Source organism: Anomalospiza imberbis, chromosome 6 (genome assembly GCF_031753505.1).
Source record: "Anomalospiza imberbis isolate Cuckoo-Finch-1a 21T00152 chromosome 6, ASM3175350v1, whole genome shotgun sequence".
Classification (NCBI taxonomy): Eukaryota; Metazoa; Chordata; class Aves; order Passeriformes; family Viduidae; genus Anomalospiza; species Anomalospiza imberbis.
The window spans coordinates 58,524,641-58,812,697 of NC_089686.1; the positions used below are offsets into that span (position 1 = coordinate 58,524,641).

The 288,057-nt window shown below is 42.7% G+C and overlaps 2 protein-coding genes and 2 long non-coding RNA genes across 10 annotated transcripts; 3 read left to right on the forward strand and 1 right to left on the reverse strand.

Annotated features, from left to right (window-relative positions):
* The first annotated feature begins 6,030 nt into the window (after positions 1 to 6,030).
* On the forward strand, positions 6,031 to 159,260 carry TEAD1 (TEA domain transcription factor 1). Of its 7 annotated transcripts, none has more exons than XM_068194665.1 (13): positions 6,031 to 6,344; positions 59,500 to 59,753; positions 115,787 to 115,851; positions 118,559 to 118,621; positions 118,710 to 118,772; positions 127,865 to 127,999; positions 128,193 to 128,239; positions 128,690 to 128,751; positions 130,750 to 130,874; positions 140,258 to 140,431; positions 151,536 to 151,676; positions 152,582 to 152,734; positions 153,388 to 159,260. In XM_068194665.1, exons 2-13 carry the CDS (start codon positions 59,606 to 59,608, stop codon positions 153,499 to 153,501), a joined length of 1,290 nt encoding a protein of 429 aa, XP_068050766.1. In that variant the 5' UTR covers positions 6,031 to 6,344; positions 59,500 to 59,605; the 3' UTR covers positions 153,502 to 159,260. The 7 variants fall into 7 exon arrangements, with proteins under 7 accessions (XP_068050766.1, XP_068050764.1, XP_068050768.1 ...); XM_068194663.1 differs by lacking the exon at positions 6,031 to 6,344 and adding an exon at positions 6,880 to 7,111; XM_068194667.1 differs by lacking the exons at positions 6,031 to 6,344; positions 118,710 to 118,772 and adding an exon at positions 6,883 to 7,111.
* On the reverse strand, positions 102,404 to 103,865 carry LOC137476694 (uncharacterized). The gene is made up of 2 exons (XR_011000530.1): positions 103,741 to 103,865; positions 102,404 to 103,674 (listed from the first exon to the last, which is right to left on the reverse strand). It is a non-coding gene; the product is annotated as an uncharacterized lncRNA (long non-coding RNA).
* Positions 159,261 to 186,167: 26,907 nt separating the features above from the next.
* LOC137476421 (uncharacterized) lies at positions 186,168 to 190,983 on the forward strand. The gene is made up of 2 exons (XR_011000365.1): positions 186,168 to 187,714; positions 190,289 to 190,983. It is a non-coding gene; the product is annotated as an uncharacterized lncRNA (long non-coding RNA).
* A 6,912-nt stretch (positions 190,984 to 197,895) lies between these two features.
* On the forward strand, positions 197,896 to 201,120 carry RASSF10 (Ras association domain family member 10). The gene has a single exon (XM_068194671.1). The coding sequence runs from the start codon at positions 198,028 to 198,030 to the stop codon at positions 199,363 to 199,365; it is 1,338 nt and encodes a 445-aa protein (XP_068050772.1). The 5' UTR covers positions 197,896 to 198,027; the 3' UTR covers positions 199,366 to 201,120.
* The last annotated feature ends 86,937 nt before the right edge of the window (positions 201,121 to 288,057 follow it).

Here is a 288,057-nt window from a genome sequence, read left to right on the forward strand (position 1 = left end):
CTTTAGATTTCCTTTTATACTCATTTGAACATCTAAAAAGTCAAGTTTAACAGGAAATGGGAATATATTCTTGTAAGAGTCCCTTTCCTTTGCCTCTCTTCTCCCTCTTTCCCCCTTTGAAAATGGAAAGCCTGAATCCCACTAGTTTTGTACTGCCTGAGAACTGGTGCTGTGCTGTCTCAGCTCCCCTGCTCTGTTCAGAACAAACCCTAAGCTTTGCAGGTGTATGGAACAGGTTTGTATTTTATTAGAGCAGAAAAAAACACACTGAGAAAAAAATGAAGCGTGAGAAACTCGGGTACTTTTTGCAAGTCTCATTATGCAGATGGCATAGAAGACTGTGTGACAAGAGGACAGATATCTTCTGGCTTCTTCCTTCTCAGCATCATTGCCCTTAACACCTCTGCAGACCTCAGACCTTCTCACTTCTGCTTTCTCTAGATTTTGTTTACCTTGTGTGATTCTACTTGCAGCATGAGTGGAGAAATGGAAAAATCAGTGTAAGATAAGGGTGACAGTGTTCTAGCTGTGCCTTCAGTGTGCAATCTGTCCTACCTGCCTTGGTCATACACTGGGTACCCCTGCCACTCACATGAAGTTTGGGTTTGTATTTATCAGAACTTCTAGCGATACTTTGGGTTTTGTATGGATAAGGACTGTTAAGCAATTCTTTCATGTCTGGGACAGTTTGTTTCCACTTTAGACAGTTTGTTTCCACTGTCACTTGTGGTCCACTGGTTTTGGTAGCCTTTCCTACCATATGGCAACTTCTTCCTTAGCATGTGGCTTTCCAGGGGTTAGGTGAAGCAGCAGCCAGGGGAGCCTGTGTCTGCTGCTTTTGGTGTCACAGGATCACATCATGCCCCTGCTGAAGCTGCCTGGCACTTTCTCTAGTGAAATATCTTCCATTTCTTGTGTTGAGATGGCAGAATGCCCCTGCCTGCAGAAGTCACCTGTGGAGTCATTTTGGTCAGCTAACGACCTTGTGCAAGAGATCACACAGCAGATGGTGCTTTTAAGTGCTCTGAAATATTCCTTGGATGTAGATTTCAACCATGAGCCAAAGGAAGCCTCTAAGGGTACCTCAGTGGTTAAGATAAGCATTAAGGTATCTTTTGTTTTTATTGTTACTGTTATTTTATTGCTATTTGTACGATTATTATTATTATTGTTTGTGTGTCTAGATAAGCATGAAGAATTCCCAGAATAGAATTCCCACCTAAACCCCATTGAAACCAAAATAAATTAGGTACTTAGATATTGAAGAGGATTAAAAATACCTGCACCTAACATCAGACATCTGAACACCACTAGAAATCTAGGCTGAAGTGAAGGGAGAGAACAAAATATGCCATTTGCATATTAAGCAGGCTGAAAAATGCTCATAAACCTGAATTTTTTATAATCAAAGAGATACTTTGGGAATTTGAAAGGGAATTATTTTCCTTTTTTTTTTCTCCTCCAGCACAAAAGGACAGTAACATCACAAAATTTGTAGTGCAAAATATATTTTTAAAAGCCCAACCACACAAGTGGCTTCAACAACAATTTGTTTCAATCAGTGGCTCTGGGAATTATTGCTATCAGGAGAAGGAACGGGCTGCTGTGCCTACATTGTTTGCTTTAAAGCAGGACGAGAGCCACCCCATTTTGGTGTTAGTGATTTCATCAATGGAAGAAATACACAGCCCTGCACTCTGGTCATGTCATTTTAAAAAGCTCTCAGCTCACCTTTAGAAATAAGCACCCAGGATTGTCTGAAATTATATATTTCCACTCTCTGTACTATTTTAACTCAGTTGGACTCTGAGGCCGTGGTTCATGTCCTGGCTTCCTCTCGAGTCAATTATTGTAATTCATTATTAAGTTGTTATTTGTTTTCATTCTTTATGCTGTCTGCTGCTTTACAAAGCTTAGCAGCTAGATTTGTAATATGGAGAGCTCTGTTCCATTACATTGCAGCCTCCCCACAGCATTTTTTTTGTTGGCATGTTCAGCAGCACATTGATTTGGATATTTAATTCTTTGCACACTATAGATTAACCCTAATCTATGCAGTGCTTTAAGCATTTCCTGGGATTAGCAATTTTCCTAATCTGAAGTACAATCCAAATACAAAGTTTTAAAATTCTTGCAGTATTTGTAACCAAAACACCGTGTCCAAATGTTGTTGAGCTTTCAGGTTCATTCCAAGTCCAAAACGGGCTCCGGATCTAGAATTTGCGAAGTCCATCTTGTTTTCATCAGCCAGTGCTCTCTAGGCAGATAAGAGTTTACTTATTCCTAGAGTAAGCAAGGAATTCTGTTAACCCTGTGTCTTTGGGTGCTGCTTCATCTCTTGGGGACTTAAAAGCACCCTCTGGTTTTGGGTGGCTGGGCTGAAAAGTGTAAGTCATGTTCCCTGTACCCAGTGCCCCCTGCTATCAGCGGTCTCATTAATAAAGACAGAAGTGGTTCCTACATGTGAAGCACAGTCCAGCCTCCAGCTTATCTCTACGCATGTTCACACTTGCCTCTGCCCCAGACTCAATAGGACTTGCACTCAAAACAGTCTTTCACTGACAAATGCAAGATTTGATAGTGCTGCAGACCTTTATTCTCTAATTCTTTTGCTTGCTTTTTCTGTCTTTCCTTATTTTACTCCATGGTGAAGCTAATTCCCTTTCCCCACTGTTGTCTCTTGTTTCTGCTATTCCTATTTTTTCTTCTCCTAAACTACAGTTTCCCTTGCTTTCCCAGCCGGTTTCCTTTCAGCTGTTGTTTCTGCCCCATCAATTCCTTTTCTTTTTCAGCTTTTGCTTTCTCCATTTTTATCACCCTTTTAAAACTTTCTTTCATTTTTCCTGCCTTCTGTCTGTAGTTTCAAAAATTGTTCTCACTTTCTCTGTCTTTTCTCTTTCCCCAGTCTCTCTCCCTGAAGTCCTTTTAATGGTGTCTGTCTCTTGAATCTCATTCTTTCCCTTTCTTACCACATTTTCACATATTCCCCACTTGTATGTCTCGTTTCTAGCTGAGATAAGCATTTGTCCCCAGGAAATGCCCCTGCCTGGGCTTGTCCCAATGTCCCTTTGTTTTCTCCAGCTTTTGTAATTCTCAGCACACCTGTGTGCCTGAAGAAGCCATTCATCAATAAACAGAGGGCAGGCGATTCATCAAAGTTCTCTCTATGAATGTGCTGCCAATGTACTTTCCTTCTTTATCCATCGGGCCCCCGAAGCCTCCCCTGGCACCGAGACAGTGGCTGGACTAACAGACTGATCCTGATGTTGCTTTACCTTCTCTCTACCATCTGTCAAAATGCACAGCTCTCTCCCTCCCCAATACACCTTTTTTTTCCTGTCAGAAAGACATGGGCATTCCAGGTATGTGTTTTTTTTTTTTTTTTTTTTTTTGAAGTGACTGCCAATGTGGCGTGGCATGACAGGACAATCTCCAGGGTATATGAGCCAGGAGGCAAGAGAGATCCATGCTTGACAGAATTCCCCTCTCTCGGGGTTCAGAGGGCATGGGTTTTGTCTGGAGCTTGCTGGCTGTCCTTCGCAAGGGCCGTGGTTTAGTCGCCACACTGGGTTGCTGTTCATCCTGGCCTCAATTTTGGTGGTTTCATATGCAGTTGCCTGGGAGCAAGATACTGTCAGGACCCAGCCTTGAGTTGAAAACTGTGGATTGTGGATGAACCTTTACATTATGCCAGTGGAAGACTTCCAGTCTTCCCCAAGCATTTGGTTTTGCCTTTCTTCCATGGGAGAATTTCTTCCTCTGAAGGACACTAACAGAAAACTTCAGAACCTTTGAAATAGACAGAATTGTGTGAGCCTTCCCTGCTGCTTGCAGTTATCAGGAAAATATGGAGCCAGCAGGTAAATTTAATTATTCTTCCACAATTCTTCTGAATTCTGAATTGCAGAAGTGAAATGTCTGTCTGCAGATACAGCAAACAGCTAGAAGCTTGTTTGAGTCTGATTTGTGTTCATCCACAATGATGGCTTCAGAAGCAATCCTCTTTTTTTTTTTTTTTTTTCTTTTCCATGAGGAGAGCATGATCCTGCAAAATTTGCATCGCTTTCATTTGTGAGAACTGCTATAGGTAAGAAGTTTCCAAACTCTGCTTATCCATTGTTCGAAGATTTGCTGCTCTCCCTCCACACGTACAGAGCTGTGACATCTTTTGGGCCCTGCACATGCATAGACTTTAAGAGTCAGTATTCTTGGTACTTCCTCTGCAAGCCTCATGGGAAAAAAAATCACATTTATTTAAAGACATTTCACATTTCTGTTCTTGCAGTGAGCATAGCAGAGGGAGTTTAAAGCGTAGTGATTAAAAAAAAAAAATCTATGTTATAGGTGTTGGGGCGCAATATTTTGTCCCATTTTTCTGTTCCAACTTTGGAAAAGAGTTGGTAATCTTTAAGTGCACTCAGGAGACTATGGCTTTTGTGCAGACATCTGCAAAGTGATTGAATTTTACCAATTGTGGAGGCACTCAGACACTTATTAGACAATATTACCAGAGCTATTTGGAAAGAAGTTGGAGAGAAAAGAATTTCTGCATGTGTGAAGGGGTTTCTTGTAGCCTGTTTTGAGGAAGAGATTTTTCAGCCAGCGTGGAATGGTGTGGGGGAAAAAATATCCTACAAATACATTTGTTTTTGCATTCTCACAGTCCTTTGACCAAGACCTGCTCAGACTCTGGCTTCGTTTGATATTATACCTTGTTGCACACTTTTCTGCAGGGCTGTCATAGCAGGTTTCAGTCAGTGCCGTGTGTGTGACCAGTGGGAACCCTGCACCTTCTGCCCGTCATACACACCCTGTGCCTGCTCTACAAAGGTAAAAACCAGCTGCAGCCTCCCTGTAAACTGCAATGTGAGCTTCAAGTGGCTCCTTTTTAAGAGGCTCTGGGGTCAGCCGCAGGCTGCAAGGATGTCTGTTAACAGCATGGCTGTCTCACAGGATTGGTACTGGGAAAGCAGTGGGACAAGCACGTTCCCGGTATTCCCAGAACGACACGCTGGGCGTCCCTTCTCAAAGTTGCAAAAAATGAATATGCCGGGCATTTGTTGAGGATTCCACCAGCACGTCAGTTGCGGTGTGAACACACAAGAGCTGCCTGGTGATGCCGACACATTGTTCCTCTGCGGTTGTAACGTGACTTTTGCGATCGCTCCAAACACGGTAGCCCTGCTGGGCAAACTTTCAAAGGTGGGTAAAAATGTGTGGTTGCACATCAAAGTAGGCAATTTATTTCACAAACACCAAGGTGTCCAGTTATCCATTTTGCTTATGCAAATATGAATTGTCACAAGCACAACAGCTGTGCCTTCCCTGCAATTATTTCCATAAGGTAGCGGATTGTTAACGGAAGGAGACGTGCCTGTGATGCTGTCTGGGGAGCGTTTCTGGGGGATGGGTTGCACAAGACAAGAAGGGTACAGATAGTCCAGTGGCACTCAGGCTCACCCATTTGGAGTGGTGCAAAAGTGGCATTGTGAAATCTGGGTCTGGGGACAGTTTTGTGAGAAAGGTCAGGATCTGGATTGAGGGTGAAGACTGGACCCCTGGGCCATGCAAAGTCCATGTCAGTTTGGGCTGTGACATCTTCTCATCCCATGCTGCGGGGCTCTGTTGGGCCTTTTGGACACAGACCCGCGTTTCTTAGGGATCGGTGCGGGCTTGCACAGGGCTTTGCAGGGCACCCAGGGGTCGGATGCCAGTGTGTGTACACTCAGCTTCCCCGGGGAACCTCCCCGTCCGTTCCCCAGCCGGACCCCACGGCAGACCCGCATCCCGCGCATCCTTTGGAACTCCGTTCCGCAGCGCCGCACGCCGCGTTGCGGACCCGGCCGCCGCTCCATCGCGGGGCGTGCGGGACGGCATCGCCCCGCGGTGCCCCCGAGCCCGGGGCCGCGGTGCCCCCGCCGGCCGGGCCGGGCCCCCTCCCGCGGGCTCCCCTATGAGGTCAGCGCGGCGCGGAGGCCCCGCCCGCGGCCCCGCCCGCCCGCCCGCGGCCGCAGGGGGCGGCGGGCCGCGCTCCGCCCCGCGGCCGCCCCGCTCCCGCGTTCATTTCATTCCTCCCCTCATTCCGCGCATTCCTCGCATCGCTGGCGCCGCGCAGCCCGGCCGGGAGCCCGGCCCGCCCCGCCGCCGGCCGGGCAGCAACTCATCCTCCGAGGGCTCCGTCCGCCGGCCCGCGGCAACCTACGGCCGCGGTATAAATAGCCAAGCGGCGGATTAAAAATAGGCGCGGGGCCATAAATAGCCGGGGCGGCCCGGGGGCGGCGGGCGAAGTTTTGCCGTCGGAGCGCGGCGCGCTGGCGGTGCGCGGAGGGGGCCGCGGCGCGGAGGTAAGAGGGGCCGCGGGCGCGCACGCCGCCGGCGCTTTGTGCGGCGGGGCGGGGGGCCCGTCCCGGCCGGGGGCGGCCCGGGGGGGGGCCGGCGCCCCCGCAGGTGCCGGGGCAGGCGGGCCGGGGGCCGCGGCGGGGGGAGAAGTTGCTCGCCGCGGAGTTGTGGCGCTGCGGGGCCGCGGCCGGAGCTGCAACAGGCGCTGCCGCCCGCCCCGCTCCGCTCCGCTCCCCCGCGCCGCCGCTCGCACTCGCTGGCCTGAGTCACCGCCCGGCACCGGGCGCGCTCACACGCCGCTCGCACTCACTCACTCACTCGCTCACACACACACACACACGCACAGGCTCTCCCCCTCGTATACGCGCGCACCGATCCTTGGCATTTTTCACATTTTTTGGGTTTGTTTTTTTTTTTTTTTTTTTCGGCGGGGAAGCAAGCGAGCCGGAGCAGCCCCAGGCTGGGCGCAGAGGCTCGCAGCGCTCAGCAGCCATCCCCGGGCGGCCCGGCCTGGCGCGGAGCTCCGCTCGCCGCGCTGCCCCCAGTTTTGCCTCCCTCCCCTCACTTGTTTTCCTCTAAAAGATGAAAGAAGGAATGTCGTTTTTCGCTGCTGCTTCTCCTTCTCCAGAGCTGCTGCTGCTGCCGCCGCTGCTGGTTAATTGCACATTCAAGTGGAAAATTTTCGGGAGTCAGCAGAAACATTGTATCCAAAAAAGACAAAGTCGCAGTTACAGCAACACCGAGGAGATTGTCCCTGGAAAACTTCCTTTCGGTAGGAACCGCAAGGTTTTTGTTTTTGTTTTTTTTTTTTGTTTGTTTGTTTGTTTGTTTTTTTCATTTCTCGGCGAGGTTTTGAAGAGCTCCATCGCACAGCTGTCCCCGGCGCTGGTGCGGAGGGCCGGTGGCAGCCTTTGTTCGCAGAGGAGCGCTTTCAAAGGAAGTACACTTCCAAGGGGGAGGGAAAACTTATACAGTGCGCCTTTTGTACCCAAATTAAAACAAAGCGGCCCCCTCCACACAACCAAACAAAAACAGCGAGGCGAAATAAAGCGAGAGGAGGAGGGAAACATCTCTGTTTTCACCAAGGAAAAAAGTTTGCGCTCCTGCCTCTGTTGAGCACGGTCCTAGTCGTGATTTTTCTCCTCTTGAAATCTGTTTTAAGTTGAGCGCTGTTACGAGTATAAAAATATTTATGAAACAATGAAATACCAGCCACCCACGTTTCTCAGGAGAGTTGTTAACTTATTAGAAACAAGTGCCTGCCTTTGATATGAAGAAATGAAAAGTGACCTCCAGAAGTGCTGGAAAGTTAGGGAGCAGTTCTGCCCTGCGCTTTCTGAACGTAAATGGCTTCCCAGGATTTTGTTAACTGCTCCTTTCTAGGCAAGAAAGGACAAGAAACATCAGATTGTACTGGCGTTTTCTGACTTAAAAATAGCGTATATAAGAAATATAAGCTGAAATGGCAGAGCCTCAGGGAGAAAAAGTACATATGCAGCTGTATTCCTGTATTAGCAGGAGCATATTTGCTTTCTCTTCGTGCTGATATAAAGTTTGGAAATGCAGTCTTGCAGGTTAGCGGTTTTACAGAGCTGGGTCAGGGCAAAACTGGGAGCTGTATGGATAACATGCTGCTCTGCCTAGCTGCATGCTCAGTTATTCTGCAGCACATCTAATATGGAAATCTCTGTGGGAATGCCTCTAACAGGCAAATTCATGTAAATAACTACGTGCTACCTGCAATTGAATATGAAAACAAAAATGATTATAATTACATTAGGACTTAATTTAAAATTATGTAGGGTTCTTCTTACAACCCTAGATTGGGAATGTGTGTCTGTAATGTATGATGTATTCTATCTCTATAAATAGTTGGGGAATACCATTACAGACTATTAGATTGTACTGATGGTAAGATGGTGCTGTTAAAAATGATACAGACCTGGGTGTTAAATTACTTCTGGGGGTGGGAGGGAAGCTTGCATGTTTGTTTGTATGTGAACATATGTATTTTTATATACACACATACACACACACACACTCTTTCTTTATTTGGGAATAGAAATACAGGAATTAATACAGTGGATATTCTTGAAACACAAAACTGAAGATTTTATATTTGGATCACGTTTTGAAGTTGCAAGTTTTTGAAATCAACTTTTTGACATTATTTTCACAAAGGGTAAACATTTTAGGAGTGCATTTATTTTTTCTCCTTTGTGGGAAAACACTTCTTTTCACACTGCACCGGTGTTTAATTAGGTCATAAAGCGTTTCCTATACCAGTAGGGATAATTCTGCATTTTGTTTGCTCCAGGTTTTTATCAGCTGACCAAGCAGAAATTTTGGATGCAAAGGATTTCTTTCATTTTTTCTTCTTAACAATCTAGAAATACCTTTGGCAAGAACTTTATTGCTAACCACCTTCAATGTATTTTGAGCATCAATCGTGCTTACGCTGCTTTGGTGAAGTAAATATCATTGGCCTTTTCAGCCAGGAGAGTGGAACAACAGCTCTTGAGGTTCAAATTGTGGTTTTATATTCTCCACAGTTTCTTAGTTGGTGCTGAGTGGGGTGTAGAGGAGCACTGAAGCCAAGGAAAAATGTTGATTTGACCGGAGTCTTAGTAAAGACAGAGTGCGCTTAAAGGAGTTTTAATTAAACAGCTAGAAAAGAACAGCAGAAACTTAATTACGAAGTAGCCCTGGCCTTGAGTGTCCAGCTGAGCAATGATAGCATGTTGTGATGTGTGAGCATGTGTGTAGCGTGTTTGGTGTCACTTGGAACCAGGGGATTTTTGTTGTTGTTGCTGCTGCTGGATGCTGTAGTGGTTCTGGATATTGTTGAAGTGGTTTCTAGGCTTTGTTTGTCCATGCCTGAAAAAGTTAAGTTCATTTGAGTCACATGCTGAGGAAAAAAAAAACATTTCTTCCTTCTTTCTGTTTAAGCTGCCTTTGTGATAATATTGTAAGCTAACTTTCAAGGTACAGTACAGGCAATACAGGAACAAAAACTTCTGGAGTTGTAGAGAAATACTGGCATCTTTCATTTAAAAAAAAAGCAAAAGGTATAAACATGCAGTCGTGTATTATGATACAGCTGTCAGTTTTCAGTCTGTAAAGTAGGATTGTTACACTGCTGGAAGAATTGCACCAGAAGTAATCTGATTTTATTACAAGGCGCCTAAGACTGTTCCCAAAACAGTCTGGATATTTACTGCACAGTTCTGGATGTGTGTGTTTAGGAGAAGGTTACTTTCCAACCTGTTACGAGCACTTGGTTTCTTACTGGATACACACCATCTATATATATAAATATAAATATATAGATACACATCACTCATTCTAGCTGGTATTTCTTCATATCATTAATATTAACCCTGTACCCCCTGGAGATGGTTTAAAAGCTCTCTTTCTGTAGTGATTCCATTTATTTAAGAAGAAAATATTCGCTAGATCCAGTCCTTGCTCAGGTTAAAGTGACCAGGATGACTCATAGGAATAAACATTTGCTGGATCAAATACTAAGATATTTACAGCATGTGCTTTATGTCCATGGTTAGTGTGATATTTGATGTCTAAAGGAGGACATCTTTGATTTAAAAGAATATAGATTTGACACACATACTTTTTCAAATTTCTGCTCGGGGCTTATGTTCTGCTTAGCTTGTAATCTGCCTAAGACTTGAAGGCAAATTTCTGTTAGCAGCTGGTCATTCATTCCATTCGTGCTCTTATTCATAGCATGTGCAAATATGAGGCGAGGGCTGACTTCTTAGAAATCTAGTCTAAATTCAGGTTAATTCCATCAACTTCATATGGCCTGTTGCTGGATTACATTAGCTGTAATGAGGGTGCAAATTGGCCCTTTAAAAATGATTTTGAAGTCCCCAGCTCATCAGAGGGACCTACCTTTTACTGAGAGAAATAATCCTGTTTTCTGGGACCCGAAGTTTAATTTCTGTTGTGTCGCCGTGTTGTGCTTTGCCATTAGCGCTTGTGCGAGCAGGGATGTTTTATATTCCTAAACTGCAGTGCTTTACTGTTAAAGAATTATTTGAATCTCTACAAAATTTTAGAACTTTCAGGAGGTAAATCATTTCCTTGCAGGCAAGGGCTGTTATAGGTTTTGTGGCAGTTTGTGCATGTGCTGTATAATCTAAATTGCATCCTGTGATATATGAACATATTAATGGCATTATTAATTGTAAAGCCAACTGACTCTAAGCTGTGCCGAAGACACAGTTTTAGGAAAAAATCTCTGTCATAAATTCCCACTTTATGACCGTATCTTGCTCTCTGTTGTTGGACAAAACTCCTTTTGACTTTTGCAAGTGGAACAAGGATGGAATAATATTTCCTGGAATAATTTCGTCTTTGCTTTTAATGATTGCTCATTTCCAAAACAGAAGAGAGTGAAAAGTTGCAGACTTAAGTCCTTTGAGGCAGCAACTTCAAATCTGCTCCTCAGATCTGTCACATAAAATTCAGTTATGTGTTTTCTTATTCAATACAACAAGCCTCTTGATTTTGTGATCCCACTGCAGTCACTGTAACTTTCATCTCATCATTGGAAAAGCCAAAATTTCTGTCTGTGTTGATGCAGATTCAGCAACTTTTTTACTGGATCAGGTTATTAATATTCCACCAGAATTATATTAATTTCAAACTACAGGGATTGAAAGCCAAAACCCAGCTCCTAACAACTAAGTGGAGTTACTCTACCCAGGAAGTCTCAAAGAGTAACCCATCATGGGCTACGCGGCCTCGTTTCTGGGGTGAATTTTGGTACGAAGGCCCGGGACGCGATGGAAATCCGCGAGAGTGCGAAGGGTTTGTGGTTGCTTGCCTGCTTGGCGCAGGGCTGTGCCCCCGTTTCCTGGTCCCTCCAGCCTGTGCCTGGCTTGTCAGAGGCAGCCTGTTTTAGTTTGGCTCCTGTCCAGTCCAAGGTATCACCTACAACTTTTTGTTCTTTGTCTTCTGCTCACTGTTTACTGGAACAACGTGATTATTCCCCCTGCATCTTGCCGGACCTTTGCAAGGGCCTTCTTGGGTTTCTAGCACTTGTTAGGTTTTCCCTAAACTTTTGGGTCAGAGCTGGTCTGGGTGGCAGCAGGAGCACACGAGCACAGAATCCAAGTTTATTTGCTAGCAGGTCAGGAGGTAGAACGCGAAATCTCCATGTGTGGGGAGGGGGAAGGGAGGAAAGTTTGGGATTATGTGTAAAACTATTAAAATGCTATTGACTGGGAATCTCAAACAATGACGAGTGCTGTTGTTTTTACAGATACATGAACTGAAAACTGCTGCTAATGATGGGAAATGTTAATTATGTGAGAACATATTGAACTTATATTCTCTGGCATGAACTTTTTTAAATGCATCAACTGTGCTGCCTTTTATGCGCACAGCTTTCTAATTATCATAATTCAGTACAGCTCTGGCTTTTGGAAAGAGTTCAAGTGCAATCTCAACTTAACATGAAAGGAGTTTTTTTTTTTTTTTTTAACTGAGAATGTTCAAGAACAATTGGAAAAGATAATCTAAAAATGCTACATACTTAGCTGGGTATAAGTCAGAAAATAAATATGTTCCCATAACTGCCTATCAAAGCACAACAGATTATTAGAACAGAAAGTTATCTATTTTTCTCATTATGTCTTTCACACTCCTACAGAACACAGCTAAAAGCACATTTTCATAATTGAATATCATAGACAGACCTGCTATGTATTGATTGACAGCAGTTTTTATTTTGTCAGTTTTTGAAATGAATGAGTAGGTCACCGTGTTGTTCTGAAAAGATTATTTCTCCTCAAATAGTAAGATTTAATTTTTTTGAATAAAGCAGGAAGACAACTTTCACGATACTTTTGGTATTAATATGTTTCTGTAACATATTCAAGTCCCCTTGCAAACGGTTGTTACTGGTCAGTTTTGCTTGTCTTTGTGGAGCTTGTAAATACCAGGTTTTTCCAAAGCACTCAGAAGTGGTTTAGGTTTTATTTTTTGTTGTTAGTTTTGTTTTGATTGTGTTGGTTTGTTTGGTTTTTTTTTTTTTTTAAGAAGGACATGTAAATTTCATGTAACTTGCACTTTAATTGTCCTTTCAAAGATTTTTTTTGTATGTGATCAAATTGCAGGTTTCCACATCACACACTCCCCACCATTTCTTGGTCTTTTCCGTTACTACAGTACATGCTACATTTCTGAAATGCAAAGAAAGCCCCAGTGAAACAAAATGACTTCATTTGAGCTGGCACTTAAGAGTAGAATTCACTTCCATAGTGCTGAAATAAAAGAAGCCAAGTGTTTTAAATAGCCACTCCCCTAGGCCAGAGTGTTTTTAGAAAAGCTCATTGTCTAGATTTGAGCTGTAGCAGTATGCCTGCCTCTGTTAAATCTCCTGATCCAGACAGCTCGATTTCTAAAGTCGACATCTGGTTTACTCTTTGTTCACCTGTTTAAAAAAAAAATGCAAATAGGCGAGTGTGCCATTGCCCTAGAGCTCTGAAAGAAAAAATAAAAATGCTGTTGACAGTTTGTCAAATAGTGCTTCCAGTCTAAGACTGCAGTAGCCTATTGTTATGCCAGCAACAGGCAACAGAAGTTGTGGCACCATATGGCCAGTATATGCTTCAGATAAGCTATCTGTTAATTTAGCTTATCAGCAGTGTTTTGATATGCTTCGTGTTTGAATCGCCAACCAGTATGGCCTTGGGTACTTTTGGTGCCAAATTATTCCTTAACATTATAGACATCACAATTATTCCCTTGGTGGAATCTCTCGCCATTCATTCACCTCATGGTGCTGTGAACAGCGGTGCTTATTTTTGGAATTAGTTGGCATGGTTTATTTGTGTGTTTTTTTTTTTTTTTCTTTTTACGTGGTTGTCTTTCTGTTGGGAGATTATAATTCAGGAATGACATTTTGGTTTTGAGGGGAGAAAATGTCAGAACAGACTTTGGAAGAAAAGGTAAATTCATAGAGGTTTAGGGGATTAAAGCTTCTGTTATGTGTATATCAATTTTAAAAAATATGGTGATCTGGGACAATATTTAATGGGAAAAAGGAAATTTTATTCACACCTAATCTATCACGAATATCAGTGCATATTTTTGTGTCCTAAATGTGGTTTACAGCTTAAAACAAAAAGGCAAAACTCTGTACACAGTTTGATTTTCTACATCCCTGGTTTTGCCTTCATTCTTAAAAAAAAAAAAAAATTAACCTTTAAAAACAGTCATGTCCCTATATCTGCTGTCAGCTGATCTTTGAAGATTTTTTTCCCCTCCTTTTTCCACGATCAACTGAAAGGTTTGGAGAAGACTGGAAGAGTCACTGGAAGTTCCTTCATCTTCCCCCTAGCCCTGCCTTTCTTTGGGAGTAATTATTTTGTTGCAGGAGAAGTTTCCAGCCATAAATACAGTCTTCCATTCAGCGCCTCTGTGGTATCCTTAGGGCTGGATGTGCCTGTGCTGCTCTCTGACCTTGCAGCACATTCCTCTGTCTCCTGCCCCACAGGCTTGGTCTGGCTGTTCCTTGCAGGGCACCACAGCTGTCCCTGGCTGCCTGGAGCCTCCTCTTTCCTTGGGAATACACATTCTTGCTCTTGGTTAAGCTGTCCTGCTCTTGGATCCCTGTGATTTTTTTTTTGTTTCTCTCCTTTTGCAATCCAGCTTGCCAGGTTCTCCTTCCCCTGTGTCCTCTGCTGCTGCTCATGGACGTGGTGTTACCGTGGGGTCCCTTTCCTGCTGCTCCCAGCCCTTCCCTGCCCTGGATATTGAAAAGAAAGGGCCTCTTGTGCTTGCCATGCCTTTCATGTCCAGATCCTTAATGACCAAGAAAAGGACTTAGATTCTCTCTCAAAGAAATTTACAATCATCTTCTGAATCTGTTTGCTGACACCACTTTTTTAGCAATGAGAAGAGGTCAAAGAGAAGCAAGTTTTTCTCCATTTGAAGCAGAGAAATGTGACCATTTTCAGCAGTGGCCATTCTTTACCATTTCACTGAAGTCCACCCAGGTGATCTGCCTGGAAAAAGGCAGGAGCTGACAAAGCACCCAGGGGCCAACTGGGTGGGCAGTGAAATGAGTGGTGATGCTCCCACTTTGCTGCTCTGCCTTAGCTGTTGTTGGCACCTGCAGAAGATGAGAAAGGCTCCCTGCCCTTGGCTTGGCATCTGAGGCTGCTAGAGGGCTTCTGGTTTCTCTGCAGGGACATGAAATGTGTGTGTCTGTCCACTTTGAGCTGGTTTGTGGGCTACCCCCAAATTTTAAATCTCTTTTAAATTCACATTTAGAATTCAGGTCCATGGTGTGAATCATGCAGTTTGGTGACAGTAGTGTTTTTTGGCTTCTGGCTCATTGCAGGTTAGAGCTGCCATCTCTCATCCTGGTGTGATTAGGGCAAGGTAAGCAAAGACCCTGGGAAAGGAGGGCTGTTGAGCCTTTCAGCTCTCTGAGGCATGTGCACATCTTCCCTGTGAGTTATTTCTAAGTGCTTAACTGTGAGAGGCAGTTTTCAGTTCACTAATGTATCTAGTTACCACCCATAATGAGTATGGCTGTCTTCGGGTTGATGGCTCCGTTAAAGCATAACAAATCTATGTTTATTTAGTACCGTAGGACACATCTTTGTGGGGGTTATTTTGATTAAACTTCAGAGCCTGTGAAGTTTTAGTTTATTTCGTATCTCCTCAACTTGGCTTTACTGGTGTTCCATTGGTTTCAGCCACTGCTTTGTGATAGGAAATGCACAGCTCCAAATAATGTGCATTTTGCTCATTAAATTGGCTATTACTTATGCACAGTAATTTCTTGCTCTGCTTCTTGGCATATTTACTATATGCTTACTGAGCAGCTGTAGATAAGCAGTTGAAGGGGCACATTTGGAAGACAGTTTTAAATATGTAGTTTCCTATGCAGATTCACTTTAGCCGCTAGCACTAGTAATATTTTTTTGCTGGTGAAACAATGACCCATGAATAACTTTATCATCCAAAATCTCTAAAAACAATATGAAGAAGTCCAAAGGGTAGTAGAATTATTATAGTTCTTGGTTGCTTGGAAAATTAACTCATATTCTGGCTTCTGGGATTTTGGAAACAAATTAAAGAATCCTTTTTTAGGTAGCAGGCTGCTTTTAATGGTTCTTCTGTATTAAGGAGAGTACAGTATTGTAGGTTATTTATTTCTGGGCATGCAGTACAGGGTGAAGAGCCTGCAATTCAGCTTGCAATGCCTCTGTGCCCTGAGGTAAACTCTATTTCACAAAGGGAATTTTGATTATGGTCTACTGCGCTGCAGCATAGTGGAGGCTTCAAGAGGCAAGTGGTAAATGCTACCAAAGAAAAGCTGGATTGGAGCCACTGACGTCATCTAAGTAAATCTGCTGTAGGACTATAGCCATAAAATGACTGCCAGCCACGGAGCGCACTTTGGCCTTTTCTTGTCAAGTGTTTTAACTGCTGGTTTTTTCTTTGCTTTTCTTTTTTATTTTCCTCTGAGCAAGATGCATTTTGTTTTCTTTTTTTTTTTCCCCCTTTGCTAGTTGTGCGCAGGGGTGAAATATAGAAATGCTTACGTCCCCCTCCATCCCCACCACGCTGCTTCGAGGGTGCAGGTGGCTGCAGCTTGCAGTTCAAAAATTAAAAAGTAAACCAGTACTTTTCCATACATGAGCCTGGCAGAATTCAGCTTCCATCACCAGCTATTTTTTAGGTGCAAGAGCCTGGCAGTTCAAGTTACAGCATACTGATGAGATTTGTGTTGTGGGCAAAAAGGGTTTTGATGCTCTGGAAGGCGTGCTTTCCTCTGGAAGAACTCAGTGCATAAAAACGGCTGGGCTTGAATTCTGAATTAGCACAAAACGCAGGGGTGTGTGTGTGAGAGCACTTAAAATCCAGTGTTAGTCATTGCTTTACGATTGACCTCGGCAGTTTCAGTCACTCCTGAAACCAAACTTCCTTGATTGCTTACCAGCCAGTCTCTGATGATGCTTTCTGTCCACAGCTAAAGAAACCAGGTGCATTAACAATGAATCTAGGATTCATTGATTAGGGTGTAGCAGTCATACCTGTACCTAAGGGTATCTCTAACAATGCACTGATATCCCAGCTGCTCTCCATTTGGATTTCAGCTCTGTCAGGACTGCAATGAAAGTACTCAAGTGTTTGACAGTGGATTTTTAATTCAGTTGTCAACATTCTCTTGAAATGAATTTCCAGGACGTTGAACACACCATTATTTTTTTTTTAAACAGAGTTCACTGTAAAACATATTAATAATTATTAGCTCGTTTGTCCCATGACAATATTTGTTTGCTTGATTTATGTACTTTTTTTTTTTTTTACTTTAAAATAAAAACTAAGCATAACTGTTTTTGAAGTTTGAGTCTTATGATCAGAAATATATTAAAACCAGTATCTTATCCATGAATCATTAGATGAGTCAGTTCCTGAAACCACTACAAGCCTCACAGCTCTTGGCTTGGGCTGAAAGCAGGAAATCCAGGCTTCAATAACTTCCTTTCCCAGTACTGGCTATAGCAGCGTTCGTGGTTAGTATATGCTGCTTTTGTAAGCAATAGGAAGATGTATGTCTGAGGAACAAAGGCACTCGAGTCAATTTGCTGAAACTGTTTATAATTTGTGGTCTTGATTTGAATGTCAGGATGCATTGGCATATACTGCATTCTGTGCTGCAGTACGTTTTCCAGCAGTCATATTCAGCATGTGAAATAAAGGGAACACATTATGGGACAATTCTTGGACAAAACCCATCTAATCAGTTTTCCAGAAAACAGGAAGATATTTTTGTGAAATCGTCCAACTCCTGAAGACTAATGGGAGTGAGAACTGAGCGCATAGGAGTAAATTTAAAATGTTTATTTAGCAGTTACTTTGTTTTATGCTTGTGCAACAAGCTATTTTTATTCTGTTTCAGCGCTCCAAAAGGGCTTGAAAAAAACCCAACCCCAACTTGGAACTTATAAAATAAAAAACACATGATTTGTTTTCAGTCTCCTATTTTTTTTTTTTTTTTTTCAGTGAAAACAGTTTGCCTCCTCATAATCAAGGACACATTGATTGTCTCTGTGTCAGTGGAGCATTGTTGGCTGCAGAATCTGTCCTTTAAACTTGGAGTGCCTGTATGCTCCAACATCTGTGCAAAGGGGTGAACTATTTACCTTTTGGAGCTAATGGGGCCAGATTCAGGCTTGATACAACATTGATCTTAATGTGTTTACACCTGGAAAGTGTTCAACCCTTTATGCTTTTCTTAAATATTATGAAAGATAGTTTGGTATCTTGTACTTATTATTTGGTTAATTTAACTCTAATTAATTAGCAGCACATAAAGGCCAAACCCACCTGGTTTAATTATTCTTTCTATTCTTCCCTCCAAGACATCATTTGTTTTTAACAAACCAGGAAGAGTAAGAATATTGAGAGCAACAGAGTAGCAGGTACTCCATTAAAAAAAGAAAGTATACTTTTGACAGGGTTAGTTAAACTGTATGTGCAGTGCTGGTTAAAAACAAATGCAGAGCTCTTCTTTTAAACAGGCAGAACTGGGATTTTTGGCATGACAGTGAGCATCCAAGCAAGCTGCTTTGTTGAATTGGAGCGATCAGGATTTCTCTCAGAATATTTCAAGGGATGCTAGTGGCGCAGAGAGCGTCTAAAGAACTCAAGAGCAGTGTAGCTGCTCCACGATTGCAGTTCTCAGCTGCGGCTTCTCTGGTACAGGCAGTTTAGAGTGATCTGCGGCTGAGGGCCAGGTTTGATGTGGGGCTGAGGAGCGGGTGCAGTCACACCCCAGACACGAAGAGATGTGTGCCATGAGGCTGTGCCGTGCCCAGCACGGTGGCCTGGGCTTAGCACAGTGGAGCTGCATCAACATGAGACTCTTCTGGGGGCAGGCTGGCCTGTCTCACCCTTCCTTCTCTGCCACGTTCCAACAAGGAGCATCTCTTCCTCTGGAAGGTGCTTGCATCCCTGCAGGAGGATCCTGGGGAGGCATGCACCATTCCTTCCTTTCTCTGGGCTGGTTCAGGGGGTGCTTGAGTCACAGAGGCTGTGCTGGAGCCCCAGCTGTTTGTGCACACAGGAGGAGAAGCCTCCCTCAGGTGTGTCCCCTGTGCCACCGGGAGGCAGATGCTGGTGCTCCAGGGATTGCAGTGCTGGGCATCACACCACCCATTGTGGGTTTAACTTGCTGCATTGTAATTAACTCCTTGTAATAACAATAATTATAATAATTAACTTACTACAATAACAAGGATGTTCTTCCCACTGCTTCTGCTTGCTGATTTTGGGACAGAAATCTCACTTCTTTCCAGTTTTCTGTTTGAGGGAAACTGTAAGCACTTGAGCAGTGGAGAACAGCAGTGGCTTTTCACGGCATTAAAGCAAATGTAAAAAGAATTGTTGGTGTTTGTGATCATAAGAAGTGCAATTTTCTATTAATTAATGTTAAACAACAGATTGTTTAACGCAGGGAAGAAGAACAAAGGGAAAAACCTTCAAGTGGAATAAGCATCTAAAGTTTAGAATCAGGTTATAGTTGTGCTTGATTTAATTTTTTCCCCTTGCAAAGAAATGTAAATGGTTTAATATTGCTTTTCTAGTTGAACAATTCTGAATTTGGGAATTGTAATGCATAAGATCTGGAGATACATTTTGATCAAGTTCAAACACTTTAAATGTGTATGAACTGAACATCTTTGTGCTGCTATCGATCAGAGAGATGTCCTGTTGTTCTAATGTGGATTTTGGTTTTGGATTAGAAGCCTGGGGCTTTGAATTGCTTGCTGTCTGTAGACCAAGTCATCAGTGGCTAGTGATTGATTCATTAATTAAAATCAATTTAAATGGATTTGTAAGCCTCATGTAACAGATTATCTTATTAGCAGCATGAGAAAGGCACTGTGATCTGCAAGGAATCTGTCGCTTTAGACAAAATATAGCATGATTTTATGGGAGAATTTAATGAATTGCTGTTGCTGTAAGTGATCTATGCAAATGGAAGAGCCTTGCTTAAATCCTACGTTAAACAGACTCTTCCTGTTGAACAGATTTTATTTTTTTAAACTTCCTCCAAAATACTTGACTTTAATTGTGTGTTTCTGTACATATTCGTGGTCACAATGACACGTTGCGTATTCTCAAGTTTCTGATATATTCTGATCTTGGCGATCTTTATTTTTTTTTTTTTTGTAACATCTCCCTTACCTTATTGAAAAATATCCACAAGGAGAAAAACGATTTTCTAAATTACTGGAAACAAAATGACAGAAAGAACACGCAATACTCTTTAATCCACGCTCTGCCTGCTCAGCAGTGCTGTCTGGAGGAGACACTGGACAGCTGGAGGGGCCAGGTGGGCAGAGGGGACTTCTGGCACCAGTGAAAGCGTTGAAGAGGTAGCAATAAAAGCTTTCCTGGCTGGGAGAGGGGGGGCTTGTCTGTCATCTTTGCATTCATTTTGTAACTTCTTTTTTACATCAGGCTGTATAGCAAGTCATTGCAGGCACCTCTCTGTGAATTAATATGCTCTGTGATCAGGCCTCAAGAATATCTAAGCCAAGGTGGCAGCAAAATCAACGGGAATTTTTGATTTAGTTTCAAACAGAGCAGGGTTGTTGCCTCTAAGTCATAGCCTTGCCCACAACTTTTCAGCAATCTCAATACCATGTGTGCTTCATTCTGGTTGGCAACCCAGACTCCTTCAGGAAAGGAGATTTTTAATTGTGGGAGCTAAGTTGCGGCATCACTTTACACCTTCCTTCCCTAGCTTGTGCTCTCTGAGCATTTGTGATTAGAGAGCAAAGTGAATTAAATTATGAGATCACTTTTCCATTACAATGAAGCTTGTTTCACTTCATTTCCTCTGCTGTATTGAAGAGATGTAAGAATCTATTGTATCAACTGAAAAATTTTAATGAACTTCTTAGGGGGAAAAAAACCCTCACAACAAAATCTCAACCATCACAGAGCCCTGAATTGCCTTGCAGATATCATCCAGTCCACGTGTAGGGGATCCTTCAAGGCAAAGCACTGTTGATGAGCTTTGTTTGCTAGGAAATCTTACTGTCATTCGCTGTAGAGATTACAAATCTCTAACTAAAATAGATGTGAGACTGGATTGACGTGGTAAACCCAGCTGTAACTGCATTTTGGTGAATGGAAATGCATTGCCTGAGATGTGAGGGATTGGTCATGACGGGAAACATTTTTCATTGCTTGTGGAAAATCAAACGAGTTGTTTGGGAGATGCAAATTCAGTAAGATATCACGCTTCCATTAAAATGCTGCATGAGGTCTTGACAGTGACCTCCAGTTTCCTCCATGGTTATGTCTTGGTACTCTCTGGGTTTTGTCTTTAGGGGATGGGTGTTTTGCCTCACTGTGCACTGCTGCCTATCAATCACTCCAGTAGGAAATTTGGATAATGCCTTGGAAGTGCATGAGGATGGTGCCAACTTTAAAAACAGCAGGTCTTGCACATGTACACCTTTGACAAAGCCTGAGACAGCGCCTGCACCATCCCTTTCCCTCCCTGAATCTGCAGCAGCAGGTTCAGATGTGTGAGTGTAGAGGTTTGTGGCTGTGTCCTGCTGGGTCACTTGAGCCTGGGAACTTGGAAGTTGGCACTGGAATTCTGGGCGTGACGAGTTATTTCATCCTGGACGCAGCCCTTGAAACCAGGGAGAAAATTTTCTTGCCTTGACTTCCATTAGGTCTTACATTAGCATGCCAGTTTGAAATTAGAGCAGTCATGCAACAGTTATTTATTTTGTGAACCCTTTGGTTTGGAAAGGAGCAAGGAGACTCTTGAACTTAAAAGAAATGTGCTGAGTTGCAGCATTTTCTTAGAAGAGAGTAAGGCAGATGTGCTGCTCTCAGCTGGGATGGGGGCAATTTTCTTTATCGTGTTGGTGTGGGGCTGTGTTTTGGGTTTGTCAGCTGGGGTTTAGCCACAGCAACATGACATAAGCAGGATGTAGCCCCCTTAAAGCAGCAAACTGGCAGAGAGGTAACTCAAGGTGGCCTAGTACTGAGTCAGGTGTGCAAGTGTAAACTTTCCTCCCGCTGCTTCATCTTACACGTCCAATCCCTCCGTTGTAGAACCACAGTTTCGATTGATTGACTTTTTTCAACCGAATCTCTACCATAGAGTTCTGGCTAACAGGAAGAAGACATTGGTGAATAGCTTTTAAATAGCATACTATGTAACCCTGCCATTATGGCTTCGGGGAATATTTTCCATTCTGCTTTTGTCTATAACGTGAATCTTGGTAACATTTGTCTTGTATTAAGGCTGCAAATATTTTTTTTTGTGTATGTATGTTGTAAACCTTGTGAAATGTTTTTTATTCTGCAAATTATAAATAGTTCAGTTGGCTCAACCATCCCTTTTGTGAGCACATGATTTTTTTTGTAATAAGACATAGTTCTGTGGCAGTGTTGTATGACTGCAATTGAGTTGTACAGTAATAAAATTTCCATGGTGTTCTGTGAAGGTCAGTGGTATGCAATTAATTGCTGGACCCATGACAGGTGCTGAGTAGGAAGTGTTGCTGTCCTAGACACTAAATATAATAATTAAGCTCAGGGGTTAGTATTAAAAGCATGGAAGATACATGATTCTCATTAACACGGAATTTTTGCTGATATTTGTTTTAACAATTCAATTTGTAACTTCCATATTGGAGGGAAGTGTCTGTTCTGAAGCTTGGAAAATGGGAACCAAATTAAGAGAACTGTGTACTGAAATTATTGCTGAATTTTTGGTGCATGGTAAGCCACTCTTAGCCATGAAATTTTCTAGTTACCAATATATTCAGAGGAGAGAGCTGTGTACCTTTGAAAGCTTCCAGAGGGAGATCCTGACCCCCACCCTCTGTGCCTGAATGAAGGTTGGTGGGCCTTAGGAGATGTAGTAGTTTACTTGGGAGAGGGTAAATCTGTCATTAGGTGTGGGGATTCAGGTGAGCACTTGAACATCTCAGTCTTTTCAGTGGCCAGGTTATCTCTGCATGTTTTACACTGTAGTTACCCTTTGTTGGCCTAGTGGAAAAGTCACTGGGCAAAGAAGGGGGAAAGCTTTGCTGGGTAAGGAAGAATGTATATTTGGAAACTGCCTAATTTGACTGCATCTGCAAATCCTTTGGTTTTTTGGGCTCAGCAAAGTATTTTCTGTTTTACTTTAGAATATTTAGAAAAACTACCAGAAACAGCCAAAATGCGAATGTTTATTTTGCCTGTTTTTACAGCGCAGTCCTGTGAATGCAGCCTGCCAGATCCCATTGTATTTAACTCTGCTGCCATGCCATGAGGCTCACTTGGGGAACTGGAGAGCGTTTGAAATAAACTGTGGTACATGACGGCGTGTGAAACTCCCATAGCACGCGTGTCATAGTGTGATGCAAACAAGGCATAATTGCCACGAGCACAGACTGAATGTTCTGCTGGAATAGGCCAGACTGAGCACAAAATGTCACAACTGTGAAGACTGGGTGAAATCTTGGCTCCAGAGGAGACAAAGTCATAAATGCGTGGAGTTTCCTCTGCTTGCATTTAGACCTATATTCACAAAGTCTTTTGTAGAAGACTTTACTCATTAGCAAACAGAATAAAAAAATTGAGGAAAAATCCAGTCTGTTCAATATGTCTCCCCAATTTTAATCAAGTAGACTCACTTGAACTCATAGCCCTCTTCGGACAAACTGCAAAAGATAGTTGCTCTTGTTTCTCCTCTGATTTTAAATGTGCACATTTTGTGGGAGGATCAGTTGGTAGTAATATAAAAAGGCCAGTTTGCCTTGGCTTAGTACATCTTTGTAAGAGCCTTGGCTTGGAAAGTGGGGAATGGTTCCCTATGGAATGCTGCTGCTGTTGAAGGCATTGAAATGTGTTGTGAGTCCCAGTGGCTGAGTGCTGTGGGAAATAGTGAATTAGTGTTTCAGCAGAGGGTGTTCATAGATACTTCAATGTAAGAAAAACTTTTAAAGTGATGCTTTAGAGGATTTACCATTCCCCTTGTGGGAAAAACTTCAATGAATAAAATTGCTGTAGATTCAAAATACATAGAAAGCTATAAATAGTTTGCAGCATCTATCTATATATCTCTGTCTATCTATTTATCTGTCTATCTCATATGCCAATTTTGACCAGCCCTTAAAGTCATTGGATTAGAGCTCTTCTAATGTGGTGATTTTAGCATGCTTGGAGATTTTTTTTTTAACTGCTTCTGGGAAGGAAGGTGATCATGTGATTAAGGCACAAGTCAGGGAGCGAAGATTTGTATTTGGTTTCTGGGGCAGAGTTGAGAGAGGAAGCTGGGAAAAATGATCACAGCTCAGATTACTGGTGTAGGGACAGTTGGGAAAAATCAGAGAAAAATCCATCCTGATGCTTCGAGGGGGCAAGTCAGTATTTGCAAAGTCGTCTTACATACCTGTGTGAAAATTGTTGTCAGTGTAAGTGATTATATCCAAGGCAGATTTCCCTGCTTCTTTACTTTACCCAGTTTTCAGTAATTGGCTTGGAGTGGTGAGATTGAATGTAATTAAGTCTCATAATTAATTAATATGAGAAAGCCTACTCAAAAGCAGAATTAAGTTTTTCGGATCCATGATTTGTTCCCTTCTGTGAAATTGGAGTAATAATACCTTGTTACTTAATGCTCTAAGCAATAATTGGGTAACAGTTATAAAGTGCTCTATTATGAAAATGCATGTGAAGAACCATTTTTAAGTCAGAAATGACTGCATAGGTCTCAGTCCTTGCAGACAAGCTGATTCTCCTCTGAAATAACATACTGACACTGGTGTGTCCCAGGACCAGAAAATCTATCACGTTCATATTTAAGGCTGCTCAAAGAATGACCACAGCTTTTTTGAAAGTTTTTTTCCTTTTTTTGAGTACTTGTCTTTTTAATTTTTTCCCTCTTTAATTAAAATAATTGTTTAAAAATCCTTAGTTAGAAGTGTAACAACAGTGATTTAGATTTCCCACTATGCTAAGTCACCAAACAGGCCAAACATACACATAATTCAGGACATAAAGTCTCAGAGACTGTTTTATGATGAACTGTTAATAGCCTGCTTTCATCATATGCAGTGATTCCAGATCCATGAGATGAAGGCAACTTACAGAGCCCTGGATCCCTTCTGAGACCGACCCACACCAGCAACTTCTCTTTTTTGTTTTGTGTTTGGTAGAATTGAGTGCAGGTGTTGACCTGGGAATTCACTCCACTGGTCAGACACTGAATGTGAACCAAGGGCTGCTTGCAAAAGTCTGTCCAGCAGCCTGTGTGCAGCAAAACCCACTTGTGCTGCCTGTTTGGCAGACTTGACCACAGGTGAACAAAGTGAGGAGCAAGCAAAATCAGCTGCCCAGGTGGGACTGGGGAAACCAAACAAAGGTCAGTGGGTCTGTGCTGACTGGGGTGTTTCTGGGAGTAATGCTTGGGCTAGGGATGGGCCATCAAAAAAGCTCATTCTGGTTGCTCCCTGAAAAGGTACAAAAAGCCATGAAACTTGGCCAGGACAGTCAGAGCTGGAGATTTTCAGTGAAACTGCAGATGATGTGGTCACTGAGCCAGGAAAAGGCAAGCTGTTCAAAGCCATGCCCAGACCATACTTTTATCAGCTCCTTGGCTTTACTGTTGCAGCTGTGCAAAACTGAGGAAGTGCAGGGGACTCCAGAGCAGGAAGGACAAACTTTTAAGTAATTATCCTTCCAATTGCACAGCAAAGGGTGTTTGTGCCCAGCATGAGGCCAAGCCATCAGCAAGGGGTGAGGACCTGGGGAAGGGAGCTTGCTTCAAGCAGTCCCTGACAGCCCTGTGGCTCCTGGAGGTGTTCCCTGAGGGATCACTCATGGCACTGGTCGGTGGTGGAGCTCCCAGCACTCTGGTGGGAGTTACACTCCGGTTACCCTCCGTGGGAGTATCCTGTGGTGATCCATGTGCCTGCTGCTGACCTCAAAAGGAACCTCCAGAACTGGCTGACTGTGGGCAGCATGGGAAGGGTACTTTGGAATGTGCCTCCTGTGGATGCAGCACGACTGAAATTTAAGTGGTATAAATGCAAGTTTTGGAAGTGCATAATCTTGTACGATAAAGTTTGGCAGAGAAATGCGTGGTTCTCTTTTATTGTTAGCTACATCCTTTTCCTGTGAGAGCTTAGGAGAATGTTTTCATACTTAACATGCTTCCTCTCTTCACTGCAGTTCATCTGCCAATCTGACCCTCCCAAGGAAAGTAAGCTGGCTCTGATTGTCAGACAGATGAAGGGAGCGTCATGAGGAAAAGAGCAGGCAAATTTACAGCCTAGCCCTTTCTGTGGGCTGGGGTTTGGCTGGGTGTGATGCAGAAGGTGAGAGTCAAAGGCCATCTGTGTATCTGCCCAGCACTGTAACAGACGTCAGATAAATACACTGTCCCTTTTGTAAACTTCTTAAGAGAACTTCAGAGCGAGCTGTTGTTTATAATGGAGCGGCAGCAGCTGCTGCATAGCTAAATCTGCAAGTGAATTGCCAGAGTATATGAGCCTCTTGCTGTGCCCCTCATAAAACTGCCCTGAAAGAAAGTCATATTTATCTCAAAAGTGGCAGGCTTGGCAGGATGCCCTGGTAACTTTTTGCCAAGCAAACCTAAAGTGAAACTGTCTCACCCTGACTCCGCTAGATTTGGGTTCACCTCACCTTCTTTTGAGAGAGGCTGGAAGATGGGAGGGGCAGGGGCCGAGGATTACATAGTTCTTTTAGATTTCCCTGGCACATTTCCACTACCCCACATGAAAGTGTTTTTTTCAAATCACAGTGAAGCTTGAAATATATTTAATAATTAAATTAAGATTGTTCCTATTCAGTTTTGGCTTTGCTGAGTTTAATGCAGGAGTCAAATAACTACTGCAGACAGAAGAAAAACAAATGCTTGGCACTTTTCCCTACAAGGCCGAAAGTGAGTCAGTATCTAAGAAGGCTTCTCCGTGGAAAATGAGAAAATAATCTTAATAAAAAATTCAAATTATTCAGATGAGCTGCTTGTAAATTATGCCCATAAATACAGTAGTTGCCACAATGAGAAACTTCTCTAACATTTTTGGCAGACATTAGCTTGAAAATAAAGACTGAGAGATAATTATTATTATTATTATTATTATTATTATTATTATTACTACTACTACTGTCATTTCAGTTTGTGCTGCATTAGCATTAAGAGGCCCAAATGAGCATCCAAAATCCACTGTTCCAGAATCTGCTCTGCTGCAAAGAGATATTCCTAGCTCAGGAAAACTTAGTTTTTCAAGACAAAGACCAGGATCCAGATAGGGTCTCAAGGCAAGGGAATTTAGGAGTCTTGCTCAAAGCCCCACAGAAACTTGTGGTAAAATCAGGGTTTAATCCTGATCTGCTAAATTCCAGTCCAGCCTTCTAACTCAAAGCTGCATCCCTGCTGTAAGCCTTTCGAATTCCTTAACAGGATGAGGCTTTACACTGCTGTAACATCAGGACAAGGTATTGACATCTTCTTAGGAAGGTTATACCAGATTCCAATTAAATAGATCTTCAGGAGGAAGTCATGTGATGTCAGGACACTTCATGATTTTCCCCCCTCTTTTCCTTACCCCCCCCCCCCTTTTTTTTTTAGAGAAAAAAACTAACATCCACCATTTACTTTTATTTTTTTTCCTGAAAGACTACACCTCCTGCTCACGACTTGTCACACACTGTGGCGTGGGGAAGTGCAGCATCCAGAACCAAAAGAGGAAATGTGCTGATTTTGGCAGATGACCAAAATGACCTAATTTCTTTGCTATTGGAAGTTTGCGCACTTTTCTGGCAGGCAGCACAGTTAAAAATATGATTGCCTAGCTCCTAGCATGTCTTCATTGAAGAAAATACTTGCCAGATACTTAAATGCTTTATCCAAATCCCTCCTAATAGCAGAATATACCTGACAGGCAAGGGCAGCTGGACAGCCTTATCAGAGGGAGCACGGATGGGGTTTGGAGGGCAGAGGAAATGGGATGAGCTTCTCGTGCTCTGTGGGTGAGTTCTGGTGCTTTTAGGGCTCTGCAGGTGTGTGGGGGAGAGGAGCAGTGAAGTGGAACAGCTGTGACCTCGCACCTGGGGCTCCTGTGCCACCCCTGTTCCTGCCAGGTTTTGGGAATGCTCCCTGCCTCCCCATGGAGCATCCCAGCAGCTGGGCCCCCACGAAACTCTGTGAGGAATTGGCTTTCAGTGGAGCACTGCTGCCTTCCTCTTCTCCAAATGAAGCCTGAGACTCTGGAAAATCCTGGTGAGTGATGCAGGTGGATCAATAAATGAGATTATTGTAGGCTTGTGCTCTGCCCAGAGGCTCTGCTGTGAGCAAAACCTACCAGTGCAAAAGGCACAGCAGCCTGACAGTCTGCAAGGAAAATGGGAATTATTCAGAGTTGTAATTGAAAAGTCAGTTGAAAATTAAGTCTTCTCCTACGTTAAAAAAAAATCTGAAAGTGGTTAATTATTCCAGGAAGAGAAAGTAATAAAAATCTGCATGGAAAAATAGCTATTTAGATCTGAATGGCGATTACGTGATTGTATCGGAGGCACAGATGGATGTGTACATCATAGTCTCCTAGAAATATGTAATCTTCCCAGAAGAACCTGACTGCAAATCACAGAAATCTTCTTTTACTACTTTCCACCCCTCCTGAAAATGTCTTGGGTGTGTCTTGTGCATCAGAAGGGGGTGAGATTGTTGTTTGAAGGTTTGGCCTTGGAGAATGCAAGGGCCACTGAAATAGTTTGGTGAAGGAGTTGAGCAACAGCAAATGGCCTATTTCCCTTCACCAGGTTAGTTGTGTAAGAGCTTTCTTCTGCCCAGCATGATTGATTCTCTTTTTTTGGTTTATTTTGTGAGGATTCAACTTTTGGCAGCTCACGTAACGATTTTGGAGACTGAAAATAAAGTGACAAAAGCAAACCTGCAGATGTATTAATGGACAATTACCTTGCGAGGAGCTTTTTCTGGGTAGACTCCCAGAATCTGTGGAAATACTTGAGAACTCCTGCATCAGACTGAGTAGTCTGGAATTAAATTATATCAGGCTCTTCCTGGTAAAGACACAGTGAAAAGACATTGCTGCTTTTGGGGCATGGAACAGCTATGTCGTGGTATTTGTTCTATCATAGATGCAAAACTTTTGATTCCAATCAAAGCTTCCTAAAGGTTGGTTAGATGTTAGCTGTGTAATCATACAATTTTAGGTGTAACTGTAAATAGGTAAAAAATCTCAGTTAAGGATTCAAATATTTGAAAAAACAATCAATAAAAACCTTGTTCAAAGCTGCTTCCATGTTAGCTGAGGGTGACGATGAAATTGTAAACTGCACAGAAATAGCATATTCAAATAAGTCATTTATCATATTGCATGCACCATATGATACAGCTATGTGATTTTTTAAAAGACAAGAATCAGATTATCTTTGGCTGTGTCACCAGATGGTGTGTAATGGGCAATAGAATTATGGATTATGAGACATAACTTTCACTCCTAGGTAACCTGACTGACAAAACCATTCTGTCTTGTAAAAACAAGACACTCAAGGACTGAGTGGATGACAGAAGTATTTTTTTCTACCTGCAAAAATTCCCCTTGACCAGGAAACAAGTTCATACATGTAGCCAGAGAAAGAAACAGGCAATCAAATTAAAATATTTCTACCTCACTCTTATTATGGCATTTTTTTTAACATTAAAACCAAAATTGTTCTTTAAAAGGCTCTCTCCCTATTAATGTAGTTAAATTTCATTAATTGCTGTAACTTGAACCTTGTGGTAGTCTTTGTACAAATATAAACCTGGGGGAAAAAAGAATTGTAATCTTAAAATGGAAGGCCAAGCTGTAAGTGATTGGGAAAAGTCTCTGGTTACCTGCATGGACTGGTGTAAATTTTGATTTAGCAGAAGCTCTTGCAAGGACAAGCCAGGAACAGGGAAGCAGAGTGGGAGGGCCAGGAGCTTCTCTTCCTTCTCTGGGTCCACTCAGGGAGTGTCCAGGTGCTCTCCTGGAGTCAGGAGAGCTGCCAGCACCAGTGGATTGAGATGCCGCTGTGTTGGATTTCGGTGTCTGCAGCAGGTCAGAGGGGCTCAGCCCCCATCTGCCTGGCACCCAGGCACAGCAAACCTGACACCTGGCCTTCCCTGAGAGCAGTGGGAATGGCAGGATCCTGCCTGTGTTCCCTGACAGCGAGGAGGCCTAAGAATAGGCGCATTTCTGAAATGCATGCAAATTTACATTCTGAACAGACACATTTGGTCGCCAGAGAAGAACTGCCTGCCCGGAGCGCTGGCAGCATTGGGCCTTTAAATTGATGCGTGCACATTAAAGAGAGACATTTAAATAATGCAAAGGGGTAAACTAGCTTGAGTTATGTGTGGTTTGAGCTGGGTGACTCTTACTGCCTTTTATGGGAATCTCTCATCTAAAGTCCTGCACAATTATCCCCAAGGGCAAGTATTAACCCCATAAAAGAGAGGATATCACCAGTTATACATCAGACATTATGTATCTGTGTGATGGCTGTGGTTGGCTTTGGCTGAGGAGGGAGCTTTATTAGAGCCCATGCTGGTGACTGGATAACGGGAACCTGGGTTGGCTTCCTATATTCATGGAGCAGAGGGAAACTCCTCGGGCAGGGTGATTAACCCATCGCACTAATTAAGTGCTTGTATCATTCTGCAGTAATGAGGTGTTGGTCATAAAGGAATGGGGAAAGAATAGGACTTACAGTGGCCTCATTTTTGAGGGCCATGAGCCTGGCTGTGCTCTGGTGGGGTGCAGGGTGCCCAGTGAGGCTCCCCTGTCTTTGGCTGTGGTGCTGGGGCAGGACCTGGGCTCTGTTCAGTGAGGCAGAGTCACAGACTCATTGTCACCTCCCTGCTGTGGCGCTGCCATCGCTGCGTCAGGATGACGTCCTCGGCACCCCTTGTATCCCACTGGCCGGGGCCGGGAGTGGGAGCTCTGACAGCAGGATTTGGTGTGTGCTTTGAGGGGCCCTTGGGGCTTGCAGAAGAGGCCGTGTAAAGAGATGGTTAGTACAGGGGGCCGGTGAGAAAGCTGTTCATTGATGGAGGCAGTGCACAGGGCAGTGAGTTAGCACTGCATTATCTGATGCGCGGCTGCTGCTCTCCCACGGGCTGGCTGCCCGTAGCCAGAGCTGCCAAACCTTCCTTGGATTTATTAATCAGGTGATGTCACGAGTCTGGGCCAGTGTGTCTGCACTGGCCTCGGTGCCTGTCAAAACTGATCTCTGGAAAAAACCAAAGTGCATGTGCGGTGGGAGCAGGGCGCCACAGCCTGCTCCCAGGTGCGCATCCATGTCTCTGGTCACACCTCAGGAAAAACACTGGCCTCTGCAAAAGGGGTTTGGAGCTTGTTTGGGAGCTGCTGAGGCTGTGTCCACCTGTGCAATACCACCTTAGAGCTTCTAACATCAGATAGCAGCAGTGTGCTTCCCTCAGCTGCCAGGGCTCACCTCCAGATTGGGGTGACCCCGAAAGGTGGAAAGGTCTCTCCTCCAACCCGTGCCTCCAAAGAAAGACTCAGTAGTCTTCAGTCGTCCGGTCTCAAGGTAGTTTATTGTGTGTTATCGAAAAGATTTTTCTCCCTGAGCTGCTGCGGTCCGTTCAGCAGTCAGGCAAGGGCAGACACTGACTCCCAGGGGGCTGGTGCCCTCTTTAATATCATACATTACGTGTTAGATGTTTATGGTTTTACCCCAATGCCCATCACCTATACTGAACGGTGACTTTCTACTCTAAACCGATCTGTGAGTGCCAACATCACCAAGAACATGGAGGTTAGGAAGGAGAAAGAAGGAGGACAGGGCATGCCCAAATCCCTCCATCTTAGAACTTCTGACCCCCATGCACAAAACTCAGACCCCTCTGTACAAGGCCTAAAACCCCCCTGTACAGCACTCAAAAAATCTTCCTTTCACTTTGTGACTACTTCTACTATAATATCTGAACTTTTGTGATTTCTTGTTCTTCCTGCAAAGTTGGTAAATTGTTCCATGGGTCAGGTTCAAAGCCACAGGGGTCTGTGGCTGCATTCCAGGGTCTCAAATGCCTTTGACCTGGGCCTGGAACATCCAAGAGTGTCCAAGGGACATTCTGGGTTCCAACACTCAGCCAGGAGGAGAAGGGAAACACTGTCCCTGGCTGAAACGGAACTCAAAGAGGGAAGAAGCTGGAAGCAGCCCTGGCTGAGAGCTGTCCAGAATGTCACAGCCACGGCCATGCCCTGCTGGACCCTGGCTGGGACCTTAACAACTGCCTGTCCAAAGCACCGGGGGTGAAATTCTCTGTGGAGGGATCGCTGGGTCTTCAGGCAGGTGGGAGGTGCTGGCCTTTGGCTACCAGCACTGCTGTGCTTTGCCTTTCTGGCTTTTCCCAGCCCTGGGGACAGAGGCCAAAGAGGTAGAGCAGCAGTAGCACACCCTGCAGGTATTTTTGAACCCTCGTGCTTTATGTTAACTCACTTTCTGCTCTCATTGATTAAAAAGTTGCTTTCTGTGCTTGATTGAGCTCAGCTTCTCTCATCCTTTCCTTTTTCTGTATTCTCTCTCTACAGCTTTTCTATTTTCAGGAGGTAAAAGCAGGAATACATAATTACAAAAAAAAAATTCTTTGAACTTATAAAATGCAGGTTGCTTAAATTATGCAGTTAAAGGATAAAGAAAATCACAGAGCAATTTTAACAAATTGCCCTTAACTGTATTGCACAAACAAACCTCTCATAAGAAATCTTAGAAAGGTGTGTTTGAGGGTGTAATCTTAGCTTGTGGCTAAGTAGAGTTAAACTTGTTTTTCAAGTTTGTTGTGTATAACTTTCTCATGCTAAAGATTGTGACCATTCCAGAAGGAAAACAGTTCATCTGTTGCAGGAGTTTGATGGTAAATGTTGATTATCTCCAGTAATTCTGGCCCCTGGTCCATGTACAGTACTTCACCCAGTGGCTTTCCTTTTGATCTGTTTTCTCATTGTCTGAGTTGTACAATACACCTGTGTGAATATTTTTATGAAATAACCCTGATGTTTGCAGGTAGTGCAGATTTTCGTATTCTGAATTATAAACCTTAGTGTAGCAGAGTGGACACAGCCCAGCTCACGCTTCCAAATACACTTGCCATTCTTGTCAGATGCAAGACAATTTGTCTGTGTGCGATATTGTCATACCCAAAATTCCCTTTTTAATAAACACCACTACCTCAGTCCTGGGCTCCAAAATCCTGTGCAGTTTCTGAATAGACCAACATCCCATACCCTTACTCCAAACTCAATAAGCTTTTTCCAGCATATACAATTTTTGTTGGTGTTTATGTAGTCTATGCAAGCTAATGTGAATAGCTGAAGAGTTGCCACGTTCGTTTGTAAGGACTCATGATACCTGCAAAACCTTTCTGTACGACAGCCAAGCTTACGTACGTAAGAGAACTTGTTGATGCTCTATTACGGTTTAATTTGTTAATGAAACAAGAAGGACTGAGCTCCTACTACACCTCTCTGGATGTTTGAGGCTAGGCACAATTAATTTATTTGTACTGTCTGTGTAGGCGTATGCCAGCTAATGTACTGTGAGAGCTTTTATCTTTATGTTCGTAATGAAGAGGGGCAGGTTTTTGGCAACGAGACAAGGATTTTTTGATGACTCATCCTCTCTGGATTGTAAAGCACTTTATTGTAAAATCAAAGAAGAAAAGTAGTTCCTTAGAAGTAGGCTCAAGTAGAGTAGTTTGTCCTTCAAAATCGAGCTGCGAAGCAGAAAGAAGAAAGGTTTAGCTTGTAATTGGACCTCTGCTGAAAATGAAATCATATTATTTGGGAGGGCGTTCTCATATAAGATATTAAAAGTGTCCTTGGGGTAAATGTGCTGCAGGTTGTATTGTCAAGTACCTGAGTTTATGCTCCTTTGTCATTATTTTGGTGTTTTGATCACCTTGGCAATGCATTGGACGTTTAGTGAAGTTGCAGCAGATCTCCCTTCACAGTAAGTTGTACTGTTGATTTGTGCTATTCGCCTCCCTGCTATCTAGGAAGAAATGTCGAGTCCAGGGTTTGGTAGAAGCTGGAACAGGGGTTGGGTGTGGGTATGTGTGTGCAGAGCTAAATCCTTTTCAGTGTGGCATTTGGTACTGGTTGCTGTTTGAGTGACACTCTGACTAAATGTCAGTATCAGGCAAACAGGGAGTGTGCTTCGTGTTCCTGCTGATGGACAAGTGTGAGCACGGACTGTCCGAGGGACCTCAGTGCTGAAACAGCAAGAGCAATTGGAATGCATGGGTAATTGCTTTATTTTGTGTGAGAGAGAAACCCTGCTTTTAATGAAAAATTACCACCATTATTTTACCTCACAGTACCTGTGCATGTTTTTACACATGCACACTCCTGTCCACACTTCTCCCACTCACGCATTTGCTTTCCCTCTCTTTGGGAAAAATGGGAGAGTTCGGGCAGCAGAGGGATGTCCACGAATGAACTTCCTCAGTCTCCTTTGTGCTCCATCACAGTTCTCTTCCTGAACGACTTGGGTGATGAAGCTACTGCTCCCTCTTATTAAGGTGGTGCTTATGCAATCCAGAGTGGATTAATTTAAATCCCTGATTTTAATCACAATTTAAATCAACAAGCAGAGCACTTTGATTTAAATAATTAAGTGTAATCTTGTTTTGCATTTTTGCTTTCCAGTTACTTTCCTAAACAAAGGCTCAGTTTTATTGGTCAATATAATTTGCTAACCAGAGCTGCTTGTTATACACAGTTGGGTTTCTCTAAGCACACGTGCACTGCTTATGGACATTTACTCACATTCTACATTTTTAGACTCTCCTTTTGCTAGAAAACAGTGATTCACATTTTTTAGTACAAATAATAGATCTTTTAGTCTCATGTGATTCATTCATAGTAATTTGAATTCAATTAAAATACTCAAGAGTGATGTTTCAAGAGTGCTTTAGTGGCCTATGTTTGATGTTTCAGAATTCAATGCAAAAATTTTTATTGAAATATGTTGTGCTTTTAAAGCTGATTTGTTACACCAAACTATTATCTTCAGCTATGGCACTGAGCCCATTGGTTCTGAACACCAAGTGCCTCAAAATTTGTGAGCTACTTACGTAGTCTATAATTGCACATCTCAATTTTATTCGTGAATGCAAAGAGGAAAACAAACTTTCCTGCTTTTCTAATTGTTTTCCTGACTTACAGTGAACTAATTATAAACTGAACTACCTGAAAATTAGGAGAGCTGTTGCTGTAACTTGCAGAAAAAAAACCAAAACTTTTGAAAAAAACCCCCAGGGCAAAGCTTCAGTAAGCTGCTCTAGATGCCTAGGCAGTGAAAGGTGTCCACTCAGTGGCCTAGCTTTCTCCAGGAAAATTAAGAGTGAGGAGTGACACATGCATAAAATCGTGTGAATTTAAAAAAAAAAACAAGTTTAGGATAAGATATAGATTATCATAACTTAATAGTTTAATTTGGAAAAAGAAAAAAAAATGCAGTGGATAGGAGGGTTGGTATTTTAGTAATATATATTTAAACTTCTTTTAATACAGGCTTTAATGTTCATGCTGTAGCACTCCTCGTCCATCCCTTAGAAACCTAGATTCCTGCTGTAGATATCTTCACACCTAATTTCATGGCAGCACTTCTGGCCACACATTCCTGGCTGTGACAGTCCATTTTACTCTAATGCTTAGCTCATTAGGAACATCCCGGTCTGTACTCTGAAATTAGTGCCAGGGACTTGTGGGTGGAGTCAGAGAGCAAAAGATTAAAGGATTATCTATTCCTAGGTGCTATAGTGGAGCACAAAAATGTTAACAGCTCCATTCATAGAAGGAGAGAAGGGTGGTTTAAGGATTTGACGCAAAGTATTTAAATTGTAAATTTAGACTAATTTTGCTCTAAATGAGGGAACATCAGCCAAATCTAGATAATATGCACTCCAAAACATTATTTAAATGTTCCCTTCCACTGATTACTCATAAGAGGACTGTTAAGACAGCAAGTCTGTAATACTGCACATGGGAATTGCAGTATTTAGTATCATCAGGAAGTTGCACAGCAGAGATGGAAGCTTGCTCAGTTTAAGATGTCTGAATTTCCTTCTGTTTCTTCCCTAATTGTAGATTTTTCTCTTCTGATAGTGTAGCTAAGGAGTGGGAGGTTGATTAAATTTAATTCCGATTTATCTGAGTTCAGTCATGTTATCTCTTAAAATGTGTCTCTAAAGGTTAACAGTCCTTTGGCATTTTCATCTTTGCTTTCCTACCCTGAAGGAGAACTTAGTGGCTTGCACGTCTAGGAAGCTGAAGATAGCTGGTTGTATTTTTCCATATCTACAAAGCAATATTATATCTGGATTCATATCTGCTCGTGGAAAATTTTTTAGGCTTAATGTTTAATTTCCATATGCTTAAAAGGGAAAGTTGTTCAATCCCAAGGGTTTCATTTCACTTCGCCTCCAGGCAACCTTTCAGTCAAGGGAAGGTCCAAAAGTGCTGCAGAGCCCCGTTTTTGTGTTTTGCTTCCTGCCCCACGCGGTGTGGAATAAAAGCTGCAGACAAAAGGGTGCACGTGGTGCCTTTGTGGTGGGGCAGGGGGACCGAGGTGGCGGAGGCAGTGGGGATGCTGCTGCTGTGCTGCCCACACTGCCCTGCCCCTGTGCCTCTGCCTGGATCCTCCTTCCATGGCTCTGCTGTGCTCGGCTGATGGCAAACCCCAGCAATCCCAGCTGGGAGCTCCCGGGGAGTGAAAGAAACCCCTGGGACTCTGTCAGGACCTGCTTCTCCAATATCTCTTGGCAGAGGCCAGTCACCCTGTGCTTTCCCAGTTAGTGAGTTTTGCAGAAACGCCAGGCATCTGCGACATATTTTGAATATATTTTTACCTGTTGCAAAGGTTTTCTTTACCTGAAAAGAAAGAAAAGGCAAGTGAACTGATTTTGTGTGAGAGGATCTGGTTTCTTTCATGATGATTTTTTTTAAAGTAGAATTCCAGCAGTCTTCTATAAGAAGACAAAATATTTCTGGAATGCAACACCTGTGCAAAGAAAATGAATTACCATGTGCCAAAATCCTTCAGTAAATGCTGTGTTATGTGGGTACCTTGACAAAAGTTTTGCAGCAAAGCATAAACATCTGCAAAACATTTGAAAATCTGGCCCAGACTTGGGGCTGCTTGAATTCTGTGGCATTTGCAATAATTTACTGTTCCACAATATGTAATTATTTGTGTGCACCTTAGGACTAATTTTCTTGGCAAGAGTAGAAAAAAGTCTACTTTATGAAAGATGTAGGAATGACTGATATCCTTTAGCTGTACAACTCCAGGGTCCGGGTTTATCTTTTCCCTCTGGAATGTATGTACTTGTCCCTGTACACTTGTCTGTGCAGCGTGGTGAGGAATGGGAAAAGGGGTAGCAGGTTCAGTCCGAACTGCAGACACTTTTTTTTCCTCCTTCTTCTTTTTTCCTTGGAGAAGCACTGAGAGGATTGAAGTCATTCAGCCAACTCTGTTCAGCTGAGCTGAACTTTGAAAAAAAAAAAAACCCACGCCATGTGTGCTTTTAGTGAACTCTGGGCCGAGTGCTAAATCTTTGGAGTTCAGTGACACGTTCGAGTGTCCAAGGCGTGAATCATCCATCGGCTGTGTGACGGGGCATTGTCCTCCTCGGCCCACTCGTGTGAATAATTACCCATGGGCTCATGCAGGGGGCTCAGCTCGGGCAGGTTCAGCGCTGCACGGAGCCGAGTGACCAAAAGAGCCTTTTCCGTGTCACTTTTCTCCCGGGAGGAGCACCCGGACCGAGCGCTTTCACCGCGCGGTTCTCGCCCCAGCTTCCCGAAATGCTGGCGATCTGCGCTCGCTGCCAGATTTCTAAAGACCTCAGCTTCCTGGAAGGCAGCTAAATAAGGGTCAGATTTTGAAAAGAGCTTAGCACCCAGCTTGCCCAGCTTTTCAGAAAGTCTGGCAGCGAGTGTCGGAGCCGGGGCTCTGTGGAGATGCTGGAGGAGCGCTGCGTTCCCCCGCGCCGGGACAGCGCTGTGCGCTTTGCGGGGCTCGCACAACATTGTCCGGGAGAACAAACAGCACCGGGGGAAAAAACCCCGCGACAGGGAAAGAACCCCCACCACTCTGCTTTAACAGACCCCGGGGGACAGGCTCCTTTCCCTTTTTAAAGATTCAGTTCAGGCATTGTCAAAAGAAATAAACAAAGCAACATCATTTAAAAGCTTTGGGAACAATAGTCTCTTCCACTTCCCTTCCTCATTGTGGAGCCCTGGGCCCGGCTTTTGTTTATTTTGTGCTGCCAGCCTCATGGTGCCGGATTGGTCGGTGTCTGATTTCATTCCTATGGGTGATGTCAAAAGCTGACCCAGAAGTTCTCGGCAAGTTTGCTTTTAGCTTTCAGTTGTTGTTTTTGTGCGTGTATCCGTGTGCACAAGAGTGCTTTTCAGTCCTAGGAGGATTCTGTTACAGGCTGAATATTATTCAGCTGTGAAACTAATAAGGAATAATATTTGTGCCAGGAACTGCGTGGCTTGTTTCCTACAAATATTAGGAATGGCAAGCAATTCAGGCACGGTGATATTGTGGAAGTTGTAATTAATATTAATTACAGTTCTGATATTACTCTAAGACATAAAAGTAAATTCAAAATCTGTACAAGAATTTCATAACACAACTGAAAATTGTGAGGATTAGCAAGAAGGCTGATTTCACATTCATATTTAACACTAATACCAATTTTCTTTTTATAGATGTATTAGAACTGTAATGCTGCTCCTTTTTACTGTTATTTTCATTGTTTGTCAAACTGACAATTTAAATATCAGGTTCTGACAGAGGTGCGAATGCTACTGACAACAATATTCCATGGTTATTTTAACAGAAAAATAAGCTGTGTTTAAGGGGGTTTTCTGTGTGCTCCATCTGCAAATATTCCTATCTTTGTTAAACTTTGTTTTCCATTTCTCTGGCCTTAACACTTGGGTTTTTTTTCCTCCGGCAGCCTCCGACCTCTCTCTTGTGTTTCTTTTTGTTAGATAAGTAAAAGATGAGCGTTACTTTATAAGGACATAGTTTCATACCCTTGTCCTCTCTTAGAGTACAGTCAAGTTGCTTGTATAAACATGGACAGTTTTGCTTACTTTTCAGTTTATTCGCATGCCAATTTAAGGTTCTTGTGGGTGTCCCCACCTCTGCCCCGCTCTTGTCACCTCCTTGTCCCTTTGCCTCTTTGCTTTGTACAACGACATACACAAATGTAGCAGTGATATGTAACCAGCCTGACAATACAATGTTATGGTCTGGGACAATATTGTAAAATCCCCTTCTCTCTCTCTCTCAATATGTATGTGGCTTTGATAAAGCTTTGTTGTTGTGTGGCAGATTTCACAGCAAAACATGTTGATCAGGATTTGATTTGAAGAGAATAAAACATCCCTCCAGTGTTGCAAAATTGCATCCAGCAAAACATCCCTTGTTTTCCTGCCCCTGTTTTTTTTTTTTTTAATCATCAAGGCAAACAGAATTCTTGCCCTGAGATTCCTTGGAAGCAAGACACTTGGCGAAATTTGGATGCCTCAGAAATAGTCCAATATAAAGCAGCAACGCTAGGCTGAAGTACTTTTCACCTAAAGATAATTGATTGCACAGATTCAAGCATGTTATTTCAATTCCCTTAGCCTGGTTTGTGGTCATGAAGGACACCATTTCCCCAGGGAAGGCCGTACAAGCCCACCAAGGCATCCAGGGGCTGGGATTCCAGAGGCTGTCCTTTGGATCGCGTTGTGTCCTTGCTCAGTCTCCTTTCCCTTGGTCGGGAGCAGTTCCCATCCAGGGTCTGGGGCTGACCCCGGAGCCTGCCTGGCCCAGCTCCAGCTGCATCCCAGCCTTGCCTCCCAGGTGCTCTGTTGTTTTATGATTGGCTGCTTTTAGGGACAGCCTCCCTCACCATCCCTGGCCGAGAGCAAAGCCAAATGGTAAGAAGGAAAAATGATTTTATCTGCATTCTGAGTCTGCTTAAAGTACTGTGCTTTTTATGATTTCCATATGATTCTTGGGGATTTTAACATCAAAAGACCTAGATTATCCTAATTGGTGTAAGAGGTTGGAAAGGTTTTCTTCATGCTGGACTTAAAGAGGGTTCCTGCTTGGATGCTTTTGCACTGGCTTAGTCCTTTTGTGGCATGAAAGCCAATTGCAGTTAAGCAGATTTCCCCCCCTACATTTTTTTTTTTTTTTTTTTTTTTTGCTTATTAAACTGAAATAACCGTACAGTTAAGTATTAAAATGCAGAAGTATCATGCATTTTTAAAGCTTCCAGAAATAGCCTACAACGCATTGCAGAAATTAGTGAAGCCATATATGTAATGAAAAACAGTTGGTAATGGACTCTGGATCACTTAGTGGCTGATTTACTGCCTGTCCTGTGTTTTCCCTCCTCTCCATAAACTACCATTTACAGATAGCAGCAGCGAGCATTTCTTGGAAACTTTTTTTCTGAGGATCTTGGAAACTTTATTTTCTGAGGAGAGAGGAAAACCCCTTAGATGTAAAAGTGCAGCAAATGGCTTTGCACAGCTCCGCTCCCAACGTTTGCTTCCCCCGTTTAGGTGGGTGTTCCTGCAGAGAGGGATCACGCCTGGGTCGCTGCTCCTGCACAATGGACAGATGGCTCAGCCCGGGCTGGTACCTGGCTGCAGCTCAGCCCTCGCTGGCCTGAGTGCCAGTGCTGAGGGATGCGCTGCTGCCGCCGTGCCCTGCTCCGGGTAAGGGCGAAACAGAGGGAGAAAAGTCCAGGTCTGCTGCGTCCCTCCGTGTCTTGGCTCTGTGTGTTTGCACCTGGAACAATGGCTGTGAGCTCCTCACTGAAATGCCCTCTGCTAGTCTCATGTCTGGGCATAAATGCCCCTCTGAGATGCCTCTTTGCTTCCTGGTGAGTTATTGGGTGAGCACTTAAGGTAAAATTATGCTCTGCTGTTCCAGCAGTTGCTAAGAGTCTCAAGACACAGATTTTTCCCCTTAGCCCCTTTTTGCACTTTGCCATACTTGCTGAAAGCAGTTTCAGTAAACTGTGTTTAGCCTGCTCACTACTGGCAACATCCTCTTGAAAAACTGGGCACCAGAACTTGTTTTGGGGCTGAAAAAAATCTCGTTGTGGTTTTGAATAAAATCCAAAGCAAAAGAACAGAATTTAAAAAACCAACAAATGAAAACAAACAAACAAAACAAAAACCCCAAAAAAAGAAGATGCAGGAGACAAAAGGGATGTCTATGCACACAGGTCAGATTTTCAGCATTTAACTAAATACCTGTTTTTCTGTGCTGTAGCTTCTAAGCTATCTCTGTAAAACATTTACTTTTCTGGCTTTAATCGTACCCTTCTCTAAGTGTTTGCTTTGCACATGAAACAAAGTCTTCCTTAGGACTGCAGTGAAACCATTAGTTAGGTTTCATTTTCAAAACAGCAAAAGCCAAAATGAAGTTAAACATTCAATCGCCAATCGAGAATTAAAATAATAGCAGAGTTTCTAATGTGGAGTTCTCAGTGGAAATCTTGAATACAATCTGCAATGCTCTCTGCAAGTTTTAACTGATTTTGGCTTCTGTGACCACAGGCCTGAGGTCACAGCAGTCTCCTGATGTGTCTAACAAGTGACAGTTTTTATTATCTACATAATTCTTCTTATTTTTATTTCTGATTTCCATCTCGCCGCATGTAGTTACTGGACTATTTCTGCAATTATCTAGGCATTTACTTGCATTTTTGAAACTTGTTTTTTCCTTCCTCCTCTTCAAAGGAAAGTAAATCACTGAAAGGAAAAGACTTACCAGAAAGATAATTTATAGAACAGAAAAAAAATCAAAAATAATAAAAAATAGAATCCTGAAGACCTTTATGCAGCAACCATCTTCAAGAATGGAAAAAAGAATGAAGTGGAAAAGCAATTGGAATTTATGTGAAACTCTCAGAGGGCTCATAGACACATAACAATTCAGTGCTAAATGCCTGGAAAGAACATTTCCTAATTTTTGCCCAAAGAACTGTTGTTTGCAGAACTTAGAACACTAACATGGTGGGAGAAAGACTCTAGGAAGATGTGGAAGAAGATGCAGCAATCCAGATACTCTGATTTTTTTTAGGAAAGGTTTTTACTAAATAGCAAAATACTGTGCACACAGTTTCAAGGGCCTGGGAAAGAAATCTTGAAGTTTTACTGTAAGACAGAAAAGACTGACACAATTTCAGCAGTCTGACTGAGCTTATAAAGCATGCCTGGGAAAGTCCCTCATGCAAATCATTCATAATCATGTTGGTCCAATTGTAAAAGCCAAGCTCCCTGAAAACCAGAGCAACTTTGTTGGAATAGGATGTAGAAATTAAACCTTCTGTGCTTCACAACGAGTATGAAGTCACTGACAAGATCTGACACTTTCTTCACTTTGCAAGATTAAACTCATCTTTTCCAGCTCTGCGTGAATGTGTACATGTATTTGTTTTTTTCCTTTGTTTCCCATGAAATCACAGCACATATTAAAGAAAACTTTCGTGTGCTGCCAGGGCCGTGTGCCTCAATAGTGATTTCCCAGGTTAGATGAGGGTGTGGAGTCCCCAGTGCTGAGACCATTCGTATGGAGTGTTGTGTCTCTCTTGGGCTGCTTTCCAAAAGTGTCCTATCAGCTGCAGAATTCACACTGAAATGGGTAGGAACCACTAAGGAACCCACAAGGCCAGGGACAGCCACCTCCTGTGCAGCTGTCCCAGTGCTGCGTGGCTGATGCTGCGAGCCCGACTCGCTGCTGACAGTCCTTCAGGAGCTCCATTACCTGAGAGAGGGGGGAGAGGAGGCCAGGCTGCAAGCCAAGGTGCCCTTCCCCTGCTTGGAATATGCTGAAAGCCTGAGAAAGCCAGAGGGGAAGGTTTTTTGCCAGCTCCTGACTGATGTAGTGGAGGGTGCAGGGCAACAAGAAGCCACTTGTGGCTTCCTTAATCTGCATCCCCCAGTGCTGCTGTGGAGCTCTGCTTTAAGGCTCTGGTGAGAAATCCCTCTCAGCCCACAGCTGCTGGAGTGGAGGTTCTCTGCCTCTGGATCTGTCCGATTTGCCGTGGGTGTTGCAGCAGAGACAGGAGCCTCCCGAAAATCTAGCTCAAATTACATTAAGTGTGGGAGATAGAAAGCACCTTCCTTGCCTTTGAGATTTCATCCTCTTTTTCTGGTGCTGATTTGCTGTGCAGGCAAGCTTGAAGTCACCAGTGCCCATGTACTCATTGCCTTCTCCCCTGGCCTGCTGGAAGATCTGAAATAATTTGAAGAAAGGAACAGAAGATTCAAGAATTACTTAATTGGTCATAAATTTCCTGTGGTAAATTCTCAAGCCTTCCTCAAATCTTTTGCTTTCTACATCAGTTGTCCAATCCCGGTGTTGCCCGGGAGGGGAGACCTATAAATTCAAATTATTATTCTGTCTTCCAAGGGTATAAACCCTTTTTCCCCCTCTGCATAATACCTAGGAAGGAGTGTAATCTGGACATGAAGCAGTCTCCTCAAATTTCTTCTTCAGCTGATCCATGGTGGTTTCTCTGAGGAAGAATCATCAGGATCCACAAGAGGCATTCAGAGTTTCTGCAGCCCTGTACATCATTCTTGTAGCCTGGCTGGGATAAAAGTCTTCTATCAAGGATTTTGCTTATTGGGAAGGAGAGGTCTGAAATCCAAAGTATTTTTCCCTGAGTTGTCTTCCTTTTTTTCTCATATTTCAAGTGGCTGTGGCAAAAAGGAGGTTGCAGAATCTTCGTAAGACACAGAGCTATGTTTGACAAGACCAAATCTGAGAAGATTAATTGTGCAATTCTGAGTAAACTTTTTAATTTTTTGCAGTAGCAAAATGGTTTTCTCACCCTTTTGTGCTGTGAAATGTATCCTGAATTTATACCATTGCTCCAGAACAATAGCTGGACTCCCTGTTTAGGCTCCACAAGAAGAAGCCTGCGTGTGAGAGCCAACCCTCCACACACACTGAGCCCGGGGAGCTGCTCAGTGTGTGAGACACCGAGCTCCCCTCTGCCTGCATCTGCACCGTGGGGAGCCGGGACTCCTGGAGAGACCTGCCCATCCTCATGTGTGACCCCTCGTCTGTTTGAGAATGGAGAATGACCAGAAAGAGTTTGGTTCTGGTGGTATCAGACCTTTGCTACTGTTCTATGAGTTGTTTGTGAATTTACTAATGGGAACAAAATGATTTTGAAGCCCAGGACTCTTTGCTGATGCAGTCACCCCCCCAGTGTGGTGCAATAAATAACCTTTCTTCCACATGGACGAGGCTGGTAATCAGTAGCTTGCTAGGTACTTCTGGCTTCTGAAAACAGTGTGCCCTTGTAGGAATCTGGACTTTCCATGCCCATTTTCTGTCAGATCTGGGAGGCGGCGCCGTGATTCTGTACCTCGTGTTAGCAAATCAACCTCTTGTTCCGAATTTGGGGCGGTGAGTCCCCTGTGGCACTGGGTGGCTTCAGTGGAACGTGTGGTGCCTGGCCCTTCGTGCACCTGAGGGTCGGTGGTTTGTGAGCAAGGATGAGCAAGAGGTTCTGCTCAAGAGGTTCTGCACAAGAGGTTCTGCTCAAGAGGTTCTGCTCAAGGGGTTCTGCTCAAGAGGTTCTGCTCAAGAGGTTCTGCACAAGGGAAGCTCCCAGCGTGTCCTCCCAGGGCCCCGGGAAGGGATCAGCAAGCTGCCGATCCTACAAGACAGGCTGCAGAGCCAGAGTCCAAATCTTCTTGTAAAGCAGTAGGAAATGCAGCAGATGAAGTCTCAGCGTGACATTAATCTCTGAGATCTAAAGCACAGCTGGTGGGTCTCTGGAGCCCTTCAGCACTGAGGTATGGCCTCCGAGAGGGATGAATGCAAAAACATCCTGCTAAGGCCATCTCAGCGAGGGGAGAGCTGTGTTTGCCACCCAGGGCACGAGGCTCAGCTGTGCTCTGGAAGATACAGGGCTCCTTGCTCACTTGAACCCCCTCCTCACAGGGCCTCTGGACAGTATTATTGTATATCCTAAGGTTTGGGCTGTCCCTGGGAGCTGTGCCCCCACATGCTCAGCTCAGTCCCCAGTGCTTTCCTACAGCTGAGGGGTCCTCAAATGTCCATGTACAGCTCCCCTACAGAGCCTGGTGCCTCTGGTGTGGGTCTGCTACAATGCAAGAGTTTCAACATGTGTAAAACACATGAGGCTGCAGCTTTCTGGTGAATTACCAGAATGGTCCTCAGGTGGACAAAATTTACCAGTTACAGCCTCCTCTTTTTGTGGAGGTCTGTAAGGGTAACCTGTGACTTTAATGACTTCACAGGTGATTAATATGAAGTTACATAGGCAGCTAATGTGAGGTGGACTCAGGAATGATACCTAAAATATGAGGAAGGGTAAAATGCCATCAGATGCATGTTTTGGGCTTACACACGAAGTCCTTTGGTGAACAGATGTGGATTTAAATGTGTGCTTTCCTGTTTGCTTCCTGCAAAATCTTCATACAGGTCGTGGTCTGTAAAGTCCCCAGTCTCCTGGGACCCAGTTGTCTGTCCTGGAGGTGGCCACTGTCACCCAGCAGATGAGACTGGCTGGGATATGCCTGCAGCCTGGGCTGTGGCACATGACTGAATGTGCAGTTGTTTCTATCCGGTTATAAATTGTTACCTGAGTTAAGTTTCCTAATGAAAAGCAGGAGGGCTCACGATGTTTACCCTCCATCTGCTGTCATTTATAATTAGGCTGTAAACTTCTCAGAGCAAGAACTTGCTGCCCTTCTGTGCCCCTACAGTGCCAAACACACTGGGGTCTTGATATTAGCTGAGCTGCCATTAATAATAAATAGAGAGTAAAAGGAGAATGTGTAAATGCATTCAGACGTGTAGTGAGGCTTTTAAGTATAATTGTTATCGCTGCAGATCTCCGTGTGCTTGGCAGCTGGGCTGCCCTGGGAGTGCAGCATCCCTGTAATTGGAGTCTGCACACCCTGCTGCTCCCCCAGAGCCCATCTCTGGTGGGCAGTGCCCAAACATCCCCACCAAGCACGCAGGGCATGGATACTCCTGAGTAAAGACAAGTCAGACAAGGGTTTGCTTCAGCCCCTTTCTGAGAGACTTAAGGAAGCCCAAGCTCATTACGTGAGGATATGGCTCAAGGTTAAGTAACTTTTCAGTAATTAATACATAAACACAGGGCTAGGGTTTCATCCTTTGAATCCCTGTGAAACACTAGGAAAGGGAAGCTCTCTGCTGGACGGGGCAAAGCACCCAGCTCTCCTTCATATCTGTGCTGCTCTGGAGAGGGGAAGGCACTGAGGGCAGGCTCCCTCAGTTTTCATCATTATTTTACCCATTAATTTCATTTTGCTAGTCCTTGGTGTTTGCCCTTGTTCTCCGCTTCAGTCTGGTTTTCATTGTTTATTTGGATTGGTTTGCCTTTTGGATAATGCTTGTGCTACTAAGGTTTTCTGGTGCCAGTTGTAAAAACAGCAGCCCTGATTTTGAGAGCATTTGGAGCTTTATTTATGTAACTCAAGCAATTGCTGCTTATGGTGGTTAGTGCTGTAAATCCCAGAGGTGGGTAAATTTCATAGAAGAGAAGAGTTCCTGGTGTGCTGTAGTGACTACTGACGGTGGAATCAGAGCTGAGAGTTTTAAATTTTTTCTTAGTTTGAACCTCTAGCGTTCAGGCTGTTCCCCCCACCCTCTGGTAAATTGTTCCCTTCAATTCTGGACATTGTATTCTTGCTCTAAGAGTTCTTTAATTTCACATTCCCAGAAAATTTGTGTTTTAGTTTGGATCTGCTGCAGGAAGAGGGGGAGAAGTGTGGAGTGAGAGCAAGAATCATTTGGTAGTCACAGCTGTGAAACAGAAATAAATCAAGGTGGCAGAAAGGTGAGCTAGAGGGGGAAAGAAAATTGAAGAGTTTGTTACTGTAAATCCACATGGTTAGGAAACCCAACCATCAAACTGCAGCTGCAGTGTCAGAAAATTTGAATTACATTCCATTTTAAGAAGAAAAGTGTATTAATAAAACAGTGTGCAATACGTCTTTCATGCACGGCAGAAATAAACCCATTTTTGAGCTCTGACTACAAATGTATTCATTGTAAAAGTAACACTCTTGTTGATCTAAAATCTCATACACTTATCTGCTGTCATATCTATCTGTGGTGCAGTGACACTGAGCCAGGAAATGCTATTCAAAAAATAATTCACATGTGAGAAATAAGTCCTTGGCTCTAAGTCACAGTGTTTCTCTACCAAGAGCCAAGTTTGCTTCTACTGTAATGTTCCTCAGCATTTTTTAAATGCTTTCAAATAAAATTTTAAAAATGTCATTTGAGGAAATCAACAGCTATTCTCAGGAAGAAAGCCAAAATGTAATTTCTTTTCTCTGGGTCATTTGCTGGCTCATTCCCTTTCTGGGTCATTCTTTTTTGCCTGGGTCACTCTCCCCTTCTTATTTGTATTCATTTAATATTAATAATAGCAAAAATAGTCAAATGAAATGTGTTTGCCTAGGATTTCCAAGGATTTAAGTAGCAGTAAGGTTTGAGGCTAATGGATCACAACCTGACTGAGCTTCTCAGTGAAGAGAAGGTGACAAATGGTAAAGCACAGAAAGGTTTAAAGAACCATATAGCAAATCAATGGCTGAGCAGGAGAAGAACCAAGAGCATTCTAATGCTTTTCTTGAGGTGTTAGATTCACTAGCAACAACACTAAGTAGTTCAGGATTGATGGTCAGATTTCCCATCCTGACATTTGCTTACCCTGCAAGTCCAGAAATTGTTCTGGCTTAAAGAGAGGCCTGCCCTGCAAGGACTGATAAGCCTGCAGCCTGAAATTTAAAAAGAAGAAAGTGCAGGGTTTTAATGGTGTTTGGTGGTGGTGAATTGAATTGTGAAATTTGAAGTCTCAGCTGTCAACATGAAGCCACCCTAAACCTCTAATTCGAAACATACTGGAGAAACCATGCTACAGGTGCTCAGTTTTCACTACAATAAATGGCCTTAAATGAACACTTGTGTATAGATTCTAGGAAAAACAGAGGTAAATTTGAAGAGCTAGTGTGATTGAACATAATTTAAATGTATAAATAATTGAGTTGGTCTTTTTCTGAGCTTGACTAAACATTTTGAATAGAACTGTGTGCATGCATGAGCATTACCTGTTCTTCCTAAACAGATTTTGATAGTAACCTTCAGATACTAAGTATTAGAGAAGAGGATGTGTTAGAGGCATTCTATTTATATCAGAAATTTCAACTATTGGCTGGTTTTAGCAAAGTATTTTTGACCACTGTGCGCAGAGACACTTTGTTATTTGAAAACATTATTGGTATTTTGTTGTATATTCTCCTTTCTCTGGGGAATCTGTAGAATTTAATGTATTTTCATATTGCCACAAAGCTGTCTTGTTGGAGAGGCTCCTCTGTGCAAGGATTTCTGCTGGTGAAAATCCCCAGCACTGACATCCACGTGGAGCTGGGCGAGTCCAGCATTCCCTTCCCAGGACAGCTCCAGCTGGGTGGCTCAGCAGGGGAAGATGTTCCAGGATCTACTAAGCTCAGGCAGATCCAGGACAGGTGATGGTCTCTGCCTCCCCAGAAGGCATCACAACTTTATGGGACACTCCTGAGAGGGGCAGCCAGGGCAAGAGTCAGAGCTGGGTCTTGGGCAGGGAAGCTGTTCTTTAGGTAGGTGATGATTGCCCATGGAAATGGGAATGGTGAGCACACGGGAGGAAGGGGTGCTGTGGCTGAAATGAGTGTGCTGTGAAATCACTATTTCTGTTAAATTTGAGATTTTTAAAGTCCAGGAGGTAATTCTCTTCAGGATTAGTTCCTAGGCTTGTGCTTTTAGTTTGGGTTTTTTGATGTTCTGTTTTCTGCTGCCTGAACCCAGCCATCTCTAGCTCCACTGGCGTCCAGTGAATTCACCATTCTAATGGTTGCCAGCAAAGTTATTTTTGTGGAAGATTGACACCCCCTGAAGCAGGATTAAGCTACAGTGAACAAGGAGTTGAAATAGACTGGAAATATTAAATCAGAGCTTAAGACAGAAATTGCTTCCTCAACAGGCAATAACTGTAAGAGAAGTACAGAATAACTGCATAACTATTATATTGAGTTTTCAAAAGGCTATAGCCAGTTACTGCAGGTTCTACTTATGTCCAGCAATTAAAGATTGCCACAGTTTGGGATTGTTTCAACATCTCAGCAGGAAAGTGTTTTCTACTACTTCCTTGCAGAAGATGCAAGTCCCGCTGCATAAAACATCCTTAATTCTCACCTTAGATGCGAGAAATAAATTTTCCATTATGGGCAAAGTGCAATCCATAGATCTGTCATTATCTCTATGAAACAGTCATGTGGACATTAGTGAGCCAATGCCTTCCCCACCTGTGGGAGGACAGGTGTTGGAGGCAGGAGTGAGATGGAAGAAAGAAGCTGCAGTGTAGAAGTGCTCTATTAGTCATGCTCATTTCCTTGCAGAGGAGGCTTCCTTTGTAATAGACAGACGAACAACTCTGACTTAAAATTTAATTTGGCAGGTAATTTGCCCAAAGCACCACTGCTAGCAGTTGGAAAACAAAATGAGTTAAAATACTTTTATTTGACGGCTACTGCACTTGCTAACAAAATTGTTGCTTTGATTTTTCTGTATACCCAAAAACCTGAGGTGGGTTTTCCAGTGCTGGCGTGTGATGAAGACTGTAGACATGTTGTGGCTGGTTGACATGGACCCCAAGTCCTATCTGATCTCACACGCTGGTTTCTGAAATCCCTTTCTGTTTAGAATTGGTGAGAGCAAGGCCAGAAAACTGGGATTAAATCTCAGCCCTGTGGAGGGCTGTGGCACTGTGATTTCACCTCTTCAAGTTGTTTTTTTTGTTTTAGGTTTTTTTTTTTTTTTTTTTTTTTTTTTTTTTTTTTTTTTTTTTTTTTTTGTCTTGCAGTTCTATGTCCCATCAGCAGAAAACCACAGCCTTTCCCAAAGTGAGCCTCCCAGTATTATCACTCCTCTGTTTCCAGGCTCCTCCAGGGCTGATAGGCAGGGCCTTTTTGCAGCCAAAACAATTGCTAATGGAGATGTGAGGAGCTTCATTAAACTTGGAGTGATTATTCATATGTATAAAATGGCTCTGTGTTGTCAGAATCAGAGCCCGGGGCTGTAGTAACACCAAAGCAGAATAAAATGGTTTTCTGCTGGTGTTGCCTGGTACAAAACCAGCACGTTCAGGTAAGCATGAGACATTCACAAGCTCTGTAGCAGCTTTAGAGGGATAGAGCTCACAGAGAGTGCTTGGTAGAGTTTCTAAACTTGTAAAATGAATTTCAGTGGCAATTTAGCTCTTCCAACAAATGTTTGAGAAAGTCTGTGTGTGTGTGTTTGCACTTACACAAAGGAGTGTTTGTATAACATCTGCAAAGCAGAGAACAAGTGGGCTTGAGGGATAAAAGGTGCCAGCACTGGATTCCAGGGGTGGCTTTGGCCAATTGGAGGTTGCAGTTTGTCCAAAATTTGCTTTTCTCCTGCTTCATAAAAGAAGGGGCCTTCTTCAGCTTGGAATAGGGAAAGGGTTAATTTTGTGGCTGTTTCTTGTTTAAACAAATGCACCTGAGTAAATGAATGAACCTTTTACTTTACTGTGCCTTTTTTGTACCTGTTTAACAGAATACTTAAATCATTATATAAAATATTTTTTATATAGGCGACAGTTTTATGTTACATATGAAGCAGTCAGATGTTGGACCACCCTTCAAATAGCAATGGTTTCCCCTTTCCTGACTGAACTTAGATAAAGTTGTTCAAGCAGGTGGTTTTCTGTCCCTTTCCCCACCTCATTCAGAGCTGTTAGAGTGAACTCTCATGTTTTTGCAGCCATTGTGGAAAAAAACCTTTCATCCTGAAAACAAGTCATTAAAAAAAGAAAAATAAAATAAAAAATTTAAAAAAAAAGAAAAGAGAAAAATCTAAAGCTGGAGTACAAACCCAGTTAGTCATATGCCAGAAATAGAGTAAGAGAGCTATGAATGTGAAGGATTCCACCTGGTTTTGCAAATGTCTGTGTGACGTGGGAACTCCAGCAAAACTAGTGAGGCTCAGAGTGTCCAGGGGAAAAACTGAGTTTCAGACCTACATCTAGACAGAACAACTTGCTGCCAAGTCCATCATTTGTGTGAGCCATGGTTCATATGTGGTCCCAACAGGAAGCTAGTAACACACCAGAGATCAAGGGTGTACCTCATTCTGGTATTTATAACACTTGGTAGGTGGAATTAATAGTTCCAGTTTGGCTTTTGGGGTACAAAATGAAAATAATTGCTCCGTGGTGCCTGTGGGAAAGCAGTTAGAGCAAACTACAAAGAAGAGATCCTCTGTTTGCCCATGCAAAAGCCATGGACTGCATTTGCATCATTCATCTACTCCCAGGTAGCTGGGACAGATGGGAAAAGCACCAGTGGATGCAGAAGATGGATAGTTCCAATGGCATTGAGTGTGTTTGTGCCTGGATCCAGGTCTGGATCCCAAAGCCATGTGTATGGAGAGGTGGACAGCACTGGAGCTGAAGAAGGGCCAGTGTCTCTTTTCTTTGGGCTTTTATGATGTAACTGGTAATTTATGGAGCCACTGGGAAGGCACAGAGCCTCTGTGCTCACCGAATCCCTGCCTCAGCCTCCACGAGGTGACTGAACTTAAGGCATTCAAGAAATAGAGTTATTGCAGGTAAGCAAGAACTGCGCCTATTTTTCTGTCCCATTTCCCAGTTCTTGTACACCAAAAAAACTTACTGATCCTGACAGTCACACATACTAGTTTTTATTTCCTGTCCACGTGTGTTGGCAGCAGGACGGATTACAGTGCCCTGCCAAACACACACTCCATGTGCATGCCCCAAGCAAAGCAGTGGCTGCAGACCTTGCCCTGAGGGACCTTCTGTGACCTCTACCTACGGGCCTTGGGTCTGGGAGTGTTTCTTACAGACCATTTTTCAGTGCCCAAGGATGGCCTTTGGCCAGCCCAAGCTATTTCGCTTGCTCTGGGAGCAGAGCCCCTGCCCCAAACGGACAGACCCACCTCGGTCACAGACCATTCTTCTCAGAGCTGAATCACTGGTGAATGAGTGAATACTGGTAAACCCCAGTGCACAGTCTAGCAGCTTTTGCCACGAAGAAGTTCCAGCTGGAGCACAGCTGGGCTGAGCAGGCCATGGTGTTGCACTGGCCATGGATGTTGCCACGCTCAAGCCAGCCCTGCTGGGTGACAGGAGGTGCACGGTGACAGGAGCTGCACAGCCCAGCAGCTGGGTTAGTGTAGGAAGAATGGCTTCTCCTTCTGAGAGCTGGTAAATGTTTTATCCTTTCCTTTGCTTCATGCTGGCAATTAGCAGAAGCAAGCCAGACATGGTGCTGCTCACTGTTCTTCATTCCACTGAGCGCCAAGTCACACTCAGAATAATCTTGGTTGGTTGCCACCATGGTGCGGTGTTGGAGCTGGGTTAAATCCCAGGAACACCCTTATAATTGAAACCAGCTGGGTGTAAATGAGCACTAGCACCTGGGATGAGTGTGGCTGCTCCAGGATCACATGGGGAAGGAATTGTATCTGGAGCAGCTGTGACTGTAATGAGGTAGGGATTCACCAGCGGTATGCTGAGAGTCACCTCCCCGGTGATAACGTGGTAATCAGCACAGACCATGGACCACGAGTGATGTGCAGCCACTTAGAAAGCACTTTGGCATGCTGGATTGCTGGTCACTAGCCTGATAATGGATTGCTGGTCACTAGCCTGATAACACATGGTTGAAGCTGGAGCTGCCTGCAGAAGGCATCCTGGTGATGCAGCACAAAGCCTCCCGAGCCCGTGAGTGTGGTGTAGGCACAGTCAGAATCCAGTCGTTTCCCCACTGAGAAGATGAACCATTTTATTAATGGTATGAAATTAAAACTGATGGACAAGAAAACTGGGTTGGAGCTAATGACTCAACATCCTTATGACAATAATTATATCTATCAACAAAAGCAGCCTTTGGAAAAATAAATAAATGAAGCTCTCAGAGTGGTACCAAATAGACTTTTCACTTGCATAAAGAGTGCAGAGATGAAAGCTGTTTCCAAAGGGAAGAATTCCCATGTATTAGCATCAACCCACTCTTTGCTGAGTAATCTGTTTCTATAAGCAAAAAAAAAAAGAAAAAAAAAAAAGCCATTCAAGGAGAATGCATTGTTTCTCTTTATAAATAGTTCCTACAATCCTAATTTCACATTTAGGCCCATATGCTGCCTACTCTTGCTGATCTAAGTCACCCTTTGTTCCGTAAGAGTTTCCTCATGGTTTGTGAAAGTACACGTGTAAATCTTCTCAGATGAGCAGACTACTGACTTTTGTTGAAAGGAAACCATCACTTTACTGATGTTAAATTACATGTTTTTGGTATTTTACATGCTGGCATGGCGCTGTTTCCTACGACTTTTGTTTGTACCCCGAGTGTGGTAGTTGAGGAGAAGGAAGTGCATCCAAACTCATTGTATAATGCACTCACCTCAGGAAAAAACCATCATGTGTCTTTCACAGGCGCTCTGTGGCTATAGTTGGACTGATGATGTTATACCTGCACAGATCCCAAAACCAAATCTGAAATAGGTAGCTGGCAGTTAATAATTAGCTTGATTCCCAATCAAGAAATGGTAAATTCAGTCTTAGGATAACAAAGCTAGTTTGTATGAATGTTAGGAAGGACATGGAAGCACCACTGCATGCAAGTATTTGATCACCAGGAAAGCATAGCATCAGAATTTTTTCCTGAAGTGTTCTCACAGTAAGAGAAAACCTCTTTTTTTTTTTCATTTCAGTGGCAACTGCGAATGGCTGAATTAGTCTGACTGAGTTTTAAAGGAATACTTTATCTTAGAAATGGACTGCTTCTCTCCCCTGTGCTCTTTCTTCTTAGAGGGAATAATTGCTGATAAGTGGAACTTGTAACAAAAATACAATATAAAGTAATTTTAATCTAATGATTTCACCATTGGATGCTCTGTAAATTATTTACATTTTTATTCTTCGCACTGTGCTGTATCCATTCCTCATAAAAAGAAATTATATATAATGTATCTTAGATATAGTGTTTTCCTGAAAGTAATGCCATTTGAATGCCTTAGAGAATCATAAAAATCCTTACACAGTTACACATCAGCTCTACAAAATCCACTCTGAATTTGTTGGTAAATAAAAAAGTAATTTCTTTGCGCGCTTGCATAAACACTGCAAATATACTTTCACTGGCAAAGTAGAAAGATAAAATCCTAGAGAAATTCAGGCTTCCCACCAATTCCATGTTTACTTTAAGCAGTGCAGAAAGAGCCTGAGAAATCTGGATGTGATAGGGAAGGTCAGGCAGTTCAGCAGATGTGTGGTAGAATGGGGTGTCTGGGGATGAGGCAGCCTCATTTCCCAAAGCTCCCATGGACAGCACCAGCAGAAGATGGAGCCTTCTCCTCCCCCAGCCTGGTCTTCCTTCCCATCCTGGCTGCCTTGACAAGCTGCCTCACAGGTGGCTGTAGCCCCTGGTGCTCCTGCAGCAGTGTCCAGCAGCGGTGCAGGGCCAAGGAGGCTTCCTTAGGAGGAAGCCTGGTTGTGCTTGGATTTCTGCCCTGCAGCTGACGAAGCTCTCTGGTCACTGGGACATCTGGGAAGTCTCTCAGGCAGCTTAGGATGTGCTCCCACTGCAGGCTTCCTTCTGTTGGGGCCTTTCACTGCTCAGCCTCATGGCATCATCTAGTTCATACCTCTGCCACTCACAGAGTGTGAGCTGCTTCCTGAGAAATGCTTGTGTCACCTGCTGGGAACAACAGCAGTTCCCCAGTGCCCCCAGAAGCCGATCACTTCTGGTGTGTGACTGTTGGTGGGGTCAGAACAATCCCCCAGATGCCCAACCTGTGGTTTCCTTGCTGCAGCTCAAATTCTTTGCTTCATATCCTGTCCTTGGTAGGAATGGCTAAGAGCTGCTTCTCTGCTGTGCTCTTACCTTTTCCTTATTTGAAAGTGGTTATCTTCTCAAATCAGCCTTCTCTAAATTTAAACAAACCCAATTCCTTTCCTGGTAGGTCATGTTTTCTAGATCTGATAACTCTCTTCCTCTGGATCCTCTCCAGAGCTTTGGCACTCCAGCTGTGGATTTGCACTGCTGAACAAAGCAGAAGGAAAATCCCGTGGGCCTGCAACTTTTCAAGCCTTCAGAGAAAATATGCCATCTGCAAATTTAGCATTAGTTGATTTGCACTCATCTGCTCATTGCCATCTTAATGTTTATAAAAAAAAACTTGCTGGATTCCTCGTTCCATTGTTTTTACATAACTGAGGCTAAGATGAGGTTGTTCATGAACTAAAAATATAATCTGTTCTTAAAAGTGTCATTTACCCCTTCAACACTTGAAATCTCTATCTCAAGAATTAAGATTTTTTTTTTCTGAAAGACATGTTTTAGAAATATAGATCTGGCTGTAAGAATGATTTGGTAGCAGTCTGCCTCTATTTATAGTGAGAAGATCGGTGTGGATAACAACACTGGTGCTCAGTCTCAGCAATACCTGCACTTGATCCCCTTTGAGCAGACACAGTTCAGAAGACTTGGGAGACATAATGGGCTTTTTCCTCAGACAGCGCTCAGAATCAAGGCGTGTTTTCAGTCATTCTTGTGTTCCTGCTGCAATATCTGCCGAGCATTCATCCTTTTCCAGGGATTGTTTGATAGTACAGAGAAGGCACCATTCGGCACCTGTACGCTGAAATTCAAGGAAGTAAATTAATCAGACAGACAGAGAAAACTGTTTAACTTTTGGAAGACACTGTAAAATAAGACCCAGCTCTAGTGACTTTTGAAAGACAGCATTTCCATATTAGTTCATTGTGCAAATATTGAAGGTTATGAAAGGTATCAAGGCCGTAGCTCTGCACTTGTCGTAAGCTCCTGTGAGGAGCCATTGATCTCAGCTGTTGGTCTGCGAGCAGCAGCTTTCTGGGCAAGTCCAGGTTTGCATTGCTCATAAAGTGAAAGGCATAAGAGAATGTTTTGTGTAGGTAAAGAAGCCATTTCCTTGAGAAGCAGTTGCAGACTATCATTTGGTTTGATTTAAACGCATTGGTTTGATGGGCTCTGACAATAGCTAGCTTGTTTCTCTGAGATTTTAAAGTAGTTTTTCGAGTTGCTTTAGTGAACATAACGACAGTAAGTCATACCTTGTAGCTCACCAAGCTGTCTTGAATGGCCTGGCTATAAAACATATTTATAAAATCCTCCATTTCCCCTGATGGTTTCTCTGTTCCTAAGAGTGACATTGTGCTGTTTGACAGGGGGGACATGCCTCCATCATGCAGAGAAGAAGTGTCTTAATGACCACATGAGGAAAACAGATATATTTAGAACTGACTTAACTGCACAGAGTAGAAAGCAACTGCAAGACAGATGCATTTGGTTTGCAGCTAAAAGAGTTTTATGCACAGGGGAAGCTATCTTGAAATGTGTAAGGCTGGTGTTAAAAGGAAAACTCTGAAGAGAGACCACCTAAACTGCAGCAGTGTGCTTTAAGCAGTCTTAGAATGTACAAAAAGGTGAGCCAAAATCTTCTGGGTTAGGGTTGTTGTTAGGTTTTTTGGTTTTTTTTTTTTGTTTTTTCTTTTTTTTTTTTCTTTATTTTTTGTGGGTTTTGGGCTTTTTTTTGGTTAGTTGGCTGGTTGGTTTTCTAGGTAGTGTTGATGTGTTTTAATTTTGTTAACAGAAAGTGCAAACAGGGAATTGGTTCTCTGAAAGTTAACATGATAAAAAGCAAATACAGAACTCTTCAACTTGATCTGTCATGTGTACAATCTCTGATTTTGGCCAGGGGAGGTGGGGCTAATTGGCCCCAGGAGTTTAGCTCTTCCTCTGCTGAAAGCTGGCATTGCAAGATTTGGAGTTTGATAATTAGGAGTTTGCTAAAAGTAGGCTCACTTTTTAAAATTTTTTATAAATTTAAATTGGATTGTAAGTTGACATTTTTCATATGAGATTTATAGCTCATTAGAAATGTGCAAAAAAGCTAATCTGTTGACAGCTTGCATTATTTTTGATAATCGTGTTGAACTCCAGCATAACAGGTCTGAAGTTTTTCATCGCAGCTGAGTTGTTAGAATTCAAGCTGAGGAGGAGGTGGAATTGCCTTTTGATACATAGAGCTGAGCTGGAAATGATTAACTGAGTTAGCTCATTTTTTTCCTGAAGTAAGAGGGAGCCATTTAGCAGTTGTAATACAAGTTTTTTTTTCCTCCTTGGCCCTCTGGCTTGATCTGCAGTGTCAGCATTCACCAAAATGGAAATCGCTCCAAATGACCTTTAATATGAGAGGTTTTCTTCCAGCAGGCTGCTCCACGCCCCTATTGTACAGATGTTCTGAAAGGAACACTTGGTTATCTTACATTTTAGAGGCTGGAATAGTAGCTGTGAGTGCCTCAAGATGATATCCAAGTAGGTAAAGAGGAATGGGAAGGGAGATAGCAGATAAGTGAAAATTCACCAGTAAACACAACGCAAGATATGACATGACTATCAAGTAACATTAATTACTTTAGAGCCTCAGTATGTTCCTTGCGCATTTTAATTATTATTTCAGCATAATGTAATAACAAGGGCTGGTTTATAAGATGATAATAGGACTTGAGGCTATGACTGTGGCAGGTTTTGTAAGCAGAGGGTGGTTGAGCTGAGCAGAAGCTGCCCGTGGCTGTGCTGTGCTGTGCAAGCCATGGACTCAGCGAGGGGAAGGATTTCCTGCTGTAGTCACCTTTGGAAAACAGAGCCAGTGATGTGTCCCACCCCCTGCTGTCTTCTGGTGAAATGCTCATTGTGGTTTGGTCATGTGAGGCCAATAAATCCTCCTGCAGCCATTTTCCCCTGCACTATTGCAATAAAACTGACCCCTCCCCCTAATTATCCCCATCAACATTCAATTACCTCTCATTTACCAAAGATTCCCCTTCTCTGTGAAGGCTTAAGTGGACATGATTGTTTTTGTCAGTAGTTTCCCAGTATCACTGTGCTCATGCTTGGGCTAAATTTTGCATACAAGATTTAACTCTTCCGGGTGTTGAATCAACCCTTCAGCCTTCGGAGGATTATGAAGGATGGGGTTTCACTATTTTACCAAGGTTTGCATCTCCGTTTTTGTGATGACTACTTAAAAAATTGTGTGCGCTTTGGATTTCCCAGACAGTAAGTGGTTCATTTGCCCAGAGCTCTCACCCACTTACACGTGTGTGGTTCTCTGTGAATCCATCTCCTCCCTCATTTTCAGTTATTAAAAGGCGTTTGAGACAGTGATTAGCCTGGCTAGTAGGGTGGGGAGGCACTGACATTTTTGTAAGCTGTGCTGAAATGTTCGAACCAATGCAAAGTCAAGAAATACCACTCTGTAGAGACAGACAAGCAGGGAAAATCGAGCTCATGGGAGCCTATTTCACACATACTGGTCCCCCTGAGTTCTGCTTAGAGCCTGGAGAAGTGGAAATACCCTGTGCTTTGGATGTCAAACTGGTAATGTTGGTTTGTGAGACTGAGCCTGCTCCCAGTTTCCCCAGCTGCAGCTCTGTTTTTTTGCAAGAAACACCCGTGGCCTCCGAGGGACCGGACCGTCAGGTTTTGGTTATCCCTAGCGATTGGTTGGCTGGTGAGGGCTGCTGTAAATATTTCCTCTTTCAGGCAGTTCTCCAGCCCAAAGGTGTTTAGTCAGAGGTGTCATGGCCTTCCAGGTACACCCTCCCCTTCTTCCTCCGTGGGGTGAATGCTGTTCTGCTGCTTTTCACCTTTTATTTTACAACGTCCTGAGACCCCAGTGAGAGGCGTATCAGCAGGAGGATGCAGCTCTGTGCAAGGGGAAGCCCCTCTATTCTGCCCTAGTAGAAGAAAAATCTTGTAGTTGAGGGGTTTTGAGTGTATAGCCAGGGAACTGGATTTTTAACTGTGTTTGCAGCTCGTGCATGCATGTTTGAACACTCCCATCCACTTAGATCAGTTAGAGTCACCAAACTTTTCCTTTTTTCACAATAAAACTGCATTATGCCTAGACATGTTGAGCCAAATCTGTTCCTGGTGTTATTTCACTCACTTCCCGAAGAATTACACCAGAGGTGAATGTGGTCTGATATAGCAGCTTTTTTGCCTGGAGCAAGTCTTTACAGCAGAGTTGTATTTCTCTCAAAAATATAAAAGGAACACTGACAGATCTGCAGCTCTGCTGGTGTGAGCAGGTGCAGCTATATTAAATTATTTCTTATTAAATTGATTCAGCAACTTGAAGCTTGTAATTTTTGTTCTGCTATGGTTCTGTGACAGAGACCTTTTAAATCAGGCAAAGCATATATCTTCTCTTGTAATTCCTTGCTCTGGTGTTATCATTTTAAAGATTTCTTTCTGTATGTATCTTGGATTCTGATGTATTATTTATTTTGTTAAGATACAAAAATTAAAGCCTTTTCCAGTTAATTACATTGAGCTGTGGCATTGCTGCTATAATTCCATTTAATCCACTGACATCCGGATGAATGTGAAAAATAGTTTTTGCTTTTGTTTTTAGGTTCAAATGGTTTTAAGCTCTGGTGGTCACTCTTGGCATAAATCGGTGTGCTTCCCTTCCAGCCAGTGGCAGTATTCTGATTTTCCCCTGCCTGAGGATCTGGCTTTTTTATTTTAAGCATGCCAGTCTTCAGCCAGATGCAATGTGACTGGAGAGTTTTTCCCCACTTTGACTATTTGTGAAAAATAATCTGATTCTCTATGGCCTCATGTAATTGCACACAGAAAACGCAGTAGAGTTCCCCTCTGACAGCTTTATTGCTCCGCCTCTGCTTGTTTGAGGTAGAATGGTTATGAATTTTTCACTTTTCCTGGGTGCATCCCGTGCTTGCCTTACTGCCATTATTGCTCAGCTGCTGTTTACTTAGCATCAGAAGTAGGCAGAAATGTTTGCCTGGAGTTCCATACCTTTAATGCCTTGTTGGGTTGGTTGTTTGTGTTGCAGGTTTATTCCCTTGAAGACTCCAGGCTTAGGCTTGGAGACCCCAGCCATCACCATTGAGCCCAGCAGCTGGAGCGGCAGCGAGAGTCCTGCCGAAGACATTGAAAGAATGAGTGATTCTGCAGATAAACCCATTGACAACGATGCAGAAGGTGTCTGGAGTCCTGACATTGAACAGAGCTTTCAGGAGGCTCTAGCTATCTATCCACCGTGTGGGAGGAGGAAAATCATCTTATCAGATGAAGGCAAAATGTATGGTAAGTGGTACACATTTAGCCTTTGGAAATAATTGTTCCAACATGAGAACTGTAAAGCCCAGCTTGTTTCTACACAATGTTCCTGGTTCTGATTTTGGTGCTTGTGAAATAAATCATGAAGAAATCTATGAAGCTGAGAGAGCTCAGCTGAGCTGACGCTGTGTTCAGGACCATCCAAGCCATTTCCTTCGCCGCTGGCACTAGGAAAGCAATACTGATACAGAATTGTCTTATTAGTTACCTTATATAGTGGTGTGGCTGAATGGGAATATTTAAAAGGAGCATTTAATTGTGTCTCTCCTCGGGTACACAAAACAATTAGGCATTTTTCTTTATTTTTCACTAAATAGTGAAGACAGGGAAATGGGAGGTGCAGTCTGCGTGGCGGTGTGGCAGATTATGCAGTACTGAACGGCAAACTGATAAAGTTCTTGTTGCATTCAGGAGCCTCTCCGTGAAAGAGGCAAGTTAGGGGTGCTTTTGTGTCTTTTCTTCTTTTCTCACTGTTTCTCCCCCTCTCCCCCCCTTTCCCTGCGTGCAAACTGTCCTCAATCGGATGCCAGCATTCCGCCGAGGGATGCCGACATCCCCGTGTGCTGCGCGGGGCTGCGGACCTCTCTTCCCGTTGCTCCGAGCTCTCTCTCGCTCTGTTCCTTTCTCGTTTCCATTTTCCAAACTCCTCCTTGGGGCCGGGAGAGCCCTTGTGTGCCCGTGTGCCCATGCCCGGGGAGGGGTGGCCGTGCCCCGGGGAGGGGTGGCCGTGCCCCGGGGAGGGGTGGCCGTGCCCCGGGGTAGGTGGCAGTGCCCCAGGGGTGGGTGGCAGTGCCCCAGGGGTGGGTGGCAGTGCCCCAGGGGTGGGTGGCAATGCCCCGAGGATATACCCCTGTCTCTCCCAGCTACCTGGCGGGGCAGAGGGGCCCGGCCCCGAACAGATGGTGCCGCAGCTTCCACCAGCTGTGCCCCGCCCGAGGTCACGGGCGCTGCCGGGTGACCCGCTCCCTCCGCAGCTGCCGTGTCACCCCGCGGCCACACCGAACGTCCTGTCCGGCCAAAACAAAAAAAAAATAAAAGAGTGGGGATGAAGCGTCTCAGCTGCCCTCGGCAGAAAGTTCCCGGGCCGGGTTTCCTGCCTGGGTGTTTGCTTTTCCCCCTCCTCCTTCCCCCGCACGCCCCTTCGCCCCCTGCCCAAGGGGATGTAATCTCTCCTGTCCTCTCCTGCTCGCCCGTTGTCGTTGTCGCCTGTTTTGATTGCTTTTCTGTGCTGGTATTTTCCTATGGAAAGGGCAGATGATTTGCCTAATTAGGAGGTTGTGCTCCTGCTAGGAGTACATAAGCATGTATATACAAACGGGCTTATTGTGTGTTTGTGCTCTAAAGCCTTACTTAGGCTCGAACAGCCCATCAGCCAAAATAAGGGTGGTTGCATTTGTTTGGTTTTTTTTTTTTTTTTTTATAATCAGGATCCCTACAACCACACTAGTCACCCCTGAAATCTACTTTTTGGTGTTTTGAAGCTTTTTTTTTGGTGCCATTGTATAAATTAAAGAAATTAACATATTTATCCATTCATTGCGACAATCACTGATTTAATTTAATGGTTCCTACTCCTGAATGTTAACATTTGTTGAATTATATATGTATAAATCTATTTGTGCATATCTAATTGCTGATTTATACTAGTAGCTAGTAACACCATAAGCATAGGCACATCTCATATTTATGCTAATCCTAAATCAAATATAGTTAATTTTCAATCAAAAAAAAAAAGGAACTATGCGTGCTTGATGCTGAAGACTTCACTGAAAGTGTTGCCCTGACTGAGTAGAAAGAAATGTGTTAGGAAGTGCAGGGTGCTGTAAGAGCAGAATTTACATCCTGACTTTGCAGTGGATGAACTCATGTTTTCATTCTTTAAACTGAGTGACTGCTTTGTAGTGTTTGAGGATTTATTGAAACCATGCTAGGTTTCTGAGGACTTCCTAATAGAGTCTTATGGCCCTGAGAGCATAATTGTTCTCCAAGGATTTTGAAATCAAAACAGTGTAAGTGTTCTACATTCTGTGTGGCATAATGAAAATAATTTAATGCCTTTTAGTGGCATACCAAGTTTATTTCACTTACGAGAGAGACATTGCAATATGGCCAAGCTTCCATAGTGTTGGGGGATATTGTAATGTGTCAGCAATCCATGGGCCATGTAAGACAAAAGGTCAAGAGAGCACCATTTCATTTCCTAACTGAAATTGCCTTTAGATATGGGCACCAGAACAAATCTGATCTTTATGGAAGCAAATATAATGATCACTATGTGTGGATTAAGTTAAGCAATTGTAGTTTTTGATCTTTGGAGGGAGACTCTGAGAAGGGCAGAGATTTTGCTTGAAGAAATATTTTAAGTCTCTGCCTTTGATTTAATGAGAGCTTTGCGACATTCATGTAAGCAAGCAGCCAGAGTTTCTTCACTGTTCTTTGTGGTGGTCTAAAAATCATCCTTAAATTGGTGTTTCTAAGAGGTTTGTGTTCAGCTGGCTCCAGGGGACCTGGAGGATTGCTCAAGGAGGACTGAGGGCACTGGGATCTGTGGGTGAGGGGTGGCCGAGGGGCTCCCGCCTGCGGTGCCACCTGGGTGAGAGCAGGGTGACTTGTGATGGGAGAGCTGCCCCAGTGGCACTGGGGGACATCTGTGACTTCTCCAGACAGCCTAAATCACTTCAGCTGTTCCTCTACAGCTGAGACCTCAGATGAAGGAGGGAAGGAAAGGGAAGGATGTTTCCCTCTCCCCTTGCCTTCCCAAAAATGTAACTTAAGACTCAAGAGGATGACAAGAACAAAATACTTGATCCTATCCCCACAGAAAAGGGTTGCAGGGGCCCTTGGCTGGGGAGAGAAAAGGGAATGTCCTAACATTTTTATTCTTGCCTTGGGGCATCCTCAGGATGCAAAGACAAAACTGTGACCTGTGCAAGACCAGGAGCATTTCAGGCTGGCCCAGGGTTATGGCCCCGTGAAGAAACCCTCAGAAAACAAAATGAAAGCTTAATGAAACTCTTGTTTTTAAATTTATAGGAAATTATTGGGTAAGAAGCAAAGACACTTGTTTTGGTTTGGATGGACAAATTCCAGAAACTAGTTTTGAAATTCTTGAGAGAGAAAGAATACATGGTAAAGCCAAGGAACATGTGATAAGTTTCTTGCAGGAAAGCTCTATCCATCGCTCCTTTTCCCTTTCCTTTGTGGGTGAGGTTGTGAAGAAGTTCTTATAGTGTTGGTTCTGCTCCTAGCACAGTATTGACTAAAAGTAAATAAAATTTAAAAAAGGTGAGGAGGGTATAAATGTGGAGGCTTGAAGGAGGATAGAGGAACACATCTATAAACTGATGCTCACACTCTTTGTGGAAGCAGTCCAGTGTAGGCCACGGAGGAAAGACTGAGTTCTTAGACACATTTTCATCTGTCTTGCTAAGGCATTGGTAAGGCTTTTTTCATCTGTACTGTTTCAAAAGAAGTATTGATCAAACACAAATATCATCCTCTTGTACAAGTAGGGCACCCTATGATTTGCCTTGTGCCTCAGAGGTTGGTTCTGATGAATTTCCGTGTCCTTGTTTATGCAGCTCATAGGAAAACCCCAGCCCATTAGAGGGCATTGGCTGTCCTGTATTTGTATATTTGTACTTTGTTCCAATTGTTGCTCTTTTACTGCTGACAGTTTAGTAACTTGTAGCAATCCCTGTGAACTCACTTATTGGCAAGATATTTGCCTATGCTTGTCTTTGCTCCTGAGAGAGTGTTTTGGAAAAGATTACAAGAATGAAAGCTGCTGTGAAATGCAGCCCTACTTTTATCCCTGGTGTAACACTGAAGGCACTGGAGTTGCCACGGGATTGGATTTGGCTCTGTCTTCACATTTTCCTTTTTTTTTTTTTTTTTGAAATTTAGCTAGAGCAAGATGTGGCTTTAGTGCAGCTCTAGGGACAATGCCAAAGTGCCATAAATGCTAGCAAGTGGAATATGCCTGCAGACATTTTGTTATCAGCACTGCTAAATTAGCCTCAGTGTAGTAAAGGTGGCTTTTGCCTTTAAGACAAGAAAATAATTTCATAAAAAAAATTGAGACCTGTAAAGAGCCCTTCAGTTGCAAGTTGCATTGAAGGTATTAATCTCTGTAACAAAAGTGCTTATGAGTATGTAGTGATTATTAAAAGGAAGTTTTTTAGCATGTTTAGTAGTTTTACAGAGAAGAATGAGTACTAATTAATGTGAGACATTGCATAGCAGCCTTTCAGAACTGTGTATGTTTATTAGGTTATACATAAAATCTCTTAGGTTATACATAAAAACTCTAATCCTCTTAAGGGAAAAGGATACTTTCATAAAAATTTCTGCTCAGATAATAGAATTTTTGTACGATGAGTAATAATAGTCTTCATTTCCAAAGCACCTTGTATAAATTGGGTATTAAAATTGAACTTTGAACTAGAACATTGACAAAAGAAATCTTATTCTGTGGGCTTGCCTGATTCTGTATCTAACTGCCATTATTTGGTGTTTTTCTGGGTTTCTGTTAGGACGCTGAGAGGTAAATAGCTTTATGAAGAGTACAGTAACATGTTACAAATTATTTTTACTGTTGCTTTTCATTTTAAAAGTTCCATGCAAGTTGCTGCCTCCATAAAGACATTGTTACCTTATAAAGTTTCCACAGTGTTAAATATATTTGAATGTGAATAAGGTATTTGGACTGATGAAATACCAGATGTGAAGTATCAGGTTTCATGTTTATTCATCTGTTCCTGCAATCATTGTACAAAGATACACTCTTGTATTTATTTCCCACCCCCCCCTTTTTTTTTTTTGTTTTCTCAGCAACATGCACCAAATGAAGGCAGTGGAGATGGGACTCCTATTCTGAAAGCCACAATTTGGGTTTTTTTAGGTTGCAAACAAATGCATCCAGAAGCACTCTGGCAGTGCTGGGCTTGCTCGGTGTGTCGCGCCGCGTCACGGCGCGCGCGTGATGCCCATGCTGGGCCCTCAGCCAGCAGGGAAGGGCAGGAAGGTCCAGAGAGACGGCGTCTGCTGGAGACGTTACTACTGAAATTGCTTGGGTTATGAGCAAATCTGCCTGAGATGGTTTCTGCAGTGTGGTGATGTTCTTGCAACATCAGCAGGCCGTGCTTGCAAGAGGGCAGGATCTGGTTTTGTGAGCCCAGCCTGTGGAAAGGAGGGGCTCTTGGGCTTGCTCGTTCTCGAGGATTTCTGAAATGTGGCGGAACAGGGTTTAATCTTTCTCCTTGGGCTTTCAAGAGTAAATTGTCAGTGCTTTGAGATAAAGTGGCAGAGTCTTCATAAGACAGAGATTTTTTTTTTCTCTTTTTTTTTTACCTCTCTGCCATAACCTGCTATCCTAAAGAGAAAATCTAGGTGGGACAGTGAGAGCTGTGTGTAATAAGGGTATCAACTCCTACTTGGGGAGCGGGCAGAGGAGAGCAGGCTGTGGTAAGCACCAGAGCTGAAAGTGTCAGTAGTGTTGTGGAAGGTACATGGCACAGCCATGGATCGAGTATTCCATTTGCTGGGTTGGGCTGGGAGGATGATGTATTCCAAAGGAAATGGGAATGTATACTAGAAAGTTTTACTGAAAAAAATTATGCACCAGAAAGAGCAGGACATCCTTTGAAAGCAATTTTTAGCACTTGGGCTTTGTCCTCTCTCTACTAAACATATTCTCTTCAGTCACCCATATAAAGGGGAACTGGCAGAAAGTTTGTATAGCCTGTTCATGGGAAAGACAAAAGCGTGGCTGCTGCCCCAGCCTCCCAGTGCTCAGGAGGCACTGCATGGAGGAGGTACTGGCAACATCAGTTCTTGCCTGAAACTAAGTGAAAGCTACCAGGGCAGGTTCAGATCAGGCATTTGGCCACTTCAGAGTCATTTAATGGCTAATCCTATTTAAACAGCCATACTAAACAGCGTAAGACTGTGTCTTTCCTTTATAACATTGTTCCTTTGGTAATGCCCTTCTTTAGAGCTGACACATGTTAACATGAGAGCACTGAAGTGATGCAACCTCACTGGAACATCCAGGATACATTTAGGTGGTCATTTGATTTAGCTCGTTTTTCTCCCAGCACTGGTTTCTCAAGATGAACTTGTGATGCTGTAATTGCAGAAGGCAGAGTTTTGCAGCTTTAAGAAATAGCTATCGTGCTAGGAGGTAGTTAAAACAGTCTTGATCAGGCTGATGTAGTGTGTTAGTTGGTTGCACAGTACTGAGAGATCAAGATAATTGAAAAGCCTGCATGTAGATAGCGTGAAAGAAAATTGTCTTGTTGATTTGATCTCATTCCTTGTAGAACTGGGTTCGCTCCTAGGGCAAACACCTTCTCATTCAGGCAACCTGGGGACAGCTTGAGTTGGACAAGTAAGGCCCACTTGGGCGTTATGGTGTGCTGTAAGGTTTGAATTCCTCTTCATGGGACCAGTATGAGACTATGTAGAGGTGTCTGCACACCAGCTGAGTCATGTCACACAGTTGTGGCAGCAGAGCAGTGACCCACGTCCCCAGGAAAAGCCTGACGCGGGCATGGGGAGGGTAAGTTATAGCCATGCTGACACTCTTGTTCTGGGCGCTCTTATGGAAGGAGAAGAGGTGAGATTAACTTAGAATTTTTTGTTTTCTGAAGAGAGAGACTTGGGCAGTGCAGGGAGCATCTTACACAACCAGCAACAGAAAAAAATATTGGTCAAAATTTGACCCCTTAGCTGCCAGCACCATCACCACGATTTGTGCCGGCGGCATCTAAGAGTGCTGGATTTGGGAAGTCCGAGATGGCTGTTCAGGATGGACTAGGGGCCGGTGAGATGAGTGGTGAAAACCAGACATCTGAGCCATGCTGCAAGGGAAATTTCATCCTAATGTTCCCACTGTTCCCTTAGGGGGTTTGCTCCGTGTAGGTGTGGTAACAAATAACACTGTGGGGAACAAGAAGCAGTGGGAATACAAATTTTGCATCTTTGTTTTTCTAGGGACATGCAGTCTCCTGAGAAGTGGGTTTGTGTCCCACCCCACCTCACAGGGGTGATCTTGGACTAACTGTTGGGAGAGTAAATGCTGTGGTGGTTGTGATATGGGTCTTACACAATTCCCCGAGAGCCTGCTATTCAAAATTAATATGTATCTTATCTGAGTCTTATGGGGATTTCCTAACAGATGCATGAAGGATTTTTTTCTATTTTTTTCTGTGGTGCCCTTGAGAAGTTGCATTAATACCATTGTATGAATATTTTCCTATCCAACAAACAATTTAATGTGGGGCACTCAGTCTGGAACATCAGACAGAAACACTTCAGGCTCTGGGCTTCCAGATGATTCAAGTCTGGAATTTGAGTTTAAGAAATTAGACACTAATGGATTAACAGTTTACAGACTTTCAGTAGAAGTGATGGTTTAGTAAGTAGAAAAAGGCTCCTCTGCAATTTTTCTGGTTTTGTTCTAGGTCTACAAAGTCTTTACACTGTTTGACTAAGGAACATGTTTTTTTAAGTAAAAATAATACAAATTTGGGAGATGAATGTGATAATTCTGTTTCATGAATGCTCTTTTAAGCACACAGAAGTGGCATAGCTTGTTAAGCCTAACGTAAAAGGGACAGCAACACAGCCCAAATTCACGAGGGAATTGGAACCCTGAGGAAGAAGGCACTGCACGCTGTGGGAATTGCTGGGATGTCAGTCAAACACCATCACAGTTTTATCTACAGGGTACTCAGGCACTGTTAATAGGAACTGTGATCAACACACACCTTGTCTGGTGTGAGAAGTCAGTGTCACTATTGCAACTGCTTAATTACAGCCTTCCCACAACAGCCATCTCCAGCTGGGTCAGGCCTCCTGAGGGTTTTCTGGATTTCATACTCGGATTGAGATCTCCTTTCTGCCTTGAAGGGGGCAGTCAGCTTGCCAGAGGTGTTTAGGCCTTCAAAAAAGATCAGGTCATCAATCCAACTCCTTGTTTGGTTGCCCTCCTTGGAGGAGGGGGGCCCAAGAGGCAGGGATGGATTTGGCTTGGGCTGAGTCTTGGTTTCTCTGTAGGCAACCACATCACCCTTGACGCCTGATGGTTTTGGGGACAGCAGCACAGAAAACATGCCTGGAGGTGTTAGGGAGCATATGCCAGTAATCTGAGTGGAAGTAGGTGAGGTAGAGTATGCCAAGTTTGCATATAATGAAGAAAAAGCATTTTTTCTTTATTAGTTTGCCTAATCATTGCGGCAGAGCTAAAACATCTGAAGCTTATTTGCCTGAAGCTGCTTCGCTTTTTCTTGCTTCTACCTTAACATCAACTGGTGTTTGGTTAGCATGGAAAAGAAAAGGATTAATTAAATAAAAATCACAGTTTAAATTGTGTTTTTGTCGTGCTAGCAATGCAAGTGAGTAGGGGAACACAGATGAGAAATGCATCTTCAGCTGTTTGGATTCAGCACCAGTTTTACCCCTAAACTAGCAGGTAACACTCCTGTCTTAGACATGAGAAAAGGAAAATTTTAGCCCATCTGGGTCCCAATTTTTCTGGGACTTAGGGACAGCAGGCTGGATATAGTTGATAACTAATAATTTTCCATAGTGAAAGTAGTCTTTGGGTCATTTTAGCAGGTGCCTTCATGTGGCCTGGTAACTTCAGCATTTAGTTCTCTGAACAAGAATTGCATTTTCAATTGTTCAGTTCTTCCTTGGATGGACTGTCAGCAATAAACCTTTCAGTACACTCAGTGATGAAAGAAGTATTTACTAATAGCTGTATAAAAATATATGCACATACCTATATGTGCAAATACGTTTTTGTGTGTGAATAAAATGTGTTCCAGCCAATTAAAATATATTTAGGAGTCCTCAGCCAGGAGGTGTATACACGAGGAATTGGCTACTTCTTGGCTGGGACCTTCTTTTGCTTTGGCAACGGAAAGCAACCTCCCATGAGAGTGCTCTGCGAAGAAACAGTGTGATTCATATTTGTAGCTGTTATTAGGTAGGCATGTGGGCATATATTTAGATAGGTGAGGTATGCAGGCATACATTGTGTGCTGCATATTTAGGCTGCACGGGGTATTTTTAGCTGCAGGAGGCCCAATCACCAGCGTGCTGAGGAGAATTGCTGTAAGGGATAGCGCACGGAGGAGCCGCCCGCAGAATTTTCCATCCTGCCAGGCAGCAAGAAAAGGCCACTGGAGCTGCATAGCTGGGTGGCCAGAGGAGTGCCATTGACAGGTGGGACAGCTCAGAAAGCCCTTTGGCCCGGCCGCCCCGGAGGCTCTTGATCTGCCTCAGCCCCCGTTTGGGAGCAGTTGTCCCAGGTTCCAGCCTCCCACTGACCCCTGTGAGCGTGACACACGCAGAGCTGGTGGGGGATGGCCTGGAGTCTGGCATGGGAGGTTGGCAAAGTGGTCAATAATAGGGAAGATGCATTAGGGCTGGAAATACTGAGCAAAAATTAAAATGAGGTAAAATAGCCATTAAAAACCCACTTCTATTAAAATTACGAGACAGGAAATTTTACAAGCTGCCCTTGCCCAATGAAGAAAAGCAGCCTAGAGGGACTAAATAACTTGTCTGATGTCATCAGGGGTTTTATAGCAGAGCTGGGAATTGAGCCCTCTTTGCCCTAGTGCCATCTAAGTTTTAATGCTGAAGGGGGTCCTTTCACAGCTTATCCAGTGACCCTTGGGGAGTTTAGGGCAACTGTGGCAAATCCATGTTCCTGTACCACATCCTGTGTGGGGGGAGAGCAGGCTGCATCTTCCTGAGAGTACAATCTCTGCATAATGTGACCACAGGATGCCTTGCTCCTGTAATAAGGGAGTTGACTAAATGCCATTTTGTTATTATTAGACATTTGCTTAATATAGTAGTTCCTTGAATCCAAACAAGAAAAGGTCCTCGAGGTGCTGTATACCATGTACAAATAATGGAGAGCCACAAGGAATCTAAATATGGAGAAGAGGGAGAGAAAGTGGATGGGAAACTGAGGTAATATTGAGCCCCATATTGATGCTCCATGAGATGATGTGGTCCTTGTACAGAATAAGAGAGAGGTTGCTGAAAATAGGATGATTTAATTTGTTCATAACATTATTATTCAAGGAACAAAGAAGTATGTAGCCTTATCCAAAGAAGTAACCTAAGAGGTCTTTACTCTGTGCCAAACTAAAATTCTGCTATTTAATTACCGATTTAGAAAATATCTTGGGCTCAATTTCCTCTTCAGTTACACTGTTATAAATCTAATGGACTTCTTAAAGATTTATGGCAGTATAACTGAAGGCAGAATTGGGTCCCTTATGCTTAAAACTTAGTTTGCCACAGAAGTAATAATTCCTGTTTTCTAGGCAAGAGTTTAAGAATTTTGCAGACCTCTGTTTCTGTAAAAGAAATATGAACTACAGTAGTGTGGGTGAGTGATTAATGCTGGAGGGGATGTCTAGGGGCAATTGGAATTGGCTGGTGTGGAAAATCCATGTGCAATTCAGATTTAGGATCTATTTGCAGATGCCTCATAATTCAAAATGTCAAAAAAACCCCAAACCTTAGGCCTTCACGTAGTAAATTAATATACTGTGTGTTCAGTGTGCAGCAGGCTTAGCTGAAGTAATACCCTCATATGAGGTGTGAACTCATCCCATTCCCCTTAGTGAGGACTTAAATTCAAAATTGATTGTGACTCTTTACATCCTGACAGCTTCTAAATCCTGTTAAAAAAAATTTCCCAGTTTTGTTTTTATTTAAATCATTTGTATAATGACTTAAAAAGGAAAAATACTGCCTTCTTTATTCAGACCTAAAGAAATCTTGTGTTAGTGCAGACCTATTTTATCCACTGGCTTGTCATCTCTAAAGGAAGAGTCTTTCTGATGGGCTCTTTATTGTTTTCCTCAGCTTCCACTTAGGAAAAGAGCTCAACTTCAGAGGTTTTCAGAGGTGAGTGAGGATGTGCCCCTATCCTGTTTGGAGGTGCCTGGTCTGGCCTGAGCACAGCGTGTGCGAGCCCTCGCCCGCCCAACAGGCTGAGCAGCTCTGGGGGAGCCCTGGCCCTTCCTGGGGCTGCAGGGGATGCTGTGAACATGGGCAGCTTCCCCAGGAACACACTCTGTGAGCTGGAAATGTGCTGCTCTGGGATTTATGGCATTTCTGACAAGTTAATGCTTTTTCTAGAGGGCTGTAGGCCTGCAGTGCATTGTGGACATTGAAAGGAGTTATAATAGAAAACTAAACCAAAATATGATCCCTTGAAAATGATGTTTTTCAGTATCTCTTCAGAATAGTCAGTTTTAATTTAAATACAGTATTTAGGTCCAAGGTACATTTTTAGGAGCTTTATTTAGGAATGGATTGAAGAGTTAGTTATTCTAACTTTGCCCCCAGTTCCTCTACTTCCTCTTCCTCAGTGGTGCAGGGGATGAGACACGAGGGCTGTGATCAGTTCATCACACACCTTTGCTTCTGCTCCTTCCACCTCAGGGGGAGGGCTCCTCATACTCCTCCCCTGCTCCAGTGGAGGGTCCCTCCCATGGGACAATTCTCCATTAACTTCTCCAAAGTGATTCCTTCCCACGGGCAGCAGCTCTTCCTGAACTTCTCCAGTGACAGGGTTCAGTCCTTCAGGAACAGGCTGCTCCAGCATGGGGGTCACAAGTCCTGCCCACAAACCTGCTCCAGCGTGGGGCTTCTCCTGGGGTCACAGCCTCCTTCAGGCATCCGCCTGCTCGATATCCATCCTCATGGTGGACCTCAGCATCCCTGTGCCCTCCCTGTGCTCAGGGCTCAGCTGCCTCACCAGGGCTGCCCCAGGGGCTGCAGGGGAGTCTCAGCCCCAGCACCTGGAGCACCTCCTGCCCCTCCTGCACGGACCTGGCTGTCTGCAGGGCTGTTCCTCTCACACATCTCACCCCTCTCGTTGGCTGCAGCTGCCCAGGGCTTTTCCCTCCCTCCTAAATCTGGTATCTCAGGAGAAGTACCAGTGTCACTGGTGGACCAGCAGCAGGTCTGTCTCGCAGCTGGCTGGCATTGGCTCTGTAAGATACGAGGGCAGTTCTGGCAGCTCCTCACAGCAGCCACCCCTGTAGCCCCTCACTGCCAAACCTGGCCACGCAGAACTGGTGAAAACAGTAGCTCTGAATGAACACAAAACAGAAGCTCTGAATGAACACAAAACAGTTCGATGTTTAGTACAGTCCTGACTTGATGCATTGATTCATGATACCTGTTACTTTTATGTATGGGTTTTGTTTGTTTTTTAAATACTGGCAAGTCATTAGCTACCTAAAAATTAGTTGAAATTTAAAGGAATAAACCCCCCTGTTGTCACTGAGGTATTTTGCAGCCTAAGCAAAGGCTCAGGTATTCCAGATATGAGAGATGTGCAGATTGCATAAGACATTATGCATTGCTCGCTCTAAGATACAGAGTCCTGTCTGCCCTTAAACCCTTTGTTCTCTTGGCTGAATGCAGTTAATTAGCAACCATCTCCATAGCAACTGCCTCATAGTACAAAAACATTGTCTCGTTTTTGCAGTTTAGCTTATCACACTGTTTACCTGAAGGGCTTTTCACTGCGTTGAGTCTCATTTGAGTTGGCTACATGCCTGCTCGTGGAAGTGAATTGTCAAGATAGAAAAACACCATGGCAGCAAGATGCTGAACAGGGCCCTGTGTGTGGAACCAAAAACATTAAAAAAGTTCTGTGGAAACAAAAGTTGGAGTTTGCAGTGATTTATATCCAGTTTTAAGGCACATGACTTGCCAGGAATATAGTGCATTTTAAAAATACTGCTGTACTTCTGGGCCTGTTTTATTGGCTGCCCTATGTGGTGTTCCCTTGCCTGTAACATCCTCTCAAACCCTCACGGGCACAGACCTTCATCCAGGGCTATCAGGAAACTTGTCTCCCTCCAAACCTGGGCTCTTTCAGGCAGCTCCAGGTGTGTTCTTTAAGAGGACGCTGCTGTACCATGGTCAGCTGTGTCCATCATTGTAGTCCTATCCATTTCCCTTTATATTAGTAACATTTCAAGGGAGATCTGTGAGTGTTGGTTCCACATGATAAATTAGTTAGGAAGGGAGGAGGAAGATCTATTGTGGTCATATAATATGCTGGAGATTTAGATTTATTCATGTCAGCCGTCACAGTGGTGTTAAAATACCTGCTGTGTACTCATATGACTCAAGCAATTACAGTGGGCTCAGATTTGTACTAATCCGACTTTGTTGGTGTAGGATGACGTATGTAAATCGTGTTTGAACTTTAGATAGAGGTGTGTCCACATGTTCACACACCTCTGTAGTGGCTGACTGGGAGGTGTGAATGTGTCATTGAAATGACAGTGAAATTTAACTGGTGTCTCAATCCAGCATTTGTGTCTGGCCTCACACCAGGATGGTACTGCATGAGAGGCCATGTGAGAAGAACTGTTTTCTTGCTCATTAATGCTTGATTTGTTGTGGTTTGTTGTCTTTTTTTTTTGTTTGTTTGTTTGTTTTCTTATTTGGCAGTAGAGTGGATGAGAGGCTGATCTAGACTGGGGCAAACGTCATTTTCTCCTAGGCAGACCAGAAAGCAGAACTTGTCCTTCAGCCATGCCACCATGCATGGCCTCCCTTCCCTGCTGTTTCCCAGTGACAGTTTCAGCTGGCAGAGGCCAGTTTCCCTTTCAGCCCCAGATGGCATGTGGGGCTGCTGCATCTTGATTAAAAGGCTTCATTCAATAAAATGAGTTTGAAATAGTCTCTCCACAGATATGAGAAGGTGTTCCAGGCTCTCTCAGGATAAAAAGCAGGAAGATTGCAAAGGCTGACAGTACTGCTCGTCTAGTCCATTATTCCTGTGGAGTTTCTGGTTGGTAGGGGGTTATTCCCTGCTCGTGTTTGCATCCTGGTCATACTATTGCATATTCACCATCTTTATTAGCAGTGTTTGAATTATAGCAGTGCTGGAAGTCTGCAGGCAGGATAAAGGCTCCATTGTAGTAGGTCTTGTGCTCACAAGATGAGACAATCTCTGCTCTGCCTGTTGACAGTCTGTTTTAAGACCAGTTGTGTAAGTGGGTTTATCACAGGGATAGCAGAGAGGCAGAGAAAATGCTACAAATGATAGGACACCCTTGGTTACATGGAGTAGCTGCTCATTTATGTATCTCAGGGACTTTGGAGGATGTTTGTTACACTTGTAGCTGCAGAGTTGAAGGTAAATGAAATGCTTTTAATTTTTGCTGCTCATCCCTACAGCCAGCACCGCGGCCACAGGGCACTGTGAGGGAGCAGGAGAGCTTGGGATGGGAAGGGGAGTGGGCAGAGCAACCTGAGGAGGTGCCAGACCAAAGGGTGGGTGAGGCTGGCGGCAAAAGGGCTGCTGAAGTGGGGATAAAAATTCAGTGTGATAAATGGCCTCAGTGTTTGTCCAGAGCAAGCTGCCTGCCACACAGGCTCTCCCTTGCTTAACCCCCTTGGTCACTGACATGGTTGAAACAACAGATGCTTGAAGTCAATCCCCCACTTCCTCCAAGTGTGTAAGATTGTTTGCTCACATTCACAGATCCTCCACAAACTCTCTTTGTGTGGAAACCACTAAGTGTCCAAACTGTCAGGGTATTTTCCAGCTTTTAGAAATGCTCTTAGCATTGTCAGCACCTTTGAATCCACCTCTCAGTTCTCCTGAAGCCAGACTTGCTAGGTACCCTTAGGGGTCCAGAAATGGAAAACTCTAATGGCCTGAAAAAGCCTGCTAGAACTTGACGTTATTTAATTAGCTGAAAGTAGAGCTTGGCAGATGGCAAAACAGTGGAAAGGACCTCCCTTTATAAAAATATGGGCCACGTCCTCAGCTTGTATAAACTGGCAGAGCTCCACTGAAATAGATGTTCAGCTTCTGTCAATTAACAGGGAAGAGAAAAACTTCTGAAAACAGGAAAAACGGCTATAAGGCCACAGAAATATCAGTGGGATTCAGGTAGAGAGTTGTTTTTAATGCTTTAAAGACTGATCCACTTCCAAAGCAACTGTATCTTTTACAGTCTTGTTTTTGTTGATGTGCAATTCAGAGAAAGAATTTGGCTCACTTTTCCAAAGCTGCATTAAGTCTGCACATCTTGCAGCAGTGTGACGTACTCTGTGCTGGTTTCTGCAAGTCATTCACTTATGAAAGCGAGGCATCAATAATTCATTCTAGTAAAGCCAGTCTCTAGAGTGGTGTAAATTCATCTATTATGTGACAACGCTAACCAACTTTAACTAAGTTTTTTTGATGCACAGAATTTTGATTGAAAGTTGTGAGCTCACCTCAGTCTTCTCCAGTGAAAATTCTTGCTCAGATGAAATCTCCCATATGTTTAAAGGCTGTTGCATTCTTACATGTTAATGTTTCCCATTAATTGCTTGTATTCTTTTTTTTTTTGTTTGTTTGTTTTTAATTGGAAACATGAAAACAAAGCCTGAACAACAAAGCTGACTGCTCACTTGTCCCATTTCATGGTATCAACCTGACAGATTCATTAAATCTATAAAAGAATCAGGTCAGAATTGGAAGTGAACTGAACTTGCTGAAAGCAATGCAGTGTTCACAATCTGCTTTCAGACTGCCTTTCCTGTACCTGTTCATTTTTCTTTGTATTAAACCATCTGTGTAATTTAAGGAGTTTAGCAGGTTAACCCCACACTACAGAATATTGTGAGGTTTCAGAGTACACTGGCTCCAAGCTGCAGATTAGGTGCAGAGTTAAAAGCAGCAAGAAGGAAAGCTAGCTTTAAATACAGCAGTGAGAGGGATTTGAGATATTGTTACAGGTTGCTAAACTTGGGCCGTGCAAACTGTTTTAAAGTCACGTTTCTGGAGCAGTGCTGAGCCAGCCTGTCCCTGCTCCCACCCACCAGGGCACGTGGTGATTCAGGCAGAGGGTGAAGGAGGAGAAAGTGGGAGAGAAATTGTGTCTGGTGGTGTGGCACAGCCGGCCACCCCTGCGTGGGTGCGGCCAGGCCAGGCGGCGCTCCGGGTGGCTGCCTTCTTCATTGTTTTCTATTTTTTTAATGATTTATTTAATGATTTCGTACAACCACGTGACATTTCACAAATTCTGCACATTCCATAAACCATGTGATTTACGGTCAGTCACGGTTCCCGTTCCTTTTGATGCTGCCACCTGCAGCTGTCGTTGCTGCTGGGAGCCTGGGTCTCACCGGGGGCACCTGGGCACCCCTCCCTGCCACCTCCTCCCCTGGTCCCAGCAGGAACGGGGCCTTGCTGCCCTGCAAGTGGTGACTGAGGCCCCAGCCTGGATCACCTTTAAGTTATTTTCCCAGCTGTGCACGTGCACAGCGTGTGCTAGGCCAGTCCGATTGTCGGCAGTGACGTCTGTCACTGTGACAAGTGTCCAGACCTCGGGCAAGGGGTTGACGTGGATGACCACGGGTGGTACCTTTCCAGCCTGTGTTGGCGTTTGACCCCAGGATAGCCAAGCAAGTGGCCTTGGAGGGAAAGGTAGGGTACCCCTCTTCTCACCTGCTGGAGGCAGAAGCCACCAGGAGCAGAGTCCAGCTCTGTGCCTCCAGCAGGCTAAGTTGGCTTCTTCCTTTTTTCCCCTCAAGGAAGATTCATATATCCCTATTAATAAATTACAAACCATCGTAAATGACTTGAGAGCACTATTTAGTGGCTCTAGGGCTCTGCTGTTTATGAAACCATCCATTAAAATAATGTATTTTGCTTGTGTATCCTTGGAGTTAGGGAAGGTTTGATGGGAGCCTGAGAGCTGGCATGTGTGCAAGCTAGGGAACAGGCACATGACATTTTTGTGATAAGAGTAATATGACAGCTTGGCCTATAGCATGCCTGTTATTGAAACATCTAAATGACCTGAGAATTCATAGTTAAATTAGTAGACTTTCAGTGCTGTGTGTAATTTCAGGTCTTACTATTTTTGCAGCACTAGACTTCATAATATGCAGTGCAAAATACTTGCAATTGTCACATTGTTTGTGAGAATTGAAAGTTGTACTGGACAATCGATTGACTTGGTGGGCTGGCTACCACAGGCAAAGCTTGATTTCTAAGGTTGTGTAGATTAAACTATAAAAGATAACCTAAGGTCATCGATATAAAGCCTAATAAGAGCTTTCCTTCTAGAAAATTGTCCTTACAGGCTGTTAAGAAGAACGGTGCTGAAATACAGAACAGAATTCTCCGGACAAAAACGTAATAGCAGGTTACACATGAAAAGCCAGATTCACCTGTGCAGCTCCCCAGAGTTTCTTCAGCAGAGATGAGGTGAGGCTCTGGCCAGAAAAGCAGCTCCTCTGGGGAATTGCATCATGAAAAATCTGGCCTGTAGCCACTGCAGTCGGGAGAGTGCTGACAAGGATTTTTTGCATATATTCTTCCTGTTCCGTTTTGGCAAGTCACAAGCCAGGATTTCACCTTGTCCTGAAAACTGTGAGGGTGGTTTATTTTATTTCACGTATAGAATATTAGAAAAAGACCGTTCTCAGGCAAGTATGTGTGGCCATGGAAGGCTGAACTGAGGCGATGGGTTATTTGCAATGGCATTCCATCCAAATTAGGTTTGTGGGTATGAGGGTGCTGTGTGCATGAGCCCACTCTGAGCAATTCAAATCAGAATTTGAATTTGATTTTTGACACAGTGATCCTGTGTCTGGGTAGCTGCTGCTCTGCTGGAGGTCCCTTCAGGCAGCTGGGACTGAACATGTCTGCCACATGGTTTAGCCGAAATACCCCTGGAAAACCCCCACAAAATCAACAACCTGTTGAAAAGGGAGGCTCAAATCAATTTTTCTTGCCAAAGAAGTAACTGTTTGATTCAAAATTCTGTGCAGGGCTCTGACATGCTGCCTTAAAAACAAAGCCACAGTGCCTAATAAAGAGGGGTGTGTGCCTGTGTGTGCCTGAGCACTCTGTGTGTGTTTGAACATAATGGGGTTTATTAGGAGCTCTGGGAGGAATCAGCCAGGAGGAGACACGTGGCCGGTGAGTTTATTTTACAGCACCGCCCTCCTAGTTCAGAAACTTCAGATACCAAGGCTGTGGTGGAGGCTGAAGTGCTGTGGTGTGGTGGGACAAAAAGTGGACCCTTGGATCTGCTGAGTTTGGAACAAGAGGAGCTGGTAGCCAGGGAAAAACATGAAAGCCCAGAGAGAGATGTATTTTTGTTGTCTGAGTTTCCTACACTGATGTCTCACTTAGAGGCAAATGCAACTCTGTGTGTAGAAACAGACAAATAAAGAAATAGGGGACTGGAGGAGGAAATTTCATAGATTTTGACTTTATTTTTGTGCTGTAAGTAGAATGGAGGGTATGAAATGGTCACGAGTGAAATGTAAAGCATTTGCAGCTTAAGCAGTGGAAATGTGGTGTTTGGTTATCCAGGTTGATGCTAAACAGAGGGAAGATGTCCATAACACACAGAGTTGCTAGGTAAGGAAACTATGAGTATTTGTAAGCAGTGGAGTTCTTCATGTATAAAAACTAAGGTAATAATCAGATTTTTTTCACATGCTGTATTCCTTAACACTTTAAATCACAGTGAATATTTGCAGTAACAGCTAGATTCAGACCCAAAAGGCAAAATGTATATACAGAATTGCTTAAATCTCGACCTTGAAATCCATAAACAGGCAAGAAGTAAAAAAGACCTGCCTGACAAAGATGCTCACAGCATGTTTCCGTGCCATCTCAGTAACCTGAGCTTTACAAACAATGACTGCATAGAAGGTTGTAGCTGAGGTCATTTCACATCCCAAAAGCCAGCCAGAAAACCTCCAAGCAGCTAATGCTGGACATGTTCTTGCATACTTTGCTGAGCTGCAGTCTATCAAAACAAGCCACTGTTGTTGAGCTTCTGTTTTCACTGAAATCTGCAGACTTTGGAGGAGATTTCTTCTGTGTGTGAGAAAACTGAGGGATGTTTGGTGTGTGCTTGGAGGGTGGCTCAAGATGGGGGCTTGTTTCTGTAGCTGAGTTTAGCAGAAACTTGTCAGTGTCTTTGGTGGCACAACTTTGGTGTCTTTGGTGGCAAAACTTGTCAGTGTCTTTGGTGGCACAACAGGAGTTTCTGCAACTCCTCCTGACCCCACTCAAATCAGTGCAAAAACTCTGCACTGCAGAGGGTCTGAAGGGTGGTCTTCATAGCAAGCTTTTGAACACCTACAGTAACACATTCTTTCCTCTTATTTGTGCTAAGAGAGCTGAAAGCTCAAAAGAGTTTGCCATCCAAGTCTGGATGGTAAATCCAGCTGAAATGTCTTGCTCCAGCCCCTGCTCAGTCCACTCTTCCCTTTCTTGCATGGGAGCTGCAGAAGGACTGACACAAAGCAAATGTGCCCATCTTGGGAAAGGAAAGGAAAGCAAGCAACTTTGTTAAAGCTGAAAGGTTTGCTGTAAAGACAAATTAGTTTACATAATTATTTTGTGGCACAGGTGGGTTTTTATTTGAATCCCTCCACTTTCTGTAATTATGACTCTGGAGTTCAGTCGAGTTACTTTTGAATAGTTGCTCCCAGAAGAAAGTCTGTGGCAGCCAGTGATGTTGATGAGGTAAAGTGTTCTATCACTTCACACGTTTTTATTAAGCACTGGGTTGAAAGGCAGCATAATTGGGAAGCCCTGTCATATCTTTGAGAAATGCTTTCTAACATTTCTGTGTTTTGCCCAGCTATGACAGAACCCATTAGAATGACACGCATTTCAGCTGTCACCCGTTTGGATCTGTACACAAGGAGCTTTTCCTCTCCTCCAGGAAACGGCTGCAGGACGGCAAGACCCTCCACTGTAGGGTTTGGGTGCTGGGCCACGCATGGCAGATCCTGACAGGATTTTTCTGCCTTGCTTTCACCGTGGGCTTTTCTATTCTATAGTTGTGGCAGGAGTAGGAGGCCCTGACAATTGGTGTATTTATTTATTTTTTTTTTTTTTTTAAATCTAGCACAGCGAGGTTCTGCTCTTGGGTTTGAAATGGGGGTGCTATTTAATATAAATAATAATCAGATAGGTATGTAACAGGTTTTCTCAATGCTAACATTCAGCTTAATGCAGCATTTTTCATGAATCATTTCCGCAGCTCCTCTGCCAAGGAGAATTTATGTAGCAGGTTTCTTTTGGCAAATATAGAGGTTGACTGAATTTAAATGTAGGCATTATTTCAAAGTATAGTGCCAGCTTGCAAGACCCTATTGTGTAAGAATTATAATGGGCAGTTAAAAGAACATTATTTTCCTCTCAAAATTATTAATTTTAAAACTCCTAATGCTATTTATTTGTCACTTCTGGGGGAAGTCAGACAGCAACCCCACAGTTTCTCCCCTGTGCAGTCAATTTCTTATGGTAAAGAGCTTTTCACATAAGAAACAAATTTGAATAAACTTCCAAATAAAGCCATGGTAAGTCTGAAGCCTAAAAATACATCAGAAACTGGACTTAATAAGCAAAAAGGGATGGTTAAAAATAAAAATGGATTTTGTCACTTTAATGATAAGCAAAAAGTACAGTGTGAAATGCCATTGTAACTGGAGTTGACAGTAAATTCAGCTCTGGATTGGACCTCATATGGCTTGAAGTAAAACAGAGATATTACTCTGACAAATTTTGCATTGTAATAATTATTTAATGCTTACAATGAAGCCTTGTCCTTAGGGTTTTGTGCTTTAGCTGTTTCGTACCCACGCCTTGTAGTTATTAAGTACAGACAAAGCTGCCATTTTTTCAAATGGCATAATGTATATCAGTGTGTGTCAATGAAAAACATCAGAAATAGGCATTTTCTGGTAGAATACATTAACTGTATGAAATCTGGAACAGTTTATCCAGCTTTGGAAGTTTCTTAAAGCAGTGCCTAAGCCATAAGTAGATTTCTATAAGCACCAATGGCTGTCATTTCCAAAATTTACAGATCTTAACTTTTACAGAAGTAGAGTTTGCTCCATTTGTGCTCTGTCATATGCTTTCAGATAATTCCAAGCTTCTTCTCATATTAACAAACTAATTTCACCCTATTGGTCAGGAAGTAGTTTGTAATGATTGTCTTGGTTTTTATTAAACTACTGAAAATGCATTTATTTTGCATTTCTGTCAAAAAGAGTTTACTTGATTCTGTGTTTGGTTTTAGCCACTTTTTCCAAGCCTGTAATGGATGGATAAATACAGTATTGAAATAGAATTTTGAGTGCTTGGGGTAGGTTTTTTATGTCAGGACTGCAGCATTCGACCTAAACACCCTGTGTATCCTGGTGTTTGTGTAACAGGATAAGGAGCAAATCTGGTCACAATAAATGTGTGAGAATTCACAAGTCTTAATGCTCAAGGGCAGGCATTGGTGGTACAACTGTAGATCTCTGGGCCCTAACTGGGGGCTTGAACATTTCAAGGACAAGCTTATTTTGATCGGAATAATTCCATTTGAAGCTGAGGTCAGAATCATTCCCTCCTGAGGGTGGGAGAAGGCACGTGGGAGCTACACAGTAAAAATGCAGGGGAAATCATCTGCCCATGTGAAATAACGTCATGGGCTGTTTCTTGCCCTTGGGCACCGAGTCCTTACCCTTGGAAAAGAGCCAGATGCTCACATCATGCAAATCAGTGTGATTTTCACTGGCATGCCTGAGTGCATGCCCATTTACACCACAGGAGGATGGAAGTAGTTGGTTTTTTTTTTTTTTTTTTTTTTTTTTTTTTTTTTTTTTTTTTCTGAAGCTCCCTCTGGTTGTGTTTCTTGACATATACTTAGATATCATCTAAGTGCCAGTCCTGTCAAATATTGTATTGCATGTCAAAAGGCTCCTCCATCTCTGATGGCAGCTGGGAGAGTGAACAAGGGTGGTTAGGCTGTTGTGAGACCCATGTGTGGATGTGATTTGTACATGCAGAACAAATACTTATGACCTTTCCTGTGCTAACTTCTTGCAATTAGGAAAGCTCTCTGACTCAGGAAGTTAAGCAGTGTGTTTGGCCAATATTTAATAATTATGAATGAATTATAGGTGGTCAAGCAAAAGTAGAATTAATTTGATGAAAATCTTCTTTTCACAAATATATGTAAGGTGATAGTAATATATATTAAAAAAAAACCCAAACCCAACTCACATCAATCAGCCTGTCACTGGTTTAATTGTTTTTCTAGCATTTGTATTAAAACTAACTCTGTGAACTGGGTTGAAAGAGGAAAATCCCCAGATGTTATTTAAAAACACCCATTCTAAAATCATAGATGCTGCATATTTTTATGAAGTCCACAAAAGAAATCCATGCGTTGACCTCTTCCCTGGGGGTTACCCATCTGTGTGTTCTGTTTCAAATGTTCCTGTGTACTCGTCCCACACTCACAATTTTAATGGAATATTACCGTGGAGGCAAGTTCTTAATTTTAGCTGTTCAATTTTTGGATCAGTTTAGGTATCCTTAGCTAATTTCAAGGGCTCTGTAATACTTTTCTGCTCAAGAAACTCCTAATAGGAGCGGATGCCCTGACAGATTGCCATTAATCTGTCAATAATGAGATTTTTTCAGTGTTATGCTTAGCTGTAAGCTCTTTGGGTAAAGGATCATCTCTCTGCTTTGTGCTTGGCACAGTGGGGCTCTGCTCCAGCCTCTCCCATCCCATCTGAGAAATAATCATGATGATGTGAAGTAAGGTGAGGGGAATTCTTTGTGCGAGGTAGATCACTCTAAAGCCCAGACAGCCGGCTCAAATCCTGGATTTTTCCTCCTGGAGGGGACTGGCCATTTTCCCTGCTGGTGTCCACAGGCACAGCGGGCACGGCGGCACAGCGGGCACGGACAGCCGCGCGGGGAGCGGGGCAATTTCCAGGGCCAGGGAGGTTTGGTTGGCTCTCCTCCTCTCCCCAGCACGGCAGCCAGGCTGGGAACAAGGCAGATTTTTGTGGCTGCCCCAAAAGGTGATCACTGTGGGCAGGCAGCTGCTCACCCGTGCCCCCGACACCCCCAGCGTGGATCTGCAGCCACGTGCTGGAAAGCTGACAGTGCTGTGGCCTCCCACCGCCCCAGGAACTCGAAGATGCCCGGGAAAGAGCAGCCAGCCTGGAGCACGAAACGAGGCAGAGCCCCACTCCTGAGCCCAGGAGCACACAGGCTTTAAAAGGAGCTGGTTGGAAAAGGGGTGATTTAGAAGGATTGATTTATGCTAACTATAAAGTTATTAAAATGAGGTGGTAAAACTCTGGAACAGATTGCCTAGAGAGGCTGTAGACGCCTCATCCCGGCAAACATTTAAGGCCAGGCTGGAGAGGGCTCTGAGCAATCTAATCTAGTTTGAGACATCCCTTATTGCAGAGGGGCTTGACTAGATGGGCTTTAAAGGTCCTCTCCAGCCTAAACTATTCTCTGATTCTTACACAGAGCTGGGACTTAGGCCTAGCACAGCAGCACAGTGAGTTTGGGAGGCATGAGAGGCTCCGAGAGCACTCACTGACTGGGAGAGCTGACAGCCAGGGTTAGGAAGCCATTAACAGCCAGCATTATGTCATGTCTGCCTTACTGCTGCCAGGCCAGGTTGCTGTTGGAAAATAACTTAAAAGTTCAGAAAAGTAAAAAAAAAAAAAAAAAAAAAACAAAACCAAAACAAACCCCAAAACAAAAACAAAAGCCACAAAGAAAACCCCCAGCAGTTGGGCTCATTTGCATTCACAAAGAAAGATGTATTTGCTTTAAATTACACAAAGATTGAAAGTGCTGATAGTGGAAAAAATTCTTACCTATGGCACTTTCAGTTAACTCGGAAAGTTCAGCCAGCGATTAGACTGCTGAGAGGGAGGAGGGCACAGATTGCATTTCAAAGGAAAATTCAAGCAATGCATTAACGATTATTAATGTGTGTTATTGTTAAAGTAATCATATTTATTATGATCTAGCCTAGGGAGAACCAGCAAAAATGGAAGTCTTGTTCCGGAGACTGTAGAAACATGCACACAGTAGGTGGTCCCTGGCCCTGCAGTCTAAATAGTCAGAGATGGAGAGGATAAAGCCCCAGCCCAGCTAGGCAGAGAACAGCAAGAAATGCTGTGGGTTTGCATCTGCCCTGCAAGGGCCTGGATAATATCTCTTGCCCAGTTCTCCTTCCAGTGTTTGCTATAGGTATGTGAGGGCTTCTGTATGATCCTGACTGGGAAACAAACAAACAAACACCCAGATGTGAGGGGTAGAGAGTTATTGATGTGTTGCTGGTCTTGGCTCTCGCAGACGTAGCGGAGGCCAGGGATGGGAGACAGGATAATGTGAGTGAGCCACAGGCTTGGTTCCTCACTGCCTTAATAACAGAAGAATTTTACACCCACTTGCACAGATAGAAACGTCACCCATGATTAAAAGCAGCAGTTGTTTATCTGCCACTCAAATATTTTCAGTTGTGCCTATTTTGATCAGCCTGCTCTGCCTGGAGGCTGGTGTCCACGAATGCTGGGTGTAGTTACAGGTTACAGAAGGGCTTACAGATGCCATCAGGAGATGATACCAGTTTCCTAGGTGGAAATTGTTTGGAAAAGCAACCAGACAAAACCAATCCAAACTGGAATTAGGACTGTCTTCCCTGTGCATCCAGCTATGCCTGCCATTACAAGCAGCTGTTTTTGCCTCATCTTACAAACTGATGTTTCTAAATGTGTGCTCTTTGTTGTGCAGTCAGGATCACTGACCCCTAACACAGAATAAATGTGGTGGAAGAGGTGTTGAGCAGCCTGGCTGGAGGTGTATCCCCGTGACTCTCTCAGTCCATGCACACCAGGAGAGGTCTGCTGGGACAGCTGTGCTGGTAAGCTCTCCACAGGGAATGCAGGTTGTTCTGGCAAAAGAGGGCATTTGCTTGTCCCTGATGCTTGTACTTCTGGAAAGATGTATCTGCTGTAGGGCTTTTTTTTGAAATTCACTTTTTTGTGAATATTTGTGGCTTCATTAGATCCCATTTTGAGTCTAGCTCAGTTATGCAAAGTTGAGGTTTCTCCCTCTCCCCCCGTGGTCCCTTCCCCAGCTGCCCTTGATCCACTGCCAGGGCTTCCCAGTGGCTGGCCAAGCTAACCTGGAAGCTGAGAGGATGTGTCAGCATGGCACCCAAAGTAAGAAATCTGCTCCTTGCTCCGCGGTGTGCTCCTGTGGCAGCCCAGCTCCAGCAGCTCTGTGAGCACGAGGCCAAGCACATCACTGGTGACAGAGCCTGACACAGCAGCGCAGGAAACGTGCAGCACGGAGGTCTGGTGGCTCCTGTGTGAGGAATAAATACCAGTCCCACACACTCTGAGAGAGCTGAGGCTCAGGAAATCCTGGTTTTCATTGTGCTTTGGTGGTGAGGGGGTGCTGTACCTGCAGAGGGATGGAGCTGTGCTGGCTGGGGCATTGTGCAAAGAACTTGGGAGGCTCTTCCAGCCTCCCCAGCTGGTGAGGAGGGGAAGAAAACCAGCCCTATACCTCCTGCCTCCTCTTTTGTGAAGCAATTGCACTACAGAGAGCAGAGGCCCCTTATCCTGCCTGTCTTCTTTGACTTACAATTCAACTAGCTCTAATTATTAAAAAATAAACAAGCCTGTAACTGCTTAAGAGCCTTAAATCCCCTAAATGACAGGGAAATAGCCCCTGAACACCACAGAATTCTATGTCTGCCTATCCTGGCAGCAGATACAAATCATCATTAGTGGGTCACTCTGACACAGATCCCTTAATGTAAGTGCTACATTACATTAACAAGCGAGTCAACAATAATATTAGCAATAAATGAGAAATTAAATTCCTAGTAATTCATCCCTTTGGGTTTCCCAGCGTGTCTCTTGTGTTTTTCTTGTTTTGATCCTGAGCATTTTGAAACAAGAAGTGTCTTTATTTTGTGTCTTGTGGCGTGATCCCAGCCCATTAAAATGGATGACAGTACTGCTGTTGACTTCAGTTAGCAATTACTGTAGGAAAGAGCACATGGTGTGATTCAGAAATTAATAATAACCAAATACACTAATTTTAAGGAGGGCATGTAAAGTGGAACTTTCCTGCTGAACTGATTTTAATTCAAACTGTTTTTTTTTCCAACGGTTTTTCCAGGAAAACAGATAAAAAACTAGCTGGCGTTAAATTGGAATACTTTTACTTTTCTGAACCAAGAGTGGTAGCGAGGGAGTCACCACTGCTAAGCAACAATGAAAGATAATGTTTGTACACACTAAGAAAACTCCAAATGAGGAAGACTTCCAAGCAGAACAGGAGTTTTTGGCTGCTAAATTTAATGGAAGATGGGGCTAGACCCTCAAACGGCTCCACAGCCGAAATATTTAGATTGCTTTGTCTGTGTTTCCTGTTGCTAGATGTAGACTGGAGCACTGTTTTGTTTGTTTTGTTCAGATTGCAGCAGTAGCTGAGTTCCAGTATGTGATGGAAAATTGCTTATTGGACTCTCCTGATCAGAAAGCACTGATTATGGGATATTAACTGTAGTGCTTTTATGATGAAAACTATTAAAGTCTGAACCAAAAACCACAACCTCATTACTTTCAGAATTAATGCTCAGAGTAAACCTGCCCCGTTCCTGAAAGGTTAGGCTCCAGTGCATTAATTCTTTGGCTCCTTCTTGGCAGACGTGTTCACTGAATTGCACTGGTGGTCTGAGCATTTCTAATTTCACTGCCTCTTCATCTAAAGTGGACCTGCAGAACCTTGCAGAAACAGCTGGGACAAATTGCATCTAATCAATTATGGAACATTAAGTATTGCAAAATATAACACGGCAAGAAAGGAGAAAACTCAGTGCTGAGCTCTCCCCTGGCATATGCCTGCAATTAAATGGGTATAAATCTTTCTGAAAGGGCAGTGAGGTGCTCAGCCCTGCAGACAAGGGTGCCACTGGAGAATCCCAGCACTGCTGGGGTGCAGCTGGGTGCTCCCTCTCCCTGCATTGCCAGGGTTTGGCTCGCTGGGAGCTGGTGGGACACAGCTCCCTTCCCGCCCTCCTCCGCGCACATCCAGGAGCTCGTGAGCATGGCTCTGTCCCCCAGTCCCTAGAGACAGTTCTGGTTCATTATTTGCCATTTGGGATGGCTGCTTTGTTACTGGGTGCATCTGTGTTCTCACTGATTGGAAGTATCACCCTTAGTTAAGGCTGGGTGAGTGTTGGTGTGCGCTCAGAATAAAGTGCCTGCAGTGTCTTCCTGGGCTGGGAAGCCTTGAGATCTCCTTCCCTCTCCCTGCAGTAAAGCTGACTCACAGCTAACAAAAACAGAGTATTAAACGTGGGGAGCTGCCAACTGAGGCAGAAGTTTTCAAGGTACTACATGAAATCAAATGCTAAAAGTCTTACCATGTTCCTCCATTGTAGAGCTTGGGGATTTCGTTTGGATTGTTTTCTTTCACTCAGCTTTCTCTCAGTATAAATTTACTTTCTGCAGCTTCCTTAGATCTACAAACAGTCTAAATAATGTAAAATGAATATTTATAAACTCTAGATATGTAGATTGTGTCTTATTTATTCTCTGCAGCATTTCTCCCAAGGAGCTGGTATCCTATGTATTTGTCCACAATATAAAGACTCAAACTTAAACTTAATTTTTTTTTTATATTTTCCATAACCCCAGCATTTACTTATGAGTATAATACTTTTCAACTAGTAGAATCCATCTAAAAGCCTTTGCTAAAATACTGATAATTCTGTGTCTTCTTAGTTTTAGCATTGCTGTTGCAGTGAGGTCAGCATAACATTTTCTCCGTGGGTCACAGTTTGCTGACCAGTGTGGAAATTTATGAATTGTTGAAATTATGATGTCAGTTTGTAATAAATTCAAGCAAACGTGAAATTTTCATTCTTTCAATCATAAAGAAAATGCAACTGAAATGGTTGCAGTTTATGATACAGAAAATTAGGCAGGACTAGTTAGAAGCAGTAAAATGGTTAAATCCATAGGAATATATTGGCTTTGTCTCTTGTCCAGTGGTTCCAACTTCATGGGTGATCCTTTGCAGCAGCAGCCTCAAGCCTTCCCTTATGGGCATGCCATGCAATTTATCACTCAGGTTTGTAGCTTTTTGTTTCAGTACAATTGCTGACCCACTCTGGTCTTGCTTAAATTTACTGACTGTTCCTTACAGCTGTTCCAAGTTTTCCATGAGTCATAAAATATTGCACATAGGTCAGCTACTGTGAGAAAATAGTTGGTGTTTGCTGGTATTTGCCCTAAAAACGCAGGCACGATGTCTCTCAGGGGCTTGGCCATATCCTTCATGCTGTGTCTGGGGGGTCAGAGCCAGTTCAGCCACAAACCCCGTGGTTCTTGGGTTTGCCTCCCATCCTCTGCAAGCTCTAAAACACTGAACCCCTCTTGGGCACACACGTGTGAGCTGTAGCATGGGAAATGAGCATCAGATTGTGTGCAAGTGGTTTTGGATATACGCAGAGAATTCCTGAGCGGTTACTCGTACTGAGGAGGGCACTTTGAGTCAAGCCTGTTTTGTCCCCTCAACTCCCGTTTGGCTGTTTGTTGGAGCACTGAACAGCAGTGTTACTCAGCATGTGGTCTGTGCATGTCTGGCAGTCCATAAAACTTCAAAAGATGTTGTGAGAGGACTTCACATTTCAAAACCTGAAACACTCCAGTCCATGCTTATGTTCCCATACTTGCAAGTAAATAAACAAACAAACAAACAAAAAAAAGCTAAGAAATAAAAGTGGCAAATTATTATTTAATTTTTAGCCTTAAGTTTTATTAGGTGATAGAAATGAGAATCTTTGTGGCAGCACTGCAGAATTTTTTTGAGAAGCCTGGCTTTTCCTTGGTGCTGCAGGAGTGAGGGTTGGCGGTGTGTGGAAGCCAGGGCAGCCCTGCATACTCTGTGCACTTCAATTCCTTCACTCAAAAAGGAGAGCAGCAGACCTGGATAAGATCCAAAGAGTATAACAAGGAGGATCAAAGAATTTTCCTGAGAACAGCTTCAGCACAAGCAGTGACTCAGTGGACTGCAGCTCTTTGGTCCAGGAGTGGTGACTCACGGGAGACAGGGCTGAAATCTGTAGAACAGAGTTGCACAGAGAAGGTGAATGAGGAGCAGCTGCTCACTGCTTCTTCTGCAGCAAGTTTAAGGTTTAGGTGAGAGTCTCAAAGTGAACAAAAGGCACTAGCTCTGGGGACAAGCTCTGGTGCAGCTGTGAATCCTCTGACAGATACGTGGAAGCTGTATATTTACGTAGGGTCAGAGAGCAAAAATTCCCTGTTATATCCAGAGGCTTCCGACTCAGGACACGGTTGAGCTGCAACTTATTTGAATTCAGGAGAACTTTCTTGAGCTGTCCCTGCATTTACCCTCCTTTGGTATAGGGTGAGATGCTGCCCTCGCTGGGCTTTGCTCAGGCCTGGCACCTCATTTCTCTCTGGGACCATTGTGCTCTTCGGTGCTCTTGAACATCAGGGGTCTCCTTGCTGTTCTGCTCCCGATCATCCATGTGTTTGTCTTCCCTCAGGATCCTCTCCTTTCTTAGTTCCTTTCTCCCAGCCCATACATCCTCTGTTTGTTAGAGATGAGGGAGGCTGGTGGCAGGGCACGTTCCCTGTCCTTCCAGGCTGTGGAGTGTTTTAGAGGAAATTCAGTTTTTTCACAGAGAAGCAGCACACTGTATAGATGTCAATAGGGCTCTGGCAGTGTTTGAATTGCTTTGATTTGCCTGCCCCTACGTGTGCCAAAATTTATTTGAAGAGAGGGAAATACTAGTTACTTTATGTGGCACAGCTGCTGTGTTGCTCTTACCTCTCTGCTGTGCCTTTCACCAGCCCATTACACCTACCTGTAGTCTCTGATTTTCTGTGCTAAGCAGGCTCTTTGAGAAGCTGTTTTTTTAAACAGGCAGTACCATGGAACTGACACTTCAAAGTAACTGCAAATGTTGCAAATAATAAATAATATTATAGCTATGCAATTATAATATGATACTTAATTCCTTATAAGGGTCAACGTGGGAATGTGGTGTGGCTGTGATCCGAGTTAATTTTGCAGCTGCTGTGTCATCAAGAGCTTTTGTGATTATGTTTACAGTGAAAGGAAACACAACCCTAGAACAAACTGGTGATTATTGTATATACTAATTTATGCCTTCTATTTACAGTAGACTGACTGCAGTATTGATCTGAGCCTTTCCAAACCAATTGTTTTGGGCTCAGTTTTGCCTTTTTTGCTTGGAATACCCTCAAGACCATTCACATGAATGATAGTATGTGCAACCAAAGCAGAATTAACTCAGGCCTCTGAAGAGAGGTACTCTGAAGAGTATCCCACGTTCTGGAGGCTCCTTAGGCTCCTTAGGTAGCTGAAATTCTGAAAATGTGACTGTCCCAGTACTCTGAGCTCTTTTTTTTTTTGTTATACTGACCACTGCACATCACAGGGAGGAGATGGTGCTCATCTGAAAGAACTCACTGCTGCAGAAAAGAGAGAGGGTTTGTATGACAGAAAAAATAAGGGAAGCCACAATGGTTTGATGATCCAGAGTCACAAATGAGCCCAGCAGAGATCCCACAGAGCTGGGCTGGCAGCACAGCCTCAGCTCAGCACCGCGGGGAGAACGGGGGCAAAGTCAGAGTGCTGGAACAAGTCCCTGACTTCAGTCTCTGCTGCAGGTCTGTCAGAGTAAGTGCAGCAATTGTGGCTGGAGCAGGGCCTGTCAGGGGCTATTTCAGGATTGAACCTATGTTTCTCTATGTAGAAGTTTCGTTTCATCCCCATAAATTCATAAAGAGGCTTTTGAGGGCTGGCCTGTTGCATTTGTGTGGCAAGAAAGGATAAAGGGACCTGTCAAAAAAGGCATTGTTGCCTCCTCGAAATGGTGGTTGCTGCTCAGCAGAGGCTCAGCAAGATAAAAGCAGCCTTAGCAAATCAAAGATCTGCAGGGAACATGTCTGCAAACACAGTCATAAAATTTGCTGTAATGGTTCTTGGAAAACATGCTTGTCTGTTTTCTCTTACTTTTCACCTGACATTGGCTCTCACAGCAGCTGAGAGGTGGCAAAATTTCATCTGTCTTGAAAATTAGAATGTGCTTTGCTGTGACTTGCAATTGATCCGATTAGCTAAGTACGTTTGGGGTTTATAATTAAATTTGAAAAGCTGTGTTGCTCAGCGAATGGTATTGCACCTATAATTATGGATTATGGAAGTCACCTCTTCTGCATAAGCATAAAATCTGCATGAGTCCAAAAGTGGTTGGACTCATATTTCCATGAATAACCCAGGCAGATAATTTCATTGCCTTAGACAGAATTAGAATAGGTTTCATTGATGTACTCCTATCTAACATAAGAATATAATATTTATTATGCTAAGCCTAAATCACTCAGGCTATACACAACTGTCTTGCAATACACCATAAACACGATGCAGCAATTCAACATCCTCATCAAAATAATTTGCAACTCATTTATTTACATCTGGCACTGCCTTGTGAATAAAATAAGAATTAACCAGCATTTGTATACTGAGTGCATGAACTAAAGTATAGAGGATGCAGGATCAGTTATGTAGGAACATGAATAACTTCCCAGCTGATTTCAAAGCTACAGCATTTTGGACACAGTAGGTTCCACTTTTACCTTGCATGCTAGCTTTTAATTGTAAATAATCAGATACATTTTTGTGACTGTTCTAATTACATGTTAGAGATAAAATTAATCACCAGATGGTTGTATTTAGTTCTTATATTACGTAGCTACAATGGTTTTCCTGGTTCTGGTGTCTTTTCTGAGTGATGATCAGGACTACTGAGGTGCTTCATTTTAGCTAACAGCAGCACCACATCCAAGCAAAATTAAGAGATTATAGTAAAATGCCAGTTTCTGCTTTACAGCACTATGAGAGGGAAGTTCTAGTTGAAGATGAGTGTACAGAGTTGGGATTCTGCCTTTCAAACAACTAAAGTTAGAAGCAAAATATTTGAATCTTTTTACTTGAGTGTATTTCTTTAGGTGGCAGAAATATATTGGTAACACAATGCAAACAATAGTAATAATAAGTGTGAGAAATAATAGATTATGTGTAGCAGCAAGCTTGAGAATCTTGCCTTTATTTTCTTTGCAGATGTTCTTTTGGGTGTAAATGTGGAGACCTATTTGAGACCTGGTTGTTGTTATGAGGGGAGCCTTTTCTTACGGTAGGGCCTGGGGCTTGAGCAAAGAGGCAAAGAGGCAAGGGAAGGAAAAGCACAGGTTCCCTATTTTGTGATCAAACTGCCACTAAGTCCTTTGAATTCAGTGAACTCAAACCAGTGTGAAATCAGGTGCAACGTGTAAATATTTCTGCCTGTGATGTGATCTCAAACCCTGCCTTTATTCCAGAATTTGTCTGATTTTCACTGTATGCAAGAACTTCAATGAATCAGTTTGTTACATTGCTGGTGACTTGAGGAGAAGTTCCTCATTTCTGGGGCAGGGATAACTGAGAGCCAGAGATAAAATCCTCTCATTAAGTCCATGGGGACTTCTGACCCAATATTACTTCTTGTTGGGTGTGACACTCATGGGCTACTATTGTCTTTAGGATTTGCTCAGTTTATCCTGCCAAGACCTGAAAATTCAATTCTAGCTTGACCAAAACCATAGCTCCTGTTTATCTGTTAGAGAACTGCTGGCTCCCTACTAAATTGTATTAATGGGGTTTGTAAATTATGTGTCCAAAATCTGTGAAATCTGATAATACTGTGAGATCTGATAAATGCTATTAGATAAGTACAGACAGACTGCAGTTTTATATCAATATGACTTTGTTGCAGTCTTTGGTGAAATTGCTCCATATTTAAACCAGAAAAACTCATATGAGAAGCTCAATGACTGTGTGTGAAGTGGCTTGGAATTATTTTTCTGCTGTATGTTTTTTCCTTAAATTTTCAGAATTTTAAATAGGGTTTTTCATACACAAAATTAATATATGCTGCATTTTTTTTGTATTATTCTTTCTGGAGAAAAAAAGCATTTCAAAGATATCATGAGCCTTGTGTTTTTAGGCTTATTTGTCTTATACATAGCTTTATATAGTTTATTCTTAATTAACAGTAAGTTCTCTTGTGTTTGAGATCCAAGAGCAGTGTTTGAATTCCGTGTTTGCAGAATGGGCTCTGACATAAAATTACTCCCTTTTATCATTAGTGGAATTGATTGATGACTTTGCTTAGCAGAAAGATTGCCACGTGGATACAAAGATAGCATGTTTCTTGTTTTGCTTGAAGTGCTTGTCATGCCATTTTGCTTTTAAGCACATGGTTCAGAAGAGATGAAATGGGAAAGCCCCTGCATCCATCACCTCGGGCTGAGCACTGCAGAGGTGTTCTCCTTGTGTTCCTCTGGCACATGACTCGCCAGGATCTTTCATACAGACCCAGCATCAGACTTCCCTCCAGCCTGGTGAGATTTACTGAGTCAGTACCAGGAAGAGTGTGAGATAAATCACACTGTGAAAGAATCGACACACTGAGCAGCGTATCAGTTTCAGTCTGCAAAGACTGACTTTGTTTACTCTGGTTCTGTGGAAACCACAACTCAGGGGCTGTTACAGAGGAAGTAAATTAAGATAATTCCTAGATGGGGGTGAAAAATAGAAGCCACTTTGTGAAGAGGAAAATCTGTTTCAATGTGCAGAGAGAGGAGACGTTCTGACAGGTGTGCGAGCTGGTGGCAGAGGATGAACCAGCCCCACTTCTGCAGTGTCTCAGCAGCTCCACGGAAGGCAGAGAAAAATGTTAACAGTACTGAAATCCAGTTTGCTGTCCTGCTGCCAGTATATCCTGCAGCTGGACATGCAGGCACTGGAATTATGCATCGTGGGTCCCGTGGCGTCTGGCGGGAACAATCGCGGCACTTGTTCCGTGGCCAGCACGCTGTCAGACAGCAGAGGCTGTCGGCACGGTCAGTGTGTCCCTCTGTCCTCCCTGCACTGCAGTTTGTACATGCACACACGGAAGACGATGCCATCAATTAGCTCCTTGTGTTCCAGACAGGGCCCAGCTTTCCAGAAGAGCTGCAAGGGTGTGTCTGAGAGCCAGACAAGCTGGAGGTTTCTCTTGGTGGGTTGGTTTCAAGTTACTCCATATTTCATTGTCTCCTATTTGCTGCAGCTTGATTTCAAACGATTGCGCTGGTTCTCCGTGCTTCTTTAAAGGCTGCTCGGCCTTTAAAGGTTCTGCTCGGCAGCCTGCACTGGGAAATGCATGTTCTCTGTGTCCTCCATGAAGCCTGGGAGTGCTTTCACCCGAGGGCATGTACAGGGAGCCAAAAAACTCTTGTTACTGACACAGTGCATAGGTAGAGAGGCTGGGCAAGGCTGGGCTGTGTGTCTTGGATGAAAAGGTTTATTTTTCCTGAGTTATTCTTCAAAAAATTCACTGTAACATTACTCTAACGAGTTCTTTCTCTTATTTATTTTTGCAATTAATGTGGGCCAATTCAGTAGGATGTTCTGTGTTCCCTCCGTTTTCTGGTCTGACACTGATGGTGTGTCTGCCTGCTCTGGACCTGCTCTCCTGTGGTGTGGAGTATATCCCCCATGTTGTGCTAAGTGCGTTTCAAGAGAAAGGTCTTCCTGACAAATGTATTGCACAAATCAGACAAAACTGCAGTGAGTTAGACACTGACAATAGATTATCTGGGCCAACCCTGAAATAGGGAAATCCATTTGGATTTTATTTTATTCTTTTCACTATTTCATTTGACTTGGCACCATTCTTTTCCTGTGAAAAGGCTGAGAAATTGGAAATATCTCATACTTCATCCGCAACACCTAATGTAAAGATTTAAGAGGGTTTGCAGTTTCTTGAAGTTCAAGTGCTCTTTATTTTGGCTTGTATCAATGTAGGCTGCTACTGTTATTTAAAAACAGCAGCTAGGGAGTCGCTGGTAGAAACTTTCTGTCACAGTGAATTCACAGGCTGACCATATGCTGGGCAAGGGGTCATTTCCCTGCTTTGTGTTTAGAGTGCTTTGAGGTCCTTCAGATGAAAATGCTTCAGACAGATGAACCATTTCTCCAATGTTGTAAATATTGTTATCTTCACAATTAAAGAACAAAGTATGTTAAAAGGAATGTCTCTATGCCTAGCAATTGTGAAAGAGGAGCTTCACCTGCCTCTTTACTTGTCTGTGCCCATGAGGGGAAGTCCAAATACTGAAGACAATTCAAAGAATTCCTATGCCAGCCCAACACAGAGAGAAATTTATTCATATTTGAAGCATAGGTGCCTTCTTCAGGCATTTTTCAGAAGTGTTTTGTTAAGTTTCCTCTTTCTGATTGACCATCAGGGCTTTCTTTTTGTTTTCCTAATAAATATTGCTGAAATTTTGTAGCATGAAAAATGGTTCATGTTTTTGGTTTGTTTGAAATCATCGACTTAAAGCATTGGGTGAGCACCATGGAAATAGCTTTCCCTGAGATCACGTTTTTTTCCCCCAGGTACCATAGCATTAACTTGCCAGTTTTCTGCTTCCAGATCCCAGAGATTTTACTCTGCCTTGTCTAAGATGTTGTTTTAAGGGTGTGCCTCCCTCACTCAAAATAAGGTGTATTTTTCAAACCCCTGATTGCCAGGGTGGCTGGAGGTGCCTTTTTGTAACCCAATACTAAGATGTAACAGTTCATTTTTACACCTTTGTGTTAAGGTAAAAGAATAGTAAAAAGTAAAGAATATGATGCCAGTGCTTTAGGTGCTGCTACAGGCATCCTTAAACCCAGCAGCGATAAATTAAATCAATTTGTGTAAGGTGGCTTTTTCTTTTTCTTTAATTGGTAAAGGATCACTTGATGATCCAAATGTTCTCCTGCGTGAAACAGAATAAATGTGAAGTTGTACCAAAGGTGTCAAGCTGCATTCCTGGTGAGACTTTTCTAAAGCAATCAAGGTTTCTTCTGCTTCTTGCACTAATCGTTAATAGCTACGCTGTTGTCACAGCTCAGAAACTTTCCTATTGACACTTCAATCATTTTTAAAGATCCTGAATGTTCGGCATGTATTAAAGTAACCTTTTGCACTCTATTAAAATTTAAGAACTGCTAGATTTTTAGTGAATGCCCAAGCAACTGGATCATGAAAGCATTACCTTGTGCCAAGGGCATGATGCAGAGCACTGATTCCTTTTTAACAAATAATAAGAAGTTTGGCTTTTCATTTACACATTCTGCCAATTGCTAACAAGTTTCCATCTTGTTCAAACACTGAATTGATCCCAAGAAATTGAAAATATTGATTTAACCCTCTGCCTGGTTTGTGCTGTGGGCACCTGCTAGTACAGTCTTAGCACATTACAATTGCTTGGCCGTAATTCCTCAGGGGACCACTAATAACTACCACATTTGTCTTTTCATCTTCTGAAATTATGCTAGCAGTTGTCCAAGTCAATTGTGATTCATTTGATACTGCTCTCCTTCAAGACATATTGCAACCAAATAGACTTGCTCACCAGTAATATATCTGATGACATAGTTAGTTCTAGTTAATTGACAGAATGATTCAGGCTTTTATGGATGGCATTAATTGGTCCCTGGTGTCCATGCAATAATTGACCAGACAGTGTAGGCTACATTAGCTTCTCATCCAGTCAGAACAGTGGTAAGATGAGGTAAATGTGGTACAAATGATAAAATGGCTATATTTTAAATCAAACATTTATAAACTATAGAAGTGGGAGCTTGTGGCATCAGGAGGGTCTGAATAATGAGAATACATAAATGTCCACATTCGAGGGTTGTGTTTGCTTTTTTTTTCCTCCCCACCCAATTAACACATGTGGTAAGTCACATTTAAATGCCTTAATGGACTCTGCTTGAATCGTGGTTTAATGTGTAAAGCAAAGTAGATGGAAGGGCTGCTCGTGGTATTTCAGCTTCTCTGTGCTGATGTGGCACAATTTTAAGCCTGGTGTTAAGTGTTTGAAGGAAGTTAAAGGTAGGGCAGCCCCTTGCATTTACAGAAAGCTCTTATTTTATTTTATTTTTCCCTCCCAGAAAAGGAGATAATTTGTGGGATTATTTTTACATATTCCAGGTGTCCAAGAAATGCAAAACCTGTGCTCAGATAAGAAGTGTAATTTGTTAGAAAAAGTGAGATAAACAAGGAAAGTGACGTCAAAACAATACTTGCTAGCCACAGCTCTCATGAAGAGTAATCATTCAGTGATTTATCGCCTACTTTTCTAACACTCTGTTTTGTGTAAGAAAACCATAAAGATAAGCAAGGAGGGTCTGCTGGGCGTGGCTGAGGTTTAGAGGAATGTAACTGAAAAGAGACACAAAGTTAGGGAATATTTTGAGTTGAAAGGGACCCATAGGGATCGTGGAGTCAAACTGAACCATATGAGCTGAAGCAAAGAACAGTACTGGTGTCGTAAGGGGTTCTGTTTGGACTGGTTCAGGGATATTTGTCTTGCAGGCCTATCGCACAGTTCATGGCGTAGCTATCACCTGGGGCTCTGTTTACAGATTTTTAGGTCATACAGAAAGAAAATATCAAACATACATCTAGTGGGGGGGGGGGAAATAATTGGTCAAAGGCTCCTTCTATCAGCATATTTTCTATTTCTATCAGTATATTGCCAATTTAATTTTCAGTCCCTTAACATGGGACGTTCTTTGGAGCATGTTTTAAATCTGGAAGGTATTTTCTTGGTTAAAGTTTAAATTTTGTTTTGTTACGATCATTCCTCTGTGTATATTCTCACAAAAAAAAAATTAAAAATCAGTTCCTCTCCTGTCTTTATGCATCTCAGATGTCTTCCCTGCCCCTGCAGACTGCAGCACTTTTGCCTGTGCCCACAAGTAAACCCCTGACCCCCTGTGCTTCTCTCCCACCCCGTTTATCAGCCCCTTTCATTCTACCTGCAGCGGGTACGTGAGTGCAGTGCCATGCCAGAGCTGCCCCACAGACCTCCCCACATCCCCCTCTGGATTACAGCTCTCTGAGCATGGAAGAGACACTTCTCTGGGGATTTGTAGGGAATGAGGATGTCAATAACAGGTAGACTCAGCTTCCCTGGGAATAGTCTCTACCCAAAATGCAGAGATTGCTGTATTAGTAAAGAATGCTAGCCACCATCAGCTTTGATCACTTCGTTCATTCCTACACCCCTTTTCACTGCCCTATCCCTTTTGCTTAAATCTTTCCAAATTGTGAAGTTGTCACAACATCGATCATGCATTCCTTCGGCATCGCGCTCTTGGTGGGTACTGCCAAGAACAAACAATAAAACCAGTCGTTGCCCTGCTTTAATTTTTATGAATTGTTGAATGGCCTGAGCTCCCACTGGTTTCAGCCTTCTAGTGGGAATTGAGGGCATTCAGGGATTGCTGGGAAACTCAGCCTTTACACCATGTACATGGTACATGCTGATTGCAATGTCTCCACTTCCTCGTAACTTCTTCACAAATCAATCTTTCCAATCTGCTAGTAATTTACTGCTCTCCCAGATGCCTTCAGCATGCTGGTATGGGTTTGTTTTTTTTTTTTTTTTTTTTTTATTTTTGGAATTGATACCTGCATTTGTGTTGCAGGTTGAGTGGGTTGATACAGGAAAAATGGGAAAGTCTTGACTGAAGAAAGTCTTCTGGGAATTGATCCTTTTTCTTGTGAAATGAGTCCATTTCTCTGTTTTTACAGACTAAGCTACATTCAGATGAGGCTGTTCCTAGATGAAGTGGTGTAGTTTCTTTGTTCCTGAAAAAACCCTTGGGTGTTTGTACATGAGACCAGTCCTGCATGGCTCAGTGGGTGTGTCTGCCTTGTTGGATGTGAGCATCCTTTGGAAGTGAAATCTTCGCAGGCAGACAGGAGGTGTTGTATTTCCCACAGGTCACATTAAGATTATGATCCTTCAAAACACTGATTTTGTGCAAAGGGACATTATTTCTGGGTAAAGAACCCTGCCCACAGGTTAGGTCAAATTTAATGTGATCTGCTATTGGAGGTATTGGATTTTATGTTGTAGAAAGCAATGCTGAACTTTCAGACCAATGATTTCTACTGAGCCCAGTATTGAATGCTAGCTGGTTTTATTTCCCACGTTTTAGGAAAAAGACAAGACATTTATGTGAAAGAAAACAGAACTTTTAAAAAAGTGTACTTTATTTTATGACAGCAATGAAAATTAACCTACATCTAAAATCAAGGTTTTCATTTTACATCCACCTTAAGATGTCACTGATGACAGCTTCAATTCAGCCTTTCAGATACTAAGGAATGCAATTGACTTTAAGGAGGCTTAACAACAGGGATTGTTTGCCTAATTTATATAATTTACACTGGTTTAAATCTTCTCAATTTATAATAAATTATAATAGTTAATATAACTTAATGCAATTTACTAATTCCTAAAGGCAGGTAAATATTTATTTAACCTCAAAAGTCAACAATTTTACCAACTCAAATCTTTTCACCCATAAAGATTTTGACATGGTAAAATATTAATAATTTCTACTTAATCCCAAACTACTTTAAACCCAAGTTTAGTAAAATGTATGGATTGAGTATGAACCATCAGCTCTATAAAAGAACAGAGGTAGGAAGTGGGACTGAATTTTTTATTTTTGCCCACTAATGTCTCCAGCATAAAGAGTTTTATTGCAGGTTTCTGTTATCTCCTCTGTTCAAGCACAGCCATGAAACTACAAGCTTAGAAGAGGAAAACTTCTTGATCCACTTTGGTCCCTGTTGTTCTTTTCCTAAGATCTTTACTGCTTACCACAGGAATAGAGGATCTAGAGGGCTGAGATTAATTTTCTGAGCCCACTGTTTGCATTCATGTTCAAATGCCACGAGCAGCTGGGCTTCAGGTTCAAATTTGAATGCAGCAGAGAAACAAGACTCCCTTGCTTGGATTTTTCTTTTGCCTACAGCTCCAAAGTGGTCCACAAGTGCCTGCCTGCCTGCTCCCCCCAGTCACTTCTGCAAATCCCTTACTAAACGTTAACTGGAGAGGTGATGTTCTTTAGGAAACAGCTTTAGAGACTTCTTGAAAACAGGCAGGCAGGCAGATGGGAGAGAAACCCAACAAGGAGTTGACCCAGAGGTCTTATTTTAGGGGTCTTGCTTAAGAATATACAGAAAGAAAACTGTTTGAGATCTGATTTCTGTGGAGATTCACTTTCTCAGATGCACAAGTCAAAGTATTTCCAGTGCTCAGAGAATCAGCAAATAATTCAGGCATAAAGGTTTGTGGTCTAATTTTTATAGCTGCTAAGTATATTTAGCTCATGTTCACTCTTGAATGAGCTTACTTATACACACAGAAATGTCTGTCATCTTCACTTATTTTTTTTTATTCTGGAGAATAAAAAAGAGCCTTTTGTCCAGGTAAGAATGGGACAAGACGCAAACAAAAGCCTGCTGGAATGGCAGATGTTACAATAGAAAATAAATAATAGATCTGAGTTACTGAATTTTAAAATCTTTTATAACTTGGCTTACATTTTAATTGAAGTCTCTTATTAATCTAGTGGAAATGAAAAGATGCAGGAGAAGCCAGGATGATTGTTTTTAAAGCACTGTAATACACTTTTGTTTTCAATCTGTGAACTTGTTTTTTTAACAAGGTCGGAGTATCAAGCACTGACAGGTGCAGAAGACACTCTGGATGTGTTTCTTTTACTGTCAGTGAGTGCCATGAAGTCTCAGGCAGATCAGCAAGGAAATTATTCACCCTGTGGAGGTTTGAAAAGAGATTTGTCCATACTGAATTGTCCTAAGTTTCTGGAAATAATTGTGTTGGCTGTTTCTGTTCCATCAAACATGCACACTCTGCACTGGAGCCTTCAGCTACTTGCAGCAGTTGCTGTAGCAGAAATTAGATTTTACTGAAGTATTAATGTGGAGCGTGAGAGTTTCTGAGGGACCCTTTTTGTTACTCAGATCTATATCTCTTTCAGAAAATGCTATGTTGTAACTTCAAGCCAAGCATCTGATGTGATCAGTGTGGCTTCGGGAACTTGCTTACTGTTTCTAAGAGTGTCCTTTTGATAGCTGAGGCTTTTGTTGTAAATACCCTCCTTGGGGGACCATAAGAAAGGACTGTAAAGGCATGGAAGATGTTTCTGGAAGTGATGGACAAAAGGTTGTGTCATAAAACAGGCTTCCAGTCAGTCTGGTTGGCATTGTCATGGGGCTAATCTGCTGAGCCTGTGTCAGAAACAGGTGCCACTTGGTGCCCATGGCCCTGTGGGAGAGGGGAAGTTCTCCAGCTGGAGTGAGGGATTCCAGCATGCCCTCTTTCTTTAACTTTGTTTCATTCTTTAGCACACACAATTCTTTCTTTTTTTCATTCATTATTTTGAGAAAAACCGTTCAAAACCGTGCTCCCCTCTTGTTGCTGGTGTGTTCCCAGATGTGACAGAAGGGTCAGCTCTGCTTTGAGTTCAGTATCTCCTGTTTTGTTTTCATTTTCAGCAAAAGATTCAAGTTAACATCAGATAATAAAACACCTGCTTTGAGGAAAAAATCAGTGGCACCTATATGGCACCAACCTTCTGATATTTTCATCTCTATTCTCCTTTCAGCACCATCGTGCTGGACCTTTGCATAAATTCTATGGTTCCTTTTTTAAAAACAATTCCAGCTGGCAGCAAAGTGTCACTGATAAGATTTTCTAGCTTTAATTCTCCTACTATTCTGCTAGTAAGAGCTGGAAAAGTGATTGATTGCAAGGCATTTGTTTGCACCTACTCCCCCTTGAAAGCCTCACGCTTGTGTGCAGCAGTCCCAGACAGCCCTGGGAGAGGTCGTTCGGTTCAGGCTTGCAGAAACTTTGGAAGTCCCTTTGGCACAGGATTCCCTTCTCTGTAGGTATGAGGGTGGTGTCCTGTGCAGGCAGCTGTCCCAGTTGCCCACTGGTGTCCATACAATGGGACAAGTCCCTCAGCTGCCTGCTGGTGTGGCAAGTTTGGTTTATAGGTACAGGAGAAACTTGAACATCTTTTTCCTTTTATCTTCTTGTGGTGGGTTGAGCCTGGCTGGATTCCAGGCACCCACCAAGGTCTACCACCCACCTCTGCAGCTGGACAGGGGAGAGAACCTATAACAAAGGGTTTATGAGTTGACGTAAGGACTGGGAGGGATTGCTCACCAATTTCTGTCATGGGCAAAACAGGCTTTAATTAGAGACATTACTTGAATTTATTGGTAACAAAACCAGAGCAGAATACTGAGAAGTAAAGTAAGACCTTAAAAACACTTTCCCCCCACCCCTCCCTCCTTCCCAGCTCTACCTCCTCCCTTAGAGGGCCAGGGAGACAGGGAATGGAAGTTACAGTCATTTCATCACATGTTGTTTCTGCAGCTGCTCAGGGAGAAGAGTTCTTCCCCTGCTCCAGCATGGGCTCCTTCCCACAGGAGACAGTTCTCCAGGAACCTCCCCAGTGTAAGTGCATCTCACAGCCAGCAGTTCTCCCCAGATGGATCCAACGTGGGCTGCAGGGGCTCAGCTGCCTCACCAGGGCTGCCCCAGGGGCTGCAGGGGAGTCTCAGCCCCAGTTCCTGGAGCACCTCCTGCCCCTCCTGCACGGACCTGGCAGGGCTGTTCCTCTCACACACCTCACTCTGCTCTTGTCTGACTGCACCCACACTGCCAAAGCCTGGCCACACAAATGTAGTGGACTTCTGTGTTCCTCCTAAATGTTTTCGTGTTCCTAGCTGCTCTGAGCAATGTTGTGGCAGCATTTCTTCCCCTCCTTTGCCCGACTTTCAGCAAGCGAAGCGTTGCTGTTTGGCAGAGCCAGGTTTCTGTCTGACAGAGTGCAGCGTGTGCCTCTCACTCTGGGTGCAGCCCAAAGTACTGCTGTCAACATCAGTGTGATCAGCACTGGGCCCCTGGCAGTGCTGCACTGCCCTCTCCCATCTGGCTTAAAAAGAAAGCAAAGGAGAAGAAAAAGCCCCAAATCCCTGAAGTCCAGGAAAGAGGGCCACACATGTTTTAGTGACAGACACTTTTTAAAGCTTGTTTATGTTTGGGTGATAATGTACTTTAGTATGGTAGGGGAAATGAGAAACTTCACACATGGCATCTGGAAATCCTTGTGGCTCACTACCCTCCTTGACAGCAATAATGTGGCTGTAAATTTCCTCCAACAAAAAACATATAACTGCATCAGCTGTACCAGAAACAGCCTTTCATTTTCTTTTAAATGGATGTGTTGTTTTAAATCTTAGCTTTTTAATAGCTTCATATAAACATTTGTGAGCCTCTGAGGTAAGTAAGTATGTTTTTACTTCTTGTTCTTATGTCATAGACTCACTGAATCAATTAGGTTAGAAAAGATCCCTAAGGTCATCAAGTCCAACTGTTAACCTAACACTACCATGTCCACCAGTCCTTATGGAAAATCAGTCTATAGCTCAATTTAGTGTCTGGAGTGGTGAGTCCTGACATATTCATATGCATCTCACAAAGATGAAAGGGGTGTCACTCTTGCAAGCACTCTTGATAAGTCTCTGCAGCATTAATTTATTCTCTTTGTGCACATGTTATAGCTAAGCCTGCTGTCAGATGGAGTTCCTTTTGCTGACCCAATGCCCATTTCTTTGTCTTTCAGTAGCAATAACCCTGTGTGTGTTAAAATGTTGATAGTGGTGTGATAGCCAGGTTTGGGATGGATTTGCCAGCTGCCTCAGGGAAAATGCCTTTATGACCAAAACATACAATGTTTAAAATACAGTGCAGTGCTTCAAAGTTTGTAAAACTAAGAAATTTGGTGCCCTATGAAGTCGGCAGAAGCTTATGTACAGTGTAGTAGTCTGTACACTGCCTGTGTTTTGGCAACATTTGGTTGAATCCAGGGTATTTAACACTTTAAAACCCTTTTTCGTGTGTTGACCTCAGCTGTAATGAAGCTCAGGCCCTTTTCCTCACTTGAAACTCTTCTCCATGTGTCAAGGTGCATCCAGCCAGCCTCTGGTCAAGGTAGAAGTCAGATGCAGGAGTTTTGGTCAGGACTTTGCCCAGTAGACAGTAACACCTCTAAAACTCCCTGTGGTGTGGAGACTGCACACTATGGGCCAGGCAGAAGGGAAGTGCTCTTCCAAGATGATCCCATATGGAATGGAGGGTTATCCTGGAAAGAGCCAGGAAAGGGGAAGGACTGGTGTTACTTGTCCTTACCGTCTAAGAAGGGCTGGGGGAGGAGGAGGGAGGGAGAGAGTAAGAGAGACTGCACATTGGAAGAGGGGAGAGAAGAATGCATAAAGTGCCAATGATTAGAAGAAAAATGAAATCATTTTATGCACCGGAGATTACTGATTACCATATCAGCAGGTTAGACTAAATAGATGATAAAGTATTATGAGCAAACTGGGAGCTTGGTAGGGGCAGAAATCTCTAAGCTACATTAATAAATGCTGACTGCAGTTCCAGATGTGTGTGTGTGTGTGTGTGTGTGTGTATTTAAATGTTGCTCCTCTGCTATGTGAAGCTGCCCTGCTCATGGCTCCTGCCAGTGTGTCTGGAGCTGCCAGAGGTGGGGGCTGTGCTGGGACATGTGCCCCCATCCTGCTCCTAATGCCAGTCCTCAGCCCTGAGCTCCTGGAAGTGTTCAAAAGGCACGTGGGTGTGGCACTTGGGGACAAGGTTTGGTGGTGAGCACGGCAGCGCTGGCTTAATGGACTCAGTGGTCTCAGAGGTCTTTTCCAACCTTAATGAATCTGTGAGTTTCTGATGGAACTGAGAAGCAAAGTCCTTCTGTTCCTTGTGAAATGTCCATTGTTGCTGTCAGGATTAGAAAACCCTGGTGTCTGGGGCTGCTCCATAGGATAACCGTGGATGTGGGTGGAAGGGCAGGCGTCTTTCATGAATCTTTTTCACCACAATATGTAGAGAACTAACATCTGTAACAGGCAAAACTGTGAGAGCAGCACAGGGACTCAGCAGAGCTGCAGCTGGAAGCCCAGTCTCCTCTTCCAGCCCCATGTGCATGGTACTCAGGCACAAAACAACCTGTAAAGTTTCTCTCCTACTGCATCAGGCCTAAAGAAAGTGGGATTAAGAATTACGTGTGAAACTGTGTTTGTGCTTCATTACTCATTTATCCAAAACAAACAAAGAAAAGGTTTGCAAATGTACACGTTTTGAATAAATGTTATGTAAAGTAGAGCCATGAGCTGAGAAGCAAAAGAAAGCAGTGATTTACCATAGAAACAAATAAGTGGTAAAAAGATTATAAATAACTGTGATTTTCTTTCTGTTCTCTGGCATGTCCTACCCCTTAAATTATTTTTCTTTAAAGAGCCCTCCCATCAACCAAAGCAACCACTTTAACTAAAAAAAAAGTAACAAAGATCACAAATATTAGGGTTCTAAAACATTTGGTGGCTACACAAAGCAAAATTTTCTTACGATTCTCCAAGATAACCCTGCAGATTTTGAAAGGCATGAATGGGGATTTTAAGTGATAATGAATTCAGCAGCATGGTATTTACCCTGCTTGGGATGTACAGTGGGATCCTGGGGCAGAGGGGCAGGGAGAGCCAGGCAGGCATTTTTATCTCTGACAAATGGGTAGATTATGAGGAACACTTCCAAATTTAAACAAAATGCATTATGGTGCAGTATTATTTGATTACTCAGCTTTTCATTATTGTATCTCTTAGCTGAACTTCAAAATAAGCAGTGATGTCTTCTGTTCTTTAACAGATTATGGTGTTCTGATACTTGAGTTTATGATGACATTAAGGTTTCTTTTTCTCCCCTTGGACTGGTGTCTTGGGAATCCTTCAGAAGTGCAGCAATGTTGTTCTCCTCCACTTTAGCTCGAACATCAGTGACTCAGTTGGGTTCTGCAGGAAGGCAGGAATGGGCAGCTGATTCAATGCAAAGGAACTATGGACAGGTTTTTCTTTAGGCAGAAAAAAAGGAGTTAAAGGAGTCTCAATTTTAAACATGTTTTGAGACTGAGTTTGCAAGAAATTACTTACCCTGTAACTCAAGTATGTTGTAGGTCTCTCTTGTGGGTTCATAATTGGTGCAAAATGTTTATTGTACTGTAGCTAGAATGACACTGTTAGCTATAAAATCTCCACAAAATGCTACTTTGTGCCTGTGAAATAACTTGGAAACCAAGGTTGGTGTTGGATGTATCCCAAGCTCTTTCATATGCCGTTTCTCCACTTGGCCCATCTGGTGTCAGGAGCTGTCATCTCACACAAACCAAGGCCAAATACCCTGGACATGATGAAAATTTAAATACCTCTTTGCACCTGCTGTGAAAATAAAGCATCTTAACTGCATGAGACACAGACACCACGTAAGTCATAAGCTAAACAAACAGTTTTTGCAAAGAATTGCATGAAATCCCAGCGCAGAGCTGAAAATGAAGGCAGCTCACCAGGTGTTCTATTGGCTGGGGATGCATGGAACTACGTGGCACTGCCCTGTTTTAGACAACCTCTGGATGTGGCCAGAACCCTGTCACTGAGTGAGAGAAGTGACCTGCTCTCTTAAAATCTCCTTATAGCGAATGCTGAGCTGAGAAATTGCATCACAGCTTTTCCTGTTGGTTACTGCCATCTCTGGAAGAAAAGTGCCTCCTTGGTGCCTCAGCTTTGTTTTCTGTTGGTGCTGCTGCAGGGCACGCTGGAATATGTCACCGGTCTGGCTGCAGTTCACTGGTACAACAGGCAGAGTTCAGCAACGTATTTGGCAGTGCACAGATGTGTGTTTTAGAAAGCGCTGGATTTTCTGGAGGCTCCTGGCTCTGAGAGCCTTGCAAGGAGCAGGACCTCCACAGCTCTGGTCCGACAGACAGATCTTGGTTGCTCTCAGATGTTTCTGCAGTTCCTACATCCGCTTGCCTGCCTGTGTGCGCCGGTTTGTCCATACGGATTTCTCTCGTGGACACGTTGTACAAACAATATAATGCTGTTCTGTCAGGCCAGCCTTTCATTAGGCCACTTTGTGCAGCCATCTCTGAGTCTTTTAAGTGCCATCACTGTGTGCAATATGAATCTGGTCAAAAGGAATTTTTGTGATGCGGTGATTCAAGCATCTGCCTTTTACAGTTCCTGAGTCACAGCTTCATCCTCAGGACCTCACTGAAGCATCAATACACAATTTAATGTCATTTTTTTGGTCTTTTTGATTATCTCTCCCTGAAATCAAGCCACTTTTTTGGGGTATATGCAGCTTAGAAACGTGTAAGCATTAAGGTATAAATAGAATTTAAAGTGGTTAGAACGCTGTGGTTGTGTAATGCTCTAATAATAAACACGGGGAGAAAAGGATTCTCTTGTGATAGTTAATGTGTCTTTCTTAAAGAATAAACAATAGGAAGGGAACCAGCACGCAGAATTTCTTCTCTGCAAATAAGCATTACTTAAACAGTCGTAATTTCTTTAAAAACGAACTTCATTTTGCCTATGAGAACAAACAGGACTGAAGCCACCTACTGAGAAATTCTATTTTGCTAATTTTTATCTATTCGAATGCAAATAGTGGTTTTAATCCCCTTAACTCATCCATCATGCATGACAGGTCAGCCAGCCCCATTGTCTGTGTGTTTGAAGGATTCCTGTCCAAATCAGACTTTCTATCAGCAGCACTGGGCAAGAGTCTGCTCCTTTCTTGAGCTGCTCCTGTCCCTGAGAAACTGCAGCCACCTCGGAAAACAGCCCTAGAATTGCACGTGGAATTCACACGGGGGTTTTGCAGAGAGGTTACTGACAATTCCTATCTGAGCAGGGGAAAAAGCCCCACAATGTCAGATTAAGGACATCTAGGTTTTTGTATAATCTACTAAACATCTGTAGCTGATCCAGAGATATGGCAAAGGTCAAAGTTTGGGGATTTTTTTGTTCTCCTGTGGGGATTTCTTTGTATATTCTGAAGCCTAAGAATTACTATTTGTTTTGAAATGCATTTTTGATTGCAGTAAAATACAGTTTATTGTAAGTAGAAAATTATTACTAGGGGCAAAAAAAAAGGGCATTTTTGTAGCATTTAAATTTTAATTAAATGGGTCTTAGAGTAAATTGTAAAACCTTCTTTTGTTGAGACAACTGACACTGACAAAATATTAATTAATGAATATTCAGAGAGCTCTCTGGATCTCTCCTCTCTTTTTGAAGTATGTTCTGCCTCTGTTTTTAAAAAATCAGAAGAAAATTAATAAACATTGCTTTTGTGGAATATTTCCCGGTATGAAGACCTGCCAAACAGAATCTAATGCATTGCATTAATGTCAATGAACACTTTTGAACCAGATGTGTCTATGGGTCTTTTTCATTGTTTTCTCTAAAACTGAAGCTGGGAAAAAACCCAAAGATTAAGACTTGACATGAGGAGAATATCTTTCTGTGCTACTATTAGGTCATTTCCCTTTTGCTGTGTAAAGTAAATTGTGGTCTTGATTCAATCTGGGATCATTTTATTGTTGTTGGTTTTAATACAATACACAAAAAGTTCTTTTCTTTGGAAGTATCATTATGATATAACTTAAATGAGTCATTGTAATTGTTCGCTCATTAGCATCTGAAGGGATTATTTTGGTTATTTTGTTTCTGGGATCTTTTCTTTCCCTCTCCTCCTGGGCTGCTCAGTTAGGGTGTGCCTTGCAAGCAGTTAATTTGTGTATAATAATATTTAAGTGGGTTATTGTAGTTTTTTGTGTGTGTGCATACACACAGCCCACTGGGGCAGCCCATAAAACCCATTTTAGGAATCCTGAGGTCTTTGTCCCCTCCTGGTCCTGTCCTTGTGTGGCCGCTTCTGTACATGGTCCTTACCTAAATTCTGAACCAGACCCTTGGCTTCCAAAGGATTCAGAGCCCCAACAAGCTCCAACAAGTCGAAGACACACAGGTTTTGTTTTTGTTTTTTGTTTTTTTTTTTTTTTTTGCTCCCATCCTGTTCCCTGGGGACTGTGAGACCTGCCTGTTTCCTGGGCCCCAGCCCTCTGACACATACTGCTGCTTAAAGAGGGGGAAAAGAAAGAGGAAAACAACAACAGCAAAAAGACCTCCAGAAAAATAGGGGGGAAAAATAAAAGAAAAAGGTGTAGGGGGGGGATCAAGGGAGTGTTTGCCTTGGCTCACTTGGCAATTAAAAATACATAAGTGAGAGAATTGCCATGAACTTGCCCAAAGGGCTATAATAAATAACATCCTGCATAACTGGTACATAAAGTGTGCTCTATGGTTTTGAGTGAAATGACTGTGTTTGTTTCTAGGGTTGTTGGCTGGGGATTTTTTCAGAATTATAACAGTTGGAATTCAAATAGGCTTATGTTTCTATAATTGTGGTAAACATATTTTAAAAATCGCTGTTTGATCAACTATAAATATTACCAGTTCAGAGGTTAAATGCTGTTGTTAAAGTCACTCAGGGAAATCCAGCAGAAGTGTAAATATGGCAGAAAAAGCTAAACAATATGGCAAAGGAATATTTGCTGACTTAAGAGTGCAGGATCAACACCAATATTTTTCCAGTGATGCTAAACCTCTTGTAACTGCTAAATTGGATTTGTAGCTGAATGAAGTATCAGCTGCTGTTGGACAAGCCCATAAAGGTCGGACGGCTGGCCTTTTGTAGGCAGGGCTTAGAGGACGATTGATATGTTTTAGCACTTTTGGGATTATTGTGATTAGGAGGAAGCCATTCTGAATGATAGAGAAAAGGATGTAAAAAACACAGCCCACAGCTGGTAAGCAGCATGTGTTTGCTATAAGGAGAGGTCATGACTAGTTGATCCTGCTGGTTCAGGCACTGATTGACAGTCAAGAAAACTTGATATTATGAAGCAGACCCTTCTGTTTTCTCCCTTTTTTTTTTTTTTTTAATCTCCTAAAGAAATGACGGTTCTGTTGTGTTAAGTCAAAGTATTACAAAATCTGGAACACTCTCACTTGTTGCAAGCTAAATGTTCAGAAACACAGCTGCAAGTTTGAAGTTGTTAAAATATGTAGGAATTAGTATTCAATCCATGTCGTTGAGAACAGTAAATAGAAGTTACAGAATTAGCTCTGGTGTTTCTGTGTTTGCCTTTTTCATATGTGTTAAGTCTTAACAAAAGTGCTCTTTGCCATCTACTAGAAAATGTATACTAAGTGTGAGGAAATTCCAAGTCTGCTGAACTTGTTATGTGCCAGGTATATCCAAGATTTTTAACCTGGAATAATATGCTTTAAAAATATTTTACCAGCCAGAAAACAGCTTTATCATTTTATTTCTATTAACCACCTGCCTCAGAGGACATGTAGGTTATTTCCTCTTATCTCCGCTATCCACTTGGAAATGTAGAGCTGCTTTTTCCTCCTTTTTTTTTTTTGTTTGTTTTTTGGTTTTTTTTTTTTTTTGTGTGGGTTTTTTTTTGTGTGGGTTTTTTTTTTTCTCTCTATGAGCAGCCATCCGAAAGCTCGCATATGCACATTTAAATAGTTGTATCTCTGACTCTTTTTAGTGGGGCTGTACCTCTTTCAAAATTTGAGTTTAGCATACCACACAGGAAAGAACACAAGCTTGCCAACTCCCGCTGAGCGTTTTTTCAAGCCTGTGAAAAGAATGAATTATTCAGCAGTAAGCATGCTTACAGCTGGCCATTTGGGAGCTTTGATGTGCGAATCAGGCGGTTGCATGAATGCCCTTATTGTCATGTTATGTGTACACAGTGTGTGAATTATTGAAAATAGTGAGGCCTGAGCCTCATCTGGTAGAGATTACAGTGCAGGCATGCTGGGTGAAGGTCTGTAATTGAAAATCCCCAGATGCTGTTTATTTGGCCTCTGTCACGTGGCCCTTCTGCAGAAAGCCTGGCTGAACAAAATGCTGCCCGCCTGGGAAGCGGCGCCCAGCCCCCTCCCAGCCCAGCATGGCCCAGTGTGCCCGCCACTTAAACACCTGCCCATAATATTTTTAAAAGCTTAAATTAGATTTGCCTATAACGTTTAAATAGAGGATGCCTTACTTAGAGGTTTAAACTGCTTAGCCAGTTGTTGACTCGCACAACTCTTTTATCTACAAGAGGCTTTTTGTTAGCCAGTTTAGCTATAAGGCGCCTTTGGAAAGCGCCGCTGCCGAATTTGAGGCGAGGTCTCCCTAAGCCGGATATTCTGCCCGCAGAACAGAGCGGAAAAAGTGCTGGGGCTGAGCACCACGAGGAGCAGCTTTCCCCCCGCAGGCTGCGAGCTCTGCTGCCCAAGGGCCTCGTGCCCACTTGCTGGTGGGGAAAGGGTTCAAAACAGCACATCCCCGCTGGCGGTGTCCATGGCTGGGCTGGGATCTGCATCCAGCCCGTGCTCGGTAGCCAGACAAAGAGCTGGGTGCTGCTAACGGGGACTGTCCCAGGACAGCGCTCACAGCTGCTTCCTCATGGAGCAAAAGTCCAACCAGCTCTCCAAATTTGGCCCCCGGGCACGTGGGCAGCACTGTGTGTTCACCAGGCCAAGCAGAAGTGGAGTTCACCAAAACTGGCTGAACAAACCTTTGCTGAGGTGTAAACATGGCTGTGAGAATGATTTGGGAGATGAAATTGTGCAGGTGTGTCCCCAGACTTCTCAGTCAGGATGGGAAATACCTTTTCTGAGCCACAGTCTTGTAGATTTGGAAGAGATCCATACTGTTTCATTACCTGAAAAAAATAGATTTTTCTACTCCGTCATTACTTGAATTATGTGGCTGAGTATGAAAACTTTTTAAAAGTAGCTGTTCATTTTCAGGCTGCTAGCTGGCTTTATTTCCCACACTTGCCTATTTTTGTCCCATATGGATAGTGCCTGTTCCTGGGAGCTGGGAGGGCAGAGGTTTAATTTGTGTCATTAATGTTCTAAATAAAGACGCCCGCCGGCCTCACGGCTGCTCAGAGACATGCTGCACCAGCTCCCTGTCCTGATGCCTGGGTTTGAGCACTGATGCCCGTGGCCAGGACACAGGAAAGGGACACAAGAGCATGCCCACAGCTGGTGCAGGTGCTGGTAGAGCTGCCTGGGGTGCTCTGGTGGCTCCTCTGCAGAGGTTCTGGTGCTGTTTCTGGCCCATGAAGGGGTTGCCAGTTACGCCTTCCTCAGTCAGGGCTGGATTTTCACCTTTGAGCGCCTTGCTGGTGCTGGGTGAGTGGGGACAAACACACCCTTAGCATCAAGGGCGAAGCCGGGAGCCTGACACAGACCTTTGTGGGGGCTGATATTTGGCTGCTTTAGGCTGTTCTTGGAAACAGCGTTGGTGGGGGAGGCTCCCTGCACAAGGGCCCTCTGTTAGAGCAACAACTGCCTCCCCCGGGCAGAGGCGGTGGGAGCTGCCCCACTTTGCAGCTGCTCCTACTTGTTTTGAGCGAGAGGAGCAGAAGTGCCAGCTCCCTGCTGCCTGAGAGGTGTCCAGGATCACCACACACTCCCCTGTTGAGGGTGATGCTGCTCAGGGATGGGGCAGTGGATTGGGAAGGTGGAGGGAGCCTGTGTGCCAAGGCTTGGCTGGAGCAGGGCTGCCCTGGGGACTCGGCTGTGCCCTTGGAGGGGCCACAGTAGAGCTTTGAGAGCTTTGGCTGTCCACAAAGCCTCGCAGGTTTTTAGCATCTGCACTGTTTTCTAGCTGAACTCGCTTTTTACTCCATGCCATGATTAAAAAAATATGTTCCTTTGCACAAAATGCCTCTTCCTCAGCATCAGTTCAGGGAAAATGATAGTTTGCAATTGCACTGATGACACAGAAGGGCATGACAGATGAAGCCTGAATTAACAGGGAAAAAAGCAAACTCTAAGAAGCAGCCTATGTAAAATATTTGTTGTGGTCCTCTCCTGATCTTTGCAAGATCCTTGGAAAAGATTCCTGTGCTGTGAAGATGTTTTATCTAACCAGGCACCTCCACATGCCTCTCTTTGATACCTGAACCAAAACATTCAGAGTAGGAGACTGTCACAGCAAATGACAGGAAAAAAGAGCTGAAAATTTACAGTTCATAAATCTGACCTCTTCTCTTCTGCCAGGCAATTTCCCAGATATATATGACAAGGAGACAGAGGGAGGGTGTGTATGGAAAGCATTTCCACAGCTGAGCTCTTCTAGAGAAAACAGATCTATTTATTAATGAGCATTTTTCACCCTAAGGTTTCTACTGGCCAGTTAAAGTTCCATGAGCCTCCTTTTGTTTCAGACTCTTCTCATTCCCAAGAACAGGAAAGGGTGTTTTTTGTATTATTAAGCTTTCCTTTCTTTAAAATCCTCTTTGGACTTCAGTTGATCTGGAGATAAGATAATTTTCTGTCCCTATCTGTCAGAGTTGGTAAAGAAGAGCACCAGTGTTTGGTAGATAACATTAAAGCTGTAAACTTTTAGTTGGAGGTATTTATCTTGTTTATGTCAGGCAGTGCTTCTGTTTGTGTTTATGGCTTTTGGTAGCCCAAGAAAGAATTTATGTCTTTTCAGATTGCTGTGGCCAGGGAGAAGGTATTTAGTGAGCCTTCAGTATCTCCTGCTCTGGCTGAACCTGATGCATGTGTCTTTGCTGTGTTGAAAACATGATGGTAAGGAAAGCGTGTCTTAGGGTTTTACCTCGCCACTTTTTATGGTTCCTTGTGGAGTTCCTCCTCCCTGCAAGTTAAGGCAAATTATTCCACCCTGTTGTTCTGGAGTTAGGCTCTGGGTAGCCTTCAGCTTAAGGGAAGCAGTCACTTGCCAAAACTGCAATCTTGTTAGTCATAGCCCTGGCCAGCTAGATAATGGCTACAGAAACCCCCCGTGAGTGAAGCCAGAGTATTCCATGGGTGGACTGGGGCTCAACCAGAGACAGCACTCAAACAATACAGTCTAGACTCACAGTGCTTGGTGTTTCAGTAAAGATGCTTTTCCTGTCAAATGGCTGCCTGGGAACCTGAGCTTTCCTTTAAAAATAGTTTTTTTAGCTCTCTTGTCTGGGAGGAGAACTGTGAAACCTCCGTGGTGGCCAGGGGCTGCATAAGGCTGCCTTAATGGGCAAGGGGTGGCTGGAGTGACCTGTGCTGTGCCCAGATATTTGAAACATCTGCAGCACAGACAGAGGGACAAGAGATGGCATCACATCCTTTACATCACCTTAGAGCATCACTGACCTTGCACGGTCACCAGCTGCTGATCAGAACAACCTGACAATATTGTTGCAGCAAAAAAAAAACCCATTCTGGGTATTAATGTGTGCACATACTTAAACATATGCAAAGCAGGTACTTTCTGGAGGGGAGGCATTCCCCAATTAAATCAAAATGTGCATTTAGAAATAGAAAAATGTCCATACCACCTATCACACTGGTGATTGCAGGAATGTGGTGATCTCTGCATCTCACCAGGATGCAGAGGGCTGCCCTTGCAGGCTTCTGTTTGGGATATGAGAAAGATCACGAGACCAGGGAGATACAGAGGTGGAGCATTCCCTGGTTTCACCCCAAGAACACATAGGTACTTGTTCACTTCAGATGGCAAGTATTTTGTGAGCTCAACAGGCTGCAGAACTCGTGTTCAGCCTAAAGACAAGGCCTTTGCATGAAATTAGGTAACTACCTGCTCCTCTGTTTGCATACGGAAATCCCTCATTTGTGTGCAGAAATGTGGCTGGTTTGTGTAACTGTTTGCTCACGCAAAATTTACCTCTTGAAGTTTGTCCTGAAGAGACCTGCTGGAGAGTTACAAACCAGTGGCATGTTGTGGGAAACGTGGCACACAGTCCAGACCAAAACAAAAAAGCAGCTCTGCTCTGAAGCACGTTGATATTTCATGTTCTGGTACCCATTTAGCAAACATAAAAGAGACAGGAACCATGAGGCATTTGATACAAAGGGCATAAAATAAGGCTCACAGGGGGAGACTGAAGAAAAAGTCTAGTTTGACTAAATGTGTTCAGTCTTTCAGTCAACAAATTGCACTTCAAACATATGCAGGCTACTTCAAAACTTTTCCGTCTCTCCCCCACAATATTAAAGCTGTAAGGGTTTGAAGCTCTGGCTGATAAAATAATTTTCTGCATTCCCCAGCTATGTACTCATCCACTTCAAAATAGCTTGGTGGGTGACAAGTTATTTTCTTAACCTCCCCATTTTCAGCTCACTGCTAAATCAGTTTTCTCATTTTCTACACATGGGCTACGTTTTCCCTGTGCTGAATGCAAATAGCTCTGTAACTTAGAACTTGTTGAACAAGTATATTAAAGTTATTACAACCCATAGAGAAGAAACATAATATACAGTGAAAATAAACAGGACACCACATAAAACTTGTGTTATCTTCCATGTCAGCAATACTTAGGAAGGAAATTATTTGGATAGAAAATGTTAGTTTGCATTAGGTAGCATAATGTGTGACTGAAGAAGAGTCAAATAGCCATTTTAGAGGCTTGGAAGTATTTCACATTTCCAGGAGAAACAGAGCTGTGAATAACAAACCACCGTGTTCATGGGCCCTGCTCCCACAGGAACATCAACACTGCAGGGCCCTACTCCTGCAAGTAGAGTTAAGGGTGTGATTGATAACCTGCTGGACTGGGACAATGATTTCCATCTCTGGAGGAGGCTTTCTGCAGGAAGGACAGGTTTTGCTGTTCTCCTTGCAGAGTTAAAACTTGGAAAGAAGCTGGCACATTGGGGTGATTGGCACTTAGGCTCAGGTAGCACACAACCTTCTCAAGAGCAGCCACTCCTCCCCACAGGGGTCCAGGGGGACAAAAAACACCTGGAGCAGTTGGAAGCAAAGCCAGAGGAGGCCAGACCTTGTGTGAGCCCCAGGATGGGAGGTTCTCCAGTGAGAGATCATGCTGAGCACTGCTGCTGGCCAAGGAGGTGCCTCTCTGCCTGTAAACTGCTGCAGGATTTTGGTGGGCAGACACTGAACTTGTGCTGCTCTGCACAGTTCCTGTGGCACATGAAAAAATGCAAGAGGAGATGGAGAGAAATAACTGGTGAACAATGAGAAGTGCGGGCAAATTGTTTGCCAAGAAAAGTGGAGTGCATGTAAGGAAACAGAACTGATATGCCTGGAGCTCATGTTCAAATGTGGTATTTTGATGGTGTTTCTGGGTGTGCTGCTGCTTGTCCCTTACCATGAATTTTTCTTTGTTTCAGGTAGGAATGAATTGATAGCCAGATACATCAAACTTAGAACAGGGAAGACACGGACCAGGAAGCAGGTAAAATAACCCAGTGGGGAAGTGTGCATGTCAATGAATGACAAAACTGGCATTTTTGGCTGCAGTGGCTGTCTGTGCTTCAGCTCTGATGGGATGATGTATTGACTTCACTATTCAGATTAAATACACGCTGTTTAGAGAATATTTAAAACTCCGGGGTTTATGTTGTGGTAGTGTGAGGATTCCTTTTTTATTAATCTGTCTGTAAATGAAGCTATTATCCCCCCACTATTTCATAAAAAAAAAAATTTCAACAGTTGAAGCAAAACTATAAAGCATTGTGCCTAATTTCTCTATATAATACTATAATATAATTATTATTTTGAGATGGAAAATAATGGAACTTCTTCAAAGTTAAGAGAATTTGGCAGTATAATACAGATTATGATTCTTGGATATGAGAAGTAAATATATAAAAATGAACTAATCATAGACATGCTCTCAGCTTATGGCCAGTAGTTGCTACAGGACATAAAAATAATTTTAAGATTTCCCTAAGAGCCTTCAGGCTCCTGGTCTTTGACCATGGTAAGGTTTCATTCATGCAAGAGTCGGAATAAACTTTAAAGCCGCCTTAAGTTTTTTTTAGATGATTACCGCATAACCATTAATTCATCTCATATTACTAAATCCTTTAATTCATAATATTCACAGCAATAAGCAGCCTTGTAGAAAGCACAGTTTGTGTGTAGTTTATGCAGTGGGTACTGCACTGTTTAAAAACACTCCACAAATGGCAGAGGTCCCTTGCTTTAAGGTCAGGTGTGAGATTCCCCTTCTGGCCCTGCACATGTGTGACAAAGGGCGGGCAGAGGCTTGCCCATGTGCACGCTGTGCATGTCCTGCAGTGCAGAGAAAGGTGGCACTGGGTCACACAAAGCTGCCAGCGCTTGGATGTGAAGCACTTTTGGGTGCTGTTTTGCCCTGGGTGGTGTCCCTTGTCAGTCAGGAAGAAAGCATGTGTGCGAGGGATGAAAAAAGCACCAGAAAGGAGGAGAACTGCAGCACGTGGAAAAGGAGCAAACCAAAGACTGGCAAAGAAATCACAAACTCAAGGCAGAGTCCCCAGTTCTGCCCTGCCTTGCCCATGGAGTTGGAAGTTATGCTGGGATCATAAAGTTGCCTCAGGAGTCAAAATGCAGAGCTTGGGGTTAGATCCTTGGCCAGCATGTATCAAGAAAGCAGGAGGGCTGTGATGTGTGGCAATGTCTGCCTCCATACTTGTACATCCCTCTGTAGTGAGGCATAAATCACTTTAAAATGAGTGCTTACAAAAGTTGATTTGTGGCTACTCTGGAGTTTTAACCGAGCGATTACATGTTACGGTTGTTCTTCTTGTATAACATTTAACACCAATAATATTCCACTGAAAGCAAAACAAATGAATGTGTGAAAACTCAGTCTAGGTCTTTGCAAAATCACTTAGTAAGCAGCAGTGAAACTCTGAATTACTGCAAACTGGTTCCTGAGCTGCTTCTCAAAGGTGGCCTTCAGAGGCTGTGCTCCTTGATGCATCATGGTTTGCTTCCCTACTAAAATACAGGCTTTTTGGTACTACTGCCACAAAATAGTCTTACAGAGGAGGAAATAATTGTTTCTCCTTTTCTTTTGCTTTGTTCTTTCCCAGAAAGGAATTGTAACTAATGTAGGAAAAATGTGCACCACCTGACATGGTATATCCTGGGTCAAACGAGAATCAGAGATTTCCCTTTAGTGGTTTTTGCCATCACTTCAGGTTTTAAACCTTCACACAGAAGGATGAAGGATGCTGACTGCTACCAAGTGATGCTGGGCAGCATCATTAAAGCCTCATCAGCAACAACATGGATTTCAGTATGTCCCTGGGTAAACAGGAATGTGAATTTGTGCCCAGACCCTTCACAGCACAAGCAGTAACATCTGACCAGTAACTGGTGTAGTGTAGGACTGGGTTCGCACAAATTTCTGAGCAAAACCGCCATGGGCCAGACCTGGGCATCACTCAAGCTGATGTCAAGTTGCTGGTCCCCAGTTACACAAATGTTTTGTGGGCAGACTTGATGCTGAGATTACCAAGGAAACCAGCAGGGATTCAGGGACCTGTGTTGTGCCAGTATTTTATCATTTGTGCCAGAATTTAAAGCATTTCAGTGGACTCAAAATGCAGCCTGAATCTCCTCACTGGAGCTGCAGAGCACAATAAATAATGGATAAAATTTCTTGGTGCCAAGTTACGTCTCAAGCCTAGTGGCAAATGGTCTGAGTGGGCATCTGCATCCCCAGCAGATGGGGTGGAAATCCTTTGGGCTCCCCACATGAGAGCTCAGGGCCTGGGCATGGATGGGACCAGTACCAAAGCACGTGGGCTGCATCCAGCTGTGAGCTGTGTCTTCTCTCTCGTAGCTGGATGCGCATCCTGGTGGGTTACACTTTTTTTTTCCTTTCTTTTTTTTTTTTTTTTTTGTTTTTATTTCCTTAATCAAGTCACTGCAGTGACCTGACCTGTATTGTTAAGCCTTGGTGCTAAGAGCTTGGTATCTGGCTGGGAATGTGGTATCTTTAACAGCAGAGCTTACTGAAGATGCAAATAACTTCCTCCCCTCAGAAAAGTTTTTTTTTTTTTTTTTTTTTTTTTTTAAGAAAAAAACCAGACATTTAAAATTTGATTTGCTTTTTGTTTTTCTTTTGTTTGTTGTTTTTTTTTCCCCTATAAACCTGAACAATGTAGGTGTCTAGTCACATACAGGTCTTAGCAAGAAAGAAAGTTCGAGAAATTCAAGCCGCCATTAAGGTACGTTTGGCTTGCCCAGTTGTAGGGGGCTTTTCATCTCCATGGTTACAGGCTTTTCCTTTGTTTCCTCCCTTCCCCTACCCTGCAGGTGTCTAGTCACATTCAGGTTCTTGCCAGAAGGAAATCTCGTGATTTTCATTCCAAGCTGAAGGTATGCGCTTTTCTGCTTTTGGGCTTGTGGTTGCTATGCCTGTCCCTTCCTCCTCCCCGCGGTGATGGGCGAGCGCCGGGGCTGCTGTGCCTGTAACCTCCTTTTCCTGCATGTGGGAGCTGTCTGCGTCTCTTTGTGTTTAATCCCCGGGTTCTGCACTAGCGTCCACATTAAAAACATTGTTTTAACACTGTCCAAATGCCAAGTGAACTCCTCTTTGTAACAGCTCAGCACCTAAACCTCATTTTTAACCCGTTAGTCCATTTTTTGTTTTACTTTTTAACAGTTGAGTCCTAGCAGTGTATTTAAGTACACAGGGGTTTTGCATATTTGCATAGATGCTTTTTATCTTTTTTTTTTTTTTTTTGCTTTTTCCAGAGGAGTAATTGGGGTAATTGTTTTCCATTCCCAAATGTTTTTTGTCCAACTGATATCAAGAATACTTAAACCAGATCATTTATTCCAAGTGCCAGAGAGCACAGCTTATCCAGATTGCTCTATGGTGTTTCTAGACTACACACTAGTATCACCTCAAGTTACGCACGATTTACAAGATTCCCTGAAATTTAATTTTTTTTAAAGTTAAATTATTGACATTTAATCTTTGGAAAGCCTCAGTCAGGGTCCTGTTCAGGGAATATTAAGTATGTTTGCTTAATCTGACATGATGAATTGTACATGTCCCCATTTTTTCTGCCTTACATTAAAATATATTCTAAGGCTGAAAAGAACCTCTTGGAAATCCTTAATAGGGGTTTCTTGAATTGCTTGTTTTCCAGCAGAGATCTTGATATTTTCTTGGGTTTTTTCCCTACACCATTTAAAAGTGGAAGAGGGAGTTTTGCAAATTTTGCTGTCGATTTTTTTTTTAAATAAAAAGCAAAGGAACTTTTAAATCTTTTACTTCCCTCCTTTATTTTTCCCCCCCTCCTTTTAATGTGAGTGGATTTTTTTCTTTTTTTCTTCACCCAGATATGAGAACAAATCAAGTTTTTGTTCCAGCTGGAAAGCAAAACATTTCGGGAAGTGCTTTTCCCAGTCCTGAGCGGTGAGCACTGCGGATGCTCACCCCCATCCTGGAACTGCAGTGTAGGAATAACAGCCTGGCTTTGTAACAGGCCTCCCTGACAGAAGCACTGGGTTTTTCATGGGCAGCATGCTGGCAAGCTTGTCTGGCTGTTGGTGGCTGGCTTTTTAGCTGCACTGGCTGAGCAGTTGGGGTTCGTAAAGAACGACTAAGACAACCTAAACGTACTGCTTTTTAACCGAGGGTGCAATAATACAGAGATATGTAGCATTTTAAGCTCAAATTGTCAAGCCTTGATGCCTAAAATTAAGTATGTAAATAGGTGGCCTTACTTTCAGAGGTGCTCAGCACCAGCAGCTCCTGGAGTTTTAGAGGACTGGTGAGAGCTCAGGGCTGCAAAAATCAGGAAGCCCACGTAGGTACCAAATACAGGTCTAGGAGTCAAACACAATTATTGGATTTACTGTTCTAAAATGTTTCCCTTTCTGAATGCCCAAAATACCTTAAAATGTGAAGACACTTTACAAAGCATTAAAAAACATTTTTAAATACTGCACCTGCTGTATTTTTATTGAAGCTTTCCAAAAAACAAAGAGATAGCCAAACCTTAAGAATATTTCAACTAGTTTAGATGACATTTGCAGTAAATAGAGATCTGGAAGGAATTTTCATTTTAAGGAGTCGCCTGAAGAAGGGAAGATCTGTTTGGACAACAGAATATTTTGTAAGGCTTCAATACCTTGTTGCCCTTTCCCACCTGCCCATGGGCTGCAGCTCCCCCAGTGCTGAGTGGAAAGTGGAGCAGCTGCCATTCCACTGCTCGGAACTGATGGCCTCAGGAAGATCCCCCAGCTCCAGGCCCCGACACTCTGCAGGGGCAGAGTGAAACTTTGGAGTAAGAAGGTGCCAGAAGGGAGCTGCCTTAAGAAGAAGAGAGCTCTCATTCCTCTTGCCTGCTGCAATTGCTCCCTGGAGGTGGTAGAAGCTGCTGCTTTTAAACCTGAGATGGAACTTTGCTTCTTCAGACATTTTGTTATTGCTCCTGCCCGTTCTAATTACTATTTCTGTGTTGAACTGTCTGTATGGCTCACTGTCACCCAGAATCACCCAGAATCATGGACTAGTTAGGATTGAAAGGGACCTCTGGAGATCATTTAGTCCAACTTCCCCCTGCCAAAGCAGTTTGCAGAGGACTTCAAAAGCTGCCTGAGAAGGACATCACTGGTGCAAAAGGAAGACACGGTGGATACATTCCAGCACCTCTGAGTGCTTGTTGTTTCAACAAGGACCAATTTTGGCAGCAGCCTGAACAGCTCCATCAATATCCTCAGAAAGATGACGGGCTCCTGCTGGCCTGGACTGGGTGCTGTCTGCATTCCCTGCTGAAGGGGTGACCAGGAGAAGATTAAATGCCCAGTTTTTCACACGAGCACGTACTGACAAGACAAGGAGGAATGGCTTCAGACTGAAAGAGAATAGGTTTAGATTAAATATTAGGAGAAAAATTTACTGTGAGGGTGGTGAGGCTCTGGAAAAGGCTGCCCAGAGAAGCTGTGGGTGCCACAGCCCTGGCAGTGTTCAAGGCCAGGCTGGATGGAGCAACCTCGTGTGGTAGGAGGTGACCTTTTAAAAAAGTCCCACCAGCAGTGGGCTTGGAACTACATGATTTTTCAGGTCCCATCCAACCCAAACCATTCTATGATTCTATGCTTCCCACCCAGACTAACTCACCCTTTTAACAGTGAGCTGCCACTTGTAAAATCTATGATTGGTGGCATCCAGGGAAGCAGTTACTACTTTAAAAAAAATCCCATGTGCATCTGGTGTCAACTTTCTTTTAAGATGTGTCTGATCCAATCTGTCCCATTGGCCCCCACTCCTGTCCTCTTAGTTTGACAGTGTTTATACAAATAATCCTTTCCTCCAAGTAGCTGCTGAGTTTATTTTGTACCAAGGGATCTTACTGTCCTACCTTGGTCTGAAACCTGCTCTTGGAGAGGAGAGGACTTGGGCAAATCTTCTTGTGTTAATTTTCTGCAAAAATCTACAAGGATGGAAGGATCTCAGAGCTATCTGCACACACGGCATCGGAAGCTTTCCTAAGAGACATAAATCTCACCTGCATGCCATAAAGTCTGCTTGGTCCAGCAAAGTCCCTTTCCTTCAATGAGAAGTGCCTGCAGTCACTGTGGATGGATGGATCCTTAGCCCACAAGGAAGTCAAGTTTCACCCATAAATGCTATTGCTGCTTTTCAAAACCACCAGTAAAGAATGTCCCCCCAGCCCTTCCAGGGATGTCATGCATTTTAATTCTCTTTGCAGCAGGAAAATACACCTATTTTAGAGATTTTAATCTTAATATACTGAGGTCATTAGAATCTTCCTGAAGTTAGAGAAATTTAATCTCATGAAAACGGGAAGAGAGGCTGAGATAAAGTTGTCCTTGGAGACAGATCTGAAAGGCGACTCCTCTTCATGGCATTTCCTCTCACGCAGACGCTGGAGGAGGCAAATCAGAGGTTTTACACTCCAGTGTTGTGTTTCTGCATCAAATACACCAGTCCACAATGTCAGGTACACACAGCATTTCCCACTTTTGCACTGACAGGGAGCTAAAGTCACCTGTATCCATTCAGGACAAAAGATGGATTGGAAGCTGTACATAAACAGAGAGTAAAGGTGTTCACAGCAGGATGTATATCTATCTTAGGCTTTCATATCAGATTTTCTTAATAGTGCAAGATTAATTAGACAGAGACAAAAATTAAAATTACACATTAAAATGCCTACAGTTCACATCTATTACATGTTTTTAAATCTATTATTCTACATTCCGCATTTAGGGATAAAAAGAAAATATTATTGTCAATTATAAAATGCTAAAGATAGCTCTATACTTTTTTAAATGAACAATGATAAAAGCCTTGAAAAATTCCCTTTGATGTGAATGGAGTCTTCAGCATTTTGAAATACAATAAGATGGATTAATTGCTACTCATTAGGCAGCAAGTTGGGACAGCTTTGAATGCGCATTCTCTTCTTGGCATTAGCTATTGCCTGGCTGAAATAGCCAGCTTTTGTATTTACTCCTGTCTTCTCTAATAATAAGCAAATTGGAGATCAGGGCTAGAAACACTGAAGTGCTCTCTATCTTTTGTCCAGAACAATTGTATATTGTCATGATTTGTTTATCTTTTTTGAGCTACAGCTAATTATTGTAAAGGTTATTTGAATCAATATGAGATCTGAGCAGAAATAGCATCTGCAAAATTGCTTATTAGGAAGCTATTTTATGCTAGTGTTACTGTAACATCCATTTTGTGAACAAATTGTTGTTTCTTATGTCTCTTTTTTTCTCTTACATGAAAAGTTTTGCATTTTAAATATTGGTACAGGTTTTAGGGCTTCTTGAATTAATGCTGCTCTGTTGTGCTTACTTTTCCTCATACTGTCTTAGAATTTTTTTACTCCCAAAGTCATAGATAACATGGTATTCAAAGCCCCATTTATCATTCTAGGATAACGGTTTTTATTTTTTTGCTTAAGAACTTGTTTGAACTGATTGATTGAATTATTCTTCTGTTTATGTTGGATTAAAAGAAAGTCAAGCACAAATCCTTTTGTGCTTGTCATGTAAAACTCTTGTTTCATGCAGGGCTTTTATAGATATTAAGATTTATAATTGAATGATACTAGAGAATTATTATTATCTAATTTAACTATGTATTTTGCATTCCAAAATGAATTGTGAAAAGCAAACCTCAAGGGCCTGATTCATTAAAAGTTGTAGTGTTCTTGCTTAGAGCTTACATCTTCCAAAAACAAAGCATGTGCAACTGCAGCCAGAAGCAGTCAGCTAAAACACGAGACGCATTTTGATCTCCCCTACAGAGATGATATTTTAGGGATTTAGTGGAACTAGACCAGTTTTCCACCGACTGTACTCTAAATTCATCCTGGTAACATTCATTACTAATTATGTAGCACGGTGCAGAAAACCTTTGTAAGTGGGGGGCAAGGCAGGGGTATGAGTGCAGCCTGTTGCTCACTCCAGTGTCATTCCTGGGCAGCAGCAATCCCATCTGAGCTCATCAATTAAGTAGGGTCAAAGCAGGTCAGGGCCAGATGGGACCTATCCCAGGAATACCTTAAGCTCCAGCAGGATTTAATGATTCAGTAGGAGATGCTGTCCCCCCAAGCTGAATCTCAGCACGGGACTGTAGCTTGCTGGGTCAAACTTTTATTTTACTACATCAGTGTAAACCACATGGAGCTGAAAGAAATTATTCCAGCTTTACAAACCAGCACAGGTGAGAGCAAAACCAAACCCTTTCTGTCTTGGACTAGATAGGAAATCAAAATCTTTACTATTTGCAGTCATTAAAAATCCCACAACGTTCCTGTTTTAGAGTAGGGGTGTTAACCCATTTGTCCTGGCCAAATTCCAACCCGGGTAATTACTGTAATCTGCCTGTGTAAATTACCCCTGCCGTTTTAATTGGATATATTAGTTCTCTTGCTGCCTAAACTGTGATGTAATACCATTGTGTGTTATTAATCAGTTACCAGGTTTCATCGCAGAAGCGGCCGCCTCGCAGTCATAGGTAGAGAGCCTCATTCCTTCCTGGTTATGAGTGCTCTCTATTACAGCATGAAAAACCCCAACATACACTTGTTTTTAAGTGGCAGACAAGCTGATATTGCAATCTAAATAAACAGCTTTCAAATGTGGCTATCCCATTTATTTTTGAAGACCACGAAGTCTGCTTGATTATCCAAGCACAGGCAACCACCTTGCAGCTCTCCAAGAGTACCTGGAGCTGAAGGTGCTTTTTGCCAATGCCAGGACCTCATAAGTATCTGTACTTGACTTTGAATTTGATTTCTGTCATGTTTGAAAGTAAAGTTGCTTTGAGAAAAGCTGATCTTTCCACTGTGCAAAGCTTCCTAAGCCTACAAAAGGTGAAACTTCCCATTGGAGTGTACTGGCCTGATGTACCAGATCAGATTTGTCACCAGTGGGAAACTCTGTGGGAGTTGTTGAGACACCTCAAAACTAGCCCTGCTGCAAGGATTGCCTTTCTGAGCTGTCATTCTAAAGGTTTTTCCCTTTCTCTCCATCCTCCTGAAAATGTAATCAGTCAAAGAGGATGAGATGAATGGCCCCACAAAACACAGATCATTCTAGGGTGAAAAGCAGCAATTGGTAAGAAGGAAGGCACATACCATTTCATGTCACAAAAGAAAAAACATTTTCTCCCTCCAAAAATCCATGTCACTGTCCCTAAAATTCAGGATCATCAGATTCACTGTAATGGTGACTAAGAGCTCCCCAGAATATTTTGAAGGAAATGTAAATCTTCAGAAATGTTTCTTAGTTCATCTCTTAGGGTGGGATTTGCCTGCTGTAACTGTTGCTGGGTGTCCAGGCTCCTATTCCAGTCCTTGGATGGCAATAACATTACAGAAAGTAATGCACTTTAGTTGGTTTCGGTGCCTCACAAGGCAGAAATAAATACAGCTTCTCCTGGAGCTGCACTAACGCTAGCAGGGAATTAGCCAGAGACTTTAGAGGGATAAAGCAAGGCAAGATAAACAATTTCATAGACATAACCTACCTCAACTCCCAGGAATGGACTTTAATAGCCCTGACAAAGCTTTTACTTTTAAATTCCCCTTTAGTTTAGATCCATCTAATAGTGGATCCAGAAGAGTTTGGCCCCTTGGTAGAGGCACAGGCTGCATCTTGATGTGGTGGCACAGGCATGGCTGGTGGCAGGCAGGAGGCAGTGCAGGAGAGGAGGCTGTAGTGCCCCAGCACGTCTGGAGAATAACAAGGTAGTCACAAAAACAGCACTCACACGGTTTTGCAGGTTACTAGGACCCAGAGGCACATGTCTTCTCTATCATTTATTTTGCACACAGGACATGGATCCCCTGAATGTTGGTTTTTGATAGGATTCAGCAGGCTGTGTGAGACTCTCATGGTTTGGCATTTCCAAGCCAGCTCAGTTTACAAAAAAAGGATAGAACAGAGAAATCTGGTAGGGCTAGATCTCAATATTGCTTCAGGACATCTTACTTTCATCTTTTCATAATGGAGGGTCCTTTTTTGCTGCGCAAGAGTGTAGAGGGGTATGGGGAGCTGCATGAACCTCAGGATTCTTAGCACCAGCTAATCTTTTTAGCCTGGTGGTCTGCAGACATCCAAAGGCAGCCAGGAAAACATGCCATGCACAAACCTCCTGTGCTCCCACCCTGGGGCAGGCAGGGCTGAGAGCCAGGGCTGACCTCCAGCTCCTAACCAGAGAACTAGTTGTGGTTATATTGGAAAGCTGCAAGTTTTGGGAAAGGACTGAGCTGGTCCCTGCATTGAGGGATGTGTCCCCTGAGCACAGGTGAGCCCAGGGTGTCAGAGCTGCTGCTCAGGACAGCAGCTCACAGCTCCTTCAGCCTCACACCCTGCAGGGTGCAGAGGGGATGATGCTGGAGCAGATCATGCCCTGCTCCACCTGCTGCTCTCCAGCCTGTGTCCCACAGGGGCTCCTTGCACAGCTCAGGGAAACACAGTCAGCTACAATCCCTCTCTTTCAGTATCCACAGCTTTCACACAGGGAGCTGGGGGTTGTTTCTCTCCAGGGCTTTGTTGTTTGTTTTTTTCTCTTTTTTAATCTTCCCCCCCCACACTCCTCCCCCTTTTAATGAATCAGACCCTGGGTGAAAATAATGCATTTCTTTAAAGCTGATATTTAATGTTGAGCAAACTGCTCTTCCTTTGTCTTTTACTATTTTGTTCATATTTTGCTAAGAGTCTGCTATTCTACACAAGCATTTTAATAAACTGTTTGTTGTTGTATCCAGGTAACAAGCATGGTAAGTATTTTGACTAAACCAAGTATTATGTACCTTAGCTGTGCTTGGCAGAATTTTTTGGCTAGCTTTTCCTGTACTTTCAGCCTGTGCTGTTTCTAAAGGAGCTATTCAAAGGAAGAAACTGCTCACCTATAGTACTACTACATACAAGCTTTGGAGGGAGCATATGTGCAAAGTCATATATCATACATAAGAGCATGCACCTCTTGCCAGCATGCTTGCTACTTTGCTTGTAAAATAAAACCAGAAAAAAAGCCCCAAAACATCCTTGCCTAATACTGCTTGTGTTCCTTCATTCTAAGTGACACACCTAAATATTGGTGGTTATTAATCCAGTATTTCTGGATGAGGAGCCCTGCTTTACCAGCGTGTAACAGTCTGTTGTTCACTCGTTTTCCCTGACCTAAGACACCCCCTGGTTAACTCTGTTGCATTAAGAGACCTTCCCTTTCTGTCCTGTGACCGTACCTGACCGGCAGTGGCTGGAACTCCAAGTGCTGCTCTAATACAAGTAACCGATAACAACCCACCTTTTCCTAAACTCGTTCCTGTGTGCTTGAAAAAAACAGGAATTTTATGGCTGATAGCTTTCTGTGGGAACACTGTAAATCAGTAAAATGCCACCATTGAAAATTTAAGAAGTCATTTACATGTTTGTGACCTAACTTTCAAAATGCTCGTCGTAAAGCTGAATCCAAAATGTCTCTAAGCATAAAGAAAACTGTGTCCCTGTTTGTAAGTCAGCCACAGTTCTGTGTTCTCATTTTACAGTGCAATACAAAAGGCAGACTTCTCTTAGATGGAAATGATAGAGCTCAAATCTCAGTGCTCCCTATCCTGCAGGCAGAGCTGAGCCTCAGGAGCACGCCCTGTTTAGCCCAGCCTGATTTAAAATCAGAATTTGCCCAGATAAACAAGTGGGCAGTAGTTTGCTCTCCCAGAGCTTCCTGCGTGTTGGCAGAGCAGACTGTGAGAATTCAGGTCTACCATGCATGTCTGAGAGGAGGTTTTGCCTTGAGGTAGTTTGAGTGTTAGCTCCGTGCTATATTTTTTTTTTTCCTGCATGGTTTGCTATTTTTGCATTTTCTGTGTGGCTTTTTAAGTTTTTAGTTATGTGCTTGTAGCTGCAGTTTTTTAACGTCATTTGTTGTGCCAAATGTTTTAAGACTTTGTGTAATTGTCATATTAAAGGATCAGACAGCAAAGGACAAAGCACTCCAGCACATGGCAGCAATGTCATCAGCTCAGATAGTCTCAGCTACTGCTATTCACAACAAGCTGGGCCTGCCAGGAATTCCCCGTCCTACATTTCCTGGGGCACCTGGGGTAAGTCATTAGCCGAGTCCCAAAAAAAATCCCTGTATTCCCTAACAATGTTCAGTAGAAAACTAAGATGGAATGAATGGATTAATGCTTTGACTTGAGTTTGCAAAAGGAATCGTGCTTGTTCAAAAATACCCAAAGTTCTTCCAACAAAGAGAACAACTGTGGGCCTGTTTGTTTGTTTTTCCTCTTTCAGTTTTGGCCAGGCATGATTCAAACGGGGCAGCCTGGATCCTCGCAAGAGTAAGTCTGAAAATTCAAATATGTTTCTCTATGCAGTGTGAAGGGTGGCTTGTGCACTCTGTGAGATCAGGGAAGCAAGAACTTGCAAATTTTTCCAAAAAAGAGGTAAAGATAGTTTTAGGGAAAGAAAGAACCTTTACAGGGATGTGAACTCACATTCCAAAAGTTATAAGGGATTCCAAACCTCAAAACTGAGGCTGAATACAGGACGGGCTCCCTCCTTTGTGTCCCCATAGTTCAGTGTCCCCTGGGAGTCCCAGCAGTGCCCAGCCCTGGTGTAATTCTCATCCTCTCTGTTCCCCCTGTGCTGTCTGTTAAATATGCTCTGCAAGGAAGAGATATGTTTGTGGGTAAAGGCCATCAGCCACCAATTTTCCTATGCTGTGTGACTCCGATGGAATTTCCTGTGGATGGCACAGAGTGTGATTTTTGTGTACCTCTTTATTGCAGCGTCAAGCCATTCGTTCAGCAGGCCTATCCTATACAGCCGTCAGTCACAGCTCCCATTTCAGGTAATCCTCCCATTCATCCTCTGCCTTAAAAATACTTGAATTTTGTACTGGATGTGATGTATTAGCTTCTGCCCTGGGCAGAGCCACTACTCAGGAGCTCGTGTGTCCTCCAGCCAAAGGAAACATCAATCCCAGAGTCCTATTATTACCTGATTATACCTTAGGGAAAATCATTCTGTTTGGGGTTTTTTTTAGGTAGGAAGCGCTAATGCATATGCAAGGAGTTGTGATGTGTGATTTCCAGAGAGCACTCCATATTGTAGGAATTACTGTAATAAATGAGTAATAGGATGAATGTTTCCTTTAAAATAGCTATATAACAAGAATACACCTTAATTTATTTTAAACTGAGCCTAAAAGCCCTTCCAAAATCAAAATGTTTAGCATTTTGATGCTAAACAAAATCATAAATGTTTAGCCTTAAGTATAAAACTTCTCTATGTATCAGGTTGTTTATAACTCATCCCCTCCTGGAGGTCCTGCTTTGCCTGGTACCACTTTGATAAGTACTTAATTTTATTCTGAATTCCATTGCTCAGACTGATCAAGCCCTTCCCATGGCTACTTCCCTTCTACTTTTCCCGGATTCCTTCCATGCCTAATTTCAGGAGAGCTCATTATTTCTTTGCAGATGATTTCTCATGTTATGTCTTGCTTGCCAAATGACACCAATGCTTCTGACTCTGTTTGTGTGGCAAGTTTTTGACTCTTACCCAAATCTTTATGATTTTCTAACTTGCTGCTATTTCATGCTTTGAACTATTTTTCTGCATTCATGAGAATGCCTTTTTCTTGACGTCCCTAATTTGTAACATTATTTTCTAAGACAGGTATTTTCTGTCGCCTTCTTTTATCCTTCCATGTTTTCTCTCAGAATAGGAATGTTAGTATTTCTAAATCAGACAAAACTTGTGCATGAGTTTTTGCTTCATTAGAATTCCTATTCATGTCTAGCCAGTGACAGTTGTAATTCCCTGTTTTGCACAAGCCTCACACCTTCATTGCCTAAATTTGAGTGTTGGTGTCAGGTACCACATTCCCATTATGGGATGTGGATACACATTGCCTCTGATCTCTCCTTGCTTCTCAGCCTAGTTCAGGATAATCTTTATTTTCGTACCTCTGGTGCCTCTCCCCTGCCTTTCTTGTGCCTGTGTCTCTCCCAAGATGAGTTTTGCCTGTGAGCTGCTGCCTTTTCCTCTTCCTTTACAGTTTTCTTTCCTTCTCGTCCAATTTTCTACAATGAGGACCAAGAGAGAGCATTTATTCCTTCTCTTGAGGTGAATTAGAGAGGGTGGTTAACATCCCTTCTCTATCTAGATCATGTCATTCTCTCTTTATTATCAATTTAAAACCTTTTTTTTTTACTTTTTAGGGTATGAGTCAGCTCTCTACAGTAATTATTTTTTATTAGCCGTATCATAATGATGCCTAAAAGCTCCAAAAGAAGTCAAGACCCAATGTGCAAATACGTAGTAAGAGACAGTCCCTGCCTTGGAAAGCTTGTACTCTGAATAGGAGAGGGGAGCTGAGAGTGGCAGCAGAAACAGGCAAAGAGAGGGGTGATTTACCTGTAACGTGTGGCACATTAGGAGCCAGAAATGGAGTCAGTTCTTTTGACTCCCAAGGCAGCAATGTCTCCTTTGAGTCTTGATGCCCGTTTCCAAGGAAGGGCGCAGCTGTAGGAATAGGTGAAGTCTCTTTAAATCTCTGTAATCTAGTATATAATTTAAACAAAAATTATACAGTGAGTTACAGCCCCAAGGAAACAAAGTAGTAGATCTTTTCTTTCTACCATTATTAGATTGCTGGGCTGCCACCTCTTTTTCTACATATTGGCCCGAGTTTTTCCAATTTTAACTCATACTGAATTAATTACTTGCTAAAATTAATATAAATATCCAAGGGCTACATGCATAATTCCCAATTATTTTTAATTGAGAAAATAGAAACTGAGGAAGTGTCAGCTTCCTCATGAAGATATTTCCTCTGTTTCAGGCTTTGAGCCCACATCAGCTCCAGCTCCCTCCGTCCCTGCGTGGCAGGGCCGATCGATTGGTACGACCAAGCTCAGGCTGGTGGAGTTTTCAGCTTTCCTTGAGCAGCAGAGGGATCCTGAATCAGTAAGTATTTATTGCCCTTGTGTGCACTGATCCTCAGCTTTGCTCCTTTACTCCTGATCTTCAGCTTTTCTCCTTTGCTCCCCACCGTCTGGGCATGCCTTCCATCATGGGTGATGGAATACACCCGGTGTCTCTGTGTTCACTGCTGCTCTGTGCAGTATTCCTTTCACCCTAGGGCTGTATTTTTCTTTCGTGCTCTCTTTTTCCCCATTTGCAGCAGCGAGAGGCCTCTGTGAAAGCAGGCAGGGTTTGCTCTGGCGCCTGTCTCGCTGCTGACCTAGTTTAGCAGGTGTACCAAATTGCATTGTGTTCTTGGCCAGAATTCAGTGCTTGAACTCTAAGTTAAAGCCTAATCTGTTTCCTAACCAAAACAAAATTAAGGACTTGCCCAGAAAGTGTGCGTATTGCGTATTGGATATTTTTTTAATGAAGTTTTTAATTTTCTTTTAATTTTTAGTCTGCATACTATACCTGCGAGGGTAGTTTCTGAAGTTGGCTGTAATGTTTCATTACCCCAGTAAGCCTTGAACCTTGACATTAATCACCATATATTTACCAAGAGCTAGGTAGCCTAGCACTGATTCGACTGCATCGCAAATAAATTGAAAGAACTTCTTTCAGCTCGAACCTGAGAATTTTTTTTGAGATAATTTCTGAAAAGCAAATACTGTCCTGAATGGGTGATATGGACAGGCCATTCTTGTTCAGATTCCTGGTAAAATACAGTAGCCTGGAGAAGAGAGAAGCTATCATTTTCTCTTTATAATCCAGCACTGGAAACCATAGCATTTATTGGCTCTGGCCAGGGGTGTTATCCAAGGAGTGTTTACCCTGCACAGTGGGGATCGCAGACATAGCCCAGAAACCTTACAACAGAGGAATGCTCCTGGCAGAAACACATCCCTGTGAAAATGCACCATATCTCAGCTGTTCATACACCAAACACGTGGCAGCGTGCTGGTTTGCTGAATGTCAACTTTGCCAGGCTGAGTGAGCTTTGAGGTGCAGGAAATGGTTGGCAGCAGGTACGGTTCTCTCAGCGCTTACCTGACTGTCGGGCATGCCTGGTTTCCCTGGAATCCCTTTGCCTTCCCATGGTCTCATGGCAGTCCTGGCTCTGGTGGGCTTCATCTTAGAGTCCTCCAGACCACTCTGGAACGTCTCCTCCACCCCCAGTCCTGAGTACTTCTAGGCCGCAGTTTGGGTTTCTGCTGTTGGGGAACAACATCCAGGTTTCCCCATCAGTCACCCTTATCCAAGATTTCCCAGCCCTTGCTGACCCATGGAACGTGTCCTGCTGATTTATGGGCTCTGCCATCCCCAGCCTGCCCCATACCAGGATGTGTGTGTGTGTTCCAGGTTCCTGGGAAAACAGGATGTGGCCACGTGACTCCCAGCCTTGCTCTCTGTGTGAATGAAATCTTACTTCTGTGCAGTCTCATTGGCTCTTTTGCCACCTAATTATCCCTTTTCCAGAGGTTTTTATAGCATAAATCTATATACAAAACCCCTGGGCTAATATGATGTAGTGCCTCTGTATCTGTGGGTTTTTATGTAAAAGGGAACAAACAGGGGCTGAGCAGCTGGGTAGCTTTGGCACTGCAGAGAGGGAGTGGAGGTGTGAATGGAAGCATGGTTACCCAGGATGGCCCCACAAGTACTGTAAACCCTTCTTCGGAGTAAACCAATGTTGTGTGAAATTCCTGAGGGTGCAGAGGCCCACTGGGTCTTGTCCCAGCTTGCAAGAAGACTGCTGAGAAACCCACCTTTCAAATGCATTCATGCAGGAGGGCTTACAGGACGAGCAAAAGCATCAAACCACCCCGACTTGTTTTAAAAAAAGCAGTTACTTGTGTGCTGTAACATTGCAAAAACGAGACTCTAGGAAAAGTCAATTCCCCATTTAGTTCATTCTTGCATCCAAGTGGAGCAGTGCTCTGCGTGGGGACAGCCTGCAGCATCCAGACAGGTGCCACGGGGACCCAAAGGATGAGCCCTATGGCACTGAGTGAGCATCACTGCCTGGGAAAGGGGAGACAGGAGAAGGAGAAGTGTGGCTTACATTGAATTAAGTAAATTTGATTATTTGGCATTGAAAAGGCATTGGGAAAAAAAATAAAAGGCAGTGTGGCCAGTTCCCAGGGCAAAGGGAGAAGGATGCTTGCTGGAGAGGCACTGGGCAGAGGCACTGGTGTGCCTCCTGCCAGCCTGCCCTGTCTCCAATGCTCAGACCTCTCCAACAAGCACCAAGAGTTCTCTTTGGAGGTGAGAGCAAACCCCCAGTCTCCTGTAGTGCCATTGCAGAAAATGTGAATTCTGCCTGCGGCTTTGCACACCTTTCTTTGTGTGGCTGTTTTATTGCAGGTACAGTTTGCACAGCAGAGAAAGAATGGGGTTTTATTACTTTTCACATGAAATCAGCGAGGCAGGTGACGTGAGTGGGTTTCCACAATGTGCACATGTAGGCATGTGCTGTGATTGCAGCATCTCCTTTGTGCCTTTGCTGACCTCAGAAATGAATGTATTTATGTGCTGCGACAGGAGACGTGTAGGAGTTCTCCTCTGTCTTCTGAAAAAGAGAGTTATAGATTCATTACGTTGCTGACTTTTCACAAATTACATAAAATTAGTATCTTCATCAAATTACATAAATTAGGATCTTCATCAGATGTGCTTCCAACATTTAATTAAAAAAATGTGACCCTTCCTCCTCTCTCTCCCAACACAAAATCAGGCCAGAAAGCCTCACAGTAGTAGAGGCAATAGACTAATTCCACCTTAAAATGTAACCTGGAAGTTTATTGAAAACTGTGTATTTGGCATGGAATCTGGGGACAGAACTTGATCCTGGCAGACCCCTTGCAGCCCATATTCCTGTCCAGAAATTAGAAATTTAGGTTTGTCAGCCATGGTGACTCCCATGGCCAGCAGTGAGGCTGTGCATGGGTACAAAGGTCCACCCACAGGGAATTCCTGGTAGGAGTGAGGCCTTCAGCATTTCTGTGTGTGGCTCTTCCAATGGCAATTGGTGTTTAAAAGTTAAAAAAAAAAAAAAAAAAAAAAAGCTCAATGCCAGGCAGTTTAATATTTTAGTTTAGAGTGGGCATTCTGGGGGGTAGGAAATCTGCTCCATAGAGTCCTCTGACTTGTGGACAGCTGCTGATCTTTTCCCTTGTTTAGACACAAAATTGTTCCATTTACAAAAGAGAAAAATATAGAAAGGAAACAATAAGCAACTAAGCAACTCTCACTGTAACTCTGCATGGCAGAACATAGTCTGGGGAACACAAGATGGCACAGTTGCAAAATATTGGAACTCTGCAGCTGAGGCCAGGTAAAGCTGCTTCTCCTTTTACATGAAAATCAGTTTACAAATGTCAAGCTGTATTTTCTTTTTGTGGCATTTTGTGCTTAAGTACAATTCCTAAATGGTGCATAGAAGTTTCCCTTGCAGGTCCAAGCAGCAGCATTTCAGTTACCTTTGATTTTTTCCTGCCCTGCATAACTCTGTTCTCAGCAGATGGAGCAGTTTTTGTGCCCATCTGTTGCTTCCAAGACAGGTTTTCCTTAATGGGGGCTTCCCATTTTTATTGTAGTGGTTCTGTGAAAGTTCAGGACAAATGCTTAAACCAAGTGATCCCATGTTCCCTAACAAATATAAACTGAGCATGCAAGCAGGTTAGAAAAGATCTAAGCAACTGACTGCTACACAAATAGATACAAAATTCAAAGACTATAACTGAAATGAGAAGAATTCAAAATCATTTATATATATGTACATACACATACACTCAAGCTTGATTTTCAATCAGAGAAAAAAAACCCTATCAAAAAAAGCCCTTTCTTCTCTTCCTTTTTGACGTTTCTTGCTCTTACTGTCACATTTATTTAAATTGTGAGCACTTCAGGAAGCTTTACATTTAAAATATCTGTATAGGGCTATAAAGAACATGGCTGATGGACGTTTTCAGTATTAGTCCACCCATCCAAACTGTCAGATTATGTTAGGTCCAAATTTTAAAATGTATTTTAAAAAGTGGTGAAGAAATAAAACATTCTTTATGTTTTAATTCAGGTTTTATTGTTGTTGTAAAAAGACTTTGTGAGCCCGGGGAGAATTGTGCCTGAGAACCAGAAAGGGAAAGCAATTGCTCAAGGGCCATAAAAACAGCCTGCCATCATTAGCCAAATGCAGTAAAATTCACCAAAGTTAATCAAACCACCTAAGTGATGAAAAATAAATGAGATCTTTTCAAAAGAAGCCCTCCATCCTTGAACAATATCCATTGTTGCAAGGATTGTTTATCCTTTCTGTACTCCCTGTAAACTGTATAAAAAGCAGTCCAGCATTTCACTCACAAGGAAGTCCTTGGTTTACTGTCTTTGTGATGTGAAAGGACAAGAAAGCAAACTCACATTAGGATGAATGTCTCAGAGCTGCAGACTCAGGATTGGAGGTCATTTTAATCTGGAACCAGAAAAAGTTTTGCTAAACACAAGGCTTATTTATTTCTCTGTGCTGGAGAGCTGCTTGTTGGCCCTGGGATGCAAATGTTCATCTCTGTGAAATGTTCATTTTCGAGTGTCCGTAGTTAGAAGTCCCAACAAAGCACTTTAAAGAGGTCCAGTATTGACACAGGCTCCAGTTGTGAAACTGTGGCATTGCAGCAGACTTCCCATGCAGCAGGATTCCTGGGGCACCCCATGGAGACGTGATGGAAGTGCCAGGCCAGCTTCCCCAGCCCTGCTGTAGCAGGACATGGACTTTCCAGAGAGGGTCCTGGGGCCAGAACGTTGTCAGGTGTGTTGGGAGCCCAGCATCATTTATCCCCCAAAGTCAGCCCACGGCTGGAAAGCCTGCTGGGACCTGGCTGTGCTCTCACTGCTGCCTTCTCTTCCTGTCCTCAAACCCACTGCCAGGGAAATTTCTTCCAAAGCAAAATTGGAAGTGCAGGGGGCACGTGGGTTGGGTTGGCCCTAGAGTGGGGTGGGCTGTGGCTGTGGTGGGCTTTGTCTGTGAATTCCCCACTCTGCCTTCTCCAAACACCTGTCCTGGCTCGCCCCAAGGGCTTTGCAGCTGGCTGTGCCTCTGCCCTGCATCTCCCCAACTCGTCCGACAGCTTCCCCCACCCCTACACCCACCCCAAAACCGCTTGGCCCGGCTGCAGAGCCAGGCTCTCAGAAGTTGGGAAATATCCCCCGCTCTGCTCTGCAGAGAGCAGATAATGACATGCTCACATGTTCATTTTTTCCTCTGCCACATTCAGTGGAGATGTAGATGGCCCTTCTTTGATAAGCAACTATTCAGTAGTTTGTTTTCTTCTGCTGTTGAAATGCGTGGCCCCGTGCCCTGCTCGCTGTGCACTGTCTAACCTCCCTTCCAAATGGAATTAATAATTCCCTCCATTTGCATTTCACAGATGTGCTAGTGCAGTTTTTTTGTATGAAGGAGCATTATTACTCACAATTGACAAACCAAGAAGTTCAGGTGCAAAAGAATGAATGGGCCACTGATTTTGAGGGTCCCTTTTGATTTGTCATGAGCTTGATTTTGCAGAATACTTAACATTATTGAGAGCTTCCTATAGTCAGGCATAATTTTCCCATCTGAGCACTCAGCTCTTCTAGAACGGGGACTGCAGGGTCTTAAATCAGACAGGCCAGAACTGAAAGATGCATCTTCACTGTTGCAGAAAAGCTGATGGAAACGTTGTGTAAGCACTTCACCCAACCAGTGAGTCCCAGTTTCAGGCTGGGACTGCTGTGGCAGCAGCTGGGAAGTGCTGGACATTAGGGTGTCAGGGAACTGCCTTCCCTCACCACCTACCTCTCCACTTCTGCAATCATAAAGTCACCCAAAGCACCCTTTTACTTCACATTTCTGATTCAATCCCTGAACAGATCCAGGCAGGAGTCTGAATGCAGGGAGGTCTATGAAAGACCAGGTTGCCCATGCAGCTGTATGGTAGCATACATCACAGAAAGTTCAGTTAATATTTCACAGGAATGTGTTAAAAACCTTAACAACAGGACTTGGTACGGATTCCAGTTATAGCATTAAAATGTCATGTTTATAACTCCCAATCTGCTTCAGTGGAGGACAACAGCAGCAGGAATGAAATATTCAGTTACTAGTGTTTTGGTAGAAATAAGAAAACTTGTTGGCAGACCAAGTGATTTTCTTACATCAGCAGGAAATTAAAGAGTTTCAGATTTATGAGATACGGCGAGGCAGCAGAGCTGAGGCTGGGCAGGGTTTGGGTTAGAGCTGCACACAGACTGCTGATACACCAGTGCCTGGGTTCAAGGCAGCCCACCCCACCTGGCTCCTGTTCCCCCCCAGAAGCATGGTCACTGCTCGGGCAGTGACTCCCAGCCGTGCCAGTGGGATTTGGGGGGTTTGAATCACAGCTGCGCCCCTGGGTGCAGCAGGAGAGTGCAGCACCCTTGCACTCGGGGTGCTGTGCCCATGAGCAAGGTGCCCATGAGCCACAGAAACAGCTGCCCCCTCTCAGGCCACCTGCCTTCCACCTTGCTTAGCATCTGCATCACCCTGTGGATGGGGAGCCATTCGCCCCCCAACACGTGCTGATCTGTATGGTTGTGTCAGAATATAAGGGCAAAACTGGTGAGGAGCTTTTACAAATATACGTGCTGGCTGATAAAGCAGATGTAGGTGGTTTGTCTTTGTTCTGCACCAGCTTAAATGTTTGCATCCCTTACCACTGGCAGTTTGTCTTGGTTCTTTTAAATTCCTAAGTGGATTATAATTTTTCTCGTGGTATTATTTGACAACAGTCATATTTCATGGCTTTACTGCATTCTTTGGATAGTTAGAATTTTTCTAAGGGAAGGAGCTTTAAGAGGCGGCCATCTCCAGGGCATGTTGTGTAATGCAGACTCAGGAGACAGAGCTGAAAATGTTCTTGCTATTTTTGTGTACTTGTGTACTTAGAAAATACAGGATTTGACTTCTGATGGTTTATGGCATCTAAAGCACATTATTGCCCTTATGCCAGATGCAAATCCTTTAAATTCTTCAGCGTGAGTAAATTCCTCAGCAACAAACGTAGGTCAATGACTCTGGAATACTCAGTCTAAATCGACAGTGAAATCTCAATATAATGAGGATGTTTTTAAACTTTTCAGACACTAATGGGCTCAAAAATATAGGCAGAAAACTTTGCTCCTTTGCCTTTATCTATGCATCAGTTGGTGTCGTGGAGCGTGTTTGTCTAAAAACGATAGGGATCATTTCAGTATCCATTTACCCTGCTCCAGTATTGCATTATCATTTGTTAGTTCACAGAAATATGCCATGTCTAATTAGCTTAGTAATGATTGTACTTAGCATAGGAATTGCAGCAACATAAGGAGAAAATAATCACACATTGCAATACCAAAATAAACATTTCTGTCCTAAGAATGTTGTCAGGTGATGTCATACCATCTGTCCTACTGTACCCGCTCAGAAATTTTGCTGCAGCAGCATCTGGTGCTTTGGCGAGCTCTGCAGACAACTGTGGCAGCTTTGCAGCTGCCTCCAGCTCTGCTTTTATATTTAAAGAATATTAAGACTTCATGCTCCATGCCCCTATAAATGTGTTTGCTTTTACTGAAGTTTGGATCCTGAGCAATTTGTATATTTGCCTGGCTTGCAGAATAAGGTACAGTGCGTGAATTGTCTCGGGAGTTGGCAGTGGCCAAACTGTAAAATACAGCTCTCCCTTCCCCCTTCCCTCCCAAGCCACCTTTGGGCTGGAAGAGAGACACCCTTTTGGGGAGGAAGACAATTTACAGGAGAATCTGAGCCCTCGATTCTGTTTCCATAAAAATGTGGTTATTTATACAACCTGGAACAACTCCAGCAGAGAAGACTGAGAGGAAACAATCCCCCAAATTTTTTTGTTTGTGGAAATGCCTTAATGAGATGTTATATTTTCCTTTTTCCTTCCACAAAATTTAGAAAGAAATACAACCCTGCAAAAAAACAGAGGCTGTATCTCATTTTTGGCCCCGTACCCAGATAAGTGTTCTCTGGTTCTAAATTCATATTTCAGTGTGCTAGATGATTTTTTAATAGATTTCAATTTCATTTCCTAAGTGCAGAAATCCAGCCAGTCCATTTCCTTTTCCCCAGAGTTTTGGACATCTGCTAGGGAAGACTCTGCTCACACCGAAGGAAGGCTCTGAGTGGTTGCCCAATTCATTTAGATTTGTCACTTCAATTTGTTCATTCAGCAGGTACATTGTAAACAAAATAGCTTAAATGAGGTTTGCTTTGGGGTTTTAAATATTTTATTTGTGCCTAGCTTTTGGGAATTGCCCCTTATGTACAGCATCTGTTCAATGTGACAGGGTTCTCTAGTGTTCATTGACTGCATATCAGCTTTCCCTTAACAGAGTTAGCAAAATGTTTTGTGATCTGCGTGGTGAAAACCCCCAGTGTTTAATCCTGCCAATCTGGAGCTCCTTCACTCTGCTCTCGTGACCCTGGGAGGTGCTGATTGACTGGTGGAGGGTCTTTTCGTGTTCATCCTTCCAGTTTTGTTTTGGGTGCTGAAAGGTTCTCTTGGAGGAATGGCGGCCCCTAAAAGATCATGCTGGACTCCTTTGTAGTGGATTTCACTGGGCCAAGGATTTCCCCGAGGCAAGAGAGGCACTGCCGAGGTGATTGCTGTGGTTATAATGAGGTGTGATGGGATGAAGTTAAGAAATAGGAAATTGAAGCCGAATATGTTTTGGCAGGGATGGTCATCTACAGAGCTGGCTCCCGAGGGAAGGGGGTAAAGTTGGGCTCTTTAATATTACATGGGTAGAAATACAGGAGGACAGTGTCTATAGGAACAGCAGTGCAGAGTAACTGCTGTCATCCTGCAGTTGAAAGGAAATGCCCTCCATCTCTTTTAGTTGAGATGTGCTGCAGAGAGAGGTTTGGGGCTTTTTAGTAGACAAGCAGGCGGCGTGCATGAGTGGGCTCTGCGGCATGAGCCGAAATTCAGGCTCTGAGGACAGAGAACATTAAAACACACTGTTTAAAGGAGCAAAAATAGGCTTTCCTCCTGAGCACATTCATCTCTTTATGCTCAGCGAAGGGCTCTTTATCACCGTGCTGCCCCTGCGTCTTGCAGTGTAAATGACCCCCTTGCAGAGGCCCGTGCTTTGGGGTTTGCAGTGAGGACACAGGGTTTTTTTTGATGTTGACCCTTGTTCACAAGGGTCTGTAATGCAATCAGTGAAGCTGTTCGTGGAAACCATACTGCAGAAAATCCCAGTCCCAGGAGTGACGTGCGAGTCATTTAATCCATCAGAGCACAGCCCCCTGCTGTACCAACCCTCTGTTCTTCTCCCACAGTGCTGATTTTCCTGTTTCTCCCTTGCAGTACAACAAACACCTCTTCGTGCACATTGGACACGCCAACCATTCTTACAGCGACCCCTTGCTCGAGTCGGTGGACATTCGTCAGATTTATGACAAATTTCCCGAAAAGAAGGGCGGTCTGAAGGAACTCTTTGGGAAGGGGCCTCAGAACGCTTTCTTCCTCGTAAAATTCTGGGTGAGTAAGGCGTGGCGGGGAGGACCTCTCCTGTCCACCGGCGCTGGGTGAGGTGTTCAGCAGCCTGGGGAAATTCCCTCTGTTATCACGAACGGGTGCAGAGCTGTTTGCCCTTCAGCTGGGACGCCGGCCCACTCGCTGACAGCCCCCCAGGAGAGAAGGCAGCAGAGGCAGATGTGCCTCCGCTCTGCTGGCTCTGCAGCTGCTGGGCAGCAGCAGCCAACAGGTACCGAGAGCCCCGTTTGGAGATGGGGAACTGCCATCTAGTGGTCCAGGGAAAAGCAAGAAAGGCAGGGAATGGGTATTTCCGAGGAGCAACCACTGCCCAGTGCAAGGATCAGTCCTGCCATCATCCCATGCTTGTGCAGAGAGGACCAAGCAGGATGGGAGCTGAGACAGCGGGGAGCCTAAGAGGCTCACAGGGTTTTCTTGAAGCACATCTGATTTCTCCTTGCCTTTTTGTTAGTCAGCCACAGGACTCTGCTCTGTAACTTATCATATTCAGAGCAAGGGTGAAAAATAATTTGAATGGAGGGCTGGGATGCTGCATATTGATCTAGTCATGATGAATTTCATTGATAAGCCAGGTTTTTCTTATTGTATTTGCAAAACATCATGTTAGTGACATAATCACAAAATAATAAAATCATTTAGGTTGGAAAAGGCCTCTAAGATCGAGTCCAACCATCAGCCAAGTCCACCACTAAAGTACTGAAAGGTTCACCCAAAAGGATCAGCAAATCTGCAGGTTGAGCCTCATGCTTATTATACTAAAGCTTTTTATATTCACTAATTCATGGGGTACTTTTCTGTGGTACACTCCTTTTCATAGCAGCAGTTATCATCTAAGCATTTAATTTTTTTTTAAACTTCAGTAAAAGGGGTATATTCAGGGTTTAATTACAGGGTGGACAGGTTAAGGCTGAGACCAGAAGAAGCTGATCTGGAACCACTGCTTATGATCAGATTTCCTTGAGTTTTATCTTGAAATACTCTACTCCTCATAATTCCCCCAGACTTCATATCTTTCCAAGAGCTTCTGTGGCACCAGATTTAGGAGTACAAACTGGAATGAGGGAAACTTTTTTTCTCAAATCTGGATGTAGAAGGACTAAGCCACTGAGCAGAAGTTGTGCTGGACTGCAGAAGAGGCCCATTGAGAAATTCACAGGGCTTAAAACTGGGCCTGTGAGCTGTAGACCAAGTATTTGAGGGCTGGCTGAGCAAAGAGGCCAGAAAGAGCCGACAGCAGAGCAGTGGGAGCTGAAACACAGTGGGCACCACTGGGCTGGAACAGGCAGAGGAGCATCTGGAGTCAAAAACAGGGAAGCAGTGAGAAGAGGGAGCATTTGGGATAAGGAGCCTACAGGGAAACACAGGGATGAAATACAGCGAAGAAGGTTTCTGGGAGGTGAGAACAGGACAAACATAACAGCAGGAGAAATCTGGCTGCAGTGGAGCAGAGCTTGGAGTTAAGGGTCTGTGACCACTAAATACATTTCCTTGTGAAATTTGGCTTGAGCTGAGGACATCATCTCACCAATCCACTCTGCATAATTAATATTTGCAAAATGCACTGGCAAAAATGAATGTCACTTCACATGCCTGTTCTCGTTTCCCACAGAGGATGATAAGCCTCAGACTTTATACTAGACGTGGATGCAGCAGAGATTTATGATGTGGTAATTGATGTATTGTATGTTCTGCTTTTTCTCCATGTGGAAAATGATTTTCAGGAATGCTGAATGCTCAAAGGTATACCTAAAGCCATTAGAGACCTTCTTTGGATCACTGAGGTCTGTGGTGTTCTACTGACTTTGAAAATCCTAGTACCAGCCTTCTCTGCTTTGTCTCCTACCAGCAGTGCACACCTTTAACCCTCCAGTCTCAGTCCCACATCTGTGACCTGGGGGTGACACCACCCCTCCCCCTCAAGTGCTCACTGACAAATCAAGACTCATGGCTGTTGTAAGGTCTCAAGGTGATGCCATGAAAAAAAAAACCTCTGTGAAATGTATAATTCTGTGTTCAGCGCAGGTTCTGAGTAGTGTTCAGGAAGCAGCACAGTGAACAGCAAAGACAAAGAAATGTTGTGTAGATGTTCAGAGGGTGAGTGTGCAGTTGTGTAGCTAAAGCCTGTGACATGATGCAGTTCAGCAGTCAGGAGGACAGGCAACTTCAATCCAACATTTCCTAACCTCACTGTGCCTTCCAACATAATGGTCTTTTAATACAATTTTGTGCTGTATTAACTTAGAGATTAAAAAACATACAGTGCTAACATCCTTCTGAGTTATACATTAAAAATGTGGTGAGAACACTTTCCTGAGAACATTTTCCTGGTAAAATAAACCAGTGGATTTTTTCTCTCATCAAGTGAATGAGGCAGGGAGAAGGTGCCTGGGGTAGTGTTTGAGTGTTGCAAGAGTCATGATGAATGCTCTTCCAGGAAAAACTTCACACCAGTGGGCCCCGGTCCTAAATGTATGTAGGAATATGTACAGGAAAAACAGAAGATAGCTAGTCATGAGAATTAGGTCCTAAACTGTCAGCTCACTGTCCTTTATTTCTTTCACCCCAATAGGGCATTTCTTCAGAAAAAAAAAAGGGATGCCATTCCTTTTTTTATGGGGAGTGTTGAAAAACTGTTTCAAACAGTCATAGTATCACCAGGAAAAAGCTGGCGCAGGTTGCTGACAATGTTTTTGACCCTATAAGTAACCTCAAATTTATTCATATGAAAAGAGATTCATTTTGGTTGAATTTAAGTATCTGGTTCTGAATAAGTATCTACTCTCTCATCATCTGCTACCTCCTCCTACTCTGTAAGTTCACCTCCTCCCTGGTTCTGTTCATGATGAGTGGTTCTTGCTTAGCCCCAATACTCTGTCTCACTATTTATTTCCCATTTCCCCCTTCCCATCCTTTGTGTTGTCTTTCTCCTTCATTACCAAGTAGCTATCAATCATTTGCTCAGCACTATAAGCTACAGCATCCTAGGTGATTGTGGACCCCCACAAACCCCTTGTTTTGGTGAGTAAAAGAGGAAAGTGAAATTTGGTTGGGCAAGTAATTACAGGTGTGAAAGCACTCTGAGGAGAATCAGTGAAGAAAAGGCAGGGTCTGAGTGAAAGACGTCAAGGCAAGCCAGAGAAGGGAAGTGGGAGAGTGTCATGATGGGAGAAGCTTGAAAGCAAAGGTGGGCATTTGGTGCCAGAAGGGATGGTGACCCTGCAAATGGATTTAGGGGAAGTCAGCGTGTCACTGGAGGCAGCACAAAGGGTGTTTTGTTTAGACATTAATCGTGCTGTGGAATGGGTATATGGGAAACAGGAAGACCACAGATGAGTACTTGTGCTGAGGATGACTAAGGCAGAAAGCAGCTGAGCTCTGGTCGCTGGAAAGAATACTCCTCTGGCTCTTTCCCATTTAGTTCTGCTTCAGGCTGCTCATCAGCACAGTTTTCCCTGTTGTCCTGGTTTCGGTAATAAAGTTTGATTGCAAAAAAAGTGGGAGGGAAAGGTCTGAGATCTTGCAAGAGGACATTTGCCAGTTGTGGAGTTGACTTAGCAAGGCAGCACCGGGATGGAGTACAAAGCAAAGTTTGCTTTCCTTTGCAGAGCTTTATTGGTTTATGCAGATTGTATCTCATGGGAAACACAACCTGATGCTGGGAATGGATGTGCTTCTGGCCCTGGTCCTGGTGACACATCTGGATGTCACACTTTTGGGCCTCTTCCTACCTAGCAGTGCAGGAGGTACAAAAGGAAGAGACTCCTCCTCCTACACCACCTCAAACAGCCCACCCTACGCCCTGCAATGCCCTGCCCTGGTCCTTGTCTTGCACCTGGAATGCAATGACTCTGTTCCTTTGCTTTATCCCAGGTAGTCACTGGGAACCACAGAGTTCAGGGAAATTGCCACAGAGACAGACTTTGACACTAATAGAGGGAGTTTTACTTGGTGTGTTGTAAATAAGTAACAACGTCCTGATGGTGCGGCACAGGAAGTTTGTGTGACAGGGATAGGAGACTGGAGATTACTGGGTTATAGAATTAAAACAAAAATAAGGATTCCTAAACAAATGTAAAAGCTATCCTAGAACACTGATGCAGAATTCAGGAAAGGCTGAAGAGTATCTGCAGAGGAAACCTTTCCTCGGGTACGGGTTAACTGCACAATCCTGCTTCTCTCACCTTATGGGACTAAGCCCAATCTATGCAAAACAACCAGGAATGATTTGTGCCATCTAACCTTAATCTGAGTATGGTCAGTGTTCCTAGTGGTTAGTTTGTATTTAAACTGCTTTTGTGACTTGGGAATAGCCCCAAAGTTTTCTGCTCTTTGAAGTTCCAGTTAGCCTGTATAAAAGCTAAGTCAACACAGGATGACTGTGCTGGTTTCTTTTACTGGTTCTATCCATGTTCATATCTAGTGCTACTGATTGCTCACTACTGTTCCTAAATTCTCTAATTCTAAACAATACACTTAGGCCTCCTAGACTAAATTCTGCTGCTGTAACTTTGTTGTTTCTCTCTCAGGTTTTGTCTCAACCCCCTGCTGCAAATTTTGAGGGAAATTTTGCATGACTTTTCCATGTAGCCTACAGCACTCTGCAGTGGGTCCTGCCTCCACTGGGATCCTTAATGCTGGTGTAAGCACACCATGCAATAACATGCTGGAATTTTGTGTCTCTCACACTGCCAAATGCTCTGTGCCAACCTGAACTCTGATTTCTGCAGCTACAGGGACAGGTTTGGGAACCAAATATGTCTGAAAGGAGAATGGATGTTCTCTCATTGGTGACATAGGAAAAAAACAACTGATATAATGTTGGCCTGTCAGGCTTTCTATGGCTCTGATCCACTGGCTTAATTTTAAGTGTTTGCAGTAGCTTGAACTATCCTTCTAACTGGGGATAGCTTAGCCAGAGCTCACTACAACTCTGAAACCAAGACCCAAACTCATCTGAAGATGCGTGGATGATATTAATTGATGTTTAAAATTAATGCTTCTATTTGCAGGAATCTGCAATGCAAACTAGGAGTTTTAGAAAGTAATGCATATTATAATTAGGGAAAGCTTTTAAAGATGCTTTGAAGTCCTAAACATTTTTGAAATTCAAATGTGGGATGGAAATAAAGGAATCTACACAATAAAGGGGCATTAAATTATGTCTCCCAAAATTTCACTGTTTTATAGATGTAAATATATGCAATAATTAGTGGTAAGTAACATGAGGAGGATAGTTAAGTTTATTCCTATTCTTATTCAAAACAGCTGTGGCATGAAAAATAATGCTCCTTCTCTTTGTGATACACTGGAACAAACAATTTACCCATGTAATCAGTGTTCAGAAATGGCTTGTGCCTGTGGTCTCCTCCCACCCCCTCCTGAATTTATCCCCATGTGCCTCCAGCCGTCTTAAAAGGTGCAGAGTCTTTGTGCCCTTCATTCACACATACACAATTGCAGCTACTGCCTTTCTTTCTTTTTCTTTCTTTCTTTCTCTTTCTTTCTTTCTCTTTCTTTCTTTCTTTCTCTTTCTTTCTTTCTTTCTCTTTCTTTCTTTCTTTCTTTCTTTCTTTCTTTCTTTCTTTCTTTCTTTCTCTTTCTTTCTTTCTTTCTTTCTTTCTTTCTTTCTTTCTTTCTTTCTTTCTTTCTTTCTTTCTTTCTTTCTTTCTTTCTTTCTTTCTTTCTTTCTTTTTCTCTCTCTCTCTCTCTTTCTTTCTCTCTCTCTTTCTCTTTCTTTCTCTCTCTTTTGCCTTCCTCCCTCCCTCCTTCCTTCCTTCCTTCCTTCCTTCCTTCCTTCCTTCCTTCCTTCCTTCCTTCCTTCCTTCCTTCCTTCCTTCCTTCCTTCCTTCCTTCCTTCCTTCCTTCCTTCCTTCCTTCCTTCCTTCCTTCCTTCCTTCCTTCCTTCCTTCCTTCCTTCCTTCCTTCCTTCCTTCCTTCCTTCCTTCCTTCCTTCCTTCCTTCCTTCCTTCCTTCCTTCCTTCCTTCCTTCCTTCCTTCCTTCCTTCCTTCCTTCCTTCCTTCCTTCCTTCCTTCCTTCCTTCCTTCCTTCCTTCCTTCCTTCCTTCCTTCCTTCCTTCCTTCCTTCCTCCCTCCCTCCCTCCCTCCCTCCCTCCCTCCCTCCCTCCCTTCTTCCTCCCTGCCTCCATTCCTTCTTTGTAATTTATATTGCATAATCCAGAATCTTGGAGTTCCCTGCACACACATACAGAGACACACACACAGCTTGACTGCCAAATGATCTGCAGCTCACAACTGCTGCCTGTAACATGAATGGCTCCAAGGCCAGCATGCAAATGCATGCAAAACAAATGAGATATGGAAGAAAGCAGGCATCCATTTGCTTTTCCCCCCGCAGCCCCCTGGCACAGAGAGGAGAACCCCTGGGCAGACTGATGCTGGGTGGCGAGCGGAAGGGGCAGGGCGGCCGCAGCAGCTTGGCCTGTCCATCACAAGCCCAACCATGTGGCAGACCTGGACACGATTCCTGAGCTGCACAGCAGCGTGCCAGCGGCCCAGATGCTCCCATTGGAAAAAATTGCTTCACAGTTTGGAATCCCTGCTCTCTGGTGGAGCTCTGGAGAGGAGGAGGGGAGGCACGGTGCGGGTGCATGAGTAACACACCTCCCCACAGCCGGTCTGAGCAGCTGCTCAGACCTAGATGTTGTTAATAAGTGACCTTATGTGCTTAATGTTAACTGCTGAGTGCCAGTGCAAGCTGCTCTGGCCCTCCCCAGATCCCACTGCTTCCAGTAGGTGCTGTTTTCCTTCTACTCAGCAGGATGGATTTAGACTCTTCTCAGCAATTTTTGCTGGAGTTGCTTTTTTGTTAGCCAAAGCTGTTATTATTACACAAGCGCTCTACCCTCTGCCCCTGCCTGTAGCACAGAGCCTGAGAGCTCTAGGGAAAGGAATAGGAAGATGTTTTTTTTAATTTATTTTTACTCTTTCTTTCGGTTGCAGCTCTTTAGGTGCAAGCTCCAGCACACTGGGAGAGACTTCTCCATTCAGTGTGTCGAACACTTGGTGCTCTTAATGTGCAATATTTCCAGTGCTACCCATTGACAAGCTGTGCTTTATTAATGAATTAATCATGTTCTTGCACTGGAGATAGGGTGCCAGAAATCTGAGTGCCTCTTCCACCTCCAAGTGCATTCATATAAAACTCAGTGCACAGAAATAAATCTAAATTAGAGTTTGACTCTTGAAAGTAAAGAAAAAAAATTCTTAATTCCATTTGTGGTTTTGGGTTTTTTCCCCCTAAATTGTATTGATCTTTAAAACTCAAATTGTAAATGGACTCCTGTTCATTACATGTGATCATCCCATAATGTTTGAAATGCCATAATACTTGAACTCACACGAATATATTTGAAGTCACCATTCCAAAAGTTATTTATCTGTATAGGCAGCAAGAGTGGTCCCCAGTCCCAGTGCGTGGAACCCAGAGCACAGCTGCCTGAGAAGCTGTACAGGAGGGAAAGATGGTCTACAGCCCAAGAAGGCTTGCAACCTGGGTCTGAAATGCAGGAGAACAGCTGAGCTGGGGACAGCACTCTAGTGGCTGGGCTGTTGTCACCTTTTTCACAAGATCATTGAAACAGGAAATTATAAGGAGAAGACTAATAAGATAAATTTCTGTATTTCAATTTTGTTGTTATTATATCTATGTAGTCCTACCTGCCGTGTAGCTCAGGCAGTGAACCTCACTAAGTAATGTTTGCCTTTGGACAGTACCAAGCCTACTCGAACCAGAACATCCCTGTCAGATACTCAGTTGGTTAAAAACGACCCCAAGGGGGTTTCTCCTCATCTGAGAATTATGCCAGCATTCCATGGCCATCAGGGTTACCAGCCCCTGCCTTGTTTCTCATTTTACTTTTGCTTAGCTTTAGCTTTCTGCCTTTTAATGCCCTTTTCTGCAAGATTTAATCTAGGAGAAGGCTCTTCCCCATGTAGCAACTTGTAGGCTATGACAAGGTTGTGGAAAAACTTCCCTTGGAAAAAGTAAGTAGATGGAGTTTCATTAGTCATTCACTACAAAGGATGTTTTCCAGACCTGAAATCATTCTTATAGCTCTTTGCTGAACACTTTCCAATTTTCCAACATCCTTCTAAAATGGGGACATGAGCCCTGGAATCAATGCTGTAGTAAGGAGCTAAAGCTGAATACCAGGGCATTCATTTTTAACACATCTCCTTATTCCCACATCTGCAACTCTCACAGCCACATGGGTACTCATAACCTTTTGGAGAAGGAAAAAAAAAACAGCAAAAAATTTATTTTAATTTCATCAGTTGGAAAAATACAATTTAGCTTTCAGATGTATATGTTTAGACAAATCCCTTGCTATTTAAGCTATAATAATATTCTTAAGTCCTTAAGAGAAAATTGTTATAGTACTAAAAGAGGCTTTGGTGAAGCCTTCATTTAAGAGCATTTGCTTGCCAACTCCTATGATTTTTTAATGCTGGTGTTAGATTTTTTTTTAAGAGTCTTCAGCTCTCAGCAATTAGTTGAATATGAAAACTGTTTACAAAGAGAATTCTGTCCTTCCTTGAAAACACCTTTACTGTGTGCTAGACTCAAAAAAAAATCGAAGAGCAAACAAGTAAATAAAGATAATTCTCATCTGTATGATCATCATGGGACTTTTGCAACCATGTTGTGATTGCATAAGAGTAAATCATGACAACTGAGTGATAGTTTCAAGTGTTCCTCACTGAAACATCAGGCCCCAGCCTGGATGTGTTGTGTACACAGAACTCCCGGCAATTTCAGCAAGGGCTGGAAGAGCTGTGGGAGTGAACAACAGGGTGACAGATGGCTGCATGTGTTACTTTTCCAGGTTAAATGTCAGCATGTAAATAGAACAATTAAGTATTTTTTCCAGCGAGCTTCAAAATCAGAAGGCAAGCAGATAAAAAGTTATCCTTTTTCAACTCTCCAAACATTTGCTACTGCAGCTCAAAATGCCAGGTCTGTGCAGTTAATTTTTGGCAAAGTGAAATTGTGAGGGGTGGTTTAGTTATGATTTCTAAAATATTTTGCTCAGATCTGAAAGGAAAGAAAATGCTTTGCTAGTAAAACTGCAATTGTGGTAGCAGCAGGAATAATTGCATTTTAAGAGATTACTTCTATTATTATTATTATCATTAATTGCAGCAGTGCAATTGTTTTAGGAGAAATCCCTCTCATTCAGGAATTCCAGCAGAGCAGCGGTGGCGTGGCCGGTGGCTGCTGCAGTTCTCCATGCTTAGATGTTTGCCGTGCTTTGATTGCAGGCCAGCTGTGATGGCAAATTGCTTATTTGCTATCAGCTCTGACCAATTCCTCACAGCTGCCTGTGACAGCCCTGCTTTGGATGCACATTAAACATTAACTGCTGACCTGGTGCAGGGCAGGTGCAAGAAACAAGGTGGAGCAGCGATAGGATTTCTTCCTCTTATGCAAAATACGTGACTGTGGGGCTGTTTGTGTCACTGTGTGCAAACCTCAGGAGGCTGCTCCACTGATTAATTTACAAAGCCAGCCCCAAGTAATCTTAGACTTTAGTGTCTTCTCTAGCTCAGTGTGTGCTGTTATCAGAATATTGCCTCACAAGGCCGTACCACAAATAACGATTGCAGACACTAAGGAGGATTAATGAGTTTCTGCCAAGTTAAAAATTAAGTAGCAGTTACAAATGACCTGAACTGTGGTGAGTGCTCCACATTAGAATCACAGAATGGTTTGGTCATAAGGAACCTTAGAGATCACCTAAATCCAACACCTTCCACTAGACCTGGTTGCTCAAAGCCCCCATTCACTCTGTCCTTGAACACTTCCAGGGATGGGGCATAGGTAAGCATACCTGTAAATAAGGTTTTTAAAAAGTCTGAGGGTAAACATGAAGATACCTGCCAAGTATTTTGTATTCCATTTCTATATTAGGCATAGAACCAAGCAGAGCTAGACTTGCAAGTGAAGCAGCTGCAGAAGTGCATTTCCCTGCTGAAATGCTCACCTCGGCGTAACTTTCAAGTTCAGGTGATTCTTTGCTGTCATGCTGCAGTAGCTGATCAGCTATTTCCACATAAAAGGAAAACCCCGCCCACTCTCTCCTTGGGCATCAAAGATGTCAGTAGAGCTAATGCCTGAATCAACAAATCCAGCTGTGCATATCCCTAGAGTCTGCCTGTATCCATATCAGCATGCTTTTAAGTGGAGGGCTTTTGAAATGAGCAGAAACGGGTCCATGATGTCAAAGAGCAGAGTGGCAGAACAGCTCCAGCGCTGCTGTGGGCCCGGGGAGGGCGGATTCAGCAGGTGACCTGTGTGGTTGCTTTGTAGCCAAATTAATCCTGCTGTGCACAGGGCTTGGATAATGAATAATTGAAGGTAGAGCTGCTCCTCACTTGATGCTGCGAGTCTTGGTCTCTGATGCTACCTATCAAAGGCAGCTGGATGGTTACTGAGCCTGCAGGGAAATGCTGGGAGCCAGCAGATCTTTCCAGCAGTGTTTGCTGGTGCTGGGCACGGCTCTGTGCACACGGGAAGCCTGGGGCTTGTGTCAGACTGCTCCGTGGAGTCCAGTGTTCTGCTGAATCAACGCCATATGGCCTGGCAGAGCCTTATCAGACAGCGATCCTGTGTTGCCCAGCTGTCTCCCTCTGCCATGAGGATTTCATTCCTTTAAGACAAGAAAAAGAGAAAGCAAGCTGTGGCCTCTCTGGAGTGGGGTGGCTCGGCTGAATTTGAATCTGAAGGCAGGTTCACTTCAGAGGGGCTGGCTCTGGAGCCAGGCTCCTCACAGGTGATCATTCCTTTGCTCCGAGGATTTCATCAGTTATCTGCCAGACAAGAACGTCACCTGTAGCCCACGGAAGTACTGGGACATATTTTATTGTCTAAAATTTGAATAAATTGCTGATTACCTCAGGTTTTTCCTGCAACAGTTAGGCAGCTAGTTCCCTGATGGACTTTTTCCACTGTCACTGTCATCACCATTAAGCTCCCCCCATTATTTCTGAAAAGAATAGTGAGCTAGTGACAGCTTATGCTATTCACAATGTCAAATAACAAATCAAATCTTCACCTTTTTCCCCACAGGCTGACTTAAACTGCAACATCCAAGATGATACAGGAGCGTTTTATGGAGTCACCAGTCAGTATGAGAGCTCGGAAAACATGACAATCACCTGTTCCACCAAAGTCTGCTCATTTGGAAAGCAAGTCGTAGAAAAAGTAGAGGTGGGTATTGTGATGGGATATGTGCCTTTAGTCATTTCTTACCTTTCCTATGCACAGACCTGTGGTGTGTGGTCAGGCCTGTGGTTGGTTTGCTGCACAGTGATATTGCAGCTGGAGACTAAGCCCCAGACCCACATCTGTCATGTACAAAACAGTTTTTGGGGAAGAATTTTAGCTTAAAGCTGAAGGTTGAGACTTTACAGATGTCCTGGTCACTGTTTATGTCCTTCTTAAACTAATTATGTTTTCTGACCATAACAAAAAAAAGGTTGTAATAATTTCCATTCTTCCAAACCTAGAGAAAACCAAAAATCCTGAGAAACCACCATCTGAGCGATTGGTAGCTGGACAGCAGAAGTCCAAGAGTCACAGCCTTACCCTCCCTCAGCAATCTAAGTCAGTCTGGTTTTCTTCCAGCTGTAGTCCTACATCTTTCTGTAGCTCATAAATTGCCTATTAAGTCATGCAATACTATATCTATGTTTGTATGTGCACACTTAAATGTAAATATATAAGCTTATCTTTGCTGCTCCCTTTGCAGACAGGTGCCTCAAAACTCCTGTAAAATCATCTTATCACAGTTTTTGGCTTAATTAATTTCTACTCAGTCTGGGATTTTATAATCCTCATCTATTCAGTTTGCTAATTTGCAGGTTAGAGAACAAGTAGTGATTTTATAATTTTTGATAATTAAGATCCCTTGCATTTTTAGCAAGGCGTAGCATAGGCAAGGCAAGGAGTCAGCGAGGAGGTGCATGTATGTGTGTCTGAGCCACTTGCTCTTTTTCCTGTCTACACCAAAAAAAAAAAAAAAAGAGAGAAAAACAGATTTACCAACCACTACCAACCACTTTTTTTTCTGTCTCTGAATTATCACATTCTAAATGGTTTTTATTTTTTTTTAGACTGAATATGCAAGGTTTGAGAATGGCCGGTTTGTGTACAGGATAAACCGCTCTCCGATGTGTGAATACATGATCAACTTCATACACAAGCTGAAGCATTTACCAGAGAAATACATGATGAACAGTGTCTTGGAAAACTTCACAATTTTATTGGTATGAACTGTCTTTTTTTAATTTTCCACTTCTTAGATACTCTCAGGCTTTGTATGGCTTGCTCAGCTTGTAATGTTGGGAACCAGTTTCCAAGTCCCTTAGTCATTGTTGCTTACCAAACAAACCATCCCACTGACTTCAGAATAATTCTCCTGGAACTGGGCGCTATAGACGCTCAGGATGAAAAGGCTCAGCTGGCTGGGAGTGTGAACAAACATCTTTGTTATTTTCCACAAATTTCAGCTTACTTCTCCATTTTTTCCATTCAAGTCTGGGGTTTGTAGACAGCCTGAGGCAGTAATTTTGAACCATTGCGTTCGTCTGGTGTGTCCTTACTGGGGCTAGGTTACAGTGCTGCAGATGTTAGTGGCATTAATTAGTTCTTGGGCACGGAAAACAGGCAGCAAACACCCAACAGGTGACCTAAAGCACAGAGAATGGGCCACGTGGTGGCCTTTGAGCCAGTTTCATCCGGTGACCCAGCTTGCTTTCCCTGTTGCTCCGTGGCGTCACCTCAGCCAAGCTCTCAGAGCCATGTGCCGCTGCTGCCGGGCGATTCGGGCAGGACCGAGGTGACACGGGTCACCTCTTGTTTCAGCCCTGCTGTTTCCAGGTGTGTGATGTTGTGTCTGCCTCTTCCTTTCCCCACACAGGTGGTAACAAACAGGGATACACAAGAAACCCTGCTCTGCATGGCTTGTGTATTCGAAGTGTCGAACAGCGAACATGGAGCACAGCATCACATCTACAGGCTTGTAAAGGACTGAGCAGTTATTTATATATACACTTCATTTCACTTCTTTATCAAAACACAGACTGTAAACCTCAACACTAAGTGGCAGTGCCTCTGGCCCAACTTTCACCCACATTTTTCTAAATCCTGTTTTAGTGAAGTCATTTTTAATGTGTTCATATATAATTGTAGCTGTGAAATTCTGGTACAGTTGTAAAAATTATTTCTAAAACTAAGTGTTCTTCAAATTTGTAAACCACAGTTCTTTGGGAAGACTGTATTTAAGAACCTAATGCCTCTGTCTGTGGAGGCCTATTTTTAATTCTGATAAAAAAATGTATGACAGAGCATTTGCCATGGGGAAAAACTGACAGCATTTATAAGAATTTATTTTGGGTTTTTTTTCCAACATGAAATACTTGTTTTACAATGCAAGTGAAATTGAAACGAATCTTTAGCTATAACTGTAAATGAGTACGCAAAGTGAATAATCTTTATAGAATTATCTTTGTAACTAATTAGGGTGGAAGATATGGACGAATGTAATTCACTAAATTATTTTTTAAAATGAAACATTTTTCTGTTTGAAACCAAATGAAAAATATAGCCTTAAGAAATGCCTGATAGAAACAGACAGGTCCTAAAATTAGGCAAATTTTGTATTTTTTTCTCAATGCTAAAACTAATCTTCTAATCCATTAAACTTTCAAACAGGTATTGCAGAGAAAGAAAACATCACCCCTTACCCCTAACATATCTAGTGTATTTTAAAAGAGTATAAAGTTGTATTGTACTAATATGAAAATTTGATTATTTAATGAAAAAGATGGCTCATTTTGCAATAAGTAGGTAAATACTGAAGATTTAGACTTGCATTATATGTAGTCTTGTGTGTGAGGTTATATTTTTTATGGACAACTATGTTTTCTAATAAGTTGAGCAAAAAACTTGCAACTCTGAAGTCAAGAGATGAACGGAAACAACTGACATTGCGACAGCATCGAGTCATTCGCAAACAGAGAGCAAAACACTGATGTGTTTGAAAGAAGAGTGTGTACATCTCTGAAAGGATCAGCAGCTTTAATATCTGTGAGACGCTAGAAAATCACAACCAACATCAGGCAAAGAAGATTAGAAAGTGGAGAATTTTATTTTTTCCCTCCTTTTCCTCTTAATCATGGTGCTTTTACACCTCTCCCAGTTGTCTCTCCAGGTCTGACAAAGACCTTATCTGAAACAAACACACACCTACCACGTGGGGTCTGCTGTCCTCTTGGAAAGTGTTCATCCAAGCGGTAGTGTTCATCCTTCTGATAAATTCAGGGAAGACTCCAGGAAGTGAAGCACAGCTGGAGATATTTTAATACTGTAAGGCTTCGCACCACGGCCACGGGTGTGAGCGGTTGACGGGGTCTGCACACGTGAGAGCAGCAGTCTCACCCCTCCTGCTCAGGACTGAGGGTGTTGCTCAGCTCCTCTCCTCCTGCCGCCCCTCGTTGCCCAAGCAGAAGTTGTTTGGGCAGGTGCTGGGCCAGCAGAGTCTTCTCAGGCAAAACATTTGTCTGAAAGGTTGAGGGCCGCCTGACCGAGCACATGCCGCCTTAGGGATCGGTGATGAGTTACCAGCAAAGAGGGCTCTTGGAGAGTCTTTTGCAGTCCTGACTCAAAGGTGCCGTTTAGCAGGCCCCTCCTCCTGCCCCTTACGATTCGTGCCTGTAACCAGCACAGCTCCCATGCACAGTGTAAGCGTCAAATTTACTCCCAGGCCCAGCGCTCTAGTCTTCAAGCAAGGAACTCTAATCCTTTTCTTTAAATTATATTCCTGCATAGTCCTTTCTGTTAGAATCTCCCACTGTTGAAATGTCTGGACTAGACTTAGAGCCTAGGCAGGGTTGTGGGTCAGACCAGGACCATCCCTAACCATGGTGAGGTTTCAGGGTTCGAGGAGGATGCAAACATCACCAAGGGGAAGGGAGACTGCTTTAATCCCGCAGCCTGATCTGACTGCATGAGGTGGATGGTTTGGATGGTTGCTGTGATGTCTAGCTGTTACCTGCTTGTGGATATTAGGGCTGATGATCTTTCAGTTGATACTCTGCGAAGTGAACAGAGAAACATGTCCATGGCAAGGTCTCTTTTAGCGCTCATTTTTAACACTAACAATCACATCAGGAAAAGCACTGCATTGTAACAGCCTAACGGTAGCCCTTTATTCTAAGCACTTGGTGTTACAAGTCAAAAACTACTTTTTGGTTTTTGTTCTAAAGTTGTCTTTTATTTAGGGTTTGAATTGTGGGTTTGGTGATTTTTTTTTTAATAACAAGCAAACTCTTTAAGGCATATAAAGTATGTAAGTCAATTTGCAAAACCAGGTACAGTTTTTGGTTGTGGTTTTTTTTTTTTTTTTGGTTTTTTGTTTTTAGTAGGATCTGGCACACTACATATGCCATAACTGTAGGGTATAAACAGTCACAATGTTTATTGGTGTTCACATATGTAATGTTAGGGAAACTACTTCCATCGTCTTTTCTTTACAATTCTGTAAATGATCCATACCCTGTATATGTTAATTCTAAAAAGCCTTAATCCTTCAACTGTTGAGTGTGGGGTGTGTAGTCCAACAGGCTGCCTGTAAACTGTGAGCTCTTTTGTAAGCTGGAAGTACTTATCTTGTTACTGTTACTTTTTTGTAGGAACCTTTTAATTGAGAGCTGCCAAAGCATTACAATATGCAGTGCCTTAGCATTATATTAGAAGTACCTTTTAGCCTCTTAAGATTAAATTTTATACATTGTTTTCTTAATTGGTTCCATTTTTAAAATATCCGTATTTTTCCCTGCAGAAACGCTCTCTGACTGCTTGGTCTAAACCAGCTGTCTGTACAAGTCAGTCCCATTGCAGTGAGATGCCTATACCAAAAGGAAAGGTTACAGATCCCTAGTTCTCCGTGAAAAGTGAATTGTATTAATGAATGCTGCCTTTTTAAATTTCATGACCAAATAATTAATTGTGACTCTTCTGCACTCTAGCATGAAAGTGCCTTTGGTTTGAAATTCCAGCTTAGAAAAGTGCTGCCATAATAATGACAATTTGTAGAGAGACCAAAAATATTTAGTTATCACCGTAATGCCTTTGGTTTATTGGAATAAGTTGAATCTACAGGCCTCCATTCACAAAAGAGCACCATTCTTAGCAAAGGGATTTTGCTAATGATCAGCCTGCTGAAGAAAAATCTACTGTTTGCCATTTCTGACAGCATTGCAAACCATCAACTGATTCGTCTATGATATAAAAATGAAAATATTCCCATTTATATTCTCTTCATCCAGTCATGCATCTGCATAATGAGAGATCCATATCCTACAGAATTTCAGTGGACAAGCATGGCTTCATCAATCTCCTCTAATAATATTTTGGTATCTGTGGAGATTCTTTGCTTAGACAGAAGATTTTGTTTACAAAGTTGTGCATGCTGAAGGTCAGATGCGTAGAACAAGAGGAGCTTGGAGAACTGAGCATAGTGAGGGTAAATGCAATCGTGTGGGTTTAAGCATTGAAGTGTTGAGTGTGAGCATTGTGGATGAAGGTGCTGCTGGGGAAACTCTGGCCAGCACAACTCAAAACACAGGGTTGTTTTGTTTTCCTCCCAGTTGATGTCTTGGGGAAAAAAAAAAAAAAAAAACAAAACTAGCTCCTCTTAATAATGTGTCTGTTTTTGATACCTTCTGTGAACGGGGGCCATACTCTCCACCACAAGTGAAATCAATGGGAAGAGGAGCAACATTTTAGAAAGAACAAATATCAGCGAAACCAAAAGCTGTCAGAGGGATTATATAGTTGTGAATACAATGTTAACTTGATTTTTAAAGTATTTGTTGAAAACTAAGAGTAACTTTTTATATAGAGAAATATTGTGACACTGTGTGGTAAATATTGTGATAATTCAAACTCCCTTGCTCTAAAATATTATTTTTGTTATTCCTTCAAGGTCTAAATCTCACTTACCTCTATAAGACAAGTAATCCTGTTGAACTCGATGAGACTGAGGTAGGGCAAAGACACTTTTGGCCCACAAGCAGAAGATACTTTTTCAGTTAATGCCAAACGTTTTGGCTGCACTAGTCAATGTTTGTGACAAGCTATACCTCTGTCTCATTCAAACAAGCATAATGGTACCATTTGGGGCTGTTAAAAATTACTACTAACAAATGTAGTTTTACTTACTTGAATTCCAAACTGATTTTGTTTAGGTACTGCACCACTATTTTGAAGGAATCGCAGATCCAATGCCTGTTTCTCTCTTTCCCTCTCCACCACAGCTACAGCTCAGCTTGGCAGTGGCTTGTCCCACGGGGCCCCCAGGGGATGGGCTATTGGGAATAATGAAGGGTGTACATTAATGTTGAATGTAAGTAACTGGCCAGTCCAAGGCAGATACGACATTTGATGTGCTAATCCATATCTATTTATTTTTCCACTGCGAGTCCCGGGGCGTGCCTGCCGCCTGAAGCAGTGCCCCTGGGAGTTTCCTGGAGCCCTCAGTCAGTCACACTGAGAGCCCTGTTGTTGTCCCCCCTTTCCTTTTCCCATGAGGATACATGTGCCCGGGCACAGGCAGATGTGAGGAGTAGAGCCCGGCTTTGTCCTTTGCTCAGGATGATCTCCTTTCCCCCTCTTATCTTTCATAGCCAGATGTTTAGCCCCCCAAGAAAGATTGAGGCTGGATAAGTCAAACTACAAGAAACAGTCTGGACATCTTCATCTTTTAATTTTTCAGGTCATTCTTGCTGAGATCATGTAATTAGTTTTAGTGTGTAAATTAAATCTTAAATGCACTCAGTTGACTAAAAGGAGATGGATCCCTGTTACCTCCTTACAGAGTATGTGTTTTTGTTTTTGTTTTGTTTTGTTTTATGGGCCTCTGATTCAGGCTCATGACTGCAGACAAAAAATACAATATGTGCCTGAAAAAAAAAAAAAGACAAAAGAATTTTATAACATTGAAAACCTGAATAGCCTTTAATTCTTCAGTACATTTTATGTAAAACAGGTTGGGTTTTTGTTTTGTTTTGGGGTTTTTTTGCCATGTGCATTTGTTCACATTTGTAAATGACTTAATGGAATTCTCACTTTATGTTTATTTGTGTAATGTGTATAAAATGGGTTTGTGACTTAAGCATATTCATATATGGTCAGTGGTTACTTTAATATTGTACTGCTGCTGGTAACTTTTGATGTAGAACTTGCCTTTTGATGATAAAGTACCTCTAGGTTAGACAGTGAGGGAAGGCTCTTGGAAAAAAACTGAATGTTCTCCAATGTTTTCTTAACATATTTGCAGAAGCTTTCAAAAGGAGTTTCAGTCAAACCTCTTGGCAGTACAGTATTCTTGTATTTGTTATTGTCTGTGTGTAGGTACTGGTACCTTTTTTTTTTGTTTAAAATGTTTTAAGTGTTGGCTTTAAAGTGAATTTATCTTTAGTATGATAGTAATATGAAAATTATAGGTTTTGTGTGCAGAGAATTTTTTTATAAAGTGCTTTGTAAAAAAAAAAAAAATGTATTCTAGCTTTCGCGGTACATATGTGTGATAACTTTAATATCCATGACAGTTAAGTGCAATTATTTCATCACTCTAAAAATGCTATTTTTGTGTCGGTTACTGCAGGTGTTTTCATGTCTTTGCAAAGTGACACATTTTGATGCCTTCTTGATAAAGTGGTAGAATTTTTGTAGCTTTCTAGAAACTTTGTATTCATACAGTATCAATTGAAAATAAAGAAAATGAAAGTGTTTTGTGCATTTGTTGTAATCTCTTACCTCAATCTCTTTTTAATGTTGGATGTAGCTTTCAAAACCCTTTTCCAAAATAGCACAAGGCTGGACTTGCAGAAATGCCTGTGTACCTTCCTCAAGGTGCAAGGGAGATCCAGCAGGATCTACAGAAGCCTGGAGGGCTGGCACTCGAGGCTGGCACATCTGGAAGCTGCCTTCAATGAAGAGTCCATCATCCTAATTCTTGCCTATGTGTCTTCCTAAAGAAATGGTGGTAGATTTTTGTGAAACACCATTTAAACCACACCATTACAGAGGGAAAAGCCACCCATCTCTCTAAACTCCAGAAGCAGGAGGTACCTGTTCAAAATGTTTCAGAATAAATGGTACAAGTACATCATTAACTGAGCAACTAGAACTGACTGAGGAGCTCGGGAGTTATCTGAGGTTGTTTCTTCCGGGACACTGAGCTCTGGAGGAAGTGAGGTCCTAAAAATGTGCCATGTTTTCAAGAGACTCACTACTTATTTTGCTTAAACCACCTGCCCCTCAGCTGACAGCTGTACCTGGTATGATGAGAGCGTGAAACAGGATCAATTTGCCTCCTGCATTCACAAAGTGAAACCACCTAGCTGGGGGGAAAAAAAAAAGAAAAAAAGAATAAGAGGGATATCCTGGATCAAATGAAATCAATGTCAAAAAGACCAGGACTTGGTAGAGGGGGAAAAAAGTACATCTGGCTCATCTTCTGCTTCTGTGGGGGAGCAGAATTTATTTTTTCAAAAAACCACATGCCCCTCCCACACTCCCCAATTCTCCTTTGGGTGGCAGATGTTCCACTGCTCTTTTTAAAATGTCGGCAGAGCACCCCCTCCCCGTGTGCAAGATGAATGGGGTGAGAACAAGGCACAGATATGGTCTGTTTTGACCCTGTTTTCTCTTCTTTGTTCCCATTAAGTATATGGCTTCAGCCCTTTGAAGTGTGTTAGCTGTTTCAGAAGAAACCTGCTTCTTAATTAAGGTTCTGCTTCTTAATTAATTTACGTTGAACCCATAAATCTCCACCTTTGGGAAGATGTCACGCGGCATTTCGGGCTGGGTGTCCCCATGTAGTGTCACCATCAGTTTATTGAAGAGCTGGTTTCAGTGGGAGCCACAGCCCCTCCCTGACTGAGCGTGGGATTGGGCTGGTTTGCATGGGCAGGGAACAGAGAAGCCAGACCAGTTACCCCACGCCCTGTGTTTATGGAGCACAGAATCCATATGTGGTCCCTGGACTTTCCTGTGGACTTCAATTTTTCTTTAAGATACAGCCTATTTGACCCTACAGATCCAGGAGACATTTCATGCTGACAAACCCACGAGTAAAAGGAGGGCTCAGAGCTCTGCAATGTGTTAGCAGATGTCTGCAGTCCCCACACACTGCTCTAGCTGTGCATCCCAACCTCGACCTTTTGCAGCCTCACTATTGTTGTGTGGGGCCCCTTGAGCAGGAACAGCTGAACAATCTGTTACCCCAAACAGAGGCAGCTTCGAAATGTTCATAAATAATTACCTGCCTTGTAGGGAGGTGTGACACTTAACTGGTTAATGGCTCTGAATTATTGTTCTATGATTGCTGATGTTCCCTCAGAGCTAGAGCTGTGCTGGGGACACTAGAAGGTGGTAAGGGCAGGAGGGAGTGGGTAGAGACATTGTACTGGGAGTGAAAAGGAAAAGGAAAATTGTACAAAACCCGAGTGCAAGTGACTGTGAGAAAATGAATAGCAGGACATTGCTTTTCAAAGCAAATGCAAAGCTGAAGACAGGACAAAATAGGAAAAAGGGAGGAAAAGGATCATTTAAAGACCACCACCATCAAAACACTGTCCATCAGAAGAAGGCAGGAGAATCAGTGTAAAATAAAAGCTACAACAAAACAGACAAACATTCTAGGTAAAAATAATTTGCTGGTTTTTGGTTTGGGTTTTTTTTTTACCCTCCTCTGCTACTTTTTCTTAGCCCTTTCTAGTTTGGGACGTATCCTCTTTAAGCTTAAGAGAAAGAGCTGCTGGCGATTCCATTCTTGTGTGCTTCTCTGGAGAGACTCTATAAAGCCCAAAAAAACCTCAGCAAGTCACCCTGTAGTCTCCCTGACAGATAAAGAGCTGTCAGCTCCATTTTGGGGACAGAGAAAGAGCAAAATGAGCACTGGCCAGAAGAGTATCTGAAACAACCAGGTGAGCAAAGACACTTGAGTGCAAGTGACTGCTCCCAATTTACCCATCACTGGGGATTTCTCAAGCCACCTTCTTTCCAGAGATATGTGGGTTTGGGTGCATGCACAGAGCCCATTATAGGTTTCGGTTGATGAATTTCAAAAATACTGATTTCCATGCCCCTCATTATCCTAGAACTAAGATCATAAATGTGTAACCTTGATGTTGTCAAATGGGAGCAGAAAACCAAAAAACTTTTTTTTTTTTTTTCATAAACCTGCTTTTAAATCTCAGTGTCCACACACATAGTTTTGGAGCCCTTGGCATCTTGGCTGTCTCCTAGCTCTGTTAAAGGCAGTGTCCCACTATGGATGGTGGTTGGGGCCATCAAAGAAAAAAAGTGCAGGAGCTGTGATTAATATGTCCAAGTCCCTTTTCATTCCTCTTAGTTGTACAGGTCAATGACAGGATTAGTCCCTGCCTTGCAATGCACCTCAGTGCTCTGCCTTCTGCACCTCCAGCACACAGGGTCTGGCAGCAGCTTTCAAGCTTACCCTCTGTTTGAGCAGAGCACTGAATTTATTAGCCATATTTAAAGGTAGTTCTCCTTTTTTTTTTTTTCTGTTGGCAGAGACCAAAGAATAAGGTTTTTGTTGTTTTTTTTTTTTTTTCCTAGACTTCTAAAAATTCCTTTCAGCTTAAATCATTTGTCTCTGCAGTGTTATCAGAGACTCAATTTTTTTTCCAAGATACTTGTCTTTTCTTATCCTTTCACCTGTGATGTTGAACTTCTTAGTGTGCAAATGTTCCTACTTGGCAAAATGGACAAGAGCAGCGTCCAGGTTATAACCACTTCCTTTTTGACGCAGCTTTATGTTGGCTGGAGGAGATGAGGGCGGAAATGGGGTCTTGATTGGCCCTTCCATTAGGTTTAACATGAACCCACATTAAAAACTCAGGCAGTGAAGGACTAGATTCAACCACACTGCGCACACCTCACAGCATTCCACAGCACAGAGAATCTGATGGCTTCTTTGTGAAATATCTGTATTGGTTTTCCTATGATTATATGATATTTTTGATTAATATCAAAAGGGTTTAAGCTAAGCTTTATTGCCAGAACACCACGATGGGTGGGAACTCGACGGTGCAGTTCACCTCCAGAGTTACCAGCAGTTAACTTGGGAGACAGAACACCAGTCCCAGCAGGGTTCACACTGCCTATCTCCTGCAGTCATCTCCTGCTTGGAGGGAGGAGGTGGTGAGTAATACCTGGGAGGTGCCCGAGACTCGGCACAGGCTCTGGATAAGCACGAAGGAACGGGGGGGAAGATGTGGGGCAGGAACGAGCAAAAGCCAAACTTCCTTCAAACTCTTGTTTTCCTGGCCTGCTTTCACACATTTCCCAGATGACAAGGGACACAGTGTCCTGTGAGCAGGAATTACAGGAAAAGGGTGTCTTGAGACCTTAGACAGCCCCACCCCATTTTTGCAGAATCTTTCTCTGCAACTGGGGCTTTCTCTGAAAGGCTATTCCTTGATCACCAGGCTCCACAATTCCTCTTCACTGCAGTGCTTGCGGAGCACTCAGACAGAGCTATGGCACCAGCTCAGCATTTTTATTATCCCAAGCAAACAAAACATCTTCCCATTAAGAACATCAGTGCTGGAAATGGTACAAAGGTAACAGGAACTCCAAGAGAGCAAGGCTAAGGGCTCAAGAGCCACTGATAGGACCCTCACAGGTGGTCAGGAAGGCTCTCCATGTGTCCTGCTCTAGGCCAGTGTGGTTTCTCAGCTGGGGCAGAGGTGGCAGGAGAACCCTCTACCCCTGCAACCTGTAGCACTCAGGGAATAAGTACAAGCACGATGGAGGAAATTAGCTTGAAGGTACTGGAATAGCAATGGGAAGGAAGAATTAGCCATAGGGGTTAGCCATGATCTAAAGATGGAGCTGATGAAGCAGGAGATAGGGTAAAGGCTGTTCCAGAGAGCTGCAGAGGAGAAGGATTTTCCACCACTTCTGCTCAGATGCATAAAAAGGCAGAGCCAAAGTCGGTGTTGGTCAGCTGGAGGCAGCTGGAAATGTATCTGAGAAAGAGGAATGACCCCAGAGGACCTGCCTGAGGACAGAGTACAGGGTGCTCATTATTATGAATTAATGCGTATATGGCCAATAAGCTGTTAGGGAACCACTGAGTGGTGGAAGGGGAGAAGAACATCAGATGATACCTGAAATACTGAGAGAACAGGTGCAGAGCCGTCTGTGTTTGAGCAGATGGATCGTTGCAAGTGACCACTGCCAGCGTCAGAAGTTTCTGCACAAACTGGGCTTTCTCGGGTGTGTCTGTGCATGGGAAAGCTGTGGATGCAGCAGCAGACAGATGTACAGATAAGAAAGATCTGGGAGGGGGTGGAGAATTCAAGATCAGGGCTGCCCACAGGCTTCCTGTGAATGGAGATGGATGGGAGGTCGAGGGGAGCAGGGAAATAAAAGCCTCGCAGATAGCTGTGCCCAGTTTGGACCTGTGAAGTGTCTGTCAGCTCCAGCCACCAGCCCCTCCTGACTGGGAGAGTGTGGTGGCTGCTCCTGTCTGCAGAACAGGGGAGCAGGGGACTGGAGAGGCTGACAGCCCTCTGGACACATTCTCAGGGCTGAGGAAACAGGACGCCACCTGGAGCTCGTGCTCAGCCACCCGTTGGCAGGACAGATGAGTATTTCTGCACAAGAGATGGTCACGATTACTGAGGGGATCCCTGGGGTTTTGTCACCCTCAGAGTGCCCAAATAATCAGCATGCAACCAGGCAGTGGGGGGTGGTGGTGCCCAGTTTCTTTACCAAATAGAAATAGAGGAATTCTGTATAATATTTAAGATTTTTTGTTCAAAGGTGAAATACGAAGATGCTGTTCAGCTGTAAGGTACCCAAGGAGAAGCTGGAGCTCTGGACTCAGAGCATGTGCTGCTCAGCTCTGCTGAAAACTAGGAAACAGCCCTGGTGTTGAGAGAGTGCACAGCCCCACACAAGGGAAAATATAGGAAATATGTAGGAAAATAAAGTATAGGAAGCACTAGGCATAGAGAGGCCTTAGCAAGAGCCAAAGGAGTAGAAGCTTCTCTGCCAGCAAGTGAATGAAAAAGCTTAGAAGTCAGACCAAGAAACAAGCCAAAATGTCTTTAAAATAAACATCCATTCTTCCGTCCTTCCATTTCACGATTGTATCAATCCCTGTAACAACTGAATTTATCTCTCCATATGATAACTAAGTCAAGGTTTGTGCTTTTATGAAGCACCAGTTTGTGATCTGAGCATCTGACAAAAGTCCCTCAGCCAGGAGCCCAGCAGGCTCCACATTTCTCTCCACTGAAGAGGCTCAGATGTTTGGGGAAGCCCAAGGAAAGGATGTGGCCCCAGACAGCAGCTATACCCTGAAGGATTCTGGTGTGTGCTGCTGCACTGCAATGTCAGGTGGGGCACGGGGGGGCAGTGAGGCTCATCAGGCCCTGCTGTGCTCATTTCATGACTGCAGAATGGCTCAATCCGTTTACCTGCAAGCACCAGGTATAACCAGGTTAGATAAGAGCATTACCACCATGTGTAACCTTTGGACTTTGGCTTGAGGCTTCTACTTTCCCTTCTGGAGAGAACGCGTCGTATTTCACTGTCTGCTTTATTTCTTTCTCCCTTATTGCAGCTGTGCTCAGTACCCCACACAGATTGATTTTCCTGGAGGCACAAACAAGAAGATAGAATCCAGAGGAGGTTTAAGTAAAGGGAATCATTGTAAATGGTCTTTGAATTAATAAATATATATAAAGATAAATAAGGAGCATAGAGATATATAGGACATATAGATTGTACAAACAAATCCTGACACATCTGTTCAGCGTGCCCTCAGTGCTAGCATATCCTGGAAAGCAGTAGGCTTTTCTGGACTCATGTGTGATCCCAGCTGGGATACAGGAAATTCAGGAAATTTGCCACAATATCAAGTCATTGAAGGATGGATCCCAAGATAATAAAGCATGCCCAATAGGAAGAGTTTACCCTAAAAAGAATACCTAAAAGGCACAGTCTACCTTCTCACCTAACTAAATTCAGGCTGACAGAATACACACTTCCACTGTAGCCACTACTAATTAGCAGAAGAGAAAAGAACTACCAATTTAGAGATGCTCGTAACCTGTAGGCATAAGTGGCCACAGATTTTTAATAGATTCTCCAGTTCTCACCTTTCTTCCCCCCTCTCATATTCCTGCCAGCCACTGACCTTCCTGTGATCTGCTGTAAACCTGGAAGTTTGTCCCCCTTCTTCTCTCTGGATCTGTGTTCAGAAAGAAGAGCTGCAGCATTCAACTTAAATAACTATGCACAGCAGCTACTTCTGAGTCCCCTTTGGAGAGGGACTTACCCCTTCCTGCCTAATTAAGAGGATATCAAGCAAGACTCTCTCAACAAAAAGGATTTGGTAAGATTTTTCATATGATTTTTGGACTTCTCAGTCTTCTCCGGTGCACAGTCTGAATACATGAAGTAGAAATTAATCCATCAACATACATTAGGCCCCAAGATTGGAACGATTTGATTCACCTGAACAAAAAATTAAAAAATACCTGTTTGTACTCCCCTTTCTTGCTGTCATCTGGCCCAGAAACACAGATTGGTACTTGGGAACAGCTTGTATCTGCTACCCCCATTTTTAAGAAGCTACTAATATAAGTAAATGCAATACATTGTCTTTCCCATTCTCTTGCAAAGCTCTCCTCTGCACCATCAGCATCCTCCCTGTCACTTTCAGTTGCTAAATCAATTAAACATTCAGCTCTGCTGAAAAGAGGGAAAACTGTACCAGTAATCACAACATCTTGACTTCTCCTAATTCTATTTCAGGTCAATTGCTTATCTCTGTGTATTTCTGCACTGCCAGCACAGTAAGCCACCTACTCTCCAAATTCTCTGTCACCTGGCCTGTGTGATACCCTGTGCACATAAAATGACAGAGGCTCTGCCTCTCCTGGAGACCTCTATGAATAAAAAGAAATTGAAGTACCAGTTTACCTCCAGCTTTACTCCCAGCTACCAGTGAATGTAGGTCACTGGGGGAGACTGACCTCGGTTTGAGTCAGATTGCCCTGGTACCCCTCCAAGATCAAGGCCAAATGCCACAGATACTGGCCCTGCAAGAGATGCTCCAGTGGCTTTGCCAGCCTGGGAATACAGCTGTGCACGAGATGGTTTAAAAGCTGAGTGAGGCACCTCAATTCAATTACACAGTTCCAGGGAAACTAGGACTACTAAGCATAGAGAAACCATCTGACTCTCCACAGAAAAGTTGTTGCTCAAAACGTTTTTGTGCTTACCAAACAATCTGATCTCTGCTTAGTGCAGAAGGGTTTCCTTTCTCTTTGAACTGAATTTCAATGTGTCCTTGCATGAAGAGCATAATGAATTACACACCTACGGCAAGGGCTGTTTCAAGCACTGTCCTTTCTTCCTAGAGCCATTTCCAGGGAAGGTGAAACTGCAGTGTAGAGCACCTCTGGCTTTGTCCCAGATCCCCTCTGCTGTGTCACTTTTTGCTCAGGGGATGACACTTGAGTGGACAGGATTTAGCACCAGCACAACCCGCGGGATGTCCCCTCTCTCAGCCAGGCCGTGGGAGTTGTGCCTCACTGGAAGACAGGCATGACAGAGCCTGTCACCTGAAGGCAGAGCACAGCATTTTAGGACAACTGTGAGGCACAACTCCAAAGATCAATTCCTTCTCCTCCCGAAGGTGTGCAAAGATAAACACCAAAGATACAGATCCCACTGTTGGTGTCAATGCTGCAGAAATAAAACTGTCCAAGTTAAACCACAGAATCTCATGGGGACTTACGAAAACAATCCCAGCCTCAGGGAAGTGGGGCATTTGAAAGAGATTATCAGGCACACAGCTCATTTTCAGTGGCTGGCGACTCACACTGGGCATACCTTGTGCAGCCCGAAGATGGCCTCACAAGCAAAACGTAAAGTGTCATTTTGGCTCTTTTTGGGGTGCCATCCAGAAAGGGCCCGGCGTGTGCACATCTTCCAAATTCCTGGCTGAGAGATGCAGGAAGCTTTCCAGGCCCAGGGCTCCCAGGCCACTCACAACAGGGTGGCAGCAGCATGGGCAGCCTGTGCACGGGGCCAGGCTCTTACCTGCATCTCTCGTCATGAGTGGGAGATCTCTCTTTGCCACTCCACCCTGAGGCCCAGGGAAGCATCACTATTTTTCCAGCTCTGCCTTTACTGAATAACTAAGCTAATAGCATCAGACGAAGCAGTGATTTTCTGATGTTTGGCCAAGCTGTTAACATTGTCATTCTAGCACATTTTAACAAGTACAGGCAGGTCTGGGCATTAGTCATATTTCTACAAACACGGTGGTGGTTTTTTTTCTCCTTTTCTTTTCTAACTTAGCCATTTTACTGGGCTTCAAAGCCGTCAGTGGAAACAGATGTGTGAATGTTATAAAATTAAGCTGCTACATCAGGGTTTTTTATGGCTGTGTACAAGTTGTATGTCAAAAGACACTTCAGGCCAGAGGGCCAAGTAGTTTGCATTGAGAGAAGTTAGCATAAGGAATTGCAGTCTGTGAAACAAGCACCCAGTCTAACCTAGATTAAAAAAAAAAAAAAAGAAAGAATAAAATAAATACTAAAATAAAACTCTCTACCCTGACTTAATTTCAGTTCCATGTATATACACGCTATTCTACAGTCTCCCAATGGATAGTGGTGGGGCTGGTGGTATGTCTGAAGGCATAGAACTTCAGTACTTTATCACATTCTCACTGTTCAACAGGTAGCTCTGGTACCATTGAGTGTATCCTGGAGAAGGCCTTTGTGGGATGTGAATCCCTCAGGAGCAGGTATTTATTTTCCCGGAGCTCTTCTGAGCTGCAGCTCAGCCCGCAATCCCGAGCAAGGCTGTGCCACTCAAAGGCTTGTTGGAGAGAAGTTCACAGTGCAGACTCTTTTTATGCCTCTTATGCTTGAATTGAAGGATTTCTGAAGAAAGTCTTGCAGCGAGCCCTATTTTTGGGCAAAATATTGCACCACTCTTCACCTCAACTATATCAGCTCTTTGCGTAGGATGTGCTTCACGTAACTTTAGGGAATATCCCATTTCTTCCCGTCTTGGAAGTCCGAGTAACTCGCAGCTGCTGGTGCATGAAGCAAACGCGAACAGAACTCCTCAGGGCGATGCAGGATTAGCTACGGGCGCCGCAGCGCGCAGCTTGTGCGCTCCCAGCGCGGACCCGGCCGAGCCGGGCACGGCCCCGCGCCCCGCCTGCTCCTTTGCGGGCTGCGGAAATCGCGACAGCCGGGCCCGGGCTCCCAGAGCGACAGATTGCAGAGCACCCGGCCGGGCCGGGGCCGCGCTGCTCGTGCGGCAGAGCTCGGAGACGCGGCGAGCGCGGCCGCTCCGCGGGCGAGCAGATTGCGGAGCGCCGGCCCCGGCCGCGACAGCGCAGCCTTTGTGTGGGACAGCGAGTCACCCAGAGCGTGCGAGCGCCGGGGCTGGGCCCTCCGAACATATGCAGAGCAGAGTGACATATGGCAATTGGTGACTTCCCGGCGCAGATGCCGAGGGGCTTTGTCTGCGAGCAGAGCGCGGGGCGGCTCCAGCGGCGCGGCTGCCAGCAGCGCTCCCCCGGAGCCCGGCGCGCCCCGCGCCGCCGGTGCTGCGGGCGGTGCCGAGAGAGAGGATTTCGTGCTCCCGAAGCTCTGCCCACGAGCCAGAGCACGCTGAGAAATGCGTTTCGTTTAACAACGAGCCCGAGGTGGACTCCTGTTTCAACTCCTTTGCATCTGGGTTTCTATTCACATGTATATATAATACCACAGCTTGAAACAAACCACTCGTAAAACTGTTTACTTTTCCATTAAAAACTCTGTTTTCAATAGTTTCTTGCTATTAATGATATAAACAGAAAACTAGATAGTGATAAATAGTGACATGTATATAATTTTTTCAACCCTTTTAAGCAAAAGTTTAAGCTGAGGTTAAAAAGAGCAAAACAAAATGATGATTTCCTGGCCGTGGGACTGAGACAAAATGGAAAAGAGGTTCTATCAGCTTGCTTGTGCAGGAAAAACATGAGGGAAGGTCTTGAAATCCCAGCATTGGTCGCAGCTGTGCTCACCTGTGCAGAGCCATGAGACAAACACACACTGGGAACTACAGCATGGGGCTGGGGCTGAGATACAGAGACCTGCCCTTATCTCTGCCACTGACCACCTGTTGACCATGGAAATCCCTTCAGCTCAAGATGAAATAAAGACAGAAATAAAGACATGACACTCCTGCCAGTGCACAGTTTGCAAAGGCCTGCTGGCTGCGGGGCAGACCATGACCTTATAACACTGACTCCCTTCACGTGGGCCACAGGAGCCTCACCAAACAGGAACAGCATCCTCCAAGCCAAGGACAAAATCTTTGCATCTTATCCCCTTTTGCTGGCACTATCAGTCTTTGCTCCCTTGTCATTTTATGTGTTTCCATGGTGAAGAGGAATCCAAGTCCACATAGATTTAAAACACTTTGCATACAGACACACAGTCAGGGGCCAAACAACCAAAGCCAGAGGAAAACTAAGCACTGCCTTGTGCCATGGGTTGGGACCTGACACAGACTCTTGCCCTCCACAGATTTCTGCTTGAGCAAAGCCCAAGATGCAGAACTGGGACATGGAGCTGGCAGCTACCACCACCCCTAAGAGAGCAGCTTGAGAGCAGCCCAGCTGAGAGCAGTTTTCCCTGCTTTCTGCTCCTTTGGGTTTTTAAGAGCTAGTGAAGCAAACACATTGCTCTGAACTGTGGAGTAGCCAGGCCCTAAGTCAAAGGACACAAAGCCAGTTGCTACCACCATGCTGTAGAAGGAAGAAGCAAAGGAGAAACCATGAGGCTGCCCAGAGGGTTAAGCTGTGCTGACTCTGGGATCCCCAAATTAATTTGCCCCTGTGGCCTTCGGTGGGTCTCCAAGTTGCTGCATTTGCCCGCAGAAGTTCGCCAACATGCGGTAGGTCTGAGTAGCTCTGACTCCATCGTGCTGGGCAAGCTCCAGCCATCTGTGCAGCAACTGTCCAACTCAGCCAAAGCTGCTCCAGACCCTCTGGACCTGCACTGTGTGCTGGTGCTCACATTTGCAGAGCTCAGCCAATACGTCTGGCTGACTGGCTCATCACTCAAAACTGCTGTTTCACCCCCTCCTTCACAGCAACATCCCAGACAAACAGCCTCAGTCCTCAAACTCGGCCTGGAAAACAGTTGTATGGGGAACAAGACAAGATATATTCCGGGAAAACAAGATTTTCAGCAGTCTCTGTGACATTGAGAGCAGCCTGACAGGGAAAGGGAGGAAGAGCTTTACCTGGAGACTGGCTCCCTCTGCAGCCGGATCGTCAGCATCCCCAACGTGGCATGTCTTTTTAGACATTTGTTTCACTGCTACTGACAGCTGGAAAACCTTCTGGGATCGAATGGGCTAAGCATGGGAAATCTGTGCTCCCCATCAGGTCATTAGGTTGTGTTATGCTTTACAATATCACAGGGATGATGAATAAACTACCCCAGTGAAAAAGCAGACGGACTTTCAAGTTAAAGTCACGTCCCTGGAAAAAAATGTCACATCAAAATCTCCTGACCAGGTGGTAAAAAATGCGGCAATTTCTGAGTTTCCTGGAGTAACGGAGAGCAGAGCACGGCTCTACCAAACGGACCGTGCAAATCCTTCGCAGCGCTTCCCAGTTCTTCAAAAACTTCCCGCTGGGCGCTTCTCCAGAGCGGGAACGGCAGAGCGGAGCGCAGCCGAGCGCATGTCCCGCGTGTCCCGCGTGTCCCGCGTGTCCCGTGTGTCCCGCGTGTCCCGCAGCTCCCACATGTCCCGTGTGTCCCGTGTGTCCCGCGTGTCCCGCAGCTCCCGCGTGTCCCGTGTGTCCCGCGTGTCCCGCAGCTCCCACATGTCCCGTGTGTCCCGCATGTCCCGCGTGTCCCGCGTGTCCCGCAGCTCCCGCATGTCCTGCGTGTCCCGTGTGTCCCGCGTGTCCCGCATGTCCCGCGTGTCCCGCAGCTCCCGCGTGTCCCGCAGCTCCCGCGTGTCCCGCATGTCCCGTGTGTCCCGCAGCTCCCGCGTGTCCCGCATGTCCCGTGTGTCCCGCGTGTCCCGCGTGTCCCGCATGTCCCGCGTGTCCCGCGTGTCCCGCAGCTCCCACATGTCCCGTGTGTCCCGTGTGTCCCGCGTGTCCCGCAGCTCCCGCGTGTCCCGCAGCTCCCGCGTGTCCCGCGTGTCCCGCGTGTCCCGTGTGTCCCGCAGCTCCCGCGTGTCCCGCGTGTCCCGTGTGTCCCGCGTGTCCCGCGTGTCCCGCGTGTCCCGCAGCTCCCGCGTGTCCCGCAGCTCCCGCGTGTCCCGCATGTCCCGTGTGTCCCGCAGCTCCCGCGTGTCCCGCATGTCCCGTGTGTCCCGCGTGTCCCGCGTGTCCCGCATGTCCCGCGTGTCCCGCGTGTCCCGCAGCTCCCACATGTCCCGTGTGTCCCGTGTGTCCCGCGTGTCCCGCAGCTCCCGCGTGTCCCGCAGCTCCCGCATGTCCCGCGTGTCCCGCGTGTCCCGTGTGTCCCGTGTGTCCCGCGTGTCCCGCGTGTCCCGTGTGTCCCGCAGCTCCCACATGTCCCGTGTGTCCCGCGTGTCCCGCGTGTCCCGCCGCGACACCGCGCGGGGACAGTCCCGCACCCCTGCGCTGCCCGCGACCGACGAGATCCACGGGGGAAGTGTGGAAATTGCCACCGGACACATCTCTAACAGGCGTGCTCTCGCCGGCATCAAGGGAGAGCACGAGGCGGGAGTTAAACCACGGAAATTCCACAGTTTATATTATACGGGAAATCAGATTATCGCTGAGGATGCTACAGGGTTAAAGCTGTGAATCAGCTGGCAGGTTTATAGCTCCTGCGTTTCCTTTCCCGAGAGTGAAACCCTCTCTGCGTGGCCGACACACCTGTTTTGGGGTGCTCACTCTCTTTATTACACAACGCCCCGTACCCGCTGGCCACCCTGCTCAGTTCTCATCCACCTGGCACAAACTGCAGGGTGAGGAGAGGAGTTAACAAATTCCCTCCGTGTGTGGCAGTGCTTCCTCCGCCAGGCCGGCAGGCAGGACACTCCTCCCCTTGTCCCTTCTGCCCCCAAAGCCATCACATCCAGTAGCCTCGTTTGTGCTGAGCAGAAGCTGCAGCTGCTGTGGGATGGGGCCAGTGCAAGCCACTTGTCAAGCCAGGGAGCCCAGAGCACCACGGAGGAGCCCTGTGCTGCTGGATCCGTGTTGCATCAGAGCACAATGGAGCTCAGAGCTGCAGGCACTGCCAAGGCAGGCTCTGCCTTTACCACAGTTTCACTGGAAACAGATGAGTGAAGTATTGTCAACTTCAGCCCTCCAGAAACCATCTTATACACCCCAAAAAACATGTGGTAGGATTTTTCAAAAGAAAAATTTCAAGGGAAACTTTGCTGTTACCTTTTGGTGCTTCCAAACCACTGTACCCCATAATGGAAACCATCCCATTTAACATATATAACTATATGACTTCTACACATCCCACACAGCATCCCAGGCCTGGCTCTTAGGCCAGTGCTAAATATTGAGCCATATCATTAAACTGTGGGAATTGTCAGCACTGAGTAGAGAGCGCATTTATTGAGACAAATAACCCCATGTAGGCAGACACAAATATCCCCCTTTCTTTGCTGGGCAGCAGCCAGTTCATTTGTGAGCGCCTCTTCCAAGTTCTAGACTCAGTGCTGAGAGCCCAAAAAACCACCAACCCAGAGCAACAGTCAGAGTTCAGTGTGTCAGTGCAAGCAGGACAGCTAGAGCACTTAGGAGGAGATGCCACATTTACTTGGCTGCGTGAAGAGTGCAGGGCTTATCCATTCATGAAATAAAGAGCATGTTTTTCCCTGTTTGCTCTCTTCAGGATTTGTGTCTGGATATTTCAACAGCCACTCGTGGCAGCTGGATGGATGGATAGTTATTATGCATAGAAAACTTTAGCTAGCTAAGAGTCAGAAGAAAACCTGACTAATGGTTCTGAAGGTTCAAAACACTGCCCACAAAGTGAAAAGGCTGCATTGCGTCCCCACAAAAGGAAAAAAAAAAAAAAAAAACCTGCCTGGTAGCATAAATTGCTTGTTTGCTGTAGAAAAACAAAATCCAAACTGGTATAATACAAAGCCTAGTTCTGAACACATCACCTCTTTATCTGATGCCAACTATCAATATTGTAAATTGGCATCACACCTCTCATCTGTGTTTCATCTGTAGACACACTCATTAAAGCCAGGTGAAAAAAGCCAGGCCCTTTCAGTTCCTCCCACTCACTAGCAACACTGTGACAACAGCAGTTTGCACAGACCACCTTTTCCAGGAACAGACAGAGAGACCAAGGCTGGAGGAAGGCTAAAGAACAAGCTGAGATTTGACATCAAGCTGCAAATTAGCACCAGCACACCCAAAGTATCCTGTCAGAGCCTGGCAGCTATAAACTGCAAAAGGACTGTTAGAATATTCCAGTGTAGGCTTCCCATGTGCCAACCACTTACCAGAAGATCCCATTCTCCTACAGTTCACCTTCAAAGGACAGTTGGAAGGAGGCCTGACCATCTGGAGAAATTGTTCATAATGTTCTATGACATCAAAAAATAAAGCAAACAGCCTGGCAAAATACAAATCTGCTATCATGCTAATTCCCACTTGTCTTCCCTTTTGTGGAGCTGCATGTGAGCCTCCAAAAAACGCTGGGATAAAGCAGCAGGTTTGGCTCCTTCAGCCAGGCCATCCCTAGCTACAGGTGGCCAGCTGGGAATTCTCAGCCACCTGGCTTCAGGGCTTGCTTTGCTCTGGGGACAGTCCCATCTGCTGGCTTTGGTGGCAGCCTCCTCCTGCCGCGGTGGCCTGGTCTCCAGCACACACAGAACACACACCTGGGCTGGCAGCACCTTTGTCACCCTCCAGACAGCTCCACCAAGCAACACAAAGCAGGAGACACTTGCATCACAGACCTGAGTGCACTGTGGTCCAGACTGAAAGGGAGAAGCTTAAACATGTATGTTTGTAAGCAATTTAAATTCTAACGTCAAGAAAAATCGATCAACCGCTTTAATGCTTTTGCAGGAGTTCTGTGGAATGATGGCATCATCTCAGGTAAGGGTCTTATCTGATTGCAGAATTCAAGCCAGCTTGTTCTAAAAGAAAGCATTCTGTTCACTGAAGTGTAGATTTATGTCCTTCCCTGCTGACAGGGGAGCACAGGATTACATTTCTGTTAACAAGGATCTGCACCTGTCAATACTCTGGAGTGCATCTGTGAAAGAGAATTACACCCAGAAGCTGCAGTGACCAAAGTTTTCATGTTTCTGGCTATTTTCAGTTTTTCCTTCTTCTTTATTATTCTAGCCTCATTCTTTGAAGTTTATTTATCCTCTGTTGCTTGTGAATCTTTTGAAGGGATCTTCCTGTTCTGCAAACCATTAATTTTCATGCAGAGAGAGCAGCAGACCACCTTCAACAGAGAAAGTACACTTATTTTTCTAAACATATCAGTACCTGGTTTACTATCTTAATATAAAGAGACATTCAAATAAAATCATTAGGTTTGGGCTTCAAATGTGCATCACAGGTCTGCTGTTCTCAAGAGTGGGTTAAAGTCAGACATGGACAAAACATCCAAATAATCTCACTTTTGAGTTTGAAGTTTGCTGTTTTAATTTCAGGTGTTTTGATTTGAATTTTGATGTGCTTCTGAATAAAATGAACTGCTGGCTCAAAGACACTTTAAGCCAAACCAGAAGACTAAACAATCCCCTGAATAAACTTCATGAGTGAATCCTAAGTGTATTTTTAGGAACTGTTCCACTGGTTGTAGCTATGCCCTTCAGTGTGCCACAAGTAAGAATGATCCACGAGGATTTTTCCCCCCATAAGAATGTACTCCAAAATAGGAAAAGATTCAGCAAGCATGAATTCAGACTGAGACCTGAGATGTAAATTTATATTTCCAAATGAGTTTCCTGCCAGGATCTACTAAATCAAAATAGAGCTAACAGAGCGGAGCTGTGCTTAACAGAGAAGACACTCAGCACTTGGATGAAAAATGCAAAAAGAAGCTTCAAAAGAAAAAGGAGGGAACAGCAGGGCATCAATCTCTTGCCTTCCCCCAGGGCTTCTTTGCATGTCCTGATTTTATTGACACTATCATCTCCTTCTGTGTTCTTAAAGCTCAGCTGTGGTGTGAGCCAGGTTCTGCAGCAATGCCAATCCTGTGAACTAAACCAAGCACTTCTTGCAGGATTGGCCTGGGGCCACTGATTTCAATGGGAGCTGCTGGATGCCCAGCATGACTGACAGATAGGCTCTTTGTGGATCAAAAATCAGAATAATTTTGTTCCATCTGGCATTTTTCATGATCCCCACTGTGCCCAATATTGCAGTCACAACACCTCACATTTTAGAAATCACCACTCAGCCAAAGGCATAAAATGTAACAAGCACTTGAACAAGTGAAATAGTGGCAGCAACAAAATTCTTGCATATTACTATTATAGTAATGGCACCAAGTAAGTGGTTGGAAACCCCTTAAACAAACCTGCTTTGTCAGGGAGGGAATGCTTCAACTGCTCTTTGAGGTGCTTCATTCTTAACCCCCAAATCACTGGTAGCTAGAAAATGTAGAAGGGTGTCAAGCTGGTAACATCTTTTCTAGGTCTTTTCTAGGTCTCACAGTAAGGATTTACTGCAGGCCAAAAAATTCACCTCTGAAGAGGACTTAAAGGTAGCAGAAAATAGCAGAGGTAGGTAGGATGGCAGAGAACACAACCTGATAGGTGGAAAAACCAAGGAGAGTGACAGAAAAAACCTAAGACAAAGAGAAAAGAAACTGACTTGAAGGAAGTGAAGTTTTAGACTAGAAACGTAAGAATTGCTGGACTTTACAGCAGGGTACAGCCCAGTATCCTGTCTCAGCAGGGCTGAATGACTGATGGAAGAGAAAGAAATAAGAAAATAGAAGTTTATACACTTTTCCCTGACAAACTCTTTCTGTTTTAAGATACACAGGGTAATAACCTCAGAACCAGAGATGGTAACAAGTGTATTTCACAGCTTTTGGTGGAATTTGCTTCTGTAAACAGGTCTAGTCTGAATCCAGGTTCACTTTTGGCATTGACAACACCCTCTGGCAGGAATGCTCACAAGTGTACCTATGCTGCTTTTGAAAAGGCGTGTCTTAATTTCTTTCAGGTTTGCCACATATCTATTGAAATATGACAAATCGTAAATGATGTTTTTCTAATCACATTCCTTGCTCCATTCATGACTTTTATACTATTTTATCTCATACCCATTCAGTTGATTTTTCCTAAGGTAAAAACTTCATGTAATGATCAACATAGAAAGGGGGCCATACCTTTTACTACTCTATCTGCCTGTATCTTTTTTAGCTCCACGACCTTTCTTTGGAGGTGTAATCATGTCAATAACACAGCACTAGAGGTAAAGGAGCCTCAATTTATTTCCTCACATTCCTTCAAATGCTTCTGAAAAGCAATTCCTTGAAACCAAACAGTAGAAGATTTAGTAAATCACCACACTTTTATGTTTCTGGAAGTGTTTTCAGAAGCACAGTGACCTCCTCCCCAACTCACATACAAAGTGGGAGTCTAGGATAAGCAACAGGTCCTAGAATATACAAACAAAAGCATGGATGTCGACGCAGAAATTGACTTATTATGGGCTGTCTTATGGCTTATGAGCACTGTACAATGCAGGGAGCACTGTGGAGTGCACATTGCACAAGGCCTGCTCTCTCAGAGGTGTGAAGTCAGAGTTTTTATTAGCTCCGAATTACTTGGGGCAAACAACAAGCCCTATCAAGGTTGTTGTGTGGCTTAAAAAAAGAGCAAATTGGAGGTATTTCCAAGCTGCAAGGAAAACACTGAAAATTCAGAAAGAGACAAAAGTGGGCAGAATCTGGAAAAAAGAAAACGATCTCCAGATGGAGGACAGGGGAATGCCAAAAGTCTTGAAGACGTTTTATTTTAATCCCAATTCCCTAAACATTGGATATTGTTTATAACACAAAATTGCTTGTATTGTTTGTATGTTACTGCTTGATTTCTAAAGCGATGAAACAAGCTGTGGAAGCCACAGCAGGGTTCCCTTTTAAACATTAAATCAATGCACTACATCTGTTGAAATCCTGGAGAGCCCGAGGCAGCAGCGCCAAATTCCAGAGTCTGTCCTCAGCAGGAGCCGCATGGTAAACGTCTGCATTTGGGTTCCAAGTTTGGCCTGTTAGCTGTCATCCTCTCAAAGCTCTTTGGAGGCTCTTCAGTCGAAGTGCTGGAACTGGGAGTTCTTCCCTCCCACGTCCAGCAACTTTTCTGATACAGCTGAGGCTGTGAAGAGCCCTGAACCATGCAGGGGAGGACAGTGAGGGGGGCTGGAGTGAGCCCCGTGGTTACTTCATGGCTTGATGAAGGAACCATCAAAGATGGTGTTTTAATGTTTTTCCAGAGAAAGGTTTTCTGCTTTTTCTCTGTGCTGAAAGATGGGAAGTTGTCTGAGCTGACCAAAATGTACCAACACAGCAGTCTTCAATGGAGTCAGGGAGCCATGAAAAGCTCCCCACACCCACATACAGATACGCCTAATGTTCAAAAATTAAAAAAAAAAAACCCCAAAAAAACAAGAATGAAGAATTTACTGTACTGAATTCTCAAAATGCTTGAGGTCTGTCTGTCCTCCCACTGTTTATGCACACAGGAATCAATCAAGCTGGGAACAGAAACATAAAATACCATGGAAGCCCTGCAGAGTGCTGTGTCTAGTCCCGTGTGACGCTGAGGCTGCTCCCACCACTGCCCCCTCAGACCTGTCAGCAGCACACTTCAGCCTGTTCATTCCATGTGTCTGCTCAGGTGCGGTTAAATCCTCAGGTTTGGGTCTCTTGCAAAAGCACCCTGTCCCTTCTGCAAGCTGTGTGGGTGAGCACACAGAGAAGGGTTAAAAGGACATTCCTGGTTCCTAACCCTGAGATGCTGCAGGTTTTCAGTGGGCAGCATCCTCTGACAAGCTGAAGCCTGCCTATCTCCCTCAGTGCCTTTGTTTCCAGGAGGGAAATCATTCCTGCTTGTCAAGTGTGGGCGTTGAAAGAATCTATAGCCAGTCATTGCTGTGTTCTGGGAATTAATGGGAAATCCACGTCAGGAGCCCTTGCTTAATGACTGTGCTGCAGTGCAGTTTTCATCTGAGGTGGTGGTGATAGTAACAAGAAGCAATGAGCACGACATGCACACTCCTGCCCTCTGAGCCCTCACTTCAAAATGACTGTATGCACTGTCAGACATCTCACGTGGCATTGCCTTCTCTCACTCTGACGTGAAATCCTAAATCCGACCTGAAATGTCAAATAGGATGCGTTATTCTTCTTTTTTCACAGCAATTGCCTGCTGATCCGGATGCTCACTTTCTTGGTTTGCCAGGCACCTGACAGAGTGGCCTCTGCAAACTCACACCTGCAGGGACACAACACAAAACAGACTGCTCAGGTGCATCTGTCTTGGGCTTTTGGCTCCTCTGCACAGCTCTGCACAGCTGGCCTGCTCACGAGCCATGAGACTGCAGAGGTGTCGTACCCAGAGCTCCCAAAAACTTTACAGCCAGCATGCCTGAGGTATTACAGAGAAGAATTTGGCTCATCGTTAGATCTAACTCAATATTAGGTGTTGGAACATGGTTGTACCACCCAGGAGTTTTACTGGTTGAGTCCAAGTGTTACAGACACTAGATTTCACCTCAAGAAGCAGCAAAACTGAAAATCATTTGAGCTGTGATGGGTAATTAGCTAAATACAGGCTGTTACATACTTCTTTCACACTAGAAATATATTACAGCTTTCTTAAGAAAGCATAAACCTTTGGAAGAGCATACCAGCATTTATGACTTACCCTCGTTACAAATGATAAATTAAAAATAGTTCCCATTTTCTAATAGAGATGCTGTAGTTAAAAAAAAAAAAAAAAAAGAGAAAAGATACAGAGCTCCGATGATCTATTTAAATCTCCTAGCAGTGGGGGTCCTACTCTCTTCCCTAACCTGCCCCATCCAGGTGTCCAGGAACAGCTGCCTCACAGGCATCCCTAGTGATGACAGCCTGCTGTGGATGCCAGGAGATAGAGAGAGCAGCAAACAGGAACCCCCATCTCCAGCTCTGATGAGGTACAGTGTCAGAACAAACACATAGGAAATATTCATTCCTTTAGGACGTTTAGGTCTTTTATGATAAATTTAACTTTTTTTTTCTTTTAAAGAAAAAAGACGTTATTTCTTAAGTTTAATTTAGCAATGCCCAATTTCTACTTCAAAAGTCCCCAATAAACAAAACAGAAAAGGGGTTTTATATGAATGTGCAGCAGTAACAGCCACAATAAAATTGTATCTGCCTTAAGGTATAACAATTTGCTCCCATGGTAATTATGAGCCAGCCCTCAAAGAGTGTGTTTATTAGACTTTTCTCTGGTGACACCAAACCAAAGCAACTTACACTCAGTTTTTTCACCTTTGTGCCTTGAATACCAAGGAAAGGGTGGGTGTTTTTTTGGCAGAGCAGATTGGTAAACCTGTCATGCAAATATTTTGACTGCTTAGTCACTGCAGCTCCTATTCTAGTGAAGTGTCTAGAAACTGATCCCCATGTCTTGGTGGGTGGAGAGGAGAAGGGATTGGAAACAGAAAAAGATTGGATTGGTTACCAACCAGTTAGTAATAACCACTGGTTTTGATAGGAATGAATAATGTTTATAAAGTGCTTTCAGATGAGAAGAAATGCATGAGCCTAAATAGTATTAAATAATTGAAACTGTCGAAGTGGGCCAGATCATGGCATAAGAGCAGGGATTTTTGTTGTCTCTGACAACAAATGTAATCCTGACTATTAAGCTTGTTTTGCTTGTGTCTGACCACTTGTGAGATAGTCATGAAAAACCACTCAACAGAGTAACCAACAAAAGCAGTGAATAAGAACAGTTGATAAGACTGTAGGCACAAGCGTGGGAGTTCTGCCTCATGTCCAAAGCTGTTTCAGGTCAAAGATACTGTAAAATTCACAGGAAATAAACACTTGTGCACCAGGGGATTAAATTCTGACCTCACACTAATGTCAGTTCCTAAAAACTCCATCAGCCTTGAAGTGCATCACTGTAAGTCTCATTGGAATCTCACTCCAGAAATTACCTTCACTGCAGTATGAACCACAGAGGAGCAAAGCCAGGACAGCACCAGCAGCCCCCAGAGTTACTTCAGACAGCTGCAAAACATCAGCAACACCGAGAGCCAAAATCTGCAAATCCTCCAGCAGAGACTTCTCTGAGCAATGAACAGTGTGCACTTGTGGAGAAATACTATAGCACAAACTTCAGTTCTACTGGACTCCAAAATCAGTGGGTGCAGAGAATACGACAGGCTTGTGAGCCAGGGTTTTTATTGAGGCATTTCCTGCAGCAGCTCCCCGTTGTATTCAGTTCAAACTGCCTCAGACACAAGCAGTCAGAGGATGGAAAATTGGCAGAAGCTCTATAAACAAAGGATAATGATCAGCAGGGAAGTGTTAGAGGATGTGAGAGTCTAATGCAGCACAGCAGGGACCGCTAGTGCCTGTCTCAGTTAGAAAATCTAAATAAAATTAGTAGAAGTACAAAGCAGAGAAAGGGCCAGTTAAAGGAAGGGGCACTCCCTGGCCACGTGGAGTACTACATCTAAATAGTTACCCCAAAATTTGCTCCACAACAATGTATGGAAAAGGAGAGGTTAATTTTGTGTGACAACGAGTACACTGTCAAGTGTTACACACTGCCACAAAGTAAGATGGATTTGGAAGCAGATGAAAGTCTGTGTGCACAAAGGAAATTATCTACACCATAGATAATGACTGTGTGAGAAAAATCCCACTATCCAGGAGAGGTACCAGAGTATAAATCTTTAACTGCTGACAGAAATTCACTTGATACATCTTTGCAAGCATCAATTCCTGTCCGTTTCCAAGTTAAGATCCTAAATAGAAAGTTGTGTTTGATTTGAAGAAGGAGTAGGATATGGTAGGAAACCTCACATGTTCTGTAACAAAATAAAGATTTTTCTGAGGCTTCTCCATTTAACATCTCCAAGAAACATCCAGTCATCACTTTGCTATACCCAGTTTTATAAAGAGATACTGTATGAGGGAGAAATCCTCAAAATTCTTTTGACTCATTATACAGGACTCGCTAGGGACACAAAGCTTGGAGCTCCATAAAAATTATTGTTGATATGTTAGACGTCAGAGAGGCTAACAAGAATGAGTAAGAGATACGATTAGGAGAGTAAAATCACTTCCTTTAACCATCACGAGCTATAAGAAGCACAGAGTTCACTTTCAACACATAGACAACACCCACAGATGCTGAACAGAAAACCATAAAAACTGTCTGCCGTTCAAAACATTTGACCAAGTCCCGAACATTAAATATGCAACTCACAAATTTCAAGAGCCCACTTTGATTTACAGGTGTCACATTCTGAAGTAAGAATCAGCTTACTGTCAAAGCGATCTACAACTGAGGTGACCATCCTCAGAGGAAAACACAAGGAAAACTAAACGAGAAATGGATTTGCTTCGCTTCTTTACTTTCATTAATAAATTCTCGCAATCATATTTACCGCCCTTAATTTCTTTTCCTGTTTATACGTTCTATTTCATTTCACTTTCATTACCAGTAAAATTTATGCAAACCTCCCTGCTGGCAGTGTGTGTCTGATGGAGCTGTGGGAACCTGCACCTGATTTGCTGCATGTGGGGATCCAGGTTCTGGGATCTGGCAGAGCTGGGCTCCCGTGCCCTAATGACTGTCCTGACCTTCCCTTGTCACCTGCAACCATCTTTGGTCTCAGAGTAAACTTCTTTGGTGAAGAGGCAAGAGTTTGGATCAAAATGTGCAGACTGTGCTTTTTTAGTTAACCCTTGTGTAAGAGCCCGTCTGAAGCCCCTTGTTCTCCATTCTGCCTTCCGATTGCCACGAGAAAGAATCCCTTCCCCCGCTGCAGTTCCAGCTTAGAACAGGACACCGTGCAGGTGGAACCACTGAACCATCATGCTAGCTGTTCCGAACAAGGCCTGGCCAGAACTTGGCAAGGAGTTGGCAAGGACCTGGCAAAGACCTGACATGGACCCAGCACGGGACAGCCTGATGCGCGGCCTGCTTCTAATCTCCGTCCTTAAGCCGAATGAACTTTTGGGGTGACTCCCGTGGTCCTTCATTGAAGACCCCTCATCTGCTTCGTTACCACCGTGACAGACAAAGAATGAGAACCCTCCTCCCAAGGACTGAGACTGAGACCTCTACTATAGGGAGGAGGGGAATTTGGTGGTCTGACCACTAATGACATGACCTGTTTCCCTTCAGTAATTTCAATGGACTTATTCTTCATTGTATTTGTCTTGCTTTGGCGGTTTCTGTGGACTCACCTGTTCCCTCGTGGCGATTACAATGGACTTTCATTGTTACACTTGTTCCCCCCTCTTTCCTCTGTGGACTATAACTGGACCCCCGAGTCGACCAGAACTTCGAAGACTTCCCCGACGCGACAGACGGATCCCCATCGTCCGGACCACTGAGGATCTCGCCTGTGTTGGTAGCTATTCCCATACCCCTCTTCTCTCTCTCTCTCTATCCTTTTATCTCCTTTCCGATCCCCACTATCGCATTTACTGTTTTGGCCCCTAATAAAGGTGCATTTGTTGTGATTCACTGATAGTCCCTTGTTGTTTGCCTTTTTGCACTTTTGGGATGGGTGAAAAGAACCGTCACGACACCCCGCAATAAGCGGATCGTGACACCTTGTGGTACTCACAGCTGTTATCTGATGCCAGAAGATGATGTGGTTCATGCTCAAGGTTTCTTTTCAGTAACGTGAAGATACACTGAAGACAAAACACAGCTTTCAACTTCCATAGCTTTCTCCAGGCTGGGTTATAAGGGGGAAAACTCCACCACAGCAGAAAGCCTCCCAAGCCAACATGAACCCTTTTGGGGTCCTGTGGTGAGGCTGAGTTTGGAGCACAAGCAGGAGCTGCTCTTGCTCCTCTTCCCTCGGCTGATCCTCTGCCTTTCTCAGCCTTGAAAAAGAAACCAAGGAAGCTGCATTCTGAACGCCGGGGACTCTGCTAGGAAAAAGTCTTCCTGCCGCATCAGAAACGACTTTTCCTGTCGCTTTTGTCCAGGCTGTGAGCGCTGTAAAGGCTCGGACTGATGCAGACCAGCACCTGCGCTGGCCGGGCGGAGCGGGCACAGCGCACCCTTGGGTACCATCACGGGGCACGGACGTGCAGGAGGTTTTGCTGCCGGTGTGAAGGGCATTGCCCCGTTTTTACCCTCGGGTGGAAGCGGAGGAGGCAAAACCAGCACGCAGCGGCGCCCGCAGTGCCCGGCAGGGGCCGACAGAGACCGCAGCCGCGGCGGCCGGGTCGCGACGCTCCTGTCGCGACTGGCGGGCACTGGCAGCTCAACCGGGGCGACACAGCCTGCAGCAGTGCTGGCACCCGCAGCTCCAGGGGCAAGGGAGAGTCCTGCCCGCCAGGGACATCACCCAGATCCTGTCCCTCTGCCAAGGGCAGCGACAGCTTCTGCTGGACCAGGCTGCTCAGAGCCCCGTCCAGCCTGGCCTTGGGCACTTCCAGGGATCCAGGGGCAGGCACAGCTGCTCTGGGCAACCCGTGCCAGGGCCTCGCCGCCTTCACAGTAAAGAATTTCTTCCCAAAATCGAACCTCTGGGGACAGCAGTGAGGAATTACATGTGTACGGAGTTAGTGAGCCTACAGGAGATGCAGGCAGGAGGCACAAAACTCTGTCAGGAATCTGAAAGCAGAGGTGCAGTGATGCAGCCATCAGCAGTATCAAAAGGACAGTGACCGAGTTAAAGCTTTGTGGGGCAGCACTCGTGGGAAGGCAGTTTTCACACACATCGGCATGGAACGTATTCCAATTGGCAAAAACCCCTCTGAGCAGAGGGTCAGAGGAACCTGTTGGCTGATGGTGTTAGAAGGGGCTGGAGAACAGCAGCAACCAGAGCTGCTGCCTCCTGCCCAGGGAGGGAGACATGCCAGCGCCACCCACACTGGTGTGGTGTCCTACACCTGGCTGGGACACAGCTGGAAAATTAGTGGGAGTGAGGCACACGGGAGTCATCCCAGTGTGGTTTGTAACATACAATTACAAGCATTTCATATACTTTGAAACACAAACCTCAGAACTGACCTATTAATTCCACAGTGACAGGAGGACTGTGGATCCATCCCCAGACTTGCAGTGACCACACTGGGCTTTGGAATAGGCTTGGTGAGAGGTCAATACCCTCTGGGAGCCACGGAGTGACACCATTCCCTCCACTTGTTCTGACACCTGAAATGGAACAGATCGTGCCTATTTTTAACTCACACTAAGCCGACGTGAAAAAAAAAAACATCTGTAAGACAACAGGAACTGCAATGGTAGGTTGAAGAAAGAGCTAAACACTACTGAGCAGAGCAAGGTGGGATGAAGGTGCCAGATCAAACAGAGTGGAAGGGAAGATGGGGGAAATCCTCCCCCAGTACCTGTTAGGAAGGAAATCCTATTACTGGGGGCCTAAATCTTAGCCCAACCAGTGCAAGCAGCTGTTCAAATTAGGAGGAGCTCCAATGATGGAAGAGCCTTGCAGAAAAATTACTTCGACACGAAACAGTGGTAGCAGAGATACTGATGGAAAGTGAAATAAGGAAATCAGCTTTCCAGGAGGAAGGATTGATGAGTTACATTGTCACATTTTGTCCTTACAAAGACACTTGAGCAAAACTAACTGGAAAGATCAAATAACTCATGCAAAAACAGTCAAACAGTGCATACACACTGCTCAACAGAAGATCATAGTCCAAATTCCCAAGCAGCAATATCCCCTTCTCTCCCATTTTTTCTTTTTCTCTGTGGACTCTTCACTTTTCTCTTACAATTATATCTTACAAAATCTCAAATAATCTTACCATTATCTCTCACAAAATCTCAGAGACAGGCTCACACTGTGCTGGACAGACTGCTCGTTCCCTGGATGGCCATCTCTTTCACGCACAAAACTCTCCTGGGCTCTGCCACGTTGCTTTTCACCGAGCCAAACCTGACCTCAGCCTTCCTGCTGGAGCGTGAGACAGGCCCAGAGCGGAGCCCGGTGCTGAGCACAGGCAGGTAAGGGCAGCAGAGGGAGATCCTGAGAACAGAAGGACAAGGCTGCACAGCAAACAGCTCTGTGCCCCACTGCTGCTCCCTGCTGCTGTATCCCTAGAGAGGATCCCATCGGCTTAAGGAAATTAAAGGGGACTCGGAATCACAGTGCTCTAAGACTGGCCACAGTTCTGCAGGTTTGCGCTCTACAGAATGAATGAGAGCCTGCTAAGTGCTGAGGATCAGCAAAGTCTTAGCTCAGAGCTGCAACTGCCTGAATCTCTTCAGCATTCTCCAAGCCGCTGGGAAATGGGAGCGTTCACCAGCCCAAACACAGGATTGTAGGATCTGCTCTTTGACAGGATAATGCTACAGTCGTGGGCAGGATCTCTCAAAGAATTCACCCTTCAAATCAGTGGGGGATCATCTGTCTCAAGGAGTGAAACATCTGTGAAGAGGAAATGACTGAGGAGATTCCTGGGTTTGGGATTTGCTTCTTGCCTCCCCTGTTCCCTTTGGCCCTATGGAAACAGTCACTAAATCTGCATCAGTTCCCAGTTCCTGTAGCCTGTAAACCAGCCAGAACTCCCCTTGACCTTGGTGGGAGGCTTGCATGATTAAAGCCAGCAGAAGAGAGTCGGCAATGAAAAATCACATACAAGAGCCTTTCTTTTCTTTTCTTCTCTTTTTTTTTTTTTTTTTTTTTTTTTTTTTTTTTTTTTTTTTTTTAAGAAAAGAGAAATATTTCCAGCAATGAGAAATCTTTTTTACTCCTAACTCCTAAGGGCAAGCTTTGAAAGTGAAGTAACTGTTACACATAAATATCCTATTATTTCTTAGCAGGTTTCACACAGGTAACTTGCTCAAACCACTTTGAAAACATTTCCTTTAATATAGGAACACAGGACATAGATTAAAAGCATGCAGGTCTCCTGCTGAATGCCAGAGGCTCTGGAATACTGAACTCAGCACTTTGTAAAATTATCTCCCTTCAAACAAACTTTTTACTGCACTGATTGAAAAGGAGAAAGGAGGTGGGAGCCAAATAATGCTAGAGAGAATTCAAGTCAATTTTCTGCCTACACAGCCTGACAGGACTCTGGCCCTGGCCGTGACCTTTCCAGAGCTCTGCTTACCTGAAGACCTCCAACCCCCCATTTGGAAACAATAATTAGCCCTATTAGAGAATAAAGAAAACTAAATCTAACAGAAAGTCTAAGAACTGAGCAAATCCTGCACTCGGGTTTCATTTCAATCCTTGGATTAAAAGTTTTCATCGAAATCCACTCTAATTAAAGATGGTGGGAGCTTTGTGGATATCCAGATATTTCTACCACACCAACCAGCTGCTCCACTTCCCAGGACTTAGTCTGCTGTACTTCAAGGCCCTCTCTGTCAAACATGCTGGTCTAGGATTTCAGCTTCCTTGCAGCCTCCAGCCAAAAGTCTCCGTATCACAGACTCGGGCTGCAGGATGAGTAAGCAGGTATTCTAACAAGGGAAAGATGAAACTGGAACATGTCCTGGGCTATGAAGATTGGAAGATTGTGCCATATAGCTCTGAGCACCTCCAGCTTTCCTGACGCCTGTGGCAGCAACTCAGGATCAAGTCTTCACTTATTCAGAATGCAATTCTCTCAGGATTTTCAGTAAGGTCTATTTTTCACTCCTGACACCGCTACTAATGTCAGAGTTTCTGCCAAATATGTGTGGCTTCTCTCCTTTTATCCTCCTTTTCTTTACAAAAAACCCAAACCCCACAGTGAAGGCTTCAGTTCAGTTTTCCCTTTCTTTTTTTTTTTTCCCCTAATTGATTGGTTTGCTTTGTTGATTTTGTATGGAACCTTCCCAGTCCCCAGGAGGAGAGTTTTAGTGGAGCTGGATCATGCACAGCAGGGACTGAACAGCGAGTTCTGAGACTGGACACCCAAAGCACAGAGCTCTGAAGCCATAAACAACTTGACAAGGCTGAGGTTGTGCCTCTGAGCAGAACATTGAACACTGACAAGTTCCTCAGGAAAAAACAGGCCTCAAGCTGTCAAGAGTGCTAAAACTCTATGACGGAGAAAAATCACTTAATTTTCCTGCTCAAAGGTTAAGAAACACTGCCAAAATCAATGACTGATGTTGGCACAAGGAGGATAGAAATGAAATGCAGGAATGAAAGGCTGAAAAGAATAGAGGACATGTCATAACAATGAGGGATTTAAGTTTTGAGGTCAATAACTTTTTAGTCTCAGTTTAGACAGTGCCCCTCACTTAAAAACAACTAGCTGAATGAGTTTTGGAGTGAAAATTGCATTTTCTCATGACAAAATTAAATTTCCTTGCTAAAACAAAGTATATGGGATTCAAAAGTTGCCATGAATTACAACAAAAAAACTGTAGGCAGTACGGCTTCAAAAAGATGACTGAACCAAAGATGATGTAAGCCATCACAGCTTTAACAAGTTAATTGACTTTAAGCTACTAAAAATCTGATTTATGATGAATATTCCTAGTAGAAGTAACAGATTCATTTGTTTCTGCATATAAAACACATCCAAATTAACTTTACTTATTATTTTATGTACTCATTAGTGACACATAAGTCTCAAGTCCACACTGGATGTAAAATATATATGGGCCATTACAACAGCAGCCTTTGCAAATGGTACATATTAAATCATTAAAAAATTACTGCTCTTCAGTCATTAATGGCCAGGAAACACCATAAATATGGCCTTCTGGTGCTATTTTTCCCACTGAAGAGTCAGCTTTTGACAACTGACTTTATAAGCACTGAGGAGAAATGCATGCAAGGCATCCAGAGGAATCAGCTGCCAGCAGAACCTACATCCACTTCAGAAGCCCCATGGGACTCCCTGGGAATTGTTTGCAAAGGCTGAGGCTGGAGGCTCTCCACAATAACCAGGGAATGACAATGCAGAGACCACTGCAGCTCAAGGAGCTGCTGATGGATGGAGCATCATTCTTTCCCCAGTGACAAGTGAATGAGGCAGACACACCCTTACTTTTAATGCCGCTGTCAATTCATAAGCTCAGCTGAAAAAGACCCTTGTGCAAAAAGCCCAGCATTCCACAGAAAGGCAGGCACAGTGAAAATCAGCCTCTTCACTCGTTGCATGTAATACCTGCACGGTTTTGTAAGGATTTGCCATTGCAGACACTCAGGCTCTCGATCTGGTCCCCATTTCTGCCAAGATCATTCACTATATTCTACAGTGCTGTGTCAATTCTTTTTCCTATCAATGCTGCTGTCACTTTCTTTAAAACAAAGCCCTAGAAAGTGCCAGAGCAGACTGATTTTCTTGACATCCCCTGAATTTCTCTTTTCTTATTTTCCTTGCATTGCATTGGATTTAATTCCTCCCTCACTTCCATTGCAATTTCATATGTATACCTTAGCTAGGGTTCACATATTACCATTCACGTTTTTTCACCAGCCTGAGCTGCCCCTCATTTTATTTTCTGCCATTCACGACGTATTTGCTCAAGGGAAAGAAAGGCATCATAGAAGTCTTGCTTTCTGAACAGACTTCTGGCCTCTGGACCTAATTCTGTTGTCACTGTCAGTGTCACAATGGGGTCAGTGAATATACACTGTCTACATACAGTTCATACTGTCTTTAAGTCCTTTTGTATTATGTTTTTTTTTTTTTTTTTTGAAATAATTTTTAAAGCATATTTATTTATTAACCTAGGCATTTTATTTACTCATTCAAACTCCCCATAAAGGCTTGATTCAAGGGAAGCATGATGGCCTACCAAGAATACAAAAGAAAAGTGTTTAGAAATGGGTCAAGGATACAGATGTCTTGAAGAAATAATACAAAAGTTCAGAAGAATGGCTTTGGGAATGTTTTCTGCAAAGAGTTAGAAGATCACAAGTGGAGAGATTGAGGCTGGAGAAGATAATAACCACACAGTCTTAATTCAGTAAGGATTTCATTATAACTGAAAAATAAATTACACCTCTTATCTGCGGATTCATAGCTGTGTATTTAAACCTTGCCTGAATAGAGCTCTGTACTATAAAAGCTGAAATAAACTACTGACCATAAAAACAGAACAGGTAAAAAAAATTGCTTGCTCAGCACATTTATAGGACAGACTTCAAACAATTTCATGGTAATACTGGCAATATTGAAAGTTCTGTTCATTCAAGCACTAAGAATTCATTTGTGCTCATTTCAATCTGCCACAACATCCTACTGCAATAATGCATCCTGCTTGTACCATAACTCACTTCAGGGTGGTTTCTGAGCTTTTATAAAATATTTCTAAAAATATATTATGGTGAGATATTTCTCTGGAGAAAAGAACGTCACCAATCTAAACACAAGAGAGGTCCCCGCCTGACATAGAAATAGGGCCCCATTTGCACACAAAGCTTTTGATTCTTACAGGTTTCCAGGTGAACATGTTTGTGGGGTGATAGGATGAACATACACATTTCATAGTCACAGACAGGAACACACGTCACTGACTGTTCTCCAGCTCAAATAATATATAATTAAACCCAAACCCTCTCTTTGTGCCTGCAGGAATTGCCTCACAGAATGCAGTGCACAGAGCCTGCCTGTGAGCACACGCGAGCTGGACACGTTTGCCAAGACCTGATGCCAAGGCTGATCTCTTCCTTCGTGGCAGTGATGTTGAGGAACCACATTACTCACACTGCCAGCACGAAAACAGATGTTTGTTCATGCCTAACTGATGGTTCCAACCCTCAGCACTCCAGGGCCAGCTCCCAGTGAAGCCTCAAGCCAAAAGTGAAGAGCTTTGTCATTGATCCCAGCAGACAGAGCAGCTCCTCTACCCAGCCTCTACAGAAAAAAACAACAGGAGAACTCTTCACTAACCATCACCCCCATTAAGGCCAGAAAGCTCCAGTCCCTTACAAAAATGTAAAAGTGACCTGAAAAAGAGTTCATCTGAGTATTTATATGGGAACACAGAGTTCCCTTACTCAGAAGACAAGGTGGATTCCAAAGGGTATTCACAAGTTGGCTTGGGGAGAATCCACAAGAGTATTTGGAGTAGTTAAAAGGCTTCATGATAAATCTCAAGAAGGTCATGAATGACCTAGTTAATCTCTTTTGACCTTCATGGTCAAAACTAAACAAAGAAGCACTTGAGAAGTGAGACACTTGAACGTGATCTCAAGGGATTAGAGAACTGTTTAACGTAAAAGCAAAGAAGTTACAAGTGCTAAATAATTAAAATTACCATATTTGCACTGAGTATTTCAGAATTGCAGACTTTTGGGTGGGAAATGACCTTATAGACCGTCTAATTCCAACCCAGACCCCAGAGCTGAGTGCAGTGTTCCAGCTGGGATCTCAGCAGAGCAGAGGGGCAGGATCCCCTCCCTCCTCCTGCTGGCCAGGCTGCTGTGGATGTAGCCCAGATTGTTTGGCTTTCTTGGCTGCAAGTGCACATGGCTGGCTCATGGTAAGCTTCTCATCTACCAGCATCCCCAGGTCAGGGCTGCTCTCCTCCCAGCCTTTATTTTTCCCTGGGATTGCCCTGCAGGACCTGGTGCTTGGCCTTGCTGAACTTCATGAGGTTTGCCTGAGCCCACTCCTCAAACTGTCAAGGCCCCTTTGGATGAAATCCCTTCCGTCCACCACGCTGACTCCACCACACAGCTAGGTGTTGTGGGCAAACCTGCAGAGAGTGCACTTGGTCCCACTGCCCATGTTGCCCAGAAAGATGTGAAATGATACCAGCCCCAACTGACCCCTGGGGAAGGCCACAAGGGTGTTGTGTGGGACAGAGTCAGATGCTTTGCACAAGCCCAGGTAGATGATGTCTGTCACTCTTCTGGCACAATTTGCCCTTAGTGGCAAAGTATGTGGGTTACAATTCCCTGTTTTCTGTCAGTGGCAACTTCACTGGACTAGCCATGACTTCTCAAATCTGACAGATAGCGGATTAACAACTTCATCTGCCAGTTCCCTTGGGACCCGTGTCTGCATCTCATCAGGTCCTGTGGACTTGTCCACCTCCAAGTTCCTTAGATGGTCTTGAATCTGATCTCTGCAGTGGGAGGTTCTACATTATCCCAGTCCCTTTGCCTTCTGCAACTCAGGGGGTGAGGCTGGAGCCCTTGCTGGTGAAAATCAAGGCAAATTGTCACTGGATACCATGTCCTGGGTAAGCAGGTGCCCTTTTCCTTAGGGAGATGACCCACATTTCCTCAGTCTTCCTTTTATCACCAACGTACCTATAGAAGCTCTCTTGTTGTCCTTGATGTCCCTGGTCATCTTCAATTCTAGCAGGGCTTTGGCTTTCCTCACCTGATGCCTGGATGCTTGGACAGTCTCTCCGCATTCCTCACAGACAACCTTGTTTCTGTCCTTGTTTCTGCCCTCTGTAGGCTTCCTTTTGGCACTTGAGTTTGTCCAGGAGCGCCTTGTCCATCCAAGCAGATGTCCTCGTATTTTTGCCTGACTTTTAATTTGTTGGGATGCATCACACCTGAGCTTTGAGGAGGTAATCCTTAAATATTAACCAGCCTTTTTGGGCCCATCTTGCCTTCGGGATTTATCCCATGGGACTTCACCAAGAAGATTCCTGAAGAGGTCAAATTCTACTCTCCTGCAGTCCAGGATTTTGAACTTGCTGCACCCCCTCCTTGCTGCCTCCCACCATATCATGATGTCTGCAGCCAAGGCTGAAGTATTCAAACCAAGGCAAATCTATTAGAGTAATACATTTTCAAATGTATTTGAATTTTCAAATTTTCAAATACACTTAATACTTTTTGGAAAAGGAAGGTTATAGTCATCATTTGAGTCTGATCTTTCTTGTATTTTCTCCCAAAGCTTACTGGTGCAGCTCTGCTGACTTAGGATCAAAGCTTTGTGTACCTATTATGCACATGAGAAGGAAAAAGTTTTCTGCTCCGTTCAACTATTTCTGTCCTCTTCATTTATATCAAAAGAAAATCTGAAACAGAAGGTGTGAAGGGAGAAGGATTCTTTTCTTTCCCAAGAGTATATATAAGAAAGAAACAAACCCAAATTGCTAAAGATTCTGTTCAAAGGTGAGAAGCTGGAAATCTGGATTCTTAGCACTGATCTCTGCTGTGCCCCTAACCTGCTGCATGACATTGGCTGAGCCTTCAAGGCAGGGATAGTCTCCTCCCGTGTGATTTACATCACATCTAGCCCATCAAGACTGCCAGGCTGCACTTTAATATAAATATATGTCTTGCCAATTTTCCTTAATGGCAGTCTATAGACATACCTGCCCTTTGAAAGCACTGCAGAGGGATGTACCCATGCAGCCCCCACTGATTTCACTGGAGATAGCTTCCTTCTGACATACCTGTTTGTACTCTGGGTGTGTGCACACGAAAAAAGAAGACGTTGGACAAAGCAGTCAAAGCAATATCACCCAGTATTGGCTGCCATTATGCAAACGGGCCACACCACAGTCTTCCCAAAAGGTTCTCACAAGGATGGAGGTACCACCAGCCACGTGAGGCAAGGAATGACTCCAGATTTCCAGATATGTCACCTGTACTGGCTGCACAGGTGGCATTCAGAAGCAGGACAGTGCCCATCAGCTGCCAGGAACTGAAGGAATCGGGTCAAGAGGTCACAGAGCTTATTGCTTACAGAAGATCTTCCATAGTTCATTACACTTCTTACAAGTCATCTTTAACAAAAGTGCCAGTTCCTTCATTGTCTTCAACAGGACATCTGAAAGTAAAAAGCACTCTCCTGTCTAAAGGTGGTCAGCCACAAACTGAACAACTTTCTTCCAAGACAAAGTCTAAGACTACAAACTGTTTTGACTGGAGTCTGCATACTGCTGCTAACGCGGGGGTAGTTTTCCAAGTGTTTCATTCTGTGCATGCTAACTAGGGATGATTTGGTTATTCACAGCATGATTTGGTTATTCAGCTTTATACCATCAGGAAAAACTGGGTACAAAAGAGAAAAGCATCCGTGAGAGAATGACCCTCAAGTTCAAGTAGCCCCTTCCCTGTTCATCAGCCTGTAAAGGTCAGCAACCATTGCAGAAGTTTGTAACACTCCCAGTCAGATTCTGTCCTGGGACTTCATCCATGTTTGTTGGGGCAAAATGTTAGAAAGCAACAAATAGAAGGGACCGAGAGCTAAACCTCACAGAATGAGGTGAACAGGAACAGAGGAAGAGGAGCTGGGAAAGCAGCGTTGCTGTTCAGCATCACAACAAAGAGCAGCTTCTCCAGACAGTGATGGCTCAAAAGATTACCAGTTCCAGCCTGCCTTTGCTCATCCACCTAGGCTGTATTCTTTTGAACTGTAACCTCAGGAAAAATAAGTAAATTGTCCTGAGAGTGATCTAAAAAGTAAAAGCAACTTCACCATGGAAAAAAAAGAAAAATACCCTGAATGTGAATCAGGGTACACTTTCTCCATTTAGATGCATTTAAAAGAAATTAATTCTGTGTCTCAAATAGAGGGTTCTAAGACCTCCTTCTCATTCCTGCTATATGAAATATGGAAGCAGAGAATACATTTCTTGGTTTTGTATTTTAAATAAATACATTTATTTGGTTTTGTTTCAAAGAATTAAAGATAAGGTCTTGTATAATTTTGTTTATTAAAAATATCAGGGCTTCAATTTCATTCTGACAGTTCAGCTCAAATTAAAAAAAAAAAAAACCCAAAAAATAGAAACAGATACCTCACCACCAACCCCCTAATGGGAATGCTGTTCTTAACAGAAAAGGCTTGGTAATTTATTTGCACACCTCAATGAAAAGGAAAGAATAGAAAGAACTTCACGTGAAATGCCAGAATAGATCTGATTTCTCATCACTTGGCCTTGTAATTCTCCTGTAATTCATAAAAATAAACTAGTCTATATCTGGACTTGAACTTTTCAATACAGCCTAAAATATTAAGCTCATAATTCTCCTTTTGGGGCTTAGGCAGCTCTTATGAGTATCATCAACTTTGAATTTTTGCAATTTATAAAACAAACCAAAAAAATACAGGCCATGAAGGAAGTTCTGGATTCTGTCAAGGATTCTGGGAAGTTTGTGCTTCCTAAAAAGAGCGTGCTGTCAGCTGTGCAGTGATAAGGCAGTAGAGAAACAGCCTCTGCATTACAGGAGACCACAGTTACTACATTTTAAATTTTAATTATGTGATAGGCTTGTTGCAGAAGTTATAGAAGACCTCATGCATCACTGCTCTGTGGGGTAGGGAGTGGAGAGAGGAGCAGCTGTCCTTCTCTCCAATTTGATATTCCAATGGTGCTGTTGAGCGCTGCTGGTTTGCAGGCACAGTTGGCTGGAGGAGATTTGCTTCCACCAGGGAGGAGATGTTTGAAGGAGCCTGTGTGCCAATTTCTCCCATTGCTTCACCAGAGGGAAATACTATCTGCTGAGCTTGCACTTCACTTCTATCACCATCTGTAGCTGTTAAATGAATATGTTCCTCCTCATCTCCCTCTCTTATGGAATAATTAAAAGAAGGAGAGGAGGAGAGGATGGAGTTCAGTGCCCAATGGTGCCAGAGTGAAGGAACCTGATTTGCTTCACAACACTGCAACTGCCTTGCTGTACAACCTTAGGCGAGGCACTCGATTCCTTTGTGCCAGAGCATTCTTATATTTAAAATTAGATAAGAGCACCACCTTCCTCTGCAGGATGCTTTAAGATCCTGGGAGGAAAGGCAAAAGGTTGCCTGCCTTCAGTTGCCTTTTGGGATTCAGCACAGCGGGGCCCAAACTTTGCTTCAGATACAGCACTTCAAACTTTTGAAGCTTTGCCAGCAGTTTCCTGAGTGTGCAGACAGACTAAACCCAAATTCCTGAGGGTTAAACTTGAGATGCAGCAACATGAATTTTGAATGTCACCTTTTTAACTATGGATCATATACACACACATCTAAAGGGTATATCCTACCAAAATCAAGTGTTTGCCTTCTTAATCTTAATTGTACTCTTACTGCTTCCAACCAAACTGCCAACATCTTCATCCTCTCTCTGGCAATGCTGCCTTGGGGGCTTCACTGGGGAGGCAGAGCCAGCTTTCCATACACAGAGATGTGGTCATGGAAAGATGGAACGATCATCTTGCAATTTCACTGCACAAAGCCAGGCTTGGATACTGGATAGATACAGGCAGTCAGACAAGTTGGAGCAGCTTGACTTGTGGGGAGCATAAGATGCCTCTTCACATCACAACCTGCTCTTCCTGTACTGCTCTTTGCCAAAAGAAAATAGGTACAGAGACATTCTCATAGAACACACATGTAAAAGAAGAACAAAACTAAATGGGAAAAGCAAGGAACCACTGGTAAAGGAGTTGGACAGTTTCTCACTGCCTCATTAATCCCTTTGCTGCACCTGATTCTTCAGAAGACAACAAGGAATGGTCTGTTTTTCCAACTTTCTACCAGCCTGATGAAAGCAACAAGGCTTCTTCTCCTACTCTCCTGAAGGGTTTTATAAAATTTTGAACCTCCCAGAGTCAAAGCTGAATCACAGTGTCCTGTTTCACATCCCCTTCCTGCTCAACACCCTATTAACTCTGTGGCAGTGTGAGCTGTCAGGGGTGTCCCACAGTCATGACCACCCCCTTTGTTAATGTCATTTTGTTCTGGATGTTACAGGACTGCCACTGCTGGACCCACCTTTGTCTGACCCAGAGTGGATGATGCTTTTAGGCATAACCGACCCACTGAACACAAAACCTGCACACTTTGGGAATACCCTGCCATCAGCACTTTCCTCTGCACAAAGCACAGTGATCCAGCACTTCTGACACATCCTGAGAGTAAAACACCTTGCCCTTGGAATTGGCAGTGCCAGGCTTTGCCGTTGGACAGGAATATGCAGCTTTAAGGTAAGATGGCTGTGGTCAGGAAGCAAATCCAGCCTGTTACCATCACCCCTATCTTGCATGCCCTTATTGCAACACGCAGTGGCCAGCTCGGTTTGGAATCCTTTGACCTGCAGCAATACAGGAAAGGGACGATGGCAGCAGGAGCATGATCCCTGTGATCTTCAGCTGCAGGAATGCTGGCAGTCGGTGGTCCCTCAGCCCACTTCCTCGCGGGACAGGAGGCTGCACGTCACAAATCACCACCGTAATTAGCTGAATTACGCAGCCAGAGCAGGGGCAGGCTTTCTTCCCCAGGACTGGTCCTTCCATGGAAATACAGGAGAAGCCCGCACAGGCACTGCCCACACCGAGCCTGTTACTTTAGGGGAAAAGAGGACATCAGGCTACATAATTGCTCCCTCGCTGTTTGGTGTGCCCCAGCTGCGCTGGTTCTAACAGCAGAACGACAGGAGTTAGGCTGCAATGCCATGACTCCGTTCTGTTACGCGGACTGGAACACAAACCTTATCCAGGTAAAAGCCCTCTCCACACGGCACACCGATTTTATTGGCTCTAAAACTCCCTCGGAAGGTACAGATCAGCCTTCAGGTTTGAGACAGTTTTATTTCTTTGTCCATTATAGTACTTTTCCAATCACTTAGAAAAGCCTAGGTCCGTGAACCCTGTGATGCAATCAGTGAAAATCAGTGCCATAACCCTGCATTTTATTACTATTTTTTCCACCTTCTCATTTTAATCCGCACTCCGAGACCGATCCCGTTCCCATCAAAGTACACAGCAAGCTCCCATTAAAATCTGGCTCAGCTAGTATTTTAATAACACTTAGACATTCCCGTCCTTTGCATATTTCATCTGCAAAGTGCTTCACAAACATGAATTTCCTAATTACAGGCGGATGATTTACTAAAACTGGAAATTCCTCACTAGTTCTGGCTTTCCCTTTGAAGCTCCAGGATTCGCTCTTGTCCCTCGGCACTGTGGAAGATCCCCGACGCCGCTCGCTCGCTCGCTCACGGCACAGGCAGCGCACGGGGAAGGAGGACACGGAGGCGACGGCCACCTGCCCCGAAGTGTCCGCGCCGGCGGATCTCTGCGCGGGCTGCGGGGCGTGAGCCGTGGGGCGCCCACGTGGGGACAGCGAATCCCGGGGCGGCGCGGACAGCGGCCGGCACCGCGGCGGCTCCCGGCGCACCGGGCCGGCCCCCCCCAGCCCCCGGCGGCCCCGCCGCACCGGGCAGGAAGGGGTGGAGCGGCCGGCGGAGCGCACGGGCGGGGTGCCGCGGGCGGGGAGGGGACGGCAAGGCATCCCGGCCGCGCCGAAGCCGGGAGGACGGGCAGCGCCGCGCCTCCGCCGAGCGCTCCCCATGGAGCGGCTGCCCGGCCAGCGCTGAGCCCGCGGCCCCGGCCGCCCGCCCGCAGCCGCCCCCGATGGAGCCCGAGGAGCGGAAGATCTCGGTGTGGATCTGCCAGGAGGAGAAGCTGATCTCCGGGCTCTCCCGGCGGACCACCTGCTCGGACGTGGTGCGGGTGCTGCTGGAGGACAGCCACCACCGGCGGCAGCGCCCGGCGCCGCCCGAGCCCGCCGGCGGGATGCTGTCGGGGCCGCCGCACTCCTACTGCATCGTGGAGAAGTGGCGCGGCTTCGAGAGGATCCTGCCCAACAAGACGAAGATCCTGCGGCTCTGGGTGGCGTGGGGGGACGAGCAGGAGAACGTGCGCTTCGTGCTGGTGCGCAGCGAGGCTTCGCTGCCCAACGCCGGGCCGCGCAGCGCCGAGGCGCGGGTGGTGCTGAGCAAGGAGCGCCCCGGCCGCGGCCTGGGGGCGGCCCGCGCCAGCCTGGCGCTCACGCAGGAGCGGCAGCGGCGGGTGGTGCGGAAAGCCTTCCGCAAACTGGCCAAGATCAACAAGAAGCGGCAGCAGCCGCTGGCCCGGGAGGCCTCGTCGGCGGAGAGGATGGAGACGCTGGTGCACCTGGTGCTCTCGCAGGACCACACCATCCGACAGCAGATCCAGCGGCTCCGCGAGCTGGACCGCGAGATCGACAGGTACGAGGCTAAGATCCACCTGGACCGCATGAAGCGGCACGGCGTCAACTACGTGCAGGACACCTACCTGGTGGGCACGGGCGGCGGCGAGCCCGAGCCGGGCCGGGAGCCGGGCCAGCCCGCCGCCGGCCGCCCCGAGGAGGACTACGCCAGGAAGTGCGAGGAGGTGCTGCAGCTGCAGGAGCAGCGGGCGCAGCAGGAGGAGCTGCTGGAGCACCTGGCCGCCGAGATCCAGGAGGAGCTCAACGAGCGCTGGATGAAGCGGCGGCGGGAGGAGCTGGAGCTGGCAGCGGGGCCCGGGCTGGCCGACACGGACTGCGACACCACGGAGCTGAGCGGCGGCGAGGGCGAGCTGCACCTGGAGCACGAGCGGGTCAAGACCCAGCTGAGCACCAGCCTCTACATCGGCCTCAAGCTGAGCACGGACCTGGAGGCCGTCAAGACCGACCTGGACTGCACGCAGCGGGCGTGGGAGGACAAGGAGCGGGAGCTGCAGCGCCTGCTGGAGACGCTGGGCACCCTGGACGTGGCGGAGGCGCCGGCGGAGCCGCGCGGGGCGGCGGGCGGGGGGCGGCCGGCGGCGGCGGGGGGCGGCTGGGTGGAGCAGGCGCGGGCGCTGCGCAAGGACCGCGCCGACAACGACGAGGACTCAGACACGGGGCTGAGCTCCATGCACAGCCAGGACTCGGACTCGCTGCCCGTCTGCGAGTCCCTCGTGTAGCGCCCGCCCGCCCCGCCGCAGCCACCCCGGGCGCAGGGCGGGCGGGCGGAGCGGGGTGCCGGGGCAGAGGGCGGCGGAGGACTGCGGGCAAGTGTGGGGCAGGCGAGGAACCTCCCGGCGCAGGAGGCAGTCACACAGAGGAAACATTTTAATTTGAGCTCTGGAGTTTAAACTTGTTCTGACTAGTCATCCGCGGGCAGCGTTTAGGCTGGCTCGCCGGTACTTTTATCTAAGGAAGAGAAAACCCACAGCGTGTTTGTGCTTCATTCACGTCTGGGATTGCTCGCTCCTTAAATCCTGCCGCTTGCTTCCCCCCAAGCTTCTCTTGCCGGACCCTTTAATCCCCCGGCTGCCCACGATCTCCCCGCTGCAGTCCAAGGGTGCTCCGGGTAAGCTCTTCACGAGCAAAGGGCCAGGACGCGCTCCCGAGCGGGGATCTGCATCTCCCGAACAGGTTCTCGGCATTGCAGAGTCAGAGGGTGGCTTGTGGTGGGTTATACTGGGCTCTACTGGCCGTCACAAATGCACCCGGCTCCTTTACAGGCAAAAAGTCGCTACACCAAAGCTGCTGATGGTTTAAACACTAGAGAGGAAAAGAGGCGTCAGTCCTACTGACACTGGGATCTCCCAGGGCGCCAGCTTTTGGACGGTACTGCAGTTCCTTTTGGCAACGAAAAGGGGTGATAAATCACTTCCTTTTTTTCTTTTTCTAAACAAAAAACTAAATCGAGATATAGGTTAACGTGTATTAGCTCTGCGCCGCGTAGTACTTTTCCTTATGCATAGATAAGAGTGCTTTGTTTAAAGGCATACTAAAAAAATCTGTTAGTATCTGTAGTCGTTTGACAGTCATGGAAGGCAATTAGCAGTGCCTGAATGTACACAGCCTTCAACTACATTTTTTCACTAGGCTAGCTGATCTTTGGCTGAGCTTGGTTGTAGATAAACAAAGTACAGAATCAGGTTGAGCTAACATTTTTAATAACATAGTTCATATCAGGCCAAGAGATGCAACGATAAAAGCATGACTCAAGCCCTACCTGCACTACAGCTTAATCTTTTCAGTTATTCCAATAAAACAAAAAAGCAGCCATCAGCTGTAACATGCATTTCACTTAACTGCCAAATCTTCCTCTGCAGCTTAACTCTTGCCCAAAATATATGATCTGCTCTTGCAATAAGAGACATTCAGGATTCTTGTATTCCAGAATAATTGCAGAAATACTTTAAGCAGTGAGAGACCAGAGAATGTTGAGTCAGGTCCAACTGATGGTGTGAACTTTTTAAAACTTCTGAGATTATTATTTATGTAAGGTTATTTATAAAAGTTTTCATTTAACAATAAGAAATTATATAAGAAAGGGGTGCACCAATAGACCAGTTCTTTATTTTCATTAAAAACCTCGCAGCCTTCTCACCCAAAGACCGTGTTCCATGCTTGCGGTGTTCCTGTTGGTAGGAATTCTGATGGACATCAGAAAATTAGGTTCAGGAGCTGCTCAGTTTGAAAGCAAGCAGAGAAATACTGTCTGTGGATTTGCAGAGGCTGTACAATTTTCTATATGCTATGACTCTTGATAAATGTTATTCCACTGAATGGATCTCAGTTGTAACAAACTGTGGTTTATTTTAAACACTGACTATATAACTGTTTTTCATATTTAGTCAACATTGGAAAGTATTTAAGAACCTATTTTTAGAGCTAATAAAACTCTTAATAAGGCTAAACAAGTGTTCCCAATTGAGTGTGATTTAAAAATCGTGCCAGGGCTCAGATTCTGTAGTGTTACCTTGTGTGCAAAGCAAGTAGAAAGATACACCAAGGGATGATGGCATTGTCCCTTCACAAGTACCAGGGGCTTCCTCAGGTACAAGTAGCAGTGCACTGTCCTCAGCTCTGGCCACTGCAGGGGCAGTGCAGTGGCATTTAGAAGCACCAGCACATGTACAGAATGAGGATTTTGGATTTTTGTGGAAGCAGAGCCACAGAAAAACTGAGGGCAGGGGAGCCCCACTGCTGCTGTGCCTTCAGCAGTTTGCATGTAAGGGGTGGGTGGTGCAAGGACCTGCTCGCAGCTTCCCCAGGCACTGATGTGAGCAATAAACCTGAGCTGGCTTTGCGCAAGTTCTCCATTACCACACCGAGCAAATAAAAAGTAAGCACGTTGTAGAAATGAGCTGCAAGAGGGTGCACATCACTGTACTGCTGATAGAGGCATCAGGCAGTCTGTGAAGCACGAGGTGAAGGAAGGCAGGGAATTCAGAGCTGTAAAGCAGAGTCTGCCTACTCATCCTCAGCTAGGAAAACCCATAAAATCAGGGGGGAGCCCACTTTTGCTTTAGGCTGCTGAGGGCCATGCCTGTGGGCACCGTGTGGTGCTTGCTCTTGGCTTCTCCGTGGCCCAAATAAGATCATGGCCCTGCAGAGCTGCTGGCCCCTGTCCCGTGAGGACAGAGGTGAGAACGCTGCACGTGGCACTGTAATCTCAAGGGTTTGGTGGGAGCTAGAGTGAATTCTTAGCAGCACCTATTGGAGTGTGTTTTTATATCGTGCAGGTGAAATCTGGTAAATTCCTTTGATGTTTAAACAGGTACAAGTGCAAGAGGCTCACAGACTGAACTCCAACCTCCTCACAAATCCCTATCGCTCTCAAACCATTATTAAAACATTAGTATAGAAGAGGAAATCACTGTTTGCATTGGACCAGGCACTTCTCCCTTCCCTTCTTCTGGGCTTGTATATCCTCACTCAGATAATAGAGTAAAAGCCACAGGATGCTTGTCAGGGAATTTGGCTGTGGGGTTTTGCTGGGCATATAGCCAAGGGTTAGGAGAGCTGATTCAGAACCACAGGTAGAAGGGCAGAATTTTTATCTCCTTTGCAGTTCAGACAGAATGGGAGAGGGAGATAGCAGCAGAAAAAAGCCCTGACCAACACCATGACAGAAATCTACCTTCTGGCACCACCGAGAGAGGTGAAAGATCCAACAAACACAGGTTTTGGGGATGTTTTAATACCATTCTATGTACTATCCATACCACAGTATGCTATGGATAGTACATAGAATACCATACTATCTTTCAGAGTCGATTCCAACCTAATCTTTCTCTCTTCCTAAGCCAGATGTAGACAGCCATGAATTAAATAAAAACCTAACAGCGCTACAATTTATGTAAATCATGTATACCATCAGGTTGCCCTATCTATTCAACAGCCTGCTTCTCAAAGGAATCATCATGGACTGAGGCCACCAGGCTTTTCACAGGCAATAGCTACAGAAATCAAAATTTTTGTCCAGGAGATGTAAATCAGAGTCACATCAGGCCTTAGTTTCAGGCACCCTTTAAACAAGCATTAAAAAGCACTCCTACACAGGTCCTGTGTGTTTGCTGCCCTTGGCCATGTTTTTTCTGACCCTACATTCTGTTGTGCCTATACAGGAGTTCATGGGACCAGGTAGTGAAAAAAAAAAGATGAACTTTAATTTAGGTGAGGCCCTGATGGGGCTCAATGCACAGTCACACAAATGTTTTTGGCAACGACAAGGTATGGTGGTAAAAATGAGAAATTGAAGGCCCTTGGAAAGGTGGAACTGATCCTTTCAGCAATGGGCACTGTTTTATGCTGACTCGCATGCTGGCAATAGCTTCCTTCAGGCTGTAAATATGCCCCACTCACAGTCTAAGTGAAGGTTTGGAAATGGAAAACTGAGGCTGGAGCTGAAACTTATTTGACATCAATTACACTCACCTATATTAAACCCAAAATAAGCCAGACAGTGCAGCCCTTAGCCTTGACCTTGTTTCAAAAACCCACTATCAAGCAATATTATCAGAATGAAAACTCTGCGTTGAATTTGATATATTTCTAGTTCTTAGCCTATGTAAGAGATCTGCCAGTTTGAATAAGCACTTTGTGGGAATATCGTTTGATGCCTTCAAGAGGGGAGGAAAATACATTTACTGTAATGAACACCACTGACATGCAAAATGAATGACCTAGTAATTATTGCCATAGATTCCAAACCAGCATGTAGGCAGCCAAATCACAGTCTGGTTGTTTATGGTGACAGATCCTTTCCCAAAGAACCTATGGTCCACGTTTCAGACAAGATACAGTCAAAGGAGAGAAGCAGGTAGGTGGGTGGGAGAAAAGGAAAACATGTCATTAAGCTTTATTATCAACTCCTTGCATGAAACATATGTCCCAGGTTTACTTTAAAAATAATCTGTGTTCCTATGTCTGGAGACACGTGCGCAGAAATCGACCTCCCTCCCAAGTTCTACATGACTTCAGGATTTTCCCCCCCTCCCTTTAATTTGCACTGAGCTGGGAATGTAGCTTAATACATGGAAAGAGCAGCAGAGGCCTTGAAATAACAGGTCTGGTGAGCTGTGCTGGTTAACGAGTTGAAATACAGGCCATTGTGGATTGTTGGGAGCAGTTGTCCTTTGAAGTCACTTGATATTATTGCTCCTGAGCTGGCACACAGAGTTTAGAGAAATGAGCATGGCAAAGTGCAGGGAGCCTACGTGGATGTCACTCCTCTTCTACAAACTCTCATTGCTAAATGAACGTGGAAGCTTAAGAGAAAAGGAAAAATTAATAAACTCCAATCAAATCTTGGCTCAGTGTGTGCAAATTAGCCAACTATCTTCAAGCGGAATTGTCAAATAGTATTTTGAGAAACACTGCTCGCATAATTTACTACATCACTTGTGTAAATGCATCACAGCAGAACCTTCCATGCAGGGTGGATTGTCACACGTTGTCACATGCTGAATGACACACAGAGCTGGCCACTGATTTCTTAGAGTATTACAGCAATAACTGTGCTGGGGCATTACACCATACAACTTCTGCAGGCTTTACACACACCCTTCATATCAGCTTGTTAACACTTCAAGCTTGATTTGCAAAGTTTTATTACAATCCCCTAACCTCAGTTTCAAAAATGTTCCAGAAAGTCATTGATGTTCCATGAAAAAACAGTTTCCACTCCCAATAACTTTTTTCCTCCTTCCTGCCAACCTGCTCCTCCCCTATGCATCAGCACCAGCTCTGAATTTCATGAATAGCTTTGTTCAAGTTGCTGGGACTCCATGGGTTCAGAATTGGAAGAAAAGAAAAAAAAAGAAGAAAGAAAGAAAGAAAGAAAGAAAGAAAGAAAGAAAGAAAGAAAGAAAGAAAGAAAGAAAGAAAGAAAGAAAGAAAGAAAGAAAGAGAAAAGAAAAGAAAAGAAAAGAAAAGAAAGAAAGAAAGAAAGAAAGAAAGAAGAAAGAAAGAAAGAAAGAAAGAAAGAAAGAAAGAAAGAAAGAAAGAAAGAAAGAAAGAAAGAAAGAAAGAAAGAAAGAAAGAAAGAAAGAAAGAAAGAAAGAAAGAAAGAGAAAAGAAAAGAAAGAAAGAAAGAAAGAAAGAAAGAAAGAAAGAAAGAAAGAAAGAAAGAAGGAAAGAAAGAAAGAAAAAGAAAGAGAAGAAAGAAAGAGAGAAAGAGAGAGAGAAAGAGAGAGAGAAAGAGAGAAGAGAGAGAAAGAGAGAAAGAGAGAAAGAGAGGAAGGAAAGAGAGGAAGGAAGGAAGGAAGGAAGGAAGGAAGGAAGGAAGGAAGGAAGGAAGGAAGGAAGGAAGGAAGGAAGGAAGGAAGGAAGGAAGGAAGGAAGGAAGGAAGGAAGGAAGGAAGGAAGGAAGGAAGGAAGGAAGGAAGGAAGGAAGGAAGGAAGGAAGGAAGGAAGGAAGGAAGGAAGGAAGGAAGGAAGGAAGGAAGGAAGGAAGGAGTATTTTTGTAGTTGCCATATGGACTAAGGACATGCTCCCACCAGCTCTTTGGTGCTGGTCTTGCTCAACTTCCTTGTCTTTTCTCCCCCCACTTTTTTTTTTTTTTTTTTTTTTTTAATCTCCTTTTAAGATATTTCCAAGCGCCCCTTTGGAATTTTCCCCTTCTCCTACTTGGAGGCGAGCACTTCTCACACAGGAAGGGAGCGCAGCTCCTCAGGTGGCATTCTGGGGTGACATTGATGTGGAGCATTGGGGTGGGAAGATACAGTTTCTGTTGAAGAATAACTTGAGCAGGGAGTGGTGTCTGATTTCCCCTCGAAGAGTAAGCTTTTGATGCAGGTATTTACTGTGTGATTGTGCACCACCTGGCAGAAGGAGGCCTCATCTGCTCAAGACCTCCTGGCTACTGCTGTAAGGAAAACATTGAACAATGCCAGTCTTCCTCAGCTCCCAAGCACTGCAGTGTGTGCTCTCCCCTTTTCTGAGTGCTCACAAGCAGCCTTTTCCATTTATTAGCTCAGTGGAAACACTGCAGAGTGATTTCAGAACACCATCCTGCTAAGGTAGTCTCAGGATTTTATAGAGTTGACTGGGGAAAAAGAAACAAAACTACAAAAAAATCTAAACAAAAAGTATCTGTGACTCATGGAAAGAGCTCTTACATGTCTGAAACATACTATCATCAGCTTACTAGCACTGCACTTCACAAGGCTTAATTATGTGATTATTTAGTCTATTATCTCCAAAAGAACTTATTTCCATCAGTCAAATTGTGCTCATGAGCAGGTCTTTGGATAATGTGTTAAAAGCCTCTAGGAAAAATATTTAATCCCTTTTTCAATTTAATGTAATCCCCTTGTTTTAATCTCTTACAGTGTAGCTTTTTACATGTAATCAGGCTATTAGTTTATGCATTTAATTATCAGTGTAGCCTTATATGGTTATTTTCTGCCTTCCACTGAATCTCCCCTTGACTGACATATCTTAAGAACAGATGAAAAGTAACTTTGGAAATTAAGAGAGACATGGATCCCCTTCTGAAAGCATTGGTGCTTGCTCTTCCTACCACAAGCATAGAAGAAAATTATTTGCTTTTAACTGAAGACATCTGGTATTTCTGTATCCCTTTCTTTCACAGTTGCTCTTTGCTTTCTCACTGGAGGGCTCCTTCATAATTCTATTACTGGTTTCCTTTTGGAGTGACCGATGACAGGAATCACGAGTCACCAGCAGGTTAAAAGTTCAATGCTAGGTTGTCATCTTTTTCTAGAATTCTGTTCCTGCACATTTTCCGTATTTCCTACTTTCTGTCCTTCATTTCAAGAAAGTATTACTCTGGCTGGGAAATTGAGTCAGGCACTCAAATTTCGCAGTCCTTCAAGGAAGATGGAGCACAGAGAGCTTCAGGTGTCCTGCAACACACAGAATGGCCCATACAGCTGTGCCCATCCACAGGAATGAGCTGACCAGAAATGGCTTTGCTCAGCTTGTACAGCAAAAGGCAGGTTTGAAGTCACTGTATAGTAAATTGCTCGTTCTTAGCCCCAGCAGGGGTGGTTAAGGCTCTTCAGCAGGTGATTCCAATGTGAAATAAAGTAACCTAATCATCTGAATATTCTGAATTAATTTTGTCAGAGTCTCTGATTTCAGGCTGTGGATTTTTCATAACAGCATCTCCTGCTCCCTACCTTTCAGGTGTACATTCTAGCTTAGAGGGATTTACAAACCAGTCAGTGGTTTGTAAATGAGCATGGGCCTTGCTGCTTTCTGTTCTGGTGGGGAATGAAAGCTTTCCCCCCTCTGCACTGCCTAAGAGAGTGGAACTGTGTCAGAAGAGACGTGAACTGAGCCCAGATCTCGCCATCTGGAGAGGGGTTTCCTGAAGGGAACCAGCAAGAAAGGACAAAAAGCCCACAAGAAGCCTGGGCAACAGGAAAGCAGCAGGGAGCAGGAATGAGCTCCTACACAGTAGCAGAGTCTGTCATAGCCACCACACCTTGTGGTTATCGAGCTGCTCCACTGTCACCATCTAACTGGGAGGGACAGGAGATCCAGCCACAGCATCTTCACAGCAACACAGCCCTGCATACCAACAAAATAATAAACACTGCAGCCAGGTGAACAGGGGAAAGAGACATCAGTGAAACTCCTGTGTTTTCCTGAGGTTCTGTTCACCCAATTGTAAAGGCCAGTAGCTACAGAATTTGCAACACATAAGTGTGCTGAGAATTTGATAACGTCATTCTCAATTTTTTTTTCTTTTCCTTTCAAGTTATACTTGGTAAATAGGGAGGAATGAGTGTTTCCCTAGATGATACATAGTTTATATCATCAGTTTCTCTGCAATACACTCCTTTCCTAGACCTGCTGCTTTTATATTTTTTTTTTTTCTGGGATGTTGTCATGTTGCTCTGATTACCTACATGTTTTGCCAAAAAACTGTGGCACAAAGAAAATGGGCTATTTTAGCTTAACTTAATAGGCAAGCTTGAGGAAAAAGCAAATCTAGACCTATTACTCCAGTTTACACAAGCCATATTAGAAATCATTTTAGAGGGTTTGCAAGTAGGTTTTGTAAACTAGTTTGTGTAAAACAAGCCAGCTGAGTGAGACTGAAATTTCAGTTGTTAAAAGTGTCTCATCATGTGTCACCAGGGTGATTCACATATAGATCACTTAATCTAGTTAATGAATACAATTACCATTTTTGACAATATGAATTGGACCTCTGTTTATACTCCTGTCTGTATTTTACCTTTATAACCACCTCCATAATTAGCTATTCCTATAGCTTTAGTATGCCTAAAGGACTAGTTTACTTTTATAGAACGTATATTTCGTTATTAACTTCTCTTTCATTTCCCCTCCCTCCAATACCTCTCCCCACAGAACTTTCGAGCCTTTCTCTCCTCCAGTCTTCAGCAACTGGGCTTCATCTTTGCAATTAAGAAGGGTGAGAGATGCTGCCTGTTCAGAAATCATCTGCCACATGCTTTCAACTCAAGGCTTGTAACTGCTCAGGCACGGTTGTTCCATCTAAGATGCCACATCAGTATTCTGATATTCCTTTTACTTATAAAACTGAAGAATGGAAAGAATGGGTGTTTTCCTAGTTCAAAGATGGGTAAGGCAAGCAGCTTATGCAAAAGGGCACAAGCTCCACTCCTTTGCCCAGGATATCAGAGCCTGCTTGTAAAAGGAGACAAATTAGAAACCCTGAAGATGTGCCCAGCTAACCCAGTGATTTGTACCTTTTCAGCTAGAGCTAAGAAATATTTTAATTACCATTGGTATAGCGATAGGACCACACAAGGTAGAAACTTATTATGCTATGTATTTTCAGGAGACACAGGGCAAGGCAGCCCTTGCTCTGATGAGATCACAGCTGAGGCGACAAGCCAGATATTAGCTGGGATGATGGCACAGGAGCTGCAGCAGCTTGACTTGTGCCTGCAGTGGGTTAGCAACAAAGGTGGGAACAGAAGCCATTTTTCCCAGTTCCCAATCCATTTTCCTCCCTGCTAGACCCACACTTCCAGCCTGTGGTGTGGCACAGGCAATGGAGGAGGAGGCATAAATCTATCTCCACCCCTTATTGCCACAGGAGCTGAACCCCTGTAAGGCGTGGAGATTTATTCAAGCATTTGAAGAATACAGGAGGTCAAGGACTATACGGAAAGCATTGCACCAGACTACTACACTTCACAGCCACATTTCTTGATAGTCTCAAGTCCATAATTTTATAGCCTGAGAATTTATGATTTCTGGAAGATTTTTGATTCATTTACATGTTAGTGGCTTAAATCGCTGCTGTATCTATAAACATGTTTCATTCTCCATTTCCTGACACCTGCATTTTTTTCTGCAGTAAAGAAAACCACACATACTGTAAAGATCTGTCCACAAGCAAAATTTTCTAACAATTTTTCCCTAATATTGTTAGGTCTATTTTAATTTTCCTATTTAAAAAAACCGAAACACTTTGTGGAGAGTGGCTCTGACAAAGGTGCTTCACCCAGTGGGCAGGTACTGCTCCAAAACCTGCCTGGCTTCCTCACAGGTGAGCTCTCCAGCCATTGCTGTCTCCTTTTCCTTATGCTGTACCTGACAATTTCAGGTGAGGAGGTCTAGGGCACTTTAGATTATTTCCTTCAGGCAGTCCATTGCCAGTGCAGTGTTTTGAACAGAGCTCAGTCCTGAGGTTTTCATCTTTACTTCAAAAAGTCCATATAAACAGAGTACTTCAGATTACTGAAGGGCAGTGCTATGGAGATCTGTATTGCCACAAAAGGCTTTATTACACAAATATTTGATGCTGAGAAAGAATGTATCTTTCATTAGGGCTCAAAAGGAGCAGCTCCAAAGACATTTTATAATGTATTTTTTGATCTGCCTAGATGAAAGCCCTAACCATTGTGGAGTACAAGTGAACCTTAGGCCTGGTTCTGTTGTCTAGAATCTCACTGTGATTAGTGCTCCACAAGTTCCAAAAAGTTTGGTCCCTCATCAAAAGCTTTTACGTGGGAAGGTAGCTGTGATACAAAGCATATAATTAACCTGAGAAATTTACATTTCATTCAAATTGCTAATGAACAAAATAGTATCAGACACAAGAATGGAAAGTACCAAACCTGGTGTCTAAGTCTGAAAGTATTTCAGATTTAATACGAGCAAGCCCTGAATAGTTACTGACTGGATGGAAAAGCACAAATAATGGAAGTCATGGGAAAATGGTGCAATTGGAACTTGCTTTCAACATTTCACATGGCTTTATAAATATTTAGCACATGACATGCATATGCCCTTTTCCTACTGCTTTGTGTCTCCTTTTACAGCAGTCAGAGACACTGCCTAAAACAGATTAGAGCCTTGCAAAATCTTTATTAACAATTAGCCTCAAATACGAGAAATGTGTCTGAATCTTGATTAACAGAACATGATCATTAATATAACTATTCATATTAACCATGATGTAGTCAATTATTGAGCAAAAGAACTAAAATAATGCTCAATCATAAGATGAGATGCAATGAAAAGATCTTATTTTTATCCTTGGTTTTGACAGGTAGTCCAAGACTTCTTCAGAAGTAAAGAATTTCTTTGCATGGGAACATGCACTTCAAATTGCAGAAAGAGGCTTCAAAAGTACCTCATAATTCTCAACAAATTCTTTCAATAGTGTAATGTTTGCAAAAAGTCAGAACACATGTTCATAATCTACTCAGGTAAACACAAGATGACTAAAGTTAATTTGATTTTTCTTCCTGATGTCATAATTAAAGTATGAATATCATTTAGACATCAGTAGATAAAAAGTATGTCAATGAAGGACAAGCAAAAATTCAAATTACTAAGGAGCAAAATTAACTTAATTTCAGAGTGGAATGTTTGTAAGCAGTGTGTAATCAGTCTTCAGTTTAAATGACTCTTAATTAAATAATCTATTATTACGTGCACTGGGAAATCGAGCCTAAACATGTACAAGTGCAAAAGCTAAAAGATCCAGCTCCAGTCAACATTCAAATGCAAAGAACTTTTAGCACAATAACATTGGCCAAAAATATATTTTTTCTGGGGGAGTTTTTTGGGGGGAGTATTTTTATATTTTTAAAAACCCCTACCGGCATGAAACGCAGCTGAACAATCCACTGCATGTTTCACTAGGTGTAACAAGGGTCAAATTCAAGCCCAAGGTACAAACCTTAAAATGTTGATGACATTCATGAGTGCCATACATTGACATTTGGGCACGGTGTATCCATAAACAAACACAAGCCTACAACGAGACATTCTCCGATGCTGTTTGAGGAGTCCGTTGCTGACTTGTCACTTGGGCACACCCATGCCCAATTTTCTTTTCAGCAACCAGCATTATCCTCTGTACCCCCCACTCTGAGGCAATTACTCATTTCAAGGAATAATAGCGCAGTAGTCCCCGCGAGAGCGCGTTCAGCCGTCGTCCGTGGCGCTGAGCAAACATTGTCACTCGCGGTATCGTGCCTCAGCTTGGCCCTGCTTCTGAAACAGGATCAGCACAAGCCAACCAGTCTGGCAGGACTGACAGACGTTGCCTTCACATCAAACATCACCTCCACCCCAGAACGTGCCCGCAGGGGCTTCCTTTGCAGGAGTTGCTGAGGGGAGAGAGGGTGTGGGTAAGGCACCGAAAGCCACCTCTTCTTTGGGAACCCGAGTCCCGCTTGCAGAAGAGGTACAGGTTTAAGTGTCTGTGACTTCCAGTGAGAACTGTCCCCCAAAAGGCCATTTCTTTTGAAAGTCACACATGGACACAGGCCAAAAAATCACTTAGACTCTTCTTTGAAAATTGTAGCCCTGCTACAGAATTCAAATGCTATGGCTTTGATACTCAAAGCTATAAACTAATAAGAAGGGAAGCATATGGGTTTAGACCAGGACAAAATTTTTGCAATTTCATGCACTGAAACCTGCCCAGAGTTACCACTGGTGACTTTCTTGCAGTCAAAGAAAGGCTCTTTCCTTAGGCCCAACTTTTCTAGGTCATAGTAATACATGGGTAGAAAGTGAATTAACCCAGCACTGTCCCATTGAACTGTTTGTTCAAGGCTCACATTCATAACACTGTAGCATTCTCCTGGCTGAGCATCCACATCTCATGACAGATCTGAGCTGCTCCACTGAGTAACTGAGCAAGATAATCTTAAAGACTTATTGTGAAAGCCTAAATTTCCACAAACCCAGCTACCTGACCCAGCTGATGCTCAGCTGATGTGCAATTCACAGAAAGGAAAAAGCCCCAACAATTGTCACAGCTCCTGACCTCTTTCTAGGAAGTACTTCTGTATCCAGTTTGCTTCCACCAAATGAAACCCAAGTCAAGAGCTGCCAAATAACTAAGGACATCAGTTTATCACTAATACTCCACCAGGACGAACATGAGACATCCAAAGGTGGCTGGAGGCAGCAGCACTGCACAGGAGCCCTCAGTTGCTGGTTCCCCAGCTTTGGAAACCTATCACTGCCCTTGATCAAGGAGGAAACCTCAGCTCTGCAATCTCGCATTCAGGCTTGCTATGGTTTTAACCTGCAGCAATTAGCATCACTCAGTGCTGGTGCTGATAACAGAATTGCTTCTGTGGTGTAGGAAGATCCATCCTCCTTGAAGGAGTGAGATCAGGAATGGATCCCCATGACAGCCAACAATACTGCCTGAGCAACCTGGCTTCGTAGAATCATGCTCTGTATTGTGCCACTTTTATCTTTGTCATCATTTTTGTCCTGACTTTACTACACTGCGTAAAAGCTGGAAGTAGAAATGCACACAGAGATCTCTAACATGAGCTACATTGATGGTTTTGAGAGGTTTATGGTGTTAAACTGCATGATAACAGATGTTTATAGTAAGTCTTGACATTAATCTTATCCTGGTAAATTATGCTAGAGGGAAGAAATTGACTTGCATTCAGATGTAAGGCATGGAGATAAATTTCCTTTTTTTTTTTTTTTTTTTTTTTTTCTTTTTACTCTATCATTTGACAAAAGGAGAGAAGAATTTTAGTTGTTACTGCTGGGTGGACTTCTAGCCAAAACTGATTGCTAGAAACATTAAAAAACTCCCTCTTAGCTCAGAAAAAAATGTCACAGAAGAAAAAACACTGCCAAAAGTTTGTGTCAGCAAGTTAAAAGAGGCAAGACCATATCACCACTAATTAATATATAAAAAACTAGTCAATTTTATGTATACTGACAATTCATACATCCTCATCCTCAGCACGCGCAGCAAACATTTACAGCCTGAAAACAAACGTTCAGGGAGTGTCCAACCTGGCCTTTCTAAACAGCAAACACTTAAGGTGAAACTGCACTGCAAACATGCCCAAATCCAGGCTGTGCTTCATTCCCTTGGGCTGAGAGGAGAACTGAGGCTGAGTGCAGAAGTCTGGGAAGCCTGAAGAAGATGCATTGCCCTAAGAAAAGCCACAAGGGAAGAAATGGGAAATGGGAAGAAATGGGTCTTAACAGCAAAAAGTAGCCAACAGGTACCGTGGCACTTGCTGCTCTCTTCCTGTGCAACTGCACGACAGCATCCAAGGAAAGAAATGTGGAGACGGAGCATTACAGAGTAGGATTTGCAGCAGCAGTTTTAACGTGTTCCAAACTATTCCTTCCTCATTAGGAATCTCATCAGCTAATTGTTCCAGTGCCTGGAAAAAGTCCTGGCTTTTCTGACAAAAGCGAGCTGCTGCTAGCCAGCATCCAACACAGCGTGCCCAAGGTTTTCCTCCTCCTTCCCAGCACGGAGCAGCCGTGCAGGCCAACTGTTTCATCATGAGCGTGTTACACTGACAGCTGCCCTCCTCCTCATCTCCTTTCAGCAGGGAAGCCAAGGCAAGACATTGAGGAGCTGCAGCATCTTGGCAAAGGCCCTTATTAGGCAAACAAACTCATATTAACCTTTTATGTAAAACATCCGCTGTGGTGCGGGCGGCTTTGACATGGTTTTAGGAGCTGTGATGGTTTCCTACAAGGTATAATCTCCATTGAACAATGGAATCTCTTCATCCAGTACCCTGCCAGTAGGGATAACATCTGCTGTCTTCACATGGCTGCATCTTCTCCTTGTAGTTGCCTTCCTCTGCGTGGTCTCTCCCTCCTACATCTATTCCCTTTCTGCCTTTGGACCCTGCTTTCCCAGGCCCTCTCCAGCTGCAGGTCTCCAGTTCCCTCAGCATGTCTCTGGGTGCCAGTGACCTCAGGGGACTGGGAGCAGGGAGAAAGAGGCAGGAAACCTGTGGGAAGGTGAGCAGTAGGAGGGTGAAATCCTTCCACCAGAATACTAGGTTTCTTCAGGAATTCAAGGCCTTGGAACAGCACAGGGCAAGTGCCCTAACAATATTTCTTCTTCTGAATAGAGACTCTCCCCCTAGGAGATTCCACGCTTATAGGAGCATGTTAATTATTCATTCAGATGCTTTTTAGCTCCACTTTGTGGCTGTTAAACCAGGAAAAGAACCACATAACTGAGCAATTTACCAGGCACGTAATTGAGCTCCAGACCTGGAGCAGTGCTGTCTGCAGCTCAGTCTCACGACTTCATTCCTGCAAAGGTTGAGAGAGAAACCACAGGAAACTGCAAAGATGATATAACATGTCTTGGTGAGCATTTTTCAAATACACCACCACAGGAAAAGCAAGCCTTAGAAGTATTATTGAACCCTCTAATGATTCAGCTTATGGTTTTAGCCAAAATTCCTTTTTTTCTCTCCTGCACCAAAAAGCTATGACCCTTTCTTTTACAGGATGAACAATGGTCGCTAACTGCAACATAATACAGAGGTGGCAGCTCTTAAACCAATCACAAAGATTCACCTAAAAATGGAACTCAGTGGCAAAGTGCTGTCACTGGCACTACTCCCAGTCAATCTCGAGGATATATCTGAGCTGGAATTTATGGTCCATAAAACCAATCCATAATTCTAACTTGGTTTGATTTCAGCACAGTCGCTTAAATATTTATGTAGCTTAAACAAAAGTGGCTGGACATATCCTGGACTCTACTCTGGTCCGTCCTTCCTTCCTTCCCTCCTTCCCTCCTTCCTTCCCTCCTTCCTTCGCTCCTTCCTTCCCTCCTTCCCTCCCTGACTGATATTTTTGGGGTGTGCTATTTTGCAAGCCATGAAAAGCAGAGAGTTGAAAAGAGGTGGATGTGCAAGCCAGTTATGTTGGCTTTTCACAGCAGTCTAGGTTAATGCATTTTCATCAATTAATGCCAAGAAGTTTTTACATCTCTTTTTTTCACACTAGAGACCATCAATAAACTCTGCTCCTAGGAGAAAAAGGAAGAATCAGCCTCTCCTTACAGTTTGCTATGAAAGCAAGCCCTGCCTTTCCCCTCCCTGAGCATGGGCAGGGAATCAGTGCTTGGCCATTGGGAGAGATCTTTGTGACAGTGGGTTTGCATACCAGCTGCTTTAGTCGCTCTACCCCAGACACACTTTGATCTTACGATCAAAACACGTTCTCATTTTGAACATTTGCATCCCTGCCATGCACAGATGAGCTCTAGCCATGCAAACGGGCTCTGCTTACAGGACTATGCAAAACATCCCTGGGGATTATACAGGAGTTTCCAGGACTTGAGAGAAGTAACAGCAAGAAAAGCTCAAGGAGGAACAACAACTCCTTTTATTAAGCAATTTATTGTGTTACTCTGTGCTCCCACCTGGGGAAAAGCCTGGATACCTGTTCATAGGCCCAGTAGTGAATTAGATGCAACTGGTGCAAAAAAAAAAAAAAAATGTGGCTCTTGCCAATAGAAATCAGGCAGAATGTTCCACAGTTAACTGCTAACTTCTGATTTTAGGAGGATGGTTGTGAAGGGGAAAAAATCCCTTTCCCTCACTATGTGCTTCTTTTCAATAAGAACAAAACTAGAATTTTGCTCTGGTGTAATTAAGGTTATATGTTTGAACTACTTGCTAGAGAAATATATACCTTATTGCTTTTATTTCTTAAAAAGCTACAATTTGAAATTTCTCAGGCCATAGGAAAGTTCAAACAAATTACTGTTTGTACAGCACTCTTAGGTCTTCACAGGAAAAGCCTAATAGGTGCAGAATATCTGCCAGAACCGCTGTACCATGAGTTAAATGTCATGGTTTAGCCAATTTTACTGGCATAATTTTTCAGCCAGTACCTCATCCAAAGCGTCCAGTATTAAGACCTACTTTAACTCTGTGCTCAGGACAAAGCGCTGGATGCATTTCCTTTCCCATACTGGCATTAACAGCCTGAGATTGTAGGGTTCCACTTGAACAAGGTACTCAAAGCCACATCTCCATGAGGATAAAATATGCCAGAAAGTCAAAAGGCTTTGTTTGCATAGATGCTTCACAATAAATGCTCATTCTTCTGAGACCTTGGGAAGGGGAGAAGTTCTATTTGTTTCACATCTTTTTCACTGCAAAAAGAAGGATGCTTGAAGGACCCCTCTAATACTGTGCTGACAGTATTATTTTTTTCCCAATTTGTCCACACCCAGCTCCCAGGCTGGCATCCTGCTTGGCCATGCCAGCTCCAACCACCTCCTCCAGGACACTGGGATATGGTCAGCCTGCCACGAGGAACAGAAGCACAGGGCAGCTTCTGGACCTCGCTGAAGGCCTGGCAGAAGGAAAGGTCAGGGTGCTTCCTGGAGGACCTTGTGTGGGCACAGCTTCAGCAGGAAGGGTGGAGGTGACTGCCACCCAGGAGCAGCCTATAGCACAGAGATTAAGGAGCTCCAAAAGGAGGTGGGAGCAGTGGGTTTGGATCCCCTCAGGCACAGGAGGGCCCTAAACCTGGGTAACCTGCTTTCTGGATGAGACTTCAAAGCTGGGACTGCTCCTGCTCTCCCACTCACACGCCCTGAGGTGTGGTTTTACACACACCCCTCACGCAGGCTCTTCCTAAGGGCTGTGCATGGGGACTGATCCCTGGGGTGGGCTCTGTCCCCGAGCTCCAGGTGCCCTCACACCCCTACTCCAGACCCCTGGATTCTGCAACTCAACTTTCTGTGTGCCTCAGGACCCTTCTAATAAAAGGAAACGGCCCTTCACTAAACCAGCAAGGTTTTCTGAAGATAAAATACCTTAAAGGCTGTCAGAGCCTGAAAACAGACAATATTCCCAGGGCTGATGGATTGAGAGAAACAAGAGTGCTTCACATGGCACCTCCAAACCACTCTGGCTCTGAGCAGAGGTGCCAGAAGAGATGTGCCCACAGGGTAAAGGGAACCTTGGAGCTGCCATCCTTGGAGGGATCCAAGCACACAGAGTTAATTGCATCAAGTCTTAAGGGGGGAAAAGCAAAGCAGCTCTCAGGTTACAGGCAGGTTGCTGGGAGCACCTCTGAGGGCATTGAGTTGCATGGGCTGATTATTCTCTGTGCCAATATGCTTTGCTGAATGCAAAATTAAGACAGCTAATTAGTATAAGTTCAGTTTACATTAGCCATAATCTATTTAAGTGATATGACTGCAATGGGGAAGCCCACAAAATGTTTAGGACAAGAAAGTGTTCTGCTTGCAACAGAAGAGCTTTCCTTTGGGTATATTGCATTTCTCTTCTCCAATTTGTTTCTAAACACCTGGTGAAGGGTTAAATACCACTAATGGAGTCGGTGCTTATCCTTTAGCTCTGCTTAGCAGCCATAATAAAATATAGGTATGATGAGATATTACTCTCTATTTTTTTAATCTTTTGAAAGCTTCAGGAATATATTTTACTCATTAAATTTCTCCTAGTTTAGTAACACCATCAAGTCTACTTATCTGCTCTAATAGCTACTGGTACTAATCTGTTCCCACTGAAGTCAATAGCAAAACTGTTGTTACTGAGTACAGGTTAAGGCCCACACCAATATAAAAAGCTACCACCAAAAAAAAAAAAAAAAAAAAAAAAAAAGACATTTTGAATAAGATATGTCCCAATTTAAATATAACCCAATTTCTCGCAATAGGTTCAGTACTTTTCCTCTCAAGGATTTGTATATTGGAAATCAAAAGGCAGGTTTTATTCCTTTGTAGTACTCTTTTAATAATGCCCATAAACGAGTATGTTAACAGGCTCAAAAGATTTATTACTCAGTCTGAATGACACAGTCATGTATATGGACTCTCTAGCAAGCTTCTTTCTTGCTATACTTAAAAGATTAGTGACAAAGGAGAAAACATGAAATTTGAATTGCAAGAGCTTAGTGTGTTTCTCCAGTTGACAAAGGAAAGAGGATGAATCCCTTTACTCCCACCCAGAGAACAGATATTTCATTGTTCCTCTGCTTGGTAACTGTCCACAACTTGTCTGAATACCTTTCATTTGGTAATGGCCAGGAACTGAAATCTTACCATCTGACATGGCAGAAGGACAAGATGATTCTGAATAGAGGAGCAAGGGAAAGGATTTTAAACAGACAACCATCCTTTCAACAGCTACAATGAGGCAGGTACAGAGGCAGAAACGTCCTGCACAGGACACTGAGCTGACATTCAGATCCTAGAACAATCTGTAGAATAAAGCAGCAGTGTAATGAAGATCAGCTTCCTGCAGTGAGAATTCGCAAACAGAATAGTAGAGACCTGACTGAAAAAATTACTTCTAGAAGAGATCTGAGGTGTTGACAATTTGTTCCCTCCCCCATCTCCAGTTTAAAACCTTACAAAACTGAGCTTGAAATAACTCTCATCCAGAGATGAGAGTTATGCCATAGTGTGCCTGATTTTATCTTGCTTTGACTGCTTTGATTGATTATATTATTGAGTATTAATTACAAAGCATTTTAGATATTACACATCCGGATTTCATGCACCTACTTTTCCAGATCAGAACAAATTCTATGTGAGAGTTTCCAAAATATAGAAGAAATCTTTCAAATCAGTCCTAGGCAAAACTAAAGCCTTCTCTCTACTGAACCTGGAGGATGTATTTATTTGAATTTACATCATCGTCCCAAAACTGGTTGTTCGCTATGCTTCGAAAGTTACTGACACAAATACACTGATGTGCAGTATTTTAAATCCATTTGTATCAGATCATCTCAAATCATATCTCCTGCCCACAGTCTTATTTTTCATCTATTTAAGATGCTTGCATGAACAAAATAAACTTGCTAAAAAGAAGTAGTGGATACAAGAAGTTGAAGCAATGCAATCATAATAGAGTTCCTTGAATGAGCAAGGCGTTGTCGAATGGAAAACCAGGAAAAACAGAATCAAGAGCGGAGCTGAGTGGCTGCTGAGATAATTTAAGAGCAGCAGACAGTGTCCCAAATTCCTTACTGGATCATTATGTTGTCCCTCATTACTCACTCTTTGTATGGCTATTAAAAAATACAACAACAGGAATTAATTCTTTGCACTGAATGAACCCCTTCCCACCCTGGAATTGGGTAGCTCTCACAAAATCATTTCTAAGCCTTTAAAAAAAAAAAAAAAAAACCAAAACAAACCACCTTTCTTGTGAGTGTTTTCATCTGCAGCACTAGCAGGTATGTGAAATCAATGTTAAACGAAAGCATGCTGTAGTAAGGGAGTTTCAAAACTGAAGGAAAAATAGCAGATGCACGGTACATCTCAGAGAAAAAAAGTGTCACTCTTCAGGTGTGTCATTTTTCAGCCCCCCAAAAAAGGGGTAAAAAATACTGGTCAGAATCCAAGAAATCCAGGAAAACATTCCCCAAGAGCAGACCCAGATTTCAGGACAAGACCCCTAAATCCTCCCTTGATTAATTAATTCAGTGCTGCTCACAACTTCAATGCTGCAGCATGCAGAAGACAGCAAAAATCTCCTTTTCACCTTCAGTGTAAGAAAAAATTGATATATTGGAATAACTTCTCGTACACTGCTGTTAGGAAAAAAGCAATTGATAACATTTTGGCCTGGAATTTCTGCAGATTCTGGAAATAAACAGGTGACAAATGGCTGTACCTGTAATGAAAGAAACTGGGAAAAAACAAAAGGGATGAATAAATGAGAATGCCAAGTAACATGCAAAAGAAATAAAAGTCCTGCTATATGCAGAACACAACTGCAAATTCTGAAAAATTATCTCTGCTAATTTTTCCAATTCTGATGAAAATATTCCATTTGAAATACAAAACAAAAAGAGATCCACAGCTTGGCAAAGTGTGAAGGGTTTTTTGGAGGGGACTTTTAAAAATAAACTTCTAATAATTTTGAGCAAGAAATTTCTGATTTATTTTTACAGCAGAAAATAGCTACTTTTAACCCTTTCAGCATAGTGAAATGCACTATACTGCAGCCTGGTGAATGAGGTCTTTGTCAGGCCACAGTGTGCACATTGTTCTTCTGCTGCCCTGTTTGTTACAAAGGAGGCACTTTGCATCAAGGAAGGGAACGTGGCACTGGTGGCCTTGATGGTGGCAAGCATCACGTAGATAAAGTCTGCTTCAGCTGCTCCATTGTGACAAACCCTTGACTGAGGTTTAATGGAAATAGCAATGGAGATGTCACAGTCAGGGATGTTATGAGGCTCATGGCTGTGTGAAATGAAGTAGGAAATCAATTCATTAATTTCAATTGTCGTGAGATGTTTGCACAGACTGGTCCCAAGCATTTTGCTTAAACCCTGAAAGAATTAATATTTTCCATAAGTATAAATATTCTTTGGATTTCAACATCCGTAAAGATTGATAAGCTTTCCTTTGTTTATTGATCAGCTCCTGAAAAATAGTGACAGAACTAGGAATAGTGGCTGATTTTGATATTTTAATCTTACTGATTCTGTGTGAAACAAAGCCTGTGAATCTGGAGGAACGTGGAAAAGGGCAATAAGCAAGAACACCAAGAAACATGTGTAAACACCTCAAGAACAGAAAATGAGAGAATGCAAACAATCTTTTCTACTTTTGTCTGTAATTTTTCATCTGCATTTGCTAAATTTGATGTTCTCTTGAATATCAGTCAAATACAAACAGCAATAGGTGTGATACAGAAGTTGAAAGCACCACAAACAAGTGGTAATGAGCAAGCTGGGAAATGTTTGGTTTCAGTGAAACGTGAACAGGCTCTGGCTGCCTCTGCTGAATGACTTGTATTGTTGGATGGTTCTGGCGTTTTAATATTGCTCAGTAGAACATTAAATGGCACACATGAATACAAAGATGCAACAGAAGCTCAGCATGAAACAGGAAATTTTGAATTATAGACACAACATTGACTGTATAATTTATACATCATTTTTACACACTAAAGAACCTTCTTTAATGCATGTAAGAAAAGCTCAGTATAAGAATGGTGTTTGCAGGAACTTCACTAGCAGGTTAGGAGTTCATTAGCACATTGAATGGCATTTTAATTGTAATATTTGCTAAAATTGGTGGAGTTGTGGTGACTGAGTCTGTAGATAATTTCCTGCAGTTGGTGCCCCATTTTTTAGCAGCTGTAGAGAAAGGATGGCCACTCAGAGAGGAGTGAAAGCCCTCCACTGTCAGGAGAGCCACGACTAACCAAAGAGAATGAATGCCATGTTTGTTGTACAGCAGTGAGGATTTAACAAACAGCAGTATGAAGTACTTGTTGGATACCTCAGGAAGGCCATTGCATTGTCAAAATTGATCACTCACAAGCAAAGATTAGTCTAAAAACATACTTCAGACTCCAGTCAACACTTCCCTAGCAGAATAGTACATTGTCTCCAACTCTGTGGGTTTCACATTGTGTAATTTAGGCAACCTAGTGCTGAAGGGAAGTTGTGGCACATTTTTGCATGCAGATCAGCAGTGAACTGGCACAAAAATTCTGCCCATTGTAACAAAAGATTACTGTCAGAAGCCTTAATCACTTAGCAGCAGGGATTGGAAGAGATAGGAAAGAAAATCTCTGCCACAAATACTTCAAAATCAGGCAAAAATTATGAACTAAGATAAAGCAATAGGTCTTACAGGTTTCATCTTTCCTGGTGTAGTCTCTGGAAGAGACCAGTGTCAAACCCAGTCATTTTGAATGAGAGAATGCTGATTAACTGATAACTTTTCATGCAGCTTTTTTCAGTCTTTCACATTTTAGAGTGTTTTCTTGGTAGTACTGCAAGCAGCAGCTGTGCAATGCCCTACCTATGGTTCTGCAGAGCAGGCAAGGGCCTGCAGCCCTGTCACTGAGGAGGAGCTAGGAGAATGGACTTAAGAGCAGAATTTTATAATGGAAAAAGCAGATCTGTGTTGATTTCTAGTGTTTCTACTTGAAACCTGCCTCTGTCCAACACTGCCAACCTGTGAAATCAATCCCACCACCACTGCCTGTGCTTGCTTGTGGGCGTAGAACTGCAGTAAAAACAGCATCAGTTGTTCTCAGCTCCCCTCAGCACATCCCAGCCGATTCTGCCAGTGTCAGATTCCTCCTCTCCTGTCTGCAACTGGCAGAGTGGCACAGAAAGGTGCCCAGGGTCACTCTTTGCCAAGTACTTCAGGCTGCCATGGCCACAGCTGCCCCAGAAGGGACAGACCCCACTTGCCTCCTGCAGAGACGGCAGCTGCCTGAGACCCAGCTGAGACCCAGAAAATGCCCCAGATGGGTGGTGAGCCTCTGTAGGGCTTTCCTTTGGTGAGTCTTCCCCAGATGCATCTTCTTACAATAACTTCTAAGGGTCTGCAGAACAAAACCCTCTGCAGGCAGCACGTGGGAGTGGGAACCGGTTGAGCTTTCATCACTCAATCAGTACAGGAATGCCGTGGTGGTGATGAACCAACAACCCACTCCAGGAGATTGCTTCTGAGATCTACAGAGCCTGTGTCTGACACTCCTGGTGCAGAGAACACCACCCAGCCAGCCAGCTCTGCACCTTTCTCTGAAGGAGGAACAAGAATATCAGGCACATTTGTTTGCTGGGCTGCCTGGCTTGCCAGAGCTGCTCCAGTTTCTGCTGATCCTTCTTGATGCTCCTTTGCACTCAGGCAGTAAAAAACAATCCAAGTTCAACAGTGGGATACTAACACTGCTAAAAAGACCAGACTTGAAACTACAGTAATAGCCAACATTTAAATGATCAAGTGAACTATTTGAAAATGGACTCATCCCTTAGAATGCAGAGCATATATTAATTTATACACTAATTTAATTCATCTGACTGAAACAGAGAACGACTGTCTAATTTACAAAGCTTTTCAGGTCATACTGTGTTTTCTCTACTATAACTTTGAAAATAACTGAAGTGGTGTCAGAGGTCACACATCAGATCGCTAATCTGATAAAACTCACAGCATAATGCTTTGAGTATTTAACTTGATTTAATTAGGTGGAGAATGGGAGTGCTGTGGACAGAGAGGATTTCGTGATATAAAGAGATAGAGTTTTCGTAGATACTCCATAATTAGTCTTCATTTCTCTTTAACATTAAGGCCAGGGTCTGGTTTTCCTATCTTAATTTAAAACACTCCAGGATTATATTGTTATGAATTTATCTTCACTAGAATTAAGTCAAAACACTTGATCAGAAGAATCATCACCTATTTTCTACCTTTTTTCATGCATTATGTAAATGAAACATTTGCTCTTGGAGAAGTATAATGAACAATATATTAAATATCAAAGAGCTCCATTTCTGGAAAGATATTTAAACAGATGAACTACTTGGAGCAAAGACAACAAATCAATCATAAGCTTTGCATGTAAGCAGGACAATTTATATATATATATGTATAGCTATGCTTTAAACACCAATCAAAATTGTCCAGTCCTTATGCTGGCAAGACTGCCCTCAAAATCTTGAACTAGAAACACAGCATCTGGCCAGAGACATATTTTCCAGAGAACAATCACTACATTTATTTTTAAGTGAGAAAGGACAAACTGAAGTTGGTAATTCTTCCCTAAAATTTATAGCTTTTTTTTTTCCAAGACACAGAAGCAAATAAGGAGATGAAAATTTTGTTTTAAGTCTCCTCGCTCTGAACAAAATATTCAGTGAATAAAGTCAAATCTGAATCTTAACTGTATAATAATATTTTCTAATACCACAGGCATGTGTTAATTAAAACTAAAATGCTGAAAAAACTCCCCCATTTCACATGCTCATTCATTATTTTTTTACTTTATTCAGTTAAGACAGCAAGACAAGTGTTTTCCTTTTCCTGCTCCCACCTCCAAATGAAGGACACAAAGTGCCTTGAGATTTTTAGATATTTTACAGGCGCCAAAACTTTTCTGCCTGCATTAAAAACGTATGAAAAACACTGCCGGCACTAAGAAGGCAAATAAAAAATCAACACACTCCATCCCAAATCCACAAAATAACTTTGATTCATAGCAGTATTTTCATTATTCATTTAAGATGCTATTTTATTCTTTAGCAGTATTTTTTGTATTCAAATATAATCAAAGGGATTCAACGATGCCAGAGGCTGGCTTACAGCAGGTAGGGTCCAGCACTCTGGTGGGCACACGCCTGTCAGCAGAGATGAGAGCCATCTGTTTTTCCAGGCTGACACTCCTGGTTTTACCTCTCCATCCCCTCGCTGCTGGGACTCCTCCAGGGTGGCCAGCCAGGGTTTCCTAAGAGAGCCCAGGCACAAAGGTAGAAGTGGGGAAGCTGCACCAGGTCATTAGGGATGCACCAAGGAGCTTCCACGCCTTCCTTAGCCTTTTGTTGCCCTAAAAGCCAAGAAAGGAGGGGAAAAAGCCCAGGCACTGGCAGGGGCAGAAGGCCAGTGACATTATTTTGTAAGTGGCCACCTAAGGAGCTTAAATAGAGGCCCAGAGCAGCACCCCACTGTGAGGCAGCTGCAAAGCCCTCCTGCTCTCCGTGCCACACTCCTGCCCTTACAGGCTTTAAGATCAATAGAGTGGCTGATAATCCCCCTCCAGCTTACTCCTTTCAATAAACATTCAAGCAAAAGGAAACTTTAGGCAAACATCATTTATTACCTCATCCTCACTGCTCTGCAGTAATCGAGGCATTGAAAGGATTCCTGTCCATAAACATTTACAATGGCTGGGTGAGTTACAGCTCCCCTGCAAGGGGCATCCTCCAAACTTGTTCTCGAATTGTTAAGAAATACTGCTTGGCTGTAATGTATACACCATTTTAAAAAATTCCCTCAGCCATTCAGAAGGAAAATATAGACTTTGCTTTTGGCCTCCAACTGCTGAGACCTCCAATCTTCAAAAATAATGCAGGTTGAAGGAACCTGCATTTCTAACTAGATTTGTTGAAGCAATTCATCCCTAGAGTTCAACAATGATATACTTTTGCTTATTTGCCTTTTAAGAGTGATCTTCACAGCCTTCCAAGTCAATCCAGTAAGACTTAAAGGATTGACAGCTCCTTAAGGCCTCCAACAGAGCAAATTCAACTTGTCAGATTTAAGGGCACCCTGAACCAGCTCTTGCAGTATCTCCAGGTGTTTCTGAGGTATTTAATATCACATACCACTTCATAATCTGTATTTTCAAGCAGCTGCTTAAAAGAAAAGTTGTTTTGATTTGGTTTGGTACTGCAATCCTGGCTTTAGCAGCAGAAACTCGAATCATGATGACAATAATTTATTTCTTTTTCATAAAGTCAAAATTGCACTGTAAAAGCATGCGTAAAAGCCTAGTTCCAGTCAGATGGAAAACACCAGCTGCTTAATTCCTTCTAAAATAGAAAGAGAATGGAAAGAGACTAGGACCTCTGCCAAGTTTTTCCCCAGTCCTACAGCAGCTTATTTATTCACAGCAATTCAGCTCAACATCATCGATTGGGTCCATCACTGACTCAGGGTAAGGATGCAAAGGAAACGTCATTTTAACTTTCTAACATTTCTGATAACAAGGAAAGGGCAGCAAACCATTTTGTTCCTTGAAGGCAAAGCACCCTCTTCTCAAAGCTTAGGAAACATCTTCCACAGCTTCTAGCTGAAGCATTTCAACCATAGTGCCATGCGAGGGGGAACCCTGCATATGGTGGAAGCAAGAGGAGATGAAAGCAGTGTGATTTCACCCAACGCCTGAGCACCTGACGTCCAGAGCCTTTGAAGATCAAGTGTCAGACACTGTGGAAACTCAATGAACAAAAATACAGACAATTAGTAACCTGCGATTTCTCAGGCTGCTTCGGAGTATCAGTCAGCTGAAGCAGCAGGGAGGCTGAACAAGTGCACTTTGCTTTTTTTTTTTTTCCCCCCCCCCAGAACACTGACATCCCTTATAGATTTCAATATGCCTGCCTTGGTCCAGACAGCTCTGTTGCTGAAGTCTGCAGAATTTCTAAGTGCGCATCATGACTCCTAACACATATCCAGAACACTTAAGGAAATGTAAACCTTGCCGCTTGTGTCTGAAAACATTTAGCTCCTTTTGATTAGGAATGCTGCATCCATCTTGGCTGCAGTAATAATTATAATGTCACTAGTAACAATTAGACTGTCTCTAGTCATGACATCAGGTGTGAGGAAGCACTTCAGATCTTTGGTATTCTCATTTTTCGTGCTTAGCTATACAAGTCAGAGGACCTGAGGTCTGCTAAGTGCCTTTTTAGAACGTTAAAGGCAACCACATTAATATATAAACATTACCTGTGGAATAACTCCACACAAAAGGATATTAGTAATTTATGTGCTTTTTTAAGGTATTTAAGTTTTCCTTCCCTTCATTGGAAACAAGCACTGACAAAGATACGATGGAGTGAGAAGCACCTCTACTGGAACCATAGCAGGTGTGTTTCACCAATCTACCTACAAAGTTTTTAAATATTTGATTTTCTTCCAGATGGCTCTTTACAAAGTGATAGACCTTTCCAGATATTTCGCCCTCATCAGTGTTGAAGCAAAACATCCTGATAAGAAGGGCAGTGTCAAAACCTGGAGATGTCAACACTGTAAAGTATCAAACCCCAGGGCTCCAAGAACAGTAAAATTCCTTCCCACTTAGAAGAAAACAAGTTTTGTGTCTGCTTCGCCTGTCCCCTCCCCCCACTCCGACTCCACTAATAACAAAGCATTTAAATTATTTACATGTAAACAGCTGAAAGAACAGCTTCAGGCCACATGGGGAGTATTCAACTGGCAGCACTGGTCAGGAGCAGAAAGGGTTATTATTTCCTATGCAGCATTGAATATCTGTCTTATAAAATATGAATTGTATGTATAACAATTTGTTACATGTACTGAGTACTGGTTCTCTGTACTCACAGCAGCTTCACATCATCCAACAATGCAGCAGCAATGAAACCACCACCAACTTGCAGTTGTGGTGTCCTCCAAGACATAACTAGATGAGAGAAAGAGCCTGATTCTCATTCACTTTTATTTGAGTTGGGGGTCAAAAGACTCGCCTTTCAAAGGCTGCTGCCTCCTCCTGCTCTAGAAAACAACAATATTAGTCACTAAATAAGGACAGAATCAGCCTTGATTTGTGGTTTAAATTCTGCTTTTCAGTATGACCTCAGCAAGGAGTGGATTTCCTGGTGTGGAAGAGAGTTAGGAGCAGAAGGCAATCCTGGCACTGCTGGCTGAGCAGGGGGAGCATTCCAGCCTTGCTCCTCTGGCTGGGTTTGCCAGGGACTGGGGGAAGCACATCCCAGCGGGTCTGGATGCGCTTACGCAAGAACCAGAGAAATTCTATTCATCTTTCTTTTCCCCCGTGCTTCTCTGCCCCACTCAAAGACATCAGCCTGCCTGCACAAGTTCAGTCCTGTTGTCTTTTTACAGCAGGCTGGAAATCTGCAAGGGGTGGTAGGGGAAATCAAATTTAGGAGGTTGCTTCTCTGCTCTTTAATACTACCAGTTCTGCAGGTCATTCCACTGAGGTGGAGGTGAGTTCTGTGGTGGGAGTTTTTATCCAGCCACAGGGATTTTTAAAGTCTGGAAATAAACTGGATTCACTACTAGGATGACTTGGGAAAGGTTAAAATGCCTACTTTACAGCAATATTCCTGGCAGACAGAAAAGGTGTTACATTTCCAGCCTAAAAACCAGGTGTGAAACACGCCTAACACTGTAGGGTCAACAGATGGGAAAACCGTGAACTAATAAAAATAGGTCTGAAAACCAAAAGCTTATTGGTTTAATTTCTGTTGGGTTTCAAAGACTTTTCTAAAATATATTTAATTGGATTAATTTTCTGATACTGTTAGAGTGGCCAGTACAGAAATTTATGATTTTGTAAGGCAAGATTGAAGGTTGGTTGGTTTGGTCTGTGGAGTGTGTTTGGATTTTGTCTGTTTACTGTGATGTGTCCTGGAGGTGGTGTTTTTCTTTGTTGTTTTTGGGGTTTTTTTTTTGGTTTTTTTTTTTTTTTTTTTTATAGGTATCAAATCAGGGCTAGTGATTTTAATACCAGAGGAGAAGTCATGGGAACCTAACCTTTAATTTTGTTTATAGAGTAAATTCTGAACATGGCCATCAGCAAACCACCTGAATTGTCTGCCTTTATTTCCCTCTAGTTAAAAGAGAAATAATTACAACATTTCTGTATGATACTGCAAGAATCAGTTAATGAAGCTTAATTTAGCTGATGAATTCATCAAGAACCACTAAATTGAGCATAACTGATAGTAAGTAACATTTTGGTATTTGAAAATGTATTTGCTACCATTAAGTATATTTAATTGTTAGTGATAATTCCTCTGGAGCAGTTTGGTAAAAACTATTCATCTAAATTGACTACTACTTGTTCAAAAAATCACCATTTCTGCAGTGTAGACCTTCTGGTGTGCTACCTCTGTGGTTCTTTGAACTGGAGCAGACATTGTAGCATGGTTTAATATTGCATCTGAATGAGATTTGCCTGGAATCTCAAGGTAGCTTTCAGCATTGAAAAAAGCCAGTAATTGTAAATAAACCTTTGGCTAGGTTCCTTTACTGCTGGGGGGATGTTGGGAAGAGACTAAACCATGATGGCTTTTGGTTTTGTCATGCTGCCCTTCCTCAGCACGACAGGAGTACCAGTCTGCCCCCATCTAGTGCTGTGTTCCACTAAAAACACTGGGCAGGGAAAAGGAGCCCTGTTTGTGTCCCAGAAAACTGGGAACATTCCCACCACCCGCAGCTCCCACTTTTGTAGGGAACAACCACATCTCAGTGTTCCAACCATCAGGAGCATAGAGATGCTCAGGACATCCAAATCACACCATCAATGCCAGGGCTCTGAGCAGGGAGAGAAAACCCCACCAGAAATGCAAAGCTAGTGGTGCAACAGAGGCCCCAACACCACGGATTTGCCTCAGAGCTCTGCCAAGCCCCACCTCTCGTAAAGGATGTTCCTCTTCCAGCAGTGGTTAGCAGCAGACAATTCTCTCAGTGTCAGGAAATGTCCTCAGGGGAGTAAGCTGTTACTCCACCAGGGCAGCAAGAACTTCTGTGGCTTCAGATTTCTTTATTCTCAGAACTGCTTCTTTTAATCCAGCTCCTCACTGCTGGTCTCTGTGGACATATTCATGAAAGTGTGCTTATTCACATGTCCAAGGTTTTGCTTGGATAGGCCGCTTCTAAAACCCATGACCAGCACCATCACATTGTGTACATTAAAAAAAAAACCTTTAAAAAATAAGATAAATAAAATACTTGCTTTGAAAGTTACACTGCTTGATCTAGAAGTTTTTTTCTGAAAAAATAAAAAAAAAAAGAGAGAAACAAAAACTCAAATCCCATGACTGTCAGCTTCCATTGGGTTTTTTCCCATTAGAAATTAACCAGAGAGAACATAAGCCTCAATAAACTATAAGAAATTTCTTAATGAATTTTCCCCAGTTTGCTTTCCTTTGGCTTTCCATACTAGAAATCAAGGCCACCTCAGTGGTGATAAAGATGATGAAAATTTGACATTTTAAATATATATCAAATATTATAAAAGTACAGGGATGAGAAGAACAAAAAACCCACTCAAAAGACCTTTAAATTTTGTAGCGAAAATGAAAAGGGAAACAGTCCTGTGGTTCAGAATTATTTTGCAAATAAAACTTAAGCAATTAGGTTTCGTTTAATCTCTTGCCAAAGCGCTGCATACCAGCTGAATTTCCACTTTTGCTAGAGGAAATGTCTGGCCTTACAAAGCAGTTCATTACAGTTCCAGTGCGCAAAAAGTAAAGCTGATTGTACTGGTACAAGTATTTAATTTTACATCTCAACCCAGGCTTCTAATTAATCATTTAAACCCTAGGAAATGGTGTCATCCTAAACTTCCTAACAATTGACATAATGCAGCAAAGTATTACCTCATGTAACCTGAATGGAAGCAGTCCAAAGATCTGCTATCTTCAGGTCATATCCATGGGTTGGTTTTTTTGGTTTTAGAACTCAATATGTATCAGCATGTCTGCAGGTAATTATTAGGGGATTAAGGAGTTCTTTGAAACAATGGCTATAAAATAATCTATAATTCATGGTCTGGATTATGGAGAAGGTTGGGAGAATGCAGTAGGGCCACAATGACGAACTAGTTAGTGCAACTCCACCTAAAAGCCTGACACACGGCTAGGGAAGAGTTTTTGTTAAACTTTGTTAAACACAATTGTGTTAAACCTTGTTAAACACAATTTCTTAGCAGTTACCCTTCCCAGGCACAAGACAGAGCTCTAGAGACAGCTCTGACATGTCAGCTACCATCCAGCCAGATTTTCACATCTTGGCCTTCCTTGTGTTCTTTCTTTACAAGGATCTTTGCGAGAGTTGCTTGGTTGATATTAGAGATATGATGTGAAAACATCTCAGAAGGTTCTCACTGTTTAATTCGCTGTTTGAAATCACATTTTCCCCTGCATTATCCAGGAGGCATGAAATTACAGTTTAATGCTACAATTTATTTGATGGTATTTCACAGAACTGTCGATGCTGGAAGAGACCTTCAGCCACAGAACAGCTGGAGTTGGAAGGGGTCCCCAAGGATCATCAAAGTCCAGCCCTTGGCCCTGCACAGGACATCACAAGAGTCACACCATGTGCCTGACAACAGTGTCCAAACCTCTCTTGGGCTCTGTCAGGCTTGGTGCTGTGATCACTGCCCTGTGGACCCTGTTCCACCGCCCAACCAACCTCTGGGGGAGGAACCTTTTCCTGGTATCCAACCTAAACCTCCTGTGACACAACTTCAGTGCTGCTCTGTTGAAATACCTGAAAATTTACACTTGAGATTGCAAAAATATAAGGAAATTTCCTTTCCCTTCCCACAGGAATTAGACACAGAATCACACCCTCCTCAGAATGTACTAAATCTTAGCTGTCTGGAGTATATTTCACAGTGTTAAGAAATCCCAGCTTTAGACCTGATTTTGTTTTACTTCCAACTTTCTCCAAACAAACATCATACCCCAGAAAAAATGTGATTGTTGGTGGAGCCATGGAGGATCCCCTTAGCAAGTTCACAGAATTCACAGAACCTATAAAATATCTTTGTGTACCGTGATGAACTGAGCCAGGAACTAAATACACCCAGCTTGTACAATGCAGAGTCAGTAAATATATATATATATATGCAATCCAAGGTGTGTAGGCCTTTCATTCCTCAAAAATGTTCCCAGGCAATGTTACTGAATGGAAGTGTCAAAATAGCAGTGCCTTCTGGCAATGCAGGCAGGATTCCCACTTTGCCTCCTGCTAAAATCACAAATCAACAGGCTAAGCCCACACAATGGATAAAAAGAGAGCTCCACAGCAGGATATTCATACCTGTGTATGAATGATATCCAGAATCCCAGAAGACAGGGATGAAGGAGGTTTAAATTTTCCATTGGGCTGCCCCCACCCTTTCTTTTCAGGTGCAGTCAACTCACACCTGGCTAGAGAAAATGGAACAAATTCTGGAGATCTCCAGTGGAAGTTCCACAGCCTGGCAATCATTCCAGCACCACACTACTCTTAGCATTAACAAAAACCTCTCCTCACGTTTAACCTCCTCCTGTCTTAGCAATTTGAGGCTAACATCAGGAAACAGTAGCTCAGGTGAAAATGTGAGAGCACTAAATGGAGGGGAAGATTAATTTACATCTGCTACAAATGAGTCATTTACTTAAAAGTCCCTGTTTGTAATTTTTACCAAAAACATGTTAAACACTGTTTGCATCACAACCCACCAGAAGCCCTAGGAATCCTTAACTCACTTTTCTTCAAAATAACCATCTATCTGTTCCTAAGGGCATAATCTGACATTTTTCTTAATACTTTTCTCTTCTTTTTCTCAATGTTATTTAACTACACAGTTTTCCAAGCTGTTCCTGTTTTTCCAATTGCTTGTAGCATAGTGTTACCTGTCAATTTAATATGCACCCTTTCTATGTTACCATCCCTATCGCCAAGGAAATCATGGAATTGTACAAGAACTGAAAGGGAAATCCTGCAGAAATGCCGTGAAAACAACTTTCTCATTAGGCAAAGGATCACTGACAGCAAATTCTTGAACATGCCTTGCCAGCCAACCAGGATGTGCATTTCAGAATCATCTCAGCAAGTCCATGTAACAAATGAGATGCTGCCTGATAAGGATGCAAGACAGTGTAAAAAACCTTCCCTGGTATTGACGGGAGCTCTGCTATCCATGCCACCCCTACATTTTCCCAGAGAATGTCAAGGTGGTTTCCAATTATTAGTTTGGATTTCAAATTATTAGTATCTGCTGGATAATCTACCCTGATGTTGCTGTCAGATCTTTTGTGGAACTGATATTGGTCTGGCCACGCAATGCAAAGGTCTCTGCCATCCAGGTGAGGACATCACTTCCCACCAGAACTCACTAAATGCTTGCCCCTCTCAAAATCTGTGTTTCCTGACATCCCCGTTCTCATTTTCCTCTTCTCATCCTGGTCTGGAACTCGTGAGTGTCAACAGAATGACTGCCCTTGAGAAATTATTAAAAAATAGCAAATAGAACAATTTTATTCTTGTAAACACATCTGCATCCCTGTCTGCAGCACTTTGCTGCCTTGCCCGTGGTCTGGCAGCCCGTTTTCAGTTTTAGGCTCCTTGAGGCAGAGGCAGGACACTTTATCCTGTGGCTACTCCCAATAATGCTCTGTGCCTCCCACAGTGGCTTGACCACTAATTGCAGCTGCAGATTCCTGTTGTCACAGGGGGAATGCAGTGCAATCCTGCTAAATCCAAATTGCTTTCAATTGCTGCATGGGGCACAAACAGACACTTTGCAAATGACAGCCCATATTTAGAACTTCCTGGGAATCTGAAACTTTAATGATTTACAGCCCAATTTTGTAAGACAATCAGCAACACACTTTTCTAAACTAATTGGCAAACAGAGGCAGTCGTGGAGAATGCCTGTTTTACTGTTTTAATAACCTATACCAGCAACATGTTCCCCCTCCAAATATCTGCATTTAGCAAGGAACAAATGAATTTAATCACTCTCTTCTGAGGTAATGACTTCATCTTCTTCTTATTTTATGCCTTGACCAAAGTAACACCTCAGTGGTCATTTGGTTAAATGCATATTTTTTCCAGTTCAGCAGAATAATTCATGGAGAAAAAAATACCACCTGCTCTAACATACTTAATTTTTATTTTGGAGACCCCCCAAATCCTAGTTTTCATAGCAGGCCTGTTACATTGTGTTAAAACCCTCCTCCCTTAAATTGTGCCTCAAGATGGATTCATTACTTTGGAAATGGTTTCAGGACAGAAAGTCAGTCTGGGAATTCAAATCTATCTGCCTAAAAAGCCTCAAAAAATCCGTTTTCCAGACTTCCTCACCCACTGATTTGTCATTCTTCTGTCAGTTCATGCTCCTTGTGACAAACGGAATTTTGTTAGTACAAGATGATGAGCAAAAAAACATAGAAAATTTCATATAATTAGGTAAAAATATTTTGCTTATGGGGGGAAATTAATTAAACCTGCACTCATCCACACTCTTAAAGAGTGTGACAGCAATTAATTAGACCTACTTTGTAATGAACCATGAGCTGATAAAACGTACTCAGTATTAACCTAAATATTTTTTTGTAATAGCAATAATACCCTGCATGGATGGGGGACTTAGTATTTAATTTCTCAGAACTGCAAATCAAACACTAGTCTGGCTTTTGAAAGCCAAAACTACCTACCCTTGATACAGCAAGAAAATTCAGGGTGGTTCACTGTGTAGCTGTGCTGGGCTATCAGAAAATTTTATAGCCTAGGTGAATAATGATGTGTATTTTTAAAATTTCCGTAGCATCTCATCCCTGAGAATCTCAAGCATACCAAATGTCTGCTCAGAAAAGTCAGCATTTGGTGCAGTTTGGATGAGCAGCAGAGGATTTGTGGTTTGCCCAGAGTCAATGGCAGAGCTGGAGCAGAGTCAGAGCTCCTGCCATGCCTGTTCAGGACCACACACCCACATCACCCCACAAAACAACACAGGACTGCACTGAAAAAGTATTTCCAGAAAAGCCTTTGTTGCATCTCTCCTGTGCAACCAACCTCAACTATATAATTGTGTATTTGCTCTCAGATTTACAGTGTTCTCTGGAATTTTTAACTTCTTTGTATCCCACTTAAAGGTGCCACAACTGAAAACTGGCATTTCCACCTAGATTTTCCATGAACTATATGAATAATCAATGATAGAGGCATGAAAGCAAGTGAGCTGGGGGGAAGGAGAATTCCTCAGTTTGTTCTTTTCCACAAGTAACTTCATACAGCTTAAAAAAAAAAAAAAAACAAAAAAAACCCAAAACCAAAACTGTAGGAGAAATGCTGCAATCAATGTACTTTGTCTTTTGCTTGCAGAGGTGTTCCACAAGCAGCAATAAAAATTTCCCAGGAACAAGAAACCTCCCAAAACATTATTTTAAACCAAACTGAAACATTTAAAAATTAAATAAATGTGCAGGGAGCCACAGGGAGTAGCCAAATATCTGGAGCTAGCAATAAGCATTGTCTAAGAGCCTAATCTTGGTCATTTAATCATTGGAATTTCTTTAAGTTTTTTGTTGATGCAGATATTATGTATTTCCTCATAAAATATGCAGTTATGATTTCACAAAAAGTCAGTCCATCAGTGGCCCTGGAATCTTATTAAATATGGCTTGATGAAATTGCAAAATATTATGTTTCTAGTAACCTGCAGAGTCACTTCTTTCCCCTTTTTACAAAGGGCCTGTACTAGACATCATTTAAATCCTACTTAAGACATTCAAACAGGATTTAAGTGGGATTTTAAAGATTAATAAACCTCATGTAGGTCTTTTAAACCAGGATGAATTTAATCTGCAATTCCCAGCAGCACATCGGGACAAGCTCACTCCACTTTTTCTATACTTGCCTTGGGAGTACAGAACACAACATGCAAGGAGTGAAAACATCTGTGATTCCCACAACTATTAATTCAGTCACTGTCCAGACAACTAGGGAATCTAGTTATTTCCAGTCTGCTTCAGCACATTCATCAAATAAAGGGGAAAAACAATGGAAAGCACCAGGAAGCCATCCTCCAACCACAGTGCCCTAGCAGAACAAGCTGTAAGATCAACAAGTATTTTAAAATAAATTATATTAGGGACTGAATGTATTTATTGAAACTGGGTTTGTGTCCAAAAAATGTGGGAGCACTCACAATGTGGTGATTTTTGTATTTGTTCACCCAAGTCCCGTGCTACTAATATCTATCAATTATTTTCTGTAAAGTTTACCAGGGACCAAAAGAACTCCTGCTGGGTAAGATTTGTACACAGCCAGCAGCAAGCACATTCAATTATGAGAGTGTTTACTTAACAGCACAATGAAACATGACCGTGAGGTGAGTTTCTGTCTCAAGGAAATACTTGTGGAAAATGTGCCCAGCTTCTTTTTCTCCTTGTTTTGGAGTATGAAGTGCAAAAAGACAGATGCAGCTGGCAGCAGTTTTAGTCTCTTGGTGGCTCATGAAATGTGGAGCCCAACTCTTACATAATGGATTGAGAATAAATTTAACTTGTCTGTGTAAAGCAAAGTAATCTGTAGGTATTCTTGCACTCACTGAGGGTCAGGTTTGGTTTTTCATTTAACTACCCACCCTGGCTATATAATAAATCTTACATAAACAAACCCAGACAGTAGGATTAAAGGATAAACAAAACGAATGCTCAGATCCAGAGACTCTGATGAATGAGAGAAAAAAAGCCAAACAAGCCCCAAAAAGATGCACCATGCACGCACATTGCCTTTGATTTTCTAAGCTGATCAAAGTGTATCTTTATTTTTCCTAAAAATTTAAATACATGTCAGCTGATTTTGAACTCGTTAGGTTATTTTCTGCTATTATCACCTAATAGGTTTTTTTTTTCCTGATATAGCTGTATTGAAGGTTATTATCAGTAAATGCCTATGAGAATTCTTGATTTTATAGATTCGTGTTCAAGATTGCTGGGAAAAACCATTCTGCTGTTTGCTGAGCACGATGAAAGGGGGAACTTCATTTCAAGGCACTTGCAAAATATTTATATGCTATTTTATGTTATTCCAATTTTCTGTTATTCCAAAAATACCAATAATAGAATATTTCCAATTGCATTGCCGCAGTCAATTTGTGAGAAACACTTAATATCTGGAAATACTAAACAGAGGAAATAGTGAGAAAATCTAACCTCAAAAACATACACAGAAGAAGAGCATGATGTGAAAAACATGTTCTTGATTCCTTTCAAACCACTGATATTTGCAATATCATAAAAAAAAACTCTTCTAAAGAACTCATTAAGAATTCATCTCACTTTCACAACTGAAATAACCTAAATATCACAAAGCCCTTCAGTATTTTTCTAAGCTATTCATGAACCTGAATAGAAATTCTTTTTATATTATTTATTATTTATTATTATTTATTATTAATATATAATAAATAATAATAATTATAATTATTGTTTATATTATTTATATTATTTATATTAATTATTTTAAATTTTATAATAGAAGTCATATTTTATGAATAATTTCTTTTGCAATTAATTGCTTTTGGTTGTCACATCGGTCATCTTACTACCAGTTTATATTTGCTAATGGAAGGTGCTTCTGTCACTGAAGTCCCAATCTTTCAAGTCCTTAATTTATCCTTCTTCTCAAAGAAGTATGAATGACTTAGGTAAAGCATTTACACCACAAATCACAAGAGAAATGAAGTAATTAATTCTCCACTTTCCAAAATCAAAGCTGTGGTAAATTTTCTCAATTATCTACTTATGGACCCCACATTTTCCCATACAATGACAAACACTAGAAAGCATGATCTAAATGTCTATACTGATATAATTTTCCATCTGAGAAGAGCTAAAATATGTGACCTCCAGGGAAAAATACCATGGCGAACCAACATAATTTAAAAATATATTAAAAAACAGATTAAAATATTTCCATATATGAGAAATAGAAAAACATTTTTGGAAACAAGCCAAAGTCTTAGCATAAGAAAAATCACAGGGCTCTTCCAATGAGAACAATACCAACTTCCAGATATTGCTTTCCCATATTTCACAAAAGAAAATCTGTGCATTCAAACGAAATTTTTTTATTCCCCAAATCCCCAGAACAAGTCTTGAAATATCCAGCGACTTTTTACTGACTGGAAGAAAATACCTTGCCCATTTCAGATTTGGTCCAATACATGAACTCTGCAAAAGCATTTTCCCAGGAGAGTGACAAATGGAGACACTGTCCCACGATTCCACACCTTATGTCCAGTGGGAAGTCACCAGTTAGCCAGAAATGTGAATTTACAGCCACACTACCTATCTCTAAGGCCAAGCCATTTGTCTAAATAGAATTTGTTTGAATATAACTCGTTCTCCTGAAGCAAGAAAACAGCTTTGTTGCCAAAAATTCACAGTTGATGCAGATAATGCAAGCCGTGTGTTTGCCTGTTAGGGAATAGCTATCTGAAGGGCAGAGCACAAGTACAGCTGGAAATACAACAAACAAAAAGGATTCAAAATCACCCTCATAAAAAGAAATAAAAATTGTATGTTGCTGTCGTAACTATCATAGTAAAACACCCTTTCAGAGCTATAAAAACCTGCATTCTGCATCTCTGCTCAAGTGAGAGTGTCCAAGTTTGCTAGTACAAAGCTCAAATAGGATTATTACATGAAAGACCATTCTTTTCTACTGCTGTTAACTGCTCTGTGCCTCCTCAAAACACAAGTTTTGGAAGCATTTGATAAACAGCAGATTTTTTTTTTTTTAAATTCACTTTGTTTCTATAAATCAAATTACACGAACCCTTTTAACACAGAGCTTTAGAAACATTTAGGTTGGAAAAGATGTCTAAGATCAATGAGCCCAGCCTTTAGCATCAACAGATAGAAGTGCTTTTGTCTGTGGGATGTGAACAATAAGATAATGCAGTAGTGCTTTTTCTTGCTGCACTTGTATTTATTTTTTAATAGCAATTGTAGCCAGTGATTTAATCTTTCTATACCTTGTATACACCATCCTGAAAGAAAACACTTATTTTTCCCTAATGTAAGAATTACGACAGAAATACCTGACTCCCGTAGCGTGGAGCTGTTGACATTTGTCTCAGATGACTGGGTACAATCATGCTTCTGTGTGCCTCCCTCTTCCCCCTGTACTTTTAAGATAAATTTCACCCTGTCCTTCAAGGCAGTGCTGAAACCCACTGAGGAGTGCAGTGAATATGCTCTTTGAAAAGCTGGGGTTTTCCCTGTGGTTCTTGTTACAAATAGTTTGAGTGATAACCAAACACAGCCCCCCCAGGAGATTGCCTTGCGTGGTTCCTTGTTCAGTATATTGCTCAAAAGTGCCAGAGCCCATATTGATTTCAGCTCACCCAGGACTGATGAGATGGCATGCACTGGAATTCCTGTGTGCTGTACAGAAACAGGGTTATTGACCTGAAACTGGGGCTCTCAGGGGATGTCACAGCTGCTCCTCAGCACACAGGCAGCCACACATTGCACAGCTCACCCCAAAGCAGGGGAAACCTGAGCAGGCTTATGGGCTTTACTTGTACTCATCTCAGTGATAAGGGGGATTTCTTTTAATTCAGCAGGTACTGAGCACACCTTGAGCTGCTCCTCCTTTTAATTCAGCAGGTACTGAGCACACCTTGAGCTGCTCCTCCTTTTAATTCAGCAGGTACTGAGCACACCTTGAGCTGCTCCTCCTTTTCCCACCCTCCTGCAAGATAAACTGGAGCAAAAAGTGAAGCTGTATGGATAAACTCAGACCAGAGAGTGGTAACCTGGCATTTACAGTCCACAGCTCTCTGAAGGTGATGTCCCAGAAAGTCTACTCCACAATCCAAAAAGACATGTAGAAAAGGCAAACCTACTTTGCTACTAAATGGCATGGACTAAACTCTGCTGTCAGAATGCTTAAAAAATGAACAAGGTCAACATTCAGACATTCTCTTGCTATTAGTTCATTGTCTGAAGCCAAAGTTAAGTCACTTTAAATACTTTTGTCACTGTTAATACTTTTGAATCTATTCAGAAATCTATTATAATATTTCTGGTGCCTTTTTCATTTACTCATGAATTTTTATTTCCTCAGAATCAAATCAATACAAAATTCACCACAATTTCTTTTAGGGATGAAGACTTCTCATATTCAAATTCTCCATACTGTAGGAAGGAAAATAATTGTCAACAACACAGATGATAGGAAAGTTCTGAAATCCTTACAGCTTTGTGACTGGGGCCGGAATCTTCTGATTCTGGCTGAATCTTCTGACTCTAAGATTCTGGAAAGTAAAGTGATATTTTACCTTAAGGCTGATGTGGGTATTGGTGTGTCAGGTGACACTTCCTCGAATAGGCCAAAGTAAAAACCCATATTTTGCACAAAATGAAACCACAACCACTCAGATGGAAAAGAATCTCACTGAGGGACGAAGTTCAGTAGTTCTTAAAACAAAAAATCTACAAACAGTGTGATCTCTCCAACTAATCCTAAAAAAATGCAGTAATAAGAAAAATTCCTTCCAAACATCTCTGATCAAAATGAACTGAAAAACTGCTCTATCCAACAGACATTTACAAGTGGAAGCCATTTCCCCGTCAATGATCACTCACATGTCCCCAGTGTTTTGGAGCACATCTGAAATCTGGCATTTTTATTAATTCTAGTAAATGAGAAAGGGGCAATAAATCATATGCTTCTACTCTAATGACCCTCTAACAGACACATAAAGATACTGAAGGTTTGTGGGAGAAGGAGGAATAAATCTCTTCAATTTATTCAGTCACTAGTGCAAAATTATCTCCGTATCCAATTTCTCAGAGACAGCTCTCCCTATGTACAAACAGCCTGGAACTGAGGACAAGCTAAAACTTCTACTTACCCTCTTCCAATTTTCTCTCTGTTTAACAACCTTTCAGACAAGGTCTCCCCACATTTACACAATAGCCACCTGGATCTGCTTTCCTTCCAACAAGTTTCCACTTGTGGAAGTTTTACCAGTAAGCAACTTCGTCAAGGCCTTCGTCAAGGAGCTGGAAGCTTCCTCAAAAGGTCTTGGAACTCCATGGAGGTCTTGTCCTGCATTCCATGTGAAAGCTCTGCTGTGCACACCAACAGGCCTGGTATCAATATATCCATAAACACCACCAAAAAAATCAACATTCTTTGCAGAAAGAAAACAGCGTGGCTCTCATAACCACATCTGTCAGCATTTGGCTTGTAAACAGCAACCAATTCAAATGAAAAATGAGCACTGGCACCTTTGTGAAACCAACAGGCTGTGAGCTTATGAGAAACGCAGAGCAAATTAAGGATGAGATCAAGCCCAATAATACTTCCAAAGAGAAATGAATCACTGAAAAACCCCACAGCAGGAAGAAAAAACAGAGCAACACTTTTTCATAAGTGTGAGTAACTGAGGAAAGTTTTGATAGCATTACCAACTCCTGCAGCAAGAAATGCTAGGTCATGTTAGGAGAGCCCACTAAAGATGAAATTGTATGCTGAAGCAGCAAAGGTATTTGTCAAAAAAAAAAAAAAATCTGTAAGAGGAGGAGGAGTACAATCTCCAAGAAAAATACTATGAGATCTACTGCTGAAAAATAAGCAGCTTTGGTTTATGTATCCCTGTCACATCCTTCCACGATATTCAGCAAAAATGGCAGCAGCAGTGTTTTGCATTACACAGAAAGTTGGGTTATTGCTGGTTTATTGTAAGAGTTTGGAGGATTTTTGTTTCTCAGTTCCTCATAGATCTGACTTCTGGTTCTCCTTGCGCATAAAGAGATTTGTTTCCTGAAAAGTCTTCAGAAAGCAGACTAATTGAAAAGAGCTTGCATAAGTCCAAGGAAAACTTCAGGCAATTACAGAAAATTGTAGCTGGTCATTCAGTCCATAACAAAACCAGATATTAAACCAGTCAGCCCAAACCAGTTATTATCCCTCTTATTGAAATATCCTGCAGCAAAGTCTATGAACTAGTACCACGTGGAGATATCCCTGGTGGTGCCAGCACTTTGTGATGTCATCTCTAGACCAAGGAGGTTGGATGTTGGATGTTTTCCCTGCCTGCATGCTCTGGAGAGCAAGGCACGAGGCTGCTCACCCCAACTCCTGGAGCAGAGGGAAAAACAAAAAAAATCTGTTCCCACACACTGGCTGCATTGCCCTGGGCTGAACCACAAGCTCATGGAGTTTTCCTGCTTCCTCCCTCTGTCCCTAGAGCTCCCAGCTATTTTATTTACACAGTTCATGCCAGCTGGGAAGTGACCACTGCCTTGGAGGAAGCAGAAAAGTCAAGAACTCGTTTCACATGAACCTCTGAGCCAGCACACAGCAAAATCTTCTCAGTAGACACAGAGGAATGACAAGAGTTAGGGGAAAAAGAATGGGGCAGAAAGATTTTGGGGGAAGGCATCAAAAATTAAGATAACAGAGTAAAAATGCAATACAAATGAAGACAAAAAAAAAATCACATTTCAAAGGACAACACAAATGGAGAAATGCATTGTGTTACAAGAAAACTCAGCCTGGTCCGTGAAAATACAGGTTGTATGTGTTCACATTATCTCAGTGATGAGATTGACTGACTCTAAGCTACTAAACACAGTAAACTACCACTATTCTAATTTTCTACCCTGTTTTAACCAGTTTCCATCACTCTCAGAGAGATTTCTGCAGTGGAATCTTTACACCCTGTTTATGAATAGATGAAATTGTTCATGGTGTTCAGTGTGTAAATAAACTACATTGAACGGTTGGAGGGCTACTAAAACTGTGTTTCCATTTACACATGCAATGTATTTACTGAGTTTAAATGTGGGTATTTCCAGCCTTTCGGGATTGCAAAATGAGGATAAATTTGCACAGGACTGTGCATATTTATGCTTATATTTATTATCCCTGCTTAAAAACAGCATCCTAATAGCCTGACAGATTTGTTAGCTGTTTCTGTGTTCTTACCACAGCCAAAAGTGCTTCATGACAGGCAGAGAGTCTACCTGCTGTTTTGAGGAAGGTATTGAACAGGTTAAAAGTGTTATCACTGTCTCTGTACAAACAAAACTAGCCCTTGAAACCAAACACACTTCTTTTCCTCACAAGGCCAATATTTTAAGCAACAAATGCAACCATGTGGCACACCACATAAGAGCTATCACCATTCAGACTGGCCCACAAAATAAAACTCAGCACGCAGCAGCAGTCCACAAAGTGAGAGTTTGCACAGGGCTTGACAAAACCTTTAAAATCCTCTGCCTGCCAGCTACTAAGAAGTTACTTTGAAAACTTTTCCCTTCGCTGTGCCTAAAAAAGAATAAACCCCCGCAAAACACCAAACCAAGACCAAAACAAACCCCAGCTCTTCTTTAAGTAGCACTAACACTGTTGTTTCCTGCATTAGTGTGACTTGCCCAGAGATCAGTAGGCAGCAGCCACACGAGGATGTAACGGAAGCAAAGAGAAGCTGTGCACGAAGCAAGATTAGGGAGAGTGACTAAAACCCGTGAGCTGTGCAATTAAAACGTTGACAGAGACCTAAATCCCCCTAGCACCTTTCTCCTTTCCCATATCGCTCTTTCTCAACAGAGAACATTTCATCTAATCATCAAAGAGATTTTGGTGTTAAGACTTCAGCTGTCATTTTAAAAGTTAAGCCTTTTCAACTTACTTACTGATGTCATTGGTATTCCAATAGAAACATGAAATGCCAGAAATGTTAAATTTAATCTCATCACAAAACACACAATGTAATCCTTGTTCCTACACTTGGCTTACTGCCAAATAAAAAACCTTTGCAAAGAGTACAAGTGAATTAAATAATCCGAAAGATTCCCACTGCAGTTAGTACTGAAATTCCAGATATCACCTGTCCAGTTAAGAAAAATAAATTTTCAGCCTCAAAACTTGATTCAAAAAGTGTGAGACTCCTTATTTTGTAGCCAGTCAGCTTAAAAACTAGCATTTTATGTAACTGACATGTTTCTTTTATCAAAAAGGCAGAAGAATGCTACTGTTATATACAACGAATACACTTAATTTTCGCATCTCTCTTTCAGGCTTGGTTTCCTCCATGCAGATTCTGCTGCAAAGGAAAGAGGAGAAAGGAAAACTATAGGAAACCTATCACTACTAGCTCTAAGTCTGGCTCACTGAGGAGCTCTGAAGTACTTCATACCAAAACTTCCTGACTGATCTTGTGGGACTTATTTTCAGTAGCTGGTGCTAAAATCCTCAACAGACAGAGCTGCATTCCTTCTAATAATTTTTGTCAAATACACATCAGGCCAGTAAGCTCAGGCTGCCTAAAACAGAATGTTCCTAGAGAGGCGCTTCAGCATCAGATTGTTCCTCACAAGTATTGCATCTTCCCCAAGGTTTATTCTAAACTTTGTGGAACAACCTCTCTGTGCTTCTCTGATGAGAAGCAGAGCTCTGGGAGGTGAGTGAGGCTGAGAAATCCACAATAACATGGACAGAGTAGGAAACTGTGCTGGTTTCGGGTAGGATGCATGCAGGATAAAGGGGAAAAGATCAGATTTTAAATGGAATTGTTAGCTACCAGAAAATTTCTCGGTAGTATCTGATCTTTCTAGGAAGAATCTGCTATGAGCACTCCTTTAGCATGTTTGCAGAATGGCACTTTGGAGCACAGATAACCCAGGTAATGCTATTTGCACAGACCCTTCTTCCTAAGGGTAGCAGTATTCTACAAACCCTGCAAGAGAGCTCAGGGTTTCAGCTTTTTGTATTAAAATCTTAGCACAAACTTGCAAAAATGATAATCGCCTCTGATTAGAGATACAGAAACTGTGGTTCTTCCAAATTATAGAAAATTACTTTTGCTGTCCAGTGATCTTTCAAGGCCAAAATACATCATTTATTGTATCATTCCCAAGAGGTATCATACTTGGCACACGACCACGCCAGAGTGGAAATTTCCCGACATACTAGATTGTATCAACACAATTTGTCATTGAGCAATAATTCTTTGCATGCAAACATCTGGATAGACTCCAATCAAAACTCTAAAATGCTAAACTGCAAACATTTTAATCTTGCAGGCTGATGTGGAATGTTTGACTCCTGGCTGAGGCCTCCCTCCTCAGCATGTGCATTGCAGCCAGTTTGCCTGTTACTGTGTCACATTCATCATTGATGTTGTAAGGAGAGGAAAAAAACTCAGAAGTTCTTACTAAGATCTGCTTATCTAAAAGGAATAAGACAAAAACAAACACCACCAACAAAACCCAAACCAAAAATACTACCTTGAGTTTTCATGGTCATAGCCCTAAATATATGGCAAATCCACAGCTGTTGAATTTATCCCTGCAGTCTCTCCAGCTGAACATGTGTTTTCAATCTGAGTTTGAAACATTTCCATTTTTTTTTACAGCTGTAAAACAATACTTTCTAATCAGAAGATGGTGGTAGACAAGATATTCTATTTTTAAGACACTCTGGAAAAGTGAATTGGCTCAATCATCTGAGAGGACTGCCAGTGGTGTAATCCAAGATGACTACTTCAGTGTCAAAGTGTAAAATTGCTCACAACAGCATTTAGCTAAGAATCTGGAGTTTACCATGATCTCAGTTTTCCATCTTTTTTTAGATGCTAAAACATCAATCATGACAACTTATTATTTAGAAAATGTTAAAGCTTTTAAATCTTCCTATGTGTGGGAACATCACCAAGGAAAAAAAAATTAGATGATAAAGAAATACACCATCAGTTGCTTATTTACCACTTCATCTTTTCGTTGAGATCCTTCATATGAAACTACAACATAGTTGGCCTCATCAAAGCCCTGAAAATGTGTAATTCCTTGCTGTGAACTGGGGACTGGCTCACTGGGATCTCTTTCCATTGCAGCTTTAAAATAAAGATATTAACTTTATGGGCACTGAATTGCATCAATACCAAAGGGGAGCTGAGGTCCTTTCGGCTCCACCTGGAACTGACTCGTGTTAACATCGATAAAATTAGATTTTTCAGCCTCAACTAGAAGTGGCAGAATTCAGTGCTGCTCTGCCAGCAGCAGCAAGCAGAGCAGGCACGAGCAGTGTCACAGGATGAAGGGAGAGAAGCTGTGAAGCAGAGAGGGAAAGAAATCCTCTAGCTCACTATTTCATGGGATACTATCATAACTAAAGCAAGGAGAGAAAGAACAATTCTGAAACTATTAAGTGCTTCCCCGAATAATTAACTTTCTGTCCTAGATTTCCAAGGGCTGGGGAGTCTCTGGAGGGCTGTGCTTGTTGGCTTTTGTGTTTGGGTTGGTTTTTTTTTTGTTTGGTTTTTTTTTGGTTTTTTGTTTTTTTTTTTGTTGTTTTTCTTTTTCAAACCTATCAGTATTTATTTAGTATAAGCTCTAAATTGCTTGCTTCACCCCCCCTCTCCTCCCCTTTTTAGTATGCCTCTAGAGGCAACAAGCCAAAAAAGAATGATTATTAGCTATGCAACAATGTCATGCCTTAACATGCTTTTCTGTAATTTACAGTTTAACCAGCAGTCCTGTAGCCTATATTCTTAAATCAGCCGTTCCTCTGCCAAAAAATAAAAAAAAAGAAATTGTAAATTAAATTTTTTTTTATTGTAAAATTTGAACTAGTTTTTAATATCTGCTCAGGAATTTTATTAGATTTAGCTTTATCAAAATTAAAAGGACTACAAGAACAAAGATGCCTATAAAGTCTTCCCTCACAGAATTATATAGGACAAAATTTATAAAAATACTTTGTTCCTATTTTCAAGTGAACTCTCACAGGGTCAATAAAGAAAAAGACATTCTAACTTCCTTGTCACTTTAGCTTAGAAGACAAAAGAGCTATTTTGAACTCGATGAGAATCTGAGCAGCAACTCCATCTGTTGTTATAACCAGACTCAGAATTAAATACCCCAGTACTCCATCCACAATCAGAATCTCCATTGATTCATATTTCTTGCATTAAAATAAACATGATTTCCCTCTATGGCAATCTAACATCTTTCATGTGGAAACTTCAGTATTTTGTCAGAGATGGGCCATTGAAGAGGAGACAATCCTGTATGGTGCCATGTCACTTAGTTTTACCCACCAAATTAACTATCTAGACTCCTTCACAGGACATCAAGCAAACTGTCAGACAAATAGAATGCTAAAAAAAAAAAGCCACTTTTCCTACCCTGCAGCCTTGCAGGTCTCCAGGACTGGAAATCTCCCAAAGCTGGCAGAAGATACTGCTTCCATGCTGGCAAAACGTGGCCTGGTAATTGAAGGAGGGGACCTGCCAGGCAGCTGATGGCAAGGGACCATGTAACCCTCTCAGGGCAGCTTGGTGACAGCAAGAGCTGGCCAGAGATGGCCAAGCAGCTTAGGAGGAAAGACCTGATTGTGCTAAAATGCTAATGCAATAAAGTCCTCAAGATAACAGAAATTTAGAACTCCCCCCTGCCAAGGTTTGTATATTAACATTACTTTAACTGGTTCTTATTAGTCATGAATTTAATGAGTGATAGGACCCTCAAACTAAAAACCCAGAAAGCTTTACCTTTTGCAGAAAACCCCAAACAAAACCAAACAAAAACCCCCAAAAGAACCCAAAAACCCCAAACAGCACATTTTATGTCCCTATGCTCTCATGGCAAGCTGTCGGCTCTGTTCGGGCATTGAGAGTCACCTCAGGACAAGGTAATGCTCTCTTCTCAAAACTGTTCCATGACAAGAAAATTGTATTTACACACATAGTTAAGGAAGGGGAAACAAGGTTTCTGATAGGCTCAATACACAGAAAAGCATGGCAAGATAAAAATTCTTCACAGGAAAGAAGCTATTTGAACTGTCCTCTCCTTATTGATACGTTTCAAACAAATACAAGGAAGCACCAGACTTAAACTACCCCAAGCAAGAATAAAACCGCTTGTTACCTGCTTCTCAAAAAAACATTTTGCTTGAAGCCTTGAATCCAAGGCTTCTTTTGGGTTTATGGGCATCACGTCATGATTTCCCCAGCGCGGCGTTTGTGGTGATGTCAGTGTCTTTGCAAGTGCTTATTAAGCAGGCTTTATCAATGGATTAAAAAGCAGCTCAGCTGCCAAGAAGAGCAAAATAAATTTTAGATCAAAGCATATAATCAACAGACATAACAGGTGACTAAGTACCACTGTCAGCATCTCGTTCCATGACACAGAAGGGGTATGAATAGAAAAACAACAGTGCAGACATTATATACTTCCTCCCTCTTTTGTTTTTTATTTTTGACTAGTATAATCACCTTCTGTCAGAGCTGTGCACGTGCCAGATAAATTAAGCCAGCCAGGGGCTAATACACAATGCAGGCCAATATTTCTTTTAAAATAGTTGCATTCCTGAACTGGTGTGGCTTCTCTCAGTGCATGGTGATGCTGACTTTTCTGAGATCCTCTGGTTTAGGCTTGTGCTGAAGGAATTGCTATTCCACACTAAGTCAGTCAGTTTGAGTATCACAGATGCCAAATTGTTCTCTTTTATTTAAACTAGTGGTAGAAGAGCAATTTAGTGTATTTTCCAAAATAAATAACAAGAAAAGTAAGTGCAAATTTTCAGGTTTAGTGGGTAATAAAGATAAATCACTCAGCCCAGAGTTGACATTAAAAAATGCTATAGTTGCATAAAATCTTCTATTTAACTTATCTTGCAGATTGGAAAAGAAAATGTATTTAAAATGGGAAACAATAACAACTGTGTGCATTTGGACATTGCCAGAAGCATGAAGGGCATTCTCATTCTGCTCCAGCAGGGCATTCCCACACAGGAGAATTCTGATGTTCCTCAGCAATATCAGCCCTCAAATCCACCCTGCACCAGCAGCTCTCTGGACTGGGCAAACCTCCAAGGCAGTTTTATTCCTGAGAGGCCTCAGTTTTAACCCAAACTAAGGGAGCACAAATATTCTTCTCTAGCCCAAAAATTTTTTTTCTAGCCCAAATATACACTGACTTAGAGCCACCCCCTGAGCAAATCCCCCTCCCTGCTCTCCAGGCCAGCAGGACACCTCTGAAAATCCTGCTCAGAAGACCTTGCCTTAGGGGATTCTGGAGCATGTTATGGCATAGATCTAGTGGGTAGTTTAGACTCAGGCAACAGCAGGAAAAATCCTACCAGCTTCACCCAAGATCATCCTTTGTGAGATGTTCATACAAGAGAATGCAAGTCTGAGTCCACCACAGCAAAATGTTAGGCTGCAGAAAGGGAAATAAAAGAAGAAAAAGCAATCTTAGCTTGTACTATCCAGTAAGATTTCTTTTCCCCCCAGGATCTTGGTCAGCCCAAGCTCTTAGCTGTGTAGCTCCATCTGTGAGGATTTTTCTGAGCCACCTCTGTCTTTTTGTGCAAGATGAACTCAGGTGTTTGCTCCCAACCACATCTCCTCAATTTTCTGTTGTCATTAGAAGCTCTTGGCCTTATAGACAAGTATGCAAAATTTCATATTTTTATGTGAATAACATTAACAGAGAAGCAGGCAAAATTTCACTGAGGCGCACAAGACTTTTACAAGAGGATACACCCAGGTGAAAAAAACCACCTGAATTTCGTGTGGAAGGCAAAGACTGAGCTGCTTTTGGTCTGCAGGGGGAAGCTGTCAGAGGATTCAGTTCCCTCTGCTTAGGAACTCTTCAGTTTGGGCTTTTGAGGGGAAGGGGGAAGATGTGAGAAGGATGAAGAGCGGGCATTTCATTGTTGTAAGACAAAAAATCATTGTTGAAAAGGCAAAGAGTGGCAAAAATCCAGAGCAGAATATTCCCCTCAAAATGCAAAGCCACATCAGGAGGACTGGAGGAAGTTTCCTACTCAAATGTGAAAATTTCACAATAATTTTTGTTTTCAGATCTGTCAAATAAATAATATATAACCTTTCCCATATGGCTGGTCATTTACTGTGGTTGTTATTATAATACACATTATTATCTCAATTCACTTTTTTGGTTTTAATAATCTTACTGAAGTTTGATTTCTTGAAAAACAAATTAATCTTCAGAAATTTGCAACAATTTTACCAATACAACTGCAGGTAAATTTCCAAGATTTACTCTACAGTGAACAATATATTCTGCTCATTATAAATGTTTCCACAACCCCCAAGAGTTCCTTTCAAAACAAATTAACCTATTTTCTGATCAAAAATAGAGTGAAATTGTAAAAGAATACCAAAAGAGTTAAAATTCTTGAAGCTGTTGGTCTACTTAAGAAATCTTGGTTACCAAAGGTAGAAAAGCACAAATTTCTGTATCTGGCAATAAGTATAGGTAGTCAAGTAATTTACATTTCTTATGGTCCATACTAACCTAAGATGATCTGTGATATTTTTCACTCCATATTCACTCAGGCTGCTGACCTACTACAGAAGATTAAGATGTAAAAGTCCAGCCTGCAAATTCAAAAATCAGATTTCACATCCATAACTTAAGCCCCACTCTTCCAAACCAGCTCTCTACCCCATTCATGAGCACTTCACACTGGTCCCTCCTCGGGCACAGAGGATGCTTTAAACTTCAAATTAATCCTCTCCTGATCTGGATTAATTGCTGTGGGAGCTTGCATGTCTTCCTCAACATACTTGGCCAGCTGTTAGACCCCAACAGTTTTCTTTATTTATCCCTCGAAATGAAAAAGAGGCATTCCTGCCATGAATTAACCCTTTTCCTACTAAATCACAGTTTTCCCTGCTGCTTTCTTTCTGTTTGTACACTTCATGTAGGTATTGCTGACGGGACAAGGAAATGTTTGCACACGTGCTGGGGGGCACACTGCTTCAAATCAACTGTGAAATTAGGTTTATGTGCACGTAAACTTGGGATTTTAGATGGAAAAAAGCCTTAGTAACACATAGAACACATGTAAAAGCTAGGAAATAATCAAATTGAAAATTGTTGAAACCCTGGATGAACTCAAGATATTTAACATTACCCATCTTCCTTTGAATCAACATTATTAAACCACAGAAGAACTCAAAATATCAATTCCTGAAGTAGTTTTACGGTATTTATGGGAATACTTAGGCTTAATATGTCAAGAGGCCCCACTTGCCCAGTTTATGAAAACTTTTGTCAGTTTCTATCTCTAGGTCTCAAGCAGATATTTTGCATTTTTAGGTATCTAATCTTGCATTTTCTCTCTTTCAAAAATCATCCCAGCTAAACATCAACTGAAAGCAGACAGCAGGATGCTCAACTAACTTAAGAGTATTACAAGGTGCTTCTGCCAAGAATTAGCACTTTCACCACCGTGCAATTGCAAAATCACTCCCTTAAAATGACAAGAGTCCCAGAAATTATGTTTCAATAGCCTTTTCTTCCCTTGTAGTCACGTGTGTTTTAGCTGCCTTCCTACCACAGGTACTGTCTCACCTCCTGCAGCGCCCTGGCTCCTGGCCAGCTCTAGGAAACTGATCCCTGTTTGGTATTAGAGCACTGTAATTCAATTTGAAGTGCAGGGAGCGATACAAATGTTTGCAAAGCAAACCAAGAACAACTACAAATAAAATCAGAAAATTTCAGAGAGCTGAGATTGCCTGTTCCATTCTTACCACAGAGAAGGCAATAGAAACAACTTTATCCCACTGAAGCAGTAACTGTTCAGAAAATCAGATATCCTTGCTATAATTTGAATTTTTGGAGGCATTGTGGGTATCCCTCTGCTCTCAAGCAATCCTTTTATACCAGGTGCCAACCACAAGAGAACATGTGCAGTTCTTAAGCTGGTTGGGACAAAGACACACAAGAGCTCTTGTCACCATTTTCCCATCTTTTACTCTTTTCTACAATAATCAAAGTGACACAAAAGTACTGAGGGTATCTAATTCTTCAGTGAGAATCTTATTTTAATTCTCAGAACAGTTCCAACTTCCAGGTACAAAAATAAAAAGAAAATCTTGTACAAGAAAAATTGCAGCTAGCCTTATATGAATAAATATAGTAGAAAGGAAAATTTTAAGCCAAAACCATGTTGCTGCATATAATTTTAAAAACATTAAAAGATATAATATATATTAAAAACATCCAAGCCAGCACACAAAATAATTGAAATGCTTCTACATGATGTAAATATAACTTTAAAAAAAAATAGAGCACACTTTAAAAAATAAAACCCAATAATAGTATCATAGACATGAACAATTTTCAAATGCCAACATTTTATGCAAATTCTCATCTCTGTTGGATTTTCAGAGCTTGTATTGCAAACTGTTACTTTGAAACCAGAGTGTCTTTGTAAGGTTTGTTTGCCTGGATGGTTCAGTGCCTACAGCTCCTGTGTCGTGGAACTGTTGCTTTAAACAAAAAAATACGCACGATCTCACATGGCCTTTTTGATCTTGCAAATGTCAGACTTCAGGGCAGTTTGTTTTATGGCCCTACAACTCTAATTTATTTGAGGTTTTAATATTGCTTATCAGTTAAGCAGCGGAAACTCGATCGCAATTATGTTCTCAGCAGTGCTATCTCCACATTGTGTGCTCTAACTGCCGCTTTCATTGTCTGCAAAACCACAATTCTTCCAAAATTTGTAACATCATCTGCCAGCTTCCTTGACTGGGTAACTACAAACACACTGGCTCCAAGTACTGCAAATTCCTGCTTCCATTAAAGCCATGGGGCATTCCACATCTGCATGCTCCTAACCTAGCCAAGAAACGGGCAGGAATTATAAAACTGTAATGCTTCAAAATGAAATTCTAAGCTAACGACTTTATTCTAAAAGGGGCCAAAAAGATTTTTCTAGGTTTTTCAAAACAAAGTCGGTACACGTTGCTTTTTAGCCTGCAAGTAGAATGTCATGTATTCCCATTTCAGAATAATTTAATTTTCTATTCTGACTTTGCCCTTGAGTGAATATTAGTCCATAAACCATAAGACACTGTCCAAAAAGAAGCACAACAGAGAGGAGCATGTCCAGTGTTCTTGGCAGTGCTGACCCTGAGGACACTCACTGCAGAGTTACCTCGGGATCCAATTTGGCTGCTGCCCTTTCTCACCCACAAATAAAAAATTTCTTCCTTTCATATTTAAAAGGACTAAAACCCTAAGTCTAAATATTATTGTTACTTGACCTCTCACAAAATTCCCCCAATGAGCTCACAATGAAAGAATCTTTCCCCACAGTTCAGTGTGCAAAACAACATAAGGAAGCTTTGACTTTTTTTTTTTTTTTCCTGTGCAAAAGAAAAGAGTTACATTTCCAGAAGCACCGATGGCACACAGAGGATCACCACTGAAGATGCAATAAGTCAAATAAATCTCTGTAATATGATGATTAAGACATAGGATTGGGCTGTCCTGACTGAGACACTTTGCTCCCTACTGGCAGCAGTAAAGGGAAAGGGCTGGGTTCATGTCCTGTGATCTAGAATTTGTACTTTCTTTCATAGATGATGGGCTTGATTCCTTTACTCTGGTTCACACTGAGCACTGCTCTTATTCTTCCAGAGATTATTTGTAAACCAAGAAGGACAAAGGAATTAGAGTCACTAGATGGCACAGACACAAAAGACATTTCAAAATGTGAGTTTTCTATAAGCAGATTAATTCAAACACAAGGATTTTTGCCTCAAAGACAATCCAGACAATAGCTTTGGTAATTATTGTGTGTTTCATGTGGAAGTGAACTCTGAAAACTAAACAGCAATTTAAATGTAAAAATTAAGTATTCCACTCTAGATAAGATCTTACTAGAGGGGGACTGGTTGACTTCTTACTATAATCTTTTTTCTGTTTAACAAAGCCAGCCAAACTCTCTTAAGTGTTCAACACTGCTCTTTTTATAAAAATAAACCAGGCTCGTTATCAGCATAGCAGTGCTCCCAAGACAAATTACACCACTAATCATCTTATGCCAGGAAAACTTCCTGCTGCAGATGTACAATTAATCAGAGCAGGAGTTCTACCCAGTCTGTGAGAAAAGGTATTTAATGTGTGGTTACTCTGTGCAGAGCAGCTTGGGGCTGCTTAGCACCAAAACCAGGAGAATCTGCCTCAACAGGGAGCTCTGTCCCGGGTATTTAGCCCTATTGGAATCACCTCCCTCTATGGGACGTTCACCACAAACCCCTTTTCAGAAAGGAGTAGATACAAGGGGATTAAGAAGGTTTAAAACCCTGATGTGAAATGGGTCTCACACACATAGCAGGATCAGGGGAATAAATGAAAAGGAAAAAAAAATCTTAGTCTCCTTTATATCTTGTTAAAAAATACTTCCTTTCACAATAAATATTTTCTAACAATATAAGCAACTGAGTTATTTGTGTTTTGGGATAGGTTTTCTTGTTTTATTTCCTAGCAACTTTGACTTGTAATAATATTCAGCATACACCTTCCGAAAATTCACAGATTTCTGAGGAATGCCCAAGAACATCAAGATTTCATTTTGTTCACTGAGTGATCTTGAACTATAAAAAAAATATTCAGTTTCCCCAAGGTAGATCTGCTCTCCAGCTCTCAGAAAGAAGTAAGCACTCAGGCAAGAAACAAATCACAAAGAGTGAAGAAAGTCCAAAGCAAACACACATTCTAAGAGCTAAGTACACACACTGACTGCTCAACATACCTTGCAAGCACCCTAACAATCCTTATTTTCTGGTGCTGGCAGAATACACAGTGATGTTTCTGTGTGACTGTTGTAACTTGCTCTGTAATTCTGTGCCAAAACCAGAAACGTGGTAATGACATTGAATAGGTAATTAGTAACTATTAGAGCAGTATACAAACTAGGGCGTAGCCAAGGTGTGAGCATCTGGCTAAGTCACCTGGAGGGATTTGGCTTCCTAACAAAGCACCAGAGATGGTGGTGCCTCTGTAAAAGTTTCTGTAAATCACTCGGATGGGCTATCAAAGGGTGAAACAAACCAGAATTTCATGTTAAATCCTACCGCAACAAAAATGAGAAGTAGGAGAAAAATTTTATAACTTTACTGCCCCTTAAAAATAAAAAAAAACACTGACAAAGCCACACACAACAAAACATGACACCATTGTGGATGGAGTTGCAAGGAAAATGGGCTTAGCATCCTCTTTTGTTTTTTTGATGTCAGGGATGTGAGGTACTCTGTAGACTTCCCCAATTTCAATTGACACGGGAGGAGTGGGTAAAGTGGTATTTGTGTGTCCCCATGAAACACACGAAGCTTTGCTTCCCTAAGCAGCAGCAGCCAGCCTAGCCCCAGAGCCATCAGCTTTTTTCCCACTTTTTCCTACCAGCAGCTGCTGCAAAAGCAGGAATTCCACTTTCTTCCTCCTCCTCAATAGTAGTGGAATTTTCTTTGCTTTTCCCTCGTTCAAACTAGGAAGAGGGAGAGGTGACAAACTTTTGTGAACTCAACGTTCATGTGATATTAGAAGTGACAATTGTCATGTTCCAAGAGGATCAGTAGAGGATTGGTAACTGATGAATCCACTACTGGTACCAAACATCCCAGAAAGGAAATTTCCAGAGCTTGGCTATAGTGGAGAATCTTTCTGTGCTTGAAGTAAGTTTGAGGACACAATAGTGACCGAGGAGTAATAACAAACCAAAAGACATTCATTGTTTCAGTCAGATGGAGACAAACCCAGACAGCCCTCAGAGCCTGAACCTTTCCCCTGGATGCCAATTATAGATCCCAGAGCCTACCCTTGATCCACAGGCACATCCCTGCTCACCAGAGTAGGATCAGTAAACCAGCAAGTCAGGCCTTCCCAGCTGTAAGAAGGTCTCTGGATCCAAAGGATGCAAAAAAAAAAAAAAAATTAAAAAATAAAAAAAATCAAGCAGAGAGCTTTATCTGTTTGGCTACAAGGGAAGGAGCCCTGCAGGAGCCAGGAGTGCACAAAGCCTGGCAGGGAGGTCACAGGTTATAGAGCAAAGCTGTGGCACCAACACAGAGATGTCCCCAGGCTGTAGCTGCCACTGCAAAGAGAAACATCAAAAATGCTAATGCTGAGTTATCACACCTATGGAAAGCTGAGGGGGGTGAAAGGGTATAACAATCTGAGCAGGTAAAGCACTCAGAAATTTATTCTGCAATGACTCATGGACAAACACTGGAGAATTCTCCAAAACAAAGTCAGGGCTCATTACCCCACATAAACTTTTTAGCACTACTATTTCCTGCACAACAGATTTTACAGTTTGTTTTGTACTCTTTCTTTATTCTAAAATGTACCTGAACAATCACAGCTCTACTGCAGATCAACTACTGCTTTCTCACAAGCTGTTTAACTTTCTGGCCCATTCCTTATTTTAATATAGTGCAAGCAATTATTCTAAGGAGTATCTGTCCATCCATTCACACTTAACACAGGAACATGTCTATGCTTGCACCTGAGCTTCCCTGTAGCACTGGGAAGGCCATTTCCATGGAGCAAAGGGAAATGCACCAACACAGTTACTAAGGGCTGGCTCTGAAACACCTCAGCACCCCCAGAGATCTCAAACAGCTTCAGGTCTTCTCCAGGGCAGACAGCACTGACATCATTTAACAGACCTGAGGGATTGAATAAATGTATTAAAGATGCCAAAAGTATCTGCCTAGCAACTCATACGCAGAAAAAGGAAAATCCTACTGCTTTTAGTTAATTGTAGCTCTATTCTTAATGGGCTAACTACACAAAAGGGCAAGAGCACAAACTAAAGAGCTCTGCTGTGATGCTGTCCCTGCAAATCCAATACAACTCTCTCATTCTGACACAGCTAACTCTGTGTGGCCACTGCACACACAGACACCAGCCCAAATTCCCACCTGGCTGAAGGAGAAGTTCCCTCTGGCTGCCCACCTTTCCATGGGGTAGCAGTTGTAATTCTTCGGCTCAGCAGTAAGAGAAAAACAGGGATTTTACCTGACCTCTGCTGGGGAGTCAGAAGGGCCCAGGGCTGGGCAGAACAGTAGAAATGGAGCTGTTGAGTTCTCTGGCTACTGCTTGCAATGAAGAGCCTTTGGTAATAGCAGTGTTAAAGCTTGCACAGTGTGAGGTGCCTGTTCTAGGCAGGAATTCCACTTCCTCTGCATCCTCCTTGCTCCAGGTGTTCTTGCCCCTCTCTACCAATAGCCTGTGCCAGAATTATCAAAGGCAGCTATCAAAGCTTTAATGCATGATAACGCCACGAAAATGTATTGGCAGCACTGCAAAACTAAAGTTACTTTAAATCTGCTGTGGTTGTTAAATGGTTAGTGAATATCTCTTACACTAGGTTTTCTAATAGAAAAAGGTTCATAATTAGCGGCAGTGAAATTATTGGTTGTTGAAAAGTAAGTAAGGCGGGTTCTTAGGTACTGGCAGGATTTTATACTGAAGTAAACATCCTTTGCTATATCAGAACTTAAAACAGGGCAAAACCAGGTACAAATACTTTTCAAATAAATAAAAAATATAAATCAAATAACAGTTACTTTCAAATAACAGTACCCCCTTGTACAGATTACTTATTAAACACAAAACATGGAAAAGAGGCAGAACATTGTTAATTGGACAAGAAAGTTTCAGCAACGCTTTGAATGAAATCAGTACCTAAACCCAGCTTGCATCCTGCTCCTCACAGGTATGTCTAAGTCTATCAGAAGAAGCTGATGGCTTCTGTACATCAGTCTGCATGAGGTACTACAATACTGGAGAACCACTTAAGCTGCTTGTGGCACCAACTATGAAATTTAATTACCTGTAATGGTTGGAGAGAATGTTACAGAAATATCTTTATCAGAATGTCAGGGAAAAGCGACTCTCAGAGTACTAACAATTTCCAGTTCACTGTGCCTTGTTCCTTCTCTGGTCCAGGTGAGACAAAAACATGTTTGGGTGTGCATGAAGGTGAAGGGATAGTCTGTGCTAGGGAAGCCAGCACATTATTCTGTGCTAAATCCTTAAGGGCTTCTTTAAAATTCCCCAGCAGACACAGAGCTGCAAAAAGAAGGGGGACGTGAGTTCTCCCCAAAAAGACCCCTCCCTGCTATCTCCACTGAGGGCTTTTCTCACTGCCAGATACATGATCACCCAAGATAACCTCACGGCTTCAAGAGCACCACAACAGCACAGCAAGAAGCAAGGTGTGTGTTTGCTTCATGGGCAGCTCCTCTGGCACCTTCTGTTCGGGTTGTGGAGCTCGAGCTACAAGGAGATGCCACCAGTGCCAGCAGAAGGATCCCAAAGAACTGCAGTCTGAATAGCAACTGCTGTAAAGCAGTCCTCTGCTCCCAGCAGGTTTCTGTGGGAAAGCAGTGCTGTCGGAGGGAAGGGACTGTTAAAAATGGTTGTTGGAGAGCCCACATGGAAGGCAGTGACCTTTATTTTGCTCTCTTCCACCACAGACCTCAGCAATAATGACTGACCACAAAAGCACAAAAGCAGCAGTAATGACTGACCACAGTTAACTTTGCTGATAATGATGATTGGAGCTAAAGAACAAGCAGGAATATCCTCAGGACTCCCTTTCCCTTACAAGTGAAGCTCACTTTAGTTTCAAATTTCGAAGATGCAATTGAATTTTTCTACAAGGGCAATAATTATTTATATTAATATGTTCACAGGCAGTTCTTCATCACAGCATGTTTTACACAGACATACAGCTTTTTTTTTTCCCCCCCACCAGAAGATGACAAAACAGTATGAAATTATTCTGATTACACAATGTAAAAAGTCAGTAGGCCAGACAGCTTAAGCCAGTTTCCCAGGGCTGCTCAAAACAACAGCAGCCAGGATCAGACCATGAGACCTATTTCTGTTTCCTGCTTTATCTGCAAGGCTTGCTGCCTACAATATTAATAAGAAATGCCAGTTACAAAACACATTATCCTCTTTGGCAGATGGCAGATGTAGAGGGACCCTTCTCTTAACAGCTGTGATGTAAACAGTAGGTCTATCTGAAACATCTTCAATGTTGCTTCAAACAGGCATTATACTTCTTCAACAGTCCATAAATGTTTGGGAAAACAGACTTGATTTCTGAGCACACTGGCAGGTATAAAATGCAATGTGTCAATAGTCTATTGCTGTGTCTGTCTTGGGGGCATTTTCCAAAGCCAGGGTAACTGGGATCCCATATGGCACAGCCTTTGTAAGACACAAAAGCTTCTGCCAAAACACCCTGATCTAATGTACCACCAGCAGATAGGCTCCAGCACCTATTACAAACCTGTGAGAAAAATCAACTATGATCCTGTTTCTCCCTAACTGCCCTAACATGGACTGATGCCCTCTGCCAGAAAAAGAAATCTGTGCCAGTTCAGCTAATAGTCAGAAAGACTCCTCATACATTAAGACTGTGATGCCAGTTTTCATGTTACTTCCCATGCTGCAGAGCCATGACACATGGAAAACAAATGGTTTAGTACACACAGAGGATAATGTGCTTGGACAGTGTCAAGTAACATCATGAAGGAGCTGGCTCTCCTCATTTTCATGTGGCTCAGAGTAAAGCCCAGCAGATTTTCCCTCTTCTTCAACAGCAAATTGTCTCCTCTCTTGCTGCTGCCCACACACTTAAAGAGTGAGATTAGCAGGAGTGAAGGGATTCAGGTCGCTTAGGGCCCCTGATGGTTTTGACTGATGCTGTGTGTACAAAAATCCATCCACTACCTTGCTCTGCCTTTACCCTACCCTCTCCTGGGAGCTTCTTTCCACCCTTACTTGTTTTCTGCCAGGCAGATTTTAAAATGGAAAAATTGTCATTCCTAATTAAACTGATGAGACTAAAATGGAAATGCAGTCAGAGAAGTGTTTCTATGGAAGTAGAGCTTTCCTACCATAACCCTCTGTGCATTTAGCCTCATCTATTTACGTGGCTGCTTTGTCTCATGTATCATTAACAGAGCTGTTAATTATTGTCCCAGCTCTGCAAGCAGTGTGAAGCAATTTTTGTGACTGGTACCTACATCCTGTCTGATGTCCCTTTACTACTGAAGGTTGCCCAGCCTTGACTCCAAGTAACCAGAACAAGTTTGCAGAGCTGGTAGATAAAGGGCTTTTATGTGAAAATTGTAATCTGAAAGCAACACCCTGCATTGACAGAGGGCCTTTTAAAAAGTCACTTTTCTAAAATGGAATCTAGACTACCACACATATTCAAAGTGGAAAGGAGTGGTTCAGTGGGAACTTCTCCAGGAGCAAGACCCTGGGTCACAGAAGTATTGAAAAAAGTTTATGCACACAAGTAAGCCACAACATATCAGCTGTCTGCTGTTTCTACTGCATGGGCAACATAAAAATAATTACACCCAAGGGCATAAATTGAGGGGGGGGGAGTTTTGCAGGTGTTCATGGAACTACTTTATTTGCTATCTCTTCTGGAGTATTTCAAACAGAATGTAAACTTATGACCGGAATTATAAATTTTGCCTTAAGATTTAGAGGTGCACACAGCAGTTTTACTGATTGCACATGCTTTTTCAGAATGTCAAGAATGCACAGCAACACCTATCCTGTAATCCATTCATATCTCCTTGAAAAGATAATTGATTCATGTCTTGGAAAACATTTACAGACTGTAAACTATATGACAGTTGGAAGTTATTGAACACCAGAGCAGATGTGTCCTTCTCAAAGAAGTGTGACTGCAAATGAGATCTCTCTTGCTTTCCTGTGTCTAACACAGAGCTAAGAAGTGGTTTTGGAGTAAAACACGACATACAGCTGCTCCTGTGCACAACAGCAGATGATTTATTGTCATCAAATACAATGTTTCATATTGGCTTCAAATTTCTCAGCTTCCAACTCAACAGTGTTAAGACGAAGCATTAAGTCAGTGTGGTCAGTGAAACGAGGAAAGAAAGGAGGCAGCTGGGTATGGCATTTTGACCAGAAATTATTTAGTTGGGGATGAAAGGAGGGAGATTGGTGGGCAATGGATGAGGAGCCAGCAGCAAGAATATGTTCCTGATGATGGGAAGACAGATGGACATAGAGGCAGATGAAACATTGCTAATTATTGCAGGTTCCAGTATTGAATCATAAAAGATGACCACAATTTAGTACTTAAGGGTAGGACAACAGCATCAATTGCAGGCATGTTTCACAAACAATTTCAAATTAATACAAATTGAGGCATTTCCTCCAAGCAATGTGTACATTCATAAACAGGCATGTGTCTACATAGTTCCTGTGCTTCTCTACGGCTACAAACAACAGCACAAAGTTCAAAAATTCGCCTTTCTGGCATGCAAAAAGTTTGTATGTTTCAACATGTAGAATTCCAACTTTCAGAGAGCAAATTTATGATTAATCTGAGAATACATGCACAAGATAGATATCTGTATTAAATCAACTATGCTTCTATTAGAAAGATTTACCTTAAAAATTTAATTAAAATGCTGATTCGTAAGGGATTTTCCCCAAATTAGTCAATAGGAATGAAAAACATCCAAAGTAGTAGTTCCTGTTCACTTAGATTTCTGCTACCATTACACAGAAGGGGAATGGCTACTGACTACATCCAACTTAATTTTTTTCCTCATAACTTATGGTTGAACATACCTTGAACTGAATGCTTTGCTTTCCTATGTCTGTGTGTATTTCTCATGGGCTTTCACCTAAATTACCAAATGATCCAGGCTCATTTACTATTTGTATATTTGTCATTTTGCTTACAACAATGCAGAAGACCAGGATGTCTCTTCCTGCATGATTAGAAGAGGATCAAATTATATTCTCATTTCTCTTCAAATACCTCACCTTGGCAGAAGTAACTTGAACAGATATGGAATGGTAAACAGTGAATTAATCCCTAATTCCAGAAAAAGTGCATGAGCAAAATTACATATGCATTTGACAGAAAGAACATAAAATAAGAGTAAAACGGGAAAATAATTTTAAAATGTTTATTTTTGTTAAAGATTACAGTTGTTAAAAGGTATTTTAGGGATTTAATGAAAATCTTCATAATGGAACAAATGAAAAAACAAAGAATAAAAAGTAGATTTATATCCCAAATTATGAGGCCAAGAAGAAAACATGCCTGAGTGACTATCAATAGAGAAGAGGTAAAGTGCATCAAAAATTTGATTCTTTTTAATATATATAGTCTATCTTGATTTACATTAGGAGAAATTACCATATTTTATTTAATTAAAATATATTTCAAAGGACCAACAGAAAGAAATACCAACATTTTCCCTTAAGTTTTCTACAATGCAGTAATTAGCTAAAACCTCCGAAATTTAGTTAGAAAAAGTAGGAAAAATTAAATTTTTGGTGGTAGCTTTTCTTAAATGTTTGCACTCTTTTACCAAGACTCATTTCTGTGTTTAAAGTATTTCTTTTCAGTTTTAAAATTAGATCCAGTCCCTCCTACTACAAGCTTGCTGTAGAAATTCTAGTTGAAATAAACAGTTATTAAATGAAATTAGCTTTAGAACAGCAGGAGTGTGAGGAAAGAACTATTTCATTACCTGTAAATATCTTACATTGGAAAAAAAACAAAAATTAAGGGAGGTATTAATGTACTTTATTCCAAATAAGGTACAATTCAATGCACTTTTATGTGCTGTAATATGATCACACGTTTGGCAGATATGGCATAAGATTTCCTAAGTTAATGCAATGTTTCCAGCTCCTGATAGCCAGGATAATTTCATTATTCTGCTGGTTCAACATGTTGTGTGTCAAAAAATGCTGCTGGTTGTTCCTAGTCTAATTCAGCCCTCAGGTGCCCAGAAAGGCAGGATATCAACAGTAACATTAGTAAATATTTTAATATTACAAATACGTCACACTTTTTTGCAGAACACTTGGATTACCTTGGAGCCCAATAAAGGGACAAGCTGCTGGGGCTAAAAGACACAAAGTCTTTGGAGATTTACACTTTCCTAAACTTCTTAGCTGACAAATGTTGATAAAAATGAAGACACCTATACCCTTATCTTCTATTCCCCTTTCCAAAACAATTATTTTTTTTCTTTATATACAATTCTAAACCACTTTTTTCCCCCAATGGACAAATTTTTCTGCTGGCTTCTGTTTAACTCTTATTTTGCCCAATACCTACTCTTAATGCCCACTGCATAAAGTGCATTTGTATCATTACAGGGGTTGAGCGCAGTAGCTTTACAAATATTCAAAGAATAAATTAAAAAACTTCCTGAGCTTTATAACAGGGCTTTAAAAAAAAAATTTAAAAAGTAAAGCAGATTATACAGAAAGCCTCTCACCAGGGAACCCAGAAGAGGCCCTGTGGTGTTTCCACACCCAGTCAATTAAAGGATTACTATTATTAAAACACAAGTCTTTCTTTGGGACTATAGGTTTAAGCGCATTATCCGAAATTGGTAGGGATCATCTTTGCTTGTAAAATGCCAGTAGCTTTACTGACAGCAAATTTTGAGTTAGGCATCTTGGAGAGCAGCACAAAAAGCCACAGTGGCTTCTGTAATAAACCAAACCAGACCTCATACCAGCTTCTACTAGAGCAGAAATATAATTCCTATATTTTGACTTGTCTTTTGATAGGATCATTTATCAGCAAAAAAAACCCCTTCCATTTTCTCTTCAATGACTAAGGACTCGTGTCCAAACTGGAAAATAGATCTCATTTGTTGTGTGTAAGGCAATTGTTCCTTAAAAAAGAAGCATTTCTTTGACTATCAAAACTATGTGGGCACAATACAAAATATGGGGTTTTTTTGGGTTTTTTTTTTGCAGGTTTGATTTTACAAAGATCCAATACTGACACTAATTAAAGACCAGCAAGGTGTCCACTGCTTTTGTATTACAGAGTGGTGTAAGTGCTTTGGTAGCTAGAGGTCAATAGGTTGGTAAAGATCAGCCAGGTTTGTTAAGAGCAGAACAAATAATGTGTGTACTTGCATTGTGTGATTTTAGGGCTGCATGGCTGTCATCATCACTGAGGGCTGGAAAAGGCAGAAAATAGGGGACACATTAGGACAGATTTTCATATAGAAAACATGTAAAAGATCAGTAACAGATACATGCATGCTTCAAGCCCAGCCTCTGCCCTAGGTGACAGTAACCCAATCCACAGCAACGCTTTTGGGCTCAGTTTGACTACTGTGGCACACAGATTGGCCAACCACAAACCAAAAGTGCCGTGAAAGGTGGTGCAATTTCTGTCTACAGCCACCTCTGGATTAAGTACTGTTTTAGGGCTCTCACAGCCTTAATTTGCTTAAGTACTATTGCAAAAGGTAACAAATATGGTTGGCATTTGGCCTCTAACTGTCTACCATTCGTTATTTCCTCACAAAGGTCAGAACTGAGGCTTTATACCTAAAAACAGCTGCAAGCAAAACATTTTTTTGGGGGTGGGAAGTTTTAGAGACAGGTTCTACAAGCTTTATGTGAATGAATGGGTCCTGCACTGCCTCTTGATTTCACCAGCTTGAGCAGAGACACTCAGCAATAGGCTGTCCTAAAGATACTCCCATGATATCAAGAAGGTAACAGGAAAGCAAAACAAAACATGCTACAACAAAGAGATAAACTCTGGGCAAAGAAATCAAGGGTCGAGAATTATTCATGAACATAACTCTCTCACTCTGTTAAATGTGGTTCAGCAGCTGGCAGGATCAAAAGTAGCTGTGATCTGGATAGGCTATGCCTGCATTTTGCAAAGAAAAGGGAAAAAAAAGAGCAGATGGATGAAACAAAGTATTTAAGCAGCTTATGTTACAGTAATACTAAATTTTTTCACTTGATGAGCAAATACTGGATTAGTTATGAGTCCTGCCATGGCAGGTGGCACCTACAGTTTTGACTAGCATAGAAAACATTTAACTATACCTGAAAAGCTTAGATAAAATAAAAAAGTCAATTACAAAGGCTGGGACATATTTAGAGCCACCTTTAACAGAAGAAGTTAAAAAAATGGGATGCATGTAGGCTTAACATTGTTAAAAATTAGAATGATTTGATCAGAAAGGTATTGATTTTATATATAGAGGGGAAATATCTTAATGTTTATTACTAAATATAAGTTCTTTTTAGGATATTTTTTATCATCCTTTATCCCACTGCAAGGTTCTTCTACTTGTGCTTATGAAGTCCTTCTATCTTGATTACAGAATATAGGACCACACAGCAGGCTCCTTGCTCCAGAAATGCACAATTTTAATGGAGGCTAAAGCAGTTAAAGTTCTTTAGTAAAGCTCACTGAAGAGAATGAGATGTGAGGCAAGAGGTGGGATTTAAAATTCTTCAGTGACACACATAGTCCTAATACCTTTAATTTTCCTGATCAGCCTCAGACAGACAAGATCTAAATAACATTCAGGAGAGTCACTGGTCCTCATCATGCTGGACACAGCTGCTCATGCAAAAGACACAGGATTAAAGATTTCTGTGATGAGAAAATCTCACACCTTTACCAGTGGGGCAGTTCTGGAACCTTTTCATCTAAAAATCGAAGAGTTCCTTACATGACTTGCCAATCTGCACGGGCAAAGCTCAGCAGTGAAGAAAGCACTGCAACACCATATTGTTACCTTCACCTAGCCTGGGCTGAGCTCTGAACAAATGTCTTTGGTTTTGTCAGCAGCCTCACTTGTTAGCCACAGAAACAGGGTGGGCCATGAGGATATCCTGTGATGCTGACCTTGGCCAGGTCGTCTGAAGCCCCCTCGTCACCACTCAGCCTTGTTCCTAATTAGTTCTCTCTGAAGTCATACACACACAACCTGCTTTTCTTGCTTAAGGAATTGTTAACAAGAATCTGAAAACCTCCCTGTAAAACAAAAATTAATGAAATAAACTGTATCTTCCTCTGCTAGTGCAAAATTACCCCAGAGGGTTTTCAGTGGCAAGCAGTCTCCAGTTAAGCTCTGCCAGAGGTACCTGTGCTCCACCACACAAAACTTTATGCCATGCACACTAATATAATCTCTGGGACAAAATGGTTTAGTGCCTATGGTCACTTCTGGCTGTCAGAAATCAGGTAAAATGCCTCAGGGTAGCAAAGACATTTCCCACAACATCCCTTCAGGCACTGTCAGAAACAAGGAGCAATGCAATGTCACTGTCTAGAAAGAAGGAATGTGTTTATAACTTTGTGTTTAACTGACCCACAAGCACTGTTTCTGCTGCTTTTATCCAGCTTGCTCATGTTCCTGGCAAAAAGGCAATCTAAAATGATTTCTAACTTCTCTACTCCACCCCCTGGAGCAGTACTCATGTTATCTGAAAAATTAGCTTATCATTAGATCTGTGGCAAATTCCCTCACAGATGGTCTTTCTTTAGCTTTTCAATGCCTTAATTGGATCTTTATTTTGTGGTGATCAAGCTTAATAAAGGTCCATTTTACAAGACATCCTTCTTACTGTTATCACATTGCCTACAAATTTTGTTTTCAATCCCTAATATTCTTTCTGGAATGTTTCTTTCAATATTTTAAATTTATATCCAAACACTTTCTAATGCAGTTGTGCATACTCTCAGAATACAATTAAATCTTTGCAGACTATTAACAGACTGCATTTGTTAGTGTTTAAACACCTGGGAACGTTTTTAGTCAGCCTTTATCCCACCATTTTTATTGCAGTGGTTTCCTTAATTTCTACTTTTCATACTAACTCTTCATCCAGTACTTACCTGCACATTTAAATTTCAAATTAATTTTCCTCTAGGCTCTTTTCACAATTATGAGTTATCAGAAATCACTGACATATAGTAGTTATACACTTGCAAATTACATACATCAAAATTTGCTTTGCCATACTAGTGATTAAACAAAATCAGTTTCTATGATCATTTCTCCAGATTAACAGAAATCTCAACTACATTGCTTAAGAGAATTTCAATGCAATTCCCTCTTCAAAATTAAATCAGAAGGGAAAGGTTTGGTTTGCTGCATCTGGGAATAAATTTCTTGGATTATGCTGTCATTGGTTGGAAAAATAAGTATGTACTTAGGAATCACAGAATCACAGGATGGGGAAGGTTGGAAGGAACCACTGTGGGGCATCTGGTCCAATCTCCCTGCTCAAGCAGGGTAAAAACTAAACCAAACAGAATCAAGGAAGTTGCCTGGATTTGGGAACTTTACCTCAATACATTGCTATTTTATGGTAGTATATGTGCTTCAAATAAAAATATTGCTATTTTCTGTAATAATGTGATCTCCTTATGATCCCTAGGACAACATGGTTTCCTTCTCCCAGACTGAAATGAAGATAATAAGACATCTTTCACAGCCATCTAGGGCTATAAACGACTCCTTCCAGAAGCCTCCCACATCATCACATCCAAAGCTGTGTAACATACTAAATTCTAATAGGATTAACTGGGTATCAACTGTAACCTGAACTAATGAACACCTAATGAAGTAGCCCAAAGCCCCTGTGATACATAAGTAGATAATTAGATCAGTTTCCCTTCCACTTGCTCATCACCCAAATATTTTGCCTCTTACAAAATTGTGGGATTTCACAGGCAAGCAGAAAATGAGGAGAGGGACCTAGAAATGAGTGAAATCTGCATATTATATAAAAACTATATAGGCTGCTTATACTTCTTTGGAAATACTATTAGCTGCCTATCTTAATCCTTGGACACTTCTAGATCCTTGAAAATATAACTCTAATTCTCTTTCTCAGATGAGATTTATGCCAGAATCTTCAGAAGGGCTTCAGTATTGTTCCATCCAATGCTGATTTTAAGTGTCCTGCAATGCAATGGAAATCAGCACTCTGAGACAGAGGAAATTGCATTAGATGGAGTGCTACGGTTGAGACACTCAACTGCAGCACTCTCCTGGTGAGTTTTAGTCCACAATAGTGTAGTGGATGAGTTTTACTTAAGGCACATGACTGCAGTGCATTTAATAAAGCCATGCTTGAGTTCAGTGTTGGTTGAATTTAGTGCTGCTTGGTAGTAGCCAGAAATTCTCCCATGCTCTGTAAAGTATTATCAGGTTAGCACTGTTGTTATTATTATTATTATTGTTGTTGTTGTTGTTGTTGTTGTTGTTGTTGTTCATAGTCAAACTACAGCAGAATTCAGAGGTCCCAATTAAGGAGCAATGAGAGGAGAATGAAACAGCACTGGGGATTTTCAGTTAATGCCACACATTAAATACCACAGGGGGAAATTTAAAGCTGCTTGCTGGAGACACATAAAAGGGCAATAAAGTTTGGCTCTGCAGATGCCACATAGTCAGCAGTGCAAGCAAATAAGCAAATAAGGTGCGGTCTAGAAAGTTAAAGAAAATAATCCCACAGCACAAGAGAGGGAACAATGGAACATCAGCATAACAAGAGGAAAAATATTTTCAAAGATACACATGTTGCAAGCCAGTATTTGTTGAGACTAGAAGGGAGATGACTGGAGCTGTCAAGACATGAAATGATAAGGGCCTGAGTGAGAGTTCTGGTCATGTGAATGGAAAACAAAGGCTGAATCAGACTGAGACTGAGCAGAAAGGAGAAAAAGAAAGAAAAATTAACAGGCATTGAAGTCTGGTGTGGAATAACGTGTATGATCATGTACGCACTGCCCTGAGACCGTGGCATTTCAGGTAACAACATTTTAGATCCAGTTCTCATTGGACTGGTAGCTTCAGCTTCCTAACCAGATACCTTTGGCAAAGCCAGGCTGAGAATAAAGATGAGGTGCTGGAAGGAGGCTGTGCAGCTGGTGCTGCAGGCACAAGATTTCTCCTCAAGCACTTCCTAAGAAAGCCTTTGATGCCACAGTCCGGCTAGAAATAGACTCTTCATATTTCCCTTTTCTTTCTGTAAGTCCTTCCTGTATTGCTGACTAAAGTACATCCCCCACTATGGGATGGAGAGTTCCAGTGCTTTATTGCAATCTTCCTCTAGACCATTCCTGGTATGATGTGCATTAAATCTTTTCAATCAGTTTAAAAATATATATTTTTGAGGTTTTTTTTTCCTTCAGTGAATAATTTCATATTTCATACAACTAAACAAAGCTTAATAATTTTATTTGAAAAAATGAGTTATTTATAGAAGACAATTATTCTGCATTTGATTTTCAGAAGTCTATTCTTTCTTCTTTTCTGACTAGAAAACTGTGTGCAGTTCAAAGCAGTACTTTAATTCTTGACCCACTCTCAAATGACTCAGTGTTGTCCCATGGATTCATAAGAACATGTTAAAACTTGGAAGAATGAAAACCTTCATGTTAAAAAACAGTCACTCCAAAGGCTATATGTCATTAAAGACACCACCATTCTTCTGAAAGGAGAGATCTTTGATATTTTTCATCAAAAAAACTCCAAACATAAAATCAGTCCAGGGTCATTTGTAAAACCTGACTGAGGCTGAATGCATTAGAATCAACTTTTCTCCTGCATTAAGAAATGTGAAGGTACATCCCTGTTTCCTTTGCATCTTTACTGCTGGTGATGCTAAACTCATGTTTTGAGATGAATTTCACATATAACATTCCTACAGAAACTGTGCAAGGATTATATTGACTTATGTGAGAGAGTCCTGGTCTTCGAAAGATTGCTGGGATAAGTTTGGCAATCATGAAGCTTGTTGTTAATGAGGAATTAGAGACTGTGAAATTTTAAAGGGGATGGTGAGCTCCAAACTGTTATTCATCAGCCAACCAGCTGGACAGGCAGAGGTGAGATAAATTTTTTAAGCAAAAAGCAGGTTGCAGCACATTCTGAGTCAAGAATTTGTGGAGCAGTTGCGCAATTTGGTTATACAGTAAACAGTCAACAGAAAATAAAAATAGAAGAAAGAAATACATAAATCCACTCCAGCAGAAAATGAGTGGCTCTTTAATTCTGTTATGTTTAAATGTTATCTTCCTGAAATTAATAGCGTTATACTCCCCACTTATAAAAATATAATGTGCAAAAGTGAAAGGAAAAAGGCGTAACCTAAACTAGCCAGGGTTGTTTTACACAAATGTATCTAATTAAAAAAAAAAAAATCTGAGTTTTGTTGATTGCTCAAAATTCTGAAAAAAAAATAATAAAATCAAAATTTCAACATGCCAAACACTACAGCAAAGGGAATTTAGAAGTCACAGCACAAAACTGAGCTGCGCGCAGTAGCTGCCACCACCACTAAGACACTTTGGTGCTTTACTAGCAGACTGAGCTATTTCTTTTCACTATGAAACACAATGCAATTGACATCACATTGAACACACAAAATCCCCAGCATTTGGAGGGACAGGCTTCCAAGGACTGCAACATTTTGCAGCAGCCACATCCTCCTGACAGGAACGAGCGTGTAAAGCCAGGAGCAGGTCTGATACAATTCAGATACACTGTACAGGACAGGCATTTAATTTAATCTGCTGACAATTACTGCTAAAGCTGCTTTTGTGCAGTGGGGTTTAACTCCTGGGCTGTGAAGTCATGAACTGGCGCTCAGTGGAGCAGAAAGGTGAGCGGCATCCTGCTCAGTGAAAGCAAAGAGGCCATTTTATGGATGGCTCCATAAGCTGGGGGCTGTGTCCCCAACAAAGGGCTCTGATTCCCGGCCACATTCCCTCCCAGCACACCCCAATCCCCAGCTGGAAAGGAACCTCACACAAACAATGGTTAAGCCTCTGACTTGTGGCTTGAAGCGATTTCTTTGTCAGACTTTTGTCTGTGGACATAATTAGTTGTTTGCCAGGGAATTTCTTGGCACGGCCCATAGCCTAACACTTTTAAAACCAGCACGGATTTCCATCCATTGGGAAAAGGGGTCCAAAACACTTTATTGTGAGAAGCCATTAAACTGGGGATATAATTAACTGGACACAAAGTGTTGCTCGAAGGTATCGGTGCCATTTCTGGGGCACTCACAAGGGAGCTCTACAAAAACAGAAAGAGGAATAGAAATGTTAACTATTTATTCGTACCCAACACCCCATTTATCAAGGTTGCTCTAAGCCCTAGATTTGCATAATGATGTGTGGCACTGAGCCGTGCCTGGTACCTGGAAGACCTTGGTGACTTTCCTAGGCTTGCAGAAACAGGAAAAGGAAGAGAGACACCTTCCCCTGTCCCAGGCTGCTCCAAGCCCCAATGTCCAGCCTGACCTTGGACACTTCCAGGGATCCAGGGGCAGCCACAGCTGCTCTGGGCACCCTGTGCCAGGGCCTGCCCACTCTCACAGGGGAAAATTTCTTCCTAATGTCTCATCTAAACCCATTTCTTTCAATTTGAAGCCATTTCACCTTGTCCTGTTCCTACAGTTCCTGACGTGTACGTGTGATGCCAGCTGCACCCATTGGTAGCAACCATATTAGTCACTGATAAATATATCCAGATGAGAAGGGAATCGAATTGGAAACACTGCAAATAGTCAACCAAGGAACATAGGATATGAACAGATTTCAAGCATAAGACCTATAGCTAATTATTATGGCAAAACCTAAATAATTTTATTATGATTCATACTTTTAACTTTACGTAAAAAAAAAAAAAAAAAAATTGAATGATACCCTTTTAGTGAAATGTTTTAAAATAATGCCATAGAACTGTTTTTCAGTAAATATTACTAATCAGGAATATGTGTGCCAATATTCAAGATCTGCATCTGGCAGGAAAATCAGATGTAGAGGCTGACTACGAAACTTCTGATTGCACAAATCCAATGAAGAAGCTGCTGTCCACATTTCTCAAGACAAAATCAGATATTAAAAAAATGCAAACACAGAGCCTTCAGCATAACAAAGTTTCATATAGAATGCTTACATTCACAAAGTATTAAAAGCAATTCAATACTTCCCTCCAATCACTAGACCAGAAAAGATTGAACATTCACAAAGAGCTTAAAGAATTCACATTATTCTGATTATCACAGACAGAGTCTTTAAAAATTACAATGTAAATAATACTTTATCAACTTTTAAAATAAAAATCACCAAAAAAGCAAAAACAAGGCCATTAATTTTTAAATCATATTTGAATAAGTATGAAAAACAGAGACAAGGGAACATCTTCAGCAGTTTGGAATTCAGCATCCATAAAATACACCATCCGTACTTACAGCAATGATTACATTTGGCTTTATTTAAAGTAGATAACACTTGGTATAAAAATGCTACAGAACCCAGCTGAAAATTTAATTATAAAAAAGTAATGGAACTATTTATCTTTAAAAAACATCAAACTCAGAAAAGCTGTTTACTCTTTATAGGGTAAATGGTTTATATATTAAATAGTGTATATACTATATAACTGAGTTTCAGTTCTTTTTTTATTCATAGCCTTTAAAAATATGCTTCAATATTACAGTAAATATGAACTGCATGATTCACAGGGAATTATCTGAATTAGTAAAAAATATTGCATAACTATTTCTAAGGTTTGGCCGTCCCCAATCAGATGACAACACAACTTGGTTCTATTATTTTACCCCTACTTTGAATGCCTGTACTTTCAAAGATGAAGAACTGACTCAAGGAAGTTACCCCAAAATTCAGACAAGAACAACTTGAAGGCAGTTTTATGGAACTATTAATTCTTCAAATACTGGTTCATGGGATTTTCAGAACAAAAGAAAAACCTCTTATCTTCCCAAAGAAAATCACTGACATTTTCATGTGACAATGGACAACACCTCCTACTGTCTATTGTCCACTTATTTGAATCAGCTCTTGAGAGTACTGATTCAGAAAGAAAAATCCACTCCAAATATTATCTGCATCAGGTTTGAAGCAGCATTCAATGTGATCGCTGTATTTGAGAATAAACCCTGCAATTTCCACTCAGTCAAGAAGCATTTCCAGGCTATTTTGGAAGGAGAGACTGGAAATTGGCCAGGGAATTGATAGTGTCTAGTAATGAAGTTTTTTACCCTAGTGGAGAGACCAATGAGTTTTATAATTCATTGTAGTACAAATTTGATAATTGTGAAAGAAATAGGGTCTCAGCAAGTTAATTTCTCTAAACTTTATTAGTTTACATGGCAATTTACCTGACAAAGGAGAACATGAGAAGAAATGCTTAAGGCAGTTCATAAGATGGTAAAATTCCAAACAGGTAATGTTCCAGATTACAGGTGAAAGTAAATTGAATAAATCTAGCATAATTCTTCATGGCTTCAAACATAATTCATTCACTAACCATTAATATTAGAAGAGCATTTTAAATGAGAAGTCATGAATGAAAATATTTATATAGGGATATCTTTACTTGTATGCTACAAGAATTATAGTCAGACTGAAGGAAACTAAAAACCAAGAGAAGCTTGAATCTTATGCTTTTTCACTAAGAAAAGTGAAGCAGTAAGTAGAAGATAAGACTCTAAAAAATTCATCAGATTCAATTCTCAAAACAATATTTTTAGGCAATTACAGCCTTGGCTTCATCTGTTGATCCAAATCATCCAGCAAGTTCATACTGACAAGAAAAGCATGTATTTATTTGCATTTCAAACAGCTAAAAATTAGCTCAAGATGCTCTGTTTATCTGGATCCCTACATACAGATTTTAGTACAGGGCTATTTTGGCCTTCAGAACACAACTCCCTGTTGAAAATGTTACACAGGAAGCTGGAAGTTCTGTCAGATGAATCTGCCAAGGAACAGAGTTAATATTAGAAGCACTTTTAAACTTTAGCTCGATGCTTTTGTTCAAGTGAGTTAAGTGAAAATGAATGTGGGCATAGGAATAGTGAGGTTTGGGTTGCCAAGTTCTCCTGCTGAGAACCAGGGGAGGATGTCCCTTTCAAAACGTTTGGCTTGCAGATGCACAAACACAAATTGCATCAGTTCACACTTGGTTCAGGTTTTGAAGATTTGTCTCCCACATAATAACACTGTTGGAATGGGGAGCTGGATCCTGAGGCACAGTTCAACAGGAAAATGGGCATTCTGTGCCTGCAATATAGGAAATACCTGAATTGTTTCCCACCAGACAAGTGCTGGGTTTGTGCTTCATAGCCACACGTGTTCTGTAATGGGGTTGGTATAAAAATACTGCACAACTCTATGAGTTGATCACATGAATTTCAACAACAGAGGTCACATAACTCATAAAAAGTCGATTTATATTAGGAGGATGTAAGTCACAATGCTAGCAATAATTTTATATGTGGGAATTATGGCACTCCTCTAACTCCAAATTATTAGATGGTCTCTAATAAAACAGCAAGGCAGTCAGAATTGCTCACACAGATGACACAATACTGGTCCAACAGCCCAGATGGCAGGGTCTGAACTGAGAACACTTTGGGGACAGAGATTCTGGGAGATCAAACTGCCTCCCAGCCTGATGAAGAGACAGTCCTGTGTGATCTGCAAAGTGTGCTTCATGGCAAAGACTGCATTCCAGATCCACAGCTTTAAACAAACACCAATCCTCTCGTAGTTCAGACAGAGGTCAGCATTGATTATAGCTCCTGAAACAGCACTTCTGCCATAATATTGGTATTTTTTGTCTGCAAAACTTGTTTTGCTTTTACTGTGGTTTAAACATCCCCCCAAATCCTTCTGCCTACTTACTTCCAGACTATGATGACACCATTTTAACCATTTCATTTTGATGATCTATTGAGCCAATTACACTTTATACATCTCAAGAACCTGCTTAAGCACGCTCCTGCCATTTTTTAAATAAACAAAAGAAGGCTCAAACCCAACACTTATGGATTAATTATAAAACAAGGTTTATTACAGCTACTTATCATTAGCATGAATAATTTTTTATTGCAGCATAAATATTAGGATGCTTTGATTCTTTCTATCTAATTCCTAGTGGGGAAAAAAAATACACAGAAAATCTAGCAAAAGACCCTAGAATAATAAAGCAAAAACTGTATCAAAACAAATAGTGAAGGTCACTGTCACCTCAGTTGTCCTCTACCCCCTCATTCTCCTCTTCCCCAAGTCCTGCTCTGGTTCTCTCACCCCTTCTCTTTATTCACCTGCAAACCACCGAGGAAGAAGGTTGTCCTTTGTTCTGAAAAAAACCCACTTTATCAGCAAGCCAGTTTACCCAAAGTACATTGATTGATGTAAATCACTCTGAGTGAGTGGCCTTTAAACCACGTTCTCTACAGAAAATTGAATTAATTCTCTTATTCCATTCAGGTTTTCAAGAGAAACACTGATTTTATTTTTATTTTTATTGGTTTTATTGATATTTTGTTTTTATTGATTTTTTATTTTTAGGTGTTCTTCACCTGATACAGCTAATATTTTACAGTAGATATTAAAAATAGGCACTTTGGTTTAGAACATTTTATTCTAAACCTGAAGAAAGGAAAAAATATAATCAAATTATAAACCAGACTATAGTTAGGGGAAAAAAAAAAAAGGGGGGGGGGAGCCAAATAAACTGCATTTACAGTAACAATGGTGAAAATGATAACTCTGTTTCAAGTGGACTCTGAATAACCCAGGTAAATTCTGGAGCTCCCCTCACAGTGCTATTAATCCCAGATTTTTTTTCCCTTCAGAAATGTTCCTTGGCAGCAGAGCAGCAATGAAACACTTAGGTAGAAAATACATAACTTCTGAATAGCCCGCGTTAGTGGCTACACCTGGGTAGCTCTGCCCTCTCCTGGTGCACCCAGCACATGCAGCAAACACCGAAAAAAAAATAAAATAACACTGCAAACACGCCGAAAAAAATCAATTCTTGTGCAGCAACACCAAAGCAGCCAGACTGACCAGGGGAGGAGAACACATGCACTGAACCGTCTTAAAATCACGCCTCTGGGTTCTGACCCATCACCTGCTAGGTGTTTATAGAAAAGGATCCTTCCAAACACAAGAGAAATCAAATCATTGATTTACACAATAAAATCAAATGCAAACTGGCTTTTGCTCTCACTTCAATTGTAGAAAGATCTTAATCAACGTCTTACTTTAGAATTGCTAAATATTTTTTCTCTTAATCCAAACTAAGTTTCTCTGTGTAACAGCTATAAATATTTAGATAATGAGATAGTTTTGAGAGACATGCTCAGATATGAGTGGTATCTCCTGATTAGGTGACTTCAAAATCTGAAGTTTCATTTAATTTGATATTTTCTTTTATCCCAGCACTATGATACTGCCCTGTCATGTTCTTTCTTTTAACACACTTCTTGTACACATTTGACAAACTCTAGGCTTGCTACCCAAAAGTACAAATATAAAAATATTCCTCATGAGTCAAAAATCTTAATAAAATTTGCCAAAAACATCCCTTGTGTCATCTGTGATATCTTTTCCACCTTCAGCATCAGAACCAGAGTGTGTGAAGAAGGAAGAACTGCAGATTGTTTTGCACAGCTGGGTCCTGGGAAGCTCAGAATCATTAACAAACTACATGAAACTCTTGGATAAGCACTTCAGGCATTTTAAGGACATTTCTGCACAGTGAACAATGATAAGGGAAACTTGACAAAACATTGCAGAATAACAAAAAAGCTCTTATTTTAAACTTTTTTTTTTCTATAAGAAAAGAATTCCTTATTTTCTGCTCCTGATTCCCTGAAAGCAACCCTACAAAGGGAACATTTTTGTGATACAGTGATCCAAAGGTTGCAGCTGAATTTACAACCTTAACAGGATTTTACAATAAAATAAACATCTGGCCCCCACTAAAATGTTTGCTTTCCAAACAATAATAGCTGGAAAAGTGAAGAGATTAGAACAAACAAATGTTCTTGTGGGCACCAAAGAACAAATTTCTTCCAATTTGTAATGCAAGTACTCTAGTAAAAGGCTATAAAGAACAAAACAGCTCTTCTCCAAGTCTGTAGAACCAAGGAAAGGATCAGCATAGTCTAGAAAGGAAAATCTTTCTTAAAAAAAAAATAAGTCAAGTAGAGGGGTCAAGGATCCTTCCCAGGCAAATAACAAAACTACTGCTCTGAGAGAAAAATGTATATTTATACATATATATTCACAAGCTACGCACAGTCAATAATAGTTTTAGAAGCACTGATGTAACAATGTGCTATAAAATACTAGAATATTGTAACCAAATATTAGGATATTCTACTTTCCTGATAGTAAGTTTATAATTACGGCAGTTCCCACTGAAATTTCAAAAGGGGGATTTTCTTATTCTGGAGACAGAAGAATTGGTTTGACATATAATTTGCATTTATCATGCCAATTTACAGGATTCCAGAATGATTTCCCACTAATTATGCATCTACCTAATATCTTCCTTTTCTAACTTTGTTACCTTGGCAATTACTGCCTGGAACACTCCGAGTACCCTGCACTGCTGTTCTTCCAGATACACTCCCAAAGAGTTTGAACCAAACCACTCTGTTTCAATAAAAATACAGGCACAGAAAAAGTGAGAGGACGTTCTCATCTCTTTGTGACTGCGCTGCTAGGAGGAAACTGTGATGAAGGGAGCAGCAGCCACCAACTTTAAAACATGTAACCCTTACTTGAAAAAGACTCAAACATATCTTGGGAGCAAGCAAGCTCCTAAGAACTTTAAACCTGGCAGAAAGAAAATCCTGAGATCCAAGAGCTGCCATCTCCTGGCACCTGCTTCACCTGGTAAAGTCACAGGTGGATCTGAAATGTGCTGTCAAAATTCTCAGCAGCAAAGCCTGTTCTTTGTGCTGTCGTGCTCCTTTCTAGATGCTTGGTGGCACTTGAGGCATCCTGCCACAACCCTGTCAGGCAGGTTCAGATCCACAAACCCTTCTCCCTGGGCTCCCAGCTGGCCTGACTGGCAGGCTGGAAGCAGGATCTTGGCGTTTGCTCTGCATAATTGCTGTTTCAGACCTGTGTGAAATGGTCATTGGCACCCAAAACATCCCAGACTGACACATGGCCTGACCATCTACCCTGAAAACTACAACAGTGAGGTGCCAATGGGGAGTAGCCAGCTCAAACACCACTCCAGAGGGTTTTTTATTCCATTTCCCAGTCGCTCATACATGGACCACGTTTCTGCTTGGAAGTGTTTAGGTCGGTTGTATAATAAAACATTCAGCATCTCTGACACATTATGTCTGAATATAACCTGTGTTCCAATGCACTCCACTGCCATTCTGAACGTTCACTGACATTCATAATTCACTTTCAGGATAAAGACTGTGCTGTTTTACTATTGTCTGTCTTCCAAGTGAATAGATAGAATGTAATAGGTATTTTTTAGTCCATTCCTCCCATTAATATACTTCTTTCTCCTATAGCTGTACTATTAAAATATTATTTTACTGTGCTACCTGCTACTTTACCAAAAAATCAGCCTATGCCTCTACTGGCTTGGAGACTTGGCAAATGCAGTACCTCCAGCTAAAAAGAAACCTGCCAAAAAGAAAGGAAAAAGGAGGAATTTTCTCCTCTTCAATTAGGAAGATTCTTTTGCTGTATGCATTGAAGCAATAACTCTGTACAGGTGGTAACAGTCTGAGTCTCTCTCCCTGGCAGAGCTTTCTTTCACCCTTTCTCCAGTTCCAGACAATGCTTCTATCACTGTACAAAACCTTTTCAGTAGACAAGATATTCTCTTCCTATTAGAGACTTTTCTCCAGCTTTCTTTTATCACTCCCTCTCACTTCTCTGCCCTCAGCAGCTGTTCTGTCCAGGGAATATCCAGAAACCTCCCTTTGATTTAGAGCTCTTCAGCACAGGATACCATAACAAATCACAGCTACCTGAGTCTATTCCACAGAAAAAAAAAAAAAAAAAACCCAAAAAAACCTGCTACTGCTTCAGTCTGGGAAAGCCTCAGAAAAAACACTGCTCCTTCCAGCTGCCTTCTCCTGTTAAGGGTCTCTAACAGCTCTTTTCCACTCACAGTAGGTGCAGCTCTCTGCACTTGATTTCCTGGGAAGAATCTAGGCTTTAACAAGAGGTGAGATCTGGAAGTCAGAAGGGACTTTCTGTCAGTCTTTTGTCAGAAAGAAATGCAGCAATTTGAGATCTGAAATTCTGATGTGGATGTGGCTACATCTGTGCTCTTCAGCAAGTGGAAATGCTTCTTACCTCCATTTGTTCTGTTTTTAACAATAAGCAATAGCACACATAGTGATGGTTAGTGGTCACTGCTGATTATTTAATCACAGCATAGCTCTGAACCTGCATTGTTTGCTCTAACCCACTGCCTTCAAAATGTGTTGTAAATCCAATCAGAATTAAAATGGAAAGAAAAAAGACCCTTCAGGTTTTCAGGTAAAAACTCATCTTTACAAAAAGTATGACATAGCCATAATTGTGGCAATAGGCTCCAACACTTCTTGAGTAAGTGAAAATTAAAAGTTTTTATTGAAGTGTTTTAAACAATCTTTTCATAGCTATAGTCTAATTTGTTCATTTTATGCTTCTTATGACAAAAAAAAAGAGACATAATCATTCCGCCTTTGGGGGTTAACAGAACCCTTGTGACTGCTTGTAACCATGGAAATATGAAGAGCTACTCAGAGCCCAACATCAAACTCACAGAGGTGCTGAGAGACAGAAAATAGATATAGGATGAATTTGCTACACATGAAAGCCCATTGAATCTGTGCCACCTGCATCAACAACATAAAAAAACAGAATCACAAAGCCTTTTAATTGCTTAAAAGCATATGGCATTTACCATGGCTTCTCACTGGAAATGAAGGGAAATGCCTTTAGAGGTTCGTTTTTAAAGCACTGAGTGCTCTGAACTAGTTTAAAAGCAGAGACAAGGAAGAGGTAAAAAGGGTTACTATGTGAACAGCAAGAGTAACAATGTGCATGAAAAGCCTGAAAAAGGCCCTCTGAAGAAGCTGGGTTTGCATGGACTGCAGTTATGGAGATCATGCAACCCGCGGCCAGTGACATCTGAGGTAGTCTGCACCAAGCACCATCAGCAGTGTTTTCTCATCCTGTGCTGGCAGCCCGAATTTCACACACACTGAAACACCTCTGACAGGCAAACACTCACCTGATGATTTACTGACCTATCTGCCCTATAATAATAAGCCATGTGCATATTTAACTGCCTTCCCTGTGACAGCCCAGGCCACAGAACACTGTTTCACCAACCACAGCTCCAGACCTCAGACACAGCCATCCTCAGAACCAGACACCTTTGGGTAAAAAGGAAAACACGTGCATTCCTTGCAGCAGTAAGCAAGACATGACCAACAATAGAAAAAAAAAAAAAATCTCTCCAATAATTTGTCTCAGCAAATTGCACCTGCTTGGAAGATATAATAATGAATATAACAGGAAAAAAACCCACAACCTATGTGCACACGATGTGCATTACCTGGGTGCAGGGTGACCCAAAGAGCCAAAATTTGCCAGCACGATCAAACAGGTGCTCTCTCACTCCTGCAGCTTCGGCACCGTCGGACAAGCTGCTCAGACCTCACTGTGTGACCACTTCATTTTCTTTAGCCCACTGATAACTACAGAATCAGAACTGTCTTCCAGGACTAATTGTAGGTCAAAAGTGAGACATTTTGGGTCCCTGCTAGCTGAACAAAATACACACTTACTGTCTCTCACAGCTATGATTTGTTCATCATGCCACCATCTATTCTCCCCCATTTGCCACAATTGTTTTTCAGGTCTCCACTAAATTTTAAATTTAATTTTTAAAACTAATTTTAAATTTCAGGATCAGGTAAATGCCATGAAAAATTAAGATACCACCTGGACATTTTCTTGCAATTTCTTTGTCATTTTATTTGTAGTTTCAGAGCTTGCAGATATGCTGAGTTACGGAACATTAATTACACAAACCCACAGATTATTAAAATCCTAATGGATTCCACAGGGTTACATGGGATATACAGAATGCATTTCTAGTGTGCCAAGAGAATCTTGGCTACCCTTTGTATTTCCAATAAGTGTGTGATTTCTTTTTTTAGTCATATTTGGGAACTCAATACTCATGAGGAATACCAAATGCAACAGGTAGAAATGTCTGAATACAGGCCAAGTAATAGAAGACTATGTTTTTTTATTAATGCAAAATCTTCACATTGGCCAATAAATATAATTACTGATTAATTTACATTATTATTTGTGGTGTTTTAGCCTTTTACCCTCTGAACCTCAAGCTAGTACATAAAATCACAAAAAAAAGATAATGTGAAAAAAGAATTAGGTGTACCACAACAGAACCAGCAAAAAGAGCAACAATTTTCATTTTTATCTTGTATTTCAGTGGAGAATCTCGAGAGACTTTAAAAAATATTAAACTTTGTTTTATGCCATCGACATAATTAAGTATGACACAGCATAAGGATTATGGAAGCAAACCTAAGGAAACTTAAAATAATTGTCTACCCCAAGCTGCTACTTCCACCTTGGAGTTTGAATTAATTAAAAGGTCAAGTGTAAAACAACAGTAGAAAACCACATACCTAAAAGGATTACCCTCCTGAGAAGGCAGGAAAGAATTTTAACATAGATTTTCTTCCCATAGAAGGAAGAGAGCTGTAGGTATCACACCACGGCTGGGCTCTCTGGCCAAGGAGCCTGCAGGAGGAGAATGTGAGAGAGCACAGAACAGGGTTTTATTTTGTTGGGTGCTGCACATTTGTCTGTCATTAAGTTGTTAAGACTCCCCTGTAATCTCATGCATCGTTTCTCCATCGCTGTTTCAAACATTGGGTCATAGGACACGAAGCTCCTAAATACACAGCTTCCTGGAAGCACATCCAAGGAAGCAACGAAATGGACAGGGAAGTAAACACGGTTAGTGAATACACAGAGTACCTTAAATTTCATTGGCATTATGTGAAAATCACTGAAGTAATACTGGACAAGAAGTGCAACTGCCCACCAGCATTTCTTATTTTAAAAACTGCATTGTTTTGGACATTAAAATGTTCTGATTAACATATGCTAGAGAAATCTGTAGCACTCAGAGCACGGCATAATCATCGGCTTAGATTGTACCACCTACCCTGCCCTGGGCTCCTGGGGCAGCCTCACAGCCCCGCATTTATCTGGCAACAATGAATATTTGGTCATGCTCCCTCCACTCCCTCTGACCCCATGGTCAAGCTGCTGCAAACTTTCAAGAAGCTTTGTTTTAGTCATGCTCCCTCCACTCCCTCTGACCCCATGGTCAAGCTGCTGCATCAAACTTTCAAGAAACATCAGCAGGACTGACTAAAGAACAGTCTGACTATGGTCCAGACTAGTCCTTCCATGCCCTTCTTGTCTCCAAACACATGTTCATGGTGAGGGGTGTGTCATGTTTCAGATAAACAGTGCAAGAGGTCGCTTTGATGATCATCTTTTTGCTCACCACACTGAGAACTACTGGGTTTTTTTTTTTCAGAAGTGAAACAAGAAAAGAAATTGCTCACAAAGCATAGAATAATACATTGTATGAGTCAAAATCATTCTATAAAGGCCCTAATTTTCATTTTTGTGGTCACATATGGAAATATAAACATCACATTGATATCAAAGAAGGGCAAGAATAGTTCACACTTGTGCCATGCCCAGTGACGTGCATGTAATTAATAAGCAGATTCCTGAAGCCATGGGGTGGGTGTGGAGAGGGTGGGGCCGGTGTCAGATGTGGGAGGGAGCTTTGTAGCTTAGATTCGAGATCAAACTGTTTGGGCAACTGCAGGAGGAACGAGTGGTGGGTGCAAGTCCAGCCTGAAAGCAGAGCTGAAGGACTCCCATGGTGCAGAACCTCCCGGCCACCACTCGTAGGGAACGAGGGGAGGTCAAGTCCCCTTATTTTCCTTTGTTAAATCCCTCCCTTCAAACCCAAGGGATTGTAGCAGAGAATACATTTAGTGTGACATTGGTGCTTAAGATTTCAAGAGGCAATTGAAATCTCTCACTGGCTAAATGCACAAAACCCAATGGATGCCAGGCTGCTCACGTGCGAAACAAAATGTGCGAAGAAAAGCAGCTTGCCACCTTTCCTAGGCAAGTTTTTCTGCTGAGAAGACTCAAATCACCCTTCCAGCACCTGAAGTCATCCGTGGGACATCCATGGGACATTCACATTCCAGTGTGAACTGGAAAGTGCATCCCAGCTGCAGTTTCCAGTTCACACCCCCAGAGCACAGCTCCTGAGCGTGCAGGTCAGGTGATGGCAGCAGGGTCCAGGGGCTGGTGGGGCCAAGGGAGGCTGCAGAGCTGTGGGATTCGGGGAAAAACATCACAAGGGAACCCCACTGCATGCTGTGCTCGAGGGTCCAGTGTCTGCCACCCCTCAACAGTGCCTTATTTTGTCCTTTCTCCTCATCAGTCTTTTTGCCAAGCATCTCCAGGAACAGGCAACTTTAGCTTCTCTTATGACTATTTTGTCTTTTGCTTAGAGCTGACTGGGATTTAAAATCCACAAACATGGAAAAGATTTTCTTTTTGCATGAATAGATAGACGAAGTCCTAGGACTTTATGGCAAGAGGCAAACTAGTTGATAATTGTTGGATTTTGGAATTAGGTTGGAACTTGGCATTCACTTCATCCTTCCACGCTGTAAATATTTCCAAGTGAATTTAAATCATGCATGTAGCTCATCTTTGAATAGAATTATTAATACATACCATCTTTTCTGTTATTTGTGCTAGTTGCTGGAATTTATCCAAAACATATGTTACTATGGATTCCTTTTCATTGCCTTTTGCAGTCATCAAAATGGCACATCCATTTTATGACATATGTTGTATATATATTTTTTGATCACATCACCACAAAACATCCCTTTAATGCTGTTGATACATTGACTATTTTTTAACATGAAATGGACAGAAAATGTCCATGGGGAAAACCAAGACACTAAGATGAAATATGAGTGACTGAGCACAAATATGAGAATAGGTTTTACGGGATTATATTAAGTATTCTTTAGATTTTAAAGATGTCAGCTAACGTAAAACTCTAATGTACCAGCTGCCGTCCAAATAGATCACAAAATGAAAGTCCTCATGCTGAGCAGGGCTTAAAATAGAGCAGCTGATGAGTAAGACACTCTCTCTTATATAAACTTCACATTTCATGCACTAAGGCATTTCATTGTCAGATATTCGTGGGGTTGCTATTTTCCATGAAAAATCTGCAGCGGAACAAAAGCATCAAACTGTTTCACTTCTCAGGCTCCAGGATTGTTATTTTCATGCCACACAGAAACTCCCTTCTAGTCTGCTTTGTGATTCATGTGTTTGGCTGAATAACTTTCCTGGAACTCAGAACAAGAGGGAAACCTTCCCTAAGTGCTTCCTGTCTTTCTACATGTACTAATAACAAGACAGAGTCCTCCCACCTTTCCCATTTACAACACTCCAGGCACACCTACTGGTTGATATACTCATAAGTCTCAGAATTAGTTTGCTTTTGCTCTGGTTTTTAAATAGCAGCTTTTTCTCTAGCAACAAAACAGGTTTTTGTCTAACATTAGTATGTACCAAAGCAGTATTAATAGATTGCTTAATTAATAGACAACGGAGAAGTCGTAGCTTAGCATCAAACATGAAAGATTCATTGCTCTTTCCCTCTTTCCTGTCTACAGCCACTCGTGGCTTTGAAAGCATCGTAATCTTAGAACACTGGGGCGAAAGATGAAATGCTGAGAGCAAGAACAACCTATGTCATGTGTTTAACTTTGAGAGCTTGCAGGCCTCACTGCAGGCATGAGACCAGTGCTGAATTTTGACTGTGTAAGAATGAAGTAAAAACTCCAGAATAAGGTCTAGTATATTTACAAGATGAAACACCAAAAAAATCAAGTCACTTTCCCACTGCCCTATTATAGCCTGCCAACCTGGAAATCCATCCTCCCACCATGGATTGTTAAGCTCCTATTACAGTTATCACCACTAACTGAAAAGAGAATCAAGCCCCTAACTTTTATAGTTTGCAAAGCTTCTTTTCAAAATATGCCCTAAGCCTCACAAATTCCTTGTGAAAGTAAAATTTTGTGTGTAACTGATATGGAAAACCAAGTGGAGGTGCTGAGTGACTCCCCAAACTCTTCAGAAGGCTGTCAGGAGTTGCTCCAGTTCTAATTGTGCTTTAATATGTGGGTGTAATCCTGACCAGCTCATTAATCTCCAGGCCTGTTTTTCCAATCGGCAAAAGGGAGGATACTATACTTATTTAATTAATACCGTGTGTGACTGTTTAGTTTAAAAAATACTATTTGAATGACATTTACAATCCCAGCTATACTTTCCTGTTCAACTGTTTCTGCTTCTTATTTACCATTTAGAACAAGCAAATTGAAGCTGGCTGAAATCCATTCTCTGTTCATTTCAGTACCAAAAGCAGAAGTTTTGGTGTTTAATAGAACTTAGAAAATTTTAAGACCTCTACCAAGAAAAGGCAGCAAAACTCTACCCTGAATCTAAGTGTCCTCAGTAAATCCTGAAGAAACATTGTCAGCAATTTTTAAGCATGTCTTTGGCCCAATTCTCTTCCAACAAAATGACTTCTGGAATTCTTTATTATTTTTTGTGAAGGGAGGGAAGGATCTCACACCAGCTAACTCTAGGTTTGTATGTGATGCATTTAAAAAATGCAAGCAATAAATATGGTGTTGACTCAAAATTATTCCAAGAATGAATACTGATTTCTTATGAACAAAAATGATAAAAAAAACCTCTAGGAAACATTTTAACAGAATCCCAGGGAAAACAAAACAAAACAAAAAAACTGTTATTTGAAAAGGCTGTGGCCTTTAAGAATTTTCAACTTAAAATATTATATTCACTAAAATTTCCTTAACATATTTAGAGCTTACCATGTCTTCTTTGAGTTCAGACTTCCAGACTCTGAAATACAAACTCAATTCCATATATTTTTAAAGAAGTAAAAATTCAGAAGTGTTTTTAACCTTCACTGAGGTCAAATCCAGCTAATGACAGAAATTCTTTGTCCTGAACCTTCTGTAGAGATTGAAAATATATTGCAAAGAAGTACTTAGAATTTCTTAATTCCCTGGCTTTAGCCTGATTTTCCTCCTCAGATTCTTCTTCCTGTTCTTGCTATGCTCCAGGCAGTGCATTGCCAACTCCTGGGAATTCTCATTGAGTCTGTGAATATTAATTTGTGTTCTCAGAGACCACAGGGCTGAAATCAATGGGCAGGATAAGAATCTTCTCCTTTTGCTTGAAACAAGCCTTTAGCCTGTTAAATTATTATAAAGGCCAGGAGAAAGAAGAATGGGTTTTAAAAAGCTCAGAAGGAAGCAGGCACATGAAAAAGTCAACATTTATTGCTTTATATTTACAAAATTAATGGTCAAATGTGAAAACATTGTGGTAGGAGGTACACCTTTTAAAGCATCAAGTGTTTATACAAACAAAAGAAGGACAACCTAATTTTTCCCCTGGCTTAGGTTTTGTAATAACTCAAGAATTTGATGAATGGGGAAAAGAATGAGTCTGCAATAGCTTATTTTGATAAAACCTTTATTTTGAAGAGGTCTGAGCCAGCCACACAGGAGCTGTGACAGACAGCTGTCAACAGGTCACCGCTGTGTGAATTTTTGCATCAGTCTGCAAACAATCCAAGCCATTGTTTGCAGTTTCTTCTGCCCTCACAACTGGTTTGAAGCAAGGCACCAACTCTGTGTAACAGGGTCAGAAATAGGGCTCAGTAATCTCTGGGGTTTTTAATGCACAGACAGAACAAGAAATCCAGAGATTCAAATTAAGTCTCCATAATTTTCTGTGAGCTTTGACTTCTCCTGCTGTAGGTAAGAGCATAGCTTGTGTGTCTAGACAGAAATGGAGGAAGAGGTTGGATAAAAGAGTAAGACAGGTTAATTAATCAGTATTAATCAGTATTTCCATGGCTGGAAACCTATAAACAAACAGCATCTGGTTAAAATGCTCTAAAGCAGTTGGATCCACAGCTAGGTGCTAAAATAGATATCCTATCTTGTACATATTTTGAAAGACATTAAAAACAATAAACACATATCATTCTATCTCCAAACCATTTCACAAAATTTCACCCTCCAAAGACTCAGAGATCTGTGTCCTCTGTGTCATGAACTGGGGTCATGAAGCATGGTTGAGAGAAAACAAAACTAAAACATCAAAGAACTAATTTGGCTGGTTACTTCTGAACATCTGTGGGCGTTCCAGAGATATATCAAGACTGCTTGAAGGCAAACCATGCCCAAAAAAATCCAAACCAAAAAAAAAAAAAAAAAAAAAACAAACAAACAAAAATAAACCCAAAAAACTATCAGTTTCTGGGTTATCAGCTGAGAAACCAGATTCCTTTTTCTGCAGGGAAACAGTTCTCTAGATTTAAAAACTTGCAGATTCTAAAGTGAAACCACTGATATGGCCTTATCATACCTTAGGTAGGCTGCATTTAATGGAGATCGCATCAGCCACTCTTCTTGACACAAAGCCAAAATCCTAAGACCTGGAAAGTTTTTATTGCAGCATTCAAATGTGAATACAGTAATCAGTTGGAACATGAGGTATTTTTTCCACTATTCTATTAATAAACCACAATTTTCAGTACAATTGCCACATAGCACACCCTCTTCCTGCTTTTAAATTGCCATTGCAAGCTAAACACGAGTGTAAATGTTGGTGTTTAAACATGATGTAACTATTAACATAGCTAAGGAGGCAGTTAACGTTCTGCCTAAGATCTAACTTACTACATTCTTAGAAAGAAAAAGCATAAAATCTGAAAATTAATCATGTGAGAGTTGTCTAGATGAGGAAATGCTTCTGATCTTGTATCAGACTCAGCTGTGCACAGTGCCCTGAGCTGGGCACACAACTGAGCTGGTCTGCCCAGCAGCTCCCACGATTTGTGGGGTGCTCTACTTCATGCGCTCCCTCAAGTACCTTGCAAGGAGAAAATGCTCTACCTTTGGTCAAGCCTCACCTCTCCTGTTTGCCTTTTGTCTCTTGAAAGCTGTGGTAGAAGGGTGGCAAATTTTTTTGGTGACAGGAGCTGAACTCGGGTCTTGTCGGATTTAAAATTGTCGTTTCTTAGCTCCTCACCTTTAGAAATTCAAGGTATAAGATGCCTGATTCACCTACAGACAGAAATTGCCTTCACTGACCTGACAATCTATTTCAAGGAAAGTCACGGAACAGGACTGATATCCATCATCATATGGTGCAATTCGGAATTTGATTAACCAGATGCTCTTATTTTCTTTAATATCTCATGAATAGAAACTACGGTGTAAAAACAACTCCAAACAATCGCTCACTGGGAAATCTGACATATGGCCTGCTAAGCTGCTCTCCTACAGAAATAGCAAAAGATCATTACTCTTGGCATCATTCCCTACAACAGGCACTGGGCTCGTTAAAACGCACTATGCGATTGACTCCATAAGGAAGATTATTTCTACAGATGGGTAGAAACAATGAGCAAAACTACAAAGGCCGAGTTGAAAGAAGTAGTCAAGGAGACTTCTCCACCTCCATAACTTCTGTGCACTAAAACAAATCAAAGCAGCACCATTTTGCTGGAAATAAGAGGATGCAACTTCTCCTCCCTCTTCACGGTATACATTTCCATCCTGGTAATGTACAGTGTTTCATTTAACTCCTTCTTCTGGAGGGTTTCTCCCGAGTAGGAGCACCCTGATGTGAACAGAGAGTTTGTATCCAGCAGGGGCCACTTGTTGCCTGCGTTTAGTCCCCACTCAGTTGGGTGCAAACGAGTTTTTAATGCTGTCCCGGGCTGAGCCCACGTCCTGATGATGGATTGGGATAACCACAACCACGCCGTGCCGCAACCCTGCTGCAACCCACACTTTCCCCGTGATGTCACCCTGGGAAACGTGAACCAAACCTCTGGGACGTGGCATCAAGGACAGGAAATGTTAAAGACAATTAGGATGTGGCAATGACAACCTGATGCAGCGATCACGCAATCACGTTTAAGCAAATGTATGCGTTTGAAAGCAGCTCCGCTGTGATTATGTTCTTGCAACACGTCCCCTCTACGCTGCTGCGTGGAGTGTCTAAATTTAGACTAGAACATGGTGCGGTGGATGGCTTTACCACACTGCTCCGCTGGCCTTGTGCACAGCCGAACAGAACTGCGGCTGTGAGCAGCTCGGGCGCTGTGTGCCCGCGCCGGGCAGCGATGGAGCATCAACGACAGCGACGGAGCATCAACGACAGCGACAGCATCAACGACACGGCCCACCGAGCCAAGCCAAGCTGGAGGCCGCGGGCTCGGAGGTGCGGTGCGTGCCACAGCACCGCCTCCCTGGCACGGAGCTGTGACCCACTGTTATAAACGCCAATCACTTGGTTTTTAAAATTTTAAAAGTTTAATAATAATAAAATGGTTATAAAAATAGTAATACAATTAGAGTAATGAAAATTTAG

Excerpts from the sequence above, each read along its gene's own strand:
- RASSF10 (XM_068194671.1), top strand. The coding sequence starts at position 198,028 with ATGGAGCCCGAGGAGCGGAAGATCTCGGTGTGGATCTGCCAGGAGGAG.
- TEAD1 (XM_068194665.1), top strand. The coding sequence starts at position 59,606 with ATGAGTGATTCTGCAGATAAACCCATTGACAACGATGCAGAAGGTGTC. Across the intron at positions 118,773-127,864 it reads ATTTTCATTCCAAGCTGAAG|GATCAGACAGCAAAGGACAA; the intron begins GTATGCGCTTTT and ends GTCATATTAAAG. Across the intron at positions 128,000-128,192 it reads CATTTCCTGGGGCACCTGGG|TTTTGGCCAGGCATGATTCA; the intron begins GTAAGTCATTAG and ends TTCCTCTTTCAG.